The sequence below is a fragment of the Dipodomys spectabilis genome, unplaced genomic scaffold (assembly GCF_019054845.1).
Source record: "Dipodomys spectabilis isolate Male_0828 unplaced genomic scaffold, ASM1905484v1 ptg000069l, whole genome shotgun sequence".
Lineage (NCBI taxonomy): Eukaryota > Metazoa > Chordata > Mammalia > Rodentia > Heteromyidae > Dipodomys > Dipodomys spectabilis.
In genome coordinates this window covers 11,443,128-11,668,063 of record NW_024870746.1, presented here as the reverse complement: position 1 = coordinate 11,668,063, position 224,936 = coordinate 11,443,128, and the positions used below count along the sequence as shown (strand labels likewise).

At 39.5% G+C, this 224,936-nt stretch overlaps 1 protein-coding gene and 1 long non-coding RNA gene across 6 annotated transcripts; one reads left to right on the top strand and one right to left on the bottom strand.

Annotated features, from left to right (window-relative positions):
• Positions 1–19,878: 19,878 nt before the first annotated feature.
• On the bottom strand, positions 19,879–57,053 carry LOC122109448. Its single transcript, XR_006147703.1, has 3 exons — positions 56,982–57,053; positions 26,017–26,022; positions 19,879–19,918 (listed from the first exon to the last, which is right to left on the bottom strand). It is a non-coding gene; the product is annotated as an uncharacterized LOC122109448 (long non-coding RNA).
• Disp1 (dispatched RND transporter family member 1) lies at positions 56,984–167,286 on the top strand. Of its 5 annotated transcripts, XM_042681851.1 has the most exons (10): positions 57,004–57,066; positions 79,467–79,546; positions 79,898–79,966; positions 115,493–116,018; positions 142,307–142,336; positions 151,929–152,052; positions 152,813–152,940; positions 153,256–153,353; positions 156,799–156,896; positions 163,649–167,286. In XM_042681851.1, exons 2-10 carry the CDS (start codon positions 79,483–79,485, stop codon positions 167,261–167,263), a joined length of 4,752 nt encoding a protein of 1,583 aa, XP_042537785.1. In that variant the 5' UTR covers positions 57,004–57,066; positions 79,467–79,482; the 3' UTR covers positions 167,264–167,286. The 5 variants fall into 5 exon arrangements, with proteins under 5 accessions (XP_042537787.1, XP_042537785.1, XP_042537788.1 ...); XM_042681853.1 differs by lacking the exons at positions 79,467–79,546; positions 79,898–79,966 and adding an exon at positions 59,826–59,976 and having other exon boundaries at positions 56,984–57,066; XM_042681854.1 differs by lacking the exons at positions 79,467–79,546; positions 79,898–79,966.
• Positions 167,287–224,936: the final 57,650 nt, after the last annotated feature.

The following is a 224,936-nucleotide window of genomic DNA, read 5'->3' as shown; positions in this document are numbered from 1 at the left end:
TGGAACTGGTATTCAGATTACAGAGCAGTCTGGTTTAGGGTTCAAAGTTCTGGGCTTTGGAGTAGAAAAAGATCAGAAAAGTTGCTGAGGGAGATTCAAATATTCAAATGGAAACTTGACAAACTGGTGGAATCTGAGTAAAGTTGCTGAGAGAGAGGGAGAGAGGGAGAGGGAGACAGGGAGAGAGAGAGAGAGAGAGAGAGAGAGAGAGAGAGAGAGAGAGAGATCGCTTGGCTGTCCTTGGAGATGTTTATTTTTTCTCCAGTAGTGGAGAGAGTTGTGGGCCTCTTTCTCTCCTGACTGCCACTTCTTGTGACCAATCATATCTGTGACACTATAGAGAGGGAAAACCTATATGTATTCTGAGACCAGTTGTTGGGATAACACTGATTCAGAAATCAAACCTTCCTCTCTCCTGCCCCCTCAGCCATGATGTATTCAACCGTGTCAAAGAGATCAGATCCCAGTTTTTCTCTATATTAGCTTCAATTTTATCCAACAATGTCCATCTTGTTACCAAATGATAGAGGGTATGAAGGTATAGGAAAGTGCTTTGTAGATCATTAAGTAGCATATAGATGTTAATTAACATTGTTGCTATCCATAACAGAACTGGTCAGTTTGTAGAAATTTTCTTCTTCTTTTGTCTAAGTGCTATGAAAGTTCTAAGACACTCATTAAAAAGTCCCTATGTTGCTGGATGTTGTGGGGCACGTTTTTAATCCCAGCTCTTGGGAGACTGAAACAGAGAATCTCAAATTTGAAGCCAGTCTGAGCTACATAGTCAGTTCAAGGCCAGCATGAGCTATTGTAAGCAGACCAGTCTCAGTAAAATAAAATAAATTCCCCATGTTGTTTTAGATGTGGTCACTAGGTGTTGCTATTTGATAATATGAGACATTTTCAACACTTGCCTCTCCTTTCCCAAATATGTGTATTTTTTGCAGAAGTACTAGAATTTTTCTTGATTTGATTTTTAAGACCTACCTACTGAGTTTTCTGTAACTTACAGTGAGATGACCCAATGTTACCTAGAGAAAATGTATTGTATTTGCTTCCTTCTTCCCCTTCTTGCCTGTCTTTGCTTCCAATAGCCATGCTTCACTGCAGTGCCCGCAGTGCCCAGTCCCTGTGCCACCACAAGTATTTTTCAAATTTTATGTGTGTACCAGGAATTGAACTCAGATTCACTCCCAGATGTGGGAGTGAATGAAACAATATTGACCACTGTGACACTCCAATAGCTCTTGCTTGGGCAATAGACCCCACCCATTCCCAACTCTCTGTTGCAAAGCAAAGAATGGTCTTTTCTCACTTACCTTTCTCTACACCACTTTGGAAATCATGCAGTCATTGTAGTCCCCCTGAGTACCATCGTTTGATTGAATGGAAACTTCCCTTACTCTCATAAGCTTAAAATCCTGCTTTAAAACATCCTTTCCAGCTGGGAGCAAGAGGCTCACGCCTGTAATTCTAGCTACTCAGGAGGCTGAGATCAGAGGATTGTGGTTCAAAGCCAGCCTTGGAAGAAAAGTCTGTGAGACTCTTATCTCCAATGAACTACTCAGAAAAAGCTAGAAATGGTCCTGTGGCTCAAGTGTTAGAGTGCTAACCTTGAATTTCTTTTTACTCAAGTCCCAGGACCAAAAAACAAAACAAAACAAAACAAACAACAAAAACAAACCCAAAAAAAGAAAAAAAGAAATAAATTCCAAAAATTTTAAAGGGTTTTATTTATTTATTTGTTGGTCATGGGGTCTGAACTCTGGGCCTGGGCACTGTCCCTCAGCTCTTCAGCTCAAGCTAGCACTCTACCACTTGAGCCACAGCACCACTTCTGGCTTTTTCTGTTTATGTGGTGCTGAGGAATTGAACCCAGAGCCTCATGCATGTGAGGCAAGCACTCCTACCACTGAGCCACTTTCCCAGCCCTCCAATTTTTTTTTTCTATTATCTTGTGAAAACTTTAGAACAAGTCTTCCCCTTCATCTCCTTTTGCAGTCACGCCTGAGTTAGAATCTTTAGTTCCACTTGTGTGAGACACAGTGGTAGACTTCTAACAGCCTCTCATGCTTAACAAATCCATCACAGACAAAAGGAAGAATTCTCTTGAAGAGGACTTTTCATCATCTAGCAAGGTTCCCATTCTTATTCCAAAACATGTAAGTTCCCCTCCCCAGCACCATCAGTGGACTTCAACCTACATAGTTGGTACTCTACCTTCAAAAAAAAAAAGTCAAGAAGTATTTCTGTGATAGGCTCTGGACTGGGGAACATGGAATTCAAGCCCAAACCTCTTCCTTTATGACCCACAAAAGGGTATTAATCATTGTTATGAACTTGATGGTGTCTCCCTCCAAGTTGAAGCTCTGACCACTGGTACCTTACAACTGACTATATTTGGAGAGAGGTCTAAAGGAGTAATTGAGGTTAAATGAGGTCATTCAGCAGCACAAAGCAGGGCTTTTAAAGACTAATGTTCTTGTAAGAAGAGGGAGAGGAGGGATACACACAGAGGAGAGGCTGTATGAAGACACGGGGAGGAAGAGGACAGCCATCTGTAAGCCATAAAGAGAGTTCTCAGGAAAAACCAAACCCCAGACACCATTATCTTGGATTTCCAACCTCCAGAACTGTGAGAAAATAAATTTCTGTGGTTTGAGCCACATTTCCTAGCCCTTTTATTTTAGGTTATTCATCAGATATGGTCTTGGGCTAACCTTTAGTCATCATTCTCTTACCTTTGTCTCTGGCACAGCCAGGACTGAATAGATGTTGTAACACTGAGCCTAGTTTGTTTGTTGAGATAGGGTATTACTTATTTTTTTGTTTGGATTGTCATCCAATTTTGATCTTCCCAATGTGTATCTCCAGACTGGACTGGCTAGGATTAAAGGTGTGAGCCACTATGCTCTTCCCAGACAAATATTCTTAACCCCTAATGTTTTTCTCTTATTTTTATTTTTTTAGGTAAGTAATTTCAGTGTATTAAAATATCTTGAAAAGAACCCCAGTCACTGAAACATGAATAACATTGGAATTAAATAGGGGGAAAAAAGCACATTTTCACTCTGTCTTTATATAAACTTAAACTAGGAAATCCTGTTCTCATTTTCTGAATGGAATGCTCCATATCAATGAAAAAGAATGAATTATGGTTGCTTCCTGTAATTTTTATGGTTCTAACCATGGAATGTAGAATGAAAGAAGCTACTAAAAAGAGCACATACTGTATCATTCACCCCAAACTCTGACATGTGCTGCGCTTCATTAATGCCTCTTAATGAGAAATCTTCATTTCTGGGAAAGAGAATGGCATAAGGCCTCCCTAAGGTAACTGTGCTCAGAGAAGGATGCTCTTATCCTTCAGGACCTATAGGCAGAGAGGATCTCTGTAGATACAAGGTCTGGAGCAACAGAAAATGGTAGGAGTCACTGTCTAGCTAAAGCAGGGAGTGGTTAGAAAGTTGTTTCTGAGAGAAAGGGGAGAAGGTGGAAGAAACAGGCAGACAGGTACACTAGAGGCTTCCAAGAGTTATTTGGTGGTGCTTGATGCAATCATTCCCACATCCTCCCTTCACTATTCTAATCAATACAACCTAAAGAAATAAGACTAGCTTTGGAATCAGACTAGCCTCTAGAAAAGTCCTTCTCCTGCTCTAACAACAATACTGCCAGGACCTTTTCCACTTCCCCAAATCTAGGACAGTCCCTGGATCCTCAATCCCTCAGTCCTAAAACCAAGGCCTAGTTTCTCATCTTGCTTGAGATGCTCTGATAAGGCAGGTGCAAAAGATGGAGTCCATTCCGTCATCCATTTCCAGAGCTGGTTCCACAGGGGATCCTACAGCTCTGCTCTGAGCCCACAAATATGCTATTGATGCCTGGGTCTCTTTATGTTCTGAAGTAAGAATGTATCAGAGTTCAGAAATACCTTTTTTAAAAAAAATGCAACATTTCTATTTATTTCTCTACCTCTCCACTTTCAGGAATTTTCAGATTCAAAGTAACTTCACTAATGGTTGTAAGGGTTATAATAGATGTTATAAGGTTTTGAGAGTACTTTTTAACCTACAATATTCCTTAAATTTCAATTTATAAATGTAAAAATATCTCTATCAAGAGCCAAGCTTCACTTAAACTGTCATTGTCAAACTAATGGGTAATCATAATCCAAAAGTAATTATAATCCTCACTAATTATCTTGACACAATTATGGTCATCACATCTCAAGATTTGTTCTACATGAGAAGAATTATAACTCAATTACACTTCAGCCCCCTAAGTCATTACATTGTGGCACTCAGGAATATGACATCACAGATACTTAACAAACACCATTTGATTTTCTTGTCTTGATTGCATTTCTTTCTTCCTCTAGAAAAACAAAACAAAATAAACAAAAAAATTGATATAGCACCAGTTTTTTACTCTTATAATTCTAGCTATTCAGGATCAAAGCTAGCCTAAGCAGAAAAGTCTGCAAGACTCCATTTAACCAGCGAAAATCTAGGCTAGAGTCATGCCTCAAGAGGTAGATTGCCATTCATGAACAACAAAGCCAAGTGAGTTTGAGGCCCTGGTATATTGGCAATAATAAAAACAACAATAATAATGTAGATGGAGCTAGGTGCTAGTGGCTCATGCCTGTAATCCCAGTTACTTACAAGGCTGATCTCTGGGAATAATGATTCAAAGTCAGCCTGGGAAGAAAAGTTTCTGAGACTCTTCCAATTCACCCCCAAGAATGGTGGTATGGCTCAACTGGTAGAGTACCATCCTTGAGCAAAAAAACCAAGGGAGAGCACAAGACCCTGAGTTCAAGCTTCAATGTTGCAGGAGTGTGCGAGTATGTGCACATATGCACACCTGTGCGCACGTGCACACACACACACTGTAGGAAAGATTAGAGAAGTAGGCATAAACTGTACACGAGATTTCCATAAAGAAAGGATAACTAAAATAATATTTGGGGTAATGGAAAAATGGAGCCTTAGTAAAAATTGTAACCTACTTGATATTCCCTTATTTACAATAAGTGCAGCCCAGTAAGTGCAAGACCCTTAGATTGAGATCTTCCTAACTATGACCTTCTATAGTTGGAATGACAGGTGTATACCACCATGCCTAGTTTGTTAGTTGAGATAGAGTCTCACTAACTTCTTGTTTTGGCAGACCTCAAAATATGATCTCCCTAATCTCTGTCTCTTGAGTAGCTGGAATTACCAGGATGAGCCACCACATCCAGCCCTCACTCTCTCTTTTAATTAGACATTTTCCACAGAAATAAAAATACAGAGAGAGGTCTGGGAATGAGACTTAGTGGTAGAGTGCTTGCCTAACATGCATGAGGCCCTGGGTTCAATTCCTTAATACTACATAAACAGAAAAAGCTGGAAGAGGTGCTATGGCTCAAGTGGTAGCAAAAGAAGCTCAGGGACAATGTCCATGCCCTGAGTTCAAGCCCTAGGACTGCCCCCCCAAAAAAACCCAAAACAAAAAACAAAGTACTGAGAGGATCAATGCTGAAGACCTTGCTTATTAGTTAATGCCATAACAAGAGACAGGAAAAGGAAGGAAATATGAGAAGGCAAATGACTATGTCTGATTATTTTGCCTGAGGAACCCTCTTCTCTCAGAAATTCTATCTCATTAAAATTTATTATTGTTCCATATCAAAGGTTCAATGACCATATTTTTGAAATAAAACTTTCCTCAAATTATCTGTCAAGTGTAAATGAATGTACTTACCTGGATAACAGGAATAGGGTATTTGAGATTACAATGAACTTTAGCTATGGTGATTCACGCATTGAGATTGTGGAGTTGATACTGAAAACTGCAGTACCCTGATCAGATCCTTTGTCTCTATGGTCTCAAAATAAAGAGTACTGGGACCCAGAGGGAGAAGTAAAACAGCAAAGATTTATTGAAGAAAGAGAAAATCAGAGCTCCCTCTAGACAGGAGGGGTACAAAGGGAGGGGTACTGCCTGGTGTGTATTGTGTAGGGATTAAAAAGATGTTGCTAGAGGGCTGGAAAGGTGGCTCAGTGGTAGAGTGCTTGCCTTGCATGCATGAGGCCCTGGGTTCGATTCCTCAGCACCACATAAGCAGAAAAAGCTGGAAGTGGCACTGTGGCTCAAGTGGTAGAGCGCTAGCCTTGAGCTGCAGAGCTGAGGGACAGTGCCCAGGCCCAGATTTCAGGCCCCACGACCGACAAAAAAAAAAAGATGTTGCTAGGAGAAAGCAATTCTCAAAAGCTAAGTGATTGGACAGCCTGTGGGGGGGCCTATCAGTCCCCAGATCCAATTAGTGGTTCCATAGAGCCTGTGTGAACTCTCTATGTGTTATTTGATCTCTCTGACTGGGTGCCCATTCCAGCACACACACCTCTGAGCTCCAATCAGTTTGCTTGTATGCAAGTCTTCCAGAGGCAGTGGGCCAAGGCCATGCATATTGGCCAAGGTTTGGATACTGAACTGCTCAAGGCCATAGTGAGGAATGCAGAACTTCTGCTGGAGGGGGAAGCCTTTGCCCTAATTGCCTATCCAGACACCCTTTTCTGCTCTCAGGATTGCCCCCTTCCAACTTACAATGAGATTGGCTGGCTGGAAACCATATGAAATATTAAACAGGAATTTTCTTCCCCTTAAAAATCATAGAAAATCATTGGTCTAAAAAACCGAGCAATATTACATATAGTTTTCATTTGGGTGCTTTGGTTTAAAGGCCTTGAGTTTTTTTAAAGCTCTATATTTTATTTCTGCATATGTTAAACATAGAGAAGAAGTTGTTACTGGGTATAAGAAATTTATTTGGGTGGCTAGGGATGAACTATTAAAAGAGCTCTTGGCAGATGCTTTTGATGTTTTCAAGGACCCCTGAGCATTGCATTCTGGGAATGTTGGAGAGGCGAACAGCTTTTGAGATAACTGAGGCTCAGATGGCATAGAAAAATGTTATCTCCTTTGTAAACTGAGATCTCTTTGGGACCTTAGAAAGGAAAGTAGAAAAGTTATCTTTCCCTTTAGTCAATGAATAAACAACAAGAAGAAGGTGAAAATAAATGACTGAAATAGCTGGGAAACTCAATATTCTAAATGTTTCCTGTTAATTGGTCTAGGCAATTAATTATTTTTATTACTTTAGAACCCAACATTTCACATCAAGACCAATTATTTCAAATATTTAAACATGCATTTGCTTTGTTACAGTAACTAGGTCTGATTTTTTTTTTTTTTTTTTTAACAATACCTGGATTGGAGCTCAGGGATTTGTATTTGCTAGGCAGGTACTATCCTGCTTGAGCCAAAGCCTCAAGACCTTTTTTCCTGGTCATTTTCAATATAGGTTCTAGAATTTTCCCCAGACTAACCCAGACCTCCATACTTCTATTTTATGCTTCCTGCTATAGCTAGAGATGGGTTCTTATAAACGGTTCCCCCTGGAACCACAGTCTTCCCAATGTCAGCCTGTTGTGTATGTGCCACGCCATACACCTATTGGTTGAAGAAAGGTGTCAAGATCTTTCTGGTTGCCCTCGGACTAAGATTCTCATTAACTTGTAACACCACCCTTCCTTCCTTCCTTCCTTCCTTCCTTCCTTCCTTCCTTCCTTCCTTCCTTCCTTCCTTCCTTCCTTCCGTCCTTCCTTCCTTCCTTCCTTCCTTCCTTCCTTCCCCTGCCCCACTTTTCTTTCTTTTGCCAGACCTGGGGCTTCAACTCTAGTCCTGGGCACTGTCCCTGAACTTCTTTTACCCAAGGCTAGCACTCTACCACTTGAGCTACAGCACCATTTCCTGCTTTTTCTGTGTATGTGTTACTGAGAAATCAAACCCAGGGCTTCATGCATGGAAGGCAAGCACTGTTCCACTAAGCCAAATTCCCAGCCCAAGCACAGCATTTTTTTTTTAAATTTTTTTTTGGGGGGTCCAGTCATGGGGCCTGAACTCTGGGCCTGGGCACTGTCCCTCAGCTCTTCAGCTCAAGGCTAGCACTCTACCACTTGAGCCACAGAGCCACTTCTGGCTTTTTTCTTTTTGCTTATGTGGTGCTGAGGAATCGAACCCAGGGCTTCAGGCATGCAAGACAAGCGCTCTACCACTGAGCCACCTTCCCAGCTCCTCGCATTTTTTTTTTTAAAGCTGGTCATGGGGCCTGAATTCTGGGCCTGGGCACTGTCCCTCAGCAATTCAGCTCAAGGGGAATGCTTTACCACCTGAGCCACAGCGCCACTTCTGGCCTTTTCTACTTATGTGGTGCTGAGGAATTGAACCCAGGGCCTCATTCATGCAAGGCAAGCACTCTACCACTGAGCCATCTTCCCAGCCCTTGCATTTCTTTTTATTATTATTATTATTGTGAAAATACTGTACAAAGGGGTTACAATTACATGGGCAAGATAATGAGTACATTTCTTATCAAGAATTGTTGCTTCCTCCTTTGTTTCCCCTTCCCATCCCTTCCCATTACCCCCCTCCCCGCCCCTACCCGATCCTCCCCCCAGCCTTGCATTTCTTAGCTAACACTTTATTACTTCTCTGTGTGACATTCTTTGGTAATCAGAATTGATTAAACTTGCATTTTCAGATTATCTTGGTGAATGACGCTTTGTATATAATATAGCTAAAGTGGAAATCTTTTTGTGACCTTCTGTACCATTCATTTGTCTGAGAACTAATTTTTGGTATGATATATGTTTATATGTATATGAATACATGTATATAAACAGAGACATGTATACACATATTTGTGTACATATATATATATATAGACATACAAACTCATACCTTCTTAGTTTAATATTTGAATGGCATAAGAGCCAGGTGCTAGTCATTTACATCTGTAATCCTATCTACTCAGGAAGCTGATATCTGAGGATCATAATTTGTAACCACTCTGGGCAGAAAACTCCAAAAGACTCTTATCTCCAATTTACCAGCAATGAGCTAGAAGTGGAGGTATAGCTTGATTGGTAGAACATCAGCCTTGAGCTAAAAGCCAAGTGAAAACATGAGGCCCTGAGTTCAAGCCCCAGTTTAGGCTCAAAATAAAAGATGAAATGATAGAACTAGAACCTGATTTGAGTTTATTTCTATCCAATACAATTCTATGAACTCACATGCACAAGCTTTCCTTCCCCCAGGTTCTTCTTGAATCTTCGAGTGAGAAGTCAGGTCCTTTGAAAAATGGGTCATTCTCAGCCCTTTATCATGAAAGCATTGGAGGAAGACCATCTCTCAGATACTGCTGGAAGCTCTCAAATATTGGATTTTTTTCTGTTTGTTTTGAGTGGTGCCAGGAATTTATTTATTTGTTCATGCATATACCACTTTCAAACACTAGCTTTAGTGATCACTGAAAAACATAGCTATCCATTTTGGTGTATTTCTTGCCCTCCAGGGAGTTTGGATTCCTGTGGGGAGAGGCAGGCCTGTAAACGTGTGAGGTCATATGAAGTGTGATCATGAACATGGCAGAGGTTGAAGTCTCCTGAGTGAGGACAAGACTCATCATGTCCTCTTGGAGGGCCTCAGGAGGCACCATAAAGTCACGTATGAAAGGGTCTTCAAGGTTGAACAGGAGTGTGCCAGCTGAAGAAGAGGCAGAAAGAAGTGCCCAGGTGGAAAGAAAACTACATCAAAGATGCTCAATAAGTGAAGATCAGAAAGACAGTAGAGGTGGCAGCAGTGACAGGGTATGTTGCAGTTTGTTTCATGGAAATAAAAGTAGATTTTTTTTAAAGCTCTAGTGGCTCATGCCTGTAATCCTAGCTACTCAGGAGACAGAGATGTGAGGATTACAGTTTGAAGCTAGCCGGGGAAGAAAAGTCAATACAGACTCTTTATCTCTAGACAACCAATAAAATGTCAGAAGTAGAGACATGGCTCAAGTGGTTTTTTTGAGTGAAAAAGCCAAGCAGAAGCATGAGGTCCTGAGTATAAACCCTAGTGTAGGTATGCACACACACACACACATACACACACACACACACATACACGCATAAACACACACATACAAGTTGATTTTGTCAGAGGAGGACTTCAAGACAGGCAATTTGGCGGAGATGTAGAGAGGGAAAAGGTAGAGGATGAGTCTAGAAAGAAAACTTGAGTGACTGAGCAGGAAAACCTACATCTACTATGAAACTGGATTACACACACAAGATGAAGCCAACTAGTGTTTTCAAATGCAATAAAAACTGCTCTCACTTATATTGCAGTTCTGATATGCTTGTAAGTGCTTTAGCTACATTAACTTATTTAGATCACTGCTGTAAGTTTTAGTCCTCATTTTAAGATGCTGAAGCTGAAGCCTAGAGAGGTTGGGTAAATTATCTAAGAACACACAGCCAGTACTTGAAAAGGCTGGGATTTAACCTAAGCAGGGAAGTTTGGGGAACAACTGGCAGCAATGTGGAGTAGCTGGGGCTGGCTGGCAAGCAATCTAGTCCACAGATGACAACAAACAAAAGCTTGTATTGAAAAAGTGCCTGGGGTGGAAAAGCATATCCCAAAGCATGGTGAGTCAGACTTTTCTCTTTCACATCCTTGCTATGGTATCCAAAGCAGTTTGAGTTCTCTAGGATGACTTAATGAGAGATGAGAACTTTGGTAGAGTATCAATAGAACAATTTAACAAATACTTATTGCATGCTTGTTCTTTGTAAGGCCACGTGTCGTTCTTCTCTACTTTAAGTTACCATTTGTTTCCTAATTATTGCAACTGAAGTTATTTCCTTGCAGGAACATGGGCTTGTATTGAAAATATGGTGGTATATAGCCTTAGTCCACATGTATGTCCACAGTGATATTCCTACATGGACATTTTATCACTAAATTAACATAGAACACTCAGTGTCTTGCTCTGAATCCCTGTCAGAAAAAGGTCTATGTTTTCCAAGAGTTTGGGTGGGTGGTGGGTGAAATACTCATGATTTTAGGAACTCATTGTAACCTAATCACTTTCTTCTTGTTTTAAAACCTCTGTGCACAGTGGCATATGAATCAGTTCTCATGGCAACCTTCATCTTATACTACTCTTAAAATTCCTGACATGAAGGACATGATGTGGTTTAGGATGTTCACATCTCTTGAGTTAATGTTATGTGGCCAGGGGACAGGGTCAATGACCTACTTGTCTGTTTTCCATTCCCATTAGAGCACCCAGAGGCTATATATGATTCCCTTCAGACCTAAGTCAAACACCTAGGACATGGCCGCTGGTGCAATATGTGATCCTTCAAGAAGTTGCCTCTATTGCATATGTCAGTCATTCCTATTTAAAAAAGGAATTGTTGTGAAGTACAAGGAAACATTTCACAGAGCAGCTATTTATTACATCTCTCATAGGACTATCTTCACATCTACATATGGCCATTTGAGCAAGCACCCTCAGGCCAAACACATCCTCATCATTCCCCCTATTCAGGTTCGTATTTTTCCTTGACTAGAACATTCATTCTAATCAGTTTCATGATTCAGTTTTTTTGTCTGTGCCAGGCTTCCCCACTGATGCAGTTGTATGCAGCCTCAATACCAAATTACTTCGCAGAAGATGTGGAAGTTTTCATGATGTGTCCTGGTCTCTGCTTGCTCTTGTTTCCAGGATCTTAAACCTTCCTGAGCTGATGGAGTTATCATGCGTGCCTGTGAAAACCAAGCACTCACTCCTTTTATTCCTCTCTGCAAGTCCTTCTCCACCTTGCTTGTGCTTTACCCTTCCTACTTGCTTTATTTTAGTGTCAACTGAAGGCAACATTTTTAGGCCTTCTCTGCCTAATTCATCACATTGCTGGAGTTCCCCTAACATTGGATGGCTTTATTGCACTTGTTTGCACAGACCTGAGTAATCTATCTGTCTGTCTGTCTGTCTGTCTGTCTGTCTGTCTGTCTGTCTGCCTGCCTGCCTGCCTGCCTGCCTGCCTGTCTGTCTGTCTGTCTGTCTGTCTCCCAGCGATGAGGGACAGCCGCTGTTCCCCATGTAATATACGTGTCGTTCATTGCTTTCCTCTGTGCATTGCTCTATCCGCAGCACCCACAGCAGTGCCTGCCTGGTGATTCATGAGTGATCTGCAGTAGATGACAGACATCTGAATTAATGAAAGAAGAAATACTGCCCCGAAGGTGAGATTAAGCACTGTTTTTATTTATAACGACTTTCAACTAAATTGTGAGGACAGAGGTCAGTAGGTGAGTCTGGGTGTTCCTCAAAAGGCTTAAGCAGAGCAGACGCTTGGTCCAGCGTTTGTCTATAGGATGAGGGAAGCTCTGGAAAGAGCGGAAACAAGAGAAAAAGCAGGCGTCTGGGGCCTGCCCTTCTTTCGGTTAGGTTGAGCGGGTTGCACGCAGCCCGCACATCTGCCCGGTGCTCCTCTCGCTGTGGTGAGGGGTAGCGGGGGGGCGTGGCCTTAGCGGGCAGGGGCGGAACTTCCTGTCCGGCTGGGGAACGCCCACCGCGCCAGGCGGAAGCGCGGCTTCCAGCCTGGATCCGGGAGCTCTGACTGGAGGTGAGTTCGGAGCCCGAGCCCGAGCCCCAGCGTCGGTCCTGGGCGCTCGCCGTCGCCTCTGTGTGGACGCTTCGGGGCGTGCTGTCGCCTCGCGCCAAGGGACCAGAGGCCGGGTAGGGACTGGCGAGGCTGCGCTCCCTGCGCGGGTGGAGCGGGAGCTCGGGACCCCAGGCTTGGGGAAGCGGCCAGGACTGGGAAACTGAGGGGGGCGGGCCGCGGAGCCGCCGGGACGGCGTGAGGGGCCCCGGGGGAGGAGAGGCCCCGGGACGGGGTGGCGGTGACACGGGGCGGAGAGGCGTCTTCGAGGACCCGAGTCCTGGATGGGGGTGTGTCCCGCGTCCGGGCGGCGTGTCCGAGGGTGGCCGGCCGTGGCCAGGGTTGGCTGCCGAAGGCAGAGTCTGGAGGGGGGCCGGGCTGCGGAAGGACGTCTTGATCTAACGGAGATCAGAGAGGTGATCCGACACGGGTTGGATGCTGAGCTCCATTGAATCCATTTGCAACGAAGGCTCCCCCCCCCCCCCCCCCCCCCCATGTGGATTTCGGGAAGATGTTTTACATTTCTAAGGATAACTTGAGAACGATTCTTCATCCACAGGCCACTCAGGGCTGCCTTTCTTTGTCAGACGGGTAGTTTTAAAAGCTCTCATTTAGACCAGCATGCCAACCAAAGTTTTTCCTTATGGACTAACTATCTTGCTGAGTTTAGGTTGTCAGATTTTCTTTGTCATGGATTGTGATCATCTTGAGAAAACTAGTGCTGTCAGCGTTTGTCGTTGTATTGCTCCTTGTTTTTATGCCCTGCGTTGCAGTACATTTTTAGATGTTCAGTGAATTGGATTTCTATCTCAAATTAGGAACTACAGCAAGCCGTGATACTGTCATTGGTGAAAGGTTGATAGCTAACGATTATTTTGCTTGTTTTGAGTGTCCCTGTTGTCATTTGTTAGGGTTTTTATTTTTAAATTTTCTTTCTTTCTTTCTTTTTCTTTTTTTTTGGGGGGGGGGTCCGGTCGCGTGGGGCCTGAATTCTGGGCCTGGGCGCTGTCCCTTAGCTTTTCAGCTCAAGGCTGGCACTCTACCACTTGAGCCACAGCGCCACTTCAGGCTTTTTTTCTTTTATCTTTATGTGGTGCTGAGGAATCGAACCCAGGGCCTCATACATGCAAAGCAAATACTCTACCACCGAGCCACCTTCCCAGGCCAAATTTCTTAATTTCTACAGGTAACTTGTGATGGTATGATTCATACTCTTTCAAATAAATAAGGACATTTTATATCCTTTGGTGTCCTGGTATTTTGGTAGCTTATTTTCACTTCTGGATGGCCTTGAAGATCTGTGCTTGAGATACAGAGTTTCAGTGTGTAGTAGCACAGATGGTAGTGGCAAGTGTAAAATAGTGCCTAATCACCAACAGCACTTCAACATGTAAATGAGCATATTGAGGGACGTTTTCAAATTATCTAGTCTCTAAGGTTATTGAATTAACCACTGTGATGTTTCTTTTTGTTTGTTGGTGGTGGTACAGGACTTTGTGCTTGAGGACCTTTTGCTTGTTAGGCTTTTGCTTGAGCCATGCTTCCAGTCCCCTGCTTTTTTTAAAATTACTTTGCCAATAAGGCCTTTGATTTTTGCCTAGGCAGCCTCAGATAGTGATCGTCCGCCACACGTAGTTTATTTGTTGAGATGGAGTGGTGGTAACTTTTTGCCTAGGCTGGCCTTGACTCTTGATACTTTTGATCTCTGCATCTCCAGTAGTTGGGATTACAGGCATGCACCATCACATCTGGCCAGTCTCATTTTATTAAATACACAATAATGTTTCTCTGAGAGGATTTTTACTTTAACAACACAATCTTGGATTCAAACCTATATTTTAGGCAGGTGCAGGTGGCTCTTGATTGTAATCCTAGCTACTCAGGAGGCTGAGACTTGAGGGTCAAGGTTCAAAGCAGCCTAGGCAGTAAAGTCCAAAGATTCTATCTCCAGTTAACCAGCAAAAAAGCTGGAATGGAGATGTGGCTCCAATAGTGGAGAACCAGCTTTAAAAAAAAAAAAAAAAGGCTAAGCAGGGCTGGGAAGGTGGCTCAGTGGTAGAGTGCTTGTTTTGAATGCATGAGGTCCTGGGTTCGATTCCCCATACTGCATAAGCAGAAAAAGCCAGAAATGGTGCTGTGGCTCAATGGCAGAGTGCTTGCCTTGAGCTGAAGAGCTGAGGGACAGCGCCCAGGCCCAAAGTTCAGGCCCCACGACAGACCAAAAAAAAAAAAGCCAAGCAAGTGTTTGAGTCTCTGAGTTCAAGTTCACACATCCATGCATTCCAAAACTATATTCTTCCCTCTTTTCCTGTGTGTGTGTGCGTGTGCGTGCACGTTTTTCACCAATTTCAGTTCTCTGGTGGTTTATTGGAGATAAGAGTCTTGTGGACTTTCCTGCCCAGGCTGACTTTGAACCACGATCCTCAGATCTCAGCCTCCTGAGTAGCTAGGATTACAGGCTGAGCCACTGGCGCCCAGCCTGCAGTTGTTTTTTTTTTTTTGACAGAAGAACCTGACAGCTTATGCCAGTCTTCAGCTTTAATTCATGCCTTCAGGTCTTCAGGCTTTAGTTCATGGTAGCAGACGTGCTCATGGTTGAAACAGAAGGGCACCTCCCTTCAGTGTATCTGAAGGGTATCTGAATGGTATGTTTGAAATTTGATTTTGGAAAATCTTTGGAATGTTTGTTCTTTGTTCTAGTTGTTGAGTAAATTTCTTAGCTTTACTTTAGATACTTTTTTTAATATTGTAGGATTCAGTTGTCTGTTACAGTTTAACAGAACCAACAATAGCAGTTTTATATTTGGTACAACAAATTACTATTGCATGAATGGATTCCGTTTCTTTTTATTTCTACTGCAATGTAGAAATACTGCATTCTGCATATGAAGAACTTCCAGTGAAAACCGAAACACTGTTCATACACACACCTAAAATGTTTGCATTTTCTTAGCTACAGTTTCTAAGATAGCAAACAAGTTGCTGTATTGAGTGATTTGAGTTCATAGCCTTTGGTTATCAATTTTGTTATAAAATACATTTTTACTTATATGCATATCCTACTTAGAAAGCCATTCCTTGCCACTTGATAGAATCAGAAGAATTGGATATAGCTGAGAAATGGTTTTTGGATAGAGAGATAGCAAACAGCCAGCTAGGATGGCTGAGGGAGTCTCTTCTTGTTCTTTTGTTGTTGTTGTTGTTGTTAGTCACGGGGCTTGAACTCTGCCTGGACGCTGTCCCTCAGCTCTTCAGCTTAAGGCTAGTGCTCTATCACTTGAGCCACAAAACTACTTCTGGCCTTTTCTGCTTATGTGGTGCTGAGGAATCGAACTCAGGGCCTCATGCATGCAAGGCAAGCACTCTGCCACTGAGCCATCTTCCCAGCCCGGGAGTCTCTTCTTTTATAGTCACTTTCTGTCTTTTTTTCCCTCTGCCAAGTCAGTCCCTTTCTTTCATAGTGACTAAGATGGCCTAGGCATCAGAATAACTCAAAAGGGAATCAGAGCAGATAAATAAGACTGCAGTCCTGGCCATTATGCTGAATCCACCAGTCTCTAGACATTTTCTTGCTCCTAAGCAGGGATTTGTGATTACGAACTTCTTGTTTAGATTGTTATTGCTTTAAAAATAGTTTTAGAGCTAAATCATACCTTTCTCTTGCAGTTATACAGATGGACTCTACCCAATTGTAAAGTGAGACATCACATTAAATTATTCACAAACTTGAATAATTGTGGCAGGATACACGTCACAATTATAAACAATACAGAAAATACATTGTGATTTCTTTTTAGATTCTGAGGCAACAAACAATTGGATAAAACACTTGGTGAGAGCTAGGGAAAGTTGACCATTACTAGATATGCATGGCAAGGGTAGGAGCTATTCACTGTGGTTGTAAGAATATTTTAGGACTGAGGTGGATTAGAATTGCCAACTCCTGGTAATAATACACCAGACTTTTAGTTAGTTTCAGTGTAGTTTAAAAATATCTTACACATATATGCTACTTTTTGCCTGCAGTGGCTGGGAAGAAATGTGTCTCTAACTTCCATGAGAATGCCCTGGGAGAGCCTCTTTAAGGTGAAGTTTATTTGACAGTTAGGGAGAGGGACTGCAATAGGAATCACTTCTTTCAGCACTGATGTTTTCATCAGAGGTGGTGAATGGTGAAAACATGATAGCAACAAAAGACTGGGTACTAGGGATGTTGTACTTGACTGAACTTGGAGAGTCAAAGCTGGGAAGGAAGCACAGGCAGTAGGAGGGGATCCCCAACCAAATTTTACTTTCTAAAACTAAGGACTATACAGATTGTATCAAACCCAACTCCTGTGTTTTAAAACTAAGTAAGTGACTGTTTCATAGTGAATAGATAAAATTGCAAATAATGTATATTCTGTTAAATTTCATCCTGCATCTGTTTTAGAAGTTCAGTGTTTCAGCCTGTGGAGCTATATTTTGGTGTCAGTTTTGTTACTTATTTACCTATGTCTTGTGCATTCATTACTTATTCCTGAAAGCTTGTGTCTTGAGTCAGGACCTATAGTGGACTGATTATGGTGACTCATGATCATAGTGAGCTGATAATATTGCTAGTTTGTAGTTTGAGACTCTTATCTCCAATTAACCACCAGAAAACCAGAAGTGGAGCTGTGGCTCAAGTGGTAGAGTGCTAGCCTTTTTTTAACTGTATTTTTTTTGTCTTTTCTTTTTTTGGTACTGGGGATCGAACCCAGGATGTTGCACTTGCTAGGCAAGTGCTTTGCTACTGAGTTACATCCCAGCCCTAGAGTGCTAGCCTTGAGCTGAAAAGCACAGGGACAGTGCCCAGGCCCAGAGTTCAAGCCTCACGACTGACAAAAACCAAAACAAAAAATAACAGCAATAAGATCCAATCAACGTTCATTGAAACTGCTACAATATATTTTAAAGAAGTTACAAGGTGCAGCCATCTACTAAACTTTACTTGACGAAGAAAAGACATTAGTTTAACTTTCACTATGTTGATGATCAGCCAGAGCTCTCCAGAATAATAGAATTAATATATTCAGCATATGTGTCCTTAAAAAGAGTTTTAAGATATTAGTTCATTCAATTAAGGAAAATGTGCAACATTTTGCAATGTCCAGCATGCTGAAAATTCAAGTAGCAGTTGATTCTGTAGTCTTGATGCAGAATCCTTTCATTTCTGAAAAATAAGAGCTTTTGCTCATTATACCTGCAACTGATTAGATGAGTCCTACTGATATTACCTACATTATTAACCTTCTGTAGATATTAACCACATGTGCAAAAACACACTTCAGGCAAAATAAACTTTTCACACCTCAACTAGTGTTTGATTAAATAACTGGGTGAGGTCAAATAGTCATGTTGATATGAAACTAACCTAGAGCATTTTAAATACCTTTGGTATATTATACAAAGGTGTGACATGCAAAGTATTGCATAGTGATTAGGAAACAGGAAACTGAATATTCAGTCCTTGCCATCCTTTGAAATTTATTTTCTCTTACTTACTTGTGCTATTAATGCTTTACATTTAAAAAGTCTTAAGTCATTTAAAAAGTTCAAGTTTTCCCATTGTTTATGCTATATATGTATGTGTGTGTGTATATATATATATATATATATATATATATATCACATCAAATATTCTTAGAGCTAGGAATTAGTTTGGGGCTTATTTAGTCTAATTCCCCTCATTTATGTTTGAGATACTGGTTCCAGAAGGATGAGTGATTTGCCCAGGTAACACAGCTAATAAAGAACCAAGATTAGACCCCTCAATCTCTTGATTTCCAGTTCACAGAGTCTTCTCTGGTACCAGAGTGATTGTAGTTAAGTGAAGCCAGTCTTGGTGGGCAAGCTTTCTAAGGAAAAAATGACTTTGAGTCTCCTTTTAAAGTAGTATAAGTGGATACATAAGAAAAAGGAGGTTGCTGAGCGCCGGTGGCTCAGGCCTGTAATCTTAGCTACTTAGGAGGCTGAGATCTGAGGATCATAGTTCAAAGCCAGCCGGGGCAGGAAAGTCAGAGAGACTCTTATCTCCAATTAACCACCAGAAAACCGGAAGTGGTGCTGTGGCTCAAGTGGTAGAGCGCTAGTCCTGAGCTGGAGAGCTCAGGGACAGTGCCCAGGCCCAGATACTCTCTCTCTCTCTCTCTCTCTCTCTCTCTCTCTCTCTCTCTCTCTCTCTCGCTCGCTCGCTCGCTCGCTTGCACGTGCACACACACACACACACACACACACACACACACACACACAAAACAAAGTGGTGATGCTCACTGTCATGTAGGGAGAATGAGTAGAAGGAAATAGGATGTGAGATGTCTACATGGATGACATATGTTCTGAGACACACAGTGCTACTCATGAAGCTTAGAACAATTTTGGAAGTAAATATAGGCTACCCACAAGATGATTCATAGGGGATATTCCCATAGACCTTAAGGACAGAGAATGCAAGGACCAAGAGAAGTTATCTCAGGTTAAGGTAGAGAAACACAGTGCTGATAAACTCAAGAGCTCTGTGTGTAACATAGGTTAGGAATTTGGAAACCCTCTCAGAACTTCCCAGATTCTTGAGGGCATTGTAAGAGCTAAGTAGTTCCCCAAGTTTAGAAAGTTGTCAGATTTCAGGTGTGAATTTTGGCTGAATTCTGGTTATGATAGTGCCATTTGAAGATCAGTTGCAGTCTCAGAACAATTAAGAGAGATGTTGGGTAAGTTTTATATAAAGCCCTTCGGCATTCTGCCTTACTGGCAAAATTAGCATCATACACCCACTGCACATAGTCTTTGTAGTAACCAGTGATTTCCCTCCTATAGCTAGCCTATAGGATTAATGTATGTGATTAATACAGGGTAAAGTGTGGAGTGACTGGTAGACCTAATCTCAAGGTATATTATATAAGTTATATATACTTTAAAGCAAAGTAAACTCAAAGAATTAACAAGTGGCTTAATATACATAGGTTATATGTTTATTTTTTTCTATGACTTTTATTAGCATACATTTGTTACACAAGGAGAAGTTTCATTGTGACATTTTTATTTCTATAATGTGAACAATATACCCTTACCCTGTCAGCTTCACTCCCTCTGTTACTCTTACTTATCCCTGAGTTTACTTTTTTACTTTTTACTTCAGATCCATCTTTCTTCCCTCCCTTCCTTTCTTCTCCCTTCCCCTCTCCTCTCCTTCCTATCCCCCGTTCTTCTTCCCTCCTTCCCTCCCTTCTTCCTTCCCTCACTCCCTCCCTCCCTTCATCTAAGAGAGCATGTTTCTTTTTCTGTAGGAGTTCAGAAGAGGAGGAAGAATAATGGAAGAAACAGAAAACAGGATCTTTGACAAACAGGTACAGCTACTTCTTGGGTTTTCCCTTCTCCAGATCCTTAAATAATCACCATACACACACACACAAACGCACACGCACACACTCGTATGTACATAAGTTACCCTCCCCATATAGACATACACATATGTACATACATATACTTGCATTGCTTGTTTAAATATACTCTTAAGTGTGTGTGCATGCGTATGTGCGCACGTGCACACGCGCATGCGTGCGTGCGTGCGTGCGTGCGTGCGTGCGTGCGTGTGTGTGTGTGTGTGTGTGTGTGTGTTTTATTTTTGCCTGTCCTGGGGCTTGAACTCTTTGCCTGAGTGCTGTCCCCGAGCTTCTTTTTGCTCAAGGTGAACACTCTACTACTTGAACTACAGCACCATTTCCAGTTTTTTTTTAGTAGTTTATTGGAGATAAGAGTCTCATGGAGTTTACTGCCCAGGCTGGCTTTGAACCAGAATCCTCAGATCTCAGCCTCCTGAGTAGCTAGGATTATAGGCATGAGTCATTGGTGCCCGGCTTAAATATACTCTTTATGAAGTATTTCTCACCCCTTATTTGTGGTTTACTATCTTCCAACTTGCCATTAGAGAAATGCTTCTAATTTACATGTTGTCAAATTATGAGGTTTCCCAGGGAACTTGTTTTTCTTTTTCAGAATAGTAATACATGTTATTGGATGAAATTTTCCTGCAAAGGAAAAAAAGTCACCAGTGAACACGTCCCTCTGGTTGGAAATGTTGTTAAGATGGCTCATACTTATTGTCCATATATTACATGCCCAGCAGTGCTAGGTATTTAGTATCCTATCAAGTGCTCACAACAATTCTTGTAGAAGGTAGATATTTGGACAGATCAAGTTCTTTGCCTCAGTTGCTACTACCATAATACCTAAAATACTTTTTAGAGTTTGCAGCATACATGCTGATTCTAGATTTTCATTTGTGCACTTTTAGAAGTTGTATTCCCTTGTTTTAGTTCAAACTTTTGTTAAATCAGTCAGTTTATTATTGATCAGGATTTTTCAGGGATGGCACTGTAATGTGGCACCCAATGTAGCTGAAAGTAGTATGTGCTTTGGAAATAACCTCTGCCTGGATAAGAACAATAGCGCAGGAGAGGTGGCAGTTAATGTTGGAAGCTAGTCACATAAAAATTCATTTCTATTGGAATGCAAGGCTGGAACATTTCTCATATTACAGCATGCTGCAGGGCAGGGCTAGAATCCAAGCTTTGATTAAAATCACCCCAAACTCTTTTTTTCTTTGCTTTACAACCACAAGTTATTGCCAGCTGAAAGGGATAATGGAGGGTAATGATGAATTCATTTCCATCTGCTGCAGATTTTTTTTAAGACCGTCTTATACTTTCTAAACCTAGATAAAAAGGCCACTTTGAAATGGGAGTAAATTAATGGCTACCAAGTAAGTAGTTATTAGATTTCTGCCCTAGAAGCTTGCCCAGGTGGTGCTGAAGACTGTTGCTGCTGATGAGCTGTTCATAGTTCCTCCTGGGGATGAGAGTAGGGGGTGGAGATGAGGAGGAGAGTGTGAGTAGGGAGAGTAGGGATGAGGGTGGGGAAGTGTAGATGTGGGGAGGAGATTGAGGGTAGGGGTAGAGGAGATCGGGATGTCATAAGAACTCAAGAATTGCCGGGCGCTGGTGGCTCACGCCTGTAATCCTAGCTACTCAGGAGGCTGAGATCTGAGGATCGCGGTTCAAAGCCAGCCCGGGCAGGAGAGACCGTGAGACTCCTATCTCCAATAAACCACCAGAAAACCGGAAGTGGCGCTGTAGCTCAAGTGGTAGAGTGCTCGCCTTGAGCTGAAGAGCTGAGGGACAGCGCCCAGGCCCAGAGTTCAAGCCCCATGACCAACCAAAAAAAAAAAGAACTCAAGAATTGCATCTTTCCTTTGCTGTTTTTATTCTTAGGTTTTAGATATAGATACTACTTTCTCAAGGAATGGATTAAAAAATGTCAAATGCATCAATTTCTATCAAAGTCATATATCAAAACTCCAGGTTGCACACTAAAAAGGTTCCATTTTTATTTTTGCTTAAATATATTGGTGTACCAACGGAGGGCCTTCTGCTTGCTAGGCAGCTGCTCTGCTACTTGAGTCATGCCCAAGACTCTTTTTGCTTTACTTATTTTTGATTTGGTTTTGCATTTTTGCTCAAGGCTGGCTTCCAAAGGCAGTCCTCCTTCCTGTGCCTTTCAGTGGCTGGGATGACAAATGTGTTCCAAGTAAGTGTGTACTTATTTGTTGGCATGAGAGTCTCTCTAACATCATCAGGGTTGGCCTTGAACCCTTGATTTCCATCTTCTGAGCAGGGGAGATAACAATCATAAGCTACTGTACTTGTCTAATATGTGCAGTTTTTTAATTTGTAGTTTTCAAAATTAATTTTGGAAAAGGTCAAATGTATATTGAACTTTTGGGGTTACCTGCAGTAGACCCTTAGAGAACCAGCTCTTTGGAATTGCTTATGTTGCTAATACATTGTCACACAGTTGCCATATCCCACAGCAGTCATACCATTTGGGGGTATAAGGTTGATGGTTTTTAATTTCTTTTTGACTGTACTGTGGCTGATTAACTCTCCTCATTGTCTCTTATGGTCATTTTAGCAACAGTGTATCATAGAAATATGTTATTAGTCCCGTAATACTATAACCTGATTATTAGCAGTTAGAGTGCTGGGTTCAATTAAGTACAGTGGAAGTCACCTTTACACTAATAATTTTTTGATGATTTAATTTGTGGCTGCTGATGGTTTTCAGGCTATTGTATTTGCTGAATACTGTATGATGGAATTGCCTACTCCCTCAAGAAGTAGGTAACTAAAATGGAATTTCTTTTTTTTTTTTTTTAACATTTTAAACATTATTTATTTATTTATTTATTATTGTGAAAATACCATATAGAGGGGTTACATGGGCAAGGTAATGAGTACATTTCTTATCAAGCATTGTTGCTTCCTCCTTTGTTTCCCCTTCCCATCCCCTCCATGCCCTTCCCCCCCATGATACCCCCCATATGCCAAAGTTATAAAGTTCGTTTTTCGACATAACGTCTTATATATCTCATTGTTGGAATGGGTCCACCTTCCCCGCCACAAATTATACCAACATCAAATACAGTGAAAACAGGGGTTGTACCATGGGGGAGGGACATACAAAGCAACAAAGAAATAATTTTTAAATATATTTGAAACAATAGCAAGAAAGAAAAAACATTTGAGTCCTTATCTTGGGGTTCATTTCGCCTAACATAAATTCCATAAAACGGAGTTTCTTTAACCACTGTTTTGGTAGTTTTTTTTTTTTTTTTGTCAGTTGTGGGGCTTGAACTCTGGGCTTGGGCGCTGTCCCTGTGCTTTTCAGCTCAAGGTGAGTGCTCTGCCGCTTGAGCCACAGCCTCACTTCTAGTTTTCTAGTAATTTATTGGAGATAAGAGTCTCATGGACTTTCCTGCCCTGGCTGGCTTTGGACTGTGATCCTCGGATCTCAGCCTCCTGAGTAGCTAGGATTACAGGCATGAGCCACTGGTGCCCAGCTTGTTAAGGTACTTTTTGATGTTTCTGTTGGCATCTTGTAAAAAAAAAAAAACTTAAGGTTAAAAAAAAAGTATAAGGTAACTAACAATTATTAACTATTTACTCTGTGCTAATCACTGTGCTAAGTGTTTTACATGTGTTATGTCTAATTTAATCTTCACTCGAATCCTATTAAGGGCCATTATGCCAATTTTACAGAGACAGAAATGGAGGGTTATAGAGGCTAAATAGCTTGCCCAAGTTACACACTAATTATTAGAGCTGAGATTTGAATCCAGCCAACCTGACTTCAGGGACTCAGTTTTTACTGACTCTGGTACTCATCAAACTGATCCTTCTGTTTTATGTATAATACAGTCTTATGTGTGAGTTCCACTCACTCTCCTGGGTCATTTTCTATTAGAATCTGTGTATATGTGCAGGATTTTCCATTCCCATTGTAATTAAAATTTCTTCTTAAGTTTTAGTGCTTGCCAGTTGGTCTCTTGCAAAACATTTGTAGCTTTTAGCATTCCTATTTCAGATAAGAAGACCATGTCATCTTGGTGATTATAGAAAATTCACCTTATGTTATTATATGTTGTTTTCACCAAGTATAGTCAGAAAAATAGAGAATTGAAACAAAATTTTAATACAAAATTTAAATGCTGGTATACCTATTTCACAACTAGTTGCTGTGGAGAAAAACTCAGTCCTGTCAGGCTATAAATCTGCCTATTCAGGAGGCAGACACTGTATTTGAACTTAGGGCCTTTCACCGGCTACGTAAGTGTTCTACCACTCCACCTATTCCTCTAGTTCTTTTCCTTTTTTGAGACTCCTTTTTTGGGGTCTCATGTTTTTGTCTAGGTTAGGCTGGTCTTCAGTGCTCCTAACTTGTGCCTCCTTCTTAGCTGGGATGACAGGTACACATATTACACCTGGCTTTTTAACCAATGGAGATGGAGTCTTACAACCTTTCCCCACCCCCTCTCCCCCCTCCAGGCTAGTCTCGAACTACTACCCTTCTAATCTCTACCGCCAGAGTAGTTGGTATTACAGATATGAGCCACTCTACCCTGCCTTAGAGTATAAAACTACTTTCTAAATATATTCAAAATAAACTGATTGTCAAATATGTCCCTCACAGATTATAACATCACCCTCACCTCCACCCAAAACTTATAATTACTTTGACTAGTGGTACAGAGGACTACCTACAACTTAAGTGTTTCTTCCCAGTTACCATTGTTTCACACATATCAGCTATATGATGATTTGCTTTTTAGTTTTATCCCTCTGTGAGACATCATATCGGGTGGTCTCTTGGGATGGTTGCTTTTCTGTCTCTCTGTATTGGGCCTCAAGTTTTGACAGTTTTTACCCTATTTGTACAAGGCCATAGTCCTTCCCCATTCTGCCCCATGAGCCGAATAAAAAATAAGTACTTTGTGCTTTTTTTTTTGGAAGTATTTCTGCCCTTGTAACATTTATTATATTGCATTTCTGGCTTTGCCATATATTTTTAAAAAGATTTAAATTGTATTCAGTATAGTACAGCTTTTTTTTTTTTTTTTTTGTGCCAGTCCTGGGGCTTGAACTTAGGGCCTGGGTCCTGTCCTTCAATTGCTTGAGCCACAGCTCTACCTCCAGCCTTTTTTTCTTTTTCTTTTGTAGTTAGTTGGAGATGAGAGTCTCACAGACTTTCCTGCCTGGGCTGGCTTCAAATCATGACTTTTTCTTTTTCTTTTTGTCGGTTGTGGGGCTTGAACTCTGGGCCTGAGTGCTGTCCTCAGCTCTTCAGCTCAAGGCTAGTGCCCTAACACTGGAGCCTCAGCGCCATTTCCGGTTTTCTGGTGGTTTATTGGAGATAAGAGTTTCATGGACTTTCCTGCCCGGGCTCGCTTTGAACCTCGATCTTCAGATCTCAGCTTCCTGAGTAGCTAGGATTACAGGCGTGAGCCACCGTTACCCAGCTTCAAATCATGATCTTTAGATCTGTTTCCTGAGTAGCAAGGATTATAGGAATGAGCCACTGGTGCCCGGCCCAGTAGAGCATTTTTTAGGTGATCAGCCCCCAGCCAGAATGAAGCCACATTGTCACTTGCTTGCTTAGTGTATTTGCCATTTACCCTGACAGGTGAGGAATGTGGAGATGCCTTTGGGTATAATTTACTCTAGTGTGTCCATTGCTAGTAACTGTCAAACCTCTTCCATTGAGAGTCATAAGAAATACACATTTGTTTGAAAGAGAAGCTCTAAATGGCTTCCAGATATTTAAACATTCCCCTTCCTGGAGCCTTGTACCCAACTGCCTTGTTGAAGAAAACTCTGAGAACCTATCTGGGCCTTGAACTCAGGATCTTTTGCTGGCACTTAGCTTTTTCACTCATGACCACTCTTTCATTTCAGCTACATCTCAATATAGCCTTTTCCCCTGGTTAATTAGAGGTAAAGGGTCTCTCAACTGCCTGGTCTGGCTTCAAACAGCAAACCTCAGATCTCAGCCTCCTGAATAGCTAGGATTAAAGGCATGATTCACTGGCACCTGGCTTGAGAATGAGTCTTTTAACCAGCCTCTAAATATTGTTTTCCTTTGTACTTTATTCTAAGGTAATCAGGCTTTCTGAATTGCTTGCTCAGTGTCTGGTGTGCCAGGCCACAAGCTCAGGTCGGAGCTAGAACTCTAAGAAGATTTATGGCATGAAGGCTACAATTACCATGAACATGTCAAGACTTATTTGTATTGGAATCTCTGCAAAGTTTGTTCTGAGGACATAGCATCTTAAAGAAGATTTAAAAAAGATGATATCCCTACTTAATCAGTTTTCTACAAGTGAGTTTTTAAAAAATGTGTTTCTGGAAGTATGTTAGGCTTAAAAATACAACTTTAAAAAATGTCTGTTAGAGTTTTCTTTCATAGGCTTAGTTCTTTTTTTTTCTTTGAACAAAAACAATTATTTGCCACTCAGAATGATGTGTGTGCTGTTTTTTCATTTAGCAGTAACTTTTAGGGGAACATCCAGAAGCAGAAAATCATGTGAGAGCAGTGATTTTTATGGTCTTGTTTCCATATAATCTGTACTATATTACCTACATAAGCTATTTTGCTTGTTTACTAAATATTCCTAAAGATAGCATTTTAGTTGAAATGGTGCTTAAACGACATTTTTTTGATTAATGTTAATGTTAGGTACTAGTTTTGTAGCAGGTGGTGTTAATTTGGTGTTTTTGGCTGTAGTGCTCCTCAGTGCTGATAGAAGAGATGAGCATTGGAAGGGAAACAATGGCATGCTTTGTGAGCAGTGATGTTGGGTAAGGACTAAGTACATTCATTTGCACAGCCAGTATAAACTCCAGATTGATATTTCTGTGCCTTTCCCTTAAGTGGCCCATGTGACTTGGTGAATATCACTGACTTGATCTTCAAGTCTTGCAAACTACATAACTTGTCCATGAAATCAAGCAGCTGTTTCAAAGGACTCATTGTAAGTCAATTGAATTTTTCTTTCTTTGGGCCATTGCAATGAATAGAAGATTGTGTAATTTTTGTGTGGATATTGAGACTTTTTCCCCTCTCTCCCTTCCTTTCTTTTTCTTCCTTCCTTCCGCCTTTAAAAAAGTGAGTTTCAGTGCTAAGATTTCTGCAGTGTTTTTTTTTTTAAAGTAGAAAACTTAAAAAAAATGTTATTATAAAGGTGATGTACAGAGGGGTTACTGTTTCATAAATCAGTTGCAGTGATTTTTTTATTCATCTTCTTTACACATTCCCTGCCATTTCCAGTTAGCTTTTGGCTGAAGCTAATCAGCTCTTTCATTTTTATAAAACCAAACCCTCTGTGATATTTGGTGACTGTTTTTCAGAGATGGCAATCAACATCTGAAATTGTGACTTCTGCATCATTTTAGATCTGGTCATCATTCATCTAGAATAAATCTAAGTTTGTGAAGCACCTATGAGAGGCACAAGGATTTGGATGCCTACAATGTGTTCAACACATTTTCTATTCAAATTGCTTGAAAGCTTTATTTCTTTTGCAGCAAAAGAAATAAAGTTGAGTAGAACCTTAGTATATCAATAGCCTTCAATTATTGTGAAATGCTTTTCTTTTCTTTTTCTTTCTTTTTTTTTTTTGTCGGTCATGGGGCTTGAACTCTAGGCCTGGGCACTATCCCTCAGCTCTTCAGCTCAAGGTGAGCGCTCTGTGGCTTGAGTCACAGTACCACTTCTGGTTTTCCAGTGGTTAATTGGAGATAAGAGTCTCACGGACTTTACTGCCTGGGCTGGCTTTGACCGTGATCCTCAGATCTCAGCCTCCTGAGTAGCTAGGATTACAGGCGTGAGCCACCAGCGCCCTGCTTGTGAAATGCTTTTCTGATGAAGCTGGTTTGTTTCAATATTGAGAATTTCAACATTATTATTATTATTATTATTATTTTGTCAGTTGTGGGGCTTGAACTCTAGGCCTGAGTGCTGTCTCTCAGCTCTTCAGCTCAAGGTTAGTGCTCTACCACTTGAGCCATAGCACCACTTCCGGTTTTCTGAGCAGTTTATTGGAGATAAGAGTCTCATGGACTTTCCTGCCCAGACTGTCTTTGAACCATGATTCTCAGATCTCAGCCTCCTGAGTAGCTAGGATTATAGGCATGAGCCACCGGTGGCCAGCTTCAGCATTATTTTCTAGTGAGAAATACTAGTGTCTTTTAAGTATTGCATTTATCATTTTATGTATACACAAACATGTGGAATCATGAATTAAAGTTCCACATGTAATGACATGTAAAATATTGAGAGATTATTTCACAGGTAGTAGATCTCAAATTCAGTTAACAGTGTATACTAAATGCCTGTAATGGTTAAGGAACCATGTTTGAGACTGGGTATAGTTTATAACCAGTTGTAATTTCTTATCTCTTATCCACAAAAACCCTACAGCCTTTAGTTGCTAGGTGTAAGAATTGAAGTGGTTCAGATAAGAGAGATATTATCACAGGACAAAAATGTTTGTGAAACTTTATGACAAGTTGACCTGGGGCTGGATAGGATTTGGAGGCACAGAAGTGAAGTTCCTGGAATAACAAGTAGAGGGAGCTGGAGAGAAGGTGCAGAATTGCAGAATGTGTTTTAGGGTCTGATTTGGTTTAGTACGTGGACAAAAGTTCCTGGAATAACAAGTAGAGGGAGCAGGAGAGAAGGTGCAGAATTGCAGAATGTGTTTTAGGGTCCAGTTTGGTTTAGTACGTGGACAAAAGTTCCTGGAATGACAAGTAGAGGGAGCAGGAGAGAAGGTGCAGGATTGCAGAATGTGTTTTAGGGTCCAGTTTGGTTTAGTACGTGGACAAAAGTTCCTGGAATGACAAGTAGAGGGAGCAGGAGAGAAGGTGCAGGATTGCAGAATGTGTTTTAGGGTCCAGTTTGGTTTAGTACGTGGGGAAAAAAGATAAATAGTGGGGCACATAGAACATAGAATACCATCCTGAGAAAATGTGAAAGATTTATGAAATAGTGAAGTGATTGATTCATTCATCTGATAACCAGTTGAATATCAGTTAGGTGCCAGGTATCAACTAGGCAGAAGAGAGCACAGGCCTGGAGGGAACTAAACTTCCATGTTTAAGTCCTGATTTACTGCTTATTAACTGAGTAACCTCTAAGTTTCAAATGTTCATTGATAAGTTTGTCTGTTTTCAAATCACCAAGTCATTGAGTTTTATGAAAATTTTGGATGTTCAAGGTCTAAGAAACTTTTCTAAGAACTTCCTGTTTTGGTTATTGACCATATGATTTGTAAGCAATTATGTAATCATCGCTAACAGACATTTTAGTATTCACATAGAAGTATTTCAGCAGAGGGATTAGAGGTGCAGCTTAGTGGTAGCACTAAGCTTACACATACGACGAGCTTTTGAAAATGTAGGATTGATTTAACTAAGTTGATTTATTTGGATACTGTTAAGTTTAGCTTTAATTAATTAATTGATTGTAAGTCTTAGGGCCTGAACTCTGGGCCTGGGTGCTCTCCCTCAGCTCTTCAGCTTAAGGCTAGCAGTCTACCACTTGAGCCACAGTGCCACTTCCGGTCTTTTCTGCTTATGTGGTGTTGAGGAATGCAACAAAGGGCCTCATTCATGAAAGGCAAGCACTTTACCACTGAGCCACCTTCCCAGCCCATAAGTTAAATTTAAATATAAGTTAAGTTGAGCATTTTTAGTTTATAATTTAAGTAAGTTGAAATGAAAAAAACAAAAGCATTCCAGAATTCCTCTGAATATCCTTGTACCCATGTCTGAGGCTATAGGATAACCTTCAGGGTTTTTGTTTGGCAACGCTGTATAACAATGTGGAGTGAGGAATGGCTGTTGCAAAGGAAGGTGGAGATCTGCTGGTTATTACTATTCATTTTTAAAATCAGAAATGAGTTAGAAAGCATGAGGGTTAGGCAGAATGACACCCTTCACAGCTCAATTTAAACAGAGGAGAGATGGATCCCAGCTAGACCTTGAGAGTCAACTTTTAATGGGATATTCATAAGTTAAACCTCATAGGAACTTGTATTTATGTGGCCAAAGTGTAGGGGGAATACTACTGTGGTTTTGATCTTGGGTTCATGGTATTTGATATTTGAATACCCCATCACTACCTTTTTGTTTCCAGTATTATGTATTACTATAATTTGCCTTTTGGTCTCTGATACTTTTGACCAGTGTAGTTACATTTTCAAACTCTGTTGCTAAACTTGTCTGTCACAGGAATGTGAGCAATGGGACTTGCCCTGAGCAGGATGTTGTTAAGGGCTTGGGCTTGTTGCTGTGCCTTGTTGTTTAGGATATCTGACCCTTTAGTTTGTTGAACACTTTGTTTATGTGACCCCTGCTTTGCCATGACTGTGTAGAACTGTGAAATGTTGTATGGGCTATCATTTCAGATGTTCAGGTTTGAATTCTGAATTCACTTGGCATGAGCCAAGCTTGCTTTTCCTTAAGAGACTTTTGGTGTAGTTAACCTAGATTTAGAAGTTTGAGTTTGGGTTTGAGTTTGTACTCTTTTTCTTATTATTTGCGTAACCCCAACAAAGAAATGTAGTTTCCCCTCTATTTTCTTGCTAGTTAAGAGAGAACAGTCATATTATTATAGGTTTTTGCCTTGAAGCTTCGAATGAGATTCCCAGGAAGCATTTTATAAAATTCCATAATTTATGTTTAAATATAAGGTGGCAGTGGAGGCATCCAGTGTGTCTTAATTATTGAATACAGACTTTGGAGCATTCATCTTCATCTGGTACCTTATTGCTACAATGTAGGCCTTGAAGTTGAAAGCTCAGTGAGGGCAGGATCTTGTCTGTTTTCTACCATTGCACCTCAAAAATTGTGCTGACTTCATTTTCTTTAATTCTAGATTAAATTTTTTGTTGGTTTTTCTATTTATATATTTTTTTAGAAGTTTGGTTATTCCTCTCCACCTCTGAAAAAGATGGTATAAACAGAATGTAGCAGCTTTTTCTGTAGCTGGATAGATAAGTCAACTCCCTGAACATCACAAAGGGAGAGGTTAGCAATAGATTTTCTTTTAGATCTATGTTTTCCTCAACTGAAAAGGAACAAGATAATAGCTAGAAATAGGAGGATAGAAATAATGAAAAGAAGAATGTTTGGTAATGTGAGTTAGATGGCCAGGAATTGAGACATAGCAGTTGAATGAAGAAACACAGGAAAGGCATTTGGCTGACGCAGAGCAAGATGATCTAGGCCCAAACGGGGCACAGAAGGTCCATTATTGAGATACTCTGCCACTTCCAGCACATGTGAGGCCTGCATATGTGACATACTATCCATGATGTACTTTCCAAATGTTATCCTCTAGATTTTTATGACTTAGTGTTCCTATAGAGACAGGTGATAGATTCTGGTAGTATTCCTGTAATTCTTTTCAATGGGCTAAGTGTATCATTTAAATTAATTTCTTTGAAAGAACTGTTCTCCTGACTCTCTTGTACATGAGCTATTTGATATTGGGAAGTTGCTTAACATCCTTGAATTTTTCTTGGTCAGCTATAATACATATTACTTCCCTTACAGCATCGTTACTGGGATGAAAAGTAGTACTTGTGAATATCTCATACTGTGCTGGGCACAGTAGGGCCCCAGGAATGAGGGAATTATTTTTCTTCTAGGGAAACTTGTAACAGTTTATATATCATTTGATAGTGGATTTCACTGGTATAAAATAAGAATTCCAGATGTCAGATGTTAGTATTTATTTTTAGACTAAATATGTTATTTTCCTTTCATAGATTTCTGAGAGACCAGACCCAACTTGGTTGTTGAATTATTTGTAAACTCACGTATCAGCTGTCAGCTGTAGCTTCATTGAGAAAAAGGAAATTTCAAACTTTGAAAGGGTTGCTTTATCATTAATTTGACATGGTTTATAGTTGTATCGTTGACATAAATAGTGAATAGTCCTCTTGAACTAAATTGGAGTTATCCAGACTGTAAGATGTACCTGTTATATCATATTCACTCTTCGTTGGAGTTTTTTTTTCCCTTTCCTCTGTTAAAAAAGCTTTGATCATATAGTTGACAGTATGTTAGGTAAAGTGAATAAAGACTTGGTGTAACAACTGTGTTGTATGATATACATAAAATGTTACTATCTTGCAACTTTTTTGGGGGGAATCAAAGTTTTCTTAAAATTTTTATTGTTATTATAAAGGTAAATATAAAGGGGTAACAGTTATATAAGTCAGGTAAAGAGTGTATTTCTTTGGACAGTGTCACCCCTTCCCTGCCATCCTCATCCACAAGGTCTATAGTTCATTTTCAACATAGTGTCCATTCCCCACACAGTTTTAAATGTAAAGGTATGTGCTGCTTTAATGTCAGGGACACATTATGATAAATGCTCATTAAGGCATTTTATTGTTGTGTGAACATCATAGAGGGAGTTTACACAAACCTTGATGGTAGCCTTGGCTGTTTCTCATGTGTTAGCCTCAGTGCTACAGGCATTATCTCATTTGGTCACTTGGAACCTTCAAACAACCTGTGTGATAATGACTTTTAGTATGCTCATTTTCTGGAGACAATGGCTGAGTCTGAGAGATTGAGTTATATAACTAAAGGAAAACAGCTGAGATTTGAACCCATGCTTTCTAATTCTTGAGCCCATACTCTTAAAGTACTTTGCCATACTGATCTCTGTTTGAACATTGATGATAGTCATTAGAAAGATTTCAAATGCTTGGATCAAGTCAAAAGTTTATTATAAATGTTTTTCCATTGTAGAAGTACCATTTGCTAAAAACAGATGGGAAAGCTGTTAAACCTATTGATACATCCAAAGTTGTATTTGACCTATTTTCCTTCTGAAATAACTATTGCATGTTTTAGGTAGATTGGACCTTAGAAAAGAATCATCAGGGAATGATTTCGGAATATTTTTTCAACCCTGTAGTGGCTGTTCTGTGGATGCTGTTGTTGTATACAGTGTAGAGTACCCTTAGTGACATTTTACAAGGGTTGATTGGAATGGAGTACATCTTTTGGGGTCCCTAAGATTTACAACAAAGAAAATGTAACCTAGACTATGTGTGGGAAAGAATGGCTTCATGATAATATAAGAATAACTTATATAACTGTGGTATTAACATTTCAGAGGTGAGCAGGGTTAGGGGAAGAATGCCAGAAAAGGTACATGAGGTAGACCTTGAAAAATGAGAGGAAGGATGTAGATGCTGGTTCTGTGGTGTGGTGCCAAGTGCATGCATGGTTCTATAAAGCAGTAGCACCCAGAAACATACCTCATATTTCCCACTACTGTGTATTTTTACTTCTGATCTCTAGGAGATTTTAAATGGTAACCTATCTCATTTGATGAAAGGCCTGAACTTGAATAAAACACACTAATTACCTTTCCCTAATCTGTATTTCAATATGATTATTTAGTTCTCAACAGTTAAAAGATTGTTTCCTGGGGCTGGGAAGGTGGCTCAGTGGAAGAGTGCTTGCTTTGCATGCATGAGGCCCTGGGTTCAATTCCTCAGCATCACACAAGCAGAAAAAGCCAGAAGTGGTGCTATGGCTCAAGTGGTAGAGTGCTAGCCTTGAGCTGAAGAGCTGAGGGATAGTGCCCAGGCCCAGAGTTCAGGTCGCACAATGGACCAAAAACAAACAAAAAAGATTGTTTCCCATATTATGAGATACCTAGTGTACTTATTATTTATGAAATTACTACCAGTTTTCTTTTCATTTCTATTTAGCAGTAGACTTCACTTTTATTATCTTTTAAGGCTTTGGCTTTTGCTCTATTTTTAAGCTTCCAGAATCATTGAATGAAAAGTAGAATTCCCATGTACCCCCCAGCCTCCCTGCCCCCCATTTTCCCTTATTACTAAAACATTTTATATTAGTGTGGTACATTTGTTAAAGTTGATGAGATAATATTAATACATTAAAGGGCTGGGAATGTGGCTTAGTGGTAGAGTGCTTTTGTAGCATGCATGAAACCTTGGGGTCAAGTCCTTAGTACCACATAAACAGAAAAAGCTGGAAGTGGCGCTGTGGCTCAAGTGGTAGAGTGCTAGCCTTGAGCAAAAGAAGCTCAGGGACAGTGTCCAGGCCCTGAGTTCAAGCTCCAACACTGGCAAAAAAATAAAAATAAAATTAATACATTAATATGAACTGGAGTATAGTTTACATTAGGACTTGCAATAAGATTTGTGTTGTACAATATAGGTTTAAAAACGTATAATGTGCTACCATCACACTTCATATGGACTAATTTTAGTGCTTAAAAAAAATCTCCTGTGGGTGTCTTACTTCCCAGAATGAATCATTTAAGAAACTTCTGTTGATATTTTCTTATCTTATAATTGTCTTGCTGTTTGACTGTTTAATTAAGAACGTGTTTTAGTTATCTTTTCATGGAAGTACAGATGTTTACCATATTTTTCCATTGGAAGCTTGGGAAACAGTCTTGAAACTTCTTGAAGGGATTATTAGGTCTTGGCTAGCCTCACAATGCACTGATTGCTGAGCAGTGTTCTAAGAGAATAAGCTATAAGGTAGCATATCTAATGCTGTACAATAGCATCGTTGTGGTATAGAAATTGAATGCTATAACATATAATTTAAAGTTTTAGGATTATTGAGCACATAATAACATGGTATTAACTGGAAGATGAAGCAAATACTCTGATGTGCATATATGTATTATGTCCATTGTATAAAAACTTTTGTCCAAATAGAAAAGCTTTCATTTAGTGTTATACAAGACTTAATAATAATTCTTCATCCTTGATATTTTAAACCTTTAAGCAGCTTTTATTGATTATATGATTAAACACTTCTCAAAAACAGGTATGCTATGTTCTCTTTTTGAAAACAGGAATTTGATAAAGATGTGAACCAGTCAATGAAGTTGTAAGGCTAGCTCATGAAAAAAAAAAAGGGCATTTTTTTTAAAGTTTTCCAGAAAAATCATCTGAGTATTTGCTATGGAAAAATACTTATTTAGATTCCTATGTGATAAATTACTGATAGGTAGTCAGTTTAGAAATAAATGTTAGTTCCCATATGATTGGCTTGGTGTAGACCATTTTATGTGTATATGCCAGTACTGGGGACTTGAACCCAGGGTCTCATGCTCTTGTTTGGCTTCTTTGCTCACAGCAATACTCTAGCACTTAAACCTTGCCTCTGGACCGAGGATTTTGCTTTTTAATTGGCAAGAGAGCCTTTTTTGGAGAGGCTTCAAACCATGATCTTAGGATCTCAGACTCCTGAGTAGCTAGGATTACAAGTATAAGCCACTGCTGCACAGCTGTTTTGGTTGACTTTTAGTTGTTAAAAAAAATAGAATTTAATGATAATTCAAGTAAGTAAATTAGCTTTCTCTTTTCTTTTTTTCTTTTTTCTTTTGCCAGTCCTAGGGCTTGAACTCAAGGCCTGGGCATTGTTCCTGAACTTCTTTTTGCTTAAGGCTACCACTCTACCACTTGAACCACAGAGCCACTTCCAGTTTTTTTGTTTATGTGGTACTGAGGAATTGAGCCCAGGGTTTTCTGCATGCTAGGCAGACACTCTACCACTAAGCCACATTTTCAGCCCAGTTTTTCTTTTCTTTTCTTTTCTTTCTTTATTTTTATTGTGAAAATACTGCATAGAGGGGTTATACTTACATGGGCAAGGTAATGAGTATATTTCTCTATATAGTTTTTTTTTTTTTGTCGGTCATGGGGCTCGAACTCTGGGCCTGGGCGTGGTCCCTCAGCTCTTCAACTCAAGGCCAGCGCTTTACCACTTGAGCTACAGCGGCACTTCCAATGAGTATATTTCTTATCAAGCATTGTTTCCTCTTCCTTTGTTTCCCCTTCCCATCCCTCTTCCCCCCCCCCCCCCCCCCCCCCCCGCCAAAGTTGTAAAGTTCATTTTTTGACATAACAACTTGTACATCTCATTGTTGCAATGGGTCCACCTGTATCCCTATTTAAATGATTTGTTTTTTCCCTTCCCCTTATTTGCAATAATAGTATATGTCTGAGACAAGCAGAAAAGGTCAGATAAGTTGATGTTAGGTGAAATGAACCAGTTTTTCTTTTTAAAGAAGGAAAAAAGAAAACCACCCAACAACTTTATGTTCTATTTGCTTCATTGAATAGAAAATAGTGTTCTTTATTAGAAAACCATGCAATAAAGCAATTTTCCTTAATTTTTTTGTACTTTTTAAGTGTTATGTGTTGTTCCATATTCATATGTTATGCTACTGTGCTACTGTGAACATTTGATGAGGTCTTTAAAAGTAAGTTTTTTAGTGACATTTCTGATTTTCATCAAAAGGCAAGCCAAAATGTCCATCAATGGGTGACTAGAAAAACAAATGTGGTATGTTTATACACAATGGGATATTATTAGCCTTAAAAAGGAAGGAAATTCTGACAATGGTACAACATGAATGAACTTTGTGGAAATCATGCCAAGTGAAATAAACCAGTCATAAAATGACAAATACTATATGATTCCACTCTGATTCAGAAATGATAGAAATAGAAAGGAGAATGATGGTTGCCAGGGTCTTTTGGGAGGAAGAGATAGAGAGTACTTTTAGTAGGTATTGAGTTTCAGTTTGGCAAGATGAGGAGATTTTTACAATAATGTGATAATACTACTGAACTGTATACATATATGGTTAAGATGCTAAATTTTACTACAAACAAAAAAATTAAGGTATTTCAGTTTAAAGATAAATAGATACAGCTAATTTTGTCTAGTGGCATAGCTAGTGAGGGATGAAGAAACCTGGAAGTTTGAGAATTTTTTTCCCTAAGAATGTATTGTCTCATTTCCTAAACATTTAAAGCTACCAAGACGAGAAGAAAGGAGGCAGTCATTTTGGTAATCATTTTTACTTAAAAGGATTATAGACTTAAAACTTATTAGTTTTTTTTTTTTGTTTTTTTTTAAAAAATTTTATTTTATTTTATTTGAGAACATACTGTACAGAGGGGTTACAATTACATGGGCAGGATAATGCATACATTTCTTACCAAGCATTGCAGCCTCCTCCTTTGTTTACCCTTCACCTCCCTTCCCAGCCTCCCCCCTCCCCCCCACCCAATCATACCCCCCCTCCCCCCCCTCCGACATTGTAAAGCTGGTTTTGACATGACATTTTGTACTTCTCATTGTTGCAACAGGTCCACCTGAATCCTTAAACGACTTGTTTGTCCCCATCTCCTCCACATGTTATACTGACATCAAATATAGTGAAAGCAGGGGTTACACTGTGGGGGAGGGACATACAAAGCAACCAAGAAATAATCTTATAAATGCGTTAGAAACACATGCATGAAAGAAACAAAAACATTAAAATACATATTTGAGGGTTCGTTTTCCTAACATCACATTCTCTGACTTTTTCCGCTTGACTCATACCTATACTAGATATTGCAAATAAGGGAAACCATGGGACCTATGTTTCTTTGGGCCTGGCTTACTTCACTTAATATAATTTTTTCCAAGCCTTTCCATTTCCTAACAAATGGGGCAATGTCATTCTTTCTGATGGAGGCATAGAATTCCATTGTGTATATATACCACATTTTCTTGATCCATTCATCTACTGAGGGGCATCTGGGTTGGTTCCATATCTTAGCTATGGTAAATAATGCTGCAATAAATATAGTTGTGCTGGTAGCTTTAGTGTGGTCTTTTTTGTAACTTCTTAGTTTTTTAAATCAGTTTTTTATTGTAAAAATACTGTATAGAGGGGTTACAGTTACATGAGCAAGGTAATGAATACATTTCCTATCAAGCATTGTTGCCTACTCCTTTGTTTTCCCCCTACCATCCCTTCCTCCTACCTCCACAACTACCCTCCCCACCTAAATTGTAAAGTTTGTCTTTCAACATAATGTCTTGTACATCTCATTGTTACAATGGATCAAACTGTATCCCTATTTAAACATTTTTGTTTTTCCCTTCCCCTCCCCAAATTAGACTGACATCACAGTGAAAACTGGTTATACTGTGGGGGAGGAACATACAAAGAAACAAAAAATTACATGGTACATTATAAATACGTTACAAACAATAGCAAGAAAGAAAAAGAACACTTGTGTCCCTATCTTGGGGTTCATTTCACTTAACATCATTTTATCTGGTCATATGTACATAGCTTTTGACCTTTTCTGCTTGTCTCAGACATATACTAGTTATTGCAAATAAGGGAAACTATAGAAACTTTTTAGTTTTTAACAAAAATTTTAAATACCATTAGGACATTTATTTACACCAATTAAAAGTTTTGTGCGTTACATTGTATACTTAAATCAGACCTAAAAGTTTTGTGCATTATGTTGTATACTTAAATCAGACGAACTGGACAAGTTAGAACAAAGTTACCTGTATAATAGTGCAAAGGTGCAGGTGAAAGCATCTGTTTACTCACAGTTTGAGGTGAGAGCAACCACAGGTTTTCCTAACGGGGAGAAAACCACTTCATGCTTAAGATTGCTTCTGTGATAATATTGCTTGATAACAGTATTAGTTTCTTTACAGTTTAGCCATTAAAGCTAGGTTATCATTTCCAACATTTTAAAATCAGGAGATGAGTCCTGGGACCAGAGTGAAAAGAAACTGATAAGCTATATTTGGCAGCTCTCTATCACTAGCCATTAGCTTTTGTTTGCTCTCTATTTAAGAAGGTTCTTAAAATACAAAATAAGAGTATCTGATAAAAACTGCTCTGTTGTAAAGATTAAAAACAGCAACAAGTAACACTATACGTTAGTGTTTTCCAAAGTATATTCCATGGAATTATAGTCTTGGGAGATCTCCTGCTAGAAAATGGTTTTCTAATTATAAATTGTGAGAAATTGTGCGTATATACACACACACACTTTGGAAAGTCATAGATATGAGGAAGTCTGATAGTAATATAAACCGCCCCCCCCACTCCTTTAGTTCCTTTCACTTATTTGACCCCAGAACCTTTCTTTCTTTCTTTCTTCTTTTTTTTAATCCTTGTCTGTCTGATATACTTTGCATACCACTCTATCTTTGGTTAATCAGCAAAAATGCCAGATTGTAGGCATGGTTCAAGTGGTAGAGCTAGGCCAGTGGCAGAAAAGCTGAGCGAGAGCATCAGGTCCTGACTTATTCTTAGGGGAATGACAGTATATTCTTAATAGAGCTGAAGTGTGAGAATAATGGGTCCATCAAAAGTATACCATTATTAGTTCATTCATAGTTAATAAATGAAATAGTTGAAAGTTTAAGGTTCAGTGAATCTTCTTTGAATTTATGTAAGAGATTCTTATGACAGAATAGTAAACTTCATTAATTCTAACTAATTGGGGAAATCATGAATATACAAGGTAGTGTCACAAACAAGACAGGACCTTCTAAAGAAATGCAATTTTATCATTGTTGAATATACATTTAAAATTATACTAACAAATAGCCCCAAGTGGAAGACTGAATAGATATTCTTTGAAGAATAAATATCAGTGACTTGTAAGTAGTCCTCTTGCAAATGTATAGGTACGTACATCAGAAATAACAGTATTTTAGAGCTGTTCTTTTCAAAGTTTTAGCTTTCGTAACAAGAGTATATTTACACTATTTACTTGCTAATCCATTTCTTTCTAGATTACTCTATTATAAATACTTAATGTAGTATAACTTGTAAACCCTTAGTTGTTTGTGTCCTAACTGAGTTAGAATGAAACTTGGAAATAAGGCACTGAGGAAGATTTTTAAGTGAGGAAGAAGGGGGAAGAAGAACAGAAGAACTGGTTATTATTGAAGACCTTTGTATGTTACACTCTAGTTGAGGCGTGGTGTTAGGGCTAGGAAAAGTATTAGAATAGCTTTAGAATAGCCTTAAGGTACCACCTTTCAACAGGCTGAGTCTTTGTCTTTAAAATATGCCCTAAATAGCTATTTTTTCATTTTTTGCCATTATATATAATTTTAAATAGCATTTGTTTCCTAAAATTCTGTCATATCAACTGTTCTTACAGGATTCAGTAGACCTGATGAGGTAAAGTTGCTCCTTTCTCCCTTGTCCCTTCCTTTGGTGTTTTCAGTCATTTGTGCCAAGAGATGGTAGGAGAAAAACAAAGGAGGGGGTAACAATGCTCTACAAGAAATGTACTCATTACCTTATTCATGTAACTGTAACCCCTCTTTACAGCATCTTTACAATAAAATTTTTTAAAAAAACAAGTTTTACACACACACAAAAGAAATACCTGTAAAGCATAGTAACATAATCACATTAATAGGAGTAAGGGAATCAAGGTAAGCGTTAAATAGCTTATGCAAGGGAGAAAAGGAAGTAGGTTTTGAATATATCTTAGAAACAAAGAATTGGGTATTTTGATAGGAAAACTAAGATGGCTTACTTGAGTTAAACTGAATTAAACTTTTTGCATTATTGTACTCTATTTTTGCATTATTGTATTCTTAAATATTAAATCTTTCAAGTGTATCTGTACCAGTACTAACTAATCTGCCTAATACAGTTATATAATGAATAGTTGATACAGCCTTTCCTTTTAAGAAAATCCTGGATGTCCCAGACTGTGAAAACCAGTTCCAGCATTTGATGATCATTAGTATTGTAACCAAAACAAAAACATTTTAATGGGTGATCCCAGAGTATTTTGAAGTTAGTGTAACTTTGCTGTGAGGGTATTTAAATTTTAGTATCAATTGCAAATAGGCCATGAGCCAATTTTTAAAGCTGTTTCTAAGTAAGACATTGTGTTTTGTGAATGTAAAAAACACATTTTGTGGCACTGTGCCAGGCAGCAAGGAGACAGAACACAACACTCCAACAATCACTGTGGGATTTGTGTTGATAATTGTATCATTGTGTAGTTTAAGATCTTGTGAAGTGATCTCTAAAGTAATTCTCCACTGTGTCAAAAGGTAAGCAAGTTTAGTTTTAGACTATGAAGAAAGTCTATTTTGAATATAAAAAAGAATGGGAATTGTTGAAAGTTAAAACTTCCAACACAATGTTTAGCTTAGTGACTCATTTAAAAGTGTAATGTCCCTCAAAAAAAATGTGGTACCTATACACAACTAATTTTACCCTGCCATTAGAATAAAATCATGTCATTTGCTGGGAAATAGATGGAACTAGAATAAATGATGTTAAGTGAGGTAAGCCAAATCATAGATAAATGGCAATGTTCTCTCTGATATGCAGAAATTAGATCTAAAATACACTGGGATGTGGTAAATTATACAGGATTCTAGATGCATACAGTGAGACAAAAAGAGGATACTCTTAGGAGAGAAACACAAAGGTTCAATGCCTATGTGCCTCTTTATTTATATAAAATTATATATATACACACACACACACACACACACACACACACATATGTTGACACAAACTGGAAGATAGGGAAACAGAGAGACTTATTTAAAATTTTTTTTTCTGATGATTCTGTCTTTTATGTATGGTGTATTTGCGTGTATATGCAAATGTGAGGGTACAGAACTTGAAGGCAAAAGAGTGAAAAACTGTAGCAGTGGAGCTCACTGGACAGTGATGGAAGTGAACTATGTAACTCATGGGTAGAGACAGGAGGGAGGGACTAGAAGAGAGTGAGGGAAGGGAAGATACTATATGAAAGGAAATGTACTCATTACCTGACTTAGGTAATTGTAATCTCTCTGTACACCACCTTGATAATACCAATAAAGTAAACAATAATAATAATAAATACTACAATGGAAAAAAAAGTAATGCTTTAACTTTTTGACTGTCCATTTCAAGAAAACAAGTCTCATTTATCTATTAAGATAAGATGACTTCATAATTTCGCCTTCATAAAATGCAAAATATCTGCTTAGGATAGAAAACAGGTTTTGCAGAGTAACTAGCAAAAACATTTTCTTTTCTTTTCTTATTTTTGGTGCTGGTACTGGGGCCTGAATCTCAGGGTCCTAAGTGCCTGAACTCAGGCACTGTTCCTGAGCTTTTGTGCTCAAGTATAATGCTCTACTATTTGAGCCACAACTCCACTTCTGGCTTTCTGGTGGTTAATGGGAGATAATAGTCTCAGGGACTTTCCTACCCAGGCTGGCTTTGAAACGATATCCTCATATCTCCTGAGTAGCTAGAATTTCAGGCTACCAGTGCCCAGCAATTTTTTCTTTTAAAGAGTATTCGAGTTATTTACATTGCTTGTCGAAGAGAGGCCCAAAGCAGTGCTGCTGTTGTATGTGCATCCAATCTTAGAGGGAGCAAACAGTAGCAGTCAGAATAATTTCTATTTTTATTTTATATTTGTGCAACTACTGGGGCTTGACTTGTATTCAGAACTTCAGGATCTTCCTTAGCTTGCTTGTTCATAGCTAGCATTCTATTACTTGAGCTATGCCGCAGTTTGACCTTTCACTTGTTACTTGGAGATAGAGACTCAGGGACTTTTCTGCCAGGGTTGGCTTTGAACTGCCACCTTTCAGGCCTCAGTCTCCTGAGTAGCTATAATTACAGAGGTGAATTGCCAGTGCTAGGTTTCTATTTTCTTTTTTTTTTAAAGCCCCAATGTATTTTTTATTTAAAGTTGTTTTGCTTATGTGATTTCTCAGTGTAAGATAAAAGACAAAAGTTGCACAGATAAAAAGTCTGCTTTCAACAAGTGTTTTTGAAATATTATGTAGATAAGAGAGTGCAGGTCATAGCAGCACAATAAACATTTCCTTGACCTTAACATACTATATTTCAACAATATGTTAAGGTCATTTAAAATTATTTTGTTAGGACTTTAATTTGTATGAGCTTCTTTATGTGTTTTTGCTCTCTCTGGACCTTGAGAAAACAATTTACTGTTCTCTCATAAGATAATTTTGAAGCCTTATTCTTCTTTTTTTTTTTTTTTTTATCAATCATGGGGCTTGAACTCTGGGCCTGGGCACTAACCCTCAGCCCTTCAGCTCAAGGCAAGCACTCTACCACTTAAACCACAGTGCCACTTCCAGTTTTCAGGTGGTTTTTGGAGATAAGAGTTTCACAGAGTTTACTTCCCAGGCTGGCTTTGAACCACCATCCTCAGATCTCAGCCTCCTGAGTTGCTAGGATTACAGACTTGAGCCACCGACGCTGGCTGCCTTATTCTTTCTTTTAACTTTATTTCTCCTATGACTTTATGGGTGGCAATCTGTTTTAGAGTATAATATTTAGAAATATATTCATCATTTGACATGCTTAAATATGTAGAATAGTTCATAATAGACTTGAATTTTTAGCAACTTTTCCGTGTCTTATGGAACATCTGCTATTTCAAAAACAGAAACTTGAGGAGCATTTAAGTTTATTTCATTTGATTTATAGCACTTTGTAGAAAACATTTTAAATGCTAATCTGCTAGCAATTTACTTTTAATTTTGGAAAAAGTGCAAAGATGAAGTGCTTTGTTAAATTTGTTAACTTGTTTATTTCTTGTTTTGGCTTATTATTTATTTTGGGTCTTTTTTTTTTTTCTAGATTCACATTTAGAATTTTGCTAATGAAATGTCATTTGATCCTAATAGGTTTAAGTGATTTTAAAAACCATTGAAGTGGTATTTTTTGATTTTTTTTCCTGTGTATGTGTGTGTGTGTGTGTTTTTTTTTTTTTTAATTTTTTTAATTGTGAAAATACTGTACAGAGGGGTTACAATTACATGAGCAAGGTAATGAGTACATTTCTTTTTTTTTTTTTAATTTAATTTTATTTTATTTGAGAACATACTGTACAGAGGGGTTACAATTACATGGGCAGGATAATACATACATTTCTTACCAAGCATTGCAGCCTCCTCCTTTGTTTACCCTTCACCTCCCTTCCCAGCCTCCCCCCTCCCCCCAACCCAATCCTTCCCCCCCTCCCTCCCCCACACCGACATTGTAAAGCTCGTTTTTGACATGACATTTTGTACTTCTCATTGTTGCAACAGGTCCACCTGAATCCTTAAACGACTTGTTTGTCCCCATCTCCTCCACAAGTTATACTGACATCAAATATATAGTGAAAGCGGGGGTTACACTGTGGGGGAGGGACATACAAAGCAACAAAGAAATAATCTTATAAATGCGTTAGAAACACATGCATGAAAGGGAAAAAAAAAACATTAAAATGCATATTTAAGGGTTCGTTTTCCTAACATCACATTATAGATAATTTGTGTGGTTTTTGTTTTTTGTTGTTTGTTTTTGTGCTAATCCTGGGGCTTGAATTCAGGGCCTGGATGACGTTGTCTCTAAGCCTTTTTGTGTGCAAGGCTAGCATTCTACCACTTGAGCCACAGTGTGACTTCTGGCTTTTTCTTTTTTCTTTTTTGCTATTCCTGGGGCTTAAACTCAGGACCTGGGCACTGCCCCTGAGATTCTTTTACTCAAGGCTAGCACTCTACCACTTGAGCCACAACATCACTTCTGCTTTTTTCTGTGTATGTAGTACCAAGGAATTGAACCCAGGGCTTCGTGCATGCTAGGCAACCACTAAGCCACATTCCCAGTCCAATTCTGGCTTTTCCTGAGTAGTTTATTGGAGATAATAGTTTTATGGACTTTTCTGCCTGGGGCTGGCTTTGAACCGTGATCCTTAGATCTCAACTACCTGAGTAGCTAAGATTAGCTAGGATTACTGGTGTGAGCTACAAGTGCCCAGTGCTCAGCTTTTTTTCCAGTTCTTTTCTTGAAATTTTTTTTTTTTTTTGGTATCATGTTTTGAACTCAAAACCTAAGGCTTGCTTGGCTTGCTTAGCTGACACTCTACTACTTGAACCATGCCTTCCAGCATTGCTCCTTGCTAGTAATTTAGGAGATGGACTTTTCTGCCTGAGCTGGCTTCAAACTGAGATCCTCTGGATCTTAGCCTCTTGAGTAGCCAAAATTACAGGTATGTACCACCATCACCTTGCTGATTCTACTGGTCTTGAGAGAATAGTGCCATTTTAGCTTATACTAACCTGTATAATTTTTATATAAAGCAAGCAGTGGATATTCACTACGACGAAGAAAAACAGAAGGTAGGCAGTGATATAAACAGTGACATTCCATGGCTAATAAAATAAAATTCTTCAAAATGCTATATATTAAATGAAATAAAAATTTCCTCAAGTTCCTGCTTCTGAAATAAAAGACATAGAGCTTTATAGAGTATATTCTAAAAGCCACGCATGGCAGCTCATGGCTCTAAATTCATTTACTCAGGAATGGGCATCAGAAGTAGTTGAAGCCTAGGCAAAAAGTTAGTAAGACCTCATTTCAATCAGTAAGCTAATGTGGTAGCATTTGCCTGTCATTCCAGCTACACAGGAGGCCCCAGGTGAGAGGATCATAGTCCTAACCCAAGATCCTGGACTTTGAGCTATGACTGGAGTCGTGGTTCAAGTGGTAGAGTACTTAGCAAATACTGAGTTCATCTTGCCAGAATGGATGGTGTGAACAAGGGTGTAGAAGTAAAGATGAGACTAAGGCATACGTTTTCAGGAAATAGTATATCTGGTGACCAGACCTGGAATAAAATTGAGGAGTTATAAGCGGAACATAGTTCTGTTGTGGCCGGGTGCCGGTGGCTCACGCCTGTAATCCTAGCTACTCAGGAGGCTGAAATCTGAGGATCACGGTTCAAAGCCAGCACGGGCAAGGAAGTCTGTGATACTCTTATCTCCAATAAACCACTAGAAAACCGGAAGTGGTGCTGTGGCTCAAGGGGTAGGGTAGAGCGCTCACCTTGAGCTGAAGAGTACACGGACAGCGCCCAAGCCCAGAGTTCAAGCTCCATGACCGACAAAAAAACAAAAACAAAAAACCCAACATAGTTCTGTTGTGATAGCAGGGCATTCTGTCCCTGTTCACTGGCATGCATGTTGGGCCATAGCCATAGTTTTAGTAAAAACATTCTTTTCTTTTAACTTTCTGTGAATAATACTATGTGTTGTTCCATAGTCTCCATTATAAGTCCTATGACATACAATGTTATTTGCGTTTTCTAGTGTAGCTACTATCTGCCATAAAAGAAAGACCTCTTAAAATTAATTGATGGGGAGAAAATAAGGGAGGGGGTGACATTGTTCTGGAACTGTTCATGTTTATTATTTTATAATAATAAAAAATTGATGTTCTCTGTCTTTTCCTGCCTTTCTTCTCTCACAGCATTGCTTTGTCTCAGTATTCAGATATCTTCTTTGTACATTATCTTTTTTTCTATTGTGAAAATACTGTACAGAGGGGTTACAATTACATGGGCAAGGTAATGAGTACATTTCTTATCAAGCATTGTTGCCTTCTCCTTTGTTTCCCCTTCCCATCCCTTCCCATCTACCACCCCCACTATCCCCCCCCCCCCCAGTCCCTCACCAAAGTTGTAAAGTTCATTTTTCGACATAATGTCTTGTACATCTCATTATTGCAATGGGTCCACCTGTATCCCTATAAACAATTTTTTTTCCCTTCCCCTCCACAAATTATGCCAACATCAAATACAGTGAAAACAGGGGTTATACCATGGGGGAGGGACATATAAAGCAACAAAGAAATATCTTATAAATATGTTTGAAACAATAGCAAGAAAGAAAAAAACATTTGAGTCCTTATTCTTGGGGTTCCTTTCGCTCCACATTATCTTTATTTGTTTTGAGTCTCAAGTTTTCTCACATATGACCAGGAAAAATGAGGGTTCTTTCTTTTTTTTTTTTGCCAGTCTTTGGGATGTGCTTGAGCTTTTGTGCTCAAGGCTTGTGCTCTATTTCCAGCTTTTTTGTAGTTAATTGGAAATAAGAGTCTCATGGACTTTCCAGCCTGGGCTTACTTCAAACCTCAATCCTCAGATCTCAGCCTTCTTAGTAATTAGGGTTACAGGCATAACTTGCACCCAGTGCAGAATGAGATTTTTGATATGTCCTCATGTTGTTTGCATACTTTCTTATATTTTACCATAATAAGATATTTAGTTCATCCAGTATTTCCTTGCCCTGGCTATTTTGCTATAGAGTCCAGGTTAATTAGGTGAGAATGTTATTTAGAAGCAAAAGTCTAGCCACTAGGTGCCTAGATAGTGCATATAATGATTACCAATGCCAGCCAAGAAGTGTGAAGGAATCAACCCATAGCTATTATTGCCATCTGATTGTAGAAAGAATCAACTTTTAAAACACTAGGAAAGTAATTTAGAACAACAAACCAATGTCATATTTAAATGTATGGCAAGAAGTTATTGAGCTGGGCACGACTGTAATTCCATCATTATTTGTATGAAAATCTGAGAGGGGGGGCTGGGAAAGTGGCTCAGTGGTAGAGCGCTTGCCTTGCATGCATGAGGCCCTGGGTTCGATTCCTCAGCACCACATAAGCAAAAAGAAAAAAAGCCGGAAGTGGCGCTGTGGCTAAGTGGTAGAGTGCTAGCCTTGAGCTGAAGAGCTGAGGGACAGCGCCCAGGCCAGAGTTCAGGCCCCATGACCGGACCCCCCCCCCCCAAAAAAAAAGAAAATCTGAGAGCGTCCTAATTTTATATTTTTATTATTGTTACATAGTGGCAGTAGTTCATATTTTTTATGTACAGATCACTTATGTTTCAAGTGTGTCACAGTTTGATAAAGTTAAGTTACTTAAAATTAGAGGTGTTTTAGCTCTATGAAGAGGTAGAATTGATTTATTACATATTATTTAATTAATTTAGCAGATATGTCAGACAATGATGATAGAATATGATATAATATCTGCTGTAAGCAATTCAAAGTCTGGTTGGGAAAATGGACATATAGACAAATACAAAGATTGTGCAAAGGACTATATATATGTGTGTGCACACACATCATTGTACTCAGTTGTCATATCCTAATGTGGAAACTCTTAAACCATAACTGCATATATTCACATAGACCTTTTCTTAGACATAGGATAGGGTAAAGAGAACATTTAAAGTGTTTTTATGCTTTCCTCTCATGACTTATATCCCAAAATGCTTATTTGTGGTTCACTCCTCCCCACCACATAGATCTCCAAATCGTATATAGTACCAACTACAAAAAAGACCATGTCACACTTGGATTGTTTCTTTTGTATGCTTTCTACTTTTAAAGTTATTAACTCTATGTCATCTACATTTAATTATAAATACTGATTGTGTGGATACATCATGGTAATAATTTCAGCACTTGGTTCTTGTATCATTTTCTTCCAAATACATTTTCTAGTTCTGTGACGAAAGTCAGGTAATTAATTTATATTTTATAAGATCAAATTAATGCATTTAAATCCATCTGTTTTATATTGGTTCCACACCTATGACAAGATGATATCAACCATTCACTGATAAAAGAGAAACACATGGTCAACTTTGAAGCACACATTCTGTTTGTTGCCCATTATCCATGTCAAAATTCCAATTACTGAAACTCTGAGAACAGTTGCTTATAAAGCCAGTATTCATACTCAAAAGGCCTTTTAAATGAAAACCATACTGAGATGCAGTAGACCAAATCTGTATAACATAAACCTTTCACGATCAATATAGCTACAAAATGCATCCGCAATTTGTGAAGGCAGTTTTAGCAAAACAGTATTGTTAAAAATAACTAAAGTGAAACATCTGGCCAATCTGACAGACATGTATTGGGACAGAGGTGTGGACCTCTATGCACGTTAGTATTCTGTAGAAGTTAGTGAACTAACATACTTCTGTGTATTGTTTTTATAATTTTCTTTCTTTAAGGTGCATAAAATCCTATTTAAAAAAATTTATTTTCAAAGTGATGTACAGAGGGGTTTACGGTTACATAAATAGGGTAATGATTACATTTCTTGTCTAACTTGTTACCCCTTCTAATATATATGAAGCATATACCAAGTGAGATAATGGACTTTTCAAAAATTAAAATCCTAATTATAAAAGCACCATTTTAGTTGGAATAAAAGTCATGACAATTTTAGATCTTATTTGAGAGTGCAATTTAGAGTCTGTCACTCTCTACTAAGATCAATATATTCTAATGACACTTTCATTATTAGAGAATAAGAAGACAGATATGAGAAGCCCAGAGATGCCTTTCAGTGTTAGAAAGGTAGATTGTGTGGTTGGCATTGCTCATAAAGATTGGGAGGCTGGTCTTATTATATCCTAACTTTGTCATATGCTAGTTTATTGAACAGTATTCTTAACATGTCTCCACCTGGGTTTCTTTAACTGTGAAATGTATACGATAGGTTTCATAGAGTTTCTGCGTAATTTGAGGGGAGTTAAAATATATGAAAAGGGCCAGGAATGTGGCTTAATGGTAGAGTGCTTACCTAGCATGCATGAAGCCCTAGATTCGATTCCTCAGTACCACATAAACAGAAAAGGCTGCAAGTGGTGCTGTGGCTCAAGTGGTAGAGTGCTAGCCTTGAGCAAAAGAAGCTCAGGGATGGTGACTCAGCTCTTGAGTTCAAGCCCCAGGACTGGCAAAAAAAAATACATGAAAAAATGCTGAGCATGTTACTAGCACTGGACAAACGAATCGAGGCGGGTTGTAAAAATTAACCATACGCAGACATTCTCTTTATAGGTACGTTTTCCCCATCTTTCTTGTCCTTCTACTTAATATGTTTTTCCTCTCAGTTTTCTAATCTAGCTATCTTAGATTTTTACTGTTCTATGTTTCCATAGTATTCTCTCACACCCTCTCTCTTTCTGTCCTTTTTTTTTTTTTGGGTGCTGTTGTGGGGCCTGAACTCTGGGCCTGGGTGCTGTCCCTCAGCTCTTCAGCTCAAGGCTAGCGCTCTACACTTTAGCCACCGTGCCACTTCCGGCTTTTTTCTTTTTGCTTATGTGGTGCTGAGGAATCGAACCCAGGGCCTCATGCATGCAAGGCAAGCGCTCTACCACTGAGCCACCTTCCCAGCCCCCTCTTTCTGTCTTTTGCTCCGTTTTCTCCCAGTTTACCCCATATTTTCATTATCTTCAGAAATTTTCCCTCCTCCAGTTCCTGTTCTTTGATTTGACAGGCCCAGTGGCCATGCCTCTTCTTTCTTTCATAGGCTTCTATCTCTGTCTTGGAACTTCTAATCTGAGATCTTTGAATGTCTTTCAGAAGGTCCCAGAACCTCTGAAATTGTACATAAAAGTATTCATATGCTTATTTTAAGGGAGAGATTCCTAAAAGTTCCTTATACTATTTTAGAAAATTTCAAAAGGAGGTTAAGAACATTGCTTCAGCTGGGTGTTGGTGGCTCATGCCTTAATCCTAGCTACTTGGAAGTCTGAGATCTGGAGGATCATGGTAGATCCTGGCATTTGTGAGACTTTTTCTTTGAGACCTGATGACTGGGGGTGTGATGGCACACACTTCTCATCCTTACTATGTTGGGAAACCTAAAATAAGCAGATTGAGGTTCAGGCCCTGTCTAAAAAATATCCAATGTGAAAAAGGTTAGTGATAGAGTACCTGCCTAGCAAGGAAGTGTCAGGCCCTGAGTTCAAACCTTTGTACTGCAAAAGAACAAAACAAAACAAAAATCCCCAAAGAACCATCACTTCACAATTACTCTTTTGTATAATTTGTTTTCCTCTTTACTATTTGCCTCATTGGAATGAGAGAGTTTCTTTTTTTTAATTTTAATTTTAATTTTTTGTGAACATACTGTACAGAAGGGTTACAATTACATGGGCAAGATAATGAGTACATTTCTTATCAAGCATTGCAGCCTCCTCCTTTGTTTACCCTTCACATCCCTTCCCAGCCTCCCCCCTCCCCCCCCCCAACCCTTCCCCCCCTCCCCCCCCAGAGAGTTTCTTTATCCAAAAAAAAAGGTGTTTCATGCATTCTTTAGTTAGAGTGTATGTGGGATTTACAATAAATATTATAAAGGAGCTTCATCCCCAGGTAATGTGATATATGTGCCTTACTATCTTCATGTAAAAATTGTTCAGTTTTAAAGAGCTAGGAATGCATATTCCTTAAAGGTTAACCTTCTCAATTTCAAATATTCATATTAAATGGCCAGCTCAATTAAAAACAAGGTAAATATGTCTCAGTTTAATTTTGTTTTTCCCTTTTCTATTTCTCTGAGAAAAACCTAAGCCAACTTGGAACCAAAGCTTTCAATATTTTAGAATCTAATTGTCCAGTGGCAGGGGTATGTTTTGGAATTAGTTATAAATTCACTAGGATAAAAACCCAGATTGACAGTATTTTGGGTTTCTTTTTAGTCTTTGAAGGCATGCATGCCAACTATAACAAAATAGTCATGTAAAGTTCCAGTATATATTTTTTCTTTGGCCAAAGAACCAAACTTGTTTTTCTAACAAAAATCATCATTCACATGAATCATTGTGTCAGCCTGAAAAATTTAGCATTCCTTCAGAAAACAGAGATAACCAAGTAAGACATTTTTCATACATCTTATCATTTGTAAGAGGGCAGAGGGAGAAACCATTCCTTTGAAAACAGTGCTGCTTTCATCTTTGCACAGATAATTCTGACCTCAGAAAGAAATCTGCCTTTTCAAAGGCCTTGACTATACTAGGTAGTAATCAAACCAAATGAACAAACACAAACTCCATGCATTTCTTCTCCCCTTTAAGCCACTGGGGATCAACACTGGGTTAATATATAGAGCATACATGATAAAATAGCACATATGTATTTAACAAAAATGAGTGCTGGCATGTGTTGGGTTGTGTTGCACAATAGTGAATACAGCATTGGAGATCTTAGCCTTTAAGAAAATCACATATCTATGTATAGATACTGTATACATTCCTGTGCAAGTAGTAAATAATAAGTTCAGTGAAGGAATAAATAGTCTAAGGAGAACAAATTTTGCTTTAGAATGCCACTTACAAGTTGTTACTTGGTGGAAAAAAATACAAACCCTTGTTTAGTCTGTTAATTCGTTTCCTGTGTTTTAATAGTGAAACTGATGAGAGATAATGGTTTTTGGTTGATCAGAAAAGAAGTAACTCTTGTAAACCAAATGTTTATAGACCTTAAAACATAAAATTTATGCCGGAAACAAAAGGCATGTAGCAATCTATGCAAAAGATGGAGAATGATATTTCTAAGCCCCAGCCATTTTTTTTTAATGTGTTCTGGGGAAGTGGGGCAGTTCTGTCTGAATCATCTTATACTTGTCTGGGTGAGTTAGGGGTTCCTCAGGAGTACAGCTGGGGTTGCTGTGAAAAGAGAAGTCTATTTCTCGCCCTGACCATTTGTAGAAAAGAATGCTGGGAACACTTCAGTTCTAAGTTCTAAGACCGGTTAGAAATGATAGATTTTTAAGCAATCAATATTTGAAAGTCCTCAACATCATGTTCTTAAATTGACCTAAATGGAAAAACATTATTTTTCATTAGAAAAAAAATAGAAATAAACAACAAATGGAACCATTTAGAAAGCAGTGTGTTTTAATCAATAATGAGCCCTAACCTTTGCAGTGCTAGCACATGGAAATCATTATTCTATACCAGCGGATAGACTATGTCACGTATTTTTTGAGTCAAAGACCAAGTCTTCATTATGTCAGGTCATTCTAAATTTTACAATTAATCTTATGTTGATGCTAAGTGCTTTTTATTCTTAACATCTGAAGAGAAGACCGTCTTAGTTTTGTAGCATAATATGCTTCTTCTTTATTTCTGAATATTTTTTTTCTCCCTAGCTCTTGAAGATATTTTGACTGATTCTAATTTTGTGTAATCTAAAGAACTGGTGATTTATAAGCTATAAGGGTATATGATTTGAATGCTTCCTACTTCGTGTGGCTGGAATTTTTCTCCAGTTATAGCAGAGGCATGATCATCATTCTCCACTTTCAAAAAAGACTGCAGCTGCTTGCAGGAGGAGAGTGAAACTAGAACATTTAATATTTTTGAAAATATATCCTGGGGGAAAAAGTGTTTTGTTTTGTTTTTTGTCCAAAAAGATACTAAATTATTTAGTTTGGCAGCCCCAGGGTATAAAAATTTGGAGTCTTATCTCTGTCATTTATTATTCATCAAGTTCAAGTGGAAAAATTGGAAACCAGTTTCTTATGTAGTTCTCTATTAGATTCATCTAAACTGTTGGCTACAAAGGCCTATATGTTACTGTGATCTCTATAGTTACATTCCACATTTAGTGAATCAGTGTTTAATTTTCAAAATTCTCAGCAAATAGAGCTGCAGCCAAAAATTCCTCTGTTGAGATTCCTTCCGGCCCAAAAGAAACTAATAGTTCCCGGCTGTGTTGCTGTCATTCATTGCTAATCCAGGTATGGCTGCAAACTGTTTTTAATTTTCTTTTTCTGAACTTAAAGGCAGGACTTGCCCTTTTCCCATGAGAAGTCAGTGATAATGTGCAACTGGAGGTAGTTTCCCTTTTCCACACAGACACAATTAGGCTTTGTTTTAGGGCTAGTTTAGATGTGAGCCTGATGATAGACATAATACAGAGAAACACAGGCACATAGTAGGGTATTAAGGAGAAATAAGAATATGTTAGAAATTTGCTCCTAAACTTTGGAGGTTTATGTCATGGAATGCAGCTGTTTCCTACCATAAACTAGACATTGATACCACTTGTCTTTTTGGTATAGAATGTCAAATTAAATGGAAAATACTTTTTTTTATGATTATTATAATTCCTGATAGTATTAGGGTTTGAACTCAGGGTTTGGTTTACTTGCTTGCTTTACAGTACTACCACATGAGCCATACCTCTAGCTCTGCTTTTTGTGGATTATTTTTGAGATGGAGTCTTGAGAACTTTTCTGCTTGGCCTGGCTTTGAACTTTTATCTTTAAGATCTAAGTCTCCTGAGTAGTTGGGATTATAGATGTGAATCACTAGAGTCCAACATATTTTTAATGCTTATTACAATTCCTATCATTAATGAAAAGCTTCTAGAAACATTTAAAATATTGTCATTAGTTATTCTGTTCAGATCAGATCAGAATGGATTAACTTTACTTTTTTTTTTTGTTTATTCAGATATCTTTTTGAGACAGGGTCTTTGTTGCCTGGGCTGGTCTTCAACTTCCATCTTCTTGCATTTGTCTCCTGTTAAGGAGATTGACTGTGCTGAGTAGAGAGGTCATGGTCATTTGAGCAGTGACTTGGGGAAAAAGCTAGTGAGCTGAAAGTATTCAGTCATGAGAATGACTGGTATGAAGACCTGGAGAAGGAAGAGACAAGTCTGGAGAAGCAAGAAGGTTGGAGTAGGGTAGGAGATAAGGTCAAAGGCAAGCATGAATGTTTAGTAACGATCATGTTGGGCCTTTATGGCTATTGTAAGAACTTGACTTCTACTGATAATAAATTGGAGTAAAAACCTCTAATCTAGATTTTAACAGGATCAAATTAGTGTCTGAATACTGATTTGTGGTATGCTCTACCCACTTCGTGTGGCTGAGATACAGAAGGCTACCAGGTTTATAACTTTTCTGCATCCTCACCCCCCCAAAAAAAAGGAATAATAACTTTCCTGAGGAAACAGACTAGCTAATGGAAGAGGATCTGCGTGCAGTGCTTTGGGGGGATCCACTGGAAAAGCTAGTTGGCTGTCTAACCCTGTGATGAGGTCTACTACTCAATGACTTCTATGAATAGCCATAGTTCATCCTTTTATTGTCATACTTTTAACTTAAGCACACAGAGAAAAGTCTATAACACAGAAGAAAACAAAGTGTGTGTGAGGAGGGAATTTGAAAGGAAAAGAAATAATGTAGGAACAAAAGACATTTCAGAAAGCTATAATTAAAATCCTCAGAGAAGAGAGAGGATGCCTTTTTTTGTTGTTGGTCATGAGGCTTGAACTCTGGGTCTGGACACTGTCCCTGCACTCTTCAGCTCAAGGTGAGTGCTCTACCACTTGAGCCACAGGGCTACTTTCGGTTTTCTAGTGGTTTATTGGAGATAAGAGTCTCATGGACTCTCCTGCCCGGGCTGGCTTTGAACCGCAATCCTCAGATCTTAGCCTCCTGAGTAGCTAGGATTACAGGTATGAGCTACCAGTGCCCAGCTCCTAGGATGCCATTTTTATAGAACAATAACAGTTGATGCTCTGGAGGATATAATTCTTTGTTTATTTAAAATATTAATTCAGTAGAAGGATTGGGAGATTTAAAAGAAAGACTTTTTAAAAATTTTATTTTATTTTTATTGTGAAAATACTGTACAGAGGGATTACAATTACATGGACAAGGTAATGAGTACATTTCTTATCAAGCATTGTTGCCTCCTCCTTTGTTTCCCTTTCCCATCCCTTCCCATCTCCCCCCTCTCCCCCTACCCCCACTCCCTCTTCCGATTCTTCCCCCTCCCCCCACCAAAATGTAAAGTTCGTTTTTCGACATAATGTCTTGTACATCTCATTGTTGCAATGGGGCCACCTGTATCCCTATCTAAACAATTTGTTTTTTCCCTTCCCCTCCACAAATTATACCAACATCAAATAGATTGGGAGAAGATCTTCACTAGCCATACAACAGACAAGTGTCTCATATCTAAAATATACCTGGAACTCAAAAAATTAAATCCCCCAACAACAAATTCTCAAAGAAACAACTGCCCAATAAATAAGTGGACTAAAGACTTAAAGAGAAACTTCTCTGAAGAAGAAAGAAGGATGGCCAATAGACACATGAAGAAATGCTCAATCTCCCTTGCCATAAAAGAAATGCAAATCAAAACAACATTGAGATACAACCTCACCCCCAGTTAGAATGGCTATAATCAAGAACTCTAATAACAACAGATGCTGGAGGGGATGTGGACAGAAGGGAACCATACTGCATTGTTGGTGGGAGTGAAAACTTGTTCAACCACTTGGAAAGTAGTATGGAGGTTCCTCAAAAGACTCCACATAGAACTCCCCTATGACCCAGTAATTCCACTTTTGGGCATTTATCCAAATGATTACAAACAAGACCATACTAAAGCTACCAGCACAACTATGTTTATTGCAGCATTATTTACCATAGCTAAGATATGGAACCAACCCAGATGCCCCTCAGTAGATGAATGAATCTAGAAAATATGGTGAATATATACAATGGAATTCTATGCTGCCATTAGAAAGAATGTCATTGCCCCATTTGTTAGGAAATGGAAAGACTTGGAAAAAATTATATTAAGTGAAGTAAGCCAGGCCCCCCAAAAAAGACTTTTTAAAGAGTATATTAAAAAGACAAGCAGATTGAAACTAGATTGGAGCTAGAAAAAAGGTTCAATTAAAGGACAACTGCACTGTTTAACATTTGATTAATAGGAAGAGTTTCAGGAACAATTTGGAATGAATTAATGTGCTACCAGTCACTTGTATAATCTAACCTTAAAATTCCGTGATATGGGGGAATATATTGGTTTTATTATACCATAGATTCTCATATTGTTGAGAAGATGAAAACTAAGCAAATTTAAAAAACAAGACAGCTAATTAGAAAGAAATAGCATAATTTTTGGATGACTCAGTGGGAATAGTATTTTGGTGGTTACAATAGTGTAAACCACAAATAGTGATTAAATCAACTGTGATGCAAATATATTGAGAAAGGAGGAGAAGGAAGCAGGCTCTAACTTAGATCACCGGAAGTCAGTATTAAATTTCAAAAGCATTAATTGGGCAGACTATCTAGAAGTAGCTGAAAGTGATTGCTAGGGTGAGATGGGGTAGGGGTTCACTTTCCTCCTTTTATTATATGCCCTGTGGAGATAGTTTTAAGTTATATTGATGTGTTATTTTTGATAAAAAAAATACAAGAAAATTAATACTGCTGTGTTACATACTTCTGTACCTTAAGGCCAGGTGTCATCAGAATATGGCCACCACTTTCCAGGGAACTTTTTCTCTGGGATAGTTCTCCTTTTTGGCTGCTCCTGTTGCTTAAAGGCACCTCGTTTGAATTATGATTTGAAATATCCTCCACAAGTTCATGTATTGAATGCCTTGGGTCTCTAGCATGATGGCAGGATTTTTTTGTTTTTAATGTTAGGATATGGGCCTAGTTGGAACAAGAAACAGGTCTTCAATCCCTTCCTCACTCCCTGCTTCTTGTTCTCTATCAGGTGAACACCATCTTCTTCTACATGTTTCTGCTGCTATAATGTTCTACCCAAGCACTTGTGGCCAAGGAACCATGGACTGAATCTTGTGAAACGGTGAGCCAAAACAAATCTTTCCTCTTTTAGTTGTTCTTTCAGCTATTTTGGTCATAGTTACAGGAAAGTAACAAATAGAAAAAAATTGGTACCAGAGAAGTAGAGTCATTGATGGGACTAAACCTGAGTACATGGGTCTTAAGCCTTTGGGAAGCAGGCAAGAGAAAGCTTGAATATCTATAAGTATTGCTTAATGGGTGATTCTGATTGGAGTTTAGAAGACAAGAGCTAAAGTAATTAATTTGCTGGAGGGAATCTCAAGACACTATAGCATTCAGGTTGTGGCTTGGTTACTGTTGGCTGCTTAAGTCAGGTTTACAGTGAGATTCAGGAACAAAAACAAGAGAAGATTTATAGTATAGGCAGTTGGGCCAGAAAAGGAATTTGCTTAAAGTAAGATACAGGCTGTGGTTGTTTAGTGTTGTTGTTGGTGGTAATTGTTGTGGGGCTTGATCTCAGGGCCTGGGTGCTGTCCCTGAGCTCTTTTGCTCAAGGCCAGTGCTCTACCACTTTGAGCTGCTGCTCCACTTCTGGTTTTTGAGTGGTTAATTGGAGATAAAAGTCTATGGGGACTTTTCTGCCTGGGCTAGCTTCATACCTTGTTCTTCAGATTTCAGCCTCCTGAGTAGCAAGGATTACAGGTGTGAGCCACCCATGCCAGGCAGGAGGGAATTGTTCTTAAAGAGCTTCATGCCATTAAAAAATACATGGTATTCATAAACTGCTTTGTTAAATGGCAACTCCTTTGTGCAACTACTTAAAGATAATAAAAATATATTTTAAAAATAAATATTTGGCAGCAAGATGATAGGAAAGATGTTTTGAGGGCATCTCAGCAATTGATGTGATTCTACCCATTGCAGGATTGATGTTGTAAAAGTTTTAGTTCAGCAGCCCAGACACTCAGAGGCTGCCACAACTGTGGTCCAATTGGAGGATAGCTACTACTCAATGTGGTGGTAGACCTTATTGTTGTCTACATGATTCTGGTTTGTAGGTCTATAGAGTAAAAGAACCGTGGGGTTATAGAAGCTTCCACTCAGATTTCAAAGAAAGATCTGGGAGGCCAAGCAATGTGTGGTAGGGCCAGAATCTTTACAGGCAGCCCCCGAGAGTGTGTGCATGAAGCTGTGAGGGTCTAGGCTCAGTTGCAGTAGTGATCTCAGGATAAAGAAGATGCTAGAATATGAAAAGTTTGCCAAGAAAAGTCAGAGGCAGTGAGTAGAACCAGCTCAAGAGAAAGGCCAAGTGGGCTTCCATCAGCAAGGCCACAGAGATAAGGCTGCTATTCCTAAGCCTTTCAGAACCCTCATCATGAAGCCTCACGTCTGGGATGCCAGACTTGGTGCTATAGGATTTAATGTTAGCCCTTGTGGGTTTCAGTCTTATTTTGGTTACATTTCCCTTTTTGTTCCCCTATTCTTTCCTCTGAAACTGGGTATGTTTACTCTGTACCATTATATCTTGAGAGTATGTAACTTGTTTTGAATTTTACAGAAGGTTATATGGGTTACATCCAAGAGTTTTCATGTCAGAAGTTATTTTGGATTTGGGCTTTTCGGATAATTTTGCAGCTATTAATCATTTGGGGAATTCTGAAAGAGATTAAACGCATTTGGCATTTTGAGATAACCAGGAACCTTTGGTGATAGGGTATAGAACTTTATTTTTTGAACATGCACTATTCCTACAGATTAATTATTGGAAACTTGGGCTCTAGCTGATGGCACTATTTGGGGAAGTTCTTGAAAACTTTAAGATGTGGGTCTAGTTGCAGGAAGTAGGTCACAGGAATACACCTTTGAAAGTTTTATTTTGCTCCTTGCTTCTAGTCCTTTATTGGTTGTCTATTTAAACATTTGGGACCAAGGGACCATGGACTGAATTCTCAGATCAGGAACCGAGAGGAAATCCTATCTGTCTGTCTGTCTGTCTGTCTACCAACCTACTCTATCTATCTATCTATCTATCTATCTATCTATCTATCTATCTATCTATCTATCTATCTATCTATCTATCTATCTATCTATCTATCTTTTTATCTAAATTAAACTCATACTGACTATTCCAATTCCAATTTAGCATTCTAGCCTTCATTCTAAGTTCTCTGTGTATTTGGTACTGGGGCTTGAACTTAGGGCCTGGGCACTGACCCTTAGTTTTTTCACTCAAGTCTGGCATTCTACCACTTGAGCCACAGCTCTACTTCCTAGATTCTCTGTATTTGTGTTCCCATCTCTTAACAGTGTACTGTCTCTACAGTATTGTTTTGGCAAGCTTTGGCATTAACTGATAAATGTGGGCTTTAGGACTTGAACAGATGAGTGAATAATTAGGGTCCTAAATATGTATTTTCAATTACTGATAAATGCTTGGCATGAAGTAGATGATGAATTAAATTTGAATCAACAAATAATTCTCATTTTTTACTTTTGTACAATATAAAACCTGACTTTCTATGACTATCTTTGCGTTTTATTCTTTAAGCTTGAATCTGGCAAATTATTTAATTAATATAAACAGTCTAGTCTTTTTTCCCCTCAGTAAGAAAAAATGATGAATAAAAATAAAATTGTCTCCTAAGAAAAATAGTTTCTTTGTTTTTACTTTAAAAAATTTGGGCATGGGCAGCACTATTGAAAAGAATTCAGCATTTCTAATTACAAAAATTGTAGCTTAAAGGGTTTGTCTAGCACATTTCTCACATTTGTCAGCTCTAGTGATGTGAAATATGTTCTGCATCTGAATTCTCTTCCTAGGCCTCCTGCTGCCAGACAAAAAGAATTTCCACTTCACTGCTGCTTATTATTAAGCTGCTATAAACAAGAATGCTTGAAGGGAACTGAGGAGCCAAGGCCTAGAAATTTCTGATAACCTTCACACTCATTCCCAAATGACATTATTAACTCAGTGAGTAATCAGGGAAAAGCAGTAGGGTTTCAGTCACCTATACCCTCAAAGGTTATAGATTTACAATTTAGGACAGCCATTAATGGTCATACCTCTTGAAGTAATTTTTTTCTTAAACCATTGGGGAAATGTGGTCTATTTTTCTCTCTTCTAATGTAATTAAAACCAATAACCCCCATGCTCATAAATGCTTTATTTCTAGAAATGTGCTTAAAAATAACTACGCTTTCTTTGTTTGCAAAGGATAGCACTTGCATTGTAACTTCTAGTACAGAATTATAATTATTATAATTTTCTCATACAACCAGAAAAGTAGGGAGGGAAGATTTGTATTTGGTAAGGCTTGTCCACAACATTGACTGGGAATTAATTATTTTTTGTTTTAAGGCATTTTTTCCCCCTCCACTTTACCTTCTTTATCCCAGTAAGGAAATGTTTCTTTCAGCTTTTCCTCCCTCTACAAATAAGAAAGAATGTATAAAAAAAAAAAAAAAACACCAAAAAATGAAAAGATCAAACCCTTTATAGCGTGCAGTTGTAAAAGCTTTTCCTGTTTAAGCCAAAACTAAAATGGCAACTTATGCACTCTTATTTTCTACATTAAATTAGAAATCAAAGTTTGACATATTCATATTTTAAAGGGTAGACATGTAAAGCTAAAAATCAAAAAAATATTGCTTAAAATATTTTTTCTGGGCAAAGTATTGTCGTATTGTAAGTTTCCTTCTCCCTATTTTGTACTATTTCTATTATTATTAATTGTTTGAGCATTAGCCTCTTATTGAATTTTACACCCACACATGCATATATATACATGTTCGTGTACATACACACACACACATGCACACACACACAGTTCCAAAATGCCTTTTTACTTTTAGGTAGTTTTATTTTCTCCTTAAATGTTCAGTTAGTTATCCCCTGTTGGGTTTTATGACAGTGTAGTATCTTCTTAGCGGGGAGCACAGGCACCTCAGGAACACAGTCCAGGTGAAGATTAGTGAAAGTTACTAAGTGAAAGTGATCTCTAGTCATTTAGGGGGACACTGAGGGTCAGGGTTGACCTCAGTGCCTGTACTTTTCCCTTTTGATAAAAAGGATGAATGCAGGAGGCTAAACAGAGGGGACAGGCACTCCTTATCCACATGTCCTTTGGGCCCCAGCAAATACCATTTCTCTCCCTCACTCCCTTGATCCTGGCCTTCCCCTCTGCTGAGGCTGTTTTTGTTTACAGTTCATTTTATTTTTTATTGTAGAATTGATATACAGAGGGTTATGGTTGTATGAATCAGATAATGAGTAATGAGTACAATTCTTTTTGACCATATCTCGTTGTCTGTCACTCTCTTCCAGTTCTTTCCTTTCATATCCATCTACAAGATATCCAGTTTATTTTCCACATAGTGTCTAGTGAATCAGGTTATGGCCATTTATTACTTACTATATACTTACTAAATTTTTTAAGAAATTTTATAATTTTCAAGCTAATGTAATAGTTGAAACTTGAGCCACATGTAATAGAAGTTTTTTTTTTTAAAGACACTGCTTCAGTGAATTACCATGATAGTTGTTGTTAATACATTTGTCATATATAAATAGGCAATTGTGATGTTCTTACGGAAGTAAACAGTTTGATTTCTTGAGTTTTAAAGAGTTCTTTTCTATTGTTAGTCCTGTTTGTTAGTAAATCCTTTGTATAAGCTAAACAAAGGCTCTTCTAGTAAACTTCCCCTCTATGGACTATTATGAAGTGTGCATGTGTTGAACAATATGTTGTCATTGACTTCAGTGCAAAGGGACTTTGGAAATGATCTACTTCAAGCAATTCATTATTTAGAAGAGGAAATGGACCTCTAAGCAGTTAAGTCACTTATCAATGTCACATCAATAGTTAGTGACAAAGCTAGAAATGGAGCCTGAGTTTTATGGTTCTCTTTCCAGTATATCCTTGTTGTAAATAATTGACTTCTAACTGCCATGTGATGTAAAAAGTCAGGATTTTGGTGCAGATTTATCTAGGCAACGATACATGTTAAAATACTGGGTAATTGGACAGCCTTACATATCAAATATAAGTTAGCCTTTGTGATTATTGTGCTCAGGCCATGTGCCTGTTATAGAGAGACAGTAAGTGGAGAATTCTAAGGAAAAGGGGAGTTTGGGGGAGCAAGAGTTTGAGCAAACTATCAGGAAGGATAACAATCTATCAAGAGCACAGAGAATGGTTTGGTGGGAAAATAAATTATGGTATATTCTTACTGTGTAACACTCTCACCTATACTAAGAACACTGAGTTAGCTCTATAACTACTGATTTAAAGGCATAGCCATGACAGAGGTGAACAATCACTTTGCAGAGTAATGTGTATTATTCTTTGAAAAATATAATCATATATATGCAGACGTAGGTATGACTATGTATATCTTTGTAGATGCTATGATTGTATCTCTTTGAATGAGCCACTCCTGAGCCTTCAATAACTTCAAATAAGTGTAAATGCTCTAGTAATTTTCCAGCTTCAAGGATGCCTCTGGTTTTAAGGGATTGTTTGTTTTAAATCACAGTTACTAATAAAAGGAAATTATTTTTGGATGTAAATATTTACTAAGAGCCTGTTAATCATAGGTTTCATATGGCACTAACAAAGCTATTCTTCATATAAAAGTTAAAACTAGGCAATTTAAAAGCTGTGAACAAACCCAATAGCAATTTGAGTGTTTGAGAAAACAAAATAGTACCCTTTTTTGGTTAAGGGATATGTGTACTAATTAGCACCTCCTGTTTTAGCCTGTTACTTTTTTTTTTCATTTGCAGTAGCACCAAATTCATATTTCTAGTTGGTAATCAAGTCCTCAATCCAAGCACTGCTTTTCAACAAAGGAATTCTTTCACTCTGCAGCATAACGTTTGCAGAAACCATGATGAGTATCTGATGTAAAAGCTTACGATAATTTTAAGAATAGTTGATTGAGGCTACAGAAGAACAAAATAAGTTATACTTAATGAAATAGTTGTAATGAATATTAGAGGGATTTTATTTTCTTCTTAATCTTTTCCAGTTTTTTAAATGAGGCCATTACCCTTCATGAAGAATTCTCTCTATCCCTTTTACTTAGCACTAGTATAAAACACTTCAAGTGAAAATTAGATGAATAGCAGATCAAAGGAAACCATTACTTTAGTTTACTGCTTTTGTGGTGCTGAGAAGCCGAGGAGAAAGAAATTTTTGAGAGAATTCTGGGCTTGTAATGTCGGTAGACACTTAGTTTGGTGGGGCTTTATATTTATAGAGGGTTTTAAATTTAGATTTTCAAATGTTATCCCTAATTAAGATGGTTTCTTTTCTATTCTTTCTTTCCTCTTTTTTCCTGTGTTCGTTCATTCGTTCGTTCCTTCCTTTCCTAATTGCTTAATTTCTTTTTTAAAGATATTAGCTACAAAATAAGTGAGGAACTAGTGGCTCACCCTGTAATCCTAGTTACTCAAGAGGGTGAGATCTGAGGATCATAGTTCAAATCCAGCCTAGGCAGATTCTTTTTTTAAAGATTTTTTTAAAAAATTGTTTTTGTATCATTGATTTACAGAGGGGTTATAGTTACATGAATCAGGTACAATCAGTACAATTCTTTTTGAACCATTTTTCCCCTTTCATCTCTCTCTCCCAATCTTGCCTTCTTGTCTCCACCCATAAGCTAATCTTGCCCTCCTGTCTCCACCCATAAGATAGCCAGTTCGTTTTCTACATAGTGTCTGGTGAGTATCACTGTTTGTTAGAGATTCCTTTTTTTTTGGTTCATTGTGGAGCTTGAACTCTGGGCCTGGGCACTGTCCCTGCGCTCTTCAGCTCAAGGTGAGCGCTCTACTGCTTGAGTCACAGCTCCACTTCTGGTTTTCTAGTGGTTTATTGGAGATAAGAGTCTCACGGACTTTCCTGCCCGGGCTGGCTTTGAACCGCGATCCTCAGATCTCAGCCTCCTGAATAGCTAGGATTACAGGCGTGAGCCACCAGCGCCTGGCTTGTTAGATTCTTATCTCCCACTAACCAGCAAAAAGCCATAAGTAGAGCTCTGGCTCATGAGGTAGACTGCCAGCTTTGAACGGAAAAAGCTAAGGGCCTTGTATTCAAGTCCTAGAACTAACACATACACACACCCACACACCTATACAATATACCTTGAACTATTTAATTTTTCTCCTTCAGTTTTCTTAGGGTCTCTGTGTAGCCCAGGCTATTTTTGAAGTATCTGTGAAACCCAAGGCTAACCTGGAACTCATGATCCTGATTTCCTCTCTTTCCTCCCTCCTCCTCCCACCCCTAATTACTTCCACTCCTGAGTGCTATAGGCCTTTTAAAATTTTTGTAATTTTTTTGGTGCAGTCTTGGGGATTAAGCCTAAGGCCTTGTGTATACTGGGCAAGTACTCTTACCACTGAGCTATATCCCCAGTCCTATAAATTATTTTAATTCTGTTCATTCTCTCTTCCCCTGTCCCCCATATACTGAGATCGTATGGAGTGGCTGGTGCCTTTTTTGACCTCTGAAACAGGCAAAGAAAATTTTAAGTAGAAATAGCATCAGAAAACATTTGTTAGATACCTGTTATAAATTAAAAGACTTCTTGATTCTTGGTATTATATTTTTAGGTTTGTATATCACTTGAAAGTTTTCCCAGAAGAAAAAAATATAAAAACAGCCAGGAAAATTTTGGAAAGGAGAGTTAAGAGATGTCTGAGTTATCAGATAAAAATATGGGGTGTTAACAGTATCTACCTCTTAGCTTGTCATGAAGATTAAAAGTTATTATTTATTAAAATTTTTAGTGTCTGGCACAGAATAAACATTTAGTATAGCTGTAACTGCTGTTCTTACTTCCCTGGTACGGACATTCATAAACACTGTGTGTGGAAAGGTCTGGCAGTTGTGTATCATGGTGGGGTAAGAACAGAGTGATTCAGCTCCTAGAGTATAAATCATATTTTTAATACATAGATCAAAACAAAGCTTGAACCACACCACTTTTGTGAACAGTTGTTCATTTTCTACATACATAGTCTCTTCCTAGCAGTTCCTCTTCTTAGTGAAATACGTAGGAATAATCTCTACCTATATACAAGAGACTTAGGTCAAACGGTTCACTGCCAGCTTGTTATCCTAAGTACTTGGGAGACTGAGAACTAGCAAGTATTTGTGCTTCTTGAGATCTTCTGGGTCTGCCCTCCTAAACCACCTAGAAGGCTGAGATTGCGAGGATTCTGATTTCAGGACATCCTAAACAGAAATGTCTGCAAGACTCCTATCTTGCTGTAGGGAAGCTGGATACCAGGGCATACTTGTAATCCCAGGGATGATCATGGGATTTTTAGGGATGCCTAAAAAGTAGTCAGATTGTATCCCAGACACTTCTCATCCCCATACAGGAAGTGAAAATCTATCCTAAAAATAGTCAATGATAAATGTGGCTAAAGACATGGCTCAGCAGTATTATGCCAGCCTAGTAAGCTGGCTTACTGCCCCCCCCCCCAACAAAAAGTGAAAAAAAATAATGAATTTGTCTCAAAAACAGCATTGAGCTAAAAACAAGTTGCAGAATGGTAGATAGGATCTGAATAGTATTCATATAGAGTTGGAAAACATGCAAAATAGTACATTACATACAAAACATACAAAATAGTGCATTGTTAATGGCTATGCATATACTAATAATATAAGAGATGCAAGGGAATGAAAACCTCAGATTTGAGATAGCAATTACCTTTTTGGAAGGAAGAAAAAAATAGCATTTCAGAATGTTCCACAATTCTATTTAATATTTTTATTAGAAAAATGATAAACTTTTATTAAGCTGGAGTCAAGTATACAGGTCTTCATATTTGTCTCTTTCTTTTCCTCCTTTCTCCTCCCTTCCCCCTCCTCCCCTTCCTTTCTCTTTCCTCCCCTCTCCGTGTGTGTGTGTGTGTGTGTGTGTGTGTGTGTGTGTGTGTGTGTGTGTGTGTGTGTGTGTGTGTGTGTGTGTGTGTGTGTGTGTGTTGGTCCTAGGGCTTGAACTCAGGGCCTGAGCACTGTCCCCTGAGCTTTTTACTCAAGGGTAGTGCTCTTGAGCCACAGCTCTACATCAGGATGTGGTGTGTGTGGTGTTGGGGGGAGAGGGTCAATGGGAGATGATAATTTCATGGACTTTCCTGCCTGGGCTGGCTTCAGACTGTGATTCTCAGGTCTCAGCCTCCTGAGTAGCTAGGATTACGACAGTGCCTGGCTTGTCTCTTCTTATGTTTGAAAAATTATAAATAGATTAAGATAGATATGTGAAACTGGTACTAATGGTTCATGCCTGTGGTCCTAGCTACTCAGGAGGCTGACCTAGGTAGAAAGTTTGTAAGATCCCATCTCAACCAATAGCTATGAGGTATCAACTACTTAAACAGCCTGTTGATGATTGTGATTTGAAATTAACTTTGTTATAATTAAGTTAATTGGAATTCATTATTACTTTTCATAAATTGTCCATGTTTTTTGGTCATTTTTTTTGTTATTCATTTCTAATCAGCAGTATTTGGTTTGATACTTAGTTTGTCTCCAGGGAGTTTTGTGACTTCTCTTTTGCTCATGGGCATTTGGCTGCAGAAAGAGGCAGGAAGGGTGATTGAGGGGTCTTCTGGGAGTAGCTGTGCTTGAGGAGTAACTTTAAGGTGCTTGAGGAGTAACTTTAAAGTGAAACATGTTCTGTTTTCTGCCCAAGTGCTAGGATCATCTGCCACACTCTATAGATACAGTACTCTTATAAACCTACAGTGTTAAGACAACCCGGTGTAGCTATTTTAGGAACTAGAGTAACGTTGTTACTTTTCATCTTCTTTTCCACATAAAATACTTTGTGGTGCTTGAACACTGTTAAGCATCTCTGGTACCTCTATCTCATTTGAGTATGTCTAGCTTTGGCTGTTTGAAGGGGTAGCATTCTGTGGTGTGGTGAGATGGTAACGATAAGATGAATGAATCTGGTTTGTTTAGAGTGGCCTCAGTGTGATGGCATAAAGGATTGGTAAAGTGTTTTAGAAATTATATGAGTAGTGTTTGTATGTTATAGAATTTTTAATTTGAATAAATGTAATTGTACATCTATCTTTGTAGATTATTAAGAATATTTTAAACAACAACAACAAAAAATAGAAACAAAGTCTTGCTGTTTCTTACCATGGCTCTGAACCCTTAGGCTTAAGTAATCTTTCTGCCTCATTTTGTGAAATAGCTGCAACTACAGGTATGCATTATCATGCCTAGCAAAAATCATTTTTTAAAAGATATAAAATGTATACACAGGGCTGGGAAGGTGGCTCAGTGGTAGAGTGCTTGCCTTGCATGCATGAGGCCCTGGGTTCGATTCCTCAGCACCACATAAGCAGGTAAAGCTGGAAGTGGTGCTGTGGCTCCAGTGGTAGAGTGCTAGCCTTGAGCTGAAGAGCTGAGGGACAGTGCCCAGGTCCAGAGTTCAGGCCCCACGACCGGCAAAAAAAAAAAAAAAAAAAAGTATACACAGAAGAATATGAAAAATAAGTTAATAATTCTGTAGTTTTATCAAGAAATGACAAGATTAATTCATAAACATGAATTTGTTGAGAACATAGATTGTTAAGAAAAGACTTTTTTTTTTTTTCCCTGATTGAGGCTTGAGCTCAGGGCCTGGGTGTTGCCCCAAGCTCTTTTGCTTAAGGATAGTGCTCTACTACTTTGAACCATAGCACCACCTCTGGTTTTCTTGTTGCTAATGGGTAATAAGAGTCTCATGGACTTTCCTGCCCCAACTGGTTTCATACTGTGATTCTCAGATCTCAGCCTCCTGAGTAGCTGGGATTACAGGTGTGAGCTACCAGTGCCCAGCTTAAGACCAAATTCTTAATAGACAAAAGATACACAAAGAGGACATACATATTACTAGTACATATAAAAGACATACATATTTTTTCCTGCTGGTTGTGGTAACATATACCTGTAATTCCAGTACTATAGAGGCTGAGGCAAGAGAATCTTGAATTCAAGGTCAGCTGTAGCTATCTGTATCACAGCCTGTCTCAAAAAAAAAGAAAGAAAAAGAAAAGAATTTTACATGCCTAGCAATCAAAGAAGTGTAAGTTTAAGATGCTATTGATAAGATTAACAGACAATGTTTTAGCACCATATTGCTGAAGGAGTGTTGCAATGGACATCTATTTTCTTTGGAAGATAGTTATAATGTGTAGGAGACATAGGAAAGATAATAATATGCAAAAATATGCATAAATTATTACCATCCAGGATGACTGAAGTACTTTCTTCTAACAAGAAAAAATCAGATGCAATCTAAAAGTTCAATCTTGGGTTAGCTATTTTGAATAAATGATGAGTATCTGTATGATGCAGTGTTATACAACTATTAGAGCTTATATTACAAAATTTAACTGGTGAGAGTGATTGTCATGATACTAAGTAGGGGAAAAGCAGGATGCCTAATCTCAGTAATATTTTGGAAAGAGAGGCACGTGGCATATGAAAAGACTGGAAATATGAATGCCAGATGGTATGAGGGCTCTGGGCTTTAGGATCATGATAATTGTTCATTCAGGGTTTCTGATTGCCTGTGTGGTCCAGTTTCTCTTAAGTGTGCATGAACTTTTGTAATCAGAAAGTAAGTGAGTATTATTTACTTACAGTCTTGTCTATAATGACCTTTCAATGCTAGGGAATGTGGTCTGTCTAGGCCTTTGTAGCAGGTTCTTTTTCTATGAGGAGGCTGTTTAACAAGAGAGAACTTTGGTGTTTTTGTTGTTGTTGTTATTGTTGTTTGTTTTTGTTTCTGTTTTATGAGAGAAGGCAATATTTTCCTTTTTAGTTGAATTACATGAGAATAAAGTGTGGCTTTCTTCTTTGGAGAGAGAAGACTGCATTTAACTTCCTTGATAATCATCTTAAAATACAAAGTCTGGCTGGGTACTGGTGGATCATATCTGTAATCCTAGCTATTCAGGAGGTTGAGATCTGAGGATCTTGGTTCAAAACCAGCCTAGATAGGGAAGTCTGTGAAACCCTTATCTCCAATTAAAAAGCAAAAAGCCAGAGTGGCGCTATCACACAAGTGGTGGAGCACAGCCTTGACCACAATAGCTCAGGAACAGCTGTCAGGCCCTGAGTGCAGTCCCTAAGATCAGCAATAACCAACCAACTAGCCAAACAATGTATGAAAGAGTTTTAGAAAATGTTCTCTATATAGGAAAATAAGTATTGACTTTTTTGACTTTGAAAAAGTTTCAGGCTGCTATTTATCACTAAGGCAGAATTTGTCATTATTCTCTAGAGTTGTTAATGAAGTATCACTTTAGTTGCTGATCTTAAAGAATACTTCAAACAAATATTTATTTTTTCCCATTTTGCCACAGTTCCCTTTATAATGTCAAGTAATAGCCATGCTTGCAGCTTCCTAGTGTATTTATTGGCAAAAGCCTCCTGGTATTAGACATACTTTGTGATTATAAGTTAGCAACTTATTTTCAATTGTTATGATTTATTGAAAATTTTTATACACTATTTACATCTTTAGCTTTGACTTAAAGGAAATGGTACCATACTAATCTTTAACTGTAGATTTGAAGACGAGATAGAATATATTCCTACTTTTAAATCAGTAGAAGAGTACAATTATTAAATAAAGATCTCTGTGTAAATTATTAAATACTTCATGTGTGTTTGTATATCCATCATGTACACATAAATGAAGAATATTGAATTACATAAAAACATTTACACAAGCATTTGACAAAATTAGACCAACAAAAGGGAAGTTTTGAGGCAGAGCATGTTATGGTCTTTAAAAATTGGTATTTTCAAAAATAACATGTTTGCTTTTTTCCTGTAGAGTTAGAATTTTGACAAATCATGAAAAAAAAAAAACACTCCCTGAACATACAATGCAATATCTGATTCTTATCTGAGATGGACAGAGAGACTGTAGGTTTTCTTTTCTTTTTTTTTCATTACATCTGTTTACCATATGGTATTTAGATTGTTAGCAATCCAAAATAAAATAGTTATATATCACAGAGAGTAATCCTTTTATGCTTCAGTAATTTTGTCTCATCTTTAAAGATTTATCCTCTCAATTTGATTCCTGGCAGGCGTGAGAATTTTGCTTTAGTGAGTTATTCTGGTCATCTCCACTACAAAGGAATGGTTTCACATTCTATTTTAGTAATCTGGGAATGGCAAATATTTAGAAGAAGTGCAATACAATGGCTGAAAAAAAGAAGGAAATGAAAGTTTGGTGGGTTCTTCTCTTATCTGCATTAGACTTGAAAGTATCTTTGTCTTGGGAGGGAAGAAGAAACTGCAAATTTTGCAAGTCAAGTTAAATTCTTCTCAGTATAACTTTATGAATGAATAGAGAAGACTATTCTCTGCATGTTTCCTTTTTTTCCACTTTTGAAGTATCTTTAGGCCATTGTTTTGTATGTTTTAGGCTATTTCCTATTTCTCTGGCTTGGTTTTCCATGGAATATGACAGAACAAAGAAAGCATTTCATTATGGAATTCTGTACATGCCTTATATTCTGATGATAGGCCAAATCTACTGGAAAATGATGACAATAATTAAATGTCTTAATTATATAAGTGTTTAAAAATAGTACACTGTGAAATATAAATTAGAGAAACTAAAGAGGAAAATTTTTTGCAAAACGTTTTTTTTTTAAAGAATGTTAAGATGTAGTGAAATATCTTGAGTGTGATTAGACCATCTTTTCCTATATCATGGGGAATTTTATGGGCTAGTACTAGCAACTAAAGAAATGCTAGCTAAAGTAAGTAGGAGACTAATTTCACATCTTTTAAGCTTGTGGTGTGTTTGTGTGTGTGTGTGTGTGTGTGTGTGTGTGTGTGTGTGTGTGTGTGTGTGTGTGTTTTAAAGATTACAAGGCCTATTTATCTGGATGTAGGGTTGGGAGGATAGTTGGAAAATGCAATTTAGGTACCCTAAAAACGTTTGTACTCTTTGACTCAGCAATTCCAGGCATGAAAATTTATCGTAATACAATAGTTAGAAGAAGCATCAACACTATTAATGAACATTTGTGCAAAAATTTTAATAAAAACATTACTTTTATGAGTTCCAGCTTTTCCAAAATAAAGAACATACATTGTTGTTGTTGTTATTGTTTTGAGTGCTAGTCCTGGGGCTTGAACTTAGGACCTGGGCACTTTTTTGACCACTACCACCACCACCATCACCACCACCACCACCATCACCACCACCACCACCAACAACAATAACAAAAAAACCCATGTTTCCATTTCCTGGAGTTGGTTTCTATAAATAGTATTTTAAATGTTCAGAGAAGTTAAACTTTTGGATTTCTTGTGTGTGAAGGCCTAGAGTTGTGTATAGGTTATCATGTCCAGGTATATTTTAGATCTAGCTTCCACATATGAGAGAAAATATGTGCACTTGTCTCTCTGAGCTTGGTTTACCTCACTAAGTATGATTTGTTCGAGGTCTGTCCATTTTTCTACAAATGATATAATCTATTTTTTTTTGTTTGTTTGTTTTTTGTTTTTTGTTTTGGGTCCAGTCGTGGGGTCTGAATTCTTGGCCTGGGTGCTGTCCCTCAGCTCTTCAGCTCAAGGCTAGCACTCTACCACTGGAGCTGCAGCACCACTTCCGGCTTTTTTTTTTTTTTTCTGCTTATGTGGTGCTGAGGAATTGAACCCAGGGCCTTAAGCATACAAGGCAAGCGCTCTACCACTGAGCCAACTTCCCAGCCCGATATAATCTATTTTTCTAATAGATGAGTAAAATTCCATTGTGTGTGTGTGTTTGTGTGTGTGTATACCACATTTTATTGATCTACTCATCTAGGGCATAACACTATGAATACCATGATTGCATTTTTTTTTTTTACCTTTCATCCCTCCCTTACTGTGCCCCTCCTCCCTTATTTCCACTAAGAAACAGAAAAAGAAAAAGAAACATACACAAACACCAGCACCATCACCAGTAACATAAATAACATGCATTTCTGTTTTCTGGAATTCACTTTGATAAATAGTATTTTACATGTTCAGGAGAATTAGGCCTTTAGGTTCCTTCCCCTATTGATATCCTCCTAGAGTCATGCCCAGTTATATTTTAGATCTAGCTTCCACATGTGAGAGAATATATCACTGTTTGTCTCTGAGCTTAGCTTACCTCATTTAACATGATTTGTTTTGGGTCCATCTATTTCCCTCCTTACAAATGACATAGTTTAGGGGCTGGGAAGGTGGCTCAGTGGTAGAGCACTTGCCTTACATGCATGAGGCCCTGGGTTCGATTCCTCAGTACCACAAAAGCAGAAAAAAAAAAAGCCAGAAGTGGTGCTATGGCTCAAGTGGTAGCGCGCTAGCCTTGAGCTGAAGAGCTGAGGGACAGCGCCCAGGCCCCACAACCAGACTGCCAAAAAAAAAAAAAAAAACAAATGACATAATTTATTCTTTCTAATGTATGAGTAAAATTCTATTGTGTATGTATACTACATTTTTTGGACCCACCCATCCACTCTAGGGCATCTGGGTATGCACTATTGTGAATAGTGCAGCAATGAACATGGATGTGCAAGTATCTTTACAATATCCTGACTTGTAACATTTTGGGTATATGCCCAATTTGTATGACTGGGTTATAGGGAAGTTCTGTGTTTAATTTATTTGAGGAACCTCCAGAGTGCCTACCAGAATGGTTATACATTCCCAGTGACAATGCAATATGGTTCATTTTCCCCCTATCCCCACCAGCATTTATTGTTGTTTGAATTTTTGATACTGGCCAATTTAACTGGAGAGAGATGGAATCTCAAAGTTGTTTGATTTGCATTTCTTTTATGGCCAGGAATGTTGAGCATTTCCTCATTATGTTTATTTCCAATTCTTCTGTGAAGTCTCTTTTAAGCTCCTTTGTCCATTTAGGATTGGTTTATAAGCTTTGGGAGGGGTTACTTTCTTGAGCTCCTTGTATATTTTGAGTATTAGGTCTTTCTCTGATGCATTGATGATAAATATCTTCTCCCAGTCTGTTGGCTGACCTTCTCGTTTAATAAATAATGCTCTTTGCTAAGTAGAAACTCTTTGTTTTGGTGCAATCCCATTTGTCAAGTCTCTCTCCTATTTGCTGTGTCCCTGGAACTCTTTTCAGAAAGTTCCTTCCTATGCCTATAAGTTCTAATATTTCTCTTTCATCTTGCAGTAGAGAAACATTTCTTTTATGAGTTCCTATCTTTTTCAAAATAAAAGTCATACTTTTATTTTAATGCCATTGCTGGGGTTGAACTCAGGGTCTGGGCCTAGAGTTTAGAATTCCTAGGTACTAGACCTCTATGATATATGGACCCATTTGTATATGTTGAGATCAATGGTTTTCAGTTATAATTTTTCTAGGGATGTTCATAAAACAACCCTAACACTAACCCTAACCCTGAAGTGGGTTCTGAAGTGGGCCCTGAGAACAAGCATTTACAGCAAAACACAGCAGCTGTAGCTGGTTGTAGACCACACTTTGTTTAACAGGACTTTATTGAATGGATTTTGGAATCACATTATTGAGCTTTGGATACAGTTCTTATACTTTATGAGATATGTGACTATAATTAATGATTACTGCTGCTTAGTAGTTATATTATACCCATAGCAGTTAAGGCATTTTATTTTGATTTAAAAAATGTTATTATAAAGGTGATGTGTGGAGGGTTTATTGTTTCATAAATCAGGTAATGAGTACATTGCTTTTTGGACAGTGTCACCCCTTCCTTCTCTCTCTCCCAGTGTTCCCGCTCATCCCAACCCACAAGTTGTATAGTTCATTTTCAACATAATGTCTACCAAGTACTACTGTTTCAAAGACATTTTAAATTGCCACTAAGTACATAACATCAACGTGTAATAAACAATTGATGAGTAAAATAGAAAAACAAATGTCATGATTTAGTAATACAGCTGATTCATGTATTATTCATGAGATTTTTTCCCCCGTGTATGACAGCTATTAAAACTAAGTACCTAAACTGAAATTAGAGCCAAACTTTCAGACCACTCTAACATTAAGGGTTAAGTAAAACACTCTACCCCCACCCATATTATATATGCTGCTGAAGCAAGTAGAGACACCCCCCCCCCCCCCGCCATATTGAAAAGATCAGCATAGCCTCTCTATTAGTGAGTTTTTCTTAGAAGTGACAAAATACCTGACAAACAACTTAAAGGAGTAAAGATTTGTTTTGGCTCCAAAGTCTCAGTTCATGGTTACTTCGCTCTTCTCAGTCCATGGTCACTTGGTTCTTTTGCTTCTGGGCCAGTTGTGAGGCAGAGGGCATCATAGCATAACAGCGTGGTAGAGGAAAGCTGCTCACCTCTTGCCCAACAGGAGGCAGAGAGAAGAGAAGGACTCAGAACAAAATATGCCCTGAAAAAATACTTTGTCACTTACTTCCTCTAGCTAGTCCTACTTCCTAATAACCCATGCAGTGCTAAACTTGTCAGTACATTAATTGTTGAGGTTGGCATCCTCATCGCCTCTCAATAGCGCCATCAGCTGGGGATCCGTTGTTCAACACAGGAGATTTGTGGTGGAGAACATTTCATAGCAGAATCCTGACAACCAACCTCAAAATGTATTTTCAGCTAAAGATCTTCTGACTGAAGACAGAATTTTCTTTCTCCCTGGTAAATAATACCTGCATTTCTTCCTTAAGGAGGATTAACTTGGTATAGAAGGCAACTGAACGCAAATGTATCTGGCTGGGAGCCAGCTCTTTGAAGTTGTTTGACTTGCATAGACTAACCCTGTCAATTCCAAAGGTATAGGAAGTTTTAGAGGACTTTGATGTCAGAACTGTTGAGAGACATTGTCTTCTGTTGTATTTCCTTTGAAGAATGATTCAAGGCAATCTTCACTTACAGAGGGCCAGTTTTTTGACCTGGAAAACCTGGAAAGAAAAACCTTTGGCCAAAAGGGAGTTGAAAGTTGCTACAAGTGATTTGAAAAATCATGTTGGAGTTAATCTGGTTTACCTAGAGGCAGAGGATTAGTTTGTTCAAAATGATTCCTTGTGGGAATTTATAGTCCAATGGAATACATTGTTGGGCACTGACATGTTTAACTAATGGTAGACATTTCTGGTGAGGGCAAAGTTATTGATAAACGCACATACCCTCACAGTGTATAGTTGAGATGCTTTAAGGCCAGCTAAAGAATACTCTGTGTGTGTGTGTGTGTGTGTGTGCGTGCGCATGCATGCGTGCATGCAGGGGGGAGTCATCACAGAAGTTGAAGGTCCAGTTTCAGAGATAGCAAGTTATCAGGTTTCTTCTCTGATGTCAGATTAATGGGAAATTGGAAACTGAAAGCTGGCATGTGTTACCCTCTTACACGTGAACACTTTGCTAGTTAAGACAGGCAGATTTTCAACATAGTTGTTTGAATACTTGAGGTACAAGCCCCTCTTTTCTTGCCTGTTTGTCATCCTTCTGATTGGCTGCTCTTATAATAGCCAGGATACCTGCACATTTTTCAGGACATTGAGACAAAAAGAAGCTTGTCAGAGTAATTTCTCATAAACTCGTGGTTTCCAGGAGAATAGTTTCTTCAATCAGGTAATTTATAAATGCCACATTGGTTTAAGTCTTTTTTGGAGGGGTATTTATAATACTGATGCCCTTAAGAAAGGTAACAGATCATATGATCTAACTTGGTAATATGGGACAGGTTTGGAGGTCACAAGAGAGCCCATAGCACTGCTGAGCCAGTATTATGTCACTAGTAGCAAACTGGGTTCAGGTTGGTATTTTCCTGGGTCCTCGGCAACAAGTCCCTGTGGAACCGAACAGGTTTGTGTGGACTTGAAGAATGAATCTGCCTGTCTGTTAAGGACAATGTAACATTTCATACCAGTTGTTCCATTTCTGGAAAATGGATTAACTCTAGAATTTCTTGAGGCATCATAGCATGGCCCCACTTAAGTTATTCCTGTTCACGCTGAAGTGATGAGTGTAAAACGGCAAGGGCCATTGTAAAAGTTTAATTGTAAATAATGGCATCCCATAGAAACCATAGGTTGTGTAGTCACTATGTGGATGTGAAGGAGGCAGAGTAAATTTTTGGGTAAGGTATTATATACTGAAAAAGTATCTTGTATGTGTGTGAGGCAATCTACCATTGAGGTCTTTTAAAAAAATAAAAACTTTCATGTTTTATGTAATAAACCAATCTTAAGGAAGGTATATTTTAAATTAATATTTTCTTTGATGTGTTTATTGAGCTAAAAGGGCAAAGAGTTTTAGTAAATTTGTTCTGGAGTAAGGAAAGCCTCAGCTCAAATAGTTTTACAAAAATGATAAATTGAAATGTCTGCCATAATGGGAGAGGCTCTTTTAAATTTTGAATTTTTCAGGATTTTTATCTGAATATATATTTTAATAACAGACTCTGGTATACACTGAGGATGAACAGACAAACCAGAAAGTATTTAGAAATTCCCTGTTTTTCTCCCATAAACTAGAAGAAGGAACCACAAGTATTTATTTATATTTCTAAATTTTGTCTTTTATCAGAACTACAAAACATTTGATATTTTGCTTTATATTATTTTAGTGATAACCATATTTTGAGTACTTGGTTATGTCAGGTTTTTGTGTTTTTTTAAACTTTATTGAAAGACCTGTAAGAGATTTATTCTTAGAGAGTTTATTTGGTTGATTATATATATTTTTAACCTTGAAAATAAAGTAAACAAGGCAAGTTCTTTTAAAAAAGTAAACATGTACTTACAAAAGTAAAACACTTTCTTTGATGTTCCTTAAAATAGATTTGTGTTTTAAAATATATATTATTTAAAAATTAAGTGATGTGTGTTTTTCATTTCTGATAGCAATTTTGAGAAAAGCATTGGGATACTTTTGAAGTCAAGAAATTTTAAGTTAAGACTAAAAGAAAAAACTCAAAATCTTTGCAAGCTAGTATTAAATTGATGTTTTGTCTTTTGAAAGCTGGGCCTTTGGTGTACTGTTACATTATGTGGCAAGGTGTGTCTGTTGAACTGATTGTTGATAGGTGAACCGTTTTTCTCCAATAAGTGTTTTTCTGGAATTCCTGAAGACTTGTGCTTAGAAGGAGCTCTTTCAAGAGATTTTCTTACTAAAGCTAACAGAATGCAAACAGTAGCACTTGGGATGGTATCCTTTAGTTTTTTTGATACTGTTTCTCTTCTAAATGGAAGTTTTCCATTGGCCCATTGTTTTTCCATGTAACCAATTTTCCCATATTCATCACATACTACAACTGCATGAACTTTCTAGACTTTGAGGCAAAGGCCATGAGAATCATCCCGATTATTCTAGGGACATAGGATAATGAAAAAAAATGATTTTGTTAAAAAAAAAACCACAAATGTTCTTAGCATTACTTTAGCAGTATATAACATTTGAAGGAAGGTAACTTTATTTCATTATCGCAATGAAACTTTTAAGCTTTTTCTATTTCGCTGCCCAGAGCAAAAAAATATAGCCAAGAAAGTAATGTTTTCTATCTTTATTTAGCAAATTTAAATAATCTGAAATTCAGTTATAGCAAAGAACTTTTGATGTTGTTACATGTTCTGAAATGTTAAATATGATCTGCAAAGTAGAAGTAAATTAATAAGTAACTTCTTAGCAAAAAATATTTTCTTTGGCGTATGGAATATAATGTTCAGTCTCTTAATGTTTTAGGTGATTTTTGTTGTTTTGGATCTTGCTATATAGTATAGGTTAGCCTTACATATGCAATCTTCCTGCTTTAGCTTCCTAAGAGCTAGAATGGATGGTAGAGTCTCCCCTTTCATACCCACCCTCCCTGTTCTGCTCAGCAAAGTGATTTTTTTTAATGATGAATTTCTTTATAATGCAAACATAATTTTATAATTTACCATCATTACAGAGGCTTACTTATTCATCTATCCATTTTGTATAATTATTGCTTGTTTTCTATATAGCTAGCTTTCCATATATTAAGCACTGATACACGTTTAATAGTAAGCCAAACAATCATGGTCTGCCCCCTAGAGTTTATGCTTTATTTTATTAATAATGTATTGAACTCAGGGGAGACTTTTGGATCTTGCTATAACTCAGGCCAGCCCTCCTGCAAGCCATCATCCTGTGGCTATCTCCCAGAGGAGTGTCTTGCTTGTTTCAAACAAGCCAGTCACAAATTGCCCAAAGGGAGGAGAAAAGGGGGAAGGAACAATATAAAACAGCCTGTCCCTGATCATATCGTGGACAGTTTCTGGGTCCCATTGTTCATTCTTCTGAGCGGCCTTTATTTCTTCTTTGTTAAATAAACTCTTTGTTACCTTACTATTAAAAAATGATTGAACTCAAGTTGTATATCAAGTACTGTTCTATAATATATGGTTATGCTCTACTTAAAAACAGACAATAAATAAGTACTTAATGACTGATGTCATATCAGACTGGGATCAGTACTTCAAAGAGGGTAATACAGTAAAATTAATTAAGTACTGGGCTGATCTACTTTATAGTGTAGTAAAAGAAATAAAAATTAATGTAATTAATGCACAGATAAATGTGTTAAATGTCATAAAGGGAAAGCAAAGGATACTATGCCCGTATTTAAATGAAGAAGGTAGGAACCAGTTCATTTTGAGAGGAAGACTGGAAGAAATGATATTTGCTCTTGGATCAAAGTTATAATCATATGTATTAGTTTTCTAGGGCTGCTGAGTGGCTTAATCAACTGAAATTTGTTTCTTAGTTACGGAAGCTTGGATGTCACAAGGTTGGTTAATTCTGGAAACGATGAGGAAGAATCTGCTCTATGTCTACCTTCTGGTGGTTTGCTGGCTTCTTGGTATTACAGACATGTCAGATGACTTAGCATAGAGTTCATATGGTATGATTGGATTTATGAAATACTAGAGCAGGGAAAATCAATCTGTGATGAGGGAGTTTCCATCAGTGGTTGTTTGGGTGGATGTAGTGTGAGAGAGAGAAGATTAACAGGGTACAAAGAACTTTTGGTGATGACAGAAGTATTCTGTAACTTCTTAGGGTTGTGGCTGTATGAATTACTTATTCACTTGTCAAAACTCATATATTCAAACTTTGTACACAAATATATACCAAATATATAAATTATACCTCAAAAAGTGTTTACAAGTAAGGATAAAAGTCTAAGGATACAACTCAGTGGTAGAGCATCTGCTTAGTAAACATGAGGCCCTGGATTCAATCCCTAGTACTACCCCTCTCCCCCAATAAAAAAGAAAGAAAGTAAAAACAGGATAACATAGTTTTGAATAGTTTTTTTTTTCTGAGTATTAAATATGCATTATACACCTATATATGTATTCACACATATATTCACATTCATATGTATGTGTATGATATGTATATATGTATATGCATATTCACATGTATATTCATATTCATGTATATCTCATAGCCCAGGCTGCTCTCAAATGTATGGTCTTCCTGCTTCCCAGTCTTCCTCAAATCTCAGATTCCCCAGTGCTGCTGTTACAGGTGTGTATAACCATGCCTGGCTAGTTTTGTACATTTTTTAAATAAAACATTTGTCAGTTAAATTTATGGGAAGTTCTACATTTATAGAATGTTTTATTAAACTTACTAGAAAGCAATTTAGTGAACTTGTCACAATTAATTTTGTTTTGCATCTAATAGTTCTGGTTAAATCCAGAAATAATGAGGTATGCCCATTCCTTCAGGGAATATTTCTTGCCATCCATAACTTCCACTTTTTTTGAATATTATATATTTTATAAATGCTGACTAGTTTTATTTATTTTTTATGCACAAAGGCTAATATTCTTTGTTTTCATTAAACATACACGCATATTTTGGATTTGCTTTCAGAAAGATACTTCCTATCTAATCTGAATCATAAGAATTCATTTTCTCCCGCCTGCATCTTAAATCTTCACAGTAAGTAGTGCATTTTTACTGTCAGTTTTTCCTTCTGGTTTGTATCTCCATGTCCTACAGATGAACTGTAGGCATCTGATATTTACTTCATGGTGCTTGAAGAAAAACAAACCTTATGAAATCCTCTCCTTTTTAGAGATTTGGTTAGTTTCTCAGGGATTATAGCTTATACTAATGTGGAAGACATTTAACTTCAGGGATATAAACATCTTTTGAGTGGAAAATGTTTGTTACTACCAGATATATTCTGAAGTTTAAGGCAGTATCAAATGTCCTTTTCAGAGGTAGTAAGGAGAATTTTTTTTAAAAAAGGCTGAGGTCAGACTGTAAGCTCTTGAGGGAGGGAACATAATTATTGAAGTATCAAGTCTGGTTTTATGTGACATAGCATTCTTTAAAGAGTAAATGTGATGCTGTGGAAAAACAAATGAGAATTTCTTAGATAATTTTAAACTATTGAAACCTTGTTATTGGAGGAGGTATAGCTGAGTGGTAGAGTACCTGCTTACCAAGCATGAAGTCCTGAATTCAAGCCCCAGTACCATCAAAAAAAAAAAAAAGTAAGACTTATGAGTGCTCACTTCTGCATCACATATACTTTAGTTTCATTTTTAATTGAAACTCTCTTTCCAAATTTTATTTTATTTTATTTTATTTTGTCAGTCATAGGGCTTGAACTCATACCCTGGGCACTGTCCCTGAGCTCTTTTGCTCAAGGCTAGTGCTCTCTTACTTTGAGCCACTTCTAGTTTTCTGGTTGTTAATTGGAGATAAGAGTCTCACAAAATTTTCTTCCCCCAGCTGGTTTCAAACCGTGATCCTCAAATTTCAGCTTCCTGAATAGCTAGGATTATAGGTGTAAGCCACTGGTGCTCAGCTCTAGAACATAATTTTAAGACAAGATAGTAACATACCTGAAAAATTAGAGATGGGAAACAAAGAAGAAAGTAGTGAAGGAAATGATAACCTCAATTGAGTACAAGACAATCCCATTTGATTTCAACTAATATTTTATAAACAGAATGATGAACAGAAATTAAAGCTAGGTACTTAACCACTAGCCAGTAGTTCTTGGGAGTTACAGAATGAGGAAAAGTGTTTTGTCTGTTTTGTTATTTTTAAAATTATTATTGTTACTATTTAGGGGTTGCAAATCCTTAGGTTATGAGTACAGTGCTTCTTGGTCAATGTTAACCTTCTTTTGTTCTGTTTTGTTACTTTAATTTGAGGAACATAAAAGCATATTTGTAAGCTAGTATAAATAATCCAGTAGAGCATTTTAATACTCAAGTACATGAGAGTGAGTGGAATCTAGTAGTTGAGAAGGGTTAGCCTTAGAAATGAAGAATGGAGGGGCTGGGAAGGTGGCTCAGTGGTAGAGCACTTGCCTTGCATGCATGAGGCCCTGGGTTCAATTCCTCAGCACCACATAAGCAAAAAGAAAAAAAAAAAGCCGGAAGTGGTGCTGTGGCTCAAGTGCGCTAGCCTTGAGCTGAAGAGCTGAGGGACGGCGCCCAGGCCCAGAGTTCAGGCCCCATGACCAGACCCCCCACCAAAAAACAAACAAACAAACAAACAAAAAAGAAGTGAAGAGTGGAATGATAGAAAATTTACCTGTATCTAGATACTGGTATGGTAAATTGGGAAAGATCTCCTCTGATTGCTCATTAATGTATTATTAATGATGTAGTTCATTAGAGAATAGGGAAGGATTTGTAAAGTTTGAGGAGCCAGGAAAAGTTATGACATACTTATGTGAAGGTAAAAGAGAAAAGACTTAAAAAGATTTTCCCACCAGAATGAAAGTTGAGACCAATGGCAATCAGGTCTAGTAGATGCCAGGAGGCAGTGGAATGATATCTTCAGAGTACTGAAGGAAAGAGGAGTGGAACAAAAAAGGCATTTTTGCTACCTGCAGGATGTATACTACTTGGAATTTTGGCTGAAAGAGCTACAAAAGCTTGAAGGAAATGGAATCAGATAGAAAATCTGAGTTGCAAAAATTCTTATGAGTAAAAACGTAAGTTTTTTTTTTTGTATTTGTTTCTGAAGGGAATATTCAATTGTAGGAAGTAGATTTTATAGTTCTAGATTTTATACTATTTAATATCTCTTCTAAAATATTGGAAAATTTGAAACATATGTTTAATACAACACTGCAGTTATTGTTTCTTTTTCTTTACAATGAATGGGAAAACAAAAAGCTCTGCAAGCTGTTCTTTGAAAAGCTCATATCGTTCAAGCTGCCTTCATGATCACTGTGTGGGAAATTTAGATGTAGTATGACCTTAGGTTAGATTACACTATGAAAAATTAGACAGTAACAGAGATATTTGACAGTGCCTCCCAAATGGTCGGTCATGGGGCTTGAACTGTGGGCCTGGGCGCTGTCAGCTCCTCAGCTCCTCAGCTCAAGGTGAGTGCTCTACCACTTGAGCCACAGTGCTACTTCCGGTTTTGTGATAGAGATAAGAGTCTCATGGACTTTTCTGCTCCAGCTGGATTTGAACCATGATCCTCAGATTTCAGCCTCATTAGTAGCTAGGTGTGAGCCACCAGTGCCCGGCTTACTGAGATGTTTCTTAAAGGGTAGGGAAGAGAGCTTCTCTTGAGTGTTAATAAGACTTATGTTTAGGCATTGTCTCAGAAGAAATTATAGTTAATTTGTGCTTAAATACGTTTTAATTCTCCTTGTCTGCTTCAGTGTATGTGTGGCTAAAAAACTCAGATCAAATAAAACCTAGCCTATGAGCTGTATACTCCTACAATTCAAATTCCTTTTATGAGAAAAAAAAGTAGTCTACTTACTCATTTCCCTAATCAGGAAGGATGAAGCAATTAGGTATTGGATAAAAACTGAAAAATATTCTCGTGTCCATTTTGTAAAGGCTGAAATTATTTTAAATATCATTGAAAAGATAAAAGATATTAGAATAACTGCCATTGTGGGGATTTCAGATTGTTATATTTTCAAAACCAAAAGATAATATCTAAGTTTGATGTCTGAATTACTTGGTAGGTAGAAAATGGATTTATGTGTGATTCCCAAGCCTCTATTTTTAAGTAATCATCTAATTTTTGATCTAGTGCAGTATGGCTAATTCATTACCAAGCCATTTGTTCTGAATTGCACCAAAGATATGATTTATATGTTAACTTATTTGCTGGTTTTTCCAGTATCATTTAGCTCATTAGCATTCATGATATTCCAAGTGACTAAATGTTAATTTCTAAAGACATTCCTTTTAATATACTTTATATAAAAATCCAGAAAGTATAATTTGTCTTTAGCATATTCAGAGACTTGTGTTTTAATAAAGTGACTTCTAGTTGTTTATGTTTATTAGAATATTTTAGTTTATAAAACTATATTTTGAGGGGCTGGGAAGATGGCTTAGTGGCACAGTGCTTTCCTAGCATGCACGAAGCCCTGGGTTTTATTCCTCAACACCACATAAACAGAAAAGGTCAAAAGTGGTGCTATGGCTTAAGTGGTAGAGTGCTAGCCTTGAGCAAAAGAAGCTCAGGGACAGTGCCCAGGCCCTGAGTTCAAGCCCCAGGACAGGCAAAAACAAAAGCAAACAAACAAATTAAAAAAAACCTATAGTGTGAAGGACAAAAGTCTATTCATATTGCTAGTATGTTTGCTGGTAAATGCAAAAGAAATAATCTATTTGGAGACTGATCTTACTGAATTTGTAGATCAGAGTTTTATAACTGCTATGTCTAAAATTAAATAAAAAAGGGTAGCTACCATATATCCACTCAAGAACAAAGAGAACATGAAAGAAAAAATAGGATCAGTTGTGACATACCAAGTGTTTTGTTGGCTTACTTTTTATTTTACAAATAGTGAAGCAATTTAAGAAACATTTCTTTCCTTGACTTTTAGTTCTAAAACTTACTAGTCTGAAATGCATATTAGTAATGCTGAGAATGGAAAATACACACCTGTGGCAGAGGAGTGTGTCATAGTAAATATGTTTATACAGCTGTATAGTAATGTTAGTTATTACAGCATACATTTACAAAATCATGTAATGAGCCTCATTTTCAAACAACTATTAACTTTGTCTTAGAAATAGCTAATTAAAGAATAACTTCAGTTTTCAAGTGCAGACTGTACAAATAACATATAACATCATTGTAGCTGTCCTCTTAACTAAATGCATGGATTTGATCATAAGTATATGTTGGCTAATTTCTGAGAAAATTCAGACTTTTTCTAAAACTGTTTCTTATTTATAATTAATGCTTTCATTGCATATAATGCCTACTTTTTTTTAGTACAAACTGGATTTCAATTAAACTTTATTGCATTTACATGGACTCTTCTGTCATGCTTTAATAAGAATTATAAAATCGACTTAATGTCATCTGTGTGAAAGCTTCCTTTATCGTTAATAAATTTCAGTTATTCCATGGAGTTGTTGGTTTGGGGCAACTTGTGTTAGAATATGAACAAATACTGTTAAAAAGTTAAGCACTAGTTAATTATTATTTGAGACAGGGTCTCACTGTTTAGCCCAAGATAGCTTTGAACTTGTGATCTTCTTGCCTCAACCACCTTTCTTGTGCTGGCATTATAGACATGTACCCCTAGGCCTACTAGTAAAAAATTAAAGCATAAAGGACTTTGGGAGCTAAAAGATATTCATGATGAAAAGAAAAAAATATTGTATCCAAACAAACAAATATTGCCATTAACTGTGTATTACTACTACAGTGTTGTCTGTAAAAATATTTCACCTGAAAAGATGAACAGGTTGTGAATAATTTCATCTTTTTGTTTAACTGTTGAGGACTTGCTGTATATCATGCACTCTGTTAGACTCCAGAAATACCAATACATAGGCTTATTTCTTTTTTTTAATATATATTTTTATTGTAAAGATACTTTATATAGGGGTTATAGTTACATGAGTAAGGTACTGAGTACATTTCCTATCGAGCATCGTTACCCACCCCCTCCTTTGTTTTTCCTCTACCATCCCTTCCCGACCCACCTTCCCAATTCCTCCCTCCTCCTCCACCACCAAGTTGTAAAGTTCCTTTTCAACATAATGTCTTGTATATCTCATTGCTACAGTAGGTCAACCTGTATCCTTATTTCAGCATTTTGATATTTCCCGTCCCCTCCCCAAATTAGAAAAATGTATATTCAAGATGCAGGGCACCAACATGAAATACATTGAAAACAGTGGTTATACCATGAGGGAAGAACATACAAGAGAAACAGAAAAATCACATAGTACATTATAAGTACATTAAAAACAACAAAAACAAAGATAAAACCTCTTGTGTCCCTATCTTGGGGTTCATTTCACTTAGCATCAGGTTATTGATCATATGTACATAGCTTTTGACCTTTTCTGCTTGTCCTAGACATATACTAGTTATTGCAAATAAGGGAAACTATGGGACCTTTGTTTCTTTGGGCCTGGCTTACTTCACTTAATATAATTTTTCCAAGTCTTTCCATTTCATAGGCTTATTTCTTGTCCCTGATATTTTAGTTTCTATCTGGAAAGAATTATCAAATACTAGCTGTTAATTACCACAGTTTACTTTTTAAAAACCTCTGACACAAGAGGAAGATACTATAGATCTATTCAGTATCTAAATAATGAGATCTTTATTATGGCCTGAACTTTTTAAAACTCTCTGTAGTACGTACTAAATTTTAAGAAGGCCAGGAAATAGAATGTAGTAGATTCACTACAAATCCATTTCTGCTTGTGGGAAAATGATGTGGCACTGTGGCTCAAGTGGTAGAGCTATAGCCTTGAGCAAAAAAAGCTAAGGGAAGAAAAATAAGGAGAAGAAAAGAAAAGTTATCAGCTCTTCCTAGGGCTTCATGTGATGTGAACTAAGGGAAAAATATAGGATAAAAAGCAGCAGAGAGACCGGAAACAGAGTTTGTTTTCTGGTAGTGCTGTGTAATATCTGTAATATCACCTTTTAAATTAGTATTTGAAAACGAGCAAAGTTAAGATATTTCTAAATAGATAGCAAAGTGTGTTTATCAGTTATTTAATCTCCCTAAAAGAAATAGAAGAAGCATTCAGCAAGAAGAAATGTTATCTCAGGTAGAAAGTATGACTACCAAAAAAGTTAAAGCTGTATTGCCTACTGTGGTTCTTCTCTCTCCTCCTCTTTCTCCTTTTCTTCCTCCTTTGTTGAGACAGGGTCTCATATAGATAGCTCAGGCTGGCCTCAAACATCCTCCTTGTCTTAGCTTCTTGAGTACTTGTATTGCAGGCATGTACTGCCATGCTTAGCCAAGAGGGCTTAAACCTTATTTTAGCACTTAATCTGTAGTTATGTGTCATGTTGCAGTTTTTTCCCATTTATATTTTTTCTACCAATAAATTATTTTAGAAGTTAGAGTATTAGTCAATATTAAATTACATCATAAATTACTTTTCTTCTGACATGTGTCTTTTCAGTGTTACATTTTGTCTTTCTCAATTTCCTACTTTTACCTGAGATTGCCCTAATTTTTGCTCTGTTTTTTTTTTCTTCCCAATTATTTGGTATGTATATCATACAGTGTTGGCCTTGATGGCTCTTTTTTATTTCCAATATTCCCTTTAGCATATGCTTATGATTACTTTATTTTCTCATTAGTCTATTATTGGTGCCTAGTTTCCTCATATGTTGGACTGTTTCTTAGACTAGGTTAATTATGTGTGTCGACTATGCATTAATCAAGGTGTTCCTTAACTTTTAATTTATTCTCAGGGATTATTAGATAGCAAATCAAAAGCCAATCACAGTATATTCTTAAGCTTCAGTAAACTTTTGTTGAACTTATTTGGTTACTTGAGGTTTCACTAAAGAATGTGAGCTAGAAAAATAGCAGTGTGAGAGAGGCATGCCTTCATGTCTGAATATTGGCAGGTTATATAGTGGTGGAAGTGAGGATACAGCATAGTTACCATATGCAGGGATGTAATCCTGGGATGTGGAACCATTTGCATGATTCTCAATCTGCATGACTCAATATTGTAACAGGATAAAACTAAGATATTCTATATTTTGGAAAATGGATTGTACTTTGAAGTCTAGGAATAGAGCAATAATGACTGGAATTTACTAAATGAAAATTTATTTGATATAAGAAGAAGGGTCCCAACTCTTCTGGTTGTTACTTGGTAGTCATCTGTATTTTCTTAGAAGGTTTTCCTAGGAAATAGGTAGAATTGAAATATAAAATTAAGAATGAATTGCTTTATAGAATATTAAAGAATAAAACAAGTAAACTAATGATTTAAGCTTCGTTTTTATTGATGGGAATAGCTTTTATATATCAACATATTAAGTTACATGTTTCACTATAGAGGTAAGGTGTTGTTAGACTATGTTCTCCAAATATAAACTCCAAGTTAGAGTTTATTTGAAAAAGGAGCTGTTTCCTGAAGTATTTAAATTACTTGAATTATATTACCTTTGTAGTCGTTATTTCATTTGCTGAGCAAGATGTCATCCTTCATGGATATATTTTACTTTCCATTTACTCTTTCTTTCTGCCTTGCAGGGAGTTTCAAGTTATTATTATTAAACATTCAGAAAAGGAGTAAGGTTTTAAAAAGAATGGTAGGCTGGGAATTTAGCTCAGTGTTAAAATACTTGCCTAATATGTAAGGAAGGAAGAAGAGGAGGGAAAGAGAGAGGGAAGAAGGAATGAAGAGAGATGAAGAGAGGGAGAGAAGTGGAAAGGGAAGAATAAAGTGAGGGAAGAATAGAATGAATGAAGGAACGGGCATCTGGTTAGCATTTATATTTGAGATAACTTTAGAAAATTTGAGGTTCAAACAGTCCTTGTTTCTGTATTGATTTGTAACTCAACCCCTTTATTTGATTTATTTATTTATTTTTGTTGGTTGTGGGGGCTGAACACTGAGCCTGGTGCTGTCCCTCAGCTCTTCAGCTCAAGGCTAGTGCTCTACCACTTGAGCCATAGCGCCACTTCCGGCTTTTTCTGCTTATGTGGTGCTGAGGAATCGAACCCAGGGCCTCATGCATACAAGACAAGCACTTTACCACTGAGCCACCTTCCCAGTCCTAACCCCTTTATTTGACATACTTTATATCAAATGGAGATAACTTACTTTAAGGTGTTTTATTTTTTTTTTTCCTGGACCTGGGTGCTGTCCCTGTGCTCTTCAGCTCAAGGCCAGTGCTCTATCACTTGAGCCACAGTGCCACTTCTGGTTTTCTGGTGGTTAATTGGAGATAAGAGTCTCATGACATTCCTGCCTCGGCTGGCTTTGAACCTTGATCCTCATATCTCAGCCTCCTGAGTAGCTAGGATTACAGGCATGAGCCACCGGTGCCCGGTTATTTTAAGTTTTTAAAAGGAACATTTGAAGCTGGGTGCCAGTGGCTTATGCCTGTAACCATAGCTATTCAGGAGGCTGAGTATGGAGGACTGCTGTTTGAAGCAAGCCCATGACACTCTTATCTCTAATTAACCACAGAAATATGGAAGTGGAGCTGTGGCTCTAGTGGTGGAGCACTAGCTTTGAGCACAAAAACTCAGAGACAGTGCCCAGACCCAGAGTTTAAGCCACAGAACTGGCAAAAAAAAAAAAGGAACATTTGAAAAATGAAACACTCTTGCAGGAAGACTTGTGCACATGCTCAGTTGAACTTTTAAAATACATTGCTTCGGGCTGGGAAGTTGGCTCATTGGTAGAGTGCTTGCCTCGCGTACATGAGGCCCTGGGTTCAATTCCTCAGCATCACATAAGCAGAAAAAAGACAGAAGTGGTGCTGTGGCTCCAGTGATAGGGCACTAGCCTTGAGCTGAAATGCTGAAGGACAGCACCCAGGCCCAGAGTTCAGCCCCCAAAACTGACCAAAAAAAAAAATTAAAAATCAAATAAGGGATATTTTTTTTTGTTGTTGCTTTGTATGTCCCTCCCCCACAGTATAACCCCTGTTTTCACTGTATTTGATGTTGATATAATTTGGGGAGGGGAAGGGAAAAAACAAATTGTTTAAATAGGGATACAGGTGGACCCATTGCAACAATGAGATGTACAAGACGCTATGTCAGAAAACAAACTTTACAACTTTGGCAGGGGGGAGGAGGGGGGGGTAGGAGGACGGGGAGGGTAGATGGGAAGGCAGGGATTGTGAGGGGAAACTAAGGAGGAGGCAACAATGCTTGATAAGAAATGTACTCATTACTTTGCTCATGTAATTGTAACCCCTCTGTATGGTATTTTCACAATAAAAAAACTTATTAATTAAAAAAAAATTAAAAATCATGACCTGAATGTAACAAATTGATCAAAACTTTAAAAAAAAGCATTACCAGAATCCAGAAATCCAGAAATAAATGTATTTTATTATCTAAAATTTAATTGCTTTTGAAAACATATTATGCCAAAGGGATATTTCTTTAATGCTTCCATGTTAGGAGAAAAAATTCTTTTCTTGACCTGTGAAGTCTATACATTGTTATTAATCTGCGCTGTATGTTTTCTCTGGAACAGCTCAAGGAACTTTGTTTTTACAAACAGGATAATATGGGCACCAGGATCTCACCTCTGGTTCACTCTTCTCTCTTCCTCTTCTTTTCAGTTACCTTCTACAAAAAGGCACAGCTGTTTATCACTGAAAGAACAGATGCTGCAAATATCGTTAATCTTGAATATCAGCCCACCTTTCCCAGGAATGTGATGAAAGATCCTGCAAAACTTAGTTTTTAACTGAGTGTCAAAAGATATGAAAATGCTAAGATCATAGCAAAGTACTCCTAGCTTCCTAAAGTTTGAGTTCAGCTGTAGTTGTCCACAGTGGCTTTTGTTAGTGTACTAGTATTAGTAATAGCTATTGGCTAACAGTAACTGGGATATCATATGTCCCTCACAGGTCCGTGTGTTGAAGGCTTGTTCCTCAGTTTAGTTCTATTGGGAAGTGGTAGAACTTTTAAGAAGTGGGGCCTAGTAAGATAGATGCCTTCAGGGCATTGAGCAGGTACCCTTGAAATAAAATTAAACCTCATTCCTGTTCTTTTTTCACTCTTTTGCTCCCTGACTACGAGATCTGTAGTTTTCCTATGTAATTATCACTAGGGTGTGTTAAGATTGAAAAGTAGTAACAGCGTCAATCAGCCATGCACGGAAACTTACGAAATTGTGAGTCAAAATAAATTGATTATCTTAAGTATTTATTATAGTAATGGATTATACTTGCTGACTAACACAGTAAATATAATCAGAGATTAGGAAAAGGTACACTTTATCATTATATTAGACCAGGATTATTTTAAGATTTGTGACAGTTCCATTTGTTCTTACACAGGGGACCTGAGCTTAATCTTTGCTGGATTTGACTCCTTGCAAAGCCAACAGGGTGTGGACGTGTACAGCCATGGCATCACACTTGGCAGAGGAAATAAAGAACACTGAATTGCCTCATATCCCATAGGGATGGAAGGTGGAGTGTATATCAAATATGCAGTGTTTGAGGGCTGTGTTGACTGTGTAATGCATAAGGAAATATGACTTGAGGATATTAAGTAAAGTTTCTATTTAGGGATTCTTGGTCAGTGACTGAGATATTCCAGAAAGCTATTACAGTTGGTGACTCAGTAAGGCAGATACCTTAACTTAGGAACAAAACAAAGAGCTTACTAGTTTCATTTTTGCAGCTCTTCATCTTCATTTTCATATTTTGTTCTCTTGTATTGTAACACTGTCAGATGACAGATCTCTGAAGAATGTAAATACTGAATCTGTCAGATGACAGATCTCTGAAAAATGTAAATACTGAATATCACTAACAACATTGTGATACTTGTTTCTTGTGTGTGCATGCATGTGTGTGCACATATGTTTAAGGCAAAGGTTATCTTTGTGGTGCTAATATAATTTGAAAACTGGATACAATGGTCTACTAGTAAATAAAGTACTTTATTGAAGGTAATATTGTGTATGATTATTTTTGTTGTAATTGTTTTGTGATTAAAGAATCATAATGTCCATTATAGGTTGTAAGCTTTGTTATAAGAGAGTGTTTAAAGTCATGCTAAATGTGTTCCTCCTACATTTTCATCAAAAGTATTGCAATCTTAGGTTCTTTGAGTTGCATCTGGAATAGGCTAAGAAATTAGTGGATTTTTCTTCTCCAAAGATGTTTAAAGTTAATAGTCCCTCAGATGACTTACACTGGTTCTATGTAGTCCTGTTTATAGCATTGTGAGCATTTGGAGATGCCAAAAGGTAGCGATGTGCATCCCAGCATATTTAGGAGCATAAAGATAGATATCTTGTCTCAACACTGGAACTGGACATTTGACTGGTCTCTGTTCTGGAGATTCATTTTTGCTTGACAGTTTAAAATCACAGTTGCAACTAAAAGGCAGCAATATAGCGCTTTATTACTAGGTAGACCATTGTGTCAATATTTCAAATTATATTAGCACCACAGGTAACCTTTGCCTTAAACACATGTGCACTGTGGATAACTATGGTCAACTAGAACTTGCCAATGCTCTTACCAAGTTTTTGGTGAATATGCCAAACATGTCTTGGTCTTGAAGAGCCTTACTGTAAAGCACAACAATGTTTGTTGGTCGTGGGGCTTGAACTCTGGACCTGGATGCTGTCCTGAGCTCTTCAGGTCAAGGCATGTGCTCTACCACTTGAGTTACAGCACCACTTCTGGTTTTGTGGTGGTTAATTGGAGATAAGAGTCTCAAGGACTTACCTGCTAGGGCTGACTTTGAACCGTGATCCTCAGATCTCAGCCTCCTGAGTAGCTAGGATTACAGGCATGAGCCACTGGCGCTGGGCTTAGCATAACAATTATTGTGATGAGTTTTCTTTCACTTTCTTTTGTTTATCTTTGATGTTTTAGGTTTTGAGATGGAGGTCTCGCTGTGTTGCTTGGGCTAGCCTCAAGCTCCTGGCCTCAAGTAATGCCCCCACCTACTCTCCCAGGTGGCTTATACGAAAGCTGTGTTCCATCACATCCAGCTCCATTTTAGTGCTCTTGCTTTGGTATTTGCTAACTTTATTGATACTGTACCCTTAAGTACATCAAGATTCCTTTATCTTCTAGGACCTAGTTTCTAATGTACCCTATTTATAAATGTATTCTTTCAGCTAGGCCTCAGGAATTCTAAACCTAAGCACACTATTGGGTTAGATTAAGATTTTTAAAGAATTTTTAAAAGGTATGAGTAAAATATATTCTATTGTTTTTACATATTCCTAAATTCTTATATAAATGTCTTTACTCTTTTCTCTTTTGTTATTACCTTAATTCTTATCTTTTCCAAGTCATCTCACAGAATGTTATATCATTTAAACACATTTATGAAGCCAGACGTGGCATGACTTACAATTTTTGAACTGTTTAAATTTCTGAGTAACACATGTATTTTCAACACAGGAGAGAACTCCCCCTACATTTGTGAAATGCCTAACTCTCATGTCTTCTGTCTTAGTGTTCGGGTAAGTTGAGGTTCTTGCCACAAGTAATATAAATAGGAGGAGCTTTGAATTCTATTTACTCTTTTCCATACAACTTCATTTTATATCAGAATATGATGTATTGTAGTAATTATAAATCTAAGTGACAGCTGCTTGTGTCCAAGTGACTTATTTTCCAGTAAAGTCTAACATTTGGAAAATTAACTTATTTGTATTGTTATTTCATGACATAAGGAAGATGAATGTAGTTTTCTCCCTAAATATCTCTAAAAAGTCTAACTACAGAAAATTTCAGTTTAATAGTTCTACCACCTCTTAATAACCACATACTTTATTCATTTAGATTCACTTTAGAGTTTGGTAAAAAGATACAACTGAAACCAATAAAAGACTTTTCTAATTAGATTAGAGTCATGATATAGTGGTCTTCATTTTAAAAACAGATCTCCTGCCAAGAGTTTTATTGTAAAAGTAAGACATTGTGTTTTGAAATCCTATATTGCACACTAAAAATATTTTGGAAGGTCTCCAGAGCCCATGAATACATTTTGCTTTGTTTTTAAACCCTCATGCATTACAAGATTATATTCATAGATGATTTATCTACAACATTGTAATTTTGTTAGGGCTGAAATGCTTCAGCTTATATTTAATATAAAACTATCAGATCTGAGCCTTCTGTCCTCTAAAAGTTAACACTATGCTTTGTGTGAGACAAAATGTCTCATTAAAAACAAATGATCAGCTGAATTCCAGTGTGAAACCTATGAAAAACTGTCCTGTTTCAGATATTTTTCACATTTAAAAAGGTTTTTTGCAGTATTACTTTTTGCTAGGTTAAAGTGTATTGTATAATATTTTCACTTATTTGTTTGCATTAAATTTTCATTTTCTTTTATAGAAAAATGAAAGACTACTTCCAAAAATCTACTGATCTCCTTTTTCTCTTTAAAATATGTGCCAAAGTTTTTAACCTCTACTAAAATTTTTAATAGCCAGGTGTCAACAGCTTATATCTGTAATCCTAGCTATTCAGGAGGCTGAGATCTTAGGATCTAAGTTCAAAGCCAGCCTGGGCAGAAAAGTCCATGAGACTCTTACTGCCAATAAACTACTCAGAAAAAGATGGAAGTGGCACTGTGGCTCAAGTAGTAGAGTGCTAGCCTTGAAGTACAAAGAGGCTCAGGGACAGTGCTGAGGCCCTGAGTTCAAGCCCCAGGACCAGCAAAAATAAAATAAAATTAGTATTAAGTAAATGTTAATCTGGATAACCAAAATACTTTTCAAAAATTATTGACAGTGTGTAGTTTCCTAGCTTTTACTCAATTCGAGAAAAGACTATAAGAAACAAAAAGTAAGAAATTCTAGATTTACTTACTTCTTTTTTCTTTTTCTATTTCTTTTTTTGTTGTTTGTGGGGCTTGAACTCTGGGCCTCTGTGCTGTCCCTCATCTTCTCAGCTCAAGGCTAGCTAGTGCTCTGTCACTTGAGCCACAGTGCCACTTCTGGTTTTCTGGTGATTTATTGTAGATAAGGGTCTCACGGACTTTCCTGCCTGGGCTGGCTTTGAACCGTGATCCCCAAATCTCAGCCTCCTTAATAGCTAGGATTATATGCATGAGCCACCGGCACCTGGCTAGGTTTACTTATTTCTAAGACACTTAATCAGAGAAGTCAGACTGATTGCAGTAAGATAAATTGGCAATTAAGGAAACAGTTTAATTGTAATGACTCACTAAATGGGAAAGATAGATTAGTTTTGTTATTTAAAAGTATTTCTTACTGGACACTGGTTCCTATGCCTGTAATCCTAGTTACTCAGGCAGCTGAGATCTGAGGATCATGGTTCGAAGTCAGCCTGTAAGGAAAGTCTGTCAGTCTCTTATCTTTTTTAGTTAACCACCAAAAAGCCAGAAGTGGAGTTGTGGCTAAGGTGGTACAGTACTAGCTTTGAGCAAAAAAAAACAAAAAACAAAACTCAGGGACAGTGTCCAGGCAAGGAGTTCAAGCCTTAGGGCTATCACATGCACAGAAAATATTCTGCTAATGTCAAGGAAAGTCCTATCTCAAAAACTATGCAAATGACTGGCTGCCATGGCTGACACCTGTAATCTCAGCTGCGCAGGAGGCTGAAATCTGAGAATTGCAATTTGAAGCCAGCCTGGGCAGGAAAGTCTGTGAGACTCTTATCTCCAATTAAAGTACAGAAGAAGCTGGAAGTGATGCTGTGGCTCAAGTGATAGAGTGTTAGCCTTGAGCAAAAAGACTCAGGGATAGCACCTAGGCTCAGAGTTCAAGCCTCAGGACTGGTAATAAATAAATAAAATTTATGACACAAAATGAAGTGTTAAAATCTTCCCAAGAATAAACTTGAACAGTACTCTTTTGGAGAAAAGGTAGATAGCCAGCTGCTGTCATTCCTTAATATTCAATACTTGTTTAACTTCCAGACTTTAAAAAAGACAACAGTGCAACATATCATAATCATGCTTAAAATATACTGAATCCTGGCTGTTTCTTTCCTATATGTGGAAATGGTCTCTCCTGACTATATTAGTCAACAGGAAATAGGATTTTGTATATTGAATTTTATTTTGCAGATTACACTTCCATATTGCATTTGTTCCACTTAACAAAGAATAGTTAATAGTAACAAATTTTTATTCAATAAATATTTGTAAAGGATCAATGTTGGACCTAGCACACGCTATAATGTGCATTATATACCTTCCCAAAAGGTATAAAGGTAATAATACAGTCTGTGCCTCTAAGTGTACATTAATGAATATCCAAATAACTGTGATAAAGACAAAACAGTCATGGCAGGATGTAGTGGTGGCCACACCAACAAATTCTAACTACTTAGGAGGATGAGATTGGTAGGATCTAGGTTTGAAACCAGCCTAATCAAAAAGTTTGTGAGACCACCATCTCAACCAATAAAGCTGGGTGTGGTAATGTGTATCTGTCATTCCAATTACATAGCAAGCATAAATAAAAGGATCACAGTCCAGGATGACCTGGGCATAAATTCTATACATTGGAAAAATACCTTAAACAAAAATGACTGGAGGCATGACTGAAGTGGCAGAGCACCTGACTAGCAAATGCAAGGCCCTCAGCATGAATCCTGTACTAAAAAAAAGAAATACTAGCCTATGACTTATAGGATGGAGAATTTATTTCTGATAATCAGGGAAGATTTCATGGAGGATGTGTTATTTTTTATGTGCTATACAGAAAGGGGTTATGGAAAGTTGGAAATGTAATAAAAGGCCATTGCTGGATGAAAGAATAGCACACACACTGAGAATGTATGTGTAAGTTTATTTGGAAAAAAGCAGATTCTGTCAGCTATGTCCCATATCTCCTGCTTCAATGCTGAGGAATTGAATCCAGGGCCTCCTGCATGTTAAATAAGTACTGTAACACTGAGTTACCCCAGTGACAACCTCCATCTCCAAGCCAAGAAGTAAAGCCAAGTGTTGGCTAGAGTACTGAGTGGAATGGGAAAGACAACTACTAAAATGATCAAATTTTACATGGTAGGCATAGGAGAGACATTGGTGGTTTTTTTGGTCTGGAAAAGCAGCTTAATTAGCTCTATCTTCTGATGATGAATCAAGAAGTTTTATGTTGATTAGATTGGAAATGTACTTTGTTGTAATTATTCAGAGGACAATTAAACTAAGAAGGTGGCAGAGAATATAGAATGGCTAGGTTGATGGTTGAGATTTAAGATTGAATAAATGGAATTAAACAAGTACCTAAAGGCCAACACAACTCCTTCCCTAGTTCAAGATAATAGTATAAATCAAGTGTTCAATATTGAAATGAAAATGGGAGGTTTAAGTGACTGAGATAGTGGAAAGCAATAGAAACAGTACAGCAGTTGCTTGATGATGACAATGTATATTTTACATCATTGAGTTTGAAATGCCATTAGGACACACAAGCAGTACTTGCCCAATGGAACTTTAAATAGAAGTTGACTGTGATGATATACACAGGAAAGGAAAAAAAGTACTACTGGATATTGCTCAAGGTTTAGTATAAGAGAATTAAGAATAATGGAATGGAGGTTAACAAGGTAGAGAATGTTAGAATAATGGAAATTGAGTAAGGAGAAAGAATATTACCTGAAGGATTCAGAAATGAAGATATGTAAAGGAAATAAGTATTGAGAAAAAAACATTCAATTTCATTTCTGAAGGAACAGTTTTATTAGATGGGGGAGTAAGATTGTAGGAAGTAAAGGAATGAGCTGGGATGAGGCTTGGTATTGCTGGTAGTGGAGGGAAAGGAAAAGCTAGACTAATCTGAATAAGCAGGCCAAGCAAGGAAATTATTTTTAGGCTAGAGGACAACAAACAATTTTTGTAAGAACTTTTGAAGGAGTTGGCACAGAAAGAAGAAAAAGGTGAACTTGTGGAGGGAGAATAAGACAGAGTAAAGAGACTTGGCAGGAAAAAACTAAAGTGCTGTCTAGTAAATCTGTGTGGTGATAGAAATGCTACCTGTACTCTTTTGTACTATAGCAACAAGCCACCTGTGGCCATTGAGAACTTGAAATGTGGTGCTCATGCATCTGGGGCACTAAAATTCTAACTCCATTTAATATAAATTAATTTAAAATTGAATAGCTGCACTTGGTTTGTGGCTACCTAAGTGGACAGCAAAGATCTGGTGTGTAACTAGTTCATTTAGGAAAGAAGGTCAAACATTTTGATGGTCAAGGGACTGGTTCAAGAATAACTTTGGGGGGGGACTGGTTCAAGAATAACTTTGAGGGGGGGCTGGGAAGGTGGCTCAGTGGTAGAGCGCTTGCCTTGGATGCCTGAGGCCCTGGTTCGATTCCTCAGCACCACATAAGCGAAAAGAAAAAAGCCGGAAGTGGTGCTGTGGCTCAAGTGGTAGAGTGCTAGCCTTGAGCTGAAGAGCTGAGGGACAGCGCCCAGGCCCAAACTTCAGGCCCCATGACTGGACGCCCCCTCCCCCCAAAAAAAGAATAACTTTGAGATAGAGATGATAAATGTTGAAAAAAAGCTCATGATCCAATAGTTGCCTTTTTCCTGTAAAACTCATTTCATTATTTGCTAGGTTTCAGGTAGGACCATGGATTGATTGATTGAGGATTTCTAGTGGAGAATCTGCAGATGAGATGAATCACAGCATCATGGAGAGCCCTGGGGAGGCAGGCGTGTGCATTTGTTTTAGTATGCATTTGTTTGTGCTTCCTTCAGTGTCAGCCTCAGCCTTGCGGGGTAGGAGTGGGGAGAGAGTTAAGGTCAAGGGAAAAGCAACTTTGGGACAGTTCTTTGAAAGGAAATCAGTGCCCAGCAAATAAAAATGGGGAAGGGCATGGATAGCCTCTCAAGCTGGACAGTGCAGACCAAACTCCTTAGATATGAGATCATAAAAGAGAAGTAAGGCCACAAATTTTGCATTTGCAATATTTGTAAGTTTGGAAATAGAATTTCCAATAGGAAATGGAACATGAAAGAAGCCATGAGATTAAGAAATGTCATTTCTCAGGTGAGATTAGAATATAAACTGGAGTATATTTCCAAATTCATGGGAAGGAATGCAGCAACAAACATGCTTGTTTTGGTTTTCCTCCACCTTACTTGCAATCTGATCATTTGCTCCAAATTTGATTGACTTAATTTTCACTATACAGTCTTTTCTTAAATAATCTAAATTTAAATAGTAAAACTAGGATTTAAGCTGGGCTCCGGTGGGTCATGCCTATAAAAATCTTATCTACTCAGGAGGCTAAAACCTGAGAATTGCAATTTGAAGTCAGCCCAGGCAGGAAAGTCCATGTGACTCTTATCTCTAGTTAAGCAACAGGAAAGCCAGAAGTAGAGCTGTGGCTGAAGTGGTAGAGCACTAGCCTCGAGAAAAAAAAAAATTTCGTGGGACAGTGCTCATGTCGTGAGCTCAAGTCCCATACCCAGGACAAAACTAAACCAAAACAACAACAACAAAAATCCTGGGATTTATTTTTATCTATTTATGGCAATTCCAAATTCACAAAAACTGAATTCAGAATCTCTCAGATCATCTTTTGTAATGTTTTAACTTTGGGTATTGGACTAAGTAAATAGATGGAGGTTTGATAGCCAGTGAATGGTAGAGCTGAGACTGGACTGCCAGGTCTTCACTGATTGCCTATATTGGACTATGCTTAACAACAAGGTGTGTTTCTGAGTCTTCAGTAGAATACATCTAACAATCTATTCCAGAAGTGTTAAAATACAATATGGAATATTGTGTGTAGAACTGACCTATGGTTAGTTTCAGTGAATTTTTCTTTCAAATTGCTAAACTGTTGGCCATTCTGAAAGAAAAAAAATCTTGCTGCAGCATTGGTCTTCTGTTTACATTAGGCAACAGTTTACTAATGTATTTGAGTTTTAGCATTGAGTACTAAAAAGAAAGAATGTCTAAGTGTTAATAAGGATAAGAAAATCTGGAATTAGATTCTGGACTAGGTTCAGTTGGGAGAGAGAGTATGTTAGAGAACAGCTATTTTTTTTTCTTTACTTTTTAAAAGAACTAAGTATACTTTTCCTGCTGACCTGTGTCCCTTTCTCCTTCTTCCAGGCTCTTTACTCTTATTAATAATTAAGAGAGACAACTACAGTATATGATTTCCGAAAAATAGATTAGGTTTGGTGGCTCAGCCAGGTGCCAGTGGCTTACTCCTATATTCCTTGCTACAGAGGAAACAGATTTTAAGGATTGAGATTTGAAGCCAGCAGGGAAGTAAAGTTGATGAAATTACATTTTCAAAATGACTAGCAACAAAAAGAGACATGGCTCAAATGGTGGAGCACTAAATGAACAAGCAGAGGGAGCATGAAACTGAGTTCAAGCCCCCGTGATACTAGAAAAAAAAGAGATTATTTTCAGAGAATGTTAGAAAAAAAGAGATTTATTTCAGAGAATGTTAGAACTTTGGAATGTCACTAGCACCCCTATTTTCACTTGAATAATGTGTTTAGGAGACATATTGAAGTGACTGGATAAAAAACATGCTTTTTTAAAAAATGAAATAATAATATGTATTTCTTCATGGATCTAAAGTATTTAAATAAACTGGTTCAATGTATGAATTGTTAACTTTGCTAAAAATATAAAGATTGTAAAGTATTGGATGTAGTGGTAACACTAAAACTCATGTCAGAACAAAGTTACAAAAGTGCATATGTATTTGTCTCTGAAAGGCACACCTTCTTGCTTCTTTCATTTAGAAACACTAGGCAGCACTTTAGCCCTACATATGTAGACCATTTTAAGCAGTGAAATCGCCACCAGAAAGCACAAAAATGGCACTAAATATACTAAGGGACACTTTTTTGTAATATGACAGCCAGACATTGTCTTCTTGTTGGACCTTAAATTAGGAGCATGCACATCCACAAGTCACCCCTCTGTGCACCAGAATGTTTGAGTAACTGAAAACACCACAGGGATTCTTTTGGGGGTTACAAATAAATTATTGTGTGGAGACAAATTTGCAAGTACAGAATCCACAAATGAGGATCAACTGTACCTTAGTGGCATTGTTGTGCCATGTGGTAATTCTATGTGTGGTTCTTGTTAACTTTGAAACTGTTTTTCCCAGTAGCCACATGGTGTTTTACATTTACACCAACAAGAGTGTAAGCGTTCTAATTTCTCCATGCCCTTGTCAGTCCTTGCTATTTTCTGCATTTTATGGCTGTCTTTGAGGATGACAACTGGTATCTCATTGTGGTTTTCATTTGTGTTTCCTTAAACTAGTAATGATTAGTATTGGCTATAGTCTTTGGAGAACTGTCTGTTCAGAAACTTTGCTATTTTTGAATTAGATTGTCTTTTCATTGAGGGGTAGGAAGCTTTAAAAAAAAAACAACACATCTGAACAATATCTATATTATATACATTATCTGAAAATAATTTCTCCCATTGTATGAAGTTTTTTCACTTTTCTGATAATGTTCTTTGTACAAAACATTTTTTTTTATTTTAATGAAGTCCAAGTTTATTTTTCCTTTGTTCTTGAGAGTTTTTTGAACTCTCATAATTAACTAATCAGTATGCCCTATTAGAAAGATTGTTTATTCCTTTCTATAATATGAAAGGTTAGACTTCAAAGGTTGAATAAATTATTGCTTGTCATTTTTACATTTGAAGTATTTGTAGATATTTGCAAGGTGTTTATGTAGAATTTGAAGTAATAGTATCAGGATCATTCCTTTATGAAAGGCAGTGTCAAAGCTATTTTCTTTTAAGAAAAAACTTTGTAGTTAGGAAAAATGAAGGAAAACATAGCTTTGACTCAGGCATTTCTTTTTAAAAATGAAGACTGCCTCTTTCGAAACTATGAAGTTTCTGTCTTAAAAGCAAGAGCCATTTTTGAAAGAGCACAAGAATCTCCGGAACTTAGAAATAAACACAAAATGGTGTTTATTTGTGTTAGTTTAAGTGTTCTAACCCTATGTGTCAGAAAACTGAATTGGTAACACTTATATTAGGCTAAGCAAGCAAATAATATCAGCCAACATGGCTTTAATCTACTAAGTAACTTTAAATCTGAAAGATCAAAGGACATTATAACTAAAAACAGTCCTTGTTGCAATTTCCCTGTAGAAGCAGGAAAAGGCTAGAAATTACATGTCACCTTCATATCCTGGCTTGCTGACCTCCTGCTCTGATCAGGCTTCTCTGTATGCCAGCTGTTACCATTATTAACTTGCCCCCAGGGGTTAAGTAGGAAAAAAACTCCTGTCCTATAGGAGAGCAAACAACACAAGTTCCAGCCCCTAACATGCCTAATTCAAAGCAATCTGCATGTGCTTGTCATTCCGTCCCTCCTGGCTCTCAGTTTGCTCTGCCCCTAGCTGCTCCTGCCAACTCTTGCTTTCTGTGGCTCCCTGTTCCTGCAGCCAGTGGTGGCTGTGAAGCTGCAGATCTTTGTAAACCAAACTGAACCAGAGAAGTTTCTTCTTTTAACAGTAAGGTAATATTTTTATTCTTGCTTCGCTATGTTTGCTTCGGCTACTTTGAAACAATTTATTTTTTAAAACTAAACTTAGTTTCTAAGGTAGTAGTTAAAATTCCAGCTCATTTGTGTTTTTCCCCCCAAAGTAAACTTTGAACAGCATACATGAAAATCTTACAAAGCTTATTTGAGTTTATAGCCTGCCACAGTAAGGTATGTTTATGAAAATGTGTTTTCTTTGTGAAGTTGGAAGGAAATTTGAGATTTAAAGTAGGACCTGTTGTTTCATACTTTGAGATTGTTGTTTAATCACTAACTAAATCAGAAAAATTTGAAAATAAGTGCTTCTACCACGACTAGTTGATAGGAGCATAGGTATGAAATCATAGGAATCACTTTTGCAAAATAAATACTTTAAGAAAACAGTAAATTGTTATTTTTGAACCTATAAAGAGAAAAGTTTGGTGAGATACCTATTGGCAAACTAAGATTCAACAGCAGGTTTAAATCTTATCGGCATTCATTTCAAACCTACAACTTGTGCACCCCCTTGAGCTGTAGTTGACTAAATATTTCATGCATTCTATGTAGTTTAAATTGTTAACATTAAATAATAGCTACATTATAATTATGCTTATTACAGAAAGCCCAAATCAGAATACATTTACTCTGCTGGCTTTTGTTTAAAGTGAGAATGGGCAATTAATAAATGACAAATAGAAAAATTCAGACTGCATTAGTCTATGAAATATTTTTACATATGGTAATAAAATGTAAGACTAAGAAGATTAAACAGAAAAAAAATTAGTGAAAACTGAATAGTTTCATCCTGGCTGACCAGAAATGCCTTTTTTGGATGACAGCATAAGAAATAGAGAACGTTTTATAACTTGCTGAAACTTTTCTTCAGAAAATAAGTATTCTTGTTGAAAGAAAAATGAAATATGCCTTTTTATCCAGTAGAGGATTATTTTAGATCATAATATTTATAATTAAGACAGCTCCAGCTCCCTTTGATGGCTAGGATATCACTAAACTATGTAAATAAGCTCTAAACTAGTAAGTATCTTGCTAGTAGGCTTGCTACTTCCCTTGATTTTAAAGTATGCTGACACATTTCTGCTTTTTAAAATGTTAAAGATGGCATTTTGCATTATTTTATTTTTTACTTTTGTTTCTCCAATCAACTATTTTTGAATGTTTCATTGTCAAAATATTGAATATTGGAATTTCTTCTTGAGATAATGTATTTGGAACTTTTGTTTCAGTGTCCATCTTCCCATGTTTATATAGTATATTTCACAGACATGAGAATTAAAATTGTGAACATCAACTATTTACATTGATTATAAACATATATAATGTTTAAGTACCTGAAATGACTGTCCTCCAGTGCAATTCAGAAATTACGTGATAACCTTGCCTTAGTCTAAAAAAATGATGTGTCTTTAAAAATTGGTTCATCCAGCCTTTAACCCTAATCTCACCTGCTTTATTGAACCAATTGACCCTTTTTTGGCAGTTCTTTCGATATCTGCTTTTCAGTGTTCACTATACCTCGATTCTTTACCTTCAATTGTAACTGCTTTGAGATTAGAACCGTGCATCCTCACTGCATGTTTTTTAAAACTCAGTGTGGATGATGGCTATGCCTTGACATATATGATTATATGAACATTTTCTGATTTTTTGTAGAACTTGCATTTTGTGATTACATCTTAATATAGAAACAAACTGAGTTGTTTAATATCAAGACGAGCTGCTCAGCCTTTTGAGGAAAAAATGACAAAGCGAAATAACTAAATCAGACAAGCTAGCTTTGGGAAATAGAGGGTCTTTGTTCTCTCCTTCTAAATTTCTTTTCTGTCCTTTTAAATGCTGTTAAATGGACCCATGCATTAGAGATGGACACATTTAGATTACAAAATTATTCACAAAGCATATAGTAGGTGCATCTTTTTAAAATCTCTCCCGCTTTTGTGTTAATATTTGTGAACTGTGTAAAATAAGTTATTTCATGACATTTCATACATGTGTATATTTATACGTGCTTATATTTGTATACATCATGTACATAAATGTACTTTGATCGTATTTATCTCCCATTATCCTCTCTAGTCCCCTTTTCACTGGACCCTTAGTCCTCTCAGATAGTTCCCTTCTCCCTTCCCCCAGTCTCCCCTCCGCCTCTCACTCATCTCCTTTCCTTTTCCCTCCCCTCTGCTGCCCTCTCTTGCCCTTCCTTCATCTCTCCTCTCCTCCCCTCTTGCCTCCCCTCATCTTCCCCCCTTTATTTTTTGTGCCAGTCTTGAACTCAGGACCTGTGCACTGTCCCTGAACTTTTTCACTCAAGGCTAGCACTCTACCACTTGAGGCACACCTCTACTTTCTGCTTTTTTGGTAATTAACTGGAGATAAGGTTTTCATGGACTTTCCTTCACAGGCTATTTTTGAACTGCAGTCCTCAGATCTCAGCTTCCTGAGTAGCTAGGATTACAGGCATGAACCAATGGTGCCTGGTTTGCCTCCCCCTCTCCCCCCCTTAAAGATAGATTCCGCATATGAGAGAATACATATGCTATTTTGTCAAAGTCTGGCTTATTTTACCATGATGATTTCCAGGTCCATCCATTTTCCTGCAAATGACATGATTTCATTCTTCTTTATAGCTAAATAAAACTTCATTGAGTACCAACTTTCTTTATTCATCTATTGATGAGCACCTTGGCTGCATCTATAACTTGGCTATTATAAATAGTACTATTTCTTATATCATTATGAAATAAAGATATTTATCTATTAAATTGAAAAATATAATTTAATTTCCTTTATAAGCAAACAGAATCCCATGTCAACTCATTCTAGCTGCAATTACAGTCCATCTGATACAAGAAAGCATAAAACAGCATTCAGGAGCATTTCTAACAATAAAGAATAGAAACATTTATGAAAATTATATCCAGGCTTTTACTAAAAGTTAGTTTGCCAATCAAATGGAAGAAAGCCTTTAAAATTAAATGATTTTCTAAGCTTAAAGCAACTCTCAGAGTCCTTAAATAAAAAGATGTCTTTAATGGCGATTCATACAAATACCTTTAGTGATGTTTCCCAGGTTGCTCAGTGGACTGCAGGATACCCTTGAGAGATCATATTTGCTGGACTCTGCAGGGAAGAACCCATTTGAGAAGCTGCTCTGCTCTAGGAAGTTTGATTTGCTACCTTTCAAAGTTCACAAAACAGCAGGGAGTGAGGCCTGATATCAAATGCTTAACATTTGTGGGAAAAGTTTAGATAATTCTAAGTGTGGTATTAAAACAAAACACATCCCTATTTAAATCAAATGACTTTGAAGTGATTCATGGTGATTGATCTCAGTTTTCGGTTTAATGAAAGGCATTTAAAACATTCTCTCACATTCTTTAGCCTCACAATATGTGGGAGGAGAAGGTATTTTTATTATTATTATTTAATTTTCCTCATCCCTTGAGCTGCTAAATGTTGGGGTTAGGGATGTGTGAAGTATTTAAACATCATGTGGTGTCTTTAGATATGCTTGTGATCTGTTCAACAAAATTAGTTAAGCGTAGTAATACGATCCGTGTTGGCCAGGGAAGTGGTAATACAGGTGGGTTGCTCAGTTGAAAAGCTGTCCACTTTGGGATTTTAGTGCAGCACAATAGTTTCAGATGAAATCTCATAACCTTGAGACAGACCCATCACATCTTGAAGTCCTATTTATTACCAGACATCCTATACTTTTTATTTGGTGGGGTGTGAAGCTAGAGAGCAGAGTAGGCCTAGCATCTGAGGCTGTTAGACCCTACAATCAGAAAGTTTTAAGATGCTTAAAATGCACTCAGAAACCTACCCCCAGGACCTCACATGGAATATTGCACACACACACTGGAACATTAAGAAACATTTTCAGACACTTACTAGAAGTGAGTACTATACTTTATCTTGAGGGTTAAATAAACTTGTTTGTCAAATTGGCTATTTCCTAAACTTGCTTTAAAAAGCCACTAAGTAATTGACACTATGTGACAACTTGCTTCACATTCCTGCACTCTATTGCCCTTGAATTCTGCACAGTTGCCTGACCGTAAGCTGATGTTTCATTAAGACTTTCTCATTCATGGCTACATTCTTGTCGGTACCCTTCCCACATGAGAAGTACTGTATCTGAAAAGTAGAGTGCAATAGGATAAAGCAGTTGGAACAGGGAATACCAAGTCCAAATGTTTTTTTAAATATGTAGCATAATTTGCATTTTAAGAAGTATTTTCTGAATGTTAAATATTTTGAGTGGCAGTTACTTCTTCATAAATTGATAAGAATTGATTATATAAAGTACAAATCAGTGGTGATCAGCCTTAGCTGCACCTTAGAATCATATGGGAGACTTGCCATACTACTCTAACATGAATTAAATCAGAACCTCTAGCCAGGGGTCTAGTCCTGTAATTAAAAAAAAAATACCATAGTGATTTTAATCTGTAGCCTAAGTTGAGATTGCTGTAACAGATCTGTAAGTTGTGAATGTTTGTGGTTATATATTGCATTCCTCTCAAGACTGATAGCAGAGTCCAGATAAATGTCTTTGCTGGTTCTTGGGCTAGATAACTACATATAGCAGAAGAACTGCCTTAACAAATACAATTCAGTAATAGTGATCTTCAAGTATACATTTAGGAAGATAAGAATTTGTGCTAAATGAAGATGTTATTGATCACTTAACCCAAATTGTAAGAGATACTCACAAGTCTCTTCCTACATATACCTACTGCCAAAGTACATGAACCATAACGTGAGAAAAATCAGATTGTGTGTGTGTGTGTGTGTGTGTGTGTGTGTGTGTGTGTGTGTGTGCGTGCGCATGCTTATCCTGGGGCTTGAACTCAGGATCTGGGTTCTGCCCCTGAGATTTTTTTTTTCCCTCAAGGCTAGTGTTCTATCACTTGAGCTACAGCTACATTTCTGGCTTTTTGGTTGTTAATTGGAGATAAAAGTCTCATGGACCTTCCCAGTGGGACTGGCTTAGAACTGCAATCCTCAGATATCAGCCTCCTGAATCCTTAGGGTTAGAAGGCTGAGCCATCAGTGCCCTGCGTGAGACTGGTGTTTTTATAACCCTGAATCCTTTCACTCACTGACTCCTACACATAAAAATTTCTGCTTTGACAACCTAACTCCTTTCTAGCAGTAATGCTTTCCAAATTCAGGATTTTCTAGTTGGCTATGATACATATACTCCACAACTTTGTAAGTTTATTTTACTTTTATAATTTCTTGTTGTAAATATAGAGGGGGGCTTTGCCCAGCATTTTTAATTTTTCTTCTCTATCATTAAGCTGTTTGGAAACACCTTGAGTAGTTTTTATAAAATGAAATGTGTAACATGTATGGTTTATCCTTTTCATGTCTTTATCAATATACCATATATACATATATACACACACACTTTAAAAGAGATTGAAGAAAAACATTTGGTGTATTTCTTTCACCTTTAAAGGGAGTATTGATTTTCATGAGTTGAAACTACCCACTTATAAATGTAATACTCAAACAGCAAGTTTTCATTGTAAAAGAATTATAATCCTTCACTTTGGGAGTTCCTACAGCTCAATTTGCTTTTTCATGATGTGAGGTAAAGCTTACTAGTACCAAAAAGACCTGATAATACTATGAGCTGTCACTTTTTTGTGGAATAAATCTAACGCATAATGTTCTTTCCTTCAGCTTATTGTACCTTATGCATATAGAGAATAGCAGCTATCATACTTCTTTGGGATAGCTTCTTTTTTACAATGCATAAAGTATTTATCAGTGATTAGGTGAAGATATTTATGTGTTCTTATTGAAGGAACATTTAATGGTAGAAAGTTCATGAACTCAGAGAAAATTAAGAAAGTTTAATTTGTCACAGAAGGGGAGATGATTATGTTTTTCTGTTTAAGACCATCCTTTTCAGACCATTTAACTGTTTGGCTCCTTGATTAAAGCTACAGATTTTATTATCAAATTTCAATTTCATTATTTCGAAATAGTCTGAATACCATATGACAACAACAATGCACCTGCTTTTTCAAATTTGCATTATACAATTTATAAATGGTTAACATATGTTTAATTTAGTGAAATAAGCTTCTGATAGTCTTCAATGCTGGAATGTAACCTTTCAAAACTATCTTTAGAAATGTTGAATTCAAGGGCTATTTTTCATGCAGACCTTCAGAATTTTATGTCAGTAGTCTCTTGTGTTCCTGCAAACACTAGTTGAACTTGGTCTTGCCTTGGAATCGTCCTGAGGTAGTGGAAAAGCCTTACCTTTAGAGTCATGCTTGTGTGGGATTAAATCCCAATCATGTGATTTTGAGTTAACATTTTTGACACTCAGCTTTTCTCTATAAGAGGTTAAAATATCTTCATTGAAGTATTTTGAGGAAAGTCCTTGACATGGTGACATAATGGAAAAACAGTTCTAGTAGCACTTTGTGAGGAGAAACTATTCCTAGAGAGAAAGCAAACTGGCTGATATATCCTCCACTCAACTTTCTCAGAGCCCTGCTGAAGAAGATGCCTGATATACAGCTTATTGTCAATTTATTTTGGCATTTAGAAAAGCTGTTAATAGGCCAACTAGGCACTGTCAGATCTGGGGCCATATTTGTAGGATGAGCATCCAACAAACTTTGAGAAACCACTTCTCATTAAAACAGGTTTGATAAGTAATAAATAACAGGTTCTTCCTTAACTGATTTTTAAATATGACATGAAAAAGAAACTTGAAGACCTATGTTCTCATAATCTTAGGAGAAAATCATATCTCTCCTAGTTAACTGGCAAGGTGCTTTAATCCACATATTTAATTTGCATAAAAAGATTAACATCTTGTTAGCTCTTATTTCAAGGCACAGAACAGTTTGGGAGTCATGAAATAAGCTATAATTAGACATTTCCATGAGAACTTCTGTTAATTTTTTTTTCTGTCCTCATTAGGAAAAAACCTTTCTTATTTTCTTCCTCCTACTTGAGTTGTGCATCATCTTGATACAACTTAGGTTAAATTCTCTTGTACCTCCCCATCTCATTTGTGTTTTCCCCACTTGCAAAGGGACCAGCAGTATGAGCATGTTGTTGGAGTCTTGTTGCTCCAAATAAAGTGGGAAGATATATCAGAATCTATATTTTGACTACTTCTCAAGGCAAATTTTATGTTTGGAAACACTGCACTCATGCTTTTTATATTAATCAAGTGAAATTGCTCTGGGAAATACTCTTCTGAAAGAGATTGTTAGCTATAACATAGAATGTTGTTGGGGAACCAGTCTTGTTATATCTTGTTCAGTGTTATGAATCTGGTGAAGCAAAGTGCTATTCTAAAATAGACCATCTAAGGGGCCAGGTAGGGTTTTGTATGCTTGTAATCTCAACTACTAGAAAGTATAAGAAAGAGAATTGAAATATGAGGTTGCTTCCAGATGAAAACTGGAAATTATACTAAAAAACAAAACAACTAAAGCATAAAGTGCTGGAGGAATGGCTTAAGTGGCTAAGCACCTGCTTAGCAAGCATGAAAATTCATGTTCAATGCCTGTCACTATCATCAAATTATATACATACATGCCTGCATGCATGTCATCATCATTGTAATAATTGTAATCACCAACTATACTTAAAGTCATTTAGTAGAAAGCTCTCAACCTTGGCATCAGATTTTCAAGTCTCTACCATTAGTATGTGACTTTGAGCACTTTACCTAGATTGAGTGAGTGTGTCATTTTTGCAAAGTAGTGGTAATACCTGCCACGTCTGTTTTTCTGAGGGCTATTAGAAAGATCAACTCAAGTGAAATCTTGTGTGTGGATGTGATTTGTGCTCATGTAACAGTTGATGCTTTTTCAGGCTATATGAGCCTGTGTTTATTAAGGGTAGTGATGTCTTTGCTAAGTGATTACTGTGGTAATTGGAACAGGTCTGTGTACTCTCTCACTATACATTTAGATTTTAACTTGACAGTTTTCTGGCCTGGATAAGAGTTCCAATTTCCAATTCCAAGTAGTTACTATAATGTTTTATTAATGTACTTTTGAAGTATCTGAACTCTGGCAGACACCTATATAGTTTGAGTGCATTCTGTGGATAAGTTGGGTATTATTAACATAGTTTGGTATATATGGTATTGATGAATAATCATATGATTATAATTATGACCACATAACAACATTTTCAGTGGTGTGCTACTTTTTGTCTTTGAAGCATAGTGATTCTGCTTACTTTATAGGTACAAATTTCTCAAGTTCCAAACAATAGGAGGTATAATTCAATCACATAGCTCTTGAGACTTTTTTTTTGGCCGTGGGGCCTGAACTCTGGGCCTGGGCACTGGCCTTCAGCTCTTTAGCTCAAGGCTAGCACTCTACCAATTGAGCCACAGCACCACTTCTGGCTTTTTCTGCTTATGGGGTGCTGAGGAATTGAACCTAGTGCCTCATACATGCAAGGCAAGTACTCTACCACTGAGCCACCTTCCCAGCCCTGCTTTTGTGACTCTTTACACAAATACACACATGTGTTCAAACATACACACCTTTTTAAATCCATGGGTTCATACCATACAGGTTGTTCTTCAGCTAAGTTTTCTTTGTACTTAATGTTTCTTTGTATTTCTTTCTATCCACTTGATCCATACCTAACTCATCCCTTTTCATTGCACAGAATGTTCATGTTTTGGATACAACAAATTTAAGTTCCCTATTGATGATTTTCACCTTTACAGTGCTTTAGTCAGCATCTTATTGCATACATGTATCTTTATACATTGTTAAAGCATATGCAAAGGATAAATCCCTACTAGAATTCTGGGATCAAAGGTATTTCAAATTTTGATACATAGTGTCCTGTTCCTCTCATAGAAGTTGCACCAATTACATTTCACTTAAATTTAAGGAGAAACCAAGACATAGAGACTCTTGAGAGCTGAAGTAATTTGACCCAAGTTCTCACAGTGAGTGACTAGTGGAGTCAGCTTTAAAATTCAAACCCAGTCCTGCTATTTCTTCTCAAATATAGACCTTTCAGTTACAATTTTAAAACGTAGTTTTGGTTTTAAAACTAGGAAACTTCATTGGATAGCTTTTAATATTCTTATCACTTTATTCATTGTAGTCAAAAGATAGTGCTTGGTCAAAGAATTTGTGAGCTCACTAATTGCTAAATAAATTAAAACATAAAAATGCTAGGTGAAAGATCAATTGAGTATGGGATTCGTGGCTTTGAGTGTACTGATATTGGCATATTAAATTTATGGACAGCAAGAAATACACTAAAATTCATGGTGTGGAGCCACTGCCTCAACAATTGCTCTCTTTTGTCATTCCCTGTGTTTCTGGTCTTCCCCAAAGAGATTTTAACAATAGGTTTCTTTGAAACTTACTATAGTTAATCTAAAACTTATTTCAAACTTGGACTGTAAATACAATTATCACTGCCTTTGCAGTTACATTTATCACAATAGTTTGGCACAATAAAGGACATTAACAGTTTCTTTAGAAACTTTTTTTTTTGCATTTTGTTACATTTGTTCTTTGTCTTGTGTCTCTTTGTTTTAATTCCTCCATTCTAGTTTTAGGCCAATTTTTCCCTTTTTGTTTCAATTCTAAAGAAAAAAGATCTCTGTGGGAGCTTCAAGGTCAACTTGACTTCAGATTGAAATTTTGCTATTTTCTTGGTCACTTTAACCTCCAAGCCTAAATAAGCCATAAACATTTCTTAAAATGACTTATTTCTGGTTTTTGCTCTTTTTCACTTTTTTAAAAAAACTTAAGTCAACTTAATTGTTCCTATTTTACGATTAAAGAATCAGAGAAAGTTCATATGACTTCAAATACAAACCAAAGTCAGAGTTCAAATTATTCTTTACCAGCTTCATTCCAAGAAGTTTCCAAGTTACAAAACAGGTTGTGTTCCAAAAATTCATTTCTATGTCAGTTATTTGGCACTTGAACTGCATGTTACCACAGTGGAAAAAAATGTTACCAATGGTAATTAAGTCCCTCAGCTGGCCTACAAGAAATCTATTTAATGCCTATATAACTATAAAATGATGTCTTGGCAAGAAGAATAAAAGAGAATGGTTGATGATTTTAGATATAGAGAAAAAGAAACATCCTTTTTTCTAAGGGCAAGCAGATTTCATTAGAAGATAAGAATAATGGGTGGAAGTTGTGGAGAATCTAGCAGGAATTTCTAGGTACATTGAAGAATATAAACTGATGACACTGTCTTAAGCCTAGTTTTACTTTATAACTCGAGTAGATTTTTTTAGATGTTTCTTACTAACGTAAGTCATGGAACAGCTATGATTATAGTTGGTAAGACTGGACTATCTAAGATGATGTTTCAGCACACCTGGGATGATATAAACGACCAGCAAAACAGAAGCATTCTTTTCTTCAGTCCTCTTATGTGAAGGGCAGAAGTTGTTTGCGCACAGCCCCTTCTGCACACTCATGGAGCCCAGCAGGTTACTGAAGGTATAGCTCCTCTGGGGCCAAGAGAGAAGGCCTGGAACACTGGCTGTGGGAGGAGGTTGAAAGGTTATGTGCTTCCATTGACTTCTTTATGCAGAGTGTTTCTACAGGGAGAGTTTCTTTTCTGTTTTTCTTTTTCTTTTTAACCAGTCCTGGGCCTTGAACTCAGGGCCTGCGTGCTGTCCCTAAGCTTCTTTGTGCTCCAGTCTAGCTCTACCACTTGAGCTTCAGTGCTACTTTTTGCTTTTTGTGAATAGTTTGTTGGAGATAAAAGTCTCACATACTTTTCCTGCCTGGGCTGGCTTCAAAACACAATCCTCAGATGTCAGCTTCCTGAGTAGCTACAGTTACCAATGTGAGCCACTGGCGTCCCACTACAGTGCAAGTTTCTAATACTGTGAAATTATTTCCTTGACCTCATCTATTGATTACTTCCTACATTATCTAGTTACTTTTTAAAATGCCTTTTATGGCTTATAGTTTCCAGAGCATTAGAATACAGCTCATCTTTTTGTCAGTAACAAGATAAAACCTTCAATGAACAAATGCTCCAGTGAGCTTATTGCTGAGATGGTAGGCCATTATCAATAATGCTGAAAGAAGGACTAGAGGTTGTGCCTCTACCTCTTAAATTCCTCTTGCTGTTGGTATTCCTGTCCTGCCTCTTTTGATTGACAGAGTAGTTTAACTTCCATTGTGTGTTCAGTATAGCATCTGAGTAGTATACTGGTTATTTGGACTCAAAAGTGATCTTATGAACTTATTCAGCAGTGATACTCAGTAGACACATTGTTGAAAATGAACTATACAACTTCTTGGGGAGGGACATCAGGAGGGAAAAAAACTGGGAGAAAATGATGGAAGAGGTGACACTCTTCAAAAAGAAATGTGCTCCAGACTTATATAACTGCAACTCCTCTGTATATCACCTTTATGATGAAAAAAAATGATCTTAAGAAATCAAGAACTACTGTAGGTACTACAATCCAAAATTCCTCTCATTGAACATTAGAAAAGATTGTATGAGGGTGATTATAATTGAAGTAGTTTGTTTGCATTTATTAAGGTAGAACCATTGAACCTGTTGAAATTGTTTTAAGAATGGGAAGTGGGATAAGATAGTAATAGAGAGGGTAAGGTTGATCTATAAACATTGTATATAATCACAATGAAACTCCCCTTGTGCAATTAATTTATGCTAATAAAATTAACTAAGTAAAATGTAACTGAAGACTGATAAGTAACATCAATTTGGGGTGTGTGTGTGTGTGTGTGTGTGTGTGTGTGTGTGTGTGTGTGTGTGTGTGTGTGTGTGTGTGTGTGTGTGTGTGCGCGCGCGCTGGTGCTGGGGCTTGAACTCAGGTTCTAGGCACTGTCTCTTAGCTTTTTTGCTCAGGCTAGCATTCTACCACTTGAGCTACAGCTTCATTTCCAGCTTATTGCTGGTTAATTGGAGACAGGTCTTCCAGACTTATCTGCCTGGGCTAGCTTTAAACTGTGGTCCTCAGAGCTCAGCCTCCTGAGTAGCTAGGCTTACAGGGATAAGCCACCAGCACCCAGGTTAATTCCTCTATTTCTTATCATATTTTATTTAACTCACTGTGTGTGTGTGTGTGAGAGAGAGAGACAGAGAGACAGAGAGACAGAGAGACAAAGAGACAGACGGAGAGAGACAGAGACAGACAGAGACAGAGAGATTCAAAATTTGCATTATTGTACAATGAGTACAAATCTGGGTACCGAGATTCAGATGGAAGCTTTATACCTTCTTTTTGAATGTTCTGCTTAGAAATGCCTGTTTAGTATTTGACACAGTGGGTTAAAATGTACACAGGTCTCTTCCTCGTGTACTGACCCAGGTTAGATTACAATGGATTCAAGACTAAAGAGAGATAATTTATTAGCTGCTTTATGCCCGCCAGAGTTGAGAAGAGAATAAATGGGGATTTCTCCTTTCTTTCTGCTTAGACAAGCACCATGTTCACAAGATGAGTGAGCCAAGGAAAAATTTTCTTTTGTTCTTGTTGACCTTCATGTATAGGTTAAATAACTTATTTTTTCCTACAAGTTCTTAGATTTTACATGTTTGATGTTTAGGGTGATGGAGTGGGCTAAGAGAGATAGAGGATTTTTTTTTTTATGTTTTGCTGTTGGTTACTGAATGGGAAAATATGATATGGATAATTTGAACATGTAAAAGTTTGAGCATATTGAAGGCCTGAACCCTTTGGTGGTAGGAAAAAAAAGTAAGAGAAAAATTTTCATTAGGGGCTGGGACGGTGGTCCTGGGTTTGATTCCTCAGCACCACATAAGCAGAAAAAGCCGGAAGTGGCGCTGTGGCTCAAGTGGTAGAGTGCTAGCCTTGAGCTGAAGAGCTCAGGGATAGAGCCCATGCCCAGAGTTCAGGCTCCACGACCAACAGGAAACAACAACAACAAAAAAAACCCTTTCATTTGATTATATTATTTTTCTCATGTGCAAGAAATATTGCTGTTGTTTATTACATAAAACAAGTGTATGGACAATATGATGCCTACTTACTAATTTTTTAGGATGATAATCATTGATTATAGGATGAAACCTACATTCTTAGCTGACAAGTTTTTATTTCCTTTTTTTTGTCAGTCATGGGGCTTGTACTCAGGGCCTGAGCACTGTCCCTGAGCTTTTTCACCCAAAGTTAGTGCTCTACCACTTCGGGCCACAGTGCTACTTCTGATTTTTTTGGTGGTTGATTGGAGATAAGGAGTCTCACACACTTTCCTGCCAGGGCTGGATTTGATCTGTGATCCTCAGATCTCAGCCTCCTGAGTAGCTAGGATTACAAGGTACCAGTGCCCAGGTTATTTATTCTTATTCTTCTGAGACTTAAGTGAGAGGAAAATCTTACGTTCTTGAGATTAATTTTCCTAAGATATGAAACATTAAGATTGCTTATATTATTTTAACCTATACAACTAATTGCCCTCAGAGTAGTCCTTCCTTTTACCTGTCACTCCTAAACCAGAATGCCCAAGCAGAGGGTTGTTGAAGAAATGAAGGATGATGTTATCTGCTCACTTTCCATGATGTTCTATTTCTTTTTTTTGTTTGGTCCGGTCGTGGGGCCTGAACTCTGGGCCTGGGCGCTGTCCCTCAGCTCTAGGCTAGCGCTCTACCACTTGAGCCACAGAGCCACTTCCGGCTTTTTTCTTTTTGCTTATGTGGTGCTGGGGAATCGAACCCAGGGCCTCATGCATGCAAGGCAAGTGCTCTACCACTGAGCCACCTTCCCAGCCCCATGATGTTCTATTTCTGAATGAGTTCTTGCACATCCATCTAGGATGGGAAGAGAAGAAAGACATGGAGAGGAGAGGTAGGAGAAGAGTACTTAGTGGGGGTTATGTGCATAATGTAGAAGAACTGTGCCTGTGTGTTGGCTGTTCCATCACAGGTGTGGCTGGGTGCCCTGCAACTTCCACAGAACCCTCATTCCAAAGAGCTGTATTCAGATATCGTTATTGCTTGCCTTCTTGTAGCTGGGTACTATTGTGTTATTTTCTTTTGTAGAGTCAAGAAAGTGGAGCATGGCCATGAGCAATGTGAACAACGACTTTGTGGTTATGAGCAATGGCAGCATCACAACCAGTGCCACCAACCTTAGTCCCCTCACCCCCTGTGATGGAGACCTTGCAGCCCAGCAGCTCACACCCAAAGAAGTACCAAGAACAAAAGTGAGTCCAAATGGATGCCTGCAGCTTAATGGCACAGTAAAGTCATCCTTTCTGCCTTTAGACAACCAAAGAACGCATCAGGTGTTATCCCAATGCTGCCATCCTTGCCCATACCATCACCCTTTGACCAGCCATAACAATCACCAAGAGTGCCATCCCGAGGCTGGCCCTGCAACACCCTCTGCTTTGACCTCGTGTTGCATGCAGCCACACTCCGAATATTCTGCATCTTTATGTCCAAACCATTCACCTGTGTATCAGGCTGCGTGCTGTCTTCAGCCTTCGCCATCCTTCTGCCTGCATCATCCGTGGCCTGACCATTTCCAGCATCAGCCTGTGCAGCAGCACATAGCCAACATCAGGTGAGTGTGCTAAAGTTTTGCTGACTTTTAGCATTCAATGAATTCTACATGGCTGTGACTGGTCTACTTATTTCCCCAAAATGGGGAAGATATCTTAAGAAAGAAGCAAATGAGAGTGCTTATTTTGTGGATAGTATGAGCCTATTAAAATGAAAATTAAATAATAGGTCCATAGACTTCCTAGTCAGTTAAACTCTGTTCACTTTTCCTGGTCTGTAGACTGGTTAGGAATTCCTGATAGACCTTTTGTGAAGTAAAAAGTGGTGTTGCTAGAAATTTCTACTATTGGAGCTATATTGGCAATAAACTATCTAATAGGAAACCTTCATTGTGTTATTTATAGTGGTCAGCCTTTGAAAATGAAGTATAAAGCAAGCTGCTTTCTTATGCTTCTTTATGGCTGTCCTTGCAATCTCCATCCATAGGGTTCAGGTGACAGTGTAATTCCTTGTAATGAGATGAAAGTAACAATTTCTTTAATAGCAAATGAAACTATAAATCTGTAGCACAGGACTTCAAAAAATGAAACATATTAGAAAAACATATGAGTCCTTTTCCCTATCTCAGGTCATAGTTTCTTTCAAATGTGTTTTTCCCATTCACTTTGTACAGAAAAGGCTTACCATTACAGGTGAGCAAACAAAGTATGTTTTTTTTTTTTTTTTTTTGGGTCCGGTCGTGGGGCCTGAACTCTGGGCCTGGGCACTGTCCCTCAGCTCTTCAGCTCAAGGCTAGCGCTCTAACACTTGAGCCACAGCGCCACTTCCGGCTTTTTATTTTTTGCTTATGTGGTACTGAGGAATCGAACCCAGGGCCTCAGGCATGCAAGGCAAGCACTCTACCACTGAGTCACCTTCCCAGCCCAAGCAAAGTGTGTTTTATAACATACTAAATACTTTGTAGAGTCCATGTATTTCACATCATTAATGAAAAAATAAAAACATTGTAAATGAAGTACAAGAAGAGCACGTAGCACACTGTGTGTGTGTGTGTGTGTGTGTGTGTACTGGTCAGGTACTGTCCCTGAGTGCTCTAGTACTTGAATCACAGCTCCACTTCCTGCTTTTTTTGGGGGTTAATTGGAGATAAAGATTCTCACAGACTTTCTTGTCCCATCTGGCTTTGAACTATAATGCTCAAGATCTCAGCCTCCTGAGTAGTTAGAATTATAGGCATGAGCCACTGGTGCCCAGCACAAATAGCATTCTTTTTAAAACTAAGGCATCATTTACATACAGATGTGAAGTTTGCAAGTTGGTAGTCTTGACATGTACATGACTGTAATCTACCTCTTAGTCTTTTTTTTTTTTTTTTGGGTCCAGTTGTGGGGCCTGAACTCTGGGCCTGAGCGCTGTCCCTCAGCTCTTCAGCTCAAGGCTAGCGCTCTACCACTTGAGCCACAATACCACTTCCGGTCTTTTGCTTTTTGCTTATGTGGTGCTGAGGAATCGAACTCAGGGCCTTAGGCATGCAAGGCAAGCGCTCTACCACTGGGCCACCTTCCCAGCCCTACCTCTTAGTCTTAGATTGAACGTTTTCATCACTTCAGGAAGTTCCCTTCTACATTTCCTCTCCTTGCACCAGAGGCCATCACTTTTTGGAGTTCTAGTACCACTGACTTGTCTTGCCTACTCCTAGAACTGCATACATATACGTTCCTACAGCATGTATTCTTTTATGTCAGACAATTTTAGCTCCGGAAAGACTCACCCAATTGTTGGGTGAGTTTTTATTTTTATTTTTGTTTTTATTGCTGAGTAGTAAGCCATTGTATGTATGTGGCAAATTCAGATCCAGAAAGTGACACTTTTTACCTGTATTGGGTTTTGTACACTTTTGAGATGATCTTGCTTTACTCCTTTTAGAGAGAAAGAAACAGTTTAAGGAAGAAGATGGAAAAAGAAAGAGAAAGAGAGGAATCTCTGAATATATTTCCATATTGAACTTGAGAGCTTCATAGTTCCAGAACTATGATAAGAAATTCACCAAAGCCTCCTTTACATGATTCTTTTGGCAGCACTGGGCTGCCTGACCAGTTTTAGACATTTTTTCACTTTTAATTTAACTGTGTAAGTAGTTGGTTAGAAAATTATACAATCATATGGTATTTTCACAATAAGAAACTTATTAAAAAAAGAAAAGAAAATTATACAATCATAAGAATTTATATGTTTGGATCATAAATCATATGGTTCCACAGGGTGAGGTGAGATAGTTCTATATTTTGAAGCTGAACCATATAAATAAAAAGTTATAAAATGTTTGAAAGTATTAAAACTTTTTAATTGGGCAAATAACCAATTCTTTCAGTATGCCAGGTTCTGCCAAGATTTCTAAGTGATCTAATTCAAAAGGAATGGGAAACACTCTCTCTCTCTCTCTCTCTCTCTCTCTCTCTCTCTCTCTCTCTCTCAGTAGTATAGCATTAAAAATCCAAGTAATTGGCAAGTGAACTCACCATTGGCCCTGGGGCCTCAGCCATCATGGTCAACTTTGGGCTGGGTTCATAGACTTTTCGCTGCATAATTTGTTTTGGATATAACTGAGCAGAAAAAATGATGAAAAGCTATTTGCCTCATGGAACAAGAGTATTATTTAAATGGGAAATGAGACCCAATTAAAGTTAACCAGAAGTAAAGACTGTGACTGAATACGGAATGTTCATATTTTAAAAGGAGAAATAAAGATGTTATCATTATTTAATTTGACAGAAAAATGTAGCTAAGATGCCATATTTGTCCATTGAGAAAAATAGAATATGATGAAGAAAAATTTCAGAAAAATTGAGCCTTTGGTTGCCTGTTACAGACATAAAATTATATATAAAGGTACTTGTAAAAGAATGGTATATTCCAATTTTATGTATCACATACTTTACATTTCAAGACTTTCCTATCTTCTGCATTTATTCATATAACTAACAATATTTATTGAGTACTGGTATGTGCCAGGCAGGTTGAGGTTTATTTTTTGCTTTCATGGACTTGCAAACTGATAGCAATCAGTAAATCAAATGGGCTGCTAGGATATTCTGATAAGTGCTACCGAAGTTGAAAATGAATAGAAATTACATAAGTGGTGAGAATGCAAGCAAGTATCTTGAAAATTCTGGGAGCAAAGACTTATAAGGTAGTGTAAGCACAACTCTAGCAGAGTCCAAAATAGCTAGAATGCAATGGAAGAGAGAATAGTAGGAAGAAGAAAGGTATGCTGGGATCAAGTCCTGAAGGGCACTGGGCACCACAGTAACAAATCCCTAGGTGTTGCCCTGAGGTGTTACTGATATCATTCACTAAAATGGGAAGTGGAGTGCAGTCATGCATGCTATTAAAACAGGTTGTACAGCCATAAGAGGAACAGTATAATAATACTGTTCCTTGAGCTTCCTTGAAAGATGGAGGATTCTGGCTAATACATGATTATTACTTTGAGGACAATGATACTGCTAGGTGTTACCTAAAAGGAATACTGGAGCATTTGGACTAAGTCAGGCAAGTGTTTATTTGCAGAATCATGTCATGAGATGACAAGGCACTGGGCCTGTTACTCTCTTTCACCAACCAGTAAGATATCCACAATGCTACTAACCAATATGGGAATGGATAGAGCAGTAGTGCAGTATGGTTAATGTTTTGAGGTCTATGGTTTCACATTAATGTAAAGCACTACATGAAGATTGGCCTTACTGTAGAGGGATTTCAGTTATTTTTGCTAGTTGCACCTACATTGCAAATGAACTTGCCTGTTTGTGTTTTGCTTTATTTTAATGTTTTATTTTGTTTTAATAAAGCAACTAAGCCATAGAGAATGTTTTAAGGAATCAAGTAGAGGATGTAGCTTTAAGTATAATAATGATTCAGGTGTCAGTGGCTCATGCCCACAATCTTAGCTACTCAGAAGGCTGAAATCTAAGGATCACAGTTTGAAACCATCCCAGACTCAAAAGTCCATGAGACTCTTTTTCTTTTTCTTTCTTTCTTTTTTTTTTTTTTGTCATAGGGCTTGGACTCTAGTCTTAGGCACTGTCCCTGAGCTCTTTAGCTCAAGGCAAGCGCTCTATCACTTTTGCCACAGCACCACTTCCTGTTTTCTAGTGGTTAATTGGAGATAAGAGTCTCATATCTTATATATCATGCTCTAACACCAAATTGTCACCAAATATAAATATTTTAAGTACATTTCATTTGAAATACCTAGACTTTTTCATTTGTAAATTTCTATCCTCCTGTCCACTATTAAGCCATTAACTAACATAACTAATTGAAAGTTGTGTTAAGTTTAAAACACAGAAAGCAATGTCTCCCTAAACTTAGTTTAATTGTTCACCAAACCACCAGGGAACTTAAAAAATAAAGTTGAGTTATATGATATTTCTTTTGGGAGGAAACAATAAAGAATTCTAGGAGTTCAGAGTTAGATAGGATTAATGAGGTTGATGAGGTTTGGGTTTGGCTCAAAATAGAACTTACACAATCCTGGAAGTATGACTCAGAGTTAATAAAGTGACTAGAGGAGTCAGAACATGGAAAGTGGAGAAAAATGAAAGGAGAAAGCTTACACAGTAAAAGCATAAGTTAAGAAAGGGTAAAGAGGACAGGATTGTTAGAGAACAGGATTGTTAGAGAACGGGATTGTGAGAGCGGTCATTTCAGATGGACCTGAGAGCTTTTTTAAAAAAAACAAAAACAAAAACAAACACCTAATTCTGCATGCTGGATGAAGTTCTCTAAAATGCTGCATAGTAATAATCTGTCTTTTTCCTCCAGAGAGCTGGAAAATGCCTCTCAGGAACTAGTCACGTGCCAGGTGTGCTGGTTAAAGCAAGTTTTGAATTACTCATTTGGGGTCTTCTTATGGCCATATTAAAGTGGAAGACTAATGGTATTATTGAGCAATTCCTAAGGAGTTTTGAGTCCAAAAATAGCATACAACATTTCTAATCTAAACTGTACTTACCTTTTAATTTGGTGTTGCAAAGAAATGTTCTTGATTTTAACAGAGGACTCAATGAATGATACTTGGCAGTGCCATAGTCTCATTAGCATTATAGGGAACCTGTGATGTTTTACGTTACCTGCCAAATGCATTTTTATTTCTCCAAAGGTGATTTCATAGACAGATGGTCACTTAGAATGTTTGCTGTGGCACACTGGAGGAATTAAAGCTGTAGAAAATTATGTCTGGCATAGAAGGGATCGTGGAACTAGACTAGCATTAGCTTAGTCACTTAAAAAATAACTGAACACCGCCCCTACCATCCCATACAAGGCAACTGCAGAATTTTTGTCACCTCTTTCCCTGTCTTTTTCAGTTCTTTGTGTACTGATTTCTCTGATTCCTTTTCTCACAGGTTTTTTTTTTGTTGTTGTTGTTCCTTTTTAGGAGATTATTTTCTGTGGAAGGGACTTGTACTTAAAAAGTAGGAAATAGACCATGTGATATATCTATCTATCTATCTATCTATCTATCTATCTATCTATCTATATATATATATATGTAAAGTGGTGTGTGTGTGAGTGTGTGTGTGTATCCAAGCTGGTTTCGAACTATGATCCTCAGATTTCAGCCTCTTAAGTAGCCAGCATTTCAGGTGTGAGCCACCAGCTTCTGGCTCTCCATGTGTTATATTAAGATATGCAATGTACCATTTGATCTCATGATTTTTGTATAAATCTTTAACACCTAGAAGTAAAAGTACAGCTCTGAGGATTATGGTGACCTATGCTCTCCCTTTCTTACCTCTGGTGAAGATGATATTTTATTTAGCCAGGAGCATTGATCCAAAAAGTCACTCGAAACACTTCATCAGCTTGGGTACATGAACCTGGGCAATGACACAGATCCCAGCATCTTTGCTTGACCCAAATCATCTGGAGCAACCCAAATGTTTCCCAAAATGTTGGCACAGTGAATAGAGAAATTCAAGGTTATTTTTATTCATGAACTGAGCAAGTATTTAGTAAATACTTAACATTCAGGGATGGAGACATGGGTGAAAACTATAAACTTGGTCCCTAGTTCAAAGATGTAGAAGTAATGTGAACAGGCAACACTTAGATTTCAGTGTGATCAATATTAATTTAATGAATAAGTGTATTCCTCTGAGCACAGAATTTAAATTCCAGTGCTTTTGCAAAGGCACAGCCAGAGTTATATGTTATTACAAAAGAAAGCCAGAATATACTGTACTATAAATTCATATCCTCCTCTTTTATAGCCATTAAATGGTTTTTAATAATGAAATAATAATTTCTCTTTATATCTTGATTTAAATGATTATATCTCTTAAGACTGCTGGATCATAGTTTAACAAAATAAACACCAGGAAACAGGTTTGTGAAAAAGGGTAGAGTGAGGTTAAGAGGACGGGGTAGACAAATGAAGACAAGAATAGGGTGAGAATACAGTAAAAAAAATTGGATTGTTGAATGGCAACTCCTTTATATAAACACACACACACACAAAATATATAACTTCACAGAAAAAGACTGTTGACAGGTGTCTTTTATAAGAAAGAACCATTTAATTGCATTCTCTAGACCTTTGTTGTTTAGTAACATTCATTAAAATTCAATTGTCCAGGCATCCCAGAAACATTCTAAATAGTCAGCCTCAGGTCACTGGGTCCCATCTTAGACAATGCAGATGAAGATCATTCCTGTTATTACAGAAAGTTCTGTTGGGGGGTACCTTTTCATGGCTCTGTAAAGCAACTGAGATTCCTTTGGAACATTAGTGACAGCAGTGGAACTCATACGATGCAGAGTAACAGCAGTATTTAACCTTATATCAACTTAAGTCTAATTAATGGGATTGTTTGATTGATTTTGTTGCCTATATAACCAATAAATAATAAAAGATGAAAATTCCCTTTCTTCAAACATCTAAAGGACTAAATCCCCATATTAGAAAAACAATATATAGCAGGTAAGTAGTGTCCTTCAAAATCTTCTGGAAGCCACACTTAGCCTCCCACAAAAACCACTGCATCTCAGGACTTACATCAGAAGACCAGAGTATCAGCTTATTTAATTTGTAGTTTTCTGGGATCTTTTGTAAGTAGATTAGGTGTAAAAACAGAATTTTTTTTTCAAGAGTGGAGAAGTTCAGCTGTCCTGTAGAAGCTTAGCTATCTCATCAAAGCAATAGTAAGTAGTACATTATTACCCTCCATTTTTCCTTTCTCCATGCTATCTCCTTCCTTTCCTACATGATGTGAAGAGGAAGCCTGGGGTTTGGAAGACATACAGTGTATTTGAATTCTGGCTCCGCCATTTATTGACTTTTTGATCTTAGATAAATATTTAATATCTCTCAGTCTTAGATTCCATCTCCATAAAAAATGGAAGTAGGGGTAGCTGTCTTGATCTTAGCATGGTGCCTAGCACCAAACGTTAATCTCTCTTTTCTTGTTTGGTTCTCTTGTTTTCTTCTCTTAAGTTCTAGTGTTGTTATGCTTGACTGCCTGGGCTTAATCCTGTTGATATAGTTCAGAAATGAAGGTTTTACTTAAATAAATACATGGTGCATGCTTTTTATTCTTGTTACAGTTACACCCTTCACCTCATCAGCCTACAGAACAACTGGAGGAGAGGGTTGTTGAAAAGGGATTGTTGACAAGGCTTTCCAGTCCAAAGCCTCAGAGCCTGTATACTTTAATACAAATTATATAATCTGATTATGATGGTTATATAGTTATTTTAGAAGAAGTCTGGTAAGACTTAATCTTGATTTTACTGAAACCAAGATTTATTTTTACATTTTTTAAAGTAGTCAAATTAACTTTCTAAAAAGGATAATGTTTATAATATTGAAAATGTTCCAGGATTGCTTGCCAAAGTCAGTTTGGCAGTCAGATTGAGTGAAGGCCTGTTTTATTAGGGGCCTTCTTTTAGAGAGTCTGTTATAAATGAACCAATTTTAGAGTGTTTTGCCTCACAGAATGCACTGCACAGTCTATAATACATTTTAGAATATGAGGCTTAGTCATCTGTTACCTTAAAATAAATTCCAAGAAACAATACCTTCTTTATTTCATAACATTTAACATAACATTTTGAATGAAGCAAATATATCTTTAATTACCTCCTTTCCTTATTACTGCCAGTTGTTTAGCAGGTACTGGAGAGTAAAGAAAAGAAAAAGAAATAGTTCAAGTTTTCTGTTTGGTTAATTTTTTTTTTTTGGAAAGGCTGTAAAATATTTGGCAAAGGGTAAAACTTAATTAAAAAAAGACATTGTTATGGATCAGTTACCTCTCTCATGCCAGGAAAAAGGCCATTGTTATCTACTGGAACTTCTTTCCAAACTTAGGTGGATTGTTAGGTGTAATTTAAAAGGATTTATAGAACTTAACATTTACAGGAAAATTTTGGTTACTATATTATTTTGGGATACTTTTCAGCAAAACTGACTGTACAAAGTACGTCTTTTTTTTTTTTTTTTTTAAATCCAAACCAGATATTTAACTGACCATTTGGTATATCCTAGTATCAGTAGCTTATTCAGAATTCAGTAAATACTTGTTTAGTGAGTGAATGAAAAAAGTTTTAAAGTGTTTTAAGTTTAAAAGTCCATATACTTACATGCTTAAAGCACTTCATGAACTTAAATTGATCACTACAATCACAACTTGTAGTCAGTTAAGAAAAGAATGATTTGGGCAAATAACTACTCTCAGTTGTAACAAAATAAGGTTTAGAGGGTATGTTATATGTGTGTCTCAGAGGAGATGAAATAATACAAAAGCTTAGAGGAAGCATCATGGGAGATGACAGGATGGCTGAGGAGATGAGAGTTTCAGCTGCCTGATATATGTGAGCAAACCTGGAGGACCCCAGCCGGGTGGGGGCAAAGCAGCTGTCTCCCTTGTCTGGAGTCTGTCGGGACATTCATCTTATTCCACCTTTGAAAGACAATATGCCATAGCTAGTCCAAGATTACTCTCCCAAATGGTTTCTGGATTTTGTGTAATCATCAGAAAGAAGTATATCAACTACTTCATGTACAGCATAATTATATAGCTCTATATAATTCTTTGGTTCACAGATACTGTCTTAAGCTTGTTTGTTAAACCATTTTTTCCACACTGTTTTGAATCTTCAGGGCCTAGCAAGATGTCTAGTCTTTTATAAATATTTAGAAATAAATTGTTGAATGAACCAACTAGATAATTCATATCAGTCAAGCTTTTCTTATGGAGAGCTCAATTTTATGCTATGATAATTTGATAATGAGAATCAGGCTGTCTGGTGTAACACACATAGTTAGATGTTTCCCAGATAGTGGGAAGAGGTGTAAAAGGATTCTACTACTAAATTATTGTTGCTTGATCTGTCTTTGGAATACAACTTCCTCTCCTTTAATCTTCACACCCCAAATGTACTTGTTCCTGATTTTAAAAAACAAACCAAAAAAAAAAGCCTCACTGATGAAAAGGAGTGAAAGACAGACACAGTCTGCTACTCCCATAGTGTTTGGGCTTCTTTTATATTTGATTTTTAGATCCCTAACTTTTAGTGGAAAGGTGTGGATGGCACGCGGGACTTGTGGACACCAGAGAGAGCCAGCGTGTAAATAACCTTTTTTTGTCAATGCTGGCTGCCTCTAGGATGTTTACTAATTTAGAGTAAGTGACATTATGAATGATCAGTATATTACAAAATTATTGGAGGAATTGTTCATTTATGTTTTTTTGGATTTGGAAAGCAGAATAAATTGAGAATTCAAAACTAGACTTGATCCATATTGTAAATGAATTTGCCAATTCATTTACAATATGTCAGTTTCTTTCCCATATTTGAGTTACAGGGGCTCTGCTACTTACCAGTAGTTTGAGGTTTAACTATGATGTTTTCTATAGGAATGCAAGCAATATACTGTGTTGTAGTGTAGTGTACTATCTTGTTGTGTCTTGTAGAAAGCAAAGATAGACATATATATATATATATGATGTATATATATATATATATGATGTATATATATCTATATATACATATATAGATATATATATAGATGATGTATACTGTGTTGTAGTGTAGTGTACTATCTTGTTGTGTCTTGTAGAAAGCAAAGATAGACATGTAAGCCCATTCATTCCATTGGACCCAATTTGTGTGTCTGTGGTCACCTGGGCGTGCCCACCTCGTCTTTCCAACACACACTGCTTTTATTATGTTGCCTCTCTGCTCAGAAACCTTTCCTTTCCCCAACTTCCTTGACATGGCTTTAAAAGTTTTCCTTCAAGAGTGGAGTGTGATTTATAGGGGAGGGAAGAGTAGCTCAGGGAAAAGGGGCTCCTGAGCCCGAACACCGAGGCCTCCGTGAAGGAGATTTCTCTAGCTACTTGCAGATGAGAAGTTTTACCAAGAAATGATGGTCTTTGTGTTCACTTCTTTTTTTTTTTTTCTCCTAGCTAATACTAAATATTGTGGGGTTTTAGGTCTTACTCTGAAACTTTGTTTTTGAGCTGCCAGCAGTGACCCAATACATTACCAGAAACTAAAACTACATCTTTATAAAATAACCCTTAAAAAAGGGTTTTAACTCTGATTTAATTGTTATAGAGTTTCCCTCTAATAGAGTTAGACTCTATATTGAGCTCCAAATTATACTTTTTTTCCTACTTCTTTACTCATGGCCTCCTCCTACCAAAGCTTAAAATTTTCAGTGAGTAACCTTTGAGACTGGTGAGGGTTTTGACTTAAGCAGGGTAGAATCCATTCCAGCATTCCATGTTCTTAAGTTAGTTAAGTTTAATAAGGCTTTTCTGGCCTCCTTATGGGCTTTTTTTGGATCTCTTATTAATGATTATTATTCACATATTATTAAGAACCTATGTATTATATTCTCATTAAGTATGTTTTGTACAGGGCTCACAGCAACATTCTGGCATGGAAAGGCTTGAGTTTAATGGTAAGTACTTTATAATTCAGTGTAACCTTAAACTGTAAAACACTGAGTTGTTTACTTTGTAACCTCCAACTAAAACCATGCAAATTTAACTTCATAGGTTAAGGAAGATTTTTTAAAAATCAAAGCTGCTTTTCAATCCCTTAAAATACTTTAAATATTTTAATTAATCAATTGTCCCTTTCAGAAGTCTAATTGTTCAGTGATATTTCTGTACTGCTGCCCCCTCCAAGAAAGAAGGAAAAAAAGAGAGAAAGAGAGAGAGAGAGAGAGAGAAAGAAAGAAAGAAAAAAAGAAAGAGAGGAAGAAAGAGAGAAAGAAAGAAAAAAAGACATTCTTAGAGTTCCCTTCAGGAATGTATATTGTGGGACCAAGAGCCATGTGGTAATTTGACCTTTTATAGTGCCTCTTTACCCTATAACTGGCAGAGACAAAACATGTTTGAAAATGAATTTCCCATGCCCTGCCTTTCTCACCTTTCAACGAACAGTAGAATAGCCACCTTTTAACTATTGATCTAGCAAGGCCTTGGGATGAACACATCTGTAGGAAAAATAGTTAATAGGAAATGGCACCTTGAGACCCTCAGTCCCTGTTATCCCCACTCTGTTTTGTACACACGATTCCTCCCTTGTTGACTCAAATAACCAATAGCATCATTTCTTGCCTGCTGCTTAGGGCTACTCTCAACTAATAAAAGAGAAGTTTCTTATTAAGCTAAATGGAAAGTGAAGCTGTCCCAGTCTGATTTGTTACAGCTCTTGGAGTAGTTTTGAGTGTGTGGGGGATAGGCAGACATCATGTACATTACATACAAAGTGTTTTTCCTTTGGAACAGATCCCATAAGCGTGCAGTATTACTCTGTGGCATTTCCATCAAGTAGACATCCTTAACTTTTAGGTATTTGTCTTTCGCCAGGAAGTTTTGGTGGCGTTGCCATGGCGATTTGTAAGTATGTGCACACTGCACATTTCTGCCAGTGTTTTCTGTGGTCTTTTATTGTATCTTCTCAGCAATATTCCTCATGTCTTTAGTAGAAAACTGAAAATTATATAATAGCTAAATTGGAAGCAAGGTTTCTTTTTAGCTAATTAGTATCCATTAAATGCTTGAGTGGGTTTTAAAATAGATGCAGTAAGACACAACAGAGGGAATTCTGCAGTCAGACTGCCTTATTAATGATTATTATCCACAAACTATTAAGAGATAAAGATACATGCAAGCTCTAAGCAGTTACTAATCATATTAAAACATTTTTTATTGTCTCTTTAGATTGGCATACTCCTATCTGTTATAACTAAAGAGAATTCATACTTCCATGTTTTAAGTTAGACATTTGACTTTTTTTTTTTTTTAGTCAGTACTGGAGTTTGAACTGAGGGCCTCATGCATGGTTAGGCAAGTCATCCATCCAGTCCTCTAACACATAGATAGTGTCTATTAAAGATAGAGATGGTCAGAATTGTGGGTCTGGATAGATATTGAGAAAAACAAATTGAACAAACATATTTGGTTGTTGATTAGTTTTATTTGGTTATCTTTAAGTAGAACTGTTTAAAGTATCCCATTTCAAAATAGACATTAATGAACATTTTGAAGCAATATTTTTTCTGTCACTTATAAATATATCAGTTTTACATGAGAAATTAACTGCTATAAATGACTTTTATGTTAATTATGTATCTAATCATGTAAACAGAAATATTTAGTTTTACCTCAACATTTTAATTTAGGTTATTTAATATTCAAACTTTTATATTCTATTACAGATGAATCTCATGTAATTTGTGATTTTTAATAGCATGACCTTTCTAAGGTTTTTAATACATTTATTGTTACTTAAAAATGTCCCCAAATAATATATGATGAAGGCCTGAGTTTAAAGATCTCTTAAAACTTATGAGATGACACTTTGTCATGAACTGTACTTATGTCCTGAGTGAAGAAAGTTAACTGAAATGGCATTAAACTGTAATTAAAATTTATAATGACAGCAAGACATCCAGGCATGGTATTATATTTTACATGCATTTTCCAGTTTAATCTTGAATTCCCAAGGAATTCAGTGCTACTATTGTCATTTCCATTATATAAGAAGAAACAAAGCTCTGAAAAAGTTGAATAGTGCAATATTCATTCAATAGATAATGGTATACATAGAGTCCTGGTCTCTCTGACTGGAAACTTCCTTCTTAATAACATCTCTGTGAATATTAAAGAATTGGGTTTTATTGTTGCTTTTTTTTTTTTTTGCTATAACTTAGTTTCAGCAGTAGTTCAAGAAATAATTATCAAATGCTTACTATGTAGTAGGCAGGTTCACTCTAGTGATCATAGAACCAAAGTCACACTGATCACAAAAGTAATCATAAGGAAACAAGTGACATGTCTTAGGCTGCCGTGGTAATTTTTGGATTATGTAGGCAGCATCCTGATACCGTTGCCTCCTCTAGACTCTGAGGAAACTCCCTAACTCTGCAGCATGTTTGTGTCATGTCCATGTTACACTTAAGCACGTTAGCTAGAGTGGGGCACACAGTGGGTTCTGAATGCACTAGCAACTAAATAAAATTTCACTTTAAATGTAGACAATATCAAGATCTTGGATCAAGATCCATGCCCTTTAAAAATGTTTATTGTTACTCTAAAGGTGATGTACCAAGGGGGTTGCAGTTACATAAGTCTGAATACATTTCTTGACAATGTCATCCCCTTCCCTTGCTCTGTCCCAGTTTTTCCTTCATCCCCACCCACAAGTTGAATAGCTCATTTTCAACATAGTGTCCAGTGAGTGACGTTGCTGCATTTTTTTTGCTCTTTGTCCTTCTCTTTCTGTGTTGTTTTTTTCAAATCAGTGATGAAGTTTAAATTAGGGCCTTATTCTCAGTAGGTAGGAAAGTATTCTGCTACTTAGACCACACAGCCCCTCCCCTTTTTTTTGGCTTTACATATTTTTCAAATAGGGTCTCACATTTCTGCCTGGGGCTCTCCCAACAGTGATCTTCCTCCTACCTGTGCCTCCTACATAGCTGGATTATGGGTGTGCACTGCCATACCCAGCCCCCTAGATCTATGTCCTATGAGTCATTTGGATAGATCTTGCTACAACTACAAGAGAAAGTATCAATTGGGTCTTCCCTTGAAAATATTGCCAACACTTCACTTTATGTATTTTCCTATTTTAAACTAATCTGAATTTTAATTATCTAAAGTTCTACTTAAACTTTTAATGTGTTAGCCAAAGCTAACCTCTGGCAATAAAAGCCTTAGGCTGATTATATCTGTAGGAATGATACGAATATTAGTTGGGAAGAGGTACAAAGGACTCCGGGATATTATATATCTTGAACCAAATGTAGCCACCAAATGATGATTACATAAATGTATAAATATGTGAATATCCACCGCACTGTATGTTTTACTTCTATGCCTGTTACTGAAGGCCCTACTCTCCAAGACCCCATCCTAAAATTTCTTCCCATCTTCTTGGCCAATCTATGTACATTTGAAAGGCAAAGATAATACTGTGTTAATTTTTATGTGTCTAGTATGGAGTGGGAGAGAGGCTGGAGGCAGGTGGAGGGAGAGAGATGATGTTCTTTCTTTGATGACATCATCTCTTCTTCATAATTAACCCAGTTCCACTCTTGAGTTTCTACCTTGACATTGATATGTTTATTTCTTGATTTGAAGATAGCAAAACTAAGTGGAATTGTGATTTCAGAATCTTAATAATAAAAATATGGAGTAGTAATTTGTGACAAGATCACATCTGTGCACAAATCTTGCCCCCTTTGCTTTCCTGCTGGCGTCTCTGAGCCTCCCACCTTCCTAGTTCAGTACTGGAGAGCAGAAATTATATCTTTTACTTTTTACTGCTCAGCAAATGCTTAGTGAATTGGAATTTGAGGGGGTGGAGAAGACATGACAAAAGGAAAGATTTAATACTGCTGAGAAAATAAAGGCTGTCCTTGGGCAGCCCTCCTTGGGGAAAGGAGTAATACATCTTCCCATCCCTCTGTCAAAGATGTATGGTAGAAGTAAACCAAGATTGCAGAAAGATTTAAGTTTTCCATCTGGAAGAGCCAGATTTAAGGTCAGGAAGAGGAATAGAAAGGGTGATTTGAACATTTATGACAAAAGCCCTTGGAGTCTCTACATTCATAAGGCCCTATCCTCTCCCCCTCTTTCTCCAATACATTGACCTATGACATAAGTCTGGGAAGGCTTAGCATGCTCAGTTGGCTTGGAGGTATATGTGAATTTGCTATCTAAGAAATAAAGTGTGCACAAGGAAGCATAAGGGAGTGTATTCAGTCCAGGAAATTGCCAGCTTTAAGACCATGTTATTTTCTGAGAAGAATTGGTAGACAGATCAGTGGATGCACTCAGACAAATGAAACAACTCATATTATGCATAAAGCCTTAATGAAGAAAAATCTTTGATAACTTAATGGGCTTTGGACTTCTACCTAGCTTCTCATTTTAAAACGAGGCCAGGCTAAAATTTTTGTTGTCTGACAAGTAAGGAAATTATGAGCAATTCCTTTTTAGGAGGTCAGAAGACAGAAAATAGATCCTAGATTCCCACTGCTGTTTAAATCATGTTTTCCAAAACATAGCAGACAAAACAGTAACTGAGAGCTTCCATGAACACAATTAAAATCCTGAAAACAACAGTCTCAGAATCTATATTCATCCTCAGGTGAACAGCTGATACCAAAAAATACAAAGCCATAGCCTATGCCAGGACAGATCTGGACAGTTGAGTCAGACCCTGGAAACTCCATCCCAGCCCCGTGAGTGTGCCATGAGGAGCTTGCTGGTCGCACAGTACTAGATGCTATGTATTTTGTGGAAATGGACTTTTAGATTCTGCGTTTCCCCTTAACACAAGGCTTTACAGAAGGTGAGAACTGAAATATCACAAAATAAAAATCCTAGATTCTAGATCAAGGATAACTTTGAAAGTAGTCATAGGTATTAGAAAGGAATGTGGATATGACCATATAAAACTATGCTTATTGAAATGAACTCCAAGGAATGGGACCAAGAGATTGTTTATTAATTGTATGGTTTGCAGTTCTTTCTTTTTTTTTCCCCCCCTTTGGTTTATTCCCTATTGTCACTTTTTTAAATTTCGGTACCCTTTGTCTTGTATATACGTTTATCTGATTTGGGAAAGGGACGGGAAATCACAGAAACAATGGGACAAAGGGTGAGCCAATTCAACCATGATACTCACTAGATACTATATTGGAAATGCACTTTACAACTTGGGAGCCGGGAGCCCATGGCTCACGCCTGTAATTCAGGTACTCAGGAGGCTGAGATCTGAGGATCCCAGTTCAAAGCCAGGCTGGGCAGGAAAGTCTGTGAGACTCTCATCTCCAATTAACCACCAGGAAACTGGAAGTGGTGCTGTGGCTCAAGTGGTAGTGCACTTATCTTGAGCTGAAGAGCTGAGGAACAGCACTCAGGCCCAGAGTTCAAGCTCCATTACCAACAACAACAACAACAAACAAAAAACAAAAAAGCCTTGGGAAGGAAGGGAACCGGAATCGGGGGAAGTAGGAGAAAATGAGGGAGGTAGTAACACTTTACCAAAAGAGATGTACTTATTACCTTACTTACGTAACTTTAATCCCTCTGTATGTTACCTTTATAATAAAATTTTAAAAATAAAAGTAAAATTTAAATGTAGGCCCAAGAAATCATGTTGAAAATGTATCACTAAGTAGGAAGAGTATCTACTACAGTTGTAGTCACCTATGTCTTTAGTATACTCTAAATTGGAAAGATGCATGCCAGTTATAAAGCATACAATAATATAATGTGATTATAATTGTGATTTATGAAGAAATTATGATATATAAAAAAGGAACATTATATGGAACTAAAATCATGTTGTCAAAAGATTTGAAGTTCCTCTAAAAAGTTCATAATTCAGAGTGGTTACATTTTAGTATACATATTTAATGTCTGACCATTTAGGTACAAAGGCAAGTGCTGACAGGAAACGGATTGAGAAGATGTACAGTGGTTTTATTGGTGCAGTGAGGATGGGTGATTTTCCTTCATTTTTCAGTCTTTAAGAAAAATAAAACCAACCTTAAAATCAAAAAAATACCTCACCAACAATTTGTTCTTCTTTTGAAAATTAAAGTTTACGTATTTTGTCATGATGCTGGGGATTGAACCCAGACTACATGCCAGAGGTAAACAGTCTACCACAGAGCTACAACCCAACTCAGTATATGGTTTATGACAAATGAACTATTAAATGAAAAGCCTATCAAAATTGATGTTTTTTGATAGTACTAGAGTTTGATCTCAGGGCCTTTTGCTTGCGAGGCATGTGCTAATCTGTGGAGCTATATCTTTAGCCCTCTCCCCCTTTTGGTGCTAGTTATTTTTAACATAGGGTCTCACTTCCTGTGCAGGTACATGCCAAGACCACAGTCTACCTTTTGTAAGCTTCTTATCTAGGTGCATTTGACCATGCCTTGCTTCTTTCCATTGAGATAGAGGCTGGACTTTTCTGCCCCAAATGGCTTGGAATCATAGTCCCCCTAATGTCTGCCTCCCACATAGCTAAGATAACTGTCACATATCACCACACAAAGCTATGGGCTTGAGAAGGGGGTCTCAAAAATTTTGCTGTTTAAATTAGCCTCCAGCCATGATCCTCCCAGTCTCAGCCTCCTTGATAGCTAAGATTATAGGCATGAGCCACTGGCCCTCAGCCTAAGGTAAAAATTTTAAGTTAAAAAGAATGTCTGCACCTACTTTTCTGAAATAGTAGAATGACAGACTCAGGAAACATGCTTTGGACATTTAAAATAGCCCTTTAAACTTAAGCACTCTTTCATTTTTTTTTCTTTTTTGGGGAAAGCCTACCAGGTTGACAAACCAGATGATTCCTGACTACTCCTTACCGTAGGTAACTGATAGCCAAGCATTATTTCCCTCAGCATTTCCACTTCTGACACATAGCAGCACAGATGTGTGATTGACATCCATCTCCAAGTTCATCTAAAGTTAGCAACAGAGGAGCAGCTCTGCCTTACCCTTCTGCTGAGCAATGAGACTTCTTTCACTAACCAGTTCTTCTAGCTATTTGAAAAGCTCTTCAGATGAAGAGCGTTGTGTTTGAAAGCAGTTAAGAAACACTATCGTTTACCTACATTATGGGAGAGTCCTTGATACTGACTATTCACATGAAATATTAAAAAGTTTGATTGGAGGAAACAGGTTCATCAGCTGTTATCTCAACAATGTCAAAATACCAGGTGGTTCAAATATTTGTCAGTCTGAATTATCTAAATTTCCAGGAGAGCTGGAAATGGTGGCACATGCTTGTTATACCAGCACTCACTTGGCTGAGGCAGGAAGAACATGAGTTTAAGGCCACCCTGGGCTTACATAGTGAGTTCCAAACCAGCTTGAGTTCCATGGTAAAGACCTTGCCTCAAAAACAAGTAAACAGACTTCACAGGAAAATGCCAAGAATTTCACAACAGGAAAGGATCTTAAAAATAATTTAACCTAACTCTTTTACTTTACACATGAGGAAATGAAAGCTAGAAGTTAAAACTCAGTTGGGAAACAGGTCTTCTGACTTCTCATTTGTGGTCTTTTAAGTACATTATCCATAGTATAAGTTTCTAAATATTGTTTTTACATGGCTACTTAGGCACAGATAGATAGATAGATAGACAGACATGATAGACAGACATGATAGACAGACAGATGGAGACATATATTTATAATAGGTTTTATAACTAGGTGTAAATACAAGTGAATTTAAAATTTGAGCCAGGTGGAGGGCATTGTTCAAAGGTGGAGGTATGTGCTGAGCATATATGAGGTCCTGGGTTCAATGCCCAGCACCACCAAAAAAGAAAGTGAAGTTTTATTTTTCCTGGTGGCAGAGTGTAGCAAGGACAGCACACCGCTTGAGAACATGTGGCCTCAGCATGGAGAGCTTCCCTCATTTTTGACAGAAAATTCTTGTGTGTCCTTAGTCTAATTCTTTTAAGCTGAGTTGATTTTTGTTTTCTCATGTTAATCTTGAACTTTGTAGAGAAAAACCTTTTCTATCAGGATTATTTTATTAAAACTGACTGTAAGAATTATACTTTGCAAAATTTTGCTTTGCTCTGGCCTTTATTTAGCTTTTAAACAATGAATTACATCTTTCACAGGTTTTTTTTTTGGGGGGGGGGGTCCGGTCATGGGGCCTGAACTCTGGGCCTGGGCGCTGTTCCTCAGCTCTTCAGCTCAAGGCTAGCGCTCTACCACTTGAACCACAGCGCCACTTCCAGCTTTTTTCTTTTTCCTTATGTGGTGCTGAGGAATCAAACCCAGGGCCTCATGCATGCAAGGCAAGCACGCTACCACTGAGCCACCTTCCCAGCCCTTTCACAGGTTTTTAAAATATATATTTTATTGTAAAGATACTGTACCGAGGGGTTACAGTTACTCTTTCACAGGTTAAAAAATGTTTTTATTATCTTTAAGTAGTTATGCAAGGGAGTTGCCATTCAGTAAAGCAGTTTCTGAATATAATACATCTCATCAGTGTCACCCCTTTTAACATTCTCATCCACCCCTTCCATCCCACCCCTTCCCTTACATTTCTTAGCTTTTTAGGGTATATATTGAATTTCTTGTTGCCCTTTAACGAAGCAGTTTATCTATATAACACATCTTGATTTAGTGTAGCTTTTGACAGTTACATTTTTTTCTTGTGGTTCAGGGGGTGGAACCCAGGGCCTCACTGTGCTAAGATAATTTTCTTCCCACTGAGCTATACCTACATCCCTCAAAAATTTATTTTTTTTTTTTGGTCGGTCGTGGGGCTTGAACTCTGGGCCTGGGCGCTGTCCCTCAGCTCTTCAGCTCAAGGCGAGCGCTCTACCACTTGAGCTACAGCGCCACTTCCGGTTTTCTGGTGGTTTATTGGAGATAGGAGTCTCATGGTCTCTCCTGCCCGGGCTGGCTTTGAACCGCGATCCTCAGATCTCAGCCTCCTGAGTAGCTAGGATTACAGGCGTGAGCCACCAGCGCCCGGCTTCAAAAATTTATTTTTTAGGTTAAACATGAGAAAGCCTAGTTAAGGTAGAAAAATCAGTTTCACTAGAGTATCCTTAAAATTGTAAGTAAAGCATTTCTTTGGCTGTTGGAGGACAGCCTTCCCCAGTGAAATGAAGACATTACAGCAGCTGCAAGGTATGTTTTACCCTCCTGGAAACCATCTGGCTACAATGGATTTTCATTCTCCTTTCACTCCTCCCCCTCTTCCCAAGTTGTTGTTGTTGTTGTTGTTTTTTAACAGGTGTGACTTTTAACCTTCCAGATTCAACCTGATACAATACTAAGTAATTTTGTAAGGGCAAAGTAATTCAAACTGTGAGAAATAAAGTCAAGGAAGATGAGTAGTGTCCAGTGCCACATCTGTAATCCTAGCTAATCAGGACGCTGAGATCTGAGGATCATGGTTTGAAACCAGTTTGGGCAGGAAAGACTGTGAGATTCTGATCTCTAGTCAACCACTGTAACACCATAAGTGGAGCTGTGTCTCAAGTGATAGAGTGCTAGCCTTGAGCAAAAAAATCTCAGTGACAGAGCCCAGGTCCTGAGTTCAAGCTTTAGGAGCAATACCAAAAGGGGGGGAGGGGCGGATAGGGAGGGAGGAGAAAGAAAAAGAAGAAAGATTATGGTTCTTATAAGTTTGATCTTAAATGATAGTTCTTACACTGAGAAAAATGTAGACATTAAAAATTGAAAATTAGCAGATGTTAGTTGTTATTTTTATTGTTATAAAGGTGATGTACAGAGGGGTTACAGTTATGTAAGTCAATGTCACCTTTGCTCTCTCCCAGTTTTTCCCTGTCCACAGTTGTATAATTCATTTTCTACATAGAAGGTACCACTGCTGCAATTTGTTCACCTTTTGTCCCTCATTTCTGTGTCCCCCTTACCCTCCTGAAGACAAATACTAACAAACAAAAGAGATTTTTAAAAAATTCAAGGGGAAAAAGCCACGTGATTCCATCTCCTGGATGGAATTTTTAATCTCTGACTTAACTAGTAAAGGTCTTACTAATTTCCTATTTTATATTCAGCTATGAGCAAGTGTCATTGACTTTTACGAAGTCAATCCTGCAGGTTTCTAGTGCTTATGAGTAAAGAGATGATGTTACACTTCTACATGAATCTTCTGTACTTATTTACTTAACTGATGCTCGAATACTATATCCAGAGAAAGTAGTAGGACTTGAGATCATTCAAGTAGCCGGACACTGGTGGCTCATGCCTATAATCCTAGATAACCAGGAGGCTGAGATCTGGAGGATTACAGTTTAAAGCTAGCCCAGGCAGAAAAGTTTACAGGACAGCACTGAAGTTAGCAAAAAGCAAGGCTTGAAGTGAGGCTCAAGTGGTAAAACTCCAGCCTAGCAAGTGTAAAGTCTTGAGTTTAAATCCCCTGTACCACCAAAAACAAAGATCATACAGCTGACAAATTTTAGGACCCAGATTCAAAAATCTACCTCTTGTCAGTTGATTTCTAAGTTTGCTGTTCTTGTAACAGTGATTTCTTCATACTCAAAGTATTTATTAAGTATATGCTAAACTTCTTTTCTCTAATATTTACAAAATATTTGGTGTTTATCAGGTGCTCTTTCAATGTGAACCTCCCATTGCCAGCCTTTTCCTCCCTTCTAGCTTATTTGGCATAGGAGTTGGGCCTCAGTTCACTTATTTCTAGACATCATGATAAGCAGCACTTTGAAGTCGACATCTCTTAAGCATTCAGGAAATGCATTACACAAGGAGTTGTGGTTAATGTCGTACTTTACATCACTTGACACAGACCATAAACATTTAGCTCTGGTGCATGAAAAATGGCTTTGAGTCCAAGCTTAGCTTGTCTCAGGATATCTGCTTCACAGTCACGATAAAGCCCGAGTGTGCCGGTGATGATTCATGGAAATACTTAATGATGAAGAATGGCTTTGTTTTTGTTGGAAATCTTGTAAAGTATGGTCATCAAACTGTGGATTTGTTATTTTGAGATACTTTCTTCCTAACATCCCAGTAAAGAACTGTAGTTATTACTTGCAGAGTGTCCCCTTACAAAAGACAGTGTGGCACAATCCAGTGTATGACTACAGAGACTCAAATGTGCTTTCATTCATGACTGCCGTAAGTTCAGAGTGTATTTCTTTCTTTGCATCTTAGTTGTTTAGAAACATAAAAAGCCATTTCTCATAGGCTTCATTTTCCTGAACGTAAGAAAGAGTTAGCTGGGCGTAAACAAATACAGCAGTGGTACTCACTAAGCACTATGTTGAAAATGAACTATACAACTTGTGGGTGGGGACGGGAGGGAAAAATTGGGAGAGAAGGAGGGAAGAGGTAATATTGTCCAAAAAACAATGTACTCATTAACTGACTTAAGTAACTGTAACCCCTCTGTACATCAACTTTATAAAAACAATTAAGGGATTTTGCTCAGTGGAAGAGTACTTGCCAGGCAAATGCAAGGCCCTGAATTCAGTCCTCAGCTCTGGGAGAGAAAAATAAAGCTATAAAAGACAAAACAAAAACAAAAAACAAGGCAACTATAATAGCAATTAAAAGCTAAACTTAATCAATCAATTAATTAAAAAAATGAAGAGCTAGTTAGAACTTACAACCCTAACACTGTCCCTTAGTATTAATTCTGCAGGTGAGTCAAGAATAGAATCCTTCAGACTGAAGGGAAGTCTTTATGTTTCAGTATTCTTATTCCCTTCTTCCTACAGTTTCCCTCAGTCTTCCCAAAAATGATTAGAAGAGAAAAAAGTGAAAGTCATGAAGAAAGACCATTTATAACTTTTCCACCCTTTTTGTCAACTTGCTGTTAACTTTTCTCTTCTTAAATTTCTTTTTTTCTATTACCTTTCCAACAATTTCCCTTGTCCTCTGTATGTCCTCCCATTATCTCAGCACACTGTGCCTCCCGCTCTTTCTGAGAACTTTACAGTCTCATTAGTTGTTCCCTGAGTGACATATGTGCACATACCACAGTTCACTGGTCATCAGAGTACAGGGGCCAAGGTTCTCAACTGCTATAACTGGTCTCAAGCGTGAAGTGCCAGGGACAATTTATTACTATGAGTACTTGAGTTTGTAAGTGCTTTTTTTTTCTAAAGCAGATTTGAGCTTAGCTCTAAAATAATGTGACTGCTTGCCTACAGAAATTCTTTCTTGAGTGGGAAAAAGTGACTGTTGTAGTCTGCTGTCAGGGGATTGTGCACAACCCCAGCTTATCTCAGCCACAGCCTGTGGGAGTAGGTTGGGAACATGCAAAGGTCACTGTTCATAGGCTTTTTCTCCACATGAAATGATGAAATAACTAAATCCCTAAGGAAAGAAGGAGCAGGCAAAGATTGCACTTACAATAATTATTGCTTGTTTGGGTTTGTTTGTTTGGCTGGGTGGGAACTGACACCATTTTGACCATTTGGGATGAAGACAGGTTTTTTGACTCTGGGGATAGAAGACGGTTTTTCTGTCTAATAGAGGGTTAGGTTTATTTTCTTTCACTAAAGTTGTTAATTAACACAGTTAAAGTGAAGATCATCTGGTATAGGTCTTTATATTAAATAGATATTAAAGGAAGCAAATCTGACAGATTTTACAAATAGAGACTACTTTTGATCTAGGAAAGTTTGGGATGATTTCCTTGCTTTACCCCCCATTCACATGTGTTTTCTAAGAAGAGAAACACAAACAGATTTTAAAAAGGCAGCTGTAAATCAACCAGGTTTCACGCTCTACCTGCAGTGTGGTTTGGGTGTTTCCAACATCTGTTTCTCGTGTCCATTAGTGTAGGAACTTCAAAGGGATCTGATGTTTTCCCAAGAGGTATCTTTGTGGTAGCCTCAATTTTTCTTTTTCAAATGATGTTGACAATCTCTACATATTGTCACAAATGTAACATTAAGTGAATCTTTGCTCAAACAGAAAGAATGTGATGAATCCATAGCTGTTTGCATCTCTAGGGATTAAACCAGTCACAACAGATCCTTGAACTTCTCAGTTAAAAAATGGATAGATAAGAGAATGTTTATGCATCAAACAGCAACCAATCATTTCAAATACCTAGTATAATATAATCCAGCATGGTGTATCAGAATTAATATTTGAGTTCTAAGAATAGCAAAATGTGTTAACTGCCCATGGAAATCCAAGAAGTACCTTTGAAAATGTGTCTAGCTGGAAAACTGGGAGTGAAAAATTAAGATTATAGATAGAAATGATTTCTATACATAATCTTGTTATGTGCCTTACTCTCCCTTTGTGAAAGTAAGCTTTTTCTAATAGCTCAGTAATAGCATTAACCTCAGTGTCCAGACAGCATATAGTTTCAAAGTCTCTGTGTAGTTGGGGTAATGGTTGTCTAATTCCATGAAAATATTTTTTTAAAAATCATTTAATGATACACTTGAAATGGAGGAAATGTGTAGTATGTGAATTATAGCTCAATAGTACTGTTATATTAAGAAATCATTGTGTAATTATATTTGCCTTTGGAAGTTCTTTGGTAGATTTATTCAAAAGGCTAAATGTGCTTCATAGTTTCTCCAGGGCACTTGGTATAGAGCATGCTTCCAAGTCCTTCACCCAGCCCTATGGTTGTCTGTTTGCTTCATGCAACGAACCAAGTGCTCTCCCCTGTCTGCACACTTCCACTCACCTACATACCAGCTGAGGTCCTGAGTGACCAAAGGGAAACCGACTGGTCTCTAAAAATGGAACTGGAAAAGAACTGGAGTGTGTTTTCTCTAAAATTCTTTCTAGAGCTTGCAATCTCTGAAATTTTGGCAAGTCTTGATTCTGATACTTTTAATGGGCTTAGAATCATCATGCTAACATGCAATAAAGCATGAAATATGCAACATATGTATCTTCCATTTAAACAGACTAATACAAAGTATTCTAGAATGCAAAAGGTAGGAACACTGTTAGTCTCATTCATAGTTACAGTTGGAGTTAGATAAGTAATTTTTTAGGAATGAATGTGTGTATCCTAAAAAAGATAAATAGGGAAGAAAAGTAAGAAAGAGAACTTCAAGAATTCCAAAGTAAAGTTTGACCTGTGGAAGGAGTAATGGCTTGAAGTAGAAGATTTCAGGTCACTCAATTACTCCAAAGAATTTTTGTTTATATGGGTTGTTACTGACATGTACCATATTGCTATGAAGCTGAATTTTTTAAATTATTTAACTCATTAAAAATAATAGGCTTATTACATGTTAACAACATTTTTCATGAAAAATAATTATATCAAACAGTGAGATTGGTGTCATTTTGTATTTCTGTCAAGCTGTGATGTGTGGCAGCAGATTCTCATATGGCAGACAATGTATTGTTTGAAATTTATGAAGTATGTGGAGGAGATTTGGGCTTACACAGATATATACTGGACAAGAGCCTTTACAAATCCCATGAAATGGTTTCAGAAACTCTCAGTGCTCTTCAGATCACACTGTGGGAATCACAATACTGGGAATAGTAGAACAACTCACCAGGCCAGTAAATAGGGGGAATGATGTGATAGGCTTAAAGACTTTGGAAGTTCCAACTAAGTTATTTTTTAGACAAGTCTCACCATGTAGCCCAGGCTGGCCTCAAACTCATAATCTTCCTGCTTCAGTCTCCTGTGTGCTGAGATTACAGTTTGGGATTACATCCACTATGCTCAGATTGGAATTTCTTCAAATTTGTGCTATATATTTGGGTGGCAGGGTATGAAGAATGAGGGGGAGTAATAGCACAGCCTGGGGAAGACATGATTTGAAATGCAAGCTCATGTTCATTGGAACAGATTGTGAAACTGGTATTAAAGACTGAGAGGCAAGATACAAGGACAGCTGGTCTCTTGAAAATGGAATTGAATATTTGTGTTTGTTCTTAAGTGTTGGGATTCCCTTAATGAATAAGGAAATGGCTTGGATTGGAAGTTTAGATTGGAGATGAGAAGTTTGTTGGTGGAAAGGAGAATGGATCTTAGAACTGGAAGCTGGGGAAGCTTTGAGTCCATGAGGAGCTGAGGATTCAGGTTTGGTCCAGGAAGGTACTGCCTCCCTTGTAGCCCCTAGAGCATTTGTCTACTAGAGTGCACTGTGGCCAGCTAGCAGTGTTAAATCCACACATGCTTAACGGCTTTCAAATGGTTGTGTATTTTAACCCTTCTGGGATTCTTCATAGGAGAACTGACAAGTCAACTGTTCATAGCCTGTCTAAGGCTCTATCATGTGCTTGTATGTATGATACAAGGCTTTGTTTCTGATTGATTTGCCTTTGTTTATTTTTTTTCCAGGCCATCCAGACCTTTCAAGTTACCAAAAAGGTAAACTAATTTGGTTATCTTATTAAATGATAAACTCAGTAACATTTCCCCCCTCCTGTTTCCTGATTCCCCACATTTACATGCTCTTCCACCTTCTGTGTGTGTGTGTGTGTGTGTGTGTGTGTGTGTGTGTGTGTGTGTGTGTGTGTGTTTCCGCTGTGGGGCCTGAACTCTGGGCCTGGGTGCTGTCTCACCTCTTCAGCTCAAGGCTACAGTGCTCTGCCACTTGAGCCACAGTGCCATTTCTGGATTTTTCTGTTTATGTAGTACTGAGGAATCAAACCCAGGGCCACATGCATGCAAGGCAAGCACTCTACCACTGAGCTGCCTTCCCAGACGCTTCATTTATATTTTTTATGAAAGGAAAATAAATTATCTGTGAATTAATTGCTTGAAGAATCCCATATCTCCCCAAGTATTCTAAATGTTATGATGGATTTTTTTAGGCTTTAAATTCTCTTTGTGTTTAATCATTTATATTTGTTTACTTATTTTGTAGTGCTTATAATAAATAGGCTTTTCATAATTGTATTTGTTGAAGGATACTGTTCTGTTAACCACCATGACTTAAATTCATGACAGTTCATTTCAAATGAACTATTTGTTTTTCTAAAAGTATTGTGGCCATATTAAAATGACTGTATTCTTTCATATTGACAATTTTAAAGTTTATATATTAGTTAGAGAAAATTTTAAATGGATATATTTCTGAAAACAAAAAATTATCAAATGTCCTCTCAGTTATGGTGACATTATATATAAGAAATTCCAAATGAACTTTGAAATTAAGTTGCTAAAGAATTCACATGCTCATGACTTCAAAATCTTCCTTAAGAGAGTTATCTCATTAGAGCAAAATTACTACATAAATTTTCATTAGTAAACCTTGCTTTTATGCAAAATGATATTTTTAAGTTGTAGTTGAAACATAATTGCATTTTAACTGTGTGTGTGCGTGTTGTGTGCACATTGTTGGAAGTTGAACCAAAGTCCTTTAGCATGCCCAGGGAGTCACTTTACCAACTGAGAGCACCCTTACTTTCACCATTTCTAAGAGACTCCAGTCTGGTGGCATTACATGTGTTTACTTTGTTGTGCAAGCATCCCATCATTCATGGTTATGTAAAGATGAACTTTTCTTGCCTTACGAAACTGAATTTCTATCCTGTTTCCTCTTGCCACCATTCTGCTTTTTCTTTCTATGACTCTGACCATGGATCTTATAAGTTTAGTTACCCAGATTTTGAGGGTTTTTTGTTTCTGTGTTTGGTTGTTTTGTGTGTTTGTATGTGTGTGTGTGACAAGCTTATGTTACTTAACATAATGTCTTTAGCTTAATGTCTTCTAGGTCATAGCATGTGTTAGAATTTCTTCTGTTTAAAGCCCTAATAATATTCCTTGTACTATACCTAAATACCACACTTTAACTACTTCTATTTTTTAAAAAAATTGAAAAATATAAATAGAAGAGATAGATGACTAAGCATGTCATTGAGAAAAATAGTTCATTTCTCAAGAAAGGCTTGCTTGAGTTTATACAAGATTTGCTTGCTTGTTTAGACATCACACACAGTGAGCCCAAAGGAAGAGACTCTCGGGAGGAACACAGGTGCAATGCCTCTGATCATATAAAGTAATATTTACTGAAATGAACTCCAGGAAATGCAAACAGGTTTTTTTTTCTTTAAAAAATTTTACATTTGTTTTCAGATTTGATACTTTTAATATTAATAAAATATTTAGGAATTAACCAAAGATGGAAAAGATCTATCTAATGAAAACTATAAAAACTTGAAGAAAGAAATTACAGAGGACACCAAGAAACAGAAAGACCTTCCATGCTCTTGGATAGGCAGACTTGATATAGTGAAAATGGCCATACTGCCAAAATTAATATACAAATTCAATTCAATTCCTATTAAAATCCCAATGATGTACATTTCTGAAATACAGAAGACAGTCCAAAAATTCATATGGAACAACAAAAGATCTAGAATAGTCAAAACAATTTTAGGAAAAAAAGACAACATGGGAGAGATCTCAATGCCGGACTTCAAACTCTACTATAGAGCCATAATAACACAGACAACATGGTACTGGCACAAAAACAGACCCAGAAGACCAATGGAATAGAATAGAAGATCCAGAACTAAAACCACATGCCTACAGTCAGCTGATATTTGACAAAGGAGCCAAAGACATACAGTGGAAGAAACACAGCCTCTTCAACTACTGATGCTGGGAAAACTAGGAGACCACATGCAGTGGACCCCAGCCTATCACCATGCACCAACATCAACTCAAAATGGATTAAAGACCTTAACATCAAACCTAAATGTCTGAAACTACTGCAGGACAGAGTAGGAGAGACACTTGAATTTATAGGCACAGGCAGGAACTTCTTGAACAGAGTCCCGCGGTCACAACAAATTGGAGAGAGACTTGATAAATGGGACTACCTTAAAATAAAAAAGTTTCTGCACAGCTAAAGTTATAGCAACCAAGCTAGAAAGACAACTAACTAACTGTGGAAAAATATTTACCAGCAATATATCAGACAAGGGATTAATATCCAGTATATGCAGGGAACTCAAGAAACTAATCTCTCCCAAACCTAACAAACCAATTACTAAGTGGGCAAAAAGAAGAAGAGATAAAAATGGCAAAGAAATACATGAGGAAATGTTCACTATCCCTGGTTGTAAAGGAAATGCAAATAAAGACAACCCTGAGATACCACCTTATCCCAGTCAGAATGGCCCACATCCTAACGTCAGCCAATGACAAATGCTGGAGGGGATGTGGAGAAAGAGGAACCCTATTACACTGCTGGCGGCAATGTACACTTATACAATCACTTTGGAAAGCAGTCTGGAGGGGCCTCAGAAAGCTAAATATTGACCTCCCTTATGACCCAGCCAAGCCATTTCTAGGCATCTATCCTGAACAACAGGAACCAGTATACAAGGACACATGCACCTCAATGTTTATTGCAGCACTGTTCACAATAGCTAGGATATGGAAACAACCCAGCTCTCCCACCACAGATGAATGGATCCAAAAATTGTGCTATCTATATACAGTGGAATATTATGCAACCATTAGAAAGGACAAAATGATGGCATTTGCAGGGAAATGGATGGAGCTAGAAGAAATCATGTTGAGCGAGGTAAGCCAAGAGCAAAGAGACGAACAGCACATGGTCTCCTGATAAGTGGATGTTAAATCCAAAACGTAAGGTGATACGACTAAGTTAACAAGGCTTAAGAAACAAAGGACTTCCATTCTTCTGGTCGAATCACTACTAAATAACCCCATGCTGCTGATCACATATATGGTATATATGTGCACATGGGAGGGAAACCATTCGGAGGAGGACACAGAACTGGAGGGAATCAGGGTTTTCCTGATTCAGCAGCAGGACCCATCAGCTGCACTGGACATGATCAAAACAAACCAAGCAACGATGGTAGGGAGGGAGCGAGTATGAAAGAAGGAACAGTTGACATGATGCAAAACAAAAGAAATGTACTTATCACCCAATGTGGAAGAAATAACTGTGTTGTCAAAGCTCACAGGACTCATAAATGTTATAGACCACAATAGACAGTTGGCCCTATGAAAGTCAGAACGTGTTTGTGACTTTAATTAAACATCACTATCCTACAATACTGTGAAATTTAGGAAAGTATGTAATCATTTAATCACAATAAAGAACTTGAAAAAAAATTACAGTTGTTCTCAGATTGATATTTTTAATATTAATTTCTTATATATCTACATATAAATATAGCTTCTTTAAAAAGCCTTTCCTAATTGTTCCTCCCACTCAAGCCAGAAATATCTATTTGTTTATTTAATTTCTAAAGCATTCTAATTATACTCTAAAAATAACATCTCTTTTTTCCTGATTTTGTAGGTCCTTGTAGACCTATCTGATTAGATTGTAGGTTCCTTGAAGGCAAGATCCACAGCTTCCATCTTTGTATTCACAGAATACTTTGCAAACTTACTATGTAATGCTAGCTGTCAGATGGATTGATTACTTAACCAGAATGAGTTATACCATATTTTATGTGTGTGAAAATTTTCCAACTATGGCCATTCTTCACATTTTATTAATGGTTGATGTCACTGAAAACACTGTGAGGAGAAACATTTTGAAAGGCCTACCCTTAAGAGACAGGAGGAAAGCCGGGCGCCGGTGGCTCACACCTGTAATCCTAGCTACTCAGGAGGCTGAGGACTGAGGATCTCGGTTCAAAGCCAGCCCAGGCAGGAGAGACCGTGAGACTCCTATCTCCAATAAACCACTAGAAAACCGGAAGTGGCTCTGTAGCTCAAGTGGTAGAGCACTCGCTTTGAGCTGAAGAGCTGAGGAACAGCGTCCAGGCCCAGAGTTCAAGCCCCACAACCGCAAAAAAAAAAAAAGAGAGAGACAGGAGGAATCAGGAAGCATTATTAAGGGTGAGGGAAAGGAATAAACCAAGGGAAAAGAGATTTTTAGGAAGGAAGGGATAGTTTTTAACATTGCTCAGGAGAATTGGAAACCAATGACTATCCATTGGTTTAGGCAGTCAGAAGAGACAGGAGAGCAAAGGGCAAGTTAAGAGAAGTTGAAGTTTTGGGCTATTGGCCAGAAGTGGGCCTCCAGTTAAAGGCACTTAACACTCAAAGAAGCATGGCTGTCTGTTCCAAGGGAAGGAGGGAAAGAAGAAAGTTTTTGGGGTTTTTTTTTGGTCTGTCCTGGGGCTTGACCTCTGGGCTTGGGCGCTGTCCCTGAGCTCTTCAGCTCAAGGCTAGCACTCTCCCACTTCAGCCACTGTGCCACTTCCTGTTTTCTGGTGGTTAATTGGAGATAGGAGACTCACAAACTACTTTCCTGCCCAGGCTGGCTTTGAACTACGATCCTCAGATCTCAGCCTCCTGAGTAGCTAGGATTACAGGCATGAGCCACCGGTGCCCAGTAAAGAGTTTTTAAATAGACAGCAAAAAGTGGAAAATTTACTGTTGAGGATGTTATTGTAATATATAAGTGGCCAATTTAGAACAGACCCTTATTTACTGTTAGTTAATATACTTTGGCTCTATAAGACATTTGGTTTATTTAACAGTTGTTTCTGATCTTTTCCCTGAATAATAAGGTGGCTGGAAAGAATGAGTGTGTTTGAGGGTCTTTCCAGTGTACACCAACCCAGTACAGCAGTGACAGTTGGAACAAAATGCCCACTACCTACTTTAATAGTGTAACCACAGACACATTTAAGTCATCTACTACTTCTCTACCTCTATTTCTTCTTCCTGTAAAAGGAGGATGAGTCCTTCAGCAATATGTTCTATCTGAGAACTAGCCAACTGAAAAGATATGGGGAACTTGTATATAACAGTGCCCTGGGTAGAGCTGCAAGCCCTCAGGAGCACAGCCACCATTCACTGGAAAAATGACTCTTTACAAATCCCCAGGTGTTCCAGAGAGCTATTACACAGTTACATTATGTTATTATCTAAATAGTGCCCAAATTAGAGCAGGTGGGTGGGCTGAGGTACAGAAGGATGGATGTATTATAGTAAAAGGGAGGCTACTTTAGAACATTGTCCTAATGCACATATGGTTCACTTTTCAAAGAACATAATATGCAGGCATTTTTTTAAGATATACCTTAGGCCCAGACTCACCAGAAGTAAAGTTATTATTTTTAGAAAAAAATAATATAGTGGTAAGATTTATAGGCCATTTTAAATTTCCTTTACTTCTTCCATTTTATTAGTTTTTATCTTGATATTACAGCCTTTGTCTTGATTTCATTTTGTACATGAAATTGGTTTTCATGTAGTGCCCACATGTAGTGCCCATCTTAATATAGATGTCAGGTAGAACAGAAATAGTCACAGCAATTGTGTAGTATTTAGGAGGAACTTTCATCCAATGAATGGTTGGGCATATCCCCTCCCCCATAGAGCTCTATGTACTCAGGATGGTGATACCTTTCTCAAGTGTGAACAGTTGTCTAGGAAAGGCCAGCGTGTGAAACATCTGTTGTGTGAGGAAGTTGACTTGTAATATAGTAAGGTTAAATGTGTTTAGAAGAAATGTGCTGAAGTCACTAATGCCATAAAATTTCCATATGTAGTCAGTGCACGTATGTGGTATGTAGCAGCACTGTAAAATCAAAACCAAATGTTTTCAAAGGGAAGCAAAGCAATTACTGAAAGAGGTTTTTCAGGTTGCTATGCATGTGTGTGCCCATTCTGCAAGAACACAAACAAAAAGCTATTATATGGGTAAATTACACCATAATATGAAAAACAAGTAATGTGGAACCCCTTGCCCTCTATTGATAACATGTTTGTAAGTTCTGTTCATTTGAGAGAAAACAGATTCATTTAAAACAAGTATAATGAATAATCATATAGACCTGAAGCCATTTTCATTTCACAGTTCTGATACTCTATTAGTCTAAAAAATACTCTTTTTAAAGTATAAAATAATGAACAGAAAGCCTCAAATATGCTACCATAAAGGATTTCATTGCTTCAAAACCAGTCACTTTCATCATAGTGTGAACATAGTGGAGGAGGAAATGAAGGGAGAAGAGGATTTGATGGGTTTTGGGGTTTTTGTTATTGTTGTTGTTGTTTGTTTTTTGTCAGTCCTAGGGCTTGAACTCAGAGCCTGGGCACTGTCCCTGAGCTTCTTTTGCTCAAGGCTTTCACTCTACCACTTGAGCCATAGCATCACTTCAGGCTATTTCTATTTATGTGGTACTGAGAAATGGAACCCAGGGCTTCATGTATGCTAGGCAAGCACTCTACCACTAAGCCACATTCCCAGCCCAAGAAGAGGGTTGTTTGTTGTTGTTGCTGTTGTTTTGTGTGTATTGGGTTTGTTCCTACAGTGTAAAAGCTGTGGCTAGCATAAATGTGATTGAGATGTTTTTGTTCACAGTTCTTAAATAGTTATCTAGTATAATTTTTCCATAATGAGTTTTTAGCTCCAGAATTGGAAGTCAAATAAATAATACTAAACTGGGCATTCTATAGTTTTGTGATTGTGCACAAAGAAGTTAACTGTTAGTGGCACTAGGAAGTTTTAATTGTGAACATGGGGATATAGACATTGGAACAATTTTACTTTCACATTAGTCTTTACCTTCTCTTGTGTTTGAAGAGCAAGATGAAAGCATAGTAGTTAAGAGACAGAGTCTAAAACCACACTAACTAGGGTCTTAGTTCTAGGATTTTGAACTTCTCCTTTAACCTCTCTGTGCCTCTGTTTTATCAGTAAGGTGAACATAATAAATTAATGAGATGGTAATGACACAGCAACCACAAATATGCCACTGAGTACAAGTTATTATTATTATTTTTATAAAATTGCTTTAAAAGAACAGTAGTAATAGGTGCCTGTGCCAAGTCCCTTAAAGCATAATTACATTTTAAATCCTTATTGAAATTATAGTTTGAAATAAATATACAGAATATAAAACAACTTGAGGTTGCCGGGGCGGGGGGGGGGGGGGGGGGGGTGAGGGGGAAGGTAGAGAAAATAGGAGAAAAATGAGGGAAAGAGTAACAAGTTTATAACCTTACTTATGTAACTATAACCCTTTTGTACATCACTTTGACAATTAAAAAATGAAATAAATACAAAATCTAAGTTTGTAATTTATATATTGATAAATTTGTTAATTTTGCAATTTTATTTAATTAAAAAATTCAAGCCGGGCGCTGGTGGCTCACGCCTGTAATCCTAGCTACTCAGGAGGCTGAGATCTGAGGATCGCGGTTCAAAGCCAGCCCGGGCAGGAGAGACCGTGAGACTCCTATCTCCAATAAACCACCAGAAAACCGGAAGTGGCGCTGTAGCTCAAGTGGTAGAGCGCTCGCCTTGAGCTGAAGAGCTGAGGGACAGCGCCCAGGCCCAGAGTTCAAGCCCCACAACCGACAAAAAAAAAAAAAAAAAAAAAAAAAATTCAGTCTATTCTTAGAGACATACAGTAGCATATACATACACACATATTCATCAGCCTTGTTTGTAACTGTAGCATGATTTAGAAAAAAATAAATTGCAAAATACATGAGTAAGAAATCTTATTCAAATGAACCAAAACTAACCATAACAGTAACCAAATGGGATAACATTGCTGAGAATTTGAGAATACAGGTCCATGAGTTAAATATTTTAGGATTTTCTCCTAATAAAGATTCAAGAAATAGCCAGGCACCGGTAGCTTACACCTGTGATACTGGCTACTCAGGAGGGTGAGATCTGAGATTGTGGTTCAAAGGCAACCCAGGAGGAATGTTTGTGAGACTTTTATCTCCAATAAATGACCAGAAAAGCTGGAAGTGGTGCTATGGCTCAAATGGGGGGGGGGTACAAAGAGGGCAGGAGAGAGAGAGGGAAAAGGGAGGGTGAGAGGGAAGGAAGACTTACTTGAGAAACTAGAGAGTTTTTGGATACACTTTGAAGTTTAGACAAAGTTCATTTTAATCAGCTTCTGTGGAGCACATACAGTTCCTATTAAAGCCTGGAGGTGTCAAGATAATAAGGCTTAGCCCAGGACTTCACAGAAGGGAGAGTGTGAGAGTCTGGGAAAGGTCTGGAAAAAAGAGCCAGGATAGGAGAAGCTTCTGAGCTATAGGAAGAGACTGGAGCTAGACTACAGTGGCTAGAGAGTGGAAGGGTGAAGGTGCTGAGGATCCAGGGATGTGTTCATTTATTGATTGCTATTATCAAGCACCTCCCACAAGGTACTCTAATAGGAACTGACACTTAATAAACAAGCAAGCATCTTTGACCTATGGAATTCATGATCTGGTGAATATGTTCATTATAGTTTTAGTTGGAGGGAAAGATAGAGGCTTAGGGGAAGTATTTGCTTTTTCAGTTTTACACTATATGAATTTGTTTATAGACTAATATCTTTTTAAAGAACAGAGAGTAAAAGTATGGAGAACGGAAATGATAACCAACAAAAATTCTGGAAGAGACTGCAGAAAGGATGGATTCTCTTCACTTATGAAGGGTGGCATTTCTGTTTTTTCTTGACACATGCATAAATATGCATGTAAAATTTAACTTGCCAAATACAAATGTTTTTCTGAATCTCAATAGCATGTGATATATGATGAAAAGACAATGCTTTTGAAACCTACCATAGTTATATATAAATATTTATAATCCTATTTGGTGATAGAAACATTTAAATTCCTATTTATTGATAAGAACTTGTACTTGGGCCCGGTGCCAATGGCTCACTCCTGTAATCCTAGCTACTCAGGAGGCTGAGATCTGAGGGTCACAGTTTAAAGCCAGCCTGGGCAGGAAAGTCCATGAAACACTTACCTTCATGTAAACCACCAGAAAAAAAACAGAAGTGGTGCTATAGCTCAAGTAGTAGAGAGCTAGCCTTGAGCTGAAGAGCTGAGGGACAGCACTCAGGCCCTGAGTTCAAGCCCCATGACCGACCAAAAAAAGACCTTGTACTAGTCTAAAATATATAGATCTAATAAGTTGTTCTCATGAGTAACGAAAACCTCAACTTTGCTTTTCAAAGGCCTTCTTTTGTGCTCTCTTTGTGCTTTGCAGTTATGCAGCACTGCTAGCTGACTGGCCAGTGGTAGTCTTGGGCATGTGTACCGTGTTTATCGTGGTCTGCGCCTTGGTTGGAGTGTTAGTACCAGAGCTTCCTGACTTCTCTGATCCACTGTTGGTAAGGAGAAAGGAGCCAGTAGCATTTTCTTTTCTGTTTTCTTTAACCCCAAATCATCTCCATGAATTAAGCATTTTAATGTATTTGTTGTATATGCCTTTTTAAACTTCCTCTAGTCTTTTGAAAGTCTACAACTCTTTCTATATTGTCTATATTCTCAGGTTCTCATAAGGTTAAGGAACTCACCATGAAAGTCTAGAAATTGTGCTTCTTCATCTCCATGTTTAAGATAAAAAAGCAATGTATTGGAGAATCTGGGTACTAAGAAAATGTTTTCATAAAGGCTTTAAGGTGTTTTTTTTAACCCCCAAAAAAGAAGTTAAAGGAATTTTAGTGTTACAAAGAGCAAGGTCTGTTTTTAAGTAAACATTCTTCTGGAATAATGAGAAAAATATGGCCCAGGGTATAACAGTATAACAATGTATAACATAATTTAATTAGATCGTAGTTTTTATAAGCTAATGCTAAGCATTTGCTATTGCTTGGATATGAATTAGAAAGATAAGCTTCTGCCAAATTTTTTTCTCTTTCCTGAGATGTGTAACCAAAGAATCCAAATGTTTTGTCACAGTAAATAGGTGATCATTATCATGTTGAATCATCTTGTTTTAATGCAATTCACTTCTGGAGTAGCCGTGACAAACATCTGTGATTTCTGTTCAAGACTATACATCACTTTGGCATTGCTTTCTAAAGCTGTTGTTATAACTATTAGTATGAAATGAAATACACTAATGGAAACTTTACTATTTTGCCTTAGGGTTTTGAACCAAGAGGGACTGCAATAGGCCAGCGACTGGTCACATGGAATAACATGGTGAAAAATACAGGATACAAAGCAACATTAGCAAATTATCCTTTTAAATATGCAGATGAGCAAGCCAAAAGGTAACCATTGCTTTTAGAAAAAGAATATTTCCTATTGAATCCTGTTCTGTTGCCTGAGTGAAAACATCTAAAGTAAAATGCTAAGCTCAGAATTTTTTGCCACTAAATTTAACTTGTCTTTGTTGTTACAAAGATATTGTTGTAGAATGAAGAATAATTTCTTTTTTTTTTTTCTTTCAGAGAAAGTTAATGTTGGTTGTTTACAGTAAAGATCAGGTGCTAAATAGGTTGTGGCTTTGACAATGTACTTCAGCTGGTATACTTACGGCCTTGAAATAGAACTTTATTGAAGATCAAATTGTTATTCTATTTTAGCCATCGAGAGGATAGATGGTCAGATGATCATTATGAAAGAGAAAAAAGAGAGGTGGACTGGAATTTCCATAAAGACAGCTTTTTCTGTGATGTTCCAAGTAAGTACATAGCATACTAGATGAATAATCCCTTCAGTGGTTTCCTAGTATACAAGACAGAATATGACTGGAGACTAACAAGTATGTGGCCCCAAAAAACACAGCCTAGCATTCTTAAGGAGATAACTAACTAACTAAATAGCTAAATAATGTATTAGACTTCTCTGGATTAGGAAACCACTAGTCTTAATTTATCCGTAATGAAAATTAAGAAAAAGATACTTTAGTTGTTTTTAATTTTATGAAAGAGTGAAATGTAATAAAATTCTTCACCTGGCCTAAAATTTCCAATCTTACTTCAATGTTTTTTTTTTGTTGTTTTGTTTTTTGGTAGCGGGGCTTAAACTCTGGGTCTGGGCACTGTCTCCTGAGCTCTTCAGCTCAAGGTGAGCTCTCTACCATTTGAGCCACAGCACCACTTCTGGTTTTCTGGTAGTTAATTGGAGATAAGAGTCTTATGGACTTTCCTGCCCCAGCTGGGCTTCCCCCCACCCCTTTTTTTTTTTTTTTATTGTGAAAATACCATACAGAAGGGTTATAATTACATGGGCAAGGTAATGAGAAAAATTCTTATCAAGCATTGTTACCTCCTCCTTTGTTTCCCCTTCCCATCCCTTCCCATCCTCCACCCCCCAGCTGGACTTTGAACCATGATCCTCAGATCTCAGCCTCCTGAGTAGCTAGGGTTATAGGCATGAGCCACCAACACCTAGCTTTTATTTCAAAGTTTTATGCTATATATTTCTAGATTAAGTAAAAAGTAATTTTTTTGTATTGAGACCTAAAATTACTTGATATATATTTATATATGATATATGCCATATATATATATATATATATTATGTAAGCTGGGAGAGAGAGGAGATGTGACATTGTGCAAAAAGAAATGTACTTATGTAACTCTGATCCCTCTGTACATCACTTTTATACTTACAATAAAAATATAAATAGATATAAAGAACACTCATGTGCCTTATTTATGATTTAACAATAGAGATAGAGAGGTGAATAAAATGCAGTCAAGAGAACCAAAGCTTAAACACCACAGAGGCCTACAGATGGTATGAGTGAGTAAAGCTAGCTGGGCAAGATGTTGGAATTGGTGATGGCTATGGAGCACTAAGCACCTGCCATATCTAGAGGAACCAGCTGCTGCTCACCCTCAACAAATGCTTAACTTCACAGAAATGATGACTGGAATGTTGCAAGAACTTCCCATAGGTCAGGAATCCAGATTTCAATGTGAAACCACAGATCTCTGAATGTTGGCAACAAATTCACTAGAGAAAATTTACTGCAACATAAAGTTAGCCTGTTACTCTGCAGCTGCCCAGGAAGAAGGAACCCAAGGCATAGCGGAAGTACAGATGAACTTGTGTGACATTGATTAGCCTCAGTGATTAGGAATGAGGAATTATGGGTAATTAGAATTTCCAATGTAGAGCCAGGTGCTGGTGGCTCACACCTGTAATCCTAACTACTTAAGAGGCTGAGACCTGGGCTGGGAAGATGGCTTAGTGGTAGAGTGCTTACCTTGCTTTCGTGAGGCCCTGGATTTGATTCCTCAGCACCACATAAGCAGAAAAGGCTGGGCGTGGTGCTGTGGCTCAAGTAGTAAGAGTGCTAACCTTGAGCGTAAGGAGCTGACAGCACCCAGGACCAGCACAAAAAGAAAAAGAGGGGAAAAAAATCCAATGTAGAAAATACCATTGTTATGGTCTTTTGGTTTCAGCTTTATATTGTTGCTGAAAAGCAATCTTAAATGTGTTTTTCCTATCTTATTAGGATCTGCTTGAATCTTTGATGTTTCTAAATCTTTACAAATCTCAGGGTTTTTATTTTGAATACTGTTTAACTATATGGTAACCAGAGAAAGTGGCTAAGGTAGAATCTTACGTTGATCCTAGAAAGCAATACAAGTTTACTTTTCTGTCTCTTCTCTTCAAAAAAGATATTAGAAAAAATGAACTCTGGTTAGTTCTGTTTTTTTGTTGTTGTTGTTTTGTTTTGGGTCCGGTCCTGGGGCCTGAACTCTGGACCTGAGCGCTGTCCCTCAGCTCTTCAGCTCAAGGCTAGCGCTCTACCACTTGAGCCACAGCGCCACTTCCAGCGTTTTTCTCTTTGCTTATGTGGTGCTGAGGAATCGAACCCAGGGCCTCATGCATGCAAGACAAGCGCTCTACCACTGAGCCACCTTCCCAACCCCAAACTCTGGTTAGTTCTATGTTCATTCTGGTTGCTTTATTTCTCTTGAAGTATTACTGCATTTGTATACATATATTACTGTATATGGCTTAACCAACATCTGTGAATCTTTTTTAAAATTTTTTGTTATTATAAAAGGTATTGTACAGAGGGCTTTATCTGTGATTGTATCTTATCTAGGAAGAACATTAACAAGTCTTTAAAATACAGTTTTTATTTTATATTTCAATAGTCTGTATCAAATATTTGTCTCCTGAGATATAGATTCTGCTTTGGTGAAAGCCATTACAGGCTCTATGTAAAAGAAATAGTTATTTCCTTGGGCTGACTTTGTACCTAAAATCAATTTACATGAGACAATAGCTATTACATTCAATTTTTTTTCCTAAGTTTTCCAGTTAATTTTGTTAGTACAATTAGGGCTTTTTAGATAATATAAACTTAATCTACTTCATTTTATTTGATATATTAAAATTTTTAATAACTTGTAGATCACCAGCTTTCGTTCACCTCATCTAATTCCCACACCCATTTTAGAAAGATGTCACTATCAGCATTTTATAAGGAGGAAGCAGGCTCAGAGAAATTGTTAGAGGTATAAGCGCACACAGGTAATAAATTACAGGATGTAGTTACAACAGATCTGACTCCAAAGACCATGTGCTTTCCAATATATTACACATCTCTTTATTGAGAAGCATGTTTTGTATTAATGTGATTTCCAAAATACTTTTTCTAGACTCTGGTGTGCCAGAGAGGCCCTGTATTCAGTAAGAACCTGGGTCTCTGTGGTCCTGGTGAGCACTTGAGTACTCTGGTCTGCTATGATTTTAGAGCTTTAAATTGATCCACCATTCTTCCTCTGTTAGCTGCCAGGGAGAATGTCTCTCTAATCCATTGCTGATATTCCCTAGTGCATCATTCTTTGATTTTATATACTATTATGGCTACATGTTCGGAAATTAGGAGGGAGGCATTTGATTAATTTCCTGCTGAAAGTTCTTATGGATTTTTTTTCTTCTAAATTAGAGTCTAATCAGAAGTAGATTTGTTGTACATTTAGTATAATTTTAAGCTGTAGTGAATACACAAAGGCTTTCTTTCTGTATTGACATGAAATTCCCTGCTTCTAATGAATTGTCCATGTGGTTTCTCACTTAAACTTTCTTTAAATTCTCAGTCTTTCCAAATAAAGGAATAATTTATAAACCATTCCCCCTTCTTTTTTTCGTATCACCAGGTGACCGATACTCCAGAGTCGTATTTGCTTCCACAGATGGGGAGACACTGTGGAATTTACCTGCAATTAAATCAATGTGTGATGTGGATAATTCCAGGGTATGTAAAATGCAGCTGAAATTTGTTCAGCATAAATAAGGCTAATGTAAGTGAAACTTATACCTATATTCCTGGTGTCTGGTCAGATGAAAGTACTTAAGAAGCTTACCTACTGATGAGTATACACCAGCAGGCCAGCTTTGCATTCTTTCAGAGCCCAAGATCAAAGCATGCCTGCCTGCTTCCCTATCTTCCAAACCTACCATCTTCCTTACATAGGAACTGCTTTCCCTTGCCTGCCCATGTTCTTTCTCCATAGTGATCTTTTCTGTTATTTCACTGTGTGTATGTGTATTGAAGATAATAAGACTGATATTTCTTATTTGATTTTATTTTCTCTCTAACCTAGTTTTATTCTTCTCTACATTTCTCCTCTCGAGATATTGTTAGCATCTTAATTATGTAACTAAATGCCTGCCTGTGTCTTTGGCAATCAATGGGTCATTCTAGCCAGTGACCTCAAAGGAGAACTTAGGGAGCAGACTTGGAAAGGGAACATCAAAGGGCATAAATTTAGTGCCTATCTAAATGGTGGTGGTAATCCAATCCAGACTGCCTGGAGCTTTAAACACCTTACTGCTTTAGAAAACACCAGGATCCAAGAAGACGGGCGCTTCCTCTTCAGAGCCAAACAGATGTCAGCACCCGAAGACCTAAAGTGAGCCGCTGAGTTGGGACAAGCTGTCAGTTTCTTGAGGCAGTTTCTCTAGTAGAAACCACTGTCTTCTCTCACTAATGGACCTGTTGGGGTATAGCCACTAGACACACACACACACACACACACACACACACACACACACACACACACACACACACACACACACACACACACACACAAAATACCTCATTATGTGTTTAACATAACTCTAAAACAGAAAATCATTGACTAAAAGCAAAATCATATCCCCTGCTAAGAGCAGGGCAACCAGACAACCCAACCCAACCCCCCATTGCCTCAGCAGGATTACTTAATGGAACAGAAGGTAGAAAGGACTCTTAAAGGGCCGCTAGGCCAGAAGTCTCAGTGTGCTGACATGGGTACGTGCCTTCCAAGAACTAAGTGGCTCACCAAGTCACTCCATTATTTAGGCCTACCTCTTCTGGCTTTATTCCATTCTTCATTCTGAGAGACTATTTGTACATTTTGAAAATAACTTTTCCATTGATTGTGTTATCAATTTTCTGTCAGTACCACCTTTTCTGTGTTTAACTCCAAGTAGACTAAAGTGTCAGTCTATAAACATCAAAGTTTCTTAAACAGTAGTCAGTTTTATTTTCTGTGTTTTCTTCTCTTCTGTATCTGGTACTGGGGCTTGAACACAGGATCCTGTGCTCTTTTTCAGCTTCAAGTAGTGAGCACTAGCCTGAGAGTGAGAGTAAGAGAGAGGGAGAGAGAGAGAGAAAGAGAGAGAGAGAGAAAGGAAGAAGCAGACTAATTTTCCCTCATGCTAAGGTGTTGGGGGAGATCATACACTATAGTCTTGATAAAATAAATATGATTTGTGTACAAGGTTCTTAACAGCATAGTGTAAGGGCTAGAATACTGAATCTCAGCTTATTTTTGAAACTTAACCTTAGGTAGAGTGGTCGCAGTAAGATGTTATATCAAAAGAAATCTAGATATGGCTTTCTAATGGCTTGACTTGATATGTTTGTATAATTTAAACTATCTAAAGGAATGTAGAAGTACTCTTATCTGAGTATGTCTCTCTCCTAGGCACATGATAGGGATTGAAAGCAAGAACAAGACGAGTATAATTTCTAAGTCACTGACTGAGAGCAAAACTGTACAATTCAGTAATTAATTGGGAAGAGAGAAGAAACATGATATTGTCAGAATTTGAGGGTAGATTCAATATACATGTCCAAGTAAATAGATGGTATAACCAATTTTCGATTCACACCAAGAAATGAATGAATAGGTAATCATACTTCAAAAACTGTGGTTATAATTTTTACTTGTTAAATTCTTACCGATTGCAAACATTTTTAGTAGTCTAGTCTCAAATTCTGCTGTGAGCCCAGGATAAGAGATTTTTTTTATAATGATCATAGGTATTCATCCAATACCTTAAATAACAACTTGGATTAATAGTTCAGCTTTCAAATTATTATGGTTCATTTCCCCAGTCTCCCAGTTTAGGCCACTATTAAGGATTTTGTCTGTTATGGTGATTGGAGCAGAGTGTCCTTAGACTCTCTGTCAGGCTCCTTCCACCCTTCAGTTCTGGTCATTGTACTTAAGCACTTGATTATTAACACCTCTCATGTTAAATGAAACACAACCAAGTGATACAGAGAGGAAGGGCTTAATTGTTGGGTCATCTCCAGAAAACGTCTGGTAATCAGTGTAACATCTTGGGGAGGCCAGATGTCTCACTTATCTCCTGCCTGTGTTTACAGCACATTTTGTTCAAGCTCCAGATTCCCTTTAAATTACATGCCACTTACACTCATAATTCAGAGAGGCACAGGTTTCCAGAGTCAAAAGGCTCTGTTTCTGAGGCTGGCCTATGTCCTATCCGAAGTGGCTGAGACTTTCAAAGGAGCCTCACTCAGTCAATTCCTCTGATCCCCTTCATTGCTTCCTTCTGCCCTTTGACATCCTAAGGGACACTACGCCAGACAATCATTAGTAACCAGAAGTGTATTTCTCCAATCTTTACTCTGCTAGAAACTATTTTCCCAGATTAGTCTTTACATGTTGTGGATGTTGGTGCTTTGAGGACTCAGCTTGTAAAAGCATGTGATATTTGGTAGATGAGACTCTGGCTTACCAGGTGACATTAGTGGATAGCTAAAACCCCTTACAGCTTCAAGGAGCCCAGAAATAGAATTTCTGGTTCTTGCGTTAAAGAAGCCTATGGAGTGTTTGCCTTCTTTCTCCTCCTTAGGTTCCCTGTAAACATCAATGTGTAGGGAATGTGGTTACAGGGGGAAGAAGAGTCTAGCAGTCAGTTGAGCCTGGTGTTAAGAGCTTAATTTTCCACTTAGCTTCTTAAAATATCTCCAACTTAGCCAGTAGTTTGGAAGTTTGAGGTAGCATTTAAAAATCTGCTAGTTTTTTCTTTTTCTCTCTTCTCTTCCTTACCCCCTATTTTAAGTCAACCCCACCCCTGCTACTATCTAACTAGAGAAGCGTTCAAAGACAATTATAACCACAGAGGCAAAATGGCTTCCTAAGACATCCAATTTGTAAACAACTAGAATTAGAAGGGCTTACGAGTTAAAAAAAATTGCTTCCATAGACTCCACTTGCATTTTTATAAACTTCAAAGATTTTTAAATCCCTCCAGTGAATCCATTTTCTAAAAATACAACAAAATTATAACTGCCTCCTCCCATGAAGAGGTACCAGCTTGCCATTATCTGTAAGCCTTACCATATAATGCATATCTCAGTGTTTACTAGTAGTCAAGATGATAAAGTTAGAGCCACCGTCACATCACCACTGGGTGATGTGACTTGGGTATTCCCTGTGCGGGTCCTGTCAGCTCTCACACACAGTATGCTATTTATCACATTAAATTACAATTATTCATCTTTGTGCCTGATTTTCTGCCACCCCAAGAACAACTAGGTAAGCAAGGACTACCATATCCTATTTATCTTGTGCAGGTGCTCAGTAAGTAATTTTTCTCTTTGGAATGGGCAGATAGGAGCATACAATGTTACTTATGCCCTGAAAGTGTGGACAGTCCCTTGAGCTTCATTCCTTTAAATTCAGAAGGCTCCTACCCAATATAGGGGTACTTAAACAATGTCTTTTCTCTGTACTTACCTCTTACCTATAAGAGCCCTCGAAAACAGTTTTTCCAAATGTTAGACATCAACCAACACCAATTTTGAATTTAAGAATTAACTCAGTGGTGAACTAGCATTTATTTTTGATAGAAGCCATCAAAGTAGTAGTTGATCTGTATTGAAAAAGTCCAACTTCTTCATCTTAAAACCCATTGTTATTAGGAAAGGTTATTAAAGGACAGAATTCTGTGCTTGCTTTTTTAGCTTTAGCTGGCAACCCTGTTTCATTTAGCTTTAGTGTTTAGATACTCTAGCAACTATAGATTGGGTCTTCCTAGTTGACAGTGAGTTTCATGATGGTAATTCATTTTCTTCCATCTGAAAGCTATCAAGCATCAGGGTTGCATTTTCATACTCTCAGTTCACCAGGCCAGACCTGGGGACTAACATGTTGTTTCAGGGATAAAACTGGTTATTTGCCATAAAAACCAGAGGAGATGCCACTTCAGGCTTCTGGTATTTATTAGGTAATTCTGCTTTCCCTAAGTTAGCATAAATGTGTCTTTAACCTAAACACAGCTATGAATAGTATGTATTACTCTGTTTTATGAAATAGCAATCACTACTTTTCAGAAATAAACTTAGATATGAAGTCTTTGTGAAATAAATATTTTAGTGTGTAATAAAATCCTTTTGTCTCAGCTTTTTTTTACTCCTCTAGAGTGTCTTTTAAAATCAAGTAACTATTATGGGATATTCATTATGGAAAATGTCAAACCTATGCTGGGTACAGTTTACATAGCTTCAGGACTTGCCAACATATAGCCAATCGTGTATCATCTACAGATCACCTCACAGATTAGTTTGAGTAGTGGCTTAATAAGGGATCACTAGTAACTTGGTTTGTAGGTAAATCACAGTTCCCAAAAGATGATTTATATCAGTTTCTCCCCACTTTGGAAATATATTTCAATGAATGAATGACAAAGTCTAGTTTAATCAAGGCAAATGGTAAATTCTAATCATACATTCACACCGGGCCGGGCTCCAGTGGCTCATACTGTAATCCTAGCTATTCAGGAGGCTGAGATGTGAGGATCATGGCTCAAAGCCAGCCCAGGCAGGAAACTCTTATCTCCAATAAACAACAACAACAACAAAAACGGAAGTGGTGCTGTAGCTGAAGTAGTAGAGCTCCCACCTTGAGCTGAAGAACTCAGGGACAGTGCTCAAGCCCAGAGTTCAAGCCCCATGACTGAAAACAAAAACAAAAGCAAAGCAGTCTTTGGTAATTAGAGATGAGGGTAAGAAGTGGGACTAGGAATTTTTAGCTCTGGGCATCTTTAGCTCTGGTCCCAAGACAGAAGTCTCAGGTCAAGCTCCAGTGAAAGGGGTTGGATTTTATTCTCACCCTCAGGGAACAGGAGCCAGTCATCTAATTTACAAAATAGAATTACCCAGAGTTCTTATAACCTAGCAATGCTAGTAAATGAGAGAACTTATTAATTTACTGTGACAAGAATTTCCATAAAATAGGAAGTGTTCTCCTGAATGTTCTAAATCAAATACTGTCCACAAATCCTCTACTTACCAAAAGAGCAAATTCCAAAATAGGGTTATAGCCAACCTGAAGAAACTGTATGTGTGTATATATGTGTTTGTGTGTGTGTGTGTGTGTGTGTGTGTGCGCGCGCGTGCGTGCGTGCGTGCACATGTGTGCACACATACTTATCCGGGCTTGAACTCAAGGCCTGGGCATTGTCCCTGAGATTTTTTACACAAGATTAGCATTCTGCCACTTAAACCACAGTTCCACATTCAACTTTTTGGTGGTTAATTAAAGATAAGAGTCTCATGGACATTCTGCCTGGGCTACTTCAGATCACAGTCCTCAGATCTCAGCCTCCTGAATAGCTAGGATTACAGGTAGGCTTGAGCCATCAGTGCCTGCCCAGCTTGAAGAAACTTTTAAGAAGAAATAGCTAAATCCCTAATTATGCATTAACTTATACACTAAAATCAGATACATACAATATATTAATGTAAAACTATTGCCCATTCCTACCCATATGTCAAAAAATAAGTTTAGTCTAAATCCATCATGAATCTCAAGCCATGTTTTGGATACTACCAGCATTGCTTTTTTGTTTACTGGTTTTTGTCTTAGTGTATTCAGACTGCTGTAACTGGAAACAGAGAAGTCTAAGCTTAAGGGGCCTGCAGATTCGGTATCTATTTTATAGGTGGCACCTTCTATGTGTCCTGATACAGCTCTATGGAATCATCTTTACAAGGACACTGATCTTATTAATCACCTCCCAAAAGCCCTGCCTCTCATTGTCACATTGCAGAGTAACAGGAATTAGGGAACATAAGTGTTCAGATCATAGTAATGGTCAAGTAGCATCTTTGCTTCCCTCTGTGTTGATTGAGATACCTTTGCCAATAAAAAAAATCATACTGATATCCAAAATTTTTAAGCAAAAATGTATTTAAGATACAAGTATATTTGAGATAACAAGTATATTTGAAATGCAGAAATGCGTCAATTGGGTCATTGTTTTCATAATCTTGTACATACATAAACTTCAAACCTATTCACTATATTTATTGCATTCTATGGTCATTTGAAAAAGAAGTTGTTTTCAAAGTAGGTGTTAATTTTATCTCCCTCACCAAACTCAGCTCTTGTTGATATGGCTTCTTACTTCTATATCATTTCCATAGCCCCAAGTCAACTGACTATGCCATGTTGGCTTTGAAGTATAACATGCTCTTCTCCCCTACAAAAGGAGAGAGCATGATGAACATTTATCTAGTTTCCTGCTCAAAATAAAGTGACTCATAAGGTGCCCTGTAATATGAGAAAATCTTGTATTGCATAGCAAACTGATACCTAATTTAAGAGGATATTTAGCTTGGGTAATTTTCCTGGTCCATCCAGGCAATGGTAATGTTCCCAGTCATGCATCCATTTAAACTCCAGTCCTGCGTATCTTTCTCTGCAGATCAGATCTCATCCCCAGTTTGGTGATCTCTGCCAGAGAACCACAGCTGCTTCTTGCTGCCCCAGCTGGACACTGGGGAACTACATCGCCATACTGAACAACAGATCATCTTGTCAGAAAATCGTTGAGCGAGATGTCTCTCATACATTGAAGCTGCTTCGGACCTGTGCCAAACACTACCAAAATGGCACCTTGGGGCCAGACTGCTGGGACATGGCAGCCAGAAGAAAGGATCAGCTCAAGTGTACCAACGTGCCACGCAAATGTACCAAGTACAACGCCGTGTACCAGATCCTCCATTACTTGGTGGACAAGGACTTCATGAGCCCCAAGTCAGCTGATTATGCCATGCCGGCTTTAAAGTATAGCATGCTCTTCTCCCCCACAGAGAAAGGAGAAAGTATGATGAACATTTACCTGGACAACTTCGAAAACTGGAACTCTTCCGACGGCATCACGACCATCACCGGGATCGAGTTTGGTATCAAACACAGTTTGTTTCAAGATTATCTTCTCATGGATACTGTGTATCCTGCCATCGCCATTGTGATCGTCCTGCTGGTCATGTGTGTCTATACCAAGTCCATGTTTATCACTCTCATGACAATGTTCGCAATAATCAGTTCCTTGATTGTCTCGTACTTTCTCTATCGTGTCGTATTTAACTTTGAATTTTTCCCTTTTATGAACCTCACTGCACTCATTATTTTGGTTGGAATTGGAGCCGATGATGCTTTTGTCCTGTGTGATGTCTGGAACTATACCAAATTTGACAAGCCTCACGCGGAAACCTCAGAAACGGTGAGCATCACCTTGCAACATGCCGCACTCTCCATGTTTGTCACAAGCTTTACCACTGCCGCCGCCTTTTATGCTAACTATGTTAGCAACATTACAGCAATCAGATGCTTCGGGGTGTATGCGGGAACAGCTATATTGGTGAATTATGTCTTGATGGTCACGTGGCTTCCAGCTGTCGTGGTTCTGCATGAGCGATACCTCCTCAATATATTCACTTGCTTCCGGAAGCCTCAGCAACAGGTGTATGATAACAAAAGCTGCTGGACAGCAGCTTGCCAGAAGTGCCATAAAGTGCTTTTTGCCATTTCAGAAGCCTCTCGAATTTTTTTTGAAAAAGTCTTGCCGTGCATTGTCATTAAGTTTCGCTATCTCTGGCTCTTCTGGTTCCTTGCCTTAACTGTAGGCGGGGCCTACATCGTGTGTATAAACCCAAAGATGAAGCTACCCTCCTTGGAGTTATCTGAGTTCCAGGTGTTCAGGTCGTCCCATCCTTTTGAGCGTTACGACGCTGAGTACAAAAAGCTTTTCATGTTTGAGCGTGTTCACCACGGAGAGGAGCTGCACATGCCCATCACCGTCATCTGGGGTGTGTCCCCAGAAGACAGTGGCAACCCACTAAATCCCAAGAGTAAAGGAAAGCTGACACTAGATAGCACTTTCAACATTGCCAGCCCAGCCTCCCAGGCCTGGATTCTACATTTCTGTCAAAAACTGCGAAACCAAACATTCTTCTACCAGACTGATGAGCAGGACTTTACCAGCTGCTTCATCGAGACCTTCAAACAGTGGATGGAAAATCAGGACTGCGAGGAGCCGGCCGTGTACCCATGCTGCAGCCACTGGAGCTTCCCCTACAAGCAGGAGATCTTTGAACTATGCATCAAGAGAGCCATCATGGAGTTGGAAAGGAGCACAGGGTACCACTTGGATAGCAAAACCCCAGGACCAAGGTTTGACATCAATGATACTATCAGGGCAGTGGTGCTCGAGTTCCAAAGTACCTATCTCTTCACCCTGGCTTATGAGAAGATGCATCAGTTTTACAAAGAGGTGGACTCATGGATTTCCAATGAGCTGAGTTCTGCACCTGAGGGCCTCAGCAATGGCTGGTTTGTCAGCAATTTGGAGTTCTATGACCTTCAGGACAGCCTCTCAGATGGCACCCTGATTGCCATGGGGCTCTCTGTGGCTGTGGCATTTAGTGTGATGCTGCTGACAACATGGAATATCATCATAAGCCTCTATGCCATCATCTCCATAGCTGGGACCATATTTGTTACTGTCGGTTCTCTTGTCTTGCTGGGCTGGGAGCTGAATGTTTTGGAGTCTGTCACCATTTCAGTTGCAGTTGGTTTATCCGTGGACTTTGCTGTCCATTATGGGGTTGCTTACCGCTTGGCTCCAGATCCTGACCGTGAAGGCAAAGTGATCTTCTCCCTGAGTCGCATGGGCTCTGCAATTGCCATGGCCGCTCTGACCACCTTTGTGGCTGGGGCCATGATGATGCCCTCCACAGTCCTGGCCTATACCCAGCTAGGCACCTTTATGATGCTCATCATGTGTATCAGCTGGGCTTTTGCCACCTTCTTTTTCCAGTGCATGTGTCGGTGCCTTGGACCACAGGGAACCTGTGGTCAGATTCCTTTACCCAAAAAACTACAGTGCAGTGCCTTTTCCCATGCCCTGTCTACCAGTCCTCGTGACAAGGAACAAAGCAAAACACACACCATGAATGCTTATCATTTAGATCCCAGGGGCCAAAAAGCTGAACTGGAGCATGAGTTTTATGAACTAGAACCTCTGGCATCCCACAGCTGTACTGCCTCAGAGAAGATCACTTATGAAGAGACACACATCTGCTCCGAATTTTTCAACAGCCAAACAAAGAACTTAGGGATGCCTGTGCACTCAGCCTACAACAATGAACAGAACAAAAGCACCAAAAGTGAGACAAGCTCCGCCTTGTTACCACCTGCTCTGGAGCAGCACACCATGTGTCACTTCTTCTCTCTGAACCAGAGATGTAGCTGCCCAAATGCATATAGACCCTTAAAATACGGCCCACACTCTTGCCAGCACACGGGTGATAACTTGTGCCGCCAATGTGCCCCTCCTGCTAGCAGCTTTGTCCAGATCCAGAATGGGGTGACACCTCTGACAGCCGCACACCAAGCTGCTGAGGGATTCGTGCATCCCATCCCTCACATGCATCCCTGCCCCTGCCTGCAAGGCCGAGTGCAGCCACCTGGAATGCAGAATTCTCTGCCCAGGAATTTCTTCCTCCACCCAGTGCAGCATATTCAGACCCAAGAGAAAACTGGTAAGGCCAGTGTACACAGTCTTCAGAGCATTGAAGAACATCTCCCAAGGATGGCAGACCCAGCACCACTGGTCTGCAGAAGCACTGGAGCATTACAAAAAGCATGTTGTGATCCTGAGAATAATCAGAGGAGACTCTGTACAAATAAGGACGCAGGGAATATGGAGGGTAGTGGAGGGACCGAAGCCAAGGTCTCTGGTTTACCAAGTCAGACCAACAAGGCACAGAGGAAAGTAGAGTTGAGCTCATCACAGACTGATGTAATGGCGAACTCAGAACATTTAAGTCAGAGTGAACCAAAATTAATATTTAATCATTTAATGGGAAAGCCTGGATATAGGTCCTGCCCAAACAATCCTCAGAGTTGTGGCAGAATTGTGAGAGTGAAATGCAATTCTGTGGACTGCCAGATGCCAAACCTTGAAGCCAATGTGCCTGCTGTATTATCACACTCAGAACTGTCTGGTGAAAGTTTGTTGATAAAAACACTATAATAAATATAGCATTAATGTCTGAACCAATGCCTCAGTCATTCTTTTGAAATGAAAATAAAAGCCAGAAGCTTAGAAGGGTATAACCAAAGTACAGGAACTGGTATGTTTTACCTTGTTAAAAATCATGGCATATTTTCACATTCCATTTGAACAATTATTATAGATTATTGGATTCATTGATAACTTTTATTTCAAGACTTATTATTATTATTATATAATTATTATCATTAAGGGATTTCAGTTCAGAATGTCAGTGTATGAGTATAGTGCATCTTAGTTAAGGTTACCTCTTTCATCATTCAAGAAGGTTTTTACATTTGTACCTGGTCTAAAAATAGTTGTCTCTCTCTTTGTTCTCCTACGGTGGTGAATCTAATTCTAAATTACTGGAAGCTTTATCTTGAGCAGCCATATTTGCCTAATACCTTTATTCTGGTGCATATGGTTGGTAGTAAGCAAAACTTTGCTTGCTCAACATAATTACTAGAGATTGCCCTTCAGTTAGATTTACTATTACACTTAAAATCCAGGAACTAAACAACATTAAAGTTTGTACTTCATTTAAACATTATCAAGCACCTTAATAGTACATATTCTATTTGTTTGTATGGCTAGACTGTGAAGCCAGAGACACATTTACATCCAGGCTGCTATCTTTCCCACATTAACCAAATAGGCACAGGTGTTCCATTATCCTACTACCAATCTAGGAGCCGTAGATATCATCTTGGGCAAGGCCACAGTTACATTAGTGCCACAAAAGGAGGAGCGTGAATTAAGTGATATGATCACCCACAAAGTACTGCATTCCAGAGGATAAATTGCACAGTGACAAAAGTGGACCTACATCACATGTATCCTAGCCACTTGAAGTCTTCAGAGTAAGGGATCTTATATTAAACTCTGCTTCCATCTCGTGCCTTAAAGGACTGTGTCCTGGAGGCTTCTCCCTTTATTTTAAGCCATGTCTTCATTGTGCAGCTAACACCTGGAAATGCTAAGCCTTCAGGCAGGATCTTAAGTGACACCGTGTATCTTGAGTTAAATCAGTCTGCAGTAATTGAGCTGTTGGAGCATGCTTTTGGGGTAATGCTTCAGATGACATAGCCCATCACAGCTTGTCATCTGATACTAAGGCATTCCAGCCCTTACAGGCAGAGCCTCTGCACTCTGCTTCCTCCCAGGGCTCTACCTCTGGTTTGGTCCTCTAAAGAATCTAATGAGAATATCTCTACATACAGAAAAGATTTCTTTAAGACAGTTATATTGGTTAATCTCTTAGGAAGTTTCCAAATTGATCTGTGTATCATCCTCGGGCTTGAAAAATAAAAGCTGTCAAGAGCTGGAAGGGATTTTTGAGATCAATGACTAACGCACAAAACACATTTCTGTTAAGTAGCTTTCCAGTTTGGGCTTGAATGCCTGTGCCAAAGAACTCACTACATGTCTACCTTGATTGAGCCAAAAAGCTGTTGGTTTTCTAGCAGTTGTTCCTCATTCTAATCTCCAGAGTGAAAGCAAACATCTCTGATCTTTCTGCCACATGATATCCCTTCCCTTCAGATATTTGAAAGCAGTGATCACATTCCCCCTCTGGCATCCCCAGCTCACACCAGTGTTCTTCCAGCCACGTACCAATGGAGCATTTAAGGTCTTCACTGGGTGTTTGCTTAATGCCTTGTGCAGGGGTAGTGCCCAAACAGACTCTGATAGCACCCCCACGAGGAAGTCTAGTCCTCAAGAGAAGAGGCACATGATTTTTTTGTGAGGGGGGGCCAGTCCTGGGGCTTGACCTAACTCAGGGTCCGGTCACTGTCCTTGAGCATTTTTACTCAAGGCTACCACTGACTTTTGGCTTTTTGGTGATTAACCAGAGAGGAGTCTCATGAACTTTTCTGCCTGGGCTGGCTTCAAATCACAATCCTCAGGCTCATCCTAAGTATCTAGGATTACAGGTGTGAACCACTGGCACCTCATGAAAGTGTATGTGTATACCTATAAATATAAACATATGTAAAAAAATTTAAGGCATTGTTTCCCATTTGTAAACCCAGCACTCAAGAGGCAGAGGTCTAGAGGATAGTGGTTCAAGGCCTGCCTTGGCAAAAGTTACCAAGACCCCATTTCAATCAATAAGCCAGCCATAGCAATGAATGTCTGTGATCCTAGCTACACTGCAAGTATAGGTAGAAGGATTGCATCTTAAGTCCACCTGGGCAAACATCAAGACTCTGAAAAAGTAACTAAAAAAAAAAAAAAAAAGGCTGGAGGTGTGCCTTAAGTGGTAGAACACCTGCCTAGCAAGCACAAAGCCCTGAGTTCAAACCTCAGTACTGTCTAAATAACACACATTTGCAGGGAGAGGGGTGAATAGCAGTTTCAAAAATGTGGGCTGCAGGAGACGAGGAAGGTCTAGGAAGGGACCTGGTCCCTAGCCTCAGGTGGGAAGCACCCTGCCAACAGCACTTCCAATAGTCTTAGAATTCAATCTGAGGAGAGTGACTTTGAAAACAGCTGTATGTTTTCACCTTAATGAGGAGAGGCATTTTAGAAGAAAAAAATAGACCTGTGTTAAAAAAGAAGACTCCTTTGGGATTTTTACATCAAGTTCAGACATAGCAAAAAAAAAAAATAGCATTTGTTAAAAATCATGAGATTTTCTGTGTTTTTGTTATTTTTGTGTGAGTTTGTTTTTAATGCGGAAGGAGCTAGCATATCCAAATATTCTTTAAACCAGAGCTTATCTTTCCAAATGTTTGCTGGTATTTAACTTATTTCCAATTGCATTCACAGTGTGTTTGTTAACGATTTGTATTACGCATTGTCTTCATACACTTAAGAGGTTTTCACATCTTAGTATTAGGTATATAGGAAAAGGAATAAACATTCATGGTTGGATAGTAGAATCTTATGCCTTCAGTTGTAACAGTATGCATTTTGTTGTAACTACCATGATTTTATGTTTTGACAAAGAGAAAGATGGCATTTCTCTATTAGCTGTGTAAATCAAAGAGTGTATGTTCAAGAACTCACTAAGTAACTGGGAGGAACCCAGGTTCTCTGTCTGCTGTGGAAGTCATCAGAACAGGGAGTTGACAGCACAGAGAGAGCAGCTTGGCCATGGGGAAGCCTGATAGGCATCTGTGCTCCTGAGGATGCTTTCCTGAGATGCAGGGGATATGAAAGTGGCCTCAAGTGTTCAGGTGGGACATAGAATAAAGCATTCTGGAAGTCATCATCCAAAAAAGAGCTCTCCCTTACCCTGGATGTTTTTCCAGTGGGTTCTTGTTGCTAACACTGAAAATTATGTACCATTTTTGGGATAAGAAGCTAAGCCAGGGACTCAACTTGAGTAATGCACCAGAGCTCATGTCCCGGGGAGGGAGAGGAGAGATAGCAGTCATCAGCAACCCCGGCTCTTCTCCCCACACTGTTAAAATGGGGTACACTCTTGACTGACTTTGGGACTATCACAGTAAAAACAAAAGTTTGAAAGTTCCCTGTTCTCAACTAAAATAGCTAACCTTTGACGTTTATTCTAATTTTTTTTTCAAGTAGCTTTTGGTCATGAATCTATACTTTCCTAAAAAGCAAAGGGTAAATTATTTTCAGCCAGGAATATTTTTCCCTCTTTGGAACCAAATAAAGTTCTTATAAAACTTGGTTTTAGTTTGAGACAAAGAGACAGAACTTTGTTCAAGTTCTACTAATTGTACATTTTTGCTTGTGTTTTTGTTTTGTAATGCTGGGATTGAACCCAAGGCCTTGTACAGATTGAAATTTTAAAGGGCAAAGGATTTGTTAAGCAAACCAACAATCTAAGCAAGATTAGAAAGAGCATGCTTAGCCTACCTAAGAAAACAAAGTGCTAGAATTTAAAAACAAAACTTAATGTCACTGGTTTTGCAATGTAACATAGACATTAACAAACTCAGTTTTAGAAACAAGTGGGGTTGGGGATTTAGCTCAGTGGAAGAGCACTTGCCCGAGTTCGGTCCTCAGCTCTGGGGGCGGGGGTGGGGAGTAGGGGGGGGAAGGAGGATGGGAAGATCTACAAAAGACTAAAAAATGAAACACAAAACAAAACCACAGCAAGGCAACTAAAAAAAAAAAGGTATAATAGGATTATTTCTAGGGGACATCTTACCAGATATTGTAAATGCTAGGTAAGAATGACAAAAATCACATCTTTCTTGGATGCCCCCACCCTGCTGGCTCTATTTTTGTACCTTGTTTCTCTATTCTAGCAGCAATCAAGGCTCCATTCTCACTGCAGCTTTGGAGGAGGGAGTGCATAAAGCCACCGTCTTTGCATTGTCTCCAGCAAAATTTCTTGCAAAGAGGGCTGAGGAAAGGCTTTAACAATCATCACATTTCTAACATTAGCCTCAGAGATTCTGAAGTTTCTCTGCATTGTTCTTTTCTAAAAAGAGCTTGGTCTCTTTACCTTTAGCATCCTAGTATACCGTTATTGGTCATAGATGTCAGATGGGAAGGACTGCTGAGCAATTCCATCCTAGATCCCAATTTGAATTTCTTTGCCCTACCCTGAAAAGGAGCCTGGTTTTCCATGAGCAGATCAGGGGGGATTCCTTCCATGAATGTCTTTGTTGCCAATGATGAGAAGTTATATAGCATTGTAATAAATATCAACCTGTTACTATCAGAGAAAAGCCAGTTAGAGATGAAACCCAATCATTTCTGTAAATTAGTGTGATTCACAAAACCAGTTTAAGGCATGAATCCTGTCCTAAAAACAAAATAATTTTTGTTTTCATCTGCAAGCTGATTGTTACAAACCGCAGGAGGGTAAGAAAGTTCATCTTGAGCCTCAGAGGTAGAGAGAAGGCTATTTAGAGTCTCTGCAAGGATATCATACCTAGGGCCGGTTCTTTCAGACATCATGCTGGAAATGTCAAGTACTCTCACTTGCCTTACTTTCAACCTGATCAGCATAGGAGGAAGTGAACTATCTTCTCTTCCCTGACACCAGGGCTCACTATTGCAGCCTGTTGTCCTGTTACTGTTGCCTGCTTGTTTCTGTGTCGCCCTCATTACCCTGACTTCTGGTGAGAAGACAGGTTCTTTATTACACACTCAGTGACAAAACTGGACTTTAAGTCCTCTGCACTCAGGGCCTGTGGAAAGGGCCACTAATGACCCAAGAACCTCTGCCTTCCCCCAGGCCGATGTCCTGAGAATGCAATACCTATGTCCCCTGTAAAGAATGAGTTTGCACAGCAAATAGTTGTACAAGTAAGATTAAAATAAAAATAAAATAGGAAGTGGCGCTGTGGCTCCAAGTAGTGTAGCACTAGCTTGACCAAAAGAGCTCAGGGATAGTGCCCAGGCCCTGCATTCAAGCCCCATGGCTGACGAAAATAACAACAACAATAATAATAATAACAACAACAGATATAGCTGGACGTGGTGGTGCCTGTAGTCTTGGCTATTTTGAAGGCTGAGGTGAGACAATCCGTTGGGCCTGGGAGTTTTAGCAATGTAGCAAGAACTCCATTTGCAAAATAAAATAGACAATGTGAAGAATGTTGAACTAAGATTCAAAGATCTCAAGCATCTGACAATCACTCCTGTATGCAGCCACAGAGGTCTGCATTTTTTTTCACAATGACCAGTATTGAAGAGCAAGACCAGCTTTGCCATCTATAAACTATGTTAATGATGTGTACCTCACAGGGTGTGAAGACTGAAAGAGGTGAGGGACGTTAAAGATACTGCTGTGTAAATCTTACCATTGCAATAGTTATGATCCCCTGTCATTCCACTGTACTCATTAAAGCACATCCTATGACTGGTACACATGCTATGGTCATGTTTGCCTGTATTGCAAATACGTGTATATATGTGTATGTATGTGTATATATCACATGGTTTATGAATGTGAGTACATGTGTTTTCAGTATGAATATTTGCTATAATACATCAATGTAATAAAGACTATTCCACTCCAATAAAAAGTCTCACTGTGACTTACCACTGTGCTTTTTTTTTTTTTTTTAACTTTTTACTAAAAAAGCCTGGAATCATAGCTCATACCTATCACCTTAGCTACTTAGGCAGCTAGATGTGAAGGATCAAAAACAGCCAAAGCAGAAAAGTTCACTAAACTCCAAATAAACACCAAAAATCAGGGTTGAAAGTGTGGCTCAAGTGGTAGAGTGCCAGCCTAGCAAGCATGAAGCCTGAGTTCAAACCCCATCACTACCAAAAGAGAGAAAGAGAAAAAAGAAAGAGAAGAAGGAAGGAAGGAAGGAAGGAAGGAAGGAAGGAAGGAAGGCAGGCAGGCTGGGGATCAAACCTAGGCCTTGCATCTTGCATATGTTATGCAGTTCTCTACCATTTAGCTACACTGTCTTCACTAAGACATTTCTACTCCCACTTACATATACATCATTGTTTAAATTAAATCTGTCTTCACTGTAAGATGTCAGCTAACAAGTTTTGAATGAATGAGTAAAAGGATAAAAACCTAAGTGGCCGGATTGTTAATAGAGTCTCAGCAGATACTTTTCCCTGCCTATAGATGATGAAATTGAGTTCAGGGACCTTACTTGATGATTCACCTGACAAGTGCCAGGGTTTGTCTGATGGTAAGGTTTCTTGATTTTCTCTTGATTTTAATGCTCCTTATTATCGCCACTCTTCAATTCTTCACTAGCCTGTCTCTGTATTTAGTTTGTATTCAAGGTAGATACACTTTTCTAGTTTTTATTTACTATTTATGTATATGGACATTGTTGTATTTTCTCCCTTCCTCCCTTTCTTTCTTTCCTTCCTTTTCTTTCCTTCTCTCTTTCTCTTCTTTCATTCCTTCCTTTTCTTTCTTTCCTTCTTTCTTTTTCTTTCTTCTCTCTTTTTCTTTCTTTCTTTCTTTCTTTTCTTCCTTCCTTCCTTCCTTGCTTGCTTGCTTTTTTTCTTTCTTCCTTTCTTGTTCCACTCCTGGGCTTGAACTCAGGGGCTTGAACTCACGTGCTATCCATGAACTTTCTTTTGTTCAAGGCTAGGTCTCTACCACTTGAGCCACGACTTCTCATCTGGCCATTTGGTGGATAATGGGAGATAAGAGTCCCACAAATTTTCCTGCCTGGGCTGGCTTTGAACCATGATTCTCAGATCTCAGCCTTCTGACATAGCAACTGGTGCCCAGCTTATTTAATAATTTTGGAGACATGATATTTATTTCAGATTTATTTTGAAAGTCATAATACCTAGTTATTGAAAAAGCAAAACCTGAGCTCCTCTACAACAAACTAAAGATAAAACTCTCAGAAATGAACAGGCACAATTGACATTTTCTAGAACAATACAATTTTGGAATCTCTTAACTTAGATTTTTTTGCTAATCCAGATGGGCTTTCTGTATTTTTCTGTCACCCATGTACAGATCCAGTGATTTATTCAACAGATACTGCTGAGAACCTGCACAGAGCCAGCTGCTCCTGGGTTATTGGTGCCTGAACAAGACAAGGCTCCTGCCTCCCTGGGGCTCTCAGTAATAAGCAAATCATTACCGAAGACAAATAAATGAGTGCCTGAAGGAAAAGCAGTCTGACAACACTATCACAAGAGTAATATCTCTATCACACAAATATAAAACAGGAAGCCAATAGAAACATGGACAGATAATATAAACAGACACTCCTCAAAGGAAGACTGTAAATTGGCCATTCTACTCACTGGATGACTTACCATTTTAATCTATGAGATTGGCTAGGGTTTTATAAAGACTGGCAGCAATCAGTGTTGGGAGCATACAAATCACCCCATCATTCTGGAAGGGAAGATTCTGTCAGTGCTGTTAATGTTTCATTTGTGACCAAAGAGTCTGATTTCTAGAAAACATTCCTCCAGAATTAACAGCTAAATACATACATGGGGATATTCACCCCAAGAATTTACAACTAATGTCTTCCAACAGAACCCAAGTTGAATAAACCTATGGACTATTTTGTAGCTGTTAAGAATAATGTCCATTTTATAAATTAATTTGTAATGATTTCTATCATATATTGCTAAATGAAAAAAGGAGTTGTAAGTAAAATGTTTGACTACTATAACATATATTTAGAATAAAGTTTCTTAACCTCCCCCTCTCATCTTCAAATATAGGATGGGAATAGACAGAAAATACAGATAAGATGTCCTTGTTTTTGCTTCTTAGAGATTAATGATTTTTTCCAATCATGTTCAAGATTTTCCCTAGACTTTCCAATTCTGTCTCAAAGAACTGTATCTTCTATTATTTTGTAAATATTCTAGTAATTATGTCTAGGCCTCATAACCTCTGAAATAGCCCCTTCCCAGCAAATGCTAACAGTAAAACACCTCAGCCAAAACACACAATGGATGAGACAGAGAAGGGTGAGGCCTAATTCCTCTCGACTAGCTGAGAAGGAAGAAAGAATGTAAGTCCAGGGGTGGGGAGAGGGAGGGATAAGAAGACATGTTTAAAGCTTTGATTTCTTCAGAGAATATGATCTGTTAATGTAAGAACTGGAGAATAACATAAAGAGACAGAAGTTTGGCTGGAGTTCACACAGCCTGGGGCTTGTCCTAGGCTCTTTGTCCACATGAATAATAGGAGGTGGATTCAGAGGCCTAACTTACAAAGAAGGTTCTAATTGTGAGAGTTGTTCCACAGCAGGGGAGTCATATCTTAAGTAAGAACTCTGAGCTAGAGTCCCATCTGCACAGACAATTTAAGAGAGCTCATCTAGTGCATGGTTAGTATTGGGGCCAGTGTGGATGGAGCTCACCACCTAGGCCATGCGAGGCCAGTCTTAGAGTCAGTGATCTCTGATATCTGTGTCATCTCTGGAGCTTGAGACAAAATTATTTTTCATCCTATACTGATCAAAGCTTAATAAAAGCAAAATAAAGACTACAAAGCAATAGTTGGATGCTGGGGGTATGTGAGCATTTACTGCCCAATGGGGAATGCTTCACTCTCAGTCTAAACTCTGATGGATGAGGCTGGAGGGAGAGAAATGGGAGTACATCTTTTAAGCCAACGAGGTGTGTTCTGTCTCAGTGTTATATTTAGAAGCAAAGCCTCTGAGACCCAGGGCTGTGGTCACCTGGGGCTTGCTCTGGAGTCAGGCACGGGAGCTTGGCTATTTGCATCCAGGAGGCACCAGCCATATCTGTCCAGTGTCAGCAGGGGGACCGTTAGGGTCAGTTTCTTGCCTGGCTCATTCCCATCAAGTGTAGAAGCCACAAAGAAGTGGCCAGTCTTCCGTGGAAGACCAAAGGGATTTCTGTGAGTTCTAGAAGGTTTGTGAGCCATGTATACCCCTGCCCCAGGCAGGCCTGGCTGCTTCTTGCTGCTTCCCTGCCCACCCTAGGCAACCTGTTCTCACAAGCTGAAGGCCTTGGAGCCACCCCTGCCCTTAGCGGAGGGCGGAGGAACCTGCTAGGAAACAGTTGTCTGGATTTGGCAGGAAACTCTCTAGTGGAAGGGAAAGAATGGGAGGCTCTTCCTCATCTGCCAGGACAAGAGAGGTAAACAGGAGGCTGTCCAACCCTGGGAATTCCTGGATATAGAATTTCTTTTTAGCTGGAACGAAGGGATATCCTGACATTGATCAGCCAGATGGTCCCTGCTAGGGATCCTTCCAGTAGGAAGGGCAGGGACGTGAGCTTGTGCCTGTAAACCTATGGACTGAGTGGGAAAAAATCTTCACTGGGCATGGCTTCCAGGGATCAAGGAGAGAGAAATCAGGGTCTTTGGGGCCCTGGCTGAGAAGCCAGCTAGATCTGAACTCAAACCCTGACCTACTCCTCTCCAGTGTGGGAGGAGGCCCGTCCTGTTTTTTCTCTGAGCCTCTTCCTGGATGGAATCACACTGCTCACCTTTTGTGAGCACTGTGGTGAGAACATATTCATGGCCCTCACACATAGCCCGAGGCCCCAGGTAGACATTTTTAAAGAAACCAAAGAGATGTTTTCCACCTGCTCATTGTGAAGCCACAGCTTCGCCTTTGAGGATGGAATCAGGAATGAGAGGTGACCTCTCCCTGTCTTTTCACACTAGGTCTTCTGCAGAGCTCCTGGAGATCAGGTTCTCAGAGAGCTTAGTGGCCACTTAATGATCTGCACTCCTGTAGGTGATGAGGGGCCAGAGTAAGTAGACTCTGAGTGGAGCTGGGAACATGCATGGATAGTATGGCCCACAGCACCAACTTCTGAGAGACAAAAACGAGACTGTCACCAAATCCAGTCACTCAGGCCGGTAGATGGTCTGAGGACCCCTGCTGTGTCCCAGTGAGGATACAAGGAGAACCAACAGCCTGTCATAGGCTCGCTGTGGAAGGGCAGGCATTTCTAGGCAATGGGGGAGGGCTGAGCATCTTCTTTTCAAATGGCAGCAAGGCCTGATAGTTACCAACCTCAGACATTGAAGCTGAGTATCTCAGACATTGCCTGTCTGTGCATGAGAAAGTGAGGTTTTTGTTTTAACTTATTTCCATTTAAGTGGCCAAACCAGCCCATGACTGCTGGGGTTGAATGGGGCAGGTGTTGGCTATAGTGGTTCTCAAATGTCTGTGAGTCTGAGGATTATCAAGGAATGTATGGTTCCCCTAGGCTGGGCAGTGGCCCTGGAGCCTTAAGTTAATAAGCCGTCTACTGGATCAGGGGCCACCAGCTCCATTCTCTCCTCCTGCTCCTCCTGTCTTCTTTCCAGGCCTGGCCTTCTCTTATATTCCCCTTAATTTTGTTCCTTCTGTCTCCTTATTTCCTACTGGATAGATGAATAGGTATTGTAGGACTTTAACCCAAGGCTGATGGCTGCTGGATGAGGTAGGGAGGAATGATCGCAGTTTGTCAGCCAGGGAGGATACAGACAGACCAACAACCACCGACATGGTACTCAATTCTTTGTGCCTCCGTGTCTTCATCTGAAAATGAAGGTAGTAAGGCTTTGTGGGAAAATGGTGGCACATAGTAGGAACCCATTAAGACAAGTTCCTATAAGTTTCCTCAATACTCCTCCTCTTCTGCTCCCTTCCAGCAAGCATGTCCCAGTGGCTGGACCTGCAAACAAACCTTGGACTCCAGATCCACATCTAGTACGTTCAATTACCTTTTTGTAAGTCCTTTCTTAAGTTAGCCCCCAACAACCTTGAATTCTGAATTTTGGGAGTTATCCCCACAAAGTACTTAACAGGTAAACTGGTTGTTGGGCTAGGAAAAGTCCTGACTAGGGCTTTCTCCAAATTTCTCCAGAAAGAAGAGGAATGGTACCCCATCATGCTGGTTCTGAAATATCCCAAAGATTTTTGGGCAGGCCTACAATCTCAGGTATGCACTGTGAGTCTGTCTCTAGGTAACACCATCAACGGCTACCCAGACCTCCACGACCTCAGAATCAGCCCTAGTATCTCAGAAGTTGTTTTCTAAGTCAATCTACATCCAGTTCTTGGGACAGGAACAGAAACTCATAGAGTCTGGTAGTCATCCATCCGCTACACAGAGCCCTCAGATCCAGATTCCCTAGAAGGGGGATCACTTTAATCTCAGTATCCTCCTGGCCCCAGGATCCCTGCAACCCACTTCAACTCCTGTCTGCCAAACTCTCCTCCATAAATTGTAGGCTTCTCAATTTTCTCAGACTGATCTGATTACCCAAGTATGTTTCAGGTTCAAATAATGTAGTCCACCTTTCCCGGAAACAACTGGACATTGGGCTAGTCCGTGGCCAAAGCACAATTGTTCCCTGATGTTAGGAAGGAGTAGGGCAATGGGGGTGCTGCAGGCCTCCTATCTAAGCCCTTCCTTGGGTCAGCAAGACCAAGGAAACAACAGATTCCCCAGGGAGGAGGGGCAGCTTGCAGAGTCCACAGATCAGGCCCCAGAGAGTCTGTGGTCCTTGTGTTCTCCCTGGTTCTCAGAACCACTATGGAAAATGATGGGGGTAGCATCCCATCTGAATATCTCCAGAAGTGACCTGAGCTCTGGGTTCAGGGCTGTCTTGCTGCCTGGGCATGTCTGGTCCACAACCTGACCTAACTTATATGGTGGCACATGGATCAGCTCTGTCAACTTTGAATACCATCCAAAAACATTTTTGTAAAGATTGGACCACCCTAAAGCTACAGCTGAGAAAACTTTCCTCCCCTACTCTTGGTCTGTCTCTCTCTGGGGGTGATGATCTCTCATTCTTATTTGTCTCTGATCAACTTCTCTGTCTCTGTTCCTGGCTGACTCTCCACATCCTATCCTCACCCCCACCCATTGTTTTCCCCTGCTCAGTTGGCCTCATAGGATTGCTCCAAATTGGGACTCAAGGATGTTGAGCTGGGAAAACATTCTGACCCAGGCTTTCTCCAGATTTCTCAAGGAAGAAGGTGGTGATATCTCCATCATGGTAGATCAGAGGAGCCTGAAATATCCAGAAGACTCTGGACAGGCTAAGCGGGTAATGGCTTAGCAGGTTACAGTTGCAGCTTTCAGAGCTCATCTGCTAATGCCAAGAGCAGCAAGGTGACTGATTCACCCTGATCTCCGAGTGCCCCCGCCTGGGTCAAGCCTCATCAAGATGAAGTTCAGTCGTGGCGTGTGTGAAGCAGCTGACCGCAATGAACATGGCTCTGGTGTCTCACTGGGCAGGGCAAACAGGGGATGAGGCAGGAGGAAGTCTGGGAAGCAAAAAGCACCTGTCACAGGAAGCTACCAACATCCCTTTCAGCTCTGAAACCACCTACAATTACCAATGGGTGCAGGACGAGGCCTTAACTAGACCGGAGATAGGATAAACAAAGATGCCAGCCAGCTGGTTTCACAGCAGGAAGCTGTTGCTCCCTTACTCCCTAAGGAAGGAGTAAATTCCACCAAGGGTAACTTTAGCTCCCTCTCCCGCCCCCCCCCCCCTGCCCAGTCTGCACACAGAAACCCCGTTATGACACCCACCCCTATGCCTTCAGTCCCAAGCACTTCCTCTTAAAAATGAAATTCAGTCTGGGTCAATGGGCCTGGCCCAGCTAATGTGCCACACAATCCCCCATGAAGCTGCCTTTGTTCCATCTAATGGGGCCAGCATCAGAGCTGCCCCTGGCTGATCTGCTGATCTCTTGCCTGCTGCCTTGGCCTGGTTGGAGTCGTGGCAGGCCTGGTAGTGGCTGGGCTGGCCTGCGGGCGTATGATGCTTCCCAGCTCCCCAGGCAGGCAGCTGTTCCTGCCCATCCACCTCCAGCCTGGTGTATCTCTCAGAGGTCAGGGACACTCACAAAGGCAAGAAGGCAGAACTGAGGGTCCCTTAAGACAGATGAGAAGGTGGGGTGGTGGCAGACCCAGATCCCCCCCCCCCCACAGCTGGATTGGATACGGAGGAGCTGGGTTCCCACATGCTTTGAAACCAGGGTTCCCCTCCTCTCCCCTTCTTAGTTTACAGGGAGTAGCCTCTCTCTCTCTCTCTCTCTCTCTCTCTCTCTCTCTCTCTCTCTCTCTCTCTCTCTCTCTCTCTCTCCCCTAGCTTTCTCTGACAGGGTGGAATTGGGGCTTGATAGGAAAAGCAACTGGAGCTCCAGGCCATTCACACTTGCTCAGATTTCACACTGTTGTGATTTAGGATTAGCAGGAAGGAGAGGCAGATCAGATGTTGCCGCCATTCCAGGCCTTTCTCCCCTGGGGCCAGCCCTCAGGTCCTGAGCCCTGGCCTTTCCTTCCCTCAACCCACCCCCATTCCTCACCCCTCTCTGGGCTGGGCCCACCCCACCCTGACTGTGGAAGCTCTGGCAGCCTCCACTCTCGGCGGGTTTATGTTTCAATCTGCAGCATGTCCTCTCTGAGGTCTGATTGTTCTTCTCAGAGCTTCAAAAGCCATACCAGATGGGTTTTGAAATGTCCTATGGAAAGCATGGAGAGTATGAGCAATCAGCAGTGGGCACGGTAGCCATTGGTGCTGGGGACACGGCACAGAGCATGTATTGGGGTCCTTGGTCATTTTTCCCATTCCTTTATTCACTTCATATTTGCGTGCATGCATGCAACACTAGTTTCCTGGTGCTATGAATACTGGATACCATGGTGAGCAAGACTCTTTGCTTACCCTTAGAATCTGGAGAGAAGCGATCAATCACAGAAAAAGTGAGAGGGTATTTATTCAAGGTGAAGCTTGTGGTCCAGTCACCATAGCCAAAGCATGGCCTGGGCACATTTATTATTTTTTTTAAAGAAGCATTTTAAACAGTGATATTTAGTTAATACAACATTAAGAATGTGCAATGTTTCCCTGTGCTAAATTATTATTGTTGTCCCTGGGCCACTTAGATGAAATGCAGTCTCAGACTTCATTTCTTCTCACGAAAGCAGCCTTCCTTTGAACAAGGAATTCAGGTGCTTTGCAGGCCCTGTCATGGTGGAAGCATGGACCTCGGGAGCTGCTTCAATCTTGGCTGGAGAGTGTGAAGTCAGGCACCCAGGCCTGAGTCCTGGCCCCATAGATTCTGAATTCACTGGTTATGATGCACCATGGCATCGGGGGTTTGGAAAGTTCCATGGTGGTTGGACCATACAGCCAGGAGAGAACTCCCAGTTTAGAGGAAGAGCCCTGTGGAAGAGGAGGGAACAACCAAGCTCTCTGCTCACTCACTTCTTCCTTTGTCTGACACCTCCACTGACTAAGCTTTTAGAGGAGGCAGGGGACACCCAGCCCTTTCCTTCTCATGCATGCAAAACAAGTATCACCAGAAGTAATCAAAGCAGGGAAGAAGCCCATTCCACATACATGTTAAGGTCCCTAAGGCAAAGCAGTGGACGCAGGAGGGAGCTCAGGTCCTGAGGACTGGCCTTGAAGCAAAGAATCATGGCCTCAGGGAGCACAATAGCAGGATGAAAATGCTGGATCCAGAAGCTGGGAAAATGGGGACCGGGGTGGCTGCAGAGGATAGAGAACATGTCCCAAAGGAAACTCCACATGGGAAATATCTGGAAACTTAGCCTAGAATAAAGGGAGCAAGAGGGATTCTGGTGGTTGCAGATCTTGGCTAGGGCCCATAGTGCTCACATCCTTTCAATATCAATATCTACATACCCACAGAAGAGAGAGGCCTAGAGTACCTTTAGGGTAATCAGCCTCCTCTGGCCAGAGTTCCCCACCCCTGTTATTGAATTATGTTCCTGGGGTTGATGATGGTGTCTGGGTTTGTTTGTTTTCCTCATCAGTTCTGGGTGGAGGCTGGAGGAAACGAGTCAGTCAGAGCACATCCCTGCCAGGAGGGTTCACTCCTGTTCTTAAGCATGGCGGGTGTACAAGCTCAGAGCACAGCCAAATCTACCCAAGGCCCCAGAGAACCCATAAACCCCATCACATGACAGTTGCTGACAAGTCCCAGTGGCAAAGGGGGTCACCTCCTTCCTTCACATTATTTTCTTTCTTCCTCCCTGGGGATGAGGAGAAAGTTGCTGTATTTTTAAGTCTGGAAGGCTAAGTGGTCCTTTCCTTCCTGGGGGGGAAATCCACTTATCCTATTGTGGAAAGAGAAAGTCAAGATCAGCTCCCTCTGTACCTCCTGGGCCAGGCCTCCCATAGACTTTTCCTTCCTTCATTGTCCTGGGCTGTGGAATCCAGTGCAGACTTTGAAACCAGATGGTCTGGCTCATACCCAGCAACTCCAGTTACAAATGATACAACTTTGGTCCATTTCCTTACCTGTAAACAGATCTAGTAGTGGGTTTATGTAGAGGATTCCATTAACTAAATTGGCTCCTAGTCTTCTATAATGTGCACACCGTATGCCTTGGAAAGGCCAGATAGGGACACTATCAAGTCTTAAGGGACTACTTTCAGGAGGTTATTCAATTGGTTTTGGAAATGAGTAAGTTGTTATTAGCAGGAATTGAACATTCTACAGTAACAAGCTTTACTTGATCATAAAAGTATTTCTGAGGCTGAGCATTTACTGTTTGAAGTACCTTCTGATGAGAAAAATATGTCTCTGAATTTGTGGATTGCTATTTGATTGTGAAACCATTAAAATGTGAAAACGATTGAGTCCTTCTGTGACAACAGGTGCCACCTCTTTCCCTAGGAAGTAAGCCCTCAGTCACCTTGAAGTTCACAGAAGTTACTTGTCCCCAACACAAGGAGTGGTCACAAGCCGAGCCTTGAGTTCTGCCTATGGTTAGGGCTGGGCACTGATAGGCCAGGAAGCAGAACTCTGGGATGCCAGGCTCAAGACATAGCATTTGCTAATTTCTGTAAACACTCCCACCAGTGCTGGTTCAAGTCACCAGTGTGACATCACTGGCCTAGAACTGGGAAAGGATATGCTCACTCAGTCCCCATAAGCCAATGCCAGAGAATCTCCAGCTGGTAAACTACACATCTCCAGCTAGGAATTCAATGGACTCTCTTACCCAATGCAGGAGGCTGACCTCCTTGTGTTGAGGTCCTCGGGCTCCAATCTGAGATATCTAAGCGCACAATATGCTACCCCAGCACAGGAGTGAGAAATGTACATGCAGGGTACAGAATTACACGCTGCTGGTAGATGTCTTCAGTCACGTGGTAAAAAGCTTCTTGTGTGCAGAAGCTGGGTGGGAACATCTCATTCCCTAAAAGAAAATCGAGTCCATGCTGGGAGGAAATGCAAAAATAAAATAAGGCCATTGGCTAGGTAAGATACTTACAAGCTTCTTTAAGAGTCTTACTAAGGTAAGGCTTCGTACGTAGAGCAAATGGAAGGAGGAGGGTATGTGAAGGGCTCATTGATGTTCCAGACTGAAAATGATAGGATGAAGTTGGCTCAAGTTTGACTCTGAATTGCCCTCCACATAGCCCTGTGTTAAAGGCTTGGTCCCAGCTTGGTATTAGTGAGGTAGGGTTTTGTGGGAGGTATTAAGTCACTGGGGGTGTGTGCATAGGAAGGAGCTGTAAGATTCCAGCCTCTTCTTCTTTCTTTCTTTTACTTCTGAGCCATAAGGTAAATGGTTTTGCTCCACATGGTGTGTTTCCCCACCACAGGCCTGTAGTCTCAAAGGCAATCAATCATCCAGTGAAATGGCCAAAATGGTAAGACAATATAAATCTTCTCGCTTGATAAGCTAATTAGCTCAGGTATTTATTACGGTAACAAAAAGCTGACTAACTTGAAGGCTGCCACAAGCTGGTGTGCTGGCTTGCCTTGTGTCTCCCAACGGGCATCAGCTGTCCCAGGTAGAGTCTTGGTAGGGGCTGTACGCTTCTTCCCCTGGCCCCATGTGGATTTCCCAGGATCTGAGTTCAGGGCACTAAATGTTGGTTTATCCTTTCCTTCAGATGGCTTGGAAAGATTCCCTTCAGTATTTCAGATGAACATAATAATGAAGTGCTTTGAGGGGAGGATTTCTGAAGTTCAAATTAGATGTTATATTGGGAAATTATAGGTGCTGCAGCCAAGATGAAGCAGCAAGGAGGCTGATAGTTAGTTCTGCTGAATCATGACTGAATCTACTTTAGACAGGGCAGCCATGTAGCTCCTTCTTGGCACCTCCACAATATCCACCTGGTTCAGACACTTTCCCATTGCAAAGGAGATCAGAGATTACCTAAATCCTCTTTTCAGACCACTACAGAAACCCTGGATCTCTCACCGTGAGCAGGAGGCTGGCCAGCTTAACCCGTACCTCATGGCCCCAGGAACCCCACAATGACGCCCTATAGAGTTGCCACTACCACCGATGCTTTTTCCTCATTGCAAGTTGACATAATGAGCCAAGAACAAACTTACTGCCACTGTATCCTGGGCACTTTATGGGCGTTGCTTCTGATTAGTCAACCTTGAAATAGTATTTCCATTTCCCTGAGAGAACTAAGGCTCAGAGAGCTTTTGAACTAGATTTCTGTCTTCACAGTCTTTCTACTTACTCTTTCCCATATTAATGCCACTGACTACTTCTCTACACCCCCCCCCCCATGTCTTCTCCCCTAAATCATCCTCATTTTCATTGCTCTTCCGGTCTTCCGGAAAGAATACTTGGAATTCAGTGAGCTACCATGGAAGGTCCATTAGAGGGCAAATACCATGTGGCATTTCATGACCAGACAACTGGTTTAGAGGGGCAGAGGACCTGGGCCCCATACCTCCCCAGCCTTATGATAAGAGCTGGCATAGTTGATCAATAAAATATGTACTAATAAGTTATCTGTTTTCTTTATGACATCAGAATCAATTGGGTATCTTGCATTTTACCAGCTCACTTTGTCCTGGCCCTAGCAGGCTGGAGTCCTAGTGAGGATGTGAGCTTCAGGGTAGATGGAGAAGAAGAGGGGATGAGAGAGGGAGAGAGGGGATGGGAGGTCGTGACTAAGGAGAAAGCCAAGATGACAGGAGGGAAGAGAGACAGGCAATGGGGAGGCGGATGTGAGATGGTGAGGTCCTTGTGTCCAGTTTGGCCCGCCTCAGTTTTACCATCTGGGCACAGTTCTGTGTCTGTCATTCTGGGGAAATGTCAGGCAAAGAGGACAGTGGGAAAGCTGGTCATTTCCACCAAGTTATCCTCAAATGCTGGCAATAAAGATATCCCCAGGTGGAAAAATCATGCCACTTCTCCTACCCTGTGGCCAGAGGAGGCCTCCCTCTAAAAGAGAAGACTTTTTTTTTTTTTTTGCCAGTGTCCTCTGGTGTGTGGGACATAATGGGACAAAGGAATTTGGAGGAGGATCAAGGAATTCTGGCATTTGCCCTTCAGTCCAGAGAGGCTGTTCTGGGAGAAGGGGTTTGAGATTGTGTGTCCGTGTCTCAGACACCACTGACATGGGGTATCTTTACCTCCTGTCTGAGCCGTGCTGGCAAATAGGACACCCACACCCATGGGCAGAACAGCCTATAGTAGCCCACAGGAAATCTCATGAGGAGGCCCTGTCAGGCACTGAGCTACCCTGAGGCTCCTGTATGCTTACCTTCTTCTTACTGAGTCCCTGCATGATTTTGTACTAGCACTTTGTGAACTGGTTATTTTTCCTTTTCAACAAAAATGGAAGCTTGCAAGCTTTCTGACCTGCCTTCCCGTGTGTCACTGTGTCTTTGAGGCTTCTGTAGCCAAGAAGGCTCATTTCCAGATTCTGCGAAGGATGGCAACTGGCCTGGGTAAATGCCATCTTTGCCTGACAGGGATTGGCGCTGTGGCTGGCCAGAAGCTCTAGAGCCCTGTTTGGCATGAGCTGCCTCTGATGTGTTCTGTGGCGTTCACAGAAGGGCTTTGTCCAGCTCGTAGCCTTCACCAACCTCTTAAGTCTGAGATGGTGGTATGGGTGGGTCTGAGGAGAGGCAAGGACAGCAACAAGGTCTGCCCAGTGGAGGCCCAGAGGAGTGAGTAGTATCCTAGAGACAACTGCAAAATCCAAGTTGCTTAGTAAAGGTCAAGCAGGTAGACATAGGAATCCAGATGTTGAAACTTCTGAGTTGGATGAAGTGGCCAGTGGTCTTGGCAGACTATAGGGCAATCTGACCAAGAAAGTAGGGTCTGTATGCTCATGGGGCCTCCTCTGGAAAGATTGTCGTGGACTGGTCATATTCTGTTTCCAGGGCCAAGATTGTAGGGAGGCAGGTGATGGGCAGGGATGTCAAATGACCCTCAGATAATACCTCCAATTCTGCCTCCACTCCAGGCCCCTCACTTGCCTCTCCCTAATGCTGTCGGTGTTGTTGGTGCTGTCTTGGCTGCCCCCGGGGCTCTATGTAACAGCACAGGTAGGTTGAGCTCATGGACTCTAGGTTGGATGAGGTTTTCACCCTGGTTCTAGTACTTTCCTTGTCTCAACTGGTCCACAATGGCCAACTCCCCATTCCCCTATTACAGGGAAGGCCACTTCCAAAAAAATAACCTCTTAAGAAACAGTGATAATGTTCCAGGACTGCCTGACAGAAGCAAACACATTCTTCTTGTGAAAGGTGGGGTTTCATCCCAGGCCAAGAGTCCTTTGGAAAAAATGTACAAAAAATAGATCTTGAAAAGTCTCAAGTTGCAAACTTTAGCTAGCAAGAGCAAGAATCATCTAAAACAACAAATAGAGGAATTAACTCCCCAAGGAAATCAGATATTGAAAATTTTCAACTTATAAAACAGACATGCTTAAACTCACGACAGGAACTTAAAAAGTAAAATGAGAAGTATGGAAAAAGAACTGACTTATTATACTTAAAAGGTTAATTGGGAAATGATTTCTAGAAATTCCAAAAAAGCATCGAGAGGAGTTTAAAAAACACAGCAGAAAGAGTAACGAACATAAAAGACAGTTGACTGGAAGACAGATCTGAAAAAAATTACAACTTGGTACAGCGAAGAAAGGACATAGAAAATACGAAAAATAAATTAGTGATATGAAAGATATCATAAAGTAATTGAACATGCAATTGGAATTCCAGAAGGAGAAAACAAAAGAATGGGAGGGAGGTAATACTTAAAAATATTTTTGGTCTGAGAATGTTCTACAGTTGGTAAGAGATACCAATTCTGAGAATCAGGAAATAATGCATCATAGGCATAATAGAAATACATTTCTATTCAGACACACAATGGGGAAACTAGATCTTCTGCCGAATTCTTTCAGTTCTACACCCTTCCGTCTGTCTGGCCTTTCAAAATGTGTACTATATGTAGTAACAGCAGCAATAATAGGCTACTTTATTTTTAGTAAACAGTTTACATTTCCAAGGTATTTTACAGATATGGTCTCTGACGACCTTGGCATGAGGAGATGGATGTTGAAGATTAAGGGGTTGGGTCCCAGGCCAGCTTTGCCTAGCAGTAGCTGAAAACTGAATACCAGGTCTTCTAACCAGGGCCCATTCCACTCTGTGCCCCCACGGGAAGAATTTGGGGCTCCTTGGAAGCTCCTTCCGACTCCAAAGACATTTGTGACACCTGGGCTCAAGCAGATCCTCTTTAGCTTCAGGAAGAAGTTAGTGATGAGCTAAACCAGGGTCTTGAGTGTGCTAGGTAAGCTTTCTACCTATGTGCTCCAGCCTCATGAGTCATTTTCATCTTCCTCTCTTTCTGCTTGTAAGAGATGTTGGTACGGCTCTGATTTCTGCCATTGTCTATGGGGGGGGAGGGCGGTGGTGCTAGGGAAGAATGGTTGATAGGCAAAAAAGTCTGACATTATCAATCAGGCCCTCATTTGGCACTGACTTGACTTTTTCATGAAGTTGAGGCAAGGGAAGACTGAGTTGTAGATATCAGGGGACTTATGCCCATGTTTACTCCTTGGTTATGGACTTGGGAATGATGAGACAATGTGTTGCTCTTGTTTTTGAGTTACCCAAATTGTGGCACTTTGTGATGGTGACCTTAGTAAATGAATTGTGTGAGCATAGGTCACCTTGACAATCCAAACCCCTCCTGCAGGAAGAAAAGCTCAAGATATGGGAAGGTAACACTGAGTTCCCTTACAAAAGCTTAGCTACTCAGTTACCAACTCCAGGCATCTTGGCCATGGGATTGTCCCCCACACAGAGCTAATCAGATGCTGTTGCCATTGTTTCTGAACTTTGAAGAAGAAAACTATGACTTCGGGTCAGTGGGAGACAGCCAAGTGGTTCAGCAGCTGGTGCCCTGCAGAGTTGGGACAGCACCCAAGGATAACTGTTACAGTCCAGGCATGACTATTATGGTCCAAGGACAGTGATGATGGTCCAGAGATGGCTGTAATTACCCTGCTGCTACTGTAGCAACATTGAGACCAACTTCTCCCCGACCTCAGATATTTTCTGCCCAACTAAGTTTTCCAGGATTTCCAGGACTCTCTGAATTCCTGGCCTTTCACACGAATCAGAGCTAATTTCTGATGTTTGGGACATAGAAACCTTACTAGAACTTTATATATATATATATATATATATATATATATATATATATATAAAATCTTTGAGGTTCCTTTTGATTTTAAAGAATGATTGCTTCTCATACTTTTAATTTTAAATTATCAATTAATATTTAACTCAGAATCCAAAGTATGCTAATTCTTAATCTGTAGGCAATGCTCAAAGGATGACTGTGGCTTAGTTCTCCCTGGGAGACTAATGCAGTATGCAAAAGGACCAGATTTTACATTAGGACAGTTGACCTTAGGGGTACAGCCATGTGGGCTGGAGCAGACTGCAGAGATCATCCTGACTGGAAAGAGTGAAAGTAATCTTCCTTTCTTTGTCTTGAAGCCATTTTGCAACTCTCCATAGCGTTTTGGAAACTGGTCATAACACAAGTGACTTATGCTCTTAAAAATACAAATTAGTTGTGCACAGGGAAATGCAAGTGATTTCCACTTGTAAAAAAAAATCTACTTGTAAATTCATTTCAGCACGTTTGTCTCCAACCACACCATTTTGGTGCTCTCATTAATTAATGAGTTAAAGAAAATGTTTGACATCTGTTCATTGTATTCATTTTATATTATTATGAGAGTAGTGATTATCTTAATATAACAAATGAGGGGTATGGGCCCTGGGTAGTGCAGTGATTTTCTCAAGTCAATGTGTCTGAGTGGATCTTTGGAGAAGCAGAGACTAAGGGGGGATTTAACCTGTACAGTTCTCTTATTGGGGGAAAAGCCTTTGAATGCAAATGGAGAGGAATAAGAATAGGAAAGATATCAAGCTACCATGCAGGTCTGACCTCAAGTCAAGGATAGTGTGGAGAAAAGCCATGTAGAATGTTCTAGACTTTTGTGTAGTCCAAGGCCATCAAGGCTATTGAGAATCCTTGAGGAATCAGAGAAATCATGTGTCTCTCAGCTTCCTAGGATTCCTTGGCATTTCCCTCCCATCCTTCTACATTCCTACCTGTCTTGTGCATTTCCATAACTAGGCTTGAATACTTGGGGTTTCTGATTATGGGATAGGGGATTCTGGGAATGCTTACAAGGCAGTAAATTGGGGAAATGACCTATAATATGGCACTGTCTTATATGAAACCTAACAGATCTTGCCCCTTTCCACCCAAGAGAGTCTATTTCTGACATCACAGGGCAGCAGATATACTTGGCATAGCTGTGTTACACATGTTGGAAGGTACTCACAGGAAACCAGCTATGCATTCAGACAACCCTGGGGTCTTCTGTGTTCCTTGGCTTAGAGGCTCCAGGATGAATTGCGAGCATAGTCAGCTTAGAGCAGTCAATGGAGATCCTTTTAGTGCTAATAAATTCCCTTTGATAGACCCCAAGGATACTTGAGAACTTTCTCACCTCTTAGTTAGGCAGGTTTCTGTTCACTGAGGAGAGGATCGCTGCTCCCTGGGGACTCTTAGCTCCCACTACTGTGAGATGAGGAATGTTTGCCTGTGGAGTGGGCTTCCCACACAAAATGCTACATCTCTTGGCACTATGCTTGGGGCCTATGTTAGGTTGGCTTCATGCCTTCCAGTGTTTATCAAATTTACCACACTATTCCTAAGTGCTCCAATTTGGGGTGAAAAAGAGAAGGCCAAGTGCTCACCAGGGAGGGGAAATCTTTGCTGCTGCTGCTGCTGCTGCTGCTCCTCCTCCTCCTCCTCTTCCTCCTCCTCCTTTCTCTCTCTGTCTCTGTCTCTGTCTGTCTCTGTCTGTCTGTCTCTCTCTTGCATTTTATTATGACTTTTCTTTTGGTGCTGGTCCTGGGGCTTGAATTTAGGGCCTGGGCACTGTCCCTGAGCTTTTATGCTCAAGGCTAGTGCTCTATCACTTTGAACCACATTGTTATTTCTGGCTTCTAGGTAGTTAATTGGATCTTTTGGACTATCCTCTCTGGGCTGGCTTTGAACTGTGATCCTCAAATCTCAGCCTTCTGAGTAGCTAGGATTACAGGTGTGAGCTTCTTCTGGCCTTATTGTGATATTTTTAAAATAAGAAATCAAGACTTTGCTACCTTTGTGGCAAATTGAGTCCAGAACGGTGTTTTCCCAATTCCCAGCCTTCTGCTTCTTCCTGAGTGTGGCCATTCCTCAACGGGCCTCAGCCCAGTGGTCAGAGGCAAAAGGATGTTCTCCAGAGCTCACTATCTCATGAGAGGGACAGTCGAAGAAATGTCTAAAGAACGGGGTAGACCCAGAGAGAATATCCCACCCAGGAAAGCATCCTGAAGGAAGTGACATGCCAGCGGTGTCAGAGAGAATACACCAAAGGTGGTTTGTGAAGAGCAGAGGTGGGTTGTGGGAGGAAGAGAGCGCGGAACGTTAGGGTGGAGAATGGGGTGGGGTGGGGGTAGGTAGAGTGCCCTGGGGAAATCTGAGGAGAAAGAACACAAGGACCCTAAATGCTAACCAAGGAAGTGATAGGTACTGCAAGGTTTGAAGCATACAATGACTCTCCTTATTATAGTTTGTCACCCCCAAAGTAACTCTTAAATCATCTACTTTCCCTCTGGCTGACACATCGAATGAGCATGAGAAGTAACCAACACAGAAGCATGTTCAAACTGACTTTCTAGAAACAACACTTCCTTTTTACTCTTTTCTACACAGACCTGACTTGACACTGCGGGGCTCAGGGTGAGACTCCAGAGAGCCTTGTATACCCTATGTCCATATATTTATAAATTACAGAGGTCAACAAGCATTCACTAGAATCTATGTGTTCTATTCTCCATCCTTCATAAATGTTCTCTCACAATGACTTTGCAAGCCAGAGTTGCATGTAGAATATTGGATTCTCTGAAGTTCTGGGCCAGAGGTAGAGATGCCAGGAGAGTTGGCTGTGGCCCATTCCTTCTCTTCCCAGTCTGGCTCCATCCTGCACTGCTGGCAGCCTTGGTGTACACTTGTGAGGAGCTGTTTTTAAACTCCAAAATACTGCTTTCTGCCCATCCTGGAGAGACACTTGAGGAAGAACCTCATGCTGTCCTCTAAGCAGACTCGGGGCCATCTGGATAACAATTTAGGGGTTTGAGGTCTACCAAAGATAGTCTAGATTCTAGAATACAGGTCCTTATTTCTAGGCAGAGATATCCCCTTGGTCCTATGAACTCTTCATGTCTTTGGAAAGACAGCAGACATAGGAGCACCAAAGAAGAGCCCTCTAAAGCATGAGACCCAGTGCAGGACTCCTCTTCTGGGAGGATGGAAGGGCCACTAAGCTTCTTTTGGTGCGAAGAGAAGGTGGTTAGGATGTCCTGTGTACAGTGGCTGATGGCCTTGTGGCACTTTTCCTTTGTGGGGCAGGATGGAGCCCCTTGATTGGTGGTACTTGCTGTTCACAAATTCCCCTGATTGGACTTCTACCTCAAACCACTGGGCTCAACTTCGCTCCTCTTTCACATGTGTGGGGACCATGAAGCCCCAGCATGGCTGATAGGCTTGGTGCTGTCTGGGCCAGGTGTGCTGAGCAAGGTAGAGTAGGAAGAGGTCCCCACACAGCATTCAGAGGGCCCGTCCGTCTCCCTCACGTTTCCCTTTAAAATTCATTACGTGCAGTCCTGTATTTGTCCTTTTCCTTTCATGGGCCTGGCGGTGCTATTTTTGAAGGTCTGGGAAGGAACTAGGGCTTGGCAAATACAGCCAAATCAAATAGAGCTTTATCTGCCTCTGTTGGCCAGTAACTATTGCTTATCTTCCTGCTCCAACCTTCTCTCTCTCTCTTTCTCAGAAGAATAGGTCCTGTCTTCAATCTCTGATGTCTCAGGAAAAGAAGGGGAAGAGAGAGGGAGGGGAGGGAAAGGGAGCCATGGAAATTTAAAGATTTATTTCAAGTCCTAAAGTCGAAATATTTTTCCTGGGTTCTCTCTTTGGGAACACTTACGTGTAGGATTAATTTATGACTAGATCTCAAACAAAAACAGTTCCTAAGTCCAACACCCCATAAAGTCTCCATTTAGTTTCTGCTCATATTTCCTCCCCACCTGGCAGGCCAAGTCCCTCTGGCTCCTGATGTGTTTTCTGTGCACCCTTCAGGCTGGGCTCTCTCGGAGTCTCCCTTTTCATGGGGTGTCTGACAGTCCAGAGCGGAGGCCTCTGGCTGACATGCACGTTTACATCCTTAGCCTCAGTATGCTGCTTTATCCATGGCATTCATTTGTCCCCTGTTCTTAACTGATAAACTCGTTATCATTTTTAGTAGATGGAGCTTTTGAATTTGGGACTGTGAGATGCCAAAGGATGTCCTGAGGCCAGCCCCTTGGACTAGAGAGACCAAGAGAGACCAGTGATGGAGCATGGACCAACGTATACCCCAACGCATTGGTTCTGGGACTCACTGGCAGGACCTTGGAAATCACCTCATTGTACAGAGAGGAAAACTGAGAGAAAAGTGAGCATGATCATAATTAAAACATAGTTTCAGTTCTAAAGTGCTGATGTTTTTATGGCAGATTCTCAGAGGCTTTGGCTACTGGGTCTTTTCTAGTTGACCTACGGGGCATTATTCTCAGCCTGTGTCCAATAGTAAGAGAGGAGTTGGTGTCAGCAGATGCAGACATGAGTCAACTCCAGAGCCCAGTCCCAGGAAAAGCAGCTAGTTTCTTGAAGAGGGTAGGAAGAACTGGAGGAACTGGGTGGCATTTATACTTATATTAATATGTAAAGACAGCATTATGAAGTCTAAGAACCAACATTTGAGAAAGCAAAGGAGAGGAGAATGAAAACAAAATGGAGGGGGTCAACTTGTTTGAAACACACTGTCCACGTGTATAGAATAGTCCAGTGAAGCCTTCTTGTGTAACTAAGGCACACTAATTCAAAACAACTCATGCCTTAAGAAATAAATCTGTGCAGAACTTAGTTACAAGTTAATCTAATTACTTGCATGCTATAGATGGCAATGCCCCTGGTGATCTGGGCAGAGTGAGATGAAAACCTCTGGAATGGACTGTCCATTCTAGATGCCATTATAAACATGGGTGGTCCATGGGAGGAGGTCAGATGTCAACCCATATGGGGGGTTGGGAAGGAAGTTGTTCCTGTTCTCTTGGATGACTCTGAAAGGTTGCATGGAGAAAGTAACTGTAGTTGTGGTGGAGACAGCAAGAAGGCTAGAGTGGAACCGGAGCCTGAAGATTGAAGACCTTGCTACCATCAACTAAATATTGTCATCATCATCGTAAGTCTTTCATGATGAGGTGAGGCTTGTATTTACTGAAGGAAGTGTCTCCTCAAGATGGAATCTCCTAAGATTACAGGTGTGAGCTTCGAACTCCTGGTCTTACTGTGATATTCTAAAAATGAGAAATCAAGACCTTGCTATCTTTGTGGCAAGTTGAGTCTAGAACAGTGTTCTCCCCATCTCCTCCTGGGGAAGGAGGCTGGAATGACAACAGAGGATTCAGAATACCCATCAACTTAGTTGAGAAAGTTTATGAAGATCCATTTCAATTGGAAAGGTTCTTTACTACAGGTAAGATGCCACCAAGCAATATCCAGTACTATAGAGAAAGGCATTGTGAAAGCAGGAGTCACTTCATGTGGCAAACTTTACTATTTTCATAGCCACTCCAGCCTTCAGAAACTACCACCGTGATCTGTCAGCAATCTTTCACCTCAAGGCAAGATCCTTCACCAGCAAAAGATTAGGATTCCCTTGCAGTTCAGATGGTCATGAGCAATTTTATCTCAATGAGGAACCTTTAAGATACGTACATTTTTTTTTAATATGCTATCTGCAATTACTACAGGATAGAATGAACATAAGTAGGGTTTTTTCCCCAGTCCTAGGGCTTGAACTCTGGTCCTGGGTGCTGCCACTGAGTTTCTTTTTTTGCTCAAGACTAGTGCTCTACCACTTAAGCCACAGCTTCACTTCCAGCTCTTTTTATAGTTTATTGGAGATAAGAGTCTCATGGACTTTCCTGCCTGGGCTGGCTTTCAGCCATGATCCTCAGATCTCAGCCTCATGAGTAACTAGAATTACAGGCGTGAGCCACCGGCACTTGGCTGATTGTAAGTTTTATGTGCACTTGGAAACCAAATATATCTCGACTTGCTTATTACAATGTTAATTGCAAATGGAACCTCTAGTTCAGAGGTATGTCGGTGCTAGATTCCTTGCTTAAGAAGGCAAGCCACTGAATTCTTCATAATCAGTATCTCCTCCCTTCTGGCTCATTGCAGTTTATACAGAAACACACTGTATTAGCTCCTATTTTAGACAACTTTCCTAAGACGCCACTACTTCTACCCATCCTGGCCAGTCAACTGATGTCCTTTCAAATGCTGAAGATGAGCACCCATCCACAGATAAGAAGCCATGTAGCTCAAGAATACTTCTACTGAGTACTGCCATGGACCTGGCAGGATCCCAGCATGGTCAGCTGTGTGAATGGGAGGGCCTCGTGTCCCCTGAGGACATCCCGAAAAAAAAAAAACATCCAAATGGAAATCAGTGTGTTATGGGCAGTGGAATAGTTGGCAATGTTAGTTTATTTAGTGCTTTTCAGCAGTGGATAGGTTTTCTTATTGCCTAGGCAAGCAAAGAAACTCTTACAATTTATTGGGTTTTCCTTAATATTCAGTTTTTCCAAAAATGTAGATTTGGAAGCATATCTTGGATATGGTTTTCAAGGATTTGGATTAATCCTTGAAATTTAATAAGCAATTCATATTATTTTGGGAATATATTAGGTAATTCGGTGTTGAAATAAAAAATTATATGTTCTTTGATTTATGGGCCATTAGTTGTACAACTCACAGACTCAATTCCCTTAAACATTTCATATCCTTAGCTCTGTAATTAGGTAAATTCTACCCACAGTGTATTGAATTGTGACCCCCAAAATATCCTATTTGTCTATTATTTCACTGTATATATATATAAGTTGTTTCTTACTACTATATAATAATGCCACTTTTTACTGTTAGCTGTGCCCACCCAATTTTCTGTTTTTACTATGCATTCTTACTTCCTTTTGTTCTTCTCTTCTTCCTTCCTTCCTTCCTTCCTTCCTTCCTTCCTTCCTTCCTTCCTTCCTTCCTTCCTTTCTTCCTTCCTTCCTTCCTCCCTTCCTTCCTTCCTTTCTTCCTTCCTTCCTTTCTCTCTCTCTCTGTTCTCCCTCCCTTCCTCTCTCCCTCCCTCTCTCTCTCTCTCTCTCTCTGCTCCTCTTCCTCTGCTGCTGCTGCTGCTGCTGCTGTCATCAGATCTCACATTCTCAGGGCTTGTTCCATATAGAATATGAATGATAACCTGAGGAGTAATAGTCTCAGTACATTAAGATGGTAGGCAGCACCACCATGGAAGGGCAGAAGATGAGTCCATGTACTGTACTCTGAATGCTTCTTTCTGGAGGCTGGTGGGGGTAAGTGGTCAGATGTGCATGGGGCATGCAGTGTGGACACTGTGTGGGGACTGAAGAAACACAAAGTCCTTATGAATTCATTTTGACTCCCCAGCTGTGCAGTCATAAAGACCCTGTGAGTCCCAGATCCTATGAGGCCAGTAGCTCCTGCATTCCCTCCCTGCAAGGCCCTCATGCCTACCTACCTCCTAGCATGATTTCACACCTGTATGAGTGCTCCGAGGGTAATGGAGAATCTCTGAGAAAGATGAAATGTTCCATAATGATGCACAATTTACTGGCTCTGTCCCATTTAACCTCATGGAAATCCACCACTCAATTTACTATGGTAATTGGGAACATGGATTTGAAAACTGAAAACAAATGCCGTAACAAACCACACATTATGCCTGGCTCCAGTGTCATCTTTTACACTCAGGTAATGCTTCTTTCTTAGCACGTAAGAGTGAGAAATTTTGTCTTTCCTAAAGAATGTGTAAACTTCCTGCAGTGACCATGTGAGTGAGCCCCTGGCTCTCCCTCCAAGAAAGAACAGTGGCCAGCCAGTTCAGTTATGGGGGTTTTAAGGAGCTGTCACCCTGACACCCCCTACCATGGCAGCATTTGGTGTGTTCATGCTTTTCCAAGACAATCTCTAGCCAAGGACAGCACTGAACGGGGGACCCAGGGCCTAGCTCTTTCTATCTAAGTTGGAACTCTGCTGAGGGAAGCTTTCGCCAGAGTTCCTCCCTCAGAAGTATTAAGACTTTCTTGGGTTCCATCATGGCTTTTCATTCTTCCTTCCCCCTCTCCTTCCCACATCTCAATCTGAAAGTTGCCCCTGCTCCTGCCCCTGTCCACCAAGCCTTGTACCCATCAGAGCAGTATCCCCGTCCACCCCCCTCCCCCCATAAATCTCTTGCCCTTCTAACTCCATCTTAGTCTGCTTCCAAGAAGGACCCAGTTGATACTCCCAGAAAATGAATCTTTTGATTTTCTGGTTATCTAAGTTACCCTGATTTTCTGAAAACTGAGTTATAACACAGATAACTGTAGTATCCCAAGTGGCCTTCTCCAAATGGTGTTTTGCAGAATGACTGTACCATACATGCTCTCAGAAACAAGACGCAATTGCAGAAAATTGCCTACTGTCTTTCCCCAGATAATCTACAGAAACATTAACATATACAAGCTTGGAGAAATATTGCAAAGGATATCCTTTATATAGCATATAAAGGTTAGTATAATATATTCATATTTATCCTTTATTGGTTAGTTCAGCTTTAATTTACTTGAACACCACAAACTTCCTTTTTTTGTGCATGATCACTAATTTCCACACAGCCTTTCTGTGTCTTACCACCTTGCATAGAGGTTGCTACCATACCTGGTGGTCAGTTTGTGATACTTTTTTTCATTATGATTTACTTTTTGTGGAGATAGAATAACACTGAGGTGTCATCTATGCAGAGTATAAAATACACTCTTTCTCAAGTCACAGTCCAAGAAATGGTTTTTGATGTTTGCTGCGTTGCAGCCACCGCTCAGATCAGCCTCTAGAACATTTATACCACTGGAGAAGAGTCCCTTCCTCTTTTCAGTAAAGAATCTATGCATTCTCTATATCGTCAAAAATACAATGTATAACCTACAAAATTAAGAAGGTGAGGGAAGGGATGGGTAGAGGTGGGATGGGCAAGAATATTGGAAGAGGTGGCATTGATCAAGATATATTTTATTCATAAACTGCTTTATTAAATGGCAACTACTTTGTACAGCCACTTAAAGAACAAAAAGAAGAATCTGCCTTAACCACAGTTATGAAGATATTAATCTATGTTTTCTTGCTAGAAACTTTATTCTTTTTTTTTCCCTTTCACATTAAGGCTATGATTAATCTCGAATCAGTTGTTATATTGCATGGGGTAGTAGCCAAGTTTCACATTTTTCTTTGTAGCTATTCATTCGTTCTGAGAAGCCTATGTTGGAGGCATGGCTCATTTGGTAGAGCACTAGCCAATGAGCAAAAGCAGCAGGGACAAGTTCCCGTTGTGGGGTTGGACCTAAATAAAACAAAACAAAACAAAAGCCTATCCTTTCTTGCCATTGAACAAGACACAAGCCAAGTAACCACATCTATTTTTAGACTCAGCATCCATTTCTATTGCTGTATATGTCTATCTTCACAGCATACTGCAATCTCTTTTCATGTAGCTTTGAAATTAGTTACTGTATTTTTAAATTTGATAGAACACATCTTGTTCTTCTTAGTTAATCCTTTGTGGTCCTATATACTTTAAAATCAGCTTCTCAAAGTTTAAAAACTTCAGTTATGATGTTAATTCTAATTACTCTGGAGCTGTAGATTTATTAGGGGTTATTAGTATGGCACATATACTAAGTCTTTCAAATTCTAAACTCAGTGTATATCTGATCATTTTTATTCAGATCTTTATTTCAGCAATGTTTTTCAGATGTTTAATGCTGAAGTCCCACTCATCTTCTGTTAGATTTACACCTAGCTATCTAGTTTTCTGATGTTATTACAAATAAATGTTTACTAGTAAAAATTAATTCTCATTGGAAAATTTCATTTTCCAATAAAAAAATCTCCATTTCCATTTTGTTGCTAGTATAATTTTTGTGTATGTGTGCTTGTCTTGGGGCTTGAACTCAGGACCTGGTCACTGTTCCTGAGCCTTTTTGCTCAAGTCTAGCACTCTATCACCTGAACCACAGCCCTACTTCCAGCTTTTTTGGTAGCTGACTGGAGATAAAAGTCCATGAGACTTTCTTGCCCTAGATGGCCTTGAACCACGATCCTCAAATCTCAGCCTTCTCAATAGGGAGGATTACAGGCGTGTGCCACTGCACCCAGCTCATAATTAACTTTTATATTGGCCTTTCTAGCCAACAACCATGTTCAATTCAATTACTAATTTGTGACTATTTTTTTTTCCACATACAAAATCACATCATCCACTTAGTAGAGACAGTTTTATCTCTGTGTTTTCTCTGGCCTTATAATTGAAGAGGAGGTGCCAGTGGTGTCCTTGTTTTGTCCTCAGTAATAGTGGTTAGAAAGTGCTTGTTGGGGAGAGCATTTCCCTCCTGCAAGGTAAAGTAATTGCATCTGACCCCATGCAATCCTGTTCTGAGACAGCAATTGAATTAGCGTCGTTGTCCCTGCCAAGCATTACATTAGCTTCTTGGATATAGTTAGAGCCTTTGTCTCTCAGCAAAGAAGGACAGGGAAGATCGTTATTGTTACTTATAGATGGGGAAACTCAGTCTCAAGATTAAATCAACAAAACTAGGATCAGCATCCAAATATCCTGTCTGCTGATCCCACTGCCTACTTCTCCTTGGCTGGGCTATCCTAAGAGCAAACACAAATGAAACTGGGCTTTTTGCTTGGATTCCACCCTTTGGATTTGAAATGGTCCTGTTATCTGAGCCAGCTGTCATTTCAATGGGCTCAGAAGTTCTGTTCACAGCACACACTCTTGTTCAGCACTAAGAGGAATGTGAAGTCCACTCAGCCTTTCTGACCTGTTTGAAGGCTGAAGAGATCAAACTCTGGGTCCTTAGTCACTTGTTAGATCCACAAGAGCTTCTAACTGGTCCTTGGCTGAACTCGGGAAGTAAATTCTTTTGCGATGTAATAGTACCTGTACTTTCTGGTTCTGTGGTGATTTAATAGATTGCTTATGACATGTAATAAAGATCAGACATTCCATCACTAGTGTCTCTAAAGCAGCTCCATTGGCCCCGTTCATGATAACAAGGGAGGTTGATTTTTCACTAACAATGTGAACCAAGGTAGAAGGATCAGTCTGAAGATGGATTTTATGTCTTCTGTCCATGTATGGACAAAAACAAGAGAGTCTGGCAGTCATTCATTTTGTCATCTGTTGGCTCTACCTACTAGGATCTCCAGTGACAGCCTTCTTATCCCTTCCCTGGATTCCTATAAAAGATTCCTGACGTCGGCCATCATTTTCCCTCCACACCGATGCTATTCTAAAACGACCACACTGTCCTCTTGGCTGTTCCTCCCATCTTTTGTACTTGTTGTGTTCTTTCATGCCCTCCCCCAAGTTCTCAGGTCTCTACTCAAAAGTCACCTCAAGTTGATGACTGCTTCACTTAAAATAGTGCTCCTCTTCCCTCTACATCCCTTTACCTGTTTTGTTTTGTTGTTGTGTTTCCAAGTTTATAATGAAAGTTAATGGAGTGATCTGTCAGCTTAACTTTTAGGTATCTGGGTATTTCAGGCAGGACATATCGTGGGTGCTTATTAGCTATGTGTTGAATGAGTGAATCATGAGTGAATCATGGTGAATCATGAGCAGTGGCAATGTCCAGCAGACGTCCAAGCACAGGCTCATATAACTTTGGGTACAAGTGCTATCATTTCTCTAAGATTTAGTAGCATCAGACAAATATAGATAAGACAGAGCTCCCCAGTAACTTTCTACAGCGAAAGAAACATTATGTTCTCTATTTCCAAGTATAGTAGCCATTATCCATATGTGATTTTTCATCCAAGTTGTCATTTTATATCTTTTGATAGGAGAATTAAGACCACTATATCTAATGTTAATGTTGAAAGGTATGCCTCATTGCCTGTCATTGTGCCATTTTTCTTCTGCTTGCTTATTTCTTCTCTCTGTTTTGTCAGTCTACTCTTTTAGTATGATTTATTCTTTCCTGTATTTTTCTGTTTTTGATTTTCTTCTGCAAGCAGAATTCCATTTAACATCTTTTTATTATTATATTTTTATTGTAAAGATACTGTACAGAGGGGTTACAGTTACACAAGTAAGGTAATGAGTACATTTCCTGTCCAGCATTGTTACCCCTCCTTTGTTTTTCCCCTACCATCCCTTCCCTCCCCACCTCCCCAACTCCTCCTTCCCCAACCTCCAAAGTTGTAAAGTTCATTTTCAACATAGTGTCTTGTACATCTCATTGTTACAATGAGTCAATCTGATTCCTTATTGAAGCATTTGTTATTTCCATTTAGTATCTTTTAACATCTAGTTTAATGGTCATGGATTCCTTTAGCTTTTGTTTGTCTTGGAAGGTTTTTAATATTTTACCAATTATAGAGAATAGCTTTGCTGGGCACACTATCTAGGTTACCAATTATCTTTCAGGGGCAAATTATGACTTTTGGTGCCCTCCTTATATTTAGTGTCTGTGTCAAGAAATCTGCTATTATTCTGATGGGCTTCCCATGGAAGTTATTTGTATCTTTTGCAGCTTTCAATATTCTTCTTTGTTCTGTATACCTAGTGTTTTTTGCTATGTCTATGGGATTTTCTCTGATCTTACCTATTTATGGTTTTACAAGCCTTTGTCACATTGAAGACTCTCTTTTTCTCATGGTTGGGGAAGTTTTCTACCATTATTTCTATGAATAGGTTTTCAGTGCCTTTAGTTTTTTATTTCTTCTTCCTTATCTATCCCATACTTTATACGTTGGTATTTTGATGGAATCTGAGAGGCCTTGTAAATCCCCTTGGTATCTTTTAAGTGTTCTTTCAATGTTTTTGTCTAATCTATCTCCAACCTCTGATACCCTGTTTTGAACTTCTTTTGTTTTATGGCCTAAGTTTTCAAATGAGTGTATTTGGGCAATTGAGCTTTCCATTTCTTGGATTTCCATTTGATTTCTTTTTCAAGATTTACATATCTTTATTATTTCATATATTTTCATATCTTTTATAATCTGCAGTGCCTTATTTAGTCATTCAACTCTTTATTTTCTCTTATTTTCTGTGTGAATCCTCTTTTAATTCATTTAGTTGCTTAAACATCAATTCCTTTATTTCATTAGCTACTCATTTTTTATTGAGATTTTGCTTGGACGTTCTTTTCAGTATTCTTTGTTGTAGTTATTGTTTCTTGAGAAAGACATGTAACCTTGTTTATTCATTAATGTCATGATATTTTGCTGGAATTTATGTATGTAGGTCCAAGATTTGAGGAGATTTCAGTCTCCTGGGTACTTTCAGTTGGTGGTTTCTTTTCTTTTCTTTTTTTTTTTTGGGGTCCGGTCGTGGGGCCTGAACTCTGGGCCTGGGCTGTCCCTCAGCTCTTCAGCTCAAGGCTAGTGCTCTACCACTTGAGCCACAGTGCCACTCCTGGCTTTTTTCTTATGTGGTACTGAGGAATCGAACCCAGGGCCTTGAACATGCAAGGCAAGTGCTCTACCACTGAGCCACCTTCCCAGCCCCAGTTGGTTGTTTCTTGAAGCTTCTCTAAGAGAGAATAATGGTTGGGTGGTGGTGGTGTATATATTGGAAGGGTGGACCTTAGTTGACAATTGGTTTTCATATTCAAGATACTGTGTGTAGAACTCTCCTCTGCTCAGAGTGAGGAAATTAGGTTTTAAATGCTTTTACTGGTGGTGAATTATGATCTTGGGTTTGTGGCCATCTTATGAAGATCAGTCAGCACTACTGCTCTGATCTTTTCAGATGAATATGGGATCAAAGGTATATCTTTGTGCTCTAGAAAAAAAAAATCTTCCTTACCCAGAGTAGTAGTAGGAAGGAGATAGAAATTCTTAGCCCTAGTGGCATTTGGTTACAGAAGATGAGAAGTTGTGGAAACTAAGTTTTAGGAGAGGTTAAGGGGAAAGGGGAGTTAGGCAGGTTGAAAGAAATGAGTTAATGTTGTGTTGAGGTAAGGAGGAGCAAGGGAGGTAGACTGGGAAGAGTTAATAAGTCTATACATGTACACAGAAAATAAAACCAGACAACACCAATGATCAAGAGTGAAAAAAGAGGAAAATACCTCCCCCAAATAAAATGATATTCAGGTAATCTAATATCTGGTATGAGTGTTGGTTGTGATGCAGAATTAAGGACCGGGAAAGCAGGGTGGAAGAGAATATGTTTAAAAGAAAAATTCCATTTGTAGAGAGAAGTGGGGGGGGGGGGAGGGGATAAATAGGTGTAACTGGGGAGGAGAGATGGGAAGGACCTGATTCCATAATTTGAAAGAAAATACTAAAAAGCAGTACTGTAATTCAGATAAGATGATTTGGGGGAAAAGGAAGAAAGAGAGAGAAGCAAAATACAAAATGAAAGAGGGCAGATGGGAAGCATCTGCCATTTTCACTTTGTGAATGAGAGGAATTCTGTGACACAAGAGTAATCAGATAGCTCAGCATGAGTGGCTCATGCCTGTAATACTAGCTACTCAGGAGCTTGAGAACTAAGGATTGTGATTCTTGCCCAGGCAAGAAAGTCCATGAAACTTTTATCTCCAATTAACCACCAAAAAAGCCACAAGTAGAGCTGTGGCTCAAAGTGCTAGAGCACTAGCCTTGAGCTCAGGGACAGTTCCCAGGCCCTGAGTTCAAGCCCCAGGACCAGCACCCAAAAAAAAAAAAAAAAAAAGTAAGCAGATTCTGAGGCAGAAAAGAGTAGAAGAAAAGAAAAACAAAAGGAAGTTGAGGGTACCCAGGAAATCACAGAGACGCAATCATAGCAGGAATTGGAAGCTGGTGGCTGGCTCACTCCATTTAGGGTAGGAAACCCGGCCCCCCCCCCCCCCCCCACACACACAAAGACAGCAACACCTAATCCCCAGCCTGGGGATTAGGAGCTGGGAGCTACTCATTCATCTGATGTGAGAGGCTAGATTAGGGGAAGTAAGACATTCTGTGATCCTCAAATCCAAGAGAGGCGCCATCTTGAGAAAGTTTCTCTAGGAGCCCAGGAACAAGAAACAATCACAAATGAACAAATCACAGGATAATTTGCCATACAACGTGGGTATAAATCAGTTGTAAGAGGCCTGTGAAGAAAAGGAAGAGTGTACGAAGCAGCTGAAAGGTTTAAGCCACTGTTCATTAAGAGAAGCTATGCTGCACGAGGGACCCTCACCTCACACATGTGACATTTGAAATGTGCAAATGAAGAATGAAATTTAATACTAGACCATTTATATTTACATAGCCATAGACAGCTAGCAGGTACTATATTAACAAAGGACTTTGCTAGCATATACTAAAATACACTGGCATGTATTTTAAATTGTAATAAATATAGCTCGAACATGCTCCACATAATCTGTATTTTTTTTCCTAATGGGACCTGTGATTTACACATCCAGTAACACTTTTTGGGTTTTTCTGATAAATGCAAAATAGGATTTAATTGTTCTGTTAACTCTGTGTGTGTGTGTGTGTGTGTGTGTGTGGACTTGAGCATGTTTCCATGTATTCAATGACCATTTGTATTTCCTTTTCTGTGACTTATCTATTCATATCTTTTACTATTTCTTCTGTTGGATTGACATTCCCTTGCTGATTTTTGGGGAGAGTTTCTGTCTATCTCTGGGTATTTTTACTTATTTTTTAAAAAATTTTTGGCCACACTGGGACCTCACACTTCTTAGGCAGATGCTCTACCACTTTTCTAATTTTTCTTTTTGGCTTTGGTTAATTTTTGAGAGAAGTTCTGATGCTTTGCCTGGGGCTTGCCCTAGGTGGTGACCCCTTTACCTAGCTGGGATTACAGGCATGCTCTATGAATACCCAGTTTGTTTATTGAGATGGAGGTCTTGCAAACTTTTTGTCTGGATCAGCCTCAAACTTAAATCTTTCTAATCTTTGCCTTCCAAGTAGATAGAATTACAAGTATTAGCCACCAAGCAGCTGTGGATCTATGAAAAGCCATGGCTTATGTCACAATAGGCACTGTGGGATCACCTCAACAGTGGGACCAAGATCAATGCCCAACCTGCTTCTCTTCTCAGAGAGAACTCCACGAAGGGCCTGGGGGTCTCCTGAACTCCCACTTTCTCTGCTGATACTGCCTCCAGCTTGTCCTCTAGTGTTGGCCTGTGGGGTTTAGAGCCTCTCTAGGTTGGTCTTCACCCCTTGACTAGAATCCTCAAATGGAAAGCAGAATTCATGTCAGCTCTTAGGAGCTCCACCCTAGTCACCAAACCTTAAGCTCCAGCCTTGAGCCTTGTCATGAAAACCTAGACTGTTCAATCTTGCTATGTTTAAATAGTGATAGGTATATTGATAGGAAAATAAGCAGTGCCCACAGGTAGCCAGAATGCCCCCCCCCCCGGACAAAGCCCTGACTCCCCTTCAAGTAAATATCTCTTCCTTCCTGACAGAGGAGAGTCTTCCCCGTGGGTCAGAGGAGAGGCTGTGGGAGAGGTGGATCTTCAAAGAGGAGAAGGCATGAGAGGAGCATAGAAGATCTGGTAAGAAATGGAATTTCCTCTGGGTGGTAGCCCTAGCTACTTGGGGGCAGAGGCAGGAGGATCTCAAGCTAGAGGCCAGTTAGGGCAACAGAGACGTTATCATTCTCTGGGATTTCACCATCCTGTGAGCTTCTGCTCTGTGCATTGATGGCAATCTGCAGAGATATCAACACTTGCATCTCAAGAATGTGCAACAACAGTTCCACCACAAAAGGATCAGGGAGCCATGGTAGTCATTGGACTCTGTGTTGAAAGTGAACTGTACAATTTATTGGTGGGGAGAGGGGGAAAGAACTAGGAGAGGATGAGGGAAGTGGTGACATGGTCCAAAAAGAAATGTACTCATTACCTGACTTATCTAACTGAAACCCCTCTGTACATCACCTTTATAATAATAATAAAAAGTAAACAGTTTAAAAAAGTACTAGGGATGTGGCTCAAGTGGAAGTGCTCATGCCTAGCGAGTGTGAGGCCCTGGATTAAATCATGAGTATTGGGGTGGGAGCAGGAAGCAAGAAAGAACTAGAATTTTCATAATGGGATAATTTTATCTATTTACTTATCTATCTATTTGTTTATTTTTGGTGCCACTCTTGGGGCTTAGATTCAGGGTTTGGGCACTGTTCTTGAGCTTTTGTACTCAAGGCTAGAGCTCTTGAGCCACAGCTCCCTTTCTGACTTTTTGGTGGTTAAGTGGAGATAATAGTCGTATGGACTATTATCTGCCCAAAGTGGCAGAAGCCATCCTCAGATCTCAGCCTCCTGAATAGCTAAGATTACAGGCATGAGCCATAGGTGCCTGGCTATAAAGATTTTTTTTTTCGGTTGTGGGGCTTGAACTCTGGGCCTGAGCACTGTCCTTGAGCTCTTACAGCTCAAGGCCAGCATTCTACCACTTGAGCCACAGTTCCACTTCTGGTTTTCTAGTGGTTTATTCAAGTGGTTTATTCTAGTGGTTTATTCAAGGTGAGAGTCTCATGGACTTTCCTGCCCAAGCTGACTTTGAACCACGATCCTCAGATCTCAGCCTCCTGAGTAGCTAGGTTTACAGGTGTGAGCTACTGGTACCTGGCTAAAGAGATAATTTAAAAAAAATCACTTAAACCTAGTGTGGCTATGGGTACAACGCTAGATAAAGTCAGCAGTGGCTACTTAGGGAGCAGAGTTGGAACAGAGTGAAAACTACACTGCCATGATGACTGAGTTAGCATCACTGAATAACTACACATCAATCACATGTGGACTGTGCCTATGGAACTAGAATTCTCCCTCAGCTTTACCTTTATTTCACATGGCTCAGATTTTGTGGGATATTTTATTTATTTTTTTAGAATCAGTTAATTATTGTAAGATTTAGTTTCTACTGAGTTAATAGACAGAGAATTAGAAGTAATTGAATTAAAAACACCTTTATTGAGTATGAAAACAATGAGACTGATGAACAAAATGGTCTTATACTCACTGTTTCCAGGTCATTGAAAGCATGCGTTCCTTTTAATTAACCTTTTGAGTTTTTTTTCTTTTTTAAAGAAAGCTCTAAATGAGGCATTTATCCGTGCTTTGCTCACAGAATAAGCGTAAGTCCAGACCCTGTAGGGACCAGGTAAGATAACACCCACACAACTGTCAGAATGTGGAGGCTCCGGGTATGTCTGTGCATATAAATGCCTTCACCTCCTAGGGATCCCCGTGTGCTCTGACATTAATCCTCCCAGTCACCAGACTGCTGGGATCAGTCTGAGGTGGCACAAAGGCACAGACAGGAAGTGCTCAAGAAAGACCCCCCAGGGACCTCCTCTCCCACTCGATGAATTTGACAATTTGGCTCTTAGCTTCATTATACATAGGCTTCATAGGCACTTGCTATTAGCACTCCCAGACTGTCTTTGTGATTGTTTTTTTTTAAAGCAGACACACAATAAAAGAGTTCACAGAGGCTGATGAAGAGACCAAAATAGAATCCATAAATACTGGAGGATACTTCTCACCCTCTATGTAAACTGCTCAGAAAGCTGAGAGATCATTAGGAGACAGGCTTCCATTTGGAAGCATAGCCAAGGGTATCAGACTGAAAGATGAAAAAGACCTCAGGTCCAAACTAAAGTCAGGGAAAAGCTTGGGTGACAAGTAATGCTTGGCCAATACTATGAAATATGTGAAATTTATATAATCACCTAATCTCAAAGAAAAAAAGTCAGAGAAGGGATGGGTTAAGAGAGATGGATGAGGGGCTGGGAAGGTGGCTCAGTGGTAGAGCGCTTGCCTTGCATGCATGAGGCCCTGGGTTCGATTCCCCAGCACCACAAAAGCAAAAAGAAAAAAAGCCGGAAGTGGCACTGTGGCTCAGGTGGTAGAGCACTAGCCTTGAGCTGAAGAGCTGAGGGACAGCGCCCAGGCCCAGAGTTCAGGCCCCACGACTGGACCCCCCCCCCAAAAAAAAAAGAGAGAGATGGGTAACAATGTTGTCAGACCCTTTGTACTCATATACTGTTTTATAGAATGAGAACTTCTTTGTACAACTACTTAAAGACAATAATAATAACAACAACAACAAGTAGTGCTTGGTGAGTCTCTAATTAAGTTGGCTTATTTACTGCTTTTCATCTCTCATGCTTAGCATATAGTAAGTGGTCAATAGACGTTTGTTACATCCACAAATGTATCTCATAAAGGATGGCATAGACACCCCCCCCCCCCAAGTGGGAAGAAAGGAATGATCGCAGCATCTGGCAGTGTTAAGGCCCTCCCTATATCCTGTGTCTGGTATATACAGTCTGGTAGGTGTAATTCCCATGGTTGCTGGTATGAAAATCGATGACATAGCTGAAATGAGGGTACCTGCTCTGTTACAAGTGACGAGGTTACAATCTTCATTCTTGGGGAATTCACAGTCCTGTATACTTTGAATGTCTGTGTTGAGGACCACATGCAAAGTCTGCTATGCTGGCTATGGTGACTCACCATAGACCAGAAAGCTGGGCTGCTGCTCTGCCAGTCCCATTGCCAGACTTTCCTCACCAGAAGTCCAGTTTTGAGGGGCGTATTCAATACCAGAGCTTCCTGTCTGGCAAAGATGGACATGTTTTTCTTAACAACTAAGCTGCTTTCTTCATTAAGTAATTTAACTAAACACTCTGAGGTGGAACCTCCATCTTTCTGGATCTTGGAAAGCAGAGGGAAAAGGGCTCCCTAATAGTAATTCAGAATTCTTATCTTCAGCTCTCAACGTAGAAACAGGTGGAGCTTCCAGGGCCATTCATACCTTGTGGAGGAAGGTGACTCTGTGGGCCATCTTGATACTCAGTGTATGTTGGCTCCCTGCTCATTCTTTTGGGGACAAATACTGGTGAAATAAAGTCAACTATTGCACAGTTGGCTATGTTTCTGTTTAATAGTGGAAAAATCTGTACATCACCCATTGAAAGATTTTTTTTGGGGAGGGAGGGAAGTTGTACAAAGGAGTCGCCATTTAACTAAGCAGTTTAGGAATACAATCGACGTCATCCCTTTCAGCGTTCTCCCAACCCACCCCTCCCCTCACTTTTCTTAATTTTGTAGTGTAGACATTGACTTCTTGCCTGCCTCTTGCCCTCCTCCCCCTACAAGATTGTTTTATTTATTTATTTATTTTTTTTACAATGAAGAAATGAACTGAAACTGGCCTTGGGGAGCTTCTGGGACCGCAGAGGGAAAGTTGGAAAAGGGGCATCAGGTTGAGGATTTGATCATTTAGATTGGGCTGTGTTTTCCTCAGATGAGGTCATGTCACTGGGTGGCTTGTTCAGAGGATCTTTGCTTCGTGTTTAAACTTAGCAACTTCTGGAGTGCTCAGTCCAGGAGCAGAAGTCACTGTGTAGGGGAGCTCAGTGCCGGAAGGTGTGCATAGGTCCAGGCCTGGCCCATTGTTCTCCTTTGTCTGGTGTACGAGGACTTTCGGTTGTGAGATGGAGTCCAGGGAGTGTGGTGTATCCATTCACACCGAGTGAACACCTGCTACAACCTTGATGCTGCAGCCAAAGCTTTCTGCTCCAGCAAACAGTGTACAGGGCCGAAAGTCTTGGTGCCAGCAGAAACCCCACACTAGCTAGGAGCCAGGCAATAAGCAAACAATCATGAGACAGTTTGTTTGTATAGTTAGGAGAAAGTTCTCCAGAAGTCAGCTTATTTTGCCCTAATACCATCTGAGGGAGCCTTCCAATGTGGAGGGCTACTGGGCCCTCCCCACCGCTGGCTTGGGGCCTTGCTTTCCAGGGTCAGTCTGCTGCCTCAGGCCAGTGGGAACTCTGTCCTAGGGATCCAGGGGGCGAAGGGGCCTTGTGGGGAGGTGAAGGAAAAGGCTGAGGCCTCCTGGACCATTCCTCTCTGGCTTGTAAAATTCCAGGGCTGAGTCCAATCTCCCAAAATAGAAGCGGCCAGAGAGCAAACTTCCTGGCTCCATAGGGATCCCCAGTGTGTTGAATGAAGCTGTTGGTTTGCAGAGTCGGGGAGGGAGGTGGTGGAGAGAGGCCTACGTGAGCAGAGCTCACTGAGATCTTGTGTGTAGAGGGGTGGGGGGAGGGCAAGAAAGCCCCCAGAGCGGGGACCACAGATGCTGTAGTCATCCACACCCTATGTTCCCTGGTCAATTCTTTCTTTAGAAAGAGATAGTTTGCTTTCTGTGGGCTTGGAAGACAGCAAGCAACAAGGCAGGCCTGGGATTTGCAGGGCTGGTGTGACACAGAGGGCGGATATTTGTGGATTGGGGGGGGGGGGGGTGAAGGAGGGGGGAGAGACACTCGGTGTGCACAGCAGCCAGCCAGCAAATGGGAAATGTACATCTGAATTCATGTCTGTTTTAAACCCACCAGTGTGTTTAGCCAACTGTCCCCGCAGAGGGGTCCTTTGTTTATCAGCAACATGTTGAAAATGGATAGCTCAACAATTAGCCCTATATGGAATGTATTCCCCATAGTAGGTTCAGTCAGCATGATCTCAGTGACCTCCCTTGAAGGTCTCAGACATATTGAAATAAAGACGAAGCGTTAGATTAAAACAAACAAACAAGCAAGACAGCCCAGCTGAGCAAATTGGCTTACACTGAACGGACAGGAGATTGTGTGAACCTAAGGCTTTCCAGCCACCCTCGTGAGTTCTGTCTCACGGGGCCTCAGTTCATTAGTTCATCCCATGAACAGGATTCTAGTTGAAACCTGCTGAAAGAATGGAAACAAGGCAACCAATCAGCCAAACAAACAAATTTCTAAGCACAATCTTTGTTTTTTGGTAAATGTTTTAAACTTGTTATTATCGAGGTGATGTACAGAGGGGTTGCAGTTATATAAATCAGATAGAATGTGCTTCTTTTTTGGATAGTGTCACCCCTTCCCTCACTGTCTCTTAGTTTTTCCCTCCCATCCCTGCTCCAAGGTTGTATCATTCATTTTCAACATAGTTGAAACACTGCATTTGTTCACCCTTGGCTCCTCTGTTTCTCTTCTAAGCAACAATCTTTCTGCTTAGGGACTACCTATTGCTGCCTAAACAGAATCCCAGTAGCACTCTGCCAACTTCAAATCAATGGGGATGCTGAGAGCCAGCTGATACCAGGCTTGGATTGCAATGGTGAAGCTTCACATTCTCTTTTCCTGGCTTCCTGCTTGTATGGCAGGCGTGCCTGGAGCTCTGCAGAAGGGAATGCACAGGCCTGAACTATGCAAGGAGGGTCACTGCCGATGACAGCAGGGTCTCTGGCCTGTTGACGTCAACTGAACAGCTGAAGGCTTCTTGGAGGACAGAGCTATTAGCTCACAAGGGACATGGAGGCAGGCCTTGGACAGAATTCCATTATGGAAGATCTCTTTTTGTTGTAAATGAAATCCCTCTTGTCCTAAACCTTTCTCTTCTCAAGATGAAGTAAAACTTATACCTTTAGCCTCTGTAGTTATTCTAGTTGGCTCAGGGTCAGAAAAGTGAAAGGGCAGAGGAACAGGTACCAGGCACACTGCATTTCTTATTCCCACATCAAATGGGCTGAAAGTGAGAGACATTGAGTCCCAGGTTGAACAGCAGGTAGGAGCTGGGCTGGTATTTGAACCCAGGCTGAGAGTGAAGCCCATATTTTTTCTATCATTCTTCAGTGCTTTCCCCTAAGGCCCCAGAGATCTTTCCCTCCCAATCCTGCAAGGGTCACCTGGCCACCCAGGGGAGTCCCTAAGGACTCCTCTTCCCTAGGGAAGCCTCCCTAATACCACAGCTCATTATCTGCCCACAGTCAGGCCAGGTCCTGTGGGCTGGCCGGGTCTTTTTTTTATATATATACTAGTGATGTTAACATAGTATAGGCTGCTGTAATTATTATTGTTACTTTTTCAGTCTTGATTTCCTCCTGCCAGACACGTTGTCTAAACAGGAAAGTCCAGCCTTCCTGTTTTCCCATGAGTGGCTTGCAGGAGCTGACTGATGGAGCTCTTCCCTGGCCTCCTCCCCTTCTTGTGGTTTCCAAAGATTCCTTTAGGGTCTTGAGGATGACTGGGAAATACCAATAATAGCCCCCATGGAAGGAAGGAAAACCACGGTGGCCAAGTATGTACGTTGCTGCTGCTGCTGCTGCTGCTGCTGCTGCTGCGAAACGGGCTTTGCTTCAGAGCCCCCTGTCTGACTTCCTGTCACACAGGCCATCCTGTGTCCCACAGGCGTGGTGTCTGCTGAGAAGCCTCACCTTGACCCTGACCATTCAGATATAGGGACAAGTGTCCTGGTACCCTTGCGGATGGTGTCCACTAGCCCAGGTGAGCATGGGGTGAGACCCCTGGCCTGGAATTCACTTTCTGCGCTTTAGGGCAGATGAAGGTCTTTTCTGGTTAAGTCTGCCCTGTGCAGCTATGCTTCATTTTTACTTCACTTAGCTCCTCAGTCTATAAACACATTGCATGCTGTAGGGGCTCTGCAGGGAGAGCATCAAAGTGAATCTAGTTATCTTTCTTGGAAGATGAGGGACAGGGGTAGAGGAAACCACAGGGACACATGGCACAGAGAGAAAAGAAGTGGGACTGTCAAATCTCCGGGCTGGAGCCCCACCCCCACCTTTGGCAGGAGGTAGATTTGGCTCCGGCTGGACCACAGGGAGGGAGTCCCAGGGATTCCATTCCCCGTGGTGAGCACCCTCAGGCCGCCCATGCTGTCCATCCCAGGCTCTCCCTGCCTTCCTGACTCTACCCTGCAGTGACATGGGCTGGGGGCAGCTGGATGAGGAGGGAGGGAAGGAAAGTCACTTTCCCTCCTCTTGTCCCAGAGACTCATCTTAAAGAGATGAGGTAATGTCTGTAGCCGCTCCGGGGAGAGGATGCGACATGCATAGCCAGGCGCCCCTCTGACTCCCTCACAGCTACAGGAGGGGCCCCGAGCCCTCTTGCTGGGCCAGATTTTCCTGCAAGAAAACGTTGACAGACAGATGGATCAGATCAATATTTATGAGACTGACAGGAAACCCGAGTGCTCCATCCACCAGAGCCCATGCACGACCTGATTCCTATGGTCCTCAGCTGCCAGATGCACATGTCTCCACCAGAGCCTGGAGGAGCTTTGGAGTATGGGGACAAGAAGTCAGAGGGAAGTGGAAGGCTCAGACCAGCACCTGCCCAGCTAGGGCAGTGGGCAGAGGGATCGGGAGCAGAGGAAGCCTGAGGAATTAAAAGGGAGGGTTTGTGAGGTTGGACTGGCACCAGCTAGAACCTGGACAATGACTACAGGTGATTAGGGGGAGAGAAAAGAAGCCACTGTCCTGTGTGAGCTCTCATCATTCAGGCTGCTCAGAATGGATTTGCAGCATGACTTCCCCAGACAGAAAGGGGCCTAGGTGTAGAGGATCTAGTCCCTTCTGTTGGTCTAGATAGGTCCTCCAGCCTATTCAGAGGCAGGTGAAGGAAGAAAGCTGGGCTCCTGCATGGAGGACAGGACGGATGACAAGAAGGAGGGGCTGCCCGCAAAACAGCCTCTGTGTTCTGCCTGCTCCATGGGAAGGAGCGTGGGAGCCTTGAACATCCCCGAGGCTACAAGCTTTTTCGACCCACACACAGAACCTGAGATACAGAAAATCCCGCCTCGTCCCATATGCCAGGTGCTCGGGGTGATTTCCCAGTGTGTTAGTTAGCTTTCTGTCAACGTGGCAAATACCTGAGATAATGAACTGAAAAGGAGGGAAAGTTTAATTTGGCCTTGCTCCACAGGTTTCTGCCCGTGCTTGCTTGGCCCTGTTGCTCTTAGGTCTGTGGCAGCCCAGGACATCAGGGTGGGAACATGTGGTAGAATAACCTGCTCCATGGTGGCCAGGAAGCCAAGAGGAGGAAGAGAGAGCATTCCAATATTCCCTTCAAGGTCACACCCCCAATGACCTAACTTACTCCCACTAGGCCCAACCTACTAGTGATTTTGCCACTTCCCCACAGTGCCATCTGCTGATGACCAAGATTTTAGCATATGGGTCTTGAGGAAAACATTCAAAGCCCCAACCCATAGCACCTAAAAAGAAGTAGACTGCTTTGGACCCTCATAGTTTCTTTCCTGTACAAGCTGCATCAAATAGCCCTTCACAGCAGAGCTTAGGAACCGAGATTCAGGTTATTCTCCTGTTGGAATGAGAAGGCCCCTTTGTATAGGATCAGAGGTAGAATTCAGACAAGCAAATCTTACATCCATTTAAGAATGGAGAATATATTCTCCAAGAATGGAGTAGGATGAGTTTTTAAAATGGAGGGAAGAGCCATCCCTGGAAATGGCCAAGCTGAAGCTCTAGCTTCCCAGCCTGAAGAATCAGAACAAATTCCAGTGCGTGCAGGGGGCCAAACTCTTTCAACTCCCAAGATGCCTTGCACCGTGGTCATCCTCTATTCCAACAAACACTGGTAACCCTTCATTTGGGGGCCTTCCCCTAGTTGCCCTTGTGACCACCATAGAGAAAGGAATGGGTGGGTGAATTCAGGGAGTCCTTACCTTATTAGGCAGCAAACTGATGACCAGTTGCATCTACACTCATGATGCTGAGCATTTCCAGTTTGATCTGCTTGGGTAGAATCAGGACACCAAGGAGAGATCACAGGTACAGCTGCCAAGTTCTCTTTTCATCTTAGAGCACCCCATGAGGTATGTGGTGTCTTTTACCCCTCTATCCCTGCTTTTTGCTAGTCCTGGGGCTTGAAGTTAGGGCCTTGAGCACTGTCTCTGAGCTTCTTTTGCAAAAGGCTAGCACTCTGCCACTTGAGCCAAAGGACCACTTTGACATTTTCTGTTTATGTGATACCAGGGAATTGAACCCAGGGCTTCATGTGTGCTAGGCAAGCACTCTACCACTAAGCCACATTCTCAGACCTTGCTTCCTAAGTTAGCATTTACCACTGTTCCCTACCACAGGACTGGACTCCAGCCTCCCTGTGCTTCAAGGAGCCCTTTTCTAGGGCCCAGTCACAGGGTTGGAGACCTCTCTATCTTCATTTTCTCTTGGGTTCTTATACCACCTTGGCTGTGCTGAGCAGCAGGGCTTAAGCAGCCAGGCCTAGAGGAGGCCAGTGAGTCTGATATGGCCTTCATGCCACATTGGTACAGTCAGCATGGTGGGATTTCTTGCTTCTTGCCTTCCAAATGCTCACTGGCTTCTGCTTCTGGCTTGCTACTGAGGCCATGAGATCCTGTCCTATGCACTCTGAGGGGTGCAAGGACCAGGATTCCAGGCAAAGTGTTGTTCTTGCTCATCAGAGCCTTCAAAAACAGGGAAGGAAAGTTTCAGGGTTTGGGGCAAATGTAGGCACTGACCATATAAAAGGTGTAGTTTGAGGTTTGTCAGCTTGAACCTTTCCCTTTCTGTGACTTCATAAATGGTGGTCTTTACTTTCAGTAGCACAGAGCAAAGGAAAATAGCAAAGGCCCTGAGGCAACGTGCGTTTATCAGAGTCCCCAGCTTCTTCCCATTTGTGCTGCCCTCTGCAAGTGGACTGGGGCCTGTAGTCCACTCTCTGCAGCCTGACATCTTCACCCGTGAGGGCAACGCATGGATGAATGAGCTGTTACCACATCAGGGACGAGTTAACACAGAGCTAAGTCTGGGGGATTACACTTCCCGGATGATCGTGGTGTGAGTGTGTGTGTGTGTGTGTGTGTGTGTGTGTGTGTGTGTGTGTGTGTGTGTGCAGTGTCATTTGAGTCCTGTGGAGGAAAAACAGAAGGAATGTGGGTGGGAGGCGGCGCGGGCTGGGTTCCCAGCCAGATGGCTCCATCTGTGAAAGGCCTGTTTTTAGTGATTTTTGTTTGTTTTGGTTTGTTGTTGTTTATTTTTGTGAGCTTGAGCCTCAGAGGGGTTTCCCTCCCCAGAGGCCAAAGCTCTGTCAGTGTGGTGTTGGTCAAGTTTCTAGAAACAGGCCAAGCACAGGCCAAGCAGAGCCCTGGGCTCAAGCCAGCTGGGGGAGTGTGAATTCCAGCAGCCAGCCTCACAGCCTAGTGTCACTTATGACGTCAGATGGCAGAGGCATGCTAGATGCCTTTGAGTCAATTGGGTTTAGAAGGCTCCAGGAAGTTTTGGGGTGCTGGGAGAAGGTCAGGCCTTCATTGAGTCTAAGCTTTGCTCTCCCTTGGGTCAGGAAGGGCCTAGGCAGCCTAGGGGCTGAGGATGCTGCTCAGGGATGTGGTCCTACAGCGCCACCTGGGGGGCAACGAGGAAGATGGCCGCAGAGGTCTTGCGAAAAATGAGCCCATCCAGCCTGACTCTAAGGAGAATCAGCCTTTCTCCTACCCAGGTCCAGGTGTGGACTGCATAGTTCTTCAGAAATTCTGGGGACCCATCCATAGAGAGGAAAATAAAGCAGTCCTGGAAGCTTGCGCTTCCATTGGGATTATTTTTCTCAGGATCCTAAGATAACCATTTCCCACCACCCCTGACACAACTGTTAGTCAGCAGACCATTCCTTTCAATGATTCAGCCACCATTGAAGGATCCTTCAACATTCAGATTATGGACGTGGTGGAAAGCACACGTCCTGTTTTATAGAAGGAACAGATACAGAGAGGCTTGGTTCTCCCAGCCCTGAGAGCATCTGGTATGTGACTGGACACCCTCAGAGCGATACCAGGTGGCAGAAGAAGTTCCAGTCCCAAAGTAAAGATGCAGATCCAGAATAAAGCCAAGATCAGTTCAGAGCTGGCTGGGGGATGGGCAGGGGGCGGGGGTGGGGTGGGGTGGGGAAGGCTGCAGGCCTGAGCAGAACCTGGAGGGGCCACATATCACCTTCAGCCTCAGTGGTACAAAGAGGAAGTGATATCTATAATTCAGGGCTCAGCTCTCTTACAAACCTTCGGGAGAGAGGGCCACTGCCTCCTTGTCTAGTGGCCTTGGTTCTTTGCTTTTGCTGTTTCCCTTCTTTGGGGGTGGGGAGTGGGGTGTGAGCTTGCCAGGGCCACTTTAGCAATGTAGAATGAGGGGTCTTAAACAATGGCAAATAATGATGTCATAGTCCTGAGGCTGGAAGCCGGAGATCATGATGCCAGCAGAGCAGGTCCTTCTGAAGAGAATGAGGAGGATGTGCTCTGGGCTCTCTCTTTGGCTTGTAGATAAGCACCTGCAGAAGCACACGGTCTTCTCCCTGTGGGCTTCCTTTTTAAACTGAATCAGGGCCCACACTATAATATCATTTTTTTTAACTTTTCTAAAGATCCCATCTCTAAATATGGTCCTATTCTGAGATACTGTGAGTCAGGACTTAAAGCTATGCATTTTAGGTGGACATGTTTTGGCCTGTAACAATGATTGGTCAGTCATTGTACTTTTCCTTCTGCTAACTGAAATTTGAAAGTGGAATGAAATTTTGAGTGGGAATTCTGAACTGGAAGATGGCTTAGAATCCTGATGAACATAGAGGAGCATGTGGGAGGCTGAGGGAGGAGGATCACAATTTAAGGCTAGCCTGGGCTACATAATAAATTCTAGGGAATCCTGCACTACATAGTGAGATGATGTCTCAAAAAACAAAAAAAGAAAAAGGAAAGAAAAAAGCAAGAGATGTTGGGATTGTTGAGTAGAGAGCTACGCACAGTCTTGCTTACCTGTAGCTCCAGCTACTCAGCAATGGAGTATTATTTAGACATGAAACAGAATGAAATTGTTATCGCTTATGGGGAAATGGCTGGACTGGAGATCATCAGGTTAAGTGTAGTATGCCAGGTTCAGAAGGACACACATCACATGCTGTCTTCCATATGTGGAAGCTAAACATAAAAGATAAATATATACATGTGTAAACTTAGGCTTGAATGCACGCAGATACGTGGAACCGTTAGGGGACTGTTGGAAAGGATTGCAGGGAAGGGAAAGATTAAAGGGTGAACAATGACTGAAATATCTGTGAATGAAGATGGCAAAACTCACCAGAAGCTGTTGAATAATAGATGATGGGGAATTGGGAAAGTGAGAGTAAGCAAGGGAGTCAATCTGATAAAAAATAAATTACTGTACATGGATGTGTGAAGTGCCACAGTGAAATGGCTTTGCATGATTAATATATACTTAAAAACAATGACAACTGAGCTGGGCACCAGTAGTTCACTCCTATAATCCTAGCTAATCAGGAGGCTGAGATCAAAGGCTCATGGTTTGAACAGGGAAGTTTGTGAAACTCCTATCTCCAATTAACCACCAAAAAGCTAGAAGTGGAGTTGTATGACTCAAGTGGTAGAATGCTAACCTTGAGCATAAAAGCTCAGGGACAGCACCCAAACCCTGAGTTCCAGCTCCAGGTCTAGTGCACGCACACACACGTGCACACACACACACACACACACACACACACACACACACCACACCACACATACACACAGAGGTATAGATTTTCTAAAAGAAAAATAAAATTGATACATCCTTGGAGGGTCTGAAAGTCACTAGAAGGTCTTGAAAGGCCAATGGTTGCATCTTCTGGTCTCAAGCCCTCAGACAGGGCTGAAGACTTTGCCCTCATAGTCTGGTCCACACCAGGTTGCTCTGAGCAGCTGTTTTCTTTACACACCAAAGAAGTGGAATTTCCTGGAGCATCTCTGAGAATCTCTTCCCACTTCGTAAATTCCATTTGAAGCAGATGATAATGGTCCCTGGGACAAGGTGTTGGAGATGGAGTGTAACTTTAGGGAACGAGCTCATAATCCCCAGATCTGGTGACACAGGCTTTTAGCCAGGGCCATGCTGGGAGACAAATGACCCCTCCAGCTGGAGGAAAACTTTGGGAAGGTAAAAATCTGGGGCTGGCGCGGGGCCACATGGTAAGTGAGGGATGTGGATGAGACCTGGGGCCAGAGAACATGGTCATAGTAAGGAAGGGCAGCGGGGTAGTGGTGGACACAGAGCTTCGTTGAAGCTGTCCCAGGAACCAGGTTGTGTAAGTTCTGGGCTACCAGGGAGGTGGTGTGCCAGTGGGCCGGTAACTTGATGGGACCTTAGCTGCCCTTTGTCCCACCGGGGACCTGGTGCTGCTGAGAGCAATGTCATCAGAGGGCTCTATGACTGTGGCACGCTGTTGAAGGAAAAACAAAAAGTACTTGTGGGGTTGGGAAGGTGGCTCAGTGGTAGAGTGCTTGCCTTGCACGCACGAAGCCCTGGGTTCCATTCCTCAGCACCACATACACAGAAAGAGCTGGAAGCCATACTGTGGCTCAACTAGTAGAGTGCTAGCCTTGAGCAGAAGAAGCTCAGGGACAGTGCCCAGGCCCTGAGTTCAAGCCCCAGGACTGGCAAACCAATTTTTTAAAAAAGTACATGTAATATTTGTCACAGCAGGACAGTAAGACTGTATTTCCGGGGGGGGGGGTGGCTATTGTTATAAGTATAGGGGTTCCTGTGTATAGGAAAGAGATGGAGCTTGATGGGTTTCAGAGAGTAGGGTTCATAGCAAGGGGAGATGGATGTCAGTGGATCGGATGGAAAATAAGCAAGTGCCCTTCCACTTGAGCCCCCAGTATCAGTCCTTGTGTGTTTGAGACCAGACTTGACTGAACTCGCGATCCTTCTGCCTTTGCCTTCCAGATCGCTGGGATTGCAGGTGTGTGCTACCACAGAAGACTCCTTCAGGATCAGCCCAGGTGCTGGGGCACAGTCCTGCTGTAGGCCCAGGAAGGACAGCAGCTCTCAGCACATGCATATTATTAGGGCTGAATACATATTTATGCATTTTACGTTCCTGTAGCACGTAACGAGAGCAAAAATAAACGAACATTTATGGTACTTTACAGGTTGTGTACAGTTTGTATACCATGTGTATTTCTTAGCTGATCCAGTAGAGAGCATGTGGGGCATACAAGGACTTGAAGTAGAATAGCTATGGTCCCATTTCCCAGATGAGAGGATTGAGGTTTGAAGAAGCTGGGACTGCTTAATGTACAAGTCAGAAGAGGCCAGGTATGATGGTTCATGCCTGTAATCCCAGAAGTCAGGAAGTAGAACCAACAGGATCAGGAGTTTGAGGGCCACCTAGTAAAACTCTTATCTCCAACAAATCCCAACCCAGACTAAAACAAGCACAAAACCCAGAGGTAAAATGCATGGCTTGGCTTTCTCTGCTCCCACTACTGGTATCTGCAACTCCCATTTATTGAACACATGTTTTGCCCTAGACCTCAAACACAGCTCTGATTTAAAAAAATAATATAATTGGGATGTATGGAGGTTATAGAGGTAACTTACTTTAGCAGTGATGATTGGTTCTGGGTTTTGAAAGTTGGGCCCTCTGATTCCAAACTTCGTAATTTATTCAGTTTCTGGCCCTTTATTTTCTCAAGGTGCTGCTCACCGCCAAACTCACAGGTTTGGGAAAGCAGCTCTAGCCTCTGGTCGAGGTGGGATCGATAAACCCAGTCAAAGCTGACTTTTTTCCTTGTCTAGTTGTTAGAATCATAATTTGTCTTTGGGCATATCTGAGATTTGTGTGTGTGTGTGTGTGTGTGTGTGTGTGTGTGTGTGTGTACCAGTCTGGGGCTTGAACTCAGGGCTTGGGCACTGTCCCTGAGCTTCTTTTGCTCAAGGTTAGTGTTCTACCACTTGAGCCACAGCTCTCCTTCTGGCTGTTTTTGATCATTTCAGTGGAGATAAGGGTTTCACAGACTTTTCTACCTAGGCTGGCCTCAAACCGTGATCCTCAGATCTCTGCCTCCTGAGTAGCTTGATTACAGGTATGAGTCCCTGGGTGCCTGGCCCAAGATTTTTTTTTTCTTGTAAATGGGAGATCTACCATGTTGGGATTCCTAGGTGTGCTTTTGGAACTCAAATCCATTTGGCCTCCTTACTCTTCTCAGGGATTGTTGTTCAACTTCTATGTCGCTGGGAAATGAAGATTTCAAATACCCACATCAGTCAGAAAATCTCTTATAATTGTCTCTGGAGTCCTGTCAGGTGTCTGGCGTTTTGAAGTGCAGGCTTAAGAGTCTGGTCCTTTTTTATCACGATGCCAGTGATAAATGTTGCATTGTTGCTTGACTTCTTTTTTCTTTAAGGCCTTTTTTAAAAAAATATTTTATGTAAAGATACTGTACAGAGAGGTTACAAAACTTGTTTTTTAACTAAAAGAAACAGCACTTGGCAATATCCTTTGATTTTGGTAGGGAAATGTTTGTTTGTTTGTTTGTTTGTTTTTCTCTAGGTTCCCATGTGGGTTTTGAAACTTTTGTGATGTCTGTGGACTTTTTCTTTCAAAAGCTAGCTGGGTTTGCCTCTTCAAAGATGTCAGCCCCAGCCTTTGCCAAGGGTGGAGTTGATAGATAATGTCCCTGCTAATCACTTATGTGAGTATAAAAATAGGCCAGTGTTTTTTCTCTTGCTGCTCATTTAACAAAAAGGAAGAAAACAGTGTGTATGTGTGTGTGTTTTCCAGTATCCCATCCGTCACAAACAGTTGAAGTAATGTTTTTTTGGGGGGTCCGGTTGTAGGGCCTGAACTCTGGGCCTGGGGGCTGTCCCTCAGCTCTTCAGCTCAAGGCTAGTGCTCTACCACTTGAGCCACAGTGCCACTTCCAGCTTTTTTCTTTTTGCTTATGTGGTGCTGAGGAATCGAACCCAGGGCCTCATGCATGCAAGGCAAGCGCTCTACCACTGAGCCACCTTCCCAGCCCCAAACCAATTTTTTTAAAAATTAAAAAAGTACGTGTAATATTTGTCACAGCAGGACAGTAAGACTGTATTTCCGGGGGGGGGGTGGCTATTGTTATAAGTATAGGGGTTCCTGTGTATAGGAAAGAGATGGAGCTTGATGGGTTTCAGAGAGTAGGGTTCATAGCAAGGGGAGATGGGTGTCAGTGGATCGGATGGAAAATAAGCAAGTGCCCTTCCACTTGAGCCCCCAGTATCAGTCCTTGTGTGTTTGAGACCAGACTTGACTGAACTCGCGATCCTTCTGCCTTTGCCTTCCAGATCGCTGGGATTGCAGGTGTGTGCTACCACAGAAGACTCCTTCAGGATCAGCCCAGGTGCTGGGGCACAGTCCTGCTGTAGGCCCAGGAAGGACAGCAGCTCTCAGCACATGCATATTATTAGGGCTGAATACATATTTATGCATTTTACGTTCCCGTAGCATGTAACGAGAGCAAAAATAAACGAACATTTATGGTACTTTACAGGTTGTGTACAGTTTGTATACCATGTGTATTTCTTAGCTGATCCAGTAGAGAGCATGTGGGGCATACAAGGACTTGAAGTAGAATAGCTATGGTCCCATTTCCCAGATGAGAGGATTGAGGTTTGAAGAAGCTGGGACTGCTTAACGTACAAGTCAGAAGAGGCCAGGTATGATGGTTCATGCCTGTAATCCCAGAAGTCAGGAAGTAGAACCAACAGGATCAGGAGTTTGAGGGCCACCTAGTAAAACTCTTATCTCCAACAAATCCTAACCCAGACTAAAACAAGCACAAAACCCAGAGGTAAAATGCATGGCTTGGCTTTCTCTGCTCCCACTACTGGTATCTGCAACTCCCATTTATTGAACACATGTTTTGTTTGTGCCAGGCCTCAAACACAGCTCTGATTTTAAAAAATAATATAATTGGGATGTATAGAGGTTATAGAGGTAACTTGCTTTAGCAGTGATGATTGGATCTGGGTTTTGAAACTTGGGCCCTCTGATTCCAAACTTCGTACTTTATTCAGTTTCTGGCCCTTTCTTTTCTCAAGGTGTTGCTCTCCGCCAAACTCACAGGTTTGGGAAAGCAGCTCTAGCCTCTGGTCGAGGTGGGATCGATAAACCCAGTCAAAGCTGACTTTTTTCCTTGTCTAGTTGTTAGAATCATAATTTGTCTTTGGGCATATCTGCGATTGTGTGTGTGTGTGTGTGTGTGTGTGTGTGTGTGTGTGTACCAGTCCTGGGGCTTGAACTCAGGGCTTGGGCACTGTCCCTGAGCTTCTTTTGCTCAAGGTTAGTGTTCTACCACTTGAGCCACAGCTCTCCTTCTGGCTGTTTTGATCATTTCAGTGGAGATAAGATGTTTCACAGACTTTTCTACCTAGGCTGGCTTCAAACCACGATCCTCAGATCTCTGCCTCCTGAGTAGCTTGATTACAGGTATGAGCCCCTGGGTGCCTGGCCCAAGATTTTTTTTTTTTGTAAATGGGAGATCTATCATGTTGGGATTCCTAGGTGTGCTTTTGGAACTCAAATCCATTTGGCCTCCTTACTTTTCTCAGGGGTTGTTGTTCAACTTCTATGTCGCTGGGAAATGAAGATTTCAAATACCCACATCAGTCAGAAAATCTCTTACAATTGTCTCTGGAGTCCTGTCAGGTGTCTGGCTTTTTGAAGTGCAGGCTTAAGAGTCTGGTCCTTTCTTATCACGATGCCAGTGATAAATGTTGCATTGTTGCTTGACTTCTTTTTTCTTTAAGGCCATTTTTAAAAAAATATTTTATTGCAAAGATGCTGTACAGAGAGGTTACAAAACTTGTTTTTTAACTAAAAGAAACAGCACTTGGCAATATCCTTTGATTTTGGTAGGGAAATGTTTGTTTGTTTGTTTGTTTTTCTCTAGGTTCCCATGTGGGTTTTGAAACTTTTGTGATGTCTGTGGACTTTTTCTTTCAAAAGCTAGCTGGGTTTGCCTCTTCAAAGATGTCAGCCCCAGCCTTTGCCAAGGGTGGAGTTGATAGATAATGTCCCTGCTAATCACTTATGTGAGTATAAAAATAGGTCAGTGTTTTTTCTCTTGCTGCTCATTTAACAAAAAGGAAGAAAACAGTGTGTATGTGTGTGTGTGTGTGTTTTCCAGTATCCCATCCGTCACAAACAGTTGAAGTAATATTTTTTTTTTTTGGGTCCGGTTGTAGGGCCTGAACTCTGGGCCTGGGGGCTGTCCCTCAGCTCTTCAGCTCAAGGTTAGCGCTCTACCACTTGAGCCACAGCGCCACTTCTGGCTTTTTTCTTTTTGCTTATGTGGTGTTGAGGAATCGAACCCAGGGCCTCAGGCATGCAAGGCAAGCACTCTACCACTGAGCCATCTTCCCAGCCCCAGTTGAAGTTATATTAACTCACTTTTTCCCCTCAAAGAATCACTCCAAGACTGACTCAGATGCTGAAAACCTTCAAGGAAAACTGTTTTTTTTTTTTTTTCATAAAGTTCAGTGCAATTAATTAACGAGGAGGGATCTGGAGGAGAAAGAATCCCTCAGTGTTCACTGTAATGTCAATTATGGCACTGCTGGCAAACACATAAAATATATAACAGATCCACAGTTTGCTCCCCTCCTCCTCAGATTTTTATATGAAGTGAGCATTTCTTTCCATTACAGATCTGGATGGCTTAAGTTTCCAAACTGAAAAGTTTAGACAAGATGAAATTAGATATGCATGTGTTCACTCACATCACGTGTGCACACACACGCACGCACACACACACACATTCATTATAACTTTGAAAATACTAATGAAAATACAAATGAAACAGCTGGGCACCAGTGGTTCACATCTGCAACCCTAGCTACTCAGAAGGCTAAGATCAAGGGATTGGGATTTGAAGCAAGCCCAAGAAGGAAAATCCACAAGACTCTTTAAAAATTATGATTAATTTCTATTGTAAAGGTGATGTACAGAGGGGTTATATATAAGTCAGGTAATGAGTACATTTATTTTTGAACAATGTTACCCCTTTCCTCATTTTCTCCTAGTTTTTCCCTTCTCAATCCCCGCCCCCCGCCAAGTAGTATAGTTCATTTCCAACATAGTGTCTAGTATCACTGCTGAATTGGTTCACCTTTTGTCCCACAATTTCTGTGTTTCCCA

What these genes read in the sequence shown, in the direction of transcription:
- Disp1 (XM_042681851.1), top strand. Translation starts at nt 79,483, where the DNA reads ATGTATGGTCTTCCTGCTTCCCAGTCTTCCTCAAATCTCAGATTCCCC. An exon ending in CTGCATCTTAAATCTTCACA is followed by an intron (nt 79,967 to 115,492) that starts GTAAGTAGTGCA and finishes TTTCTTTTGTAG; the next exon opens with AGTCAAGAAAGTGGAGCATG. An exon ending in GCAGATGAGCAAGCCAAAAG is followed by an intron (nt 152,941 to 153,255) that starts GTAACCATTGCT and finishes ATTCTATTTTAG; the next exon opens with CCATCGAGAGGATAGATGGT.